The 241529-nt window shown below is 42.1% G+C and overlaps 5 protein-coding genes, 2 long non-coding RNA genes and 2 other non-coding genes across 13 annotated transcripts; 6 read left to right on the top strand and 3 right to left on the bottom strand.

Moving 5' to 3' along the window:
* Positions 1-7093: 7093 nt before the first annotated feature.
* Positions 7094-7515, bottom strand: LOC111942443 (uncharacterized). Its single transcript, XR_002870550.2, has 2 exons — positions 7429-7515; positions 7094-7253 (listed from the first exon to the last, which is right to left on the bottom strand). It is a non-coding gene; the product is annotated as an uncharacterized LOC111942443 (long non-coding RNA).
* A 2474-nt stretch (positions 7516-9989) lies between these two features.
* TPT1 (tumor protein, translationally-controlled 1) lies at positions 9990-15261 on the top strand. Its single transcript, XM_086881250.1, has 6 exons — positions 9990-10178; positions 10428-10501; positions 11150-11340; positions 12080-12185; positions 13487-13603; positions 15039-15261. The coding sequence occupies exons 1-6, from the start codon at positions 10151-10153 to the stop codon at positions 15039-15041; spliced, it is 519 nt and encodes a 172-aa protein (XP_086737376.1). The 5' UTR covers positions 9990-10150; the 3' UTR covers positions 15042-15261.
* On the top strand, positions 14844-14973 carry LOC111926577 (small nucleolar RNA SNORA31). The gene has a single exon (XR_002863081.1). It is a non-coding gene; the product is annotated as a small nucleolar RNA SNORA31 (small nucleolar RNA).
* Positions 15262-15933: 672 nt separating the features above from the next.
* LOC111926585 (small nucleolar RNA SNORA31) lies at positions 15934-16069 on the top strand. The gene has a single exon (XR_002863082.1). It is a non-coding gene; the product is annotated as a small nucleolar RNA SNORA31 (small nucleolar RNA).
* A 2315-nt stretch (positions 16070-18384) lies between these two features.
* Positions 18385-103205, bottom strand: GTF2F2 (general transcription factor IIF subunit 2). 3 transcript variants are annotated; one of them, XR_015284596.1, is made up of 11 exons: positions 102831-103066; positions 96371-96444; positions 95858-95876; positions 94900-95044; positions 88143-88181; positions 66364-66445; positions 33325-33424; positions 28390-28533; positions 23654-23853; positions 22546-22654; positions 18385-22297 (listed from the first exon to the last, which is right to left on the bottom strand). XR_015284596.1 is itself a non-coding variant. In XM_086881248.1 (9 exons), the coding sequence occupies exons 1-9, from the start codon at positions 102894-102896 to the stop codon at positions 23734-23736; spliced, it is 789 nt and encodes a 262-aa protein (XP_086737374.1). In that variant the 5' UTR covers positions 102897-103205; the 3' UTR covers positions 22999-23733. The 3 variants fall into 3 exon arrangements, 1 of the variants encoding a protein (XP_086737374.1); XR_015284597.1 differs by having other exon boundaries at positions 18385-22294; XM_086881248.1 differs by lacking the exons at positions 18385-22297; positions 22546-22654 and having other exon boundaries at positions 22999-23853; positions 102831-103205.
* Positions 74572-75895, top strand: KCTD4 (potassium channel tetramerization domain containing 4). The gene has a single exon (XM_023937877.2). It carries the CDS (start codon positions 74665-74667, stop codon positions 75436-75438), a length of 774 nt encoding a protein of 257 aa, XP_023793645.1. The 5' UTR covers positions 74572-74664; the 3' UTR covers positions 75439-75895.
* On the top strand, positions 103052-126095 carry LOC147654178 (uncharacterized). 2 transcript variants are annotated; one of them, XR_015284598.1, is made up of 3 exons: positions 103052-106897; positions 108513-108657; positions 109588-110349. It is a non-coding gene; the product is annotated as an uncharacterized LOC147654178 (long non-coding RNA). The 2 variants fall into 2 exon arrangements; XR_015284599.1 differs by lacking the exon at positions 109588-110349 and adding an exon at positions 125115-126095 and having other exon boundaries at positions 103056-106897.
* GPALPP1 (GPALPP motifs containing 1) lies at positions 116951-152318 on the bottom strand. Its single transcript, XM_086881247.1, has 8 exons — positions 152162-152318; positions 146646-146790; positions 145535-145630; positions 125890-125998; positions 123213-123347; positions 122815-122979; positions 122297-122395; positions 116951-120801 (listed from the first exon to the last, which is right to left on the bottom strand). The coding sequence occupies exons 1-8, from the start codon at positions 152244-152246 to the stop codon at positions 120583-120585; spliced, it is 1053 nt and encodes a 350-aa protein (XP_086737373.1). The 5' UTR covers positions 152247-152318; the 3' UTR covers positions 116951-120582.
* A 62-nt stretch (positions 152319-152380) lies between these two features.
* Positions 152381-173208, top strand: NUFIP1 (nuclear FMR1 interacting protein 1). Of its 2 annotated transcripts, none has more exons than XM_023928538.2 (10): positions 152381-152947; positions 153208-153293; positions 154414-154518; positions 155109-155171; positions 155500-155576; positions 161919-162011; positions 165639-165913; positions 167403-167531; positions 168364-168605; positions 171168-173208. In XM_023928538.2, exons 1-10 carry the CDS (start codon positions 152446-152448, stop codon positions 171504-171506), a joined length of 1911 nt encoding a protein of 636 aa, XP_023784306.2. In that variant the 5' UTR covers positions 152381-152445; the 3' UTR covers positions 171507-173208. The 2 variants fall into 2 exon arrangements, with proteins under 2 accessions (XP_023784306.2, XP_086737372.1); XM_086881246.1 differs by having other exon boundaries at positions 152429-153124.
* Positions 173209-241529: the final 68321 nt, after the last annotated feature.

The raw sequence follows: 241529 nt of genomic DNA, 5'->3' as shown, positions 1-241529 counted from the left end.
CAGTTTTGACACACAGGAATTTCTCTGTTGGCTCACAGGTGTGTACTGTGCTCCCACCCATGCTCTTGAGCTTCTCAAAACTGAAGGATAGAACCTTTTAGAAAAAACAAACCCAAACTTAACAGGCATTGTGTGCATCATGGCCACACTGGTTGTTATTTACAGGAGAAAAATATGTGTGCTCAACTTTGGATGTGCATAAATGTGCTGTCTATGTCCTGATGCACTTTGCTTGTACACATGTCCATGTTTGTGGGTTGAGATAATCACGTGTGGCAGGATGTCCCAAACAGGAAATTTGCTGTGATTTAATGCCTGATGAGCTACAGCTGGAGGAACACAGGACTAGACCACATTGCAGAACAACTAAAAAATGAGACACACAGAGGAAGCCTGTGGCTGTACAAAACAGTGCAGAGGGTGGATGTGATATCTTGTCACTGCTGAAATGAGGCAGCCTGACCTCACAGCACCTCTGTAATCCTTCGCTTACTCAGGGATATCCAACACTGCCTTGGCTGGGCATTTGAGCACAGTCATTAAACTGTAAGGAAGCTGGTGGCAGCTAAACCACCAGTCACATGTGAGGAAGTTTTTGCTTGCTCTTTCAAATGTCAAAACCAGGTCAGAACTATAAGACAGCAGAGTCAGACGAGGAGAAATGCTCAGGGCAGCAGCTAATGTAATTGGCATAGCTGGGAGCTGGTGAGGCAGAATGGGCAGCAGTCCTCCCTCACCTCAGCATGGCCCCACGGTTTGCCAAGGGTTATTTCAGGGCAGAGAAGCAGACAGAGATGGTTCCCTAGTCTCCTCATGACTTTCTTTCCCCCTCAGTGTTTCTAGAAATGTTCTCCCCTAAGGCTGCATATGATTGACAAGTTAATAAAGGACATTTAAGGATACAGAAATATCTTCCAAACTCCTACCTGAAAAACATACAAATCTTTGCAGAGGAAGGAAACTTCTCAGTGTTAAATTTCCTGACCTCCAGAAGTCCTTGGCTGTAGGGCTTCTTTGTGAGCCAGAAGTTCTTAGTAGCCCTTTCTGCATTTTTTTTAAATTGATTTTGCAATAACTGTAGGGCTTCTTTGTGAGCCAGAAGTTCTTAGTAGCCCTTTCTGCTATTTTTTTAATTGATTTTGCAATAATTTAAACTTTTGGCATCCACAGCATCCTCGAGCAGTAAGTTTCATAAGGTAACTGTATACAGGGTGTTAAAAGGAGCCTTCTTTCAACCCTTCTGAACTTTTCACCTTATCATTTTCTTGATGTTCCCATATTTCCTGTGTGCTGATAGACTGTGAACAGTTGGTCTCTTTTAATTTTCTTAGCTCTGCTGCTGATTTCAAAGATTGCCATCATACCCACCATCCCAGCTATCTCTTTTTTAAAGTTGGTGTGTCCTATTCCAGATTAATATTTTGCTCCTTGCCTCTCTTCTTGGTACTGGTCCCACTTTTATAACATTTTTTGATACTGGGAAGCCAGTCCTGCACATGACACTTGACATTTGGGCACACAACAATTATATACAAAACGTGTGTGTGTGTGTGTGTGTGTGTGTGTGTGTGTATTTACTGTGTGTGTGTATACAGACATCATATGGCAGGAATGTTTCTGGTTTTATTCTCTATTTCCTTCTTAAAATTTCATTAACAGTTTAGTCTTGTGATCAGCACTGAGAGATGCTCTTATGTTTTCATGGAAGTATCTATTTATCACTTCAGGTAACCCTGCCCTAAATTGTATTCATTAGCTAAACTGCTTTTTTATGTAAAGCCCCTGAAGAAATACATGAGATGAGCTGCTTCTTCCATTTTTCCTCTCTACCTACAGTATCACGGCTGTGGAGAGAGACTTCCATGTGCCCACTGACCAGTGAAGGAACCAAACAGTAAGAAACACTCTTGTTCATCCTGTGTGAAAGTACTCACAAATAATATAGTTGGTGTTTTAAATAAATTCAGAAATTATGTAGCCAAGTGTCTGTGTAGAATGGGGCACACTGAGCTCCATAAGGATCTGAGCATCAGACAGACCTCTAAATCCACATTAATACAGATTATGATCCATCATATATTTGCAACACTCACAGGGGAATGGTAGGGCCCAGACCCCATTTCAGTAAGCGTTTGTTCTGCAGGGGATGATGGAAATCTCCAGCATCAGAAAATCCGAAAAACAAGGTAAGCAAACATCTCCCCAGAGAAGTGCATGTCTAACTAATCCCCCTGATGAAGGAAGACTGGCTGACTGAACTCTCAAGGTCCTTCTCACCCCTTATCTTGAAGTGTCTCAGATTATCAGCCCTCTCACAGATTGTTAAACAGATCGGTCCCTATTTCCCCAGAGCATGTTTGGGGATAAAATCTGAAAACACCTTCCTCTCTCATCCTTCTCTTAAAATTCCCCTTTTGGAATAGCTCCAACAGTACTGCCATACCTTTCTGAAACAACAGAGCAATTCAAAATCACTCAGAAGCTGGGAGATACCTCCTAAGTGTCCAACATATCCTTGGTCACCCAGGTACCTTTCTGATTTTCACAGAAGGGCAGAATGCAGTGGACACAAAATTCTTATCAGAAAATAATAAATATCTGTCTTGAGATCTTTGAAAATAACAGCAGCTTTGTATTTCCAGCCAACATGTGTTATGACCTCAAGTTACTGGATTGCCATTTGAGAAGCTGTTTTCCAAAATGGAATCTTTTAGTTCTGTTGCCTGCTGTCCCCTACAGTATATTAAAGTGATGTTTTGAGAGACCAAAAGGTTCATCTACCCATTTCCTTATAATGGGTATTAAATCCTGCCGTTTTCCTGGAGCATCTGCAGCAAAGTTTGCATTCTAAATGTAATTGTGTTACCCACGGGTAGTGTCAGAATTCTAGGGATAACACCATTACTATGCTGAGTGCTCTGATGGTTATTTCCGTATTGACTAGACTGAGGGCTCACGCTCATTGTGTAACAATGACCTAAAAAGCACACTGGGATGGAATAAAATGGCAGAACTCAATTTCAGACTTCGTAAGATTTCTGAAGCAAATGCCATTTCGAAAAATGTCAGCTGAGTGAGGTTAGCATGGCAGGATTATCCTCTGTAATGGTTAAGAACTCAGCAGACCCCAGCTCATCACGAGCTAATTATCTGGAGTGAATAGTATCTGTGTGCAGCATCCAGCTGGCCAGGAGCACAGAGCGGCTGCATCAGTTACAGACCCAAGATCGACTTTTACTTGTGCTGGTCCTGGGGCATTTTAGGTGACATGGGAACGGCACCAACTGCAGTGGGAAAAGCTCTGGCCTCCTACCAAGGTAGGAGAGCCCTGCCCGCCATCCACCGGCTCCTGTCCCGCCATCTAGTGGGGTGTCTCCACATGGCACAGGCGTTCAGAAAGCCTTAAGCCTGGCACGAAAACAGAGAGCTCGTGGGAGGACGTCTTCTTTGAGTCTGCTCAACAGGGATCACTAAGTTAATTGAAGATGTCTTCAGGGTGAAGAACTGAGCAGAGACGTCTGCATTAGAAGCACTGGCTAACTTTGAAGTGGTGCCTGTGGATAGAAATCGTAACCTTGGCTCAGGTTGCATTAAAACCAGCTCCATGGATAGAGCTGTGAGCTGCCTTGCTGGGACCCTCTTCCCCGGGGCTCAGCAGGTGTTTGTGCTCAGGCCTGTCCCTCACTCCTCACCTGCGCTGTGCTGCAGCCACGCTGTGTCCGGCCCCATGTGTGGCTCATCCCAGCCGTGGTGTGGCTTTACACACATGTCCCACACTGCTGGCCCGGCTGGGGCACCCTGGGACTGAGCCCTTGCTGGGGAGGACACCTCCCCTGCCCGCAGTTCCAGCTCCCCTTCCCTTATGTAGCCAGCCTGGCTGCTGCTCCGTGAGAAGTCAGCTTGAGCTCTCCTAACAAAGGGATCTACTCGTGAGCTATCTATCTTGTGGAGGTAAAATAGGATACATTCCATTTCCATTCTTTGCAAAACAATTGAACTGGCCAGGTATGCACTGGTAATTTTTTTTTTTTCTTTTTTTTCTTTTTTTTTTTTGTGGATGACTTTATAAAACCTCCACTCTGCTGTTTACTGCCCATGGACTAAGGAGAGTTCCAGCCAACACATGAAATTAGATCCCTGCTCACCTTTGCCTTAGGTTTGGCATGGAAGGAGCCCTTTCTGCAGCATACCTCTAATCTGAGTCAAAGGACTGTACCACATTGTATTTAAATAGGATTAAAATAGGTACTCGCTAGGATTAAAGCTCTGGACACTGCAGAAGCTGAATGTTTCTCCTTCTGTGTACAGGTGATTTCCATGCAGATCCATCTTGCCATGCAGGGCAACATTTCTTTCTCATAATGTCCCTTTTCCAAACCTCTTGTTCATTCTGAATAGGGATTTGAAGATAATATTTTTATCCTAATTATGTAACCACTCTGAACAGGTATAAATGACAACACACAGTTCATCTAAGAATCACTTGGTGATGAATAGGGTTAAAAAGGACCTAGAGGCAGCCTGTCCCTTTGCTGTGGGGCAGAGTCAGCCATTACCTGTGTCAATAATAACAGATCTAACATGTTTTCTGATCTCCCATGAGCAGGTTTCTAGGCTGTTCTCAAAAATCTGCCAGGACAGAGATCCAGGTAGACAGTTTGTTCTTTGCTTCTCTATTGGCTGTACTGCAAAGCATTTCCAATGGCTAATCTAAATCTTCCTCGCAGCAAAACATACTTACCCATATTTCTTCTACTCTTTCCCTCTGCTCTTGTGAACCCTTGCTGATCAGTCCATACCTTTTTCAAAGTGTGTTGCTAAGCCGGAGTCAGTGCCCCAGGACATACCAGCACAAACAAACAGAGCTCAGCCCCTCATATCTATGACAGCACAAGTTTCTTACACATAACATTACCACTTATGTACCCTAATGTGGTGTGGGCTTTTCTCAGAACATGTGAAATAGACATTAGGATTTTTTCTACCACTTTTTCTACCATTTTCTACCACTGAAAGGCTGATCAAGCATCAGAACAGGCTGCTCAAGGATGTAGTTGAGTCACCAGCCCTGGAACTATTTAAAAGATAAGTAGATGTGGCACTTAGGAACATGGTTTAGTGATGGACTTGGCAGTGTTGGGTTAATAATTGGACTCAATGAACTCAGAGGCCTTCTCCATATTAAATGTTTCTATGACTCTGTGATTCTGGTTCAGCTTTGAATCCAGCAGGATCCCAAATCTTTTCTGTACAACTGCTGCCCAGTTCCCTGTCCTGTGTCCATGGCTGATCATTTTGCTCTGCACTCAGGAGCATGACATCAGAGCACCCATACAGAGCACATCATCTTCTCAGCATTCCCAGGCAGTTGCCAGCAGCAGAAGCCTACAACAGAGCAGAGGGCCAGGGCCAGGAAAAGGCAGCACTTTCCCTATGCACTCTTTCAGTTTCTAGTAATGTGTGGCTCAGAACTTGAATGTTATGATGCATCTTTGTGTTCAAAAGCCTTTGGTCAGTTTTTCCTTTAGTAAATGTTTGACTGCTCATTGACATGCTGGCCTTGTCCAAATGCCTTCTAACAATTCAGACCACTTGTCCAGTGTGCCAAGATCACTTTTTAATTCCAATCTTAATTTCCAATACATTTGTGGTCCTTCCCAATGTAATGTTACTGCCACTTTAATGAATGAACCTTCTATTCCTCTATTCCATCATTCAGCACATCAGTGGGACACACTGACCCAAAGATCAGGGGCAGGCCTTTCTACCACAGCCCTTTCAGTCACAGGGATGTTTATAAGGTTAGTAAGTATAAAGTTCCAGGTGGGCAGCAACTTGCTTCATAGTTTTTCCTAAAAATGCAGCAGTTGCAGTGCCGGCTGACAGCCTCACACGCCCTGGGGCAGAGTTTGAGTGAACTAGCCTGGTGCAAACAGTGCCACAGATATAAGGGGTTTATGGCTGCGCAGTGACCTCTGTGTCTGTTCGCAGAAGTGCAGCAGCCAGCGAGAGGAACAGAGCGCTCAGGGTCCCGGCTGCAGCCACAGGAACTGTGTAAATACTGAAGATGCCAAGATAAGAACACCTGCATCTGTTCTGAGCGCAAGAGGGGTTGTTGCTCAACCGACGACCTTCCTTGTATTCTAAAAAGTGATGCCTTTGTCTGGAATGCCTTCATTTATCTAGTCCAATCTAACATGATCTATCATTTGTGAATAGATCTGTGCTGATAAGCTACACTAATGATCAAAGCTTAACTCCTTCAACTAGTAATCTTGGGATCTGGGATTCAGGCTTAGTACACTGCCAATGTAAATCTAAATTATGAATTTTGGCTCGAGATCCAAAACAGTCGAAGAATTGCCAAGCACTGGAAGACTGACTATACTCATAACATAATTCACCTGAAAGAATCGAACTGATAGTCTGATCTTTTGTAAGATCAATTCCCAATTAATAAGAAGGGGTAAAATATAGTGATCAAATCTTTATTACCTGGAAATGCCCCGGGGAAAGAAATTGAAGGAAACTACTAAAAACTACAGTTTCCATCTGTGTATGTTGAAAGAGGAGCTACAAAGTCACAGCTCTTTGTCTCAGTTGTAAATTTCAGACAGATCTGTGAAGACATGAGCTGATCACGTGCATCCCCTCTCCCAAAGCCTTTGTGCTGGGAGATGCACTGGGGAAGGGAGCACTGGGCACTGGGCACAGACTGTCCTGACAGCCTCTCTGCAGTGCCAGGGCTTGCTCAATCCTTTAATCTTCATTTTTCCAGTTTCTTTCTGCCAAGAGATATGTATGTGTCTGTGTGTGGAGGATTCTCTCCCCCACACCCAGCAAATGATGTAAAACATCACCACTATTATGTGACTTTCACAGCCATTTACAAAGGTTAGAATACACTGGTGCCATCCCTTATGTCATAGCCCAGTATCACCTCCCTTCCTTCAGCCTCACCTCTGCTTTATTTCCACTGATTGCACCCCGAAGGAGACATAGCTGAAGGCAGGATCTCCTCCCTTTCCTTACAGCTCAATGGGAGTTGACACAATGGGCTGAAAATGTACTTGTATTTAGGGAAAGAATGGTGTAGTATCAGCTGTCATCTGGTAATTTAATCCAAGACACAATTAGTTGAGCACAGCCATATCCAGATGCTAATACTTGATGGAAGTAATACTGCAGTAATTCACAATTCTCTGAAGTGTGGCTTTCCATGAAAAAGGCTTCTTGTGAGACTCTTCAGACACCTGCATAGAAAATCCTCCTCAGATACTATTAGAAGACTCATCTGGATTTCCATCAGTCCTTCGGGATTTACACAACACCAAAGGTGAGGTGCACTATCAGGAAAACCTGTCACATCATTTTGGCTGTCAATCGGCAACTAAAAAGGTGGAGGGAGGGACCACATTTTTAACTTACCGCTCTGAAATGTGAATCCAACTCTGGCTAGATGTGAGAAGTGCTTGAAGAGGCTGCTTGGACAGAAAGCAGGTGAGGAACACTAAGGTTTTCTCAAATGTCACTGGCTTCAGAAAAAAGGGAAAAAAGTGCATTTTCAAATCTGTTTCACAAAGTATCAGCACATGATGTAATTCTCAGTTTATATGGCATCACAGGAAAACTGGTACCTCAGTGAAGCCTATGCCAATTAAAACACTGCTAACTTCAGCTTGATACTGATTTAACTTAACTCCACATCAAACTGGTGCTCACACAGGAGCCTTGACCCATTTAACAGACACATTTTACAATGACATCTCACATTTTACACCTGCAACTCTTAATACAGACCTACAGGCAAGGCAAAGAAACCTGAAGGTCCATCTACCTTCACACTGTGCTAAAGGCTTTCTAGCCTGACTTCAGCAAATTGAGTCAACTGATGAATTTGTAAGAGGCTTCCGGACTACTGCAGAAATATCCATTTTCTAGAACAGTCTCTCAAAAATAAAACCAAATTGAAGCACACCTACTAACTGGATGTTTTTAGCTGCATATTACACTACATAGAAGGAGCCAAATGTTCCCCTGTCACTCAACACACTGCTAAAGATGTAAGTTGCTCTTTTTCTACTGTGGTTTGTAAAAAGAGGGGCTATCTTTTATCAGGCCAGCTGCCACTGAGAAAAAAACAGGATAAGCTTTTGGGCAGAAGCCCCTTCTTGAGGTCTGAAATAGCAGCAGTAGTCTTGAAGGTGAAAACCAGCAGAGAACAACTTATAAATTTAATTAGATTATGTAAGCAGCTAGACTATCTGAAAAAAAAAAAAAAAAAAAGGGCACTGATATCTGGAGCAAAGGAAGGAAGAGCAAGGGAGGAGGAGATAAAAAGGGAGCTCTACTGGCACTCACATAGAAAGCAATGAGTAATTTACTGCCTAAGGAAGGTGTGGGACAGGGAATTGTGTCCTGTGCCCTGATGTCTCTGCCAAGTCCAGGATCATTAGCAACATTAAGCGTTTCAGGTCCCATGATGTCTTTTGACGGCATTTTATCAATGTCTCTCAAGAATCAGAGTTCAAGTGAGGTCTAGATTTGTTTCAGCTGTGACAGGCTGCTGCAGAAAAGTATGTCCAAAGGCGGAAAAAGAGGTCTAGGCATAACTGTCCTTCTGTCTTTCATCTCGACCCTGACTACTGGTCTAAATCTCACTTATCCATAGAAAAGTAAGAAAAATATCCCTGCCCCAGCCAGCCCTTTCTCAAGTACATAAGCAGTGTCTCTGAACATACCCAACTCAGTTTCCCTGAGGGAGTAATAACAGGAAGAGTCCAACAGCTTCCTAATTATTTCCCTGTTTTGAAAACATCACTCACTTGGAGGAGGTGCAGCACCCAGTAGAACAAATGTATGTCCATGTACACCCAGTAGGGTGAATGACTTTCTCTGTCCCCATGTCACAGCTCTTGCAAGGTGCAGAGCCCCTCAGCAGTGTGTGGGGATCACACAAGGGGATCAAGGAGGCAGCAGCTGGAAGTGGCCAGGAGAGCTCAGACAGACACACACCTGCCAGGCTGCCCTCAGAAGGGACACCCTGGCAGCAGTGTTTCCCCAGCGTGCTTGGGAAAAGCTGGGAGCATTTCTCCTGGGAAAGTCAGTGTGTGGATTTATGAGGCTGCCTGTGTTAAATGGGAGGCTAGTTTGGAAAATATGTGTGCAAAGATGCTTCCTAATACAACACAAGGAAAAGAGAGTGGATATACATTATTGCCTCCCTGAAAAAAAACCAAAACAAAACAAAGCAAAACAAAACGAAACAAAACTGAGGAAAAAGAAAGGATGCATAGATGTGCTCAAAAGCTGTACCACCTTGCACCAGCTGTCAAAAAAGAAAGTGAAAAATGTGATCATCCCAGCTCAGTGACTCTGGGTAATCAGGAAAGGGCCAGTGATCACACATCCCAGACACCTCTTAAGAAGTTAGACAAGAAGAAAAGTGTTACTGAGAGATTAAATGATTAGAAGAGGAAAATTGGTGTTGAAACCCATTAAATGCAACCACAGGCAATGAGGGAGAGGCACCAGCCCTGCTCTGGCACGGGACAGGACTGGTTGCTCTCCAGGGTTCCCTGCCATCCCTGACCCCCTCTGACTCGGGAAGGATGAAACGCTGCTCCCCGCTTTGCAAGCTGAACCTGAGCAGTGCCCTGGCAGCCAGGAGGGACAGCCCTGTCCTGGGGGACATCAGGCCCAGCACGGCCAGCCGGGCAAGGGAGGGGATTGTCCTGCTCTGCTCTGAGCTGGGGCGGCCTCACCTCCAGTGATGGGGGCAGCTCTGGGTGCCACCAATGTAAGAAAGGCATGGAGCTATTAGAGAGTCCAAAGGAGGGCAGTGACGATGGCGAAGGGGCCTTCAGTGGAAGCCGTACGAGGTGCGGGTACAGGTTCCCGCTGAGGCGCTGCCTCGCCCTGCGCTGCGGGATCCCCACGCTCGCGCCCCCCTCGCGCGGCGGTTCCGGGCGCGGCCGCGCGGGGGCGCCGCTGTCGGAGGGGCGGGGCGGCGCGCAGTGCGCGTGCGCGGTGACGCGCGGGGCCGTGCCCGCTATATGAGCCCCGGCAGGCGCTGACTCGGCCCTTTCCGCCCCGCTCCCGCCCCGCGCCCGGGTCGCTGCGCTGAGACCCCGCCGCCCCCGCCGCCGCCATGATCATCTACCGGGACTGCATCAGCCGTAAGGCCGCGGGGGGGGGGCGCCGCGGCCGGGAGGGGCGGCTGGGGTGGCGCTCGGAGCTGGGTGGGGGGGGGGTAAGCGCGGGCCGGGCCCGGGCGCTGGGCCCGGTGGTGCCGCCGCGCATGTGCGGGACTGGGCCGGGGCGGGGGGGGGGGCGCGGGGGCGGGAGCGATGGGGGAAAGTGGTGGGTGCCGGGAGGCGGAGGCTGACGCGCCTGGGGGTGTGTGTGTGTTTGTGTGTCCCCCGCAGAGGATGAGATGTTCTCGGACATCTACAAGATCCGGGAGGTGGCGGACGGCCTGTGCCTCGAAGTGGAGGGGAAGGTGAGTGCCCGCCCGGCCCGAAGGAGGGAGGGAGGAAGGGTTGCCGCGGTGACTCACGGCCGGTGGGGAGGGCGGGTGGCGTCCCTGCGAAGAGCCCGAGGTGGGAGGGAGAGAAGGGAAGACCCACCTCGGCCCAGCGCCTGGTGCTGCCGTGGGTGGTGCCTGAGAGAACCCGGGTCAGCTAGGCTGAGTGTAATGGAATTTGGCTTAGGCGCCGTGGGGGGAGTCGTGCTTGGGAGTCATAGAATGATAGAATGCTTTGGGTTGGAATGGACCTTGCAGATCATCTAGTTCCAACCTTCTTGCCTTGGGCAGTGACATCTTCCACCAGACCAGGTTGCTCAAAGCCCTATCCAGCCTGGCCTTGAACAATTCCAGAGATGGGGCATCCACAGATTCTCTGGGCAGCCTGTGCCTCCCACGTAAAGAATTTCTTCTTAATACCTAATCTAAACCTACAGTCTTTCAATTTGAACCCATTCCCCCTTCTCCTGTCACTGGGAAATTAGTGCTCAAGCTGCAGCCAGGTTCCTTGCACTGCACTGTGTCTTTGGAGTTGTGCCCTGCTGTCAGGTCATAGGTGTGTAAGAGCGGTAGCGTTAAGGTTTTTTGCAGAGCCGTTAAGTTTTTTGATGTCTCTAAATCTAGATGGTCACCAGGACAGAGGGTCAAATTGATGACTCTCTAATTGGTGGCAATGCCTCTGCTGAAGGTCCTGAGGGAGATGGAACAGAAGCCACGGTCATAACTGGTGTTGACATAGTAATTAACCACCACCTTCAGGAGACCAGCTTCACAAAAGAATCCTACAAGAAGTACATCAAGGATTACATGAAAGCGTAAGTGTTGGTAGACATTTCCTTTCAGTTGGATTGCTGTGGTTTTATGTGCTTGAGATTATAAAAACAACATTGGATTTATTCCTGGTAGGCGTTAGTTCCCATACAGGTGTGAAACTGGCTGTGAACGTCAGTGATGTCTTAGTGCTTGGCAGAACTGGAGTCCCAAAGAATGGGTGCTGGAATATTCTGTGTTTATCTTGGCTGAGGTAGAGGACCTGATCATGTGCTTTGGATCTTACTTGTAACCTTGCTCTTTTCTTTTGTATTTCTCCATGCCAAACCTTCATGTGGAAGGGACTGAGGTGGTAAAGAAAAGCTTCTGAAGCTTTTCTAGCATGACAATGTAAACAGCTAAAAAAATGTGTGTGAATGGGGCTTTTTGCTAGTTCACAGTGTAATTTCTGTTGGTTGGTGTTCAGTGGGGTTACTACTGAAAGTGAAGAAGCTTTGTGACATGGGTGGGTGATAACTCTTGCTGCTGTGGAAAGGGCTTACTGATTTTTGCCTATCACTAGCCTGGTCATAAAATGACCTTGGTAGGAGTGGCAGGTGCTGTTCAGTGCTTTTACTTGGAAAATTAAGTTAAAATTTGTGGGCTTTGAGAGGAAGGTGGGGGGAAAAGCAGCAAAATCTAAGTTTGACAGGTAGCTACTCCTTCTGCTATGAAATCCTGCCAGACAGAGATGTTATTAAACTAGAACATGTTTTCAGGACATTTTTTTCTTTCTCCTTCCAGAATCAAAGCCAGACTCGAGGAACACAAGCCAGAGAGAGTAAAGCCTTTCATGACTGGGGCTGCAGAACAAATCAAACACATCCTTGCCAACTTCAAAAATTACCAGGTAAGTTTAAGTTGTCTCCTTACAGCAGTATTGATAAGCTGTAATTGGTTCATTTGCTGAACAGCTTATTGAGAATTTTGAGGGCTCCTGTTGTGAGGGTGCTAACCTGACCCTCTCTGAGAGTGTTAGGGGCCCTGAGAGCCAGGGAGGAGAAACAAGTCAATGACTGTTAACAGTTTGGGGATCTAGTTTCAGCTGGTAATGCTTGTAGTTAGCTACATTTGTTGTTGCAGTGATTCAGAGACTGTGCAGTTAGACTTGGAAGGTGGATCACTTTGGCCCTTGCTATCTCTTACTCTGTTCATAGCAGCATGATAAAATTACTGAATCACAGAACACTTTGGGTTGAAAAGCATCATTGAGTTCCAATCCCCTGCCATGGGCAGGGACACCTTGCACCAGACCCAGTTGCTTAGAGCCCCATCCAACCTGGCCTCAAACACTTCTAGGGATGGAATAGCCACAGCTTCTTTGGTCAGCCTGTGCCAGTGTCTCACCACCACCACAGTAAATAATTTTTTCCTAATATATAATCTAAATCTACCCTCTTTTGAGTTTCAAAGTCATTCCCTGTTGTCCTATTGCAACGTGCCCCTGTCAAAAGTCCCTCTCAAGACTTTTTGTAGCCCCCATTAGGTACTGGAAAGTGCTGTAGGGTCTCCTGGAGCCTCTAGGGGTGAACAAGCCCAACTCTGTGTGTCCTCATAGGAGAGGTGCTTCAGGCCTCTGACCATCTTAATGGCCCACCTAGCTTGGTCCAGCAGGTCCATGTCCTTCTTGAGTTGGGATCCCAGCTCCAGAGCTGGATGCAGAACTCCAGGTGAGGTCTTAGCAGAGCAGAGGAACAAAATCACCTTCCCTGACCTGCTGGTCACTCCTCTTGATACGTTTGGGTTTCTGGGCTGCAAGCTCACAGTGCTGGGTTACACAGAGTTATTTGTCATCCAACACCCCAGGTCTTTCTCCTGAGAGCTGCTGTCAATCTGTTCTCGAGCCCAGCCTCTTATTTTTGCTTGGGGTTGCCCTGACCCATGTGTAGGGCATTTCATTTGGCCAGCTGAACTTCACATGGTTCCCATGGATCCACCTCTCCAGCCTGTCAAGGTCCCTCTGGATGGCATCCCTTTCTTCTGGTGTGTTAACCATGGTGGCACTAAGATGGATGAGCTGCAGAGAAGGAAAATCCCCATGGCTGTTCAGGGATACCTTTAAACTGAACTTGGTGATGTTGCATTGTTTGTGTATAAAAAGTTATTTTCTCCTGGCATTAGCAAATGTCTTAGTGGCACGTTCTTCTGAAGTTCTTTGTAGGGGAGAACATGAATCCAGATGGAATGGTGGCTCTCCTGGATTTCCGTGAGGACGGTGTGACCCCATATATGATTTTCTTTAAGGATGGCTTAGAAATTGAGAAATGTGTAAGTACTGAACTGGGTGAATGGGCCCAATTACATGGTGAGCTCCTTCATCTCTTGTTCTCCTGTATCCCTGTTAAAGTTGAACAGTAGCTGCTGGTTTGAAAACTTTAAATTTTGTGTAAGTACAGCCTGATTGGTGCTTTCATATTCTACAAAGTGACTGAAACTTTCTTTGAGTACTATTCAGTTGTACTAAAGGGATATAGTGTCACTGCAGTGATTCATGGTGACTTAATGGCTAAGAAATGCAGAAGGAATGACCCTGGTGAGATGTGTATAATTGGGGATGGGCTTAAACCATTAGATTCAAGAGCAGGTCCTCTGAAGTGGAGCATTCTTTTGATCCCTTTTCTGGGAGTTAATTGTGAAGTACCTTGCATGGTCATGTTCCATCTTTCACTTAATCTGATGTCCTTGTACAAGAACTGTCAGTTTAAATGTTGCCCTAAATTCGGAAACATAGTAATATTTGAATAAAAGGTACTTAACCTTATTCTATTTAGAATCTCTAACTCTACCTGAGCTCAGGACAGCTCCTGTGGTCTGCTTTAACTACTCTGTATTGGAATGTGGTTGCCACAGGACAGTATTTGGATCCCAACCCTTCTGGGTTTTTGCCTTGCTTGGTGACCCATGGAATTCACTGCAGTGTGGGATCGATCACCAGTTGCTCTGCCCAGTCATTGTGGACTTGTGAAGTCTGTATATAGACAGCTAAATTTATCTGTAAAGCCTCTCAGAGTCTTTCTGCTATGCAAGTCATGTAAAGATGAGCCAGATTCTGGTGTGGAGCAGTTGCCCAATGAAAGGAATCCACTTAATTGGCCAGACAAACTCAGCACCTCCCACAGCCTGATGGAGGGGGGATGGATGTCTGTCCTGGCCCTGGAATAGGGGATCAGCTGGAAGGTACCTCCTGTGAGAAGATTCTGTGCATCTCTTCTATGGGAGCACATCTTTTGGATATGTTGTTTGGATAACTCTGTCTACTTTAAGGTGGAGTAAAGGAACAGTAGCAGGGTGTTCCCATGTGCAGTAAAACCTGCTTCAGCTTCTTGGTGCAGCTGTTTTCAGAGACAGCAGGTATATTGTAAGCTCTGGTACTTGTTCAGGATATGCTCTTACTTGAGAGGAAATCTGAACCTTGGTGTGTCAAACAGGAAGGGTGTGAATGAGTGTTCCACCTGGCTTGTTCAGCAGCTGGTGGGTGCCAGTTGCTCTGTACAATTGTAAAAATGATCAGCATCCTCTGATAGACCATGAGCACTTTTCCTGTTGCTCCCTGGTTTGCACTAAGATGCAAAAATAACTTCCTTGCGCTTTCTGCCTGCCTGACTGTGGCAGCTCAGATTGAATTGGGGAATACACAAACAAGTTACAGAAACTTGCTGTTACTGTCATGCCCTTCAACTAACACTTGCTACTCTTGTTTCAGTAACAAATCAAACGGTATGGTTTTGGATCACTTGTCTTCATAGCTGGCTGCTGTTTCTTCATCGGCACAACACCAGGAATCAGCAATGTCTAACAACTGGACTGATGTCATCTTGAGCTTTATTCACTTATTTTGACCCTGATTTGGAGTGGAGGCATTGTTTTAAAAAAACAAAAAAACATCTATCATGTAGGTTGTCTAAAATAAAACTCATTTAAACTCATTCTAGGTGGTGTCCTTTGGTCTGATGTGTCTCTCAAGGTCACTCAAAGGACAGGTTGCGCCATGGATTGGGTGCTGTCAGTAGCATGGCTGCTGCTAGTGCATTACAACTGGACTGTTTCCAGACAGATTTCAGTTTGCCTGTGGCACTGGAGTGCAGAAGCAGGTTGAGGTCAGTAAGGCAAAGTCCAAGAATTGTTCTAATGGAATGGACCACCTTCATCTTTTGTGACTGTGCAGGGACTTATCTCTGGAAGAGGTAAGAAGTGAATAATAAAAACATCCCAGAATGGAATATGTGCTATTCAGGTGGAGTGCTGGCTGAGCTGCTTTGTCACATGAGTACTTGAGCCTCTTCTGAGCTGTAGGATGTCTCCAATATTAAGGCAGGAGGCTGGATAGGAATACTGGGGAGGGAAGGTAAAATGGCTGAGTTTTCCAACACAGCCTGGCTGTGGTACTTTGTATTTGACAGCTGTTGGGGAACATATGAACTAGAATTCAGTCAAGCGGCAGGATTTGGGGGTTTTCTGTACTTGGCCTCTTGGAGAGAAATGTTGGAATTTCTAGAGCAGCCTAGCCCTGCTCTAGACTGCTTCCAAACTGGGTGATTGCCTGTGTGTCAGACTTGCAGTGTTTGTAACTTAGTTCCTGCTGTGTGCTTTGTTGGGGAATGCATCTGTTTGACAGACCTGGAGCAAACACTGTTGCTTCCTAGGTTCTCTCTTGAGATGCAACAGTAATGAGTTCCTTGCGCTTTCTACCTGTCTGACCTCATGGCAGTTTGGATTGAATAAAGGAACACAAATTCCTTCAGAGCCCCACCTGGAGCAAGGGAGTGTGTTGCTGCTGACCGTGTTCCTGACCAGGGATGTTACCTTGGACTGCTAATCATTAACTTTTTTCCTGCTGCAGTGATGGCAGAGGGATAGGGAGGTTAAGGTACCAAAAAGGGGAGGGCATGGCCCTCTTGCCAACTGTTTATCTCCTTCAGACTTTTCACATCTTTGTGTCAGTGTTTGGCCCCTGGTGCTGGAGGGTGGAGGTGGAGGAGGGTTTCTGCAGGGGTGAGATAGATATGGCAGCAGGCTGGGAGGAGTGAGAGACTGGAGAAGGGAGTGGAGTGTGCCTTAGTTATCTCTCAGGTTCCTGTCTGGTTAAATAAACCCCATTTTAGTTCTCTTCTGGATAAGGTACAATTTTGGTGTACCCAGCGGGGCTGAAAGGCAGGGAGGCAGGTTCAAAGCCTAAAGTCTAGCTTTTCTTACAGATTGTGTTTATTTGGGCCAGGTAAGGATGTTGTCTTCCCTTTCCTGTTGCATCTTCATTAAAAATGGGAGTATTAAAGGAGAGGGAAACAGCTGAGAATTTTACTTCTCAGCTGAGTAAAGTTAGTGTGGGCAGGGCAGTGCTGGTATAACTGTGCTGCCCCTCAGTCTGGCTCCCACCTCCTATGAGTTAAAGTTTAAAACTCCATGTAGCTGGTATGTGGGAGTAGAAATGACTCCTCCCCCTGCCTGGCTGGTCCTGCCAAGGCTGGGAGCCCTGGGCACCAGCCTGGAGCAAATTGCCACGTGGCACCTGTGTACAGATGCAGTGCTGCTTTGAAAAGCAGGTGTTTCAAAGCATGATGAGCACAGCCTTGCTGCTTGGTTGAATGGCAAATTGTGTGTCATCCTGTCTGTACACCAGGCTTATTGGGGTACTTAATTGTGTGTGCAAACACTCCTAACTAGGGAGATCTGTGCTCCAAGCAGGTGTGCTTTTCTGCACCGCACAGCCTCTGATGGGAAGACTCCTTTCAGCCTGCTGCAATGAAGTATCAAGTTCTAAGGCTCTGGAGATGCTGGATTTTGTTTCTTCAGTGAGCTGCAAGAGTAGTGTTCTTGCTGCCCTCACTGCACTTCCCAAAAATGCATTGCTGCCTATAGTTTCTCAGGGGAGAGGATAAGTCTTGCTGCTCTGCAGCATCAATTCTGTCAGAAGCACCAGGGAGGGTGTGGCAGGGAAGGACTGCGGCAGTGACAAGCAGTTGTCGCAGCTGCACTGCTGTGGTAGCTGGCTGCTGTGAAGTCAGGGTGAGGGAGAGGTGGGAGTCACTACATGCTGTGAAGGGGGAGGCCTGGTGCTGGTAAATGTGCTTGTCCACAGCCCATGACGCAGTTCTGCACTGGGAAGGAAGTTGGCGTAGTTCCTCATAGCGTAATTCCTACTCTTCTGGCCCATCTTCATCTCAAGCAGCTGTTTCTTTCCTGGGCCTGAAAAGCTGAAGTGATTTGGAAAGGAAAGACTTCATACTTCAGACAACAGCTTTGGAGTTATTAGCCCTGCCTTGTTTTAAAATGTGCTTATCAGGATTGAATCTCTCATTCCTGGAAGGATACTCTCAGTGGATTTGGGAAGGATCCAAACTCTATTTTCCCTGTGCCTCGTGGAGCAGGTTAAGCAGCTGGGTAGAAACCTTCCTTATGCTGGCTCAAGTCTCGGGCTCTGTGGGGCCAGGAGGCTGCTCCTGCACCCACTATAAGCTGGATGCTGACAGGGGAAGGAAGGCTGATTTGCTTATGGAGAGGAAAAACCAGCCTTTTCAGTTTCATACTTCTGTGGTTAAAGGAGTGATGCCTTGGGGCTGAGGGAAGCAGCTGCTCTGCTGGGCAGATGTCCCATGATCCCCTTGACCTTCTGCCCTCCCCCCAACACTGTTGCCCCTCAATGCCTGCTTTTTGTGTTAGTTTGCTACCCCACCCACAAATCCACTCTATTTTTGCCCTCTGGAAGCAAACAAAAAACCCCAAACACTTTCTGTGTGCCAGTGGCTGATGTTAATGTCCGAATGCTGCTACAGCAGTGGTTTGCTGCTTGGCCAGCTGCTTTGAGGAGAAAGGGTGCAGACCTGGGACTGTTCATGCAGTGCAGGGAGCATCTGGTGTGCTGGGAGAGGTACTGCTGTCTCCTCTGGGGTGCCCAGCCCTGAGTTTTGCCCACTGAGCACGGGCTGGGGGTGGGTGCCAGAGCCCAAGTGGGTGATGGTCTTGGAGCCTTGTGCAGCCCTCAGCTTTGACACAAGGAGGGAGAACCTGCAAAGGGAATATTCTAAATGAAAAGTATGCAGGAAACAGTTGGGTTTGATTGGTGTTGGGTTTTTTTTTTTGTGAATTTATTTTTTAACTCGGCTCGCAGCCAGCAGGCAATTATGATAAGCTTAGGGCATGATTGTTGCCAAATAAAATAAGACTAATTTTTTTTCAAATGTGGAAAAAAAATGGAAAAATGGCAATTTGCTTTCTTCCCTAAGCAAGTCTCTGGCTGTTGAGCTGGCACAGGTCAGCCCACTGCAATCTTGGCAGTGTTTTCAATGACAGCCGTTCAGAGAGGATGCTTTCATTAAAGAGCAGTGGTATCTACATTGAAATACTTCTGCTTTCTCACACTCTGCTGCTCGCTTGGAGCAGATAGGATACTTCCTTCTGCTCTTGTGAACTTCCATCTGTGGTTTAGTTCTGTAGCCACTTCCCTGGGGTGTCGCTGCCATTGTGAGCTGGGGTGTTTTGCTCTGGACCAGGAAATCTCTGTAGCTGGCAGCGGCAGTGTGCAGCAGGTGAACACCATGTTCATTAACTCAGGGATAAATGTTTTGGTAGGAGGAAAAATCCCTAACCAAGCCTGGAAGTTTTTGGCCTAAACAGTACCAAATCTATTCCCAAGATCACACTCTTGCTGGCTTGCAGTCCCTGTGTCTTGGCTGCCTTTTGGTTGAAGCTGCAGCTGGAAGCTGTTGAGCAAAGATCACAGCCAAGCACCTGTGGCCAGGGCTGGTGGCTTGAGGGAGCTTTTTTTTGGATGCCAGCAAATCCTGGCAACCCTGCAAGTGTATTCTGCAGGAGTGGGTGGGATGTTGTTGATGCACATGGCTGCTGGGCATTTTAATCCACTAGAGCTGCATTCATTACCTTCCACTTCAGGCAGAAAGGAGCCAAACATCCTCGAAGACCTTTTAAAGACCATTTTGGTTCTGTGATGCCAATGTAGCAGCAGCTGGACACACTGATAAAAATGCTGAACTATTGTTTCTCTGCAGCCCACACTTTATCCTGGGAGCTAACAGCTGGGATTCACCTTCCCATCTGTAACCACCAGCAACAGGAAGGAAGCACTGCTGGCATGTAAGTGAGCAAGCCTCTTTCTTCTTTTCCTCAGCAAGGTGCAGGTGTGCTGGCACAAAGCAGACCAGCTGTTTGATTCTTTTTAGCAGGGGATGCCCACAAACATAGATGTCCAAGAAGTTTTTTAGAGATTAGGTTCCCAAATTCTTTGTAACAGAGTAGTCAAGAAATGGCCATGTAAAGCTGAGTACTCCTGCCCTCCTCACAATGGACCTCAGCTAACAAAACCCCACTACTGCTACTGAAATAATCTGGTTCAAGGACTGAGGTTTAGCTGCTCTACCTCCAGCTGTGCCTGCACTCAAGCCAGGTGCCCTTGACCCCTCCTGTGGCAGCAGGGAGGGATGATTTCTGCTGCAGCCACAGAACTGCCTGCAGCTTCTGGTGCTTCCTCATGCTGCCCACAAAAAAGTGTTTCAGGGAGTGAACTCTGCCCTTCATCCACTGGCTGCAGCTGCCCCAGCCCACCCCTGGCAGCAGGTGCCATCCCGAATCCCCCTGTGTCCTGACTCAACTGTGCTCATTGCTGAGTTATTTTCTTCTCAGTAGCTGTTACAGTGCTGTGTTTTGGATTGGGAATCCAAGCAGTGTTGATAACACACTAATGTTCTGTTTTTCTGCTAAGCAGTGTTTACCCTAAGTCAAGGACGTTTTTCTGCTGTTTCATGCTCTGCCCGTGAGAAGGGATGCAAAAGGAACGGGGGGAGCACAGCTGGGATAGGTGGCTTGTGCTCAGTAGGGATATTCCATACTGCAGAATGCCATGCCCAGTATATAAATGGGGCAGGCTTACCCAGAAGGGAGGCCTGCCTGGGTTCAGGAAGAGGGGTCTGCCATCAGTCAGAGGGTGACTACTTGTATTGTCCATCACTTGTTTTTCTATGGTCATTTTTTTAACCTTTCACCATTACTACTATATTTTACTAATTTTCAGTTACTGAACTTTCTCAACATACAAAGTTTGCTTGGATTCTCCTCATTGCCCTGGGGTGGGGAGAAAGAGAAGGGGGTTTGAGTGAGCAGGGGATCTCTAAAGGGCTGGCTGTCACCTTGTGTCTGCTCAGGTCCCTGCTGGTACTGCCTGAGCTTACCAAGTATGAAATTTCCAGTGATTCAAACTGGTCATATTGGACAAGCAGTGCTGGAAGAGTGGATGTGCTTTTAATCTCATTTAGTGGCATTTAGCACACAGAAACTTCTGCTCATGCCTCTGGGACCTGCTCGCCCGGCAGCATTTTGACCATTAATATTCAAGAACATCTGCATGAACAAAGCTCAGCATCAAGCAGAGACAACAGCACTTGGGAAGACCAGCAGAGAATTGTTCATCACTGCTGCAAGTCCAGAGTTTAAATTAATCCAAAAGTGGGGGGCCAGGGAATCAGACCTGAGCACCTCTGAGCCTCTCTTCTGGCAGATGGAAATCCTGCCAACAGCACTTGTGTAAGGGCCATGTGCAGAACCAGCACAGTGGAGCAGGAGAGGTTTTCCTGCTTATTAAGGGATGGATCCAAACGAGGCTCTACCAAATTCTCAATCATACCAGCCTTGTATGAATTTAGACTAGTCCTGCAGTGCCCTGGGTTACTGCAGAAGGTACCATATGGGACCCATAGCAGCATCTATCTTGATGCTTCTGTGTCTATGATGGTTTATATTGCAAGATCCCATAGCTGAGCTGGAGGCTGGATGATGACCTGGCCAAGGGCATTTAAAAACTCCACTTTCACCTTTATCATGTGCTCCCACCAGGCAGGAGCCAGCAGAGCCCTTGAATGAATGACACAGGTTCTGCTGCCAGCATGGGAGAGCATCTTTCATGTTCTCGATCAGCACCTCTGTGGGCTTATTGTTCCTTTCTCTCATACCACTTGGATTTTGTGACAGCTTTTGAGGTTAAAATTCCAATTGCACCTAACATGCTAGAAAAACTTCAAAATCATGCAGGAAGCAGGTAAAAAAAGCAGTTCACAAGCTGCCTGGCTTCTAGACCTGCTGGTTATCTTCTCTTACTTTACTCTGATACAGCATTTCCTAAGTCCATTTTTGAGCACTGTTCTGCTCCTCAGTATAACTGGTGCTACTCCACAGAAGGCTGCAAGCAAACCATTATACGTTGGCATTCCTCAAACTTCCTGGTTGCTTGCAGGTTGAAAACTCACTGCTTTTTTCTGTTTACTTCTAACCCTACATGTTTTTAATGACACCCATAAAAAGTTAGCCCTTTGCAAAAACCATAAACCCCATGAAAAATAGAGTGCTCTGCATGTTTTCCATTGTTCCTGAGCAGAGCTTATTTACCCTGTCCAAAGGCAGTGCAGATCAATGAAATACTTCCTTTAGTTACATGTTCAGGCATTTCATGCTGACTATGTCCCTCTCGACCAAAGACAAACTGAAGCAGCTCACATAAAACCAGAAATATATCTAAAGCTTTCCTGCTATACTAAATCCTGCTGGGGATCTCACTCAAGGTAACCATTGCCCTCTGAAATGGCACAGTCATTTTTACCTGAATTACACTTACTACTTAATTACTGCTTAATCAGTATTGCATGGCATCCCCCTGAATGGTTGCAAGGAGCAACACAAGGGAGAAGCTGACCTAGACTTGCTGGGTACTTCAGTTTCTGAAACAGGACACGGATCCCACCAAGGAGCCCAGCTCATGAAAGGCAGGAACTCTCATCCTACACATCCCTGAACACAAATCCACAGAGGACTTGAGCAGTACGATGAGGACAGCAGTGTGAGCAGGCTCTGGCTACTGCCGGGGAGCACGTCATGTTCCACAGCAAGACACAAAGGCTGACTTCCTGTGTTCCTCTCGGCATCCTCAGATGGCTCCTGCAGCCATCTGCAAGCTGGGTCCTGCTGTAGAGCCCAAGGAGACACAAGTCAGTGGCAGAATTTATGAAAGCACACCCCCCCCCCCCCCCCCCCGGAATGTGATCTGCTCTTCAAAACTCTCAGCAGTCCCTCTCCTGGGAACTGGGCATTTAATGCCACAGGACAATGAGCACCAGCCTGAAGTGTAGCTGTGGAGAGATACCTACACAGACAGCTCTAGAAAAAAATTGAGCAAAATCGTATGACTTATGTATAAGGGTTGTTTTACAAACCTCTGAAAGCATTTGATCACTCCCTGAGCCTTTCATTGCTTCCAAGTGCACCAATAATGGAATGTTTCCTTCCCTGTGTCATTCCCTGTGAGCGAAATGATGTATACACCTGAAGGACATGAAAGAATGTAAAAGCTGAGCTATCAAACCTCACCTTCATTTACAGATATAACAATGAGGTTATCCCACTCTGTGTTCTTCGCTTTTTAACATAGAACCTTTGAGAATATAATTAAATAGTCCCCTCCCTGCTCCCTCCTAAAAAGGATTGTTGAAGGGACAACCCTTGCAGTGTGCATTCCAAAAACAGGGGAACAGAGACAGACACATTTAGCAATCTTTCCCAAACCACAGAGGAACACAGTGACAAAGCCAGCAATAGAAACAGGCTTTGAAAAAAAACCAGACTTATGCCACCTAAATCATGTGTTCAGTCAATAATGTAGAAGATTGTGTGGTACAAATTAAAATAATATTTTTATTGATATTCTTAAACAGTATGGTATCAGCATAAAAATCAAACAAAAGATAAAACTATTCCTTGCTGTACCTTACCGACATTTCTGTTTCATTTTTTTTTCTCAGTAATCACATGGAGGGGACTGACATCTTCCCACAGATTTTATGGGTTTTTAACTGCATTGGTTTGTTCCCAGGGAGTCTAAGGATTGTGATGAGCACCATGGTTGTGGCTGTTTTTCCCCAAAGCCTGATACCAAGAGGAGCATCCTGTCCATTCCACACAAACACTGCACAAAAGGTTATGCACATTTGCAGGCTTCCAGATGGAGCCCTGACTGACCCCAGGAGAACCAAGGGTATTAACCTGCTTACATTGGAATGCAAGCCCACAAAGTTATGGGTTCCTCTAAGACACATTTTCCATTAAAGTTACCGAGGCTTGGAAAAGCCACAAAGCTACCAAGAAAAAGTAAGAGGAGAACTCAAAAGATTTCTAATAAAGATACCTCTAATACAAGTTTAATCTATAAACTTTTCCTGTCCAAAGACAAAGCATATATAGAAACATACAAGAAATAGTCCTTGGGGAAAAAAGGCTACAGAAAATTACAAATTATCAGCTGCTTTAATTTATCTTCATCCTTACAGAATTGCACTGTGCTCAGTCCTGTCTGTAAACACCACAGCTTCCTCAGTGCAGTCTCTCTTACATCATAAATGTTTTTGTTAATCACTCTTTTCCTCTCCTTGGTAATGTCTGTATTCCGGCTTCAGCTCCCATGTGTTTTTGTGGGTCCCCTTCACATTGTAGATGCCTATTTCTCTCAAAATTTCTTTCAAGTATATCTGAAAGGAAACAAAAGTTCAAATTAAACAGGCAGACAATTGCCACAGTTCCTACATACCTGCTCAACTGCATGGATACAGTCCTAAGGGGCAGACAGCCCAGCTGGCTGATGGGCACTAACTGGTGTGGGAAGGACTCTGGGATAGACTTGGACCCTCAGGCACCAGCAGGGATTAGTGGAAGCCCCAGAGATGCAGCAGGGAGCACCTGAGTCCCAGGGGTGACAGCTCCCAGGCAGTCCCTCTGAGAGGCAAGTACTCCAGGGGCTGCTGAAATGAAGTTACCAGCACCTCTTGAGAACTATTAGCTCACACATCTTCCTCCTGCTAGAATTCCTCCAACTGAGCTAAAAGCTCTTGACCTTTCTTCCTGCTTGGGCTGGGATTATCTTGAAAATCCTTGCCTTATTCACACTTTTTCAAATCCTCAAGCTGTTGGTTTTCATGCCATTTTGCAAAGCTTTAAGCATTTTATTATGGTCTCATTTTTAGAGGAAAGCTGAGTAGACATCTGAGAATTTTCTAATACCTTAAAATTAAGGATTGGAAGAGAAAGAAAAAAACCAAAACAAGTAGAGCTATTATACCAGTGGTATAATCCTTGACAAAACACAACTCACTGATATTGCCCTCCTTCACTCTTTATAATAAACACCAGTAATTTTCTTAGGAGTCACAAGAGCCTGCTTGTTTGTTTAATTATTAATTGGGACTGAGATGAGTGGATTGTCATAGCAACCACAGACCACAGTTTAAGAATCCCCACATTTAATTCATAATTCCTCAAGTTTGAGCAATTTAATCCTGTTGGAGTGCTTATGTTGAACTGGACTTGTTGGAATACTTGTATTTCCTTCATCTACAGTTCCACTAAGTGCAAATGTCAACATACTCCATTAAAAAAGAAAACAGCAGATATTGAAGACACAGGAAAATAAGAAAGGCTGATTGTTTAAGGTCTGTTCGTTACACTCTTCCCCCCTTTGCTAAATGGAAAAGCTAGGAAATACATAAACAAAAAAGTTCTCAGACAGTAAAAGAAGTGTCTTTTACAGAAACTTATCCTTCCTCTCCCTCTCCAGGTACACATCAAAAGTATGCAAAGCAGCGCAACATGTAAGAAATGTGACTGTCACAGATGTGCATATGAACCACTTTCTTAGGGTCTTTTTAGGGTGTTTCCTTTGAGGAGAGCAGCTGGGCACAGCAGCAGGGAGTTCACTGTGCAGGGATGGCTCCTCGGCCTTCGGGGGTGCCAGATGCAAACCCCAGCAGGTGGCAGCAGGAGATCACCGACGTCCCCTCACACACCTCGTCTGTTGCAGAGATGCCGTCATTATTCCTGTCAGGTACCCGGGTACGACAGCGATGCACCACGCACCGTGTAAAAGGTGCTGGGAACAGGTGAAACAGCCACTTCTGCATGGGTGTGTGCAGATGTGCACACCTGCATATCCACTGTCTGCTCTGTAATCCCTGCACACGAGGCAGTGTCATCAACAGACACTTCAAAGCATGGCAGAGTGGGTGGGAGAAACACCTGGCTGCAAGGTTAAATTCTGCTCTAGATGACATGGACAGAGAACTGGAGAAAATCCACCATAACTGCACTCAGTGCCATGAGGAACATTCATGTGCAATCCTCAGCTGGCAGATCTGGTCTGCCTGGGAAGCTGGGTCACAGCGTGTGATGCTGCTGCTGGGCTCAGGCAGAGTGAAACCACTGTGAATGAACTCTGCACAGCACTCACCCAAACCCATCCACCCAGCTATATGAAGGCTATTTTTAATTTCAACTACTTTTCAGACCTAATTACCCAGGCACTTCTGCTTCTCTCAGGGAAAGACTTCCAAGAGTGTAATGAAATGGAACAAAACCCACCCAAACTGAAAAGCAAGGTAAGGTCTGTGCCACAGATAATGGCACCTCAAGCTGGAACCATGAACTGCAGCAGCTGAGGATTTGCCACATATTCCTGTTTCCCATCTGTCCTGCAGGGGACAGCCAGGCAGCAGAGGTGTTAGGGAGGGCAGCTGAGAGCATTAACCCCAAAACACCACTGTGTGTGCACAGACAACGCTGAACTGCTGGAGTTTTTAGACAATTATGAAACATGGATAATCCCACTGTGCTGTACTGTACCTGAGCGCAAGTGGTTTGAAGAGATGAGTTCAGGGGATGCTATGATTCTTCCTGCAGGATCAATTCTCCTTCTAGAAACCAGGACTCCCCACCTGGGTCTACACTGCACCAGGCTGGCCTATACATCTTGAAGCATAGTGCTCTGATAATGTACCACGGAGAGAAACCCCACACTACTCCGTGTGATGCCAAATACTGAATTTTAGAGCCTGGTGATTGCTAATCAGGGAGCAACGATTTTTTCTCAGAAAGGGATGCAGTGTGTTTGTGTACATTTAATTCTAGCACAGACATTCATCTGTAGGTGATCTGTTCATATATTTAAAGCATTCTCTGCTCTGCTCTACCTTTCCTCATGATTTTTTTCCACATGAAGTGTTATAATGGAATTATGGGATAAAAATTTCTGAGGAGTTAATTTACAAGCTCTGAAAATCCTGAAACTTTGAGGAGGAAACAAACCCCGTTGTATTTAGGACAACCATTACTTAAAGCTAAAATAGAAGAAAAAAATCCAAACAATATACTCAATTTTTAAAAAAATACAGTTCATCTTAGACCACTGGCTCCATCCTGGTTCCATTCTTCACAAATATTTGATTCCTCACAGAGAGTTGTATTATGTTCTCAGCCATAAAGCCCAAGTCTGGAATTACTGCAGTATTTCCAGGGAGCATTCAATACTTACATCTGGGTAGGTGGCAAAAGATTTGCCTACTTCTGCAAATTGTTATTTTGCATTAGAATTAAAAAGAAATCCAGGTTTCCCTAATATAGCAGTAATTTACATTTAGAAAATACTTGTTTTATGATTTCATGACACAAAAAAAGATAGCAGCAATTTCTTGTGTAATATGTAACATATTCTGTAGCAATGATTAAATTTACTATTTACATTTACCATTATGTAGGAAAAATACCTGTATTTATTTGTAACTTCAAGTTCTCCAGTGGCTTAAGTGGGAGTTGTGGGTGACTACTGCAAGCTGATGTCATGGTAGATGAGATATATCTGTACTGACTTGCATTCAAAGTGATCGAGATAGTGACTGCCACACTTCTCTTACCAAAAATAAAAAACCAAAAACCAACCCACTTAAAATTTTCTTGCCACTTCCTCCGTATCTCCATATCTTCCTTCTATTCCTTCCTCCTTCTCAGCTCCCATGACCCACACACCTTCACTGCCACAGAGATAAGGAGCTGACTCGAGATAAATGAATGGAAGATATGGTACTCAACTTTCAACTTTCTTTCAAGGCACTAGAAAACAGTGAACCTACATGGATTCGACTTGGGTAACATCTTCATGCAGCTTCTAACCAAAGAGATTATTCACTTACACAAATGCTGACAGAGATACACTTCATTCTAAATGTGAAGTGAGCAAAACTAATAAGCATCTTAATTTCTGCCCCTTTTCTTTAACAGAGTATTTTTCCATAATCCAGCTGTTACTGTTCTTTCTTCTGTTTTAGCTCTAACAGCTTGTGACATTGTTGCTCCGTTTAGACTCAAACATAATTAAGTTCCTTAAAGTCTTCTGAAATCTGCAGCTGGGTTGAGGATAGATAATGAAGTTGGCAGTGGAAAGCATCAAAACCACCAAAGGTCCTTTGCATGTCAGTGTCTCCCACCCATTCTTGCCTGGTCTGCTCAAGGAAAGCTTGAACACGGAAAGAAGGGAAAGAACTGGAAAGTTATGGTTCATACATGAAGAGGCTGACAGACATTGCAAGACAACAATACCATCACATATGCAGATGTCTTGGTGCTTTCTCTTGTCTGTGTATCAAAACACTCTTTAAAAGAAAACCCCAAATAAATCCTAAATATCAACCACCTAAACTCTTAACCTAAAAATTACCCTATTTGTCAAGGAAATCCAGTGACTTTTGGAGCCATTGTCACAATGCCTGAGCTCCTAACATGGATAATCCCTGCATTTAATACAAATCCCACGAAATATAGAAAAAGAGCAACCCCGGTTCCAAAATAAAGTTCAGAAGCTGAGGGAAGGGCCAACCATAGATTAACACAAGCTTGCTACTGCCAAGAGAACTAGGCTTCAGTGAGGACAGGAGTTGCAGGGGAGACATGAGAGCATTTTTGAATTTGGTTCCTAGTATTAAAACAAACCTAAATAAAAAAGAGACCATTTAGGTTATTTAAACCATCTCTGTCAAGAAAAAGGACACTCATACCAATGTTTGGCATTCTACACTGTCCTACAATGCTGAACCTAAAACTTGGTGATTTCAGTTTGTTGTAAACATATTTAGAGAGGAGTTTCTAAGGCATATAATATACATTAAACTATTTTCTGGATATGTAAAATACACACACTAGTAACTACTGAAAATGGTTGTATTTACAAGACTTGCAGTACGTACCACTGGCTGTTTGGTTATGTCCACCAGGTCTTTAATATTGTAATACTGATGTTTCTCAAAGGCTGAAAAAAGCATGTCCAACACTTGTTGTTTATCAGCTCGAGCTCGTTTTCCATCTTCTTTCTTCTTCTTCTCATATTCAATCTGTCATAAAACATGATTTAAAGACACTCATATGTAATGCTGTATAATTCTCAGTGCTGAACATTAAGCTACAAAGAAACCTCTTCCATTTAATAAAACACTGTTTAATGACTCAATGCTTTTCATCTGGAAAGTTTTTTTTTGAACATTCAAATATTTTTTTATGAACATAAACTAAGCATTTTGTCCTCAGCACAATAAGCTTCTCAGATGAATGTATCTGCTTTAACAAAAAAAAGAAAAAAAGCAGAAACAGAGCTTTCAGGTGCCCAAATCTGGAAAGAGAATTAAGGAAAGAGCACAGGAATCCAAACTGACAGTATTCTTTGGTATCAGCTTCTGAGGTACAATGACAAATGCCAAACAGCCTCCAAACTGCCAAGCTTGGGAAAATCCACAGACTACATGGCTACATCCACAATCGTAACAAGCACCTGCCCAAAGGATGCTCCCAACAGCCCTTCAACACTGTCTTGTTTTCTCCAGAAACGGCACTCAAGGCATCATCTCCATCAATATACAACCAATCTTCAAAGACACACTGAGAATCTGGATGGTTTCCCTTCAGGAGAAACCATAGTAGCACACATGAAGTTACACTAGTCCCAGAAAACCAAAGTTTCTAAGCAGGCAGAGGCCCCTTTTTGCCACACATCATCCTACTTCAAACTGTGCATTAAAAATTACTTAACCATTATAATCTACACCAGATGACTATATATTTTCACAGAAACTTTTATCACCTCCAAAAATACTTCCTCTGATTCATCATCAGAAGCACAGACCAACTCACCCCAAACAAACCCCAATCACCAGAAAGCAGCAACAGCGACACCTGCCAGCACATCACCCTATCCACCCCCAATACCACCCTCGAACAAAAAACCATCCATCCAGCTCCTTGGAACCAACAAAAGTGATCCAGAAGGTAGTGTAAGTCATGTAATTATCAAGTGCTTTCAGGCAAACTGCGTGGGTGAATCCATAGCGGCACAATGTACAGCAGAAAAGATGCATGTGATCAATAAGGGACACATGCCTGGCTGAAAATGGGATAATTCTGTATGGGAGTCATTCTGCTTCTGATGGCTCAAATCTGACTCTCAAAAAGAAGACCTTCAGATGAAAAGCCTAGAAATAAAAATGCAGAGATCTACTGGATACTAAAGATCTTATTTTTAAGAAGAAAGATTAGTTTTATGGCACAATTTATTTTTTCCTATGTATCCTTGCCAGCTAACTCCCTCCTACTCTCAGAGTGAAAATAGCTTGTCTCTTGGTAGCTGTCCCAAAGTGGCTAAAGACTATTGCCACCTTTGCCATAGCTCCCAGGTCTCCAGCCAGCCAACTACCTCCTTCGTATTCTGAAATGGATGTACATCATTAAACTGGATGCAAAGCAATTGTTCCCAACCTGTAGCTTGAAGTCTCTTACTTCTGCTTTAAACCTAAAATGGGTGCGCAACCGAATACTTGCCTGCTTTTGTAATTCTATGTAGTGTTATAAAAGCTACAATCTCACCACACAAACCCATCATGCTGGATTTTTATCCAGTAAGAGTTTAGTGTAATTATTTAACTATTTAGCCACTGCATTTAAAGAAGAATAAATCTTCAAAACAGTAATGGCTTTGCAACATAAGCAAACTGTAACATCAAGCAAACCAGCTTGACAGTAAATTGTCTTGGCTGCCATGATCCACAGCAGAAATGCTGCACCACAGACACAAGAGGAGGAACATAAACTTATGATGCTGGCTTTCCTTTAAACAATAGCATGTCAAAACATTTGCTTCTTCTGGAAGTCCAACAGACAATTATTATAAAAATTTTATGTGAATATTCCAATATTCTTAATTCATTAATGTAAAAAATCAACTCACATAGAAAACTGAATATCAAACCTCCCTTTTATTGAAAAGTTATTAGCAGCTGCTGCCCCAGTTGCCCACTCTCTAATTACCAACACTCTAGCATTTCCCTCTAACTTCAGCAACAGTTTCCACTGTTGCCTAAAAACAAAGCATAATGAGAAGAGCTAAAAAAAAAAATAAAAAATAAGCCTTGTGTCTTCTGTTGCTGATTTCTTCCTTTTCGTCTTGTGAGTACACTGCTCATAGCAAGTTACAATGCAGCCTTTCATTTTTTTCCTTCCTGTTTTCTTTGCAAACAGGATCTTTAATGTATGTGTAATGCGCTTTTTAATAGCCATGTAATAGAATGCACCTACACTGTAAACTAATTAGTTTTCTTTAAAGTTCTGTGTCTTTTTTTAATTTAAAAAACATTCAAATACAATTTGATTTCAAGGAAGAACCATTTTAGAAAAAGCTGTTTAGCACAGAAGCTGTGAGTTTATCCCCAGAAGAATTTATACTGAAATCAATTTTTCTTTGTTTACCTTCCCAGGATGTTGCTAAGCTTGCTGAAAAGCTGCCAAAATTGCCTTCTTGAAAGTATCATTAATACTGAAACTGATGTAACTGCTTTAGTAAACAGCAAATAGAAAGGTGATAGAGAAGCTAGAATAAATCCAAATTTCATCCACCAATGCTTTAGAGTAGTCTTAAAGGTTTTCTTGTCTCCTGGAGCATGGGTATCAACCTCTATAGTACAGGATATTGGGAAGAGAGAACCACAAAGAAACCACTAAAAGAAGCCTCTAAAGGGATAACCAGAACCACTTTTCTGCTGTATTATGAAAAGTAATTAAGTGACAGAAAGGTTCCAGCTGCAAGAATATTAACCTTGCAACTTTGTAAACACATTTAATATTTACAGATATAATGGAGGTCTTGTCCCAAGAAGAAAATCTAAGTTACAATCTTAGCATATATTGTAATGCAATTGCAATTTCTTCAAATAAAAATGTGGGCTTAATATGATTTCTTGGAAAAATAACCTAATCACTTTCCCAGTCCTTGAACTCAAACAAGCTATTGCTATTCCCCATCCACATGTAATTTATTTCCCTCCTCCTTCCTGTTGTATGTTCATTTATAGGTACATGGAGCAGCCACACTTAAGCCCCATTTTATATTCTTCCCTTCCAGAAATATTAACCCTTTCTATCTTACTTAGTAAATCCTCATTCTTCCCTCAAAATCTGCCCAGATGATGGCTGTATTAGCACATAAGCACATAAGCAGTTTGTAGATTTTTATTTCTTTCTTGTGAAAGTCCTGTCCCCAACACAGCACCCATATGATAACAGGCAAAGCAAGTTCTAAGAAAGCGGTTGCTGCTTGAAAACAGCAGAAAAATTCAACCAGGAGGTTTTACAAGTTCATAGACTTTTTATCCTAGTTACATATCCTTTCAGCCATCTAACCTGAACGTTAACAAAAGACTCTGTGAAAATAAAGACTTTGTAGAAAGTAGTCATGCCTTGGTCTTTAGAGTCAAGGCAAGGTCAAGGTGACTAAAGTACAAGTATGTTTTACAAGATTTTTCCCATCAAAACACCTTTAAGGTAGACATGAAAACTAAACACACTGCTGATGGATTTCCATGACTATGGACAGCTATGTAACCAATAAAAACATTACAATTAGGACACAAGAGCACCACCACTTTTAACAGGCCTGGTTATGTTCTGGTAATACCCCCTGAAATCTCACACATGATTTAAACTTCCATAATGATATGATGACCTGCAGTTTGCAGCTGGAATAAAGATATAAAGATTATCTCCAGCTTGAAGTCATACTGCTGTGATTATGCTGGTGTTAAGGAAATGGAACAACATCACACTAAAAAGAGAAGCTGTACCCCACCAAAGCTTACTCCCAAATTAGAAAAGGAGAACACCAGCAGCATCATAAAACAATATACCCATGTAAAACTGCATCTGCATAGCAGGACACATCAGTGTGACTGTTTTGGTTAAATAAAATTATCTCAGCTGCAATAGTTATATTGGTATGATCATCCACGTACAGAGAAGACTTTGAACAGTAACTACTACAAAACAGCCCCAAGAGAGAGAAATGATTATTTCTGGTTCTGTGGCAATAGACTAGTGTTCATACTAATGCTAAAATATCACCCAGTATATTGTCACTTGTTTCATGTAAATAAAATCTTAATAAAAAGTGTAAAAGTTTAAATGACTAACAGTGATTCATTTTCAGTATGACTTAATGTTCCTCACATTCAACATAGTCAAGAGGATCTTTAAGGAAAAGGACGTTACAGTTTATATGTACATCAACTGATCTGGAACACCAGTGTGGGTGTAATATTGACAAAGCCAATGATGCCAATAACATGCACTGTGAAGGTATGAAACTGAGAAAAATTATCAGCTGTAACTCTTTTCTACTTGTTGCCAATTATTCCAAAGGACTGGAAACTAATCATTCTTTTCAAGTCCTTTACCCTCCTGCAGATGATAAATTATTTGGCTCAAAAGTGCTTCCACATCTCATAGCACAAAGCCAGAACTGTCTTTCATCCACAAAGGTCAAAATTACATTAAAAAAAAAAAAAATTAGAGGAAGAATGTAATAAAGCCACTAAAAAGGGTTGGGCGAAGGTGGTCTGCCCTCCATCAGATAACACAAGACAGTTACAACTAGCAGACTTTAGCCCCTAGGGTGATATCGGTCTTGAGACAGAAAGAAGTTCTCGGGAAGACAAAATCAAGGAGAAACCAGACGACATAAAACATTGCCAAAGACAGTGGCCAACTGTGAGCAAAAGAACTGCTGGACAGCAGCAGAGCAGTCCTGGAGTCCTAAGCCAAATTCCTCCTTAAGAAAAGAAGGGAAAATACCAAAAGCAACTTACATTATACTGATGATTAGCCACTGGTTTATAGTTTGTGGTTACAGCTTTGTCCAGCTGCTGTGATAACCTCACAGGTTTAGAAGATTCTTCTATCTGTAATCTACAAAAAAAGAAAACAAGAATAAAAAGTTTAGACAAGCACACACTCAAAAGTGAATTCTAAAAATCTGCAATTATGAACCAGCCATTATCAAAGGTCAGTTGCAAACAATCCATAAGGCAAAATAGATGCACTCTTCTGAATTAAGTTCTTCCTACTGTATTTTTGCCTAAGGACAGTAAACTATTAGGGTGCTACATTTATTTTTTTAATATATATATGTGTGTGTGTATATATATATATATATAAATTATATTATATTGTATCTATTATATTAATTATATTATGCTACAGAAGATACTGAAATGCTGGAAATCAAACAACTGAAGAGATACTATAAACAAAGTTTGAACACCAATTTCACTGCAAAAGCCTAATGCTCAGATTGAAAAAGCCCTTTCTCTTAAAAAGGATCAAACCCAAACTAATGTAACATCTCACAGCTTACTCAACTGAGGGATGAAAAAGCTTGTCATCCATCTCTGCTAACTCATGAACTTCTCTTAGATATTTAAATGTAAAAACATAAATTTCTGTGACCTTTCTTTTGGCATTACAGTATAGTAAGAGAGTGCAAATAATGGTTTCAAGAGCCTTATAAAGACATGAAGACAGAAAATTCCACCCAGTTTCAAATCAATGTGCAATCAAGTCTCTATCACACAGAAAACAATAGGTGACCTTCAGTCCTCTTTGGGAAAGACTCTCAGAAGGCCAGAGGTTGAGGACATCTTGTCAATCTCATCCCTATGTAATTTAAAGCTTCTGTATGTTGATGTAGAGGGAGCGTTCCATTTAATTCAGATTTAGCATTCAAGAATTTCTATTTGAAATGAAGAGGCAAGAAACCAAGCTCTAAAAAAGCACAGGACAACGGCCCTTCAGACACAATGGCTTTGTGGCACATCTGATTAACATGTTAATTATCAGTGAAGCTGTTTTGTTTCCAAAGGTGTATCTTGTAGGCAGAAGAGTCAATTTCCACTAAACACAGTAAAACACAGCCCAATAAATGGACAATGATGCTTGCTTCTTTCCAAACAAAAATTAATATGGTGACATTAATGCAAATAACAACTGCATGTTTGCTAGTGTAAAACATAAAAAGATAAAACTGACAGTTCTTTAAAAACAACTGCAAATGTGTGACATCACTGATTTATTTTTGTAAAGATATCATTTACACCCAAAAAGATAAAATTTAAATTCAGTGTGTTTCTGATTTAACACCTGAACAACCAAAATAAATTACATTTGAAGGAAGTCTTAAATTAAGAAATACATTCTCTAGTTGTAGCAACTTGAAAGAAAATCATCCCTCATAGCTGGTATTGCTGGACAACAACAGGTGGGGACAGGCTTTTTCTCATACACAGATAAACACGCTTCCTCTCAAATCTTTGCAGACTTGTCATTCTTTCTGTAGCTTTAACTACTCTTAAGCAATCATTGCTTCATATTCTACATTTTTATATCAAGGCTGCCTTCTGTCCAAATGTAGCATGTTTCCTTCTTAGCTTGAAGGAAAATCAATTGGAAGGTAAATGAACAGTGAATATTTTTTGCTTATCACAGGAGTTTATCTTTTGGCCTTCTATCTAATTAAATTATTTTAAAGATTTTTTTTTGATCTGGTTACCAAAGGTCTTCTAAACTCATGTTTCACAAAGAGGCATAGGCCAAAACTAAATCACTATCTTTTCTATGAATCTGTCTTTTTCTCAATTTTTCCAATGCTTAATATTTTTCCTTTTGGTCTCAATAACTTTTTAAAATTTTAAATAGTTTGGCTTTAATTCTTTATTTTTTTTTTCCCAGTTCATCATGTTTCCTATTGATTTGATCTGGGGAGTTTTCCAGTCCTCCTTCTCCCGTATTCTAACTATTTTTCATCTCACTTCTCCCCCATTTTTCCTTTTCATGAAGGAGATTTCCTGTTCAACCCGTTTACTGATACTGCTCCTGTTCATGAGACAGGGGCTCCTTGAGACAAACTGGGAATTCTTGTCACTCTCTTCCCCTCCAAGGCCACTGCACCAACTTCATGTGCACCAGATTAAGTTATTTGATTTACAATGTTGCTCCAGAGTCCTTCTCATAATGGCTATGGCACAGGGTCGTAACAATACTTAAATACATTAGATGGTGTCACGTTTTCAGTGAGCACCAGGCATTCAACTGTGGCATTTCTTCATGATTAATCCTCCTTGCACTGGGCTTTATTTATATTCATTACTCTTTACAATGTAAGTTTACACTATCCTCCATTTCTTCAGGTAAACAGCCAAAGAACATTAGCTCTTCAATGATGAAGCCATGGACTTTAGACACCACTCATGTTCAAGGCCTCTTCCTGATTTGGCATTTTAAAATTACAATAGAGAAAATTCCAACCCCCATTCAGTGCAGCTTCCTTAAATGAATACTTCTTTGCACTAAAGTACACCAGCAATTTATTTCTTAACATTTGTCTTGGTTTGCAATACAAGATGTAACCAAAAGTATGTATTCTATTACCATCTATTAAAACCACATGTGGCAGTGTTCTTTATCTCTTCCATGACCCATCGTCCCTCCAAGGTGATATCTTCTGTTAATGGGCTACTGAGTCTCACTGCAGGACTGATAAAATTACATCATCCCAGTGTGAGATGCTCCACCCAGGGGGAGGAGCCAAGCATTCCTACCTGGATAGAATCTGAGACTTGGAACACCACAGACAGCCTTTTTCTACTGGATTCCCAGAAAAAAAAACAAACTGTTCTACATCACTACTAGACCTTCAGAAAAAAACCAACATCATTCTACAAGATCACTGCTTCAACAAAACCACATCTGTCACTCAAGAAAAACTACAACTACCACTTAATCAAACTACTACCAACACCCTAACCAACAAAATGTAACTAACTCTATCAGTATTTTTTAATATTACTATATTTTATTTTAATTTTCCTATTAAGTTATACTTTTTTTACATACTAATAAAAACATATTATTTCTATTCCAATATCTTTACCTAAAAGCCCCTTAATTTCAAAATTATAATTTAAAAAGATTAGATTTTCCATTTCAAAAAAAGCTCCTACCTTCCTTAACAAACACCTATCTTTTCAAACCAAAACAACATTTTTCACTCACCATGCAGAAGGATATGCATATATTAACTTGCCAATTTCCAAACCAGTAGAAAACCAAACACGTAAGAGAGCTAATACACTTCCCAGAGGCCTCCCTCCAAAGGTTGATGGAAGTGAAGGTACACTTAACAAGTTAAGTTCTCCAGCACACAATCTTGAAAACAAAGAAAAACTTACTGCCTATGTAGGAAACAGGATGGAAGCCAACCAAGTGAAAATGGAAAGGGATCACCTATGTTTGTTTGTGAAATGGCAGAAGACTTCAGAAAGATCTATACATAGCAAGTAAAAAATACATCAGCTACAAATGTATTTCTCTGAAATTTCAGACATATTTGTGTTGTACTTCAGTAGTTCTTGTGAAAGGTTTCCAAATTACAACCACAGATCTCACAAATCTCAGATGATCTTTAGAAAACTGGCTTACAGTAAAATAACCTTTTTATTTTTGTTTCTACTACTGTAGTGCGAGCTAAAAATATACTGCTTTCCTGATACTACTTTTTAATGCAAACAATTACACCAGTGGCCACATGCCAATATGGAAATTTATATGTGAAGGATGGTGACTCAAGAGGCAAACCTTTTTATTATAGCTTTTATTCTACACATGCATCTTGCTCTTCTCCCTAATGGCTGCCCTTCCCATTTATCTTTCTGCAGCTTTCATGATTTCACAGAGCCTCAGGTTTAATTCCCTTTACCTTCCTTCCACCGGGCTTCCAGGTATAATATTGTCACACAATCCTGTGAGGAATAATAGCTGATGCACATCTGGAGTTGGCCTCCCAAAAACATACAAATAAAGGGACTGACAAACAAGGTATAAACATCAAATTAGCAAATGGTTGACGTGGGGGTGAAGCACTGAAATTTGCTTAGTGTATTACAAAGGGTGAAGACAAATAGCCCATAATAATTTTGTAGAGATGATTTGTTGATACAGACACTATCTGCAGGGAAAATACAGCATGGTTGTTTGGGTTTTTACAAGATGATGCTGCAATTCTGTTATATTCAGAAAGTCTACATCTGGGAGAATATAATTGACTTTTTAAATTTGCATAGCTGTTGTCTGAAAAAAATTGATGAAATATATAAATTTATACATTCCAGTAATTATACACTTAATAATACATAACAAAAACTATAGATTGGGAATTATACTAGATAGATGTTTTAACATGTTACAGATGTAATTACTTTTAAGTGTTCATTTCTTAAACAGAATTTCAAAAGCAGTATTAACCAAGAAAATCAGGCAGTACTTTATGTAGAATTTTCTCAGAGTGGACCTGCTGAATCTTAATTGAAACTGCCGGCAGGAATACAGAAAAAAATCAATAGATATTCTGAGTCACTGGTGACACTGATTTAAAGGAGCAGTGGCTTTTTACCTATTACTCTTTATCATGATTTGTAGGAATCAAAAGACTTAGTTATGGCTCTGAACAATACACAAATCCTGAAGGAATTAAATTTTACCCTGAACTCTTGCTGAAATAGCTAGAGCCATAATTCACGCTAATATCTGGTCTAAAAAAATAGAGAGAAAATGCCGATATTTTTTCCCCAAAACTGCCAATGAATTAGCAACAGAGCAGCCACCAGCCTGCACACTGTGGTTTTCTCTTCCACCCCCAAGATCAAATATAGCTCTTCCACCTTGAAATACAGCAAGTAACCAGCACGGCATTGAATTCATCATGGTCATTTTCACAGCAAAACACATTTCATACTGCAGCTTTGATTTGACACTGTGCTTACAATTGAATAAGGGGAAAAAACCATTCAAACAGACTGGAAATAATTCCATAGGACTTGGCAACATGTAGCTCATAAAAGGAGACAGATAAAGAGAGTATGTACATACCTAGGAAGAGGTATTCATTGTTTTTTAAATACATGCAATTTTCAGCAGGGAAAAAATAAACTGAAGACCTTTAAAACTGATAATCTACTGTGATTAATCTTTTGTCACAAAACAAATGTTTCAAAGATTTGAAGAAGGTATTAATCAGAAACACTGCTAGGGCTTGAATACTTTGCATTTCTAAAGAAACTATTTTACAGGTGAGAGAGGAAAGTTTATATACCTTCTTGTGCTTGCCTATATATACACAGGACACCAGTAAGTAAGGAGTCAGCTTTACTGTCGCAAAAAAGAAAAGTTGTGTTTCTTCTTTGTCTGCAGTATCATCCAGCAGAGATGCACTGGAAAGAGCAGGCCCATTGTCCAAAGCTTTGGAGGGGAAGAAACACAAACTCTCCATCTTTGCACAGTTTTGTAGCTTTTCTCCAATTGCTCACAGAAGTTCCCAGCCCAATACCAGGGAACTGAAAGCCAAGGACTAATGCTCTCATCATCCCTTACTCAGTAATTCTGTACTAGAATCAGGCATTGACAGCTGCTTGAAATTTCATTATACCCGGTATGGGCCATGAAGCCTTTTCTTTGCTTCCTTATTTTGCTAAGTATCCCAAACATGCCGGAAGTAGGTACATCCTGAAAAATCTCATCCAAAACAAATAAAATTAATGTAACAATATAGCCTCACATCTACTGTTGTATTTATTTGGACTTCTACACCTTGCTGAGGTTCAGGTAGCATCTCTTTTGAGTTTCCTTCCAAGAAAGAATAGCAGTAATGTAAGAAGCAAGCAGATGATCAACAAGATGTGAACATTCTTGTAAGATACTGAAACTTAAAAAGTTTTTGTAATTCTGTGAGAACTAAGGGACTTCATGACCCTGTGGTGCACATCCTGCTAATACAACCCCATGGCAGTGCTCAAGCACAAACAACGTAGGAAATTACCAGAATGGCCACACCAGTAAAAACACAAACTATCTAATAATAAAAATGACAATCTGTTGCTACACCAAACAATCTGTCATATATTCTCAAAGATAAGAACAACATGCAAATTCTGCACGTTGTGTTTCATTGCAAGGAACTCTGCTGTCTCACGTTCCATGGAGGCGGATGACAGCCTCCATTGCAGATGAATCCACTGTTCTTCAGACACTCACTGTTACTCCAGCACAGTCAAAGCAAAGTGAGCCTGTCCCCATTTATGAAGACTAGACAGGCAGACAGAGAAGAGCTTGAGCTGAATGAAAATGGCACTTAGAAGTGCATTTGCCAGCGTTAAATAACAAAATGTTTCAGCTTATTAATACAGGATATGATTTATAACTAATTTTAAGTCCTGAAACCCTGGCATTTCAAGAAAAGTGCTGCAATTATTGTGTGTTCACATATCAGGTTTTTCTGAAGTTGACACCTTCAACTATATATGTTGAAGAATAAGCTATGAATCATATGAATATACGATAATTTCATGTCTAATACTCAGACAGGCATCATAGGCACAACTAAAGACTCCAATTCTACATATCTTCCTCCAGTACAAAATATCAGATGATATAAATGGCAATTTAACAATAAGTAACAACTTCTTACGCATTTTATTTTCTGTATTGACAAAAAATGAATAATTGATTAAAACCAATCCAAGTTTTCCTCTCTGACCTTAGTATTGCAAATGACTAAAACCTCAGCTAAGCTTGTGTGAACAAATAATGTAAAGATAAAAAAATAAGACCTATTTTAGCATTCTAGGAGTCATATAATTAATAATTTTCTCTATTTGTTTGATGTACAATTTTAAACATGTTAAGTGATGCACTAATGCAATTAGCATGAGGAAAATTCTAACAGCTACTTGACATCACAGATAGTTTTAATCAAGCTCACACATGTCAACAGATAATTCTGCTGGAAGCATTCTGACACCGATGAAGTCAGGCTCTGGCACTACCTGGTCCACAATGGGGACAAGGTGGAAGAGTTTTATCTGAGGCTAAGTTCAAAAAGGTTTCATACCACAGAGGTATTTTCTACAATTACATTCTATCATCTGCATTAAATGAGGTTATAAGTAGCCTCTCCATTAGTGTGGCTGACAAGGCTTGTTTCTTGTCTCTGCCTCCATTTGGTTTGTCTGTCCAGGTCTGGGTCTCTATGTTTTGCTTGTTGCCTTGCCCTTTTACTCAGCACCCACCCTCTTTTGCAGTGAAAAGGGTCCATGATCAGATCTCTTTAAGGGCAGACATTCCCATTCACCTTTGTGAAGCAAGGCAGCCTCTGCATCCTCCTTGTCCTTTCAGGACTTAGGTCAGGACTTGGGTCACAGCATCACCCTGTTGCCCCCAAGGTGAGAAGGCCCTTTCAGCACTATTTAGGCTGTTGATTGGTAGAAAATTGCACAACCAACCACAGAATCATTTTGGTTGGAAAAGGCCATCAGTTTCAACCACTAACCCAGCACTGCCAAATCCACCCCTAAACCATGTCCCAAAGTGTCCCTAAAGGCCTTTCAAATGTCTCCAGGGGTGGTGTCTCAATCACTACCCCTGGCAGCCTGTTCCAATGCTTGACATTCACTTCAGTGAAAAAAATGTTTCCTAAAATCTAATCTAAACCTCCCTTGGTACAGCTTGAGTATTTTTCCTCTTCTCCTACCATTTATTGCAAAGAAATGAACACTTTCTTATTACAGTTCATGTATTCTGGAAGAGAAGTTTGTAGTTTTGCAGTTGTTAAAAATGTCAGGATTTTGCAGTCCTTTCCAACCTGTGGTCATCGTAGTCAATCTATTAGTGCCCAAAAGGAAAAGAACTCTCCATTATTGCCATACTTTCAATATTTTCTTATTAATACGCATAACACAAACATGTCTGTTCGGCCCAGTTTCCTGCCCAGTACAAGTGACAAGATCAAATTTGAGAACAAGTGAAAGCAAAGTTAAAGGGGTGGCTTTCTCTGAGGACTAAGGTAAAAGTGCTGTAGCTCTATATGGGGCACTTCATCTTAATGTCTACATGGATAAAACACAGCAGATTTTTATAGCTGGGTGCTTGTACTTGTGGCTTATTCCAGTGAGAGAAAAGTAAAACCTGGATGTCCATTTGTGTTGTCTGGAGCATGTAAGGGTACCTTGACCACAGGCATGAGACAAGGTTTGAGACTGGCAGAGTGGTAAGGTACACCAAACAAAAAATTGGACAACATGCCAGAAGCAATGAGAATGCAGGTGAGATTTCAGGGAAGAGAGCTGTAAAGAACCTTGCAAACGTACATGACACGCATCAGTCCCACATGGAAAAAGAGAGGGAAGGACAACACAATAGGAATGGCTGGATAGGCAGGAGTCTGAGGCACATACTCCTGAAAAACAGCAAGAAGGAGAAAATGTAGGCTGAAAAGCCTCTGGATTTGTTCAGCTAAAACATATAGGTGACGATCCACAGGCCTCTGCCTCTGAGCCAACCCTTTGGCATTGCGGTCTATACAGCACAGGCAGACGCCAGCATCTGAAATACCGTAGGGATGAGTAACCACGGAGCGGTTCCTGGCTCCGGGGGAAGCAGCCTCACAAGCCCATCACTAATGCTAGAGAAGGCGATCTAGGCGATCTAGGAAAAGTGACTCATTAGCAAACTAAGCAAGACAGAAAAAGCCCAGCCCTTTAATTTTAACATGAATATTATCTCCTGAATTAAAGCCAGATAAAGTCTCCTTTCTCACTTCGATTTTCAAAGATGCAATTTCCTTTCCTACTTCTATTTTCCCCCGAGTCCTCAAATTTCTCCATAACAAATGGATTTACTTACTAGATACTATTTCAACTTAGATTTTAGAAAAGGAATTCTAAATTCTGAACTATTATTTTTAAAAGTAAAACAAGTAGACTTGTCTCAAAATGACATAATCTTGGTTTTTCTGCCAAAACTAATCTGGTGTGCTTGGAGCTGTTTTGAAACCAATGGTAGAACTAACAGGGATTTTTAGGTCTGGGCAACACAAAGTCAAATAGTTCTTGTCAGTCTGTAGATGCAGAAATTGTGTACACTTTGCTAACGGAGACAAGAAAAGTAGTTTGTTAGACAGAAAAGGTACAGCTTAACCATACCCTGAAAGGCCTAGGTTTTGAATTACTGGTAAAAGGGTAGATGATTTACAAGCTCAGTCAATTCACTCTACAATGAAACTGCTCACAGGTAAGGAGGTGGAAAGAAAGAGGTAGATTCTTGGTACAAGTCCTCAAACGCAAAAATAAAAAAATCCCCACAGCACCTCAGCTACATCTCTTCAATCTGAACCTCTCCTCCCTTTCTCCTGCAAAATTTCTTTATCAAGTTACAGCTGCCAGTACTCTGCCTCCAACTACATGCTGCCATCTCTAAAACTCCAATTCCCAAATACTTCACCACTTTCCTCATTTCTCTGCAAACAGCCACGGCATCTGGCTCAATTGGGGATCTTCCAGTTAAAATTGACTGTAAACAATTTAACAGTTTGTGACAATCTGGAAAACATTTGAACTGCTTCCCTAGAAAACCTAGCTGGCTCAAATCCTCAGGGTTTTTTTTGTCTCTTCCTTCCTTAGCCTGCAGACCCTAAAATGCTGGATAGCCAAGAACACCTTTTTGAGGCCCAGCCCTCCCTTCAGTTAAAATATGCTTGGAAAAAAGTGTCAGGGAAGTGCTGCAAAGGGCACTGAAAGGCAGCTGCTGGGAGAATGTACTGCACATGCCCATGGGTTAATGACTATACACTGCCTTTGATAGCTTAGAGGAGAAGCTGGCACAGTTCACCTGCTGTTCAAGGGTTTAACATATGGTTGCACTAAACTGCAGAGTTAGCTCACACTGAACTGCTGAATTAACCCACCCAACACTCTTTCCTACAAGCAAAGAGAATGAAATTAGTTTAACTGAACTCTGAAATTATGCTTGATCCAAACAAAATCAGCATTAAGTTAAAAAGAAGAGCTAGTAGGTTCAGCAGCCTAGAAACCCTACACTATGAAAACCAAAGCAAATGCAGGAAAGAAACCTGTATTTGTCCTCAGTCCATGCAAAAAAACAGTCTTGCTCATCTCCCAAGTGGAAAATTTACCAGCTTCTCCTGCAAGCCACAGGAAAAAAAGAAGTAACACAGCACAGACTAAAAGATATACCAGTTAAACCAGAAAACTGGAGAATTTTTTTAAACTTTGATCATCATTCTTTCAGCCAATTGTATTTCCTTTGCCAATTGTACAGAACTACTGCTCAGCTGTATTTGCTCAAGTAGTTAAATTACATTTTACCTCCTCCTATTTTGCAAAACAAGTGCTCCCCCAGCTCCCTCTCCCAATACATTACATACCTGCCCGCCTCCACTGGAAAATCATTGCTGGATGTCCCTCACCTGTTCAAGTGGGAACTGTGCTCCCACAAGCAGAGCAAGAGAATATGGAGCTACAGCAAAGCCAGAGGCAGAAATCAGCTGAGTGGAAGGCGCCCAGCAAGCAGGAATAGGGCTGGCAGCTGCAGGGCTGCTCTGCAGCTAGGAGGTGATTGCAGGGGGGACAAAGAGCCATCAAAGGGTCACCTGCCACAGGAGGTGACCTGCTCGCCAGGTTGTGAAAGAAGGTTTTATAGCAGCCTTGAATCATTCAGTTTGGTTCAAGTCATCTTCCTCAAGTTCTGGTCTTTGAAATGCTGCTGCAGAGGGCAAACCTGAATGTTTTTCTTTAAAAATGTATTTTCTTTAAAAGCTTTAACTTGGCTTCTGTGCATCACCTTCAGGGCAGTTATCAAAGCCACAGCTGTCTTACCATTAGCCCTGATAAAAGCTCTCAGTAAAGTGAAAATACCTTCAGGATCAGGAGACTGTGGCTCAAGACTCAGCTTCAAGCTCTGCTATAGCTTTAAACCAGCAACTCTCAAAGTTATTTCGAAATATCTTTCTTTAAAAAGCACACTGATAACCACAAGGCACAACAAAGACATGACTAGGTTTTAAGGCAACTGAGTCGAGAAAGTGCAAGATTTCATTTTGCATTTGAAAAATAGAACTTAAAAAATAACTCTGCTTTTGTTTTGAAGAAGAAACCAACATAAGCTTAGTTGTTCAGAACATCATATTTGGAACGCTCCCCAAGAGAGCTTACTTCTTAAGAAATAAACTTAGCTCCATGTACTTTCAGGTCTGCTACATTAGTATTCTCTTAATTAGAGATTTTCACAAGAGTGCATCTTATTTGTGAGCACAAAGAAACTCACCCAGACTTTGTGAAGACATACCTATTCTGTTATAAAATAAAAAACCCCAAAAATCTGATTATAGATTTGTCTGGCATGACAAATTCCAAAAACAGTTGGTGGCTGAAGCACAAACATTGTCTAGCTTCCCCAACAGGAAACTGGATAATTGGGTTTTCCTTAAGATCTGGGTGAAAGCAGACTCCATTCATGTGTCATTTGGTTGAGTATGTCTTCCACAGGGAAGGCGGGGCGGGGAGGGGGGAGAGGTGGGGGGGAAGTCATGAAAGAAGTTTCAGGACCATTGTACTTTAAGCTTGCTTTGCAAGGTGTTTCTTAATTAAACTTAGGGTTTCAATTTTAAAAAATGCATACATACAAGGAGAAATGCTCTATACAAATTTCACTCTTCTGTCATGAACTGAATTTGTCAGTAATTCAAACATGAAATGTAACATGAACCATTATTACTATACTAATAAACTGTGAAACCATTATTACTATACTAATAAACTGTGAAATCATTATTACTAAGAAAAATATCCATTTTCCAAAAACTTCTGTAGTTTTCAATTCAACGTGTGTATATTTCTCAAATTGCAGTGTAAAACAGAGTGTATCAGTGCACTGAATCTGACAGGGATGGGCTGAGCCTTCCCCACAGCAGCCCCTGAGCAGTGCCCACACAGCACCAACACCCCAGGGGCCAGGAAGCTGGGAGTGGACAAGAGGTTGGGAGGGGATGCAGCCAGGACAGCTGACCCCAGCTGACCAAAGGGATATCAAAGGGAATGATACCATATGGTGTCATTCTCAGCAATAAAAGTTAAGAGAGAGGAGGAAGTTCTCTTCTGAAACAGCTGCTATGTGTACTGGGGCCCAGCTTCCCATAAAGTGGCTGGACATCACCTGCTGATGGGAAGTAGAGATTAAATCTGTATTTTTGCTTTGTTTCCACACACAGCCTTTGCTTTCCTTCATTAAACTGACTTTAACTTGACCCATGATATTTTCCATTTTACTTTTTTCCACTGCTCTGATGAGGGTAGAATGTGAAAGAGCAGCTGGGTGGGCATCTGGTACCAGGCAAGGTTAATGTTAACCCATCATATTCAAAAAATGCTAAAAAATTTGTAACTTTATGAAATGTTACCTCAGTATTGGAGATATTTAGTGCTGTAAATGTTTTAAAAACACTTAACATCAACAGAAGTTCTCTGGACTCAACAATACAAGCACTGCTGTTGGCAGAGTACACACAGTAGTCAACATAGGTCAGCTCAGAATGATGTGAACTGCTGGATATCTGCTCTTTCTTCAGTGGCATACATGGTATACTTCCAGGAACAGTCATGAGATATCACATATACTTAATATTTTACTACATCTTCTAGTGGAAAGTGTCCCTGCTTATGGCAGGGGTTTGGAATCATGTGATACTTAAGGTCCCCTCCAACCCAAGCTATTCTTTGATTAGATGCAAAAGGAAATGTTCTTTTTTCTACTGACATGTCTCCTATTAAGTTCCTTTTGGTTTACATAGTCATCAGGAAAGACATATATTAATTTTTGTTATTATTATTAATGGCTTCATACAAAAACAAAGTTACAAGCATCTCTAGGGGAAAAGAGAAACAAACCATCTTTTGTGCAAGTTGTGAAAGCTCTTTGGAACTGGCTTAAATTCCAAGGGAGATCAGTTTTTAGATTCTAGCTCTAAGTCTAGAGGAGATGAAGACATTCTAGAGAAAAGAACTGGAAAGCAGATTTACTTAAAAATCCCCCCAAAAAACAGCTGTAGCAAATATTTAATTTTCAAAATGTAGAGAACAGTCAAGCAATTACTCAGAAAGGTAAGAAGCCAAACAGTTTTTTTTCCAAACAGATGCTTTTATATCACATTAGTTCTACAATACATTTGAACTACTTGCTCTACTCCACCATATCCTTTAATTTAATAACTCCACAAGATTTTTCAGGATTCACACATCCTTCACTGCAACAGGAAATGAAACATAAATTACCTACCACTTTCCTTTCTTTGTTGCTAGAGCTGAAAATGTTTTGTGGCAAGTGGGGAGAAGACAACTGCCTTTGCAAGCCTGTTTCTCCAGCTATACAGAGCCTCAAGACTTCTGTGACTATTCAGCACTTCAGGCCAAGTACCTCCTGCTGAACAGGATCTCTGAGCTAAAGAAGGCAAGTACTATGCGTTGTATTCTCTTCTGCATTTGGCTTAGCAGAAGAAGAACACAAACAGTTTATCTGGCCTTCATAATTTCAGAAAATCCTACATTTTGAAGTAACAAGAAACTTCTTTTTCACAAAGGGAAAAATGCCAAATTACACAAAATGTTCTTATAATTAATTTAAGATCTCTCTCCACTTGATAAATGAAGAAAATAACTGTCCATCATTTCTTCTGAAGGGCATATTCTATTAATGGTGTGAAAATTAGGTTTACAAAGGGGACCAGCAGCGTATTGCGTTGTAATAAAAATGGGGCAATGAAAAATATTAGCATATAAAAATACCAAATAAAGAACAACATAGTATTGTCATTGAAACTACGTGCCTTTATGAGAGGTGTTCTGTTATGCCATACCCCATGTAAGGCATGAAGTAAACACTTCATTGCAATGAAATACAAACAACATGAAATGGGACATCTCCCTTTGCACATGTTCCATGACAGACGGTACTGGAATGGTATTTGCTGAAAACCAGATTAAATCAGTTTTAGAAACTGAATTCCATCAATGAACAGATTGCACCATCTGCTTCTACTAATATACATTAGAGAATGTGTATTTTCCATAGCTGCATATTTACACTGTAATCAGAAGCCTATGAGACAAATAGGTGTAGCTTAGCTACAGAATGGCTGAAAAGCATCATAATCTGAGAATGTCAAGGGCGTAAACAGAAAAGCATTTAGGTTATTGAAGGCTGTGCAATGGAGTAATGAAATTAAATTAGGCAAAAGAAAATTTAAGCAGCACACTGGGACACTACCAGTCATTGCAGTGATGAGAGAAATACAAATGCAAAAAGCATAGATGTAATAAAGTTTCTTACTAATAACATGTAGGAAAAAAAAAGAAATAATCTTTCAATTGAAGCCTAAGTAGGGCTGTCTGGAAATCTGAATTCTTATTACATGTTTTTTTGTGCTTTCAAGAAAAAAACCCAGATTTGAATCAGGAGGTAAGCCAACATTTGAAGTTTTCATGGAACAGAAATCCTGCAAAAATTTGTTTTGGAAATCCAAACATGATGTTCCCAAAACAAAATATGCTTTACCAGTATTCTCAGCAGCTGCTGACTGAAATTAATGCAATTCCTTTCATTTCACAACTGCCATTTTTATGGCTTGCTGTGGTGACAATAATGACAAAATCTACCTTAGACTCCAGCTCAGGGGCTGCTGAAGCATCTGCAGGACCTTCTCTCTGACAGTGCAGCCACGTGAGTTGCTCAGAATGCCAGAGCCCTGCACTCCCAGGCCAGCTGGGTCTCCACAACACCCACGGTCCATACAGACAGACAGGTGACTTTAGAGCCACTGACATCTCACGCACAAGACCCCTTCTTATAAGCACCTGAAAAGTCAGGCTGACACACTGGTGTGACATTTTGTGGCACACTGATAGAACAGCAACACAAAAATGAACCTGAGGAAAATGCTTGAGAAGCCAGTGTGAGATTTCACCATTATTATTCTATATATCCTTAGTAGCAAGGATGGTTATTTCCAGGAGCGTAATATACCAGTTGCAATTAATGAAACAGTATTTCATTATAAATTGTGGTCTTCTCTTTGGAGGGACAATAGAAGAACTATTGGGGAATTAATTTTACACAGTATAAATGCACAGAGGAATGTAACATGTTACATTCTAAGAAAAAAAAAAAGGTAGAACTCTTCAGGGCCAAAGAATAAAAAACGAGATATGAATGTATGATTGAGGTGAATGAATTCATTCAGTGCAGGAATAGGGAACAATTGTATTATGTGAATACCAGAAGTAGCAGGCATTAAGTCACAGAAAAATTCACAGCAAACTGAGGAAAGCAGTTCTTCACACAACTTGTAAATAAATGGCGGAACTTCTCGATGCAGAGTATTACGAATGCTAAAAGTGCATATGGGTTCCCAAAAAGTAACTTTACTGATGACTGCTAAACACCAGGACACCCCAAATATATGTGTATCACAGGACAAGCACAGTGTGCTGGATTTAGCAGGAAAACTGAGAAGATAAGCACTCTCTCCTTCTCTTGAGCAGAGCCATGGCCCCCCCACCAGTATCCAAAGTGAACAAAAGTCACAAGCAAGTCACAAGTAAAAGAGCAAGCAAATCACAGCCTGCTCTGTGTCACTAAGCACAGCTCCATGCAGGTCTGAAGATCTGGATGTGACAAGCACTCACTACACCTCAATAAAATTGAGATTCCATAAAGAAAAACACATCAGACACTGTTGTGATTTTCTTCTCACAGTCCTGAGAAATATTAATTACTGGGACAGTAATCATGTTTCACAAACAACTGCTGCAGATAAGGAAAAAAAATAAAAATTTTAAAGTCACACTAAATGTGTGTATATTTAGTTTCTACTCAAAGATACCTCTTAAGAGAAGGATGGGATCCAATACAAGGACGCAAAGGCATTATATTGCTGCAATCCTGTTGGTGGAAGTAAATCTAAGATATTGAAAAAAACTGAAAGGAAGTATGTGATTGTGAGCATGTATTATTTCAAAACCAAGGCTTTTGACTTCAGAGTTTTGCAGGGGAAGAAGCATCTCATATTATCTATACAGATAAAGGAAAATAAGATGAACCTGGTCTTTGTCTGAAACCGGGAAGTGAACATGCCACAGAATTTCTGTCAGGACATGCAGAAGAGCACCATCAGTTCACTTGCCAAAGCAGGACTAGTCAGCTTCCCTACTCTAAATCACAGCATAAAACTGACCACTCAAAGTGCAAAGCCTTTAATGACCCTTGGGTACAGGCATATTACAGAAAGTATTAAGAAACCCCAGTGGGCCACGCACGACCATGTGAATAAACACAGAGGTACCACTTTGGAATAAAGTGCAAGCTAAACAGTTAAGCCAAAACCAGTCAGAAGAGGAAAAATGTGGATCATTTGTTCCTGCTGGACAACGAAACTGCAAAGAAATTAAATTACTTCTTCAAGATGGACACGCATGACAAATATGGATATTTACATCCATGATAGAAAAGAACAACAAGAAAAAAACAGAGTTAAAAACCCCTAAAGTTTGTGAGCTAGTGTATTATTTAGAATGAAGTAACATAGTCATGACTTGATGAAGATAGTCTCAGGCAGGGAACCCTATGCATCCAAACAGACATTCAGACAGGCCCACCTCCTAAAGCTAGAGAAAATGAAGAATGAAAATGTAGACAGAAACACATGACAAAATTAGAAGGGTTTTGGAAGAGGTTTTTTTTTAATAACCTAGAAGTCAGAATTACATAAATAAAAAGGATTTATTCAAAAAGGAATAAAGGCAAAACAGGGAGGAAGAAACCCAACAAATAAAAAGGAGAGGCCCCTGAACAGCCTCCCTAAAATATTAATTTCCTGTACTTGTGATACACTTAGGAGAGGGACATAAGATAGAATTTTCTCTACTTGGGGTTCTTAGATAAACACATTAATTTGTTGGTGGACGCAATGAAACTACTACTGCACTCTAATCTCCATCCAGATGCCAAAATAGGGAATCCTCAAGGATAATTCAACAAGGAATAGAAACTGTGGATGGATTAAAGTGTATCTTTCTTGTAATCTTGAGGGGTGTTTTATGGGTTGTTATTTTTTCTTTAATATCTAGAGCTTCATCTTCCTTGAAGACAGGATACTGTCTGGTTTGAGTCACTTTGAGAGAGTTGGTTCTAAAAGACTTCTATTTGCTTCATCAAGAAGCTGTATCTGAACAAGAATAATTTTGTCATCTAGCTTTTAAATCCTCTAAAACAGATTTTTCTTTCCCTTCTTTATTAATGTTGTAATGAACTGGAAGTATTTTTACATTTTTCCAAAACTTCAACTATCTTTTAAACTTCAGAAAAATTCTGAACAAAACCAAAGCAAAACATTATGTTTTTAGAAGTAAGGAAAATGCTTATACTGTGAATGAAGCTACTGATTTACCTTAATAGAAGGCAAAAACGCAGGGTGCACTAATTGCCTGGTCCCTGACAGCTCAGAGCAGATTACTTTTTTAGCCTCAATTCCTTTCACAGGGGACTTTCAATTCACACAAAACTGAAGAGAAGGCCAGGTTCAATTTATTTTATTTTGACATTAACTTAGTCCAGGGCACTTGCTTGTGTTCATAGAGATTAATAAAGAGAGGAGATGTAACTGTCAAGCCAGTGTGAGAAGCCAGGTTATCTGAAGAGCACCTGGGAGACAGAACAACATTTAATCACTCTGAAGGCAGTGCTGCAGAATGGGTGGCCTCCACATTGCATTTTATTTCAGGGAAAAATCCTCACTTTTATGGAAGCATTGTCTTTGCTTACATAGTGGGAGCAGACCCATGAGAAAAGGAAAAAAAAAAAAGAAAAAGCAAACCAAATACTATACGATCACAAAACATAGCTAACGCTTGGGATTCCGCACCACCATTACTGAGGTGGTTTAATAACTGCTGCACCTGATGGAAGCCTTCCTCCATTTGATAGGATTTAAGGATCAGGGCCTAAAAGCTCCTAGTAACTACCTTGTTAGTGCAGCATGACATGGATTCACAACATTGTTTGATTTCCGCCTTTTAAATTTTGCTAAATAAATGCCTTGTGCATCAGTCACTTCTTACACAGGTACAGAAATACATCAAAAGACCCCGGTAAACACCAAAGCTGCCCATGTAACATGATGCTTCCATTGCTTCCAAAAAGAACACTGGTCTTTCTGAACTTAATAAGAGCTTGTGCACTTGCTTTTTAGCAAGTTTCAGATATCTATACCAAGTATTACTGCTATTTTGCACTCGCCAGACTTCCTAAATCCTAGACTTGAATTCTGTGTTTATTCTTTTATTAAAACTGTGGCACATGTGACACGTGGGAAAACAGGCTTATAACTCTTCTTCATCTTCTCTGGATGATACATAGGACACTTGTGTTTCACTCATCAGCTTCTGAAATGGATCTGCCCATAATCTTCAAATTACTCCATGCATAATTAGGCAGTTCCTGACTTTCATTACTCATGTTCATCGCTGCAGTATTTACACAGCACCAATCATACAACTGCCCATGTACAGATTGGAACACACCACTAATTACATACATTTCATTTGGCTCTATTCCTCTGCAAGTGAGGTTATGGTTTTCAAGGGCCATGTTCTAGGCTCATACACAGATGTTCAGGGACCATAAAGTCCCTGAGGTGTATAAACTCATTGGAATTTACTGACCCTTTCAGAGAAATAAAACCACAACTAAAATACGTCTGCCATTTTATTTCCTAACTTGTGTATCTATAGCTAAAACATGAGAGCCTGGGTTCACTAAAGCTGGTAACGCTGTACCTGTGATTCCTTATATATAATTTTGAAGTATTTATTTAAAAATTATATTAAAAGAAATTACAGTTTGAAATCCTTGTCGGAAAATAGTAACAATAGATCCATTTATCACTTGTTTGCTCTTTTTTCATTAATTTAGATGAATGACTGTGTCTGTTTAGACCAAGCAGCTGCTTTTCAAGCAGCTTTCACAAGTCTTACTTTCCTTCATACAGCTGAAGTCTCATTATATACACAGAAGACAAAAGTACAATACTATTTATTGTCCTCTGTTTAGCCAGTTTCTAGACTTCCACAAATGCTATGCTTAGGTAATTGAAACATATGAAATATTTCTTTCAGCTGTATTATGCACACTTACAAACATGAAGTAGAGTGTAACAGAAAACTTCCTATATTTTTAAGAGCCTATAAGGCAATTAAACAAATAACCGCCATGTTCCAATCTATGTTCTGCCAGATTTTGTAACACAAGCACAGACTATGCAGCAGCTAATATACTTCACTGAATACACAGAACAATAGCTCACCTTCCATAAGCATTGGCTCGTAGGCATGTCAGGAACAAAAACCTACATGCGCACTGTGCATGCTCATCTATCATTTACTCACGGAGCATTTCACCTGCGTACAGCTTAATGAAAGAATAAAAAAATCTAAATGCTAATAATAAACCACCTCCAGAGTACAGACTAATATCCAAGTGACATTCAAAGTTAGTTTTTCATTTTTTAAAGCAGAAAAAGGATGTATTAATTGTTAATTCTTTCTGTAACAGACCATGCAAATCTGAGAGTACAGGATGGAGAAGAGGGAAAAAATACTCTGTAATACTTCAATGAAATGTCTTAAATCTGGCAGATCTGTTTGCTAGCTTTGTCCTTGCTAAGATCCCACAAATTGTGAGAAGCAGCTTTCACCCCTAGAGTGGTTACTACATCAGATATTTGTCTACTAATATGAAAAAGGGCTAAAAAGAGTTATAAGGAGAAACAGCAATAAAAACAGCTTTAATAATCTACTCCAGTTGGGTGATTTAAGCATCAATTTATAAAACCTACACCATTACTCCTACTCTAATATGTGGCAGCATAACTACGCTGCAGGTGTTTCTCTCCAAGCTGCCCTGAGTACCCCTCATGGTCGATATGGCAGTAATAAAGTGCATTTCATGTTAGTGTAAATTTGTGGTATAAAGACTGGGAAATGAGATTTAGGTGCACAGTTAGAAATTTAAAACAGATGCTTTAATTCTGCTACAATTTATTAGGAAATATTAATATGATTCAGTTTCACAGCATGTGTGAATATAAACCCTCAAGAGATTTAATTAGGTGTACTTTATCATAAATTGCATTCCCATAGACATATGCTGCTCCTGCTTCCTGCTGATAATAACAAAGACCAGTTGACACTTAAGAGCACATCTGAAATGTGGTTTTCTGACGACATTAGGTACAGTAAGAGAATAAAAACAGAGCTCAATGTATCAGTGGTTTTCCCAGTTGCTTTACCATACTGACTTAGAAGGCAGTTTATTTTATACAGTACAAATTAACCTCATGAAGTTCTATATTTTGTCAATCTACAAGATGTATCTTTTGCTTCTGATACCATAAACATGGCATATGAAAAAATTCTGTTTGCTGTACCCATAATGTGCTTCATGAGAGCCTACAAAAACATTCTCTTGTTTTGAAAATCATAGTTTTGACTAATTAACCTCTTATTAACCGAGTCTTTCCTTCCTGCACTTCAGAGATTTCTTAATGCTCTCAGCATTTTGATCATAGTTTCATACTTTCAGGATGTAGTACTTATTCCTTGAATTTTACTTCAGAGTAAGAGTACTTAGTTTTCATGGACTTCACTGAAAAGTTCTTTGTCAACATGAGCCACCACCTACAGAATAATTAAAATTATTTTGATTTTTCTAAGCAGTTCCCAAAGTCAAAACAGAAGCCAGTATCTAAGCTGAAATTAGAATTCAAAATACAGAAATTATTTGAAATGCAATTTGAAAATTATATACAGGTGGTTTGGTTTGTGTTTTTTTAATTTTAGTTTGAAATGTATTATATAAATATACATCTAAAGCATAATTCTCTCTCAGATATTATCATTTAACATCTTCAGGTATGCATCCACATATTGGTGTTAATTTCCACGTAGTCTGCTATTTTTACCACATATTTTTCTACTCCCGCCTACACTCACATACAGTGAAATTTCTCTTTCAAGATGACTTCACAATTCAGAATATATCCCAGAATGCAGGGATTTTCTTCTCTTTTTTCACAAAAACAAATCTGGCTATGGATATTTTTGTGCTCCTGTATCTCCTGTCTGTTTTCCAGTTAGAAAAAAAAAATGGAGTCGAGTATGATAGAGATAATATTCAACCTTGTAAAATGTTTTGAACACAGGGCTTTCTTTAACCTCAGAAACAGCTATAGTTAAAACTGCTGGAGAGCTAGGATCTTTTCAGACATGACACAGGAACTTTCAAAAACAAGCTTAGCAGACAGAATGTGTGTCTCAGTACTTCTAGGCCAAATTAAACACCTTTTTAAAAAATCTGAACCATTCTGAAAGTGATTTTTTTCACCTCCTTTTGGTTTTAGATCTGAAGTGGTTGCACTATTACAGGCATCATGGTCTAAGGGCTAACAAGTGCCTGAGTTCATGGGAAGATAAGGTCTCATGTTAAGCTATTTTTTTACACTTAGATTCGTCAACTTAAAGGTATTGTCACGTTCCTGACTAACTCTACCCTGAGTTAACACTGTTCTGAAGTCAACCACTTCTGAAGAAGGACAGAAGCCTGAGTATCTCAACTGTCTGCAGACTGGAATCATTAAGTCAAGAACCTTATGTCATAAACAAAAAGGAACCCCGTAAAATCCCCAAATTTCCCATTCCTATTGTTGGGAATGCAGCACAAAGCCTCAGAAGTGAATAAAACCAAGAGCAGAAGTAACAGAGGAAAGCTCTTTGGTGAGCTGTTTCTTTGTTTAATTCATTACTATTTCTTCTTTATCTTCCTCTTTGGCAGGGTCTCAGCACTCAAGAACACACACATAATCTGAGGGAACAGCAGGGCAGTAATTCAAATTTATATTACAAGCTACAGGGTATAGTTCCTCCTGATTTTGCCACTATCATTAAGAAAGGGGTTAGTCAGATATTTCTGAGAAAATATGGACCTGTTCAAAGACCTAACATAAAGATTTCATTGCCATTAACTTTGGTTAGGACCCAGTCTGTTCACATTTTTCTCAGTTACTGTTTCAGTGTGTCCAAGACCTGCAAGACAGTGCTGTACCTGTTAGTTTCTGGCAGGTATTTTTGGAATTGCAGAATTAATTCTCAGAACTGTCTGTCAGGATGGACTAATACATTGATAAGGTGGGAGGTTTGGCATTTGGAAAATCAAACATAAAGTTATCAATAAAATGCACTGTATGAGTTGAGCACAGATTTAAATTTCTTTTATTTTAAAACTGCTGCTGAAAATAACACCTGGATAAACCTGCAACTTCACCTTAGTCAGAAAGGGCCACCCTAAACTTCTACCAGCAAGTATTTGAGTGCTTGACAACGCCAGAAGCATCCAGCTCACATAAAATTTGAGTGAGAAAAGTACCCTGGATGAGGGAAGGGAAGGTAGAGGATAAAAGAAGACACAGAGAGTGACCAACTGAAAAAAAAAATCAGCCTGTCCTCCAAAACACCCCAAATCTCATCAGTCTGATGCTACAGGTTTCACTATTGTACTTCTTCACCTTTTAAACCTAAGTTCTGGAGTGCACACACAGCGGTTTCTAAACTGTTCAGAGATGGCTCAACTTGAAATGGTTTTAGATAGCTTATGGTACACACTAGTAGAGACAACAGATCCCAAAGAAAAGAAAATTAAATAACTTTGATAGGGCAGGTAACATATATCAATACCTACCAACAGGATATGTTTGAATATCAATAGGATATTAATTCAGGCATGCAGAATCACTTTTAGTGCAGAACATTATCAGCCTTGAGGGTTGTCAGCAACTCAGGTGAAGATGAGAATATTTTAAAAATAATTTCCATTTAGTGGCTTTGCTATATTAATTACACTCTGTTGGAAACTTTAATTTCAAGTAGCAGTATATAATCTCTCTAAGTTTCACTACTTTATGCTACACCTTGCTTTCAATTTGTGGCTTGCAAGCACCTTTAACAGGAGAAGCTAACAGCCCTCAAGTGATGCACTATCCATTTTAACTCTGGGTTTGAACATTTCAGTCTTCTTGTGAGGCACTGAGAAAGCACAGAGCAGTCACCTGGAACATGGTACTCCAAGGTAAAACAGATCTTTACAACTCCTGTGCGAGAGGCTTTCTGGGCTGTGAGCCCACACTGCCAGCTCATGTCCAATTTTTCACCTGCCAATATTCTCAAGTCCTTCTCCACCAGACTGCTCCCAATCACCTTGTTTGCACTTATACTGGGGACTGAGACCGTGCGTGCTATCATACATTTATGTGCTCTACAGAAGACATACTACAGAAAAAACTTATACAAAATTGCAAACTAAAGTAACACTGACCCTAAATCTTAATGATCACCGGTAGTTGTCACAAAGGTGCCTCAGTTCCAGCTTTCTGCCAGGACCAGCAGGGAAAGATCTAAGCAGCAGAGTCCATAAGCACTCTTCATGCTTTCCTCTTGGGGTCATCACAACATTCAAGGTACAAGGTTAGCTCAGAAAAAACTCATTTCAGTCTCAGGTATGGATAAAGCCCTACAAGAGTTTCACTGTACTATTCAACAAATATACAGCCAGGTTTGAGTTGTAATACTCTTCCTATTAGCACAGAGGCATTTGTGTTGAGTCCTCACAGTGGCAGTGGCTTAGTGTACAGTACAATATTTTCACTGAAGTATCACAGATACCAAAATGACAATTACTAAAAGCCCAGCAAATCTACTGACTGCAAACAAAGGAGGCAACAGTCTAGGAAAAGCATCATAGCAGACTTCAGGAATGGTGCAATTACTGTATACAAGGTTCAGTTAAAAAATGTATTTCATTAAAAAGCACAAAGCAACTTGCAAATTTCAAACTCAATGTAGACTTGAAAGGAAGGAATACATTCAGGATTTACACATCACTCGAACTGACATTTAAGTCATATTATGTTGATAAAATACCATTTCAAAGAGAAACCACCTCATTCTCTCACAGTCATGTCAGTCTTGCAAGGATAACTGAATTAAAATAGCAGCATATGTTTTCCTTAAGGCCATAAGCAGATATATCTGTATTTAAATGAAGCCATGAAAAGAACAAAGAATTTGCAAGCCATTGTTTTTATATGAAATTGTTAAATTTGTGCAAGCACATGAATGGACATAAGAAATATTTCAGACAGTGGCCCTTTGTATTAATTTCTGCTGCTTTCAAGCTATGGGAAGTAACAGTCTGTAGAAAAGCTTTTGTGAAAAATATTACTGAAAATGATTTGCACTTGATTTGAAGTGTAAATAAGCCTCCTATGACCTTAAAGTTCCTTCACAGTATTTGCAGCTTAAGTATAATTTGTTGGCCTTTGATACTGGCAATCCCATTTTTTCTATCCAGATGATTCAAGAGAAAAATAAGTGATTTTAAGTAGACTAGATGAGTGAATTTCAAAGAATTTTACATTATATCTCTTGCTTAAAGCAAAATAAAGCAATTTACTGTTCTTTTCCATTTTATGCATTAATTTGAATTCAAGTCCTAAGCCTTTTTAAAAACATCCCAGACTCAAGCATTAGCAGGTGGCTGCACAACATCCTCTCTTTTGGAAAACATTCCAGGATTGTGACTGAGTACTAACTGATTGTTGCCTCAGTATCTTGTATTAGTATCTGAAGCATTTAGAGAATGAAAGTCTTCCATAAAATGCAATGCTGTGATTAATTTCCAAAGTTGGCATCTTTTCCACCCACAGAGCCTTTGAGGAGCACAGGAGGTGCCTCCACTGCTTTCCCCCACAGTGTAGCTGGTCCTATGACACTCAAGGGCTTAAGCTCCCACTGGAATTTTGCCATGCCTCCAGGAATTAAATCACCTACAAATCACAGGGAAACCCAGTTTGATAAGCACTAGAGTCCTACAGACAGACATTCCTTCAAAAAAGAACCAGAAACAGAATGGACGGTTTGTTATCTATAAATTTCCTTGAAGCTGGTGACATCCCAAGTAACAGGTGCTATTTGGAGGGACACATGTGCACCCTGCCACCTTTCAGACTATTGTTTCAGTGCCTTCCTGTAGCTTCATATATTTCAGGAATGTTTTGATAAGCCAGGAAATCAATACATCAGCAACAGAACTTTCCACCTGATGATTCTAATCTTTGATTCTGCACCAGGTAATTTTTAGTACTCAACGATATCACAGAATTTTTGGAGCTCCTTTGCAGCAGGGAACTATTGGACAATGCCTGTCTACTGATCTGTTACAAAGTCTAAATATCAGCAGTATGGTGTGAACAAAGTGGCTTAAAAAGAGTAGATGTGGTATGGTGTTGACATTTTACATATTGTGAAAATTTGCATTTGTCAGGCTGGTAGCTGCCAAAGCAGTTTTGGAGAACCCAAAACACTGGCAGTACTTAACATGACCACAGCACTTGGAATGGTGGCCAGTAAGATCTGTGAGCATTGGTGAGCTCTGCAACAGAGGAAATGCTGACACCGATGAAGAAATGAGCTTTTTTATTTACATCAGTAACACTATATCAGTCATGGTACTTAAAACTGAACTCTCACATTTTCACCCACTTTCATATTACAGATGGAAAAGAGGATGAAAATGAATGTGCTACTCTGGGAAGAGGAAGGATGTTCGTACATACTGAACAAGTCCCTCACTGAAATCTGGAAAGCACCTTAACCGCAGAGACATTTTGTAATTTTTGTTGCCCTGGTAAACAGTAAGGTTAAAAGATCTCCAGCATTGTACAACACCAAGGACTCTGGTTGCATGAGAAAGAATCAATGCCACTTACATGAAGGTTTACCAGAAGTATAAATATCCAGAACTTTCGGTGCTGAGCACTGGTAGTGAGTGAAGCTTTTTTCCAGTCTGAGGAAGCTGGCTACGACTGAAGTCTGAACATACTCCAGGGTGACTATTTTTAGCCTCACTGCTTTCAGCAGATAGAAAGGAAATGGATGCTATTTTGCTAATTACCATAAAGGCAAACTAGATATGTTCTTAAGTGCAGGGCCGCTGTTTCATGAACTTTCTGTCAAAAAAAAACAAACCCAGGACAATGAGAACTCTCCAATTACAACTATTGATTTCCTTCCCCAAGGTATAAGGAAAAATTCATGGAGTGTTAGCCATAAACTCTTCTAAAATATGCATCCCAAAGCAGCTCTCTTCTTTCTGAAAATGACCTTCATGCTAGGCTTCTATCAACAATATACCTTTCTAAAAAGGCACAGAACACATTCACTATGCTCTGTATTTAGAAGCTATTTCAGTTCCAGAGAAATGCAGAGGAATCTGGACATAATCCTGGGCAACCAGCTCTAGGTGGCCCTAATTGAGCAGGGGTGTTTGGACCAGATGACTTCCAGAGGTTTCTTCCCACCTCAACAATTCTGTGATTCTGTGACTCTCACCTGGAAATGATGATATTTAAAAAAAAGAAAGAAGACAAATTTCATGCCAGGCTGTAATGAAGCCATTTGAAGGTAAAACAAAAGGAGAATAGTAAGGCAACCAGCAAAGCCCAATTTTTTTATCCTCTGTCTCCAGGCATTTACAAAAGAAAGAAGGAAAATGAGATCCAGTCATCAGATCAACAGTCTCTCCCAAAATTTAAGAAAGTATCAGTTCCCATAACCAACATAATTCTATTATTCTATTCTATTCAAAAAAAAGAAAGGAATGTCTTATGCCTCTTCCCCTCTCCCCACCAACAACCCTCTCAGATTAGCCCATATACATTTGGCTGCTAGAAGCTGAAGACAACAGTGGGGTAAAAAGAACATATTCTGCATCCATCTGCAGATTTAAGAGAAATACGATAAAATACCTGCTGCATTACCAACAGTAGGCTATGCCTTATTTATTAGCATCATTATAATGCCTGGAAGCAGCGATCAAAATGACAACCTTTTTCACATCACTGAACAAAAAAGCATGGTAATATAAAAGACCTATTAAAATCCAGCCTCAGAACACCACTTGTAAGAACAACAAAAAATGGCAGACAAAATGAAAAGGACAAGAGACGGTGAAAAGAGTCTAAGATCACAAAATATATATATATAGCAAACAAACAAAAGCAACACTCCTGACCTCTGCAATGGAGAATAATGACTTCTCTGTGCTGCTGAGCTCATCTCACTTAAACCTTGTTTTTCTTACTTGCTTCTCTCCACTACTCTGTTACTAAAATGTGAAAAAAATGTATCAAAAATGGACACAGATACTGAAGTACTAGTGTGCCTGTTACTTTGCACTCCAATTGTTCACAATTAGTGTTATTTGCTTGATTTGTTAAAAACTGGCGGGTGTCCAGGAACAAATGAATAATATAAAATACATAACAGTACAGCATAAGCTGTATGAACATGATTAACATTAATTTTCTACAAACTACACATAACTCCTCAGGAAAAACTGTGAATTGGACATACTCTAGCATATAAAAAGAAAATTATTTTTTGTACTTGGTGAGTAACTCAAAACATCCCAGGAATGTGTTTCTGTACTATGCTGAATCTTGCTTCAAGCCAGAGAAACGGATCTTAAATACTTGAAAAATCAAGGTCGCATTGACTGACAGGCAGATGCAATCTCAGCCCTGCATAAAAATGGCTTCTCACCTCAAACAAACTGAGCAGCATTTGTGCAGCACGCCAGCCTTTGCGGAAAATGCACAAATGTATTCATACATACATATTTTGGAAAGGAATTCATAGCCAAGCATATCTACAAGAATATATAAGTGGCATGGTGGTCAAATGACTCATTTTCTTCTGCTAGTAGGAAGTATTTGTGGGGGGGAAAAAAAGGAAAAAAACCAAAACAACCCAAATTAAAAAAAAACAAAACAAAAAAAAACCCCAAACCCCTGGCATAATGCTCATTTTCAGCAATATTCTGAACTGTCAGTCAGTCAGTACTTTAGGAAAGGTGAGCAACTCATCTGCACTAATTTAATATTACTTGCTTGACCTAGAACACCAAGCTTCAGGACTTCTAGAGGCCTCCACTATGTGGTTGTAAAGAAATGTGACTTTTCAAATGTGGAAGTTCATTAATTATTCTACAATATTTAACAACCCATTACTTCTAAAAGTCTATTATGCACGTTTCTTCCAGCAGCTTTTTCTAAGGACTTTCGTTATATTTTCTGTAGAAAACTCTTATAAGAAAAAGCAAGAAGATACAAAGAATTCTTGCAGCCTTGTTACAAGCTGTCATACTGGCAATCACTATTTTCACTAGTGACACTTCAAGGTGTATTTTAAAACTACTTAAGAGAGCTATAGGGATTACAGCCTTGTTGCACTGTTAAACGTTGGCTCTTCTAGGCTTTGGTAATCCTAGGACATCTTCTTATTCTTCGCTTGGGGTAAGGTTTCTGAGACCTCAGTAATTCAGATTAGGTACAGTCAAATCAGAGTATTCCAAAAGCCATTGGGAAAGGTGAGCAGCATTTCAGCATCACATTTGATGAATGAAACAAGGGTACTGAACTAATCCTTTTTTGCCTGCCACCCTCCATGGCTGCAGAAGTGCTAACCAATACTTCACACAATTCATCAACTGCTTGAGCTGCACCTCCCTTGTGCCTTCAAAACCTCCTCTGAGAACTGCGAGCCTGGTGCCCAGCCACCCCAGTGAAGAGGACCTGAGCAGCCCTGGAGACTTTTCTGTAACTACTCAACTTGACAATGTCAATCTGAATTGGAGCATTGCAGAAGTCACTCTCAGAGATTTTTTTTCTTCTTAACTTTATCTTAAAATGAAATATACAAGATACTGATGTGCTCCACATACTTTTGAAAATGTTTTTTTTTTCTGTGAGGAAATGGAGAAGAGAAATGGGAAAGAGGGTCTGAGAAAGTATTGGGGAAGAAGAGAGTTTGCTATGATCAGAGGGATAAAGAGAATGGATGTGAGGACCAGTGCAAGGATGGAAACAGGTAATGTGGCAGAAAAGAATCTGAGATGGCTACAACTGGTGCAATGATATTTAAAATACTGAAAGAAGGCAAATTTCATGCCATGCTGTAATGAAGCCATTTGAAGGTAAAACAAAAGGAGAACAGTAAGACAACCAGCAAAGCCTTATTTTTTTATCCTCTGTCTCCAGGTATTTACAAAAGAAAGAAGGAAGCTGAGATCCAGTAATCAGATCAATAGCCTCTCCCAAAATTTAAGAAAGTATAAATTCCCATAACCAATATAATTCATATGCCAGAAAGTGTATAAAAGAAAAAAAAGAAGAAAGGAATCTTTATGCCTCTTTTTTTCCCCCCTGCACAACCCCAGCTCTCCATTTTCCCTCTTTTGTGAATAGCAAACACCCCTTAAGAGTATCAAAATCATCTTCTCATCTTCTCTCAAGTCATCTGGAGTATCAAAATCTTCTTCTCATATTCTCTCAAGTCATCTGGAGTATCAAAATCTTCTTCTCATCTTCTCTCAAGTCATCTGGAGCCTGAAGGGATCCTGAATGTCTGAGGAACTCCTCTCTTCCTGTGCCCTATGTTTCCCAGCGCAGACAAGCTGCTTGGAAAATCTCCCTCTTTGGGAGGGTCATTAATCCAAGGTGGTTAAACATTGGGATCATGAAATTAAAATCTCTTAAGCCTCAGAAAGACAAAATTAAGGTACAGATAATGCATCTTCATGGTGGAAAGTTGACTACAGTAAGAAAATAGTTGAGTTCACGTGGGACTGGCTAGAGAGGATGTGAAGCCTGCCTAAGGCAGCGTGACAGAAGGGAAAGGCAGTCTGGAATACATGGATGGTGGGATGGTGCGGGCACAAGCCTGGTGCAAATACAGAGTGTGCTGCACAGTGAGCCATGTGTGTGATCCCACCTGTGACACACACACACACTGCTACCACAGTTCACATGTGCCCCCACTGTCTGACAGGCTCCATGGGGCAAGAAGGCAACTATCATAGAGTAGTGTAGGCACAGTATTTTCTTTGACACTGCACAGCAAAGCTGTCTGCAGTTAGAAATGGTCTGCCTACTTTTTTCCCTACACAGTCCAAATATTTTTAAATGGGATCATGAGATCCACTCCCACAAGACAGAAACCATGACGGGTGCTTGGAAACCACATTTTTTCCAGCTAGCCTCAATAACTGCAAATGTAAACTAAATCATTAAGGTGCTATGAAGACGAAATACACTGCTAATAAAAATCTTGTGGGAAGTTCAATAGCACAAAACTTTACTAGCGCAGGATAGTGGGATTTTCGAGGCATTTGTCCCTCTTCTAGAATGGAAAGGAAAACTGAAAAAATTTAAATAAATATACCCACTACAAACCTGAAAAATGGAATACCAAGTCATACAACCTCCGTTTTACCTTAGTGAGGGAGCAGTTATCCCTAGACACACATTTGTGCCTTGTATTCAACATGTTGCAAACATCAGTCATCTCCATCCTTTCTGTAATCAAATCAAAAGCTGGAAGAAAAAGCACTCCTGACTAGTACATTTGGTAATGCTTTCACTCACACATGTCATCAGTTTCTGGAGTTTCCTCATCCATCCTTAAACCCACACGTCACACTTATGTCCCACTTAAATGCTGGCAAGCCCATCACAAGCCCATCAACTCATCCTCACACTGAAACTCTACAGAGCAGCAAGGAAACCAATGCCACGCCATGCATCCATCAGCTGATCTCCTTGACCCAGATGCACACGGCAAAATAGGATCCGTACCTGCATTTAATACCAGGAAGTATATAATCCTTTTTGGTTATAGCCAGCTCTCAGAAAAAAAAAAAGATTACAGATTTTGAGAGTGTGCAGCTTCATTTTCTAGATCTTAAACATTTGAAGCAACTGCATTTATCTTTTAATTTTATTTCTTCCCCAACTCAACTTAGTATTATAACACTCAAAGCCTACACAATAGACTTATTGTTTTATCAATATTATAAATTCCATCTTTGAAGAGTCTCTCATACAAAGCACAACAGTAAATAGAAAAATGAAAAAAATGGTTTAATGTAACACAGTTCTCTATGTTCTGTATGTGTTTTTTCTTTAATGCTGTCACCTTTTTTTATATACAGACTGTAGCATGTTGAGGGTGGGAGAGCATAAAGGGAGTGAAAAGTTAGATCCTACTACTCAAATACCAGATACAGTATTTGGATATAAACCAATTCCTTCTGAGGCTGTGACTGCTAGATGTGCTAAATCTCATGCTGATTCTCAACAGATCAGACTATTTTTTTTTAACTTCTTGGTAGAAGGCAAAAAATCTTTAACAACATGGAAACTTAGAAAGTAGGAATAAGCAGCCTGACAATTTTTCTAGAGGAAGGAAAAAACAACAGTACCATTGTTTTCACCTGTCAGTGTTTTCAGAGACAAAAATCTGCTTTTGTACTTCTGTTGCTCCTATAGGAGTAAAACATGACAAAACTGAAGACCAGGAGGGGCTGCATTCATGCATGCATGACAGAAAGTAGAATGCTGAAAAATTCAAAGTTTGGGTAATACTTAATTAAAGCTATCAGTTCTCTCTCAGTCTCCTGGGGCCTTACCAGAAGAAGCTTATCTGATCAACTATGTACAAAATGCAAGAAAAGCACTTGGATCAGGAAACCTGTGATTAGAACAATTATGAAGCAAATACATCTTACAGTCTATATTCATGTATATTTAAAACTGCCAGATTGAAATGAGTCCTTTTCTATAATATTCTAGTTGCTTCATACTCCATTTCCTACTGACGACAAAAGCCATGACAGCAATCACAGAACTCCATCTGAAATGAAGTAGTTCACTATACAGGAACAAGCTTATGGTACTAATTTGCCAACAGCTAGAACATAAAATGTCAAAACTGAATGAACTCACTGAGGAAATACTGGAGCAATTTAGGTGACAGAGAAGGTTAATAAAATACAAGATACTGAAAATATATATGATACACAGAAATCAGATCAGGCATTGGTGAAAAACATCACAGCATTTTCTGTGTTTCTTTTTACAATTCTGAAAGCAGTCATGGACAATTCTCTTCCTGAAATTTCCTGCTTTGAGTTTCTCTATTTACAACAAACTCACAGTACAAAAAGGTGATTTAATGAAAAGTCACATGCTTAAAATACATAAAGATGCACTTAATGTCAGGCACAATGCAATCCAAAATCTGATTACTAGAGAACATCATCAAGTTAATTACCCATAAGATATATGAATCACATGGTAAATTCTAGAGGTATTAGCTTTAATTTTCAGAAGTCGCTAAATGATCCTGTTAAATGTGTGTGTTGTGATTTCCATGTCAAGTCTAGTATTTTCAGTAACTACCTTTCCTAAGAAGCATGCCAGTTTAGGTACAGCACTTCTCCAGAAACTCTTTCCTATTTTGGACATTTTAAATATCTTTTCAGAAATCCTTTTTGTCTAGCATGGCACAGTGTAAAGTGAAATTAAACTTGGGTGATCCACAGAAACCCACACTCAAGAAGTGCATCCCAAGCAGAACAATGTAATTCCTTAAGTCCTCAGGAAATTCAGCTTCAATCACATTTGAATACAGTCATATGTTCAGATATGAAACGGTACATGTGCTCTAGTAAGAAATTTGCTTATGATGGGATGCAGAAGTCTGCATCATCCCAGACAAATACAGTGGGAGACATCATACATCATACCAGACAAAACCAGAGGGAGACAAAACTCCCACAGTAGCCTCCATTCCCTCCCAGTAAATCAACTCCAAAAGCAAGATCAGTTCTGATTCTGTGTAAATCTGGTGTAAGACCATGATAATACTGAAATCATCCTTCCCTAGTAAGGCAATAATAAAAGCACCAAAGTCAGATATCACATATCATTTGTCATGAAGGACTCCTACCTTTTCAGCTTCATATAATTTTCACTAGCTGCAGGTCTGCATTCGGCACGTTGCACCACTATTCCTTCCAGGGCAAGTTTATCTAGAATGAAAAGAAAACAAAGTAAAACTGGATGTTAAAATAAGATCCACCAAGATGGTCAACATTTGAACTACTTTTTACTAATTAAGAATTTACTAAATATAACATAATTCTAAGTTCTCAAATCAAGTTCTAAAATCTCTGTTATTTAGACACCAAAGAAATAAGCAGGAAAAGCATATTTACATAGCTGGTATAGCCTACACTTCCTTGTTTTCTCTTCAGGTGTTTTACATATTAAGAATGAATCACAGAGATCAAATTTTGAATAAGAGATTGCAACTCCTTTCTCTAGATGTTGCACCCAGATTATTATCTAGGAAGTTTTCTGTAAATGGGCAATTAATACAATCAGTGACAATAAAAAAATAATCTACAAAGAGAACCTGATAATCAAAGTATCCAAAATTAGTGGAAGATAAAACAAAAGCTAATTTTATTCTTATTCTCAGGAAAAAGAGTACCACATTTTCTCTTGTTATAATTTTTTTTAAAAGTACACTAAAGGAACACAGTGCAAAAAAGTAATAATACAACATATGATAACAGTCAGGGAAAAGACACAAAAGCTTTCAGTTAGCAATCTAGGACACCACATACTTGTATTTAGGTAACACTCCTCTGTATATTCACCTCTGTGACACAGTCACTTTGTTACCTTTTGCCTAAAGCAACAATAACTAACAGAGTACCAGCCTACACCATAAAGGTAGGTAAACCCAAAGATTAAGAGCAACTTAATGCAGAAATGAAGAGAGAAGTGATGGTGGGCAAACTTCTTCACTTTACTATGATGTTCTAGCACATATTGTGTGTATGTGAGAGGACCACATGTCAATTTATCCATCTGTTTTGGGCACAGCCAGTGAAATATGTGTTAAACAAACACCTCTGGATCAGCCTTGCATTAAAAGAAAGGATGAGTTTTAAAGGCTTGGTTAGCTCTCAGAATTAAAATGTCCCTCCAAGGGCACTACACTGTCACTGTTACCTTCTGCTGGCAATGTCACGCAAGATGACAAAATACTGATGCCCAAGTAACCCAACGCACTCTGAGACACCTGTGGGTTTCCTATCACCTTATAGACTGAAATATTACTACATCTGTTATCCCTGAATAATGCCAGAAGCAATTGCATAGATATCATGTATTTTAAAATGATTTAAACAAAAATTTCTTGGATTGATTCCAACTAAACCTTTGATAGCAGCAAGAATGCCATATTTTTTCAGATAGGTTTGAATGAAACAGAGAAAATTTGTTTTAAAATACTTGTGATTTTGTGGATTCCCTGGTTAATGGTCAGAAGAGACAACTTGGCTAATTTGCCTGACTTCCTATGTCTCACGAACAGAAAAATTTTATGGTCTTTCCTCTTTACAGAACCTAGTAACTTATTTGTGGATAAAGTGGTACTAATATTACTGCTTAATTTCTAATAAGAATTTGACTTCAGCTTCTAGCAGTTGGTTCTTCTTATGACTTTCTATACTACAGCAAAGAGCTTTTCAGTACCTGGTGTTTTCTCCCTTTGAAAGTACTTATAAACTGTAATCAAGCAGCTTCTCAATCATCTTTTCAATAAATGAACCAATTTAAGCTCATGCATTATCTCATCACAAGACATTTTTGCCATACTTAAATTAGTCTTGGGTTTCTTATTTGCATCTTGTTCAATGTCGAAATGACGTTTTTGACTTTTGCGGTTAAGTCCAGACAAAATGTTCCAATCACTTCCTGTACAAGGCTGTGCATGCTCTCCCAAAAACCGCCTTGCAGCTAAGCTTGTCTGCTGTCTAAGAACACTACCAGTGCAAAAGCCAAGGCTTATGTCCCACTTTCCCTGGACCCTCTTAGAGATTTCAACACAACCTCAGAGTCTAGCAGAATACACAAACACGCACACAAACCTCCGGACGCAAGACTTCAGTGAGGGAACACAGTTTTTATTTCTTCTGCAACCTAATTAGACCTCATTCACCAAATTCAAGTTCAGAGACTTGGGTCAGTCTTCAACTGTTGCAGGACCAGAGATGCAATGAAAAGATATCCAAAATGCTACACATCTGCCTTGATGTTTCCATAGTCACATCAGCCTAGAAGGTTATGGATGAATTAGGCATTAAAGTGGTAGTTCCCTGTTAAAAACACCTACTCAAAGCAGACAGTACAAAATAAATAAATAAGTCTGAAAGACTAGCTAAGATAAGTACTGAGAAGGGAAAATAAGACATTTTCCCAAGAGTCTCATGCTCTCAGTTGCCCATCTTGTGTTGGCAGGTACAAAGTACCCTCTTTGGTGCAGCTCCAGACAGGCTCCTCCAGAGAATCCATGAGTTCATCATTAGCTGCCAAATGCATGCTCACCCTGACCTCCCTGCCTGAGTGCCCTGGTGCCAATTCATAAAGCAATTTCAATTATTGTCTCAATGAGATGATAGATATGCTGGGGAGATACAGTTTCAACTTGGAATCCTGCTGACAATCATTATCAAAGAACAGAATACAGAAGAAACATTTAAGCCAATGTTAATAGGCAGGAGAGAAATTTACTGGAATTGTGCAGTAGATGGTCTGATAGGGGTTGGATTGTTGTAGTTTTTATAGAGAGAGATGGACTGGCTTGGAGATTTTAATGTATTACTCTTCTAGTCTGACTGCACTCAGCTTTGATTTCCAGCCACTGTCTTGCTGCTAAGCTGAAGAGCCTGTTAGGAAAGCATTTCTGCCCATCCAACTACTTATGTAGTCTCCACCTTCATCTAGCCTAATAAAAATAAAATCAAGGTTTTCTTGAACCTTCCATTATGCCAATTCTTCAGCTTCTTAATCGTTCTTATTGGCCTGAGAAAGTCCAGTTCATATATGTTTCTCCTGAGATACTGTCTCTCACAGGCAGACTTGCTAGCACGCGGGTCAGGTTCTGGAGCTTACCAACTCCTCTGCCTTGTGAGCAGCGCCAAGGGAAAAAGGAGACAACCACTCACTGCCCCACCAGCAGGATCAGGGATAGAATCAGAAAGGTAAAAGCTGGAAAACGCATGGGCTGGGACAAAGACAGGGCCATATCACATATAACAGTTCCTCAGGAAGACAAGTGCCATCACTCCAGATGTCCCCCACCTTCCCCCTCTTAATACACTGTGCATGATGTCACACGGTCTGGAACATTTGGTCAGTTTGGGTCACCTCTCCTGGCTGTGTCTCCTCCCAACCTCCCATGCACCCCTAACTTCCTCACCGGTGTGTCAGTACAAAAAGCAGAAAAGGCCTTGGCTCTGTGTAATCCCTGCTCAGCAATAACAAAAACATCTCTGTATTTTCAACCCTGTGTTCAGCACAAATCCAAAACAGAGCCTCATACCAGCCGCTGTGAAGAAAATTAACTCTACCCCAGCCAAAAGCAGCATACCAACATCCAAGTCAGAAGCCCTGGTAAGCTCACACTGCTCACTTAACCTTCCCAGCTGCACGTGTTGCATGTTTTGCACGTGTTGGCTGGAGAAGGAACAGTCCTTTCCTTCACTAGACCTCAGCTCTACTCTTACAGACTAAAGGCATTTTGTGGCACCTCTCTTGCCTCAAAGCTGGTGCCCTTCTCAGACATCCTTCCCTGGTAGTTATGCAACTACGGAACAGGATTCTTCAGGTCTTGACTTAGCATTCCCTTACTAAGGCATCCAGGGATACATTCTATGTTTGTTTTACTGACCACTGTACAGAACAATGACCTCATGCTCAGCTGTCAATGATGTATTATACATAGTTCAGAGCCTCTGCCCTAACTCTCCTGCAAACGTAAGTACTGCAAGCTCTGTCTACAGTGTATTCCTGGGCATATAAACTCTGTATTTGGTGATAATGAAACATTATCCAAACCAGCTATCCAAATGGTTCTGCATCAGCAATGTATTGCCTTACTAACTGTATTCTCATGTGTATCATCTCCAAAACCATCAGCAACTACCTCCTTGATCACTCACTGGAAAAAAATTGGACCATGAACCAAGTCACAGCAACATATGAGTGACAACTTTCCGCTTCACATTTGCCAGTTTGAAGCCTGCAGGTTAAGCTCTGTCTAGCTAAATGATAGGGAAACTAAGGTGGTATATATTCTACTACAAAATGACAAATGAAACATACTGAAGGATTTAACAGAAAAAAGCATCACCAGCTTTTCTGAACAAATTCTAATTAAAAAAAAAAGGGCAAAACAAATTTGCACCACCCATTTTCTCTCCATCCACATTGATTGGTATTATATTACCCTCCCTTAATTTTTAACTGATTGATTTCCAAGCCGGATATTTTATAATTTTTCATACAGAACCTTTTCATATTTAAATACCTGGCTCATCCAATTCATCTTTCAGATATTGGCACCACATTTGCTTTTCCAGTCTTGTAGAATTGCAGTGCTCAAAAATTATTAAAAATATCAACAGCAACTTTGACAGTTTCTTAGACAGCCCTTTAGAAACCCTTGAATGCAAATTTTTCAGACTTGCTGATTTGAAAAACTTTTATTTTAATTACGATGTAGAGCTTGGCTTCAATAGCTTTTAATCAGCATCTGGAGATATTATTGAAATGAGAATTTCTATGCTACCAACACTGTGAGACAGGAACTATTGAGTGATCTAATTGTCCAACAACCTGGCCAATTTTCTGTATTATGACATTAAATGACTAGCAAACTGCCTCAATAACCCTAACAGATTGCATTAGCATGGCTTCTTAACACACTTCTAAATTTCTCTCCCTCTTTGTAGCTGAGAATTTTCCTCATGTTCTTTTGTACTCTAATAAAAATATCTAGCTGTTTTCTGTAACCAGGTTGTTTTCACTGACAGCAGACTGTCGGTAAAGCTGATGTTCTTTGGATAGGCAAGTAAGCTGAACCACTGGTAAAGCATCAACTTTTCCAGAGTGTGTTCCAGTCCTGAACTCTCAGCTCTATGGCATGCTCATGACCAGGAGTTTCAGGAAGAGGGTGGAAGGTGAGTGGGAGTGAGGTTATTTTCCAAAAGGAAACATGTAGGGCAGAAGGAGGGGTAGATGCCTAGCCCCCTCCTCCTATGTTTTGTTTTTCTGTGTAGCTGCTAGACACCAGCACTGAATTTTCACTGTCTCCAGGACAGCTTGTCTGATTGAGAATCTGAAAATCTCTGTGGATTGCCCTTCTGGTGCAACCCAAAGTGTAACTTGGGAAGGGAGTACTACACTATATCCACTCTCCTAAGTGTGCACAAGGGTGGTCGGTGTATTTTCTGACTTAATCTGAAACCAAAACAATGTCCTTTCAATTGCTGGATTCCAGCACTATTCAATGGCAATTCCACCACTTCAATGGCAATCCCAGCATACAGGTGACACTAATAATTTGTGAAGCAGCAGTCACTTCAGGATTGCTAACCCATATTGGCAAGCAGGACACTTCAGCTGGACAGGGCAGAGACAGTTCACGAGCAACATGGGAAAGCACCCAGCAGCACGTTACTCTTTTTCAATCCAAGTGAGAAGCAAGAAGATCTGGGATGCACTTGGCGTGTCTCAGCTATCACACACTGGTACACAACACAAAAGACTCCCAGAGCACAAAAATGGTCAAAGTCTCTAACTTGATCACAATAAATGCTTCCATATCTTGGCAAAATGAACTTTTGAATGTTCTGTCAGTGCATGGACAAAAGGACAGAAAAAGGAAATCCAGCATAGCTACACCTTCAAAAAAGAGTAAGTTATATGAAACCATCCCAAAAAAATTACATGCAGTACCATACTGTATGTATCACCAAGTGCACAGGAAGAATGAGAGCTTTTTGGGAAAGTCTTGTAGTATGGCACAGAAAGTGGAAAACTTTCGCCGAGAAATGCCAGGTTTTAATTTTGTGTTAGAGATGACTGTCAGCAGAAGTGAAATAAAGCTACATGGGTTTGTGGGGATGAAAATTTTACAGCAGCTCTAAATTTTTCAAGTCTCAAAGGTTTAAGTGTAAATATTCATGAACTCCACAGAGTATATTTTCCACACCAAATCCATTTTGAATATTTTATCATACAAACCACTAAAATGATTTTGCATGATCTTTCAAAGAATACTTACTCGTTCACTGAAGTGGAAAATATCAGCTGCAAGTATTAGAACATCGAGAAGATGATGAAAAGAGAACACACACTGTTCTGTAAATTCTGTCTATTAAAATGCAGACAGCTTAACTGGACATGGAAAATTTCTTATCTTTTATAAATCTCTTCTCTCCTAGGAAATCCCTACTCACTTGTACCAGTGGTTCCCAGCTCAGCTTCAAAATATTTCAAGTTCACTGTGTGAGATGAAAGCACCACCAATCATTCTCTTAAGGTTTAACAGACAATACCATGGTTCAATATTTTAGCTATGCACGATCTAAACACATTACATGAATTTTCCATCACTTGACAATAAAATACATTTGAATGGATGGCTCCTGTAATGGAAAAAAAAAAAAACTTACTTGAAACTAATTTGCATTTTCATTTTCTCAATTACTAATTCAGTAACTTGAACTTGAATAACTTAGTAATCAGTGAAAGGAGTAAATCTTGAAAAAAAGTCCAAATGTTTAAAAATTATAAACTGATTGAAATCTCTTTGACTGAAGTTATGTTAAACATATCCATGGCATCAAAGAGTTAAAAATAAAACCATTACCAATTCCTGGTAAATCAAACCTAATTAATAATACCTGCTTAATATATCACAGGCAGTAGCAGAAAAATTTAGCATATCAGTGCTAGGGATAGGATACCCTGGCAAGGAGAAGAATGAGAGAAAAACATTTATTTCCACTAGTCAGTTACCAAATAATAAAATATTATAGTGATTACTCTGTGGTATCAATAAACAACCTTACAGACAGTGAGATCAGTAGGAATAAGATACTTAGAGCAGAAGGATTTTCAGAAAAATAATCTGCCTTTCCACTGCTAGTCAGACAAAGCAGGCTACATCTACCTGTAAAGTGACAAATACATCTCTCCAGGTCTAACCCAAGGAAAGCCTTTGCTCCCACCCGTGCTGGGGAATGCATGCAGTGGCTCCCATCTGTCCACTCCCCAAGGAAACACCCATAGAGATGTGTGGAGAGCTTTTCCTTTCCTTCTCCAAACTGCAAATGTTTAAAGGGGAAATCTTTTTCTAAGACCCAGCTGGGAGGCTTAAAGTACAGGAGAGAAGATATTCCAGTGTGCTGTGCCGATGTTTCTGCCTCTCTCTACCCCAGTGTTGCTAAGCTATGGTGTTATGTGATGTTCAAAGCTATCTGTAAGCACACAAGCCCTTTGTTCCACAGGGCAGCTGAGTTTTTCTATCGAGAAAGAACAAACTGATGCTAGACAGTCTTGGTAACTTAAAAGCCATCAATATAAATGGTAAATCCTCCCTGTAAGACTGTTTTTGTCTATGGCACACAGGAAAGCAAAAAGCAAAACCTAATCAGGCTGCTGTTCTTGTGGTGAGGATAGTCCCTTTGACTGCAAATAAAAGCTTTTGCCACAAACTTAAAAGAGTTAGACCAACAAGTCCTTAGCACCACTTCCAGAGTATCTTCTGTGGAAACATCTTACTGCTTGCACATGTACCTGATAAATGAGTGACATGCGTGTGCACATTCCACAGATGACACCCCCCCTATACAAACAGGGACACCTTTTGTTTCTGTGTTGTCCTGTTGTATGCATCAGGTACTGTAATCAGTACTAAAAAACAATGTGAAAAAATAGGCTTTGTGAAAATAAAAATCCTTGAAACAAACAAAAATGAAGCTGTTTAACACCATAAAATGTGATTTGACCAGATGACACTACAAATACATCTTCGAATATCAAAAATAAGTTGCCATTTAGTATATCAGTATGTATTTCTGTGCAGAACTCCTTAAGCTATGCAAACTACTTAAAGGAAAGAAACAAAACAAACAGTTGTTAAACACTTCTTCCCTTACACAGTTAAATGCAAATTCTCTCTTACAGTCATATTCCTGCTATCTCCCTGCACACACAGCTGATACGCCACCTACTGCAAACCCAAGCTGACAGTCGGAGCAATGCGAGCAGCATTTCCATTCCAACATCGAGCTGGAGCTGAATAGAGGTGCTTTTTAACAAGAAGCATCCTCTCTGCAAGCTGACAAGAGCAAAGCAGGATAGCTGTATTGCTGTCCTAGCTTCAATAATGGAGAGAAAAGCAAGCAGGAGAGAAAACGAATGCGAAGAAAAAAACAGCAACTCTGAAAGCTCCGAGCTAGACAAGGACTATAAAACGTCTCTGATTACTCTGAATGTCGGTGGTTATCTATACATCACACAAAAACAGACACTAACCAAGTATCCAGATTCTTTTCTGGAGGGGATCATAAATGGAAGAATAATGTGCCCATTTGATGCAGATGGTCATTATTTCATAGACAGAGATGGACTCCTTTTCAGACACATCCTCAACTTCCTACGGAACGGAGAACTTCTTCTACCAGAGGGGTTTCGAGAAAATCAACTTTTGGCACAAGAAGCTGAATTTTTCCAGCTTAAGGTACTCTCAGAGGCAGTGAAATCAAGGTGGGAGAAGGAACAGCTAGCATCTCGAGAGACTACTTTCCTGGAAATAACTGACAGCCACGACCGTTCACAAGGACTTAGAATCTTTTGTAATGCTCCTGAATTCATTGCAAAAATAAAATCCAGAATTGTACTGGTATCCAAAAGCAGGCTGGATGGATTTCCAGAGGAGTTCTCAGTATCTTCAAATATCATTCAATTCAAGTACTTCATAAAGTCTGAAAACGGTACACGATTGGTACTGAAGGAGGACAACACCTTTGTCTGCACCCTGGAAACTCTTAAATTTGAGGCTATAATGACAGCTTTAAAATGTGGATTTAGACTGCTGACCAGTCTGGATTGTTCAAGAGGGTCGATTGTTCACAGTGATGCACTGCATTTTATCAAGTAATCACAAAGGCAAAGGAAACGAGCACGCAGCCAGTAAACCTCCTTGAGCTGCAGCCTCCTGGCATCACAAATAATGCATCTAACTAGCCCTGTACCACAGAGCTCAGCTGCTAATCAACCGATGTGAGCTAATGGTATGTAAATCTCATAATGACATCTATCTCTGGCTTACTTAAGCTGAATGAAAATTTTTTGCCTGAATTTAACAAGAATTATCTGCTAACATTGTAAACACAGATGGAATGCTTTATGCTCTTTGTAATATGTTTTCTCAATGCTGTCTTTCAACCAGAGAGTCTAGCTGAATTTTTGTGTACCTGTGTGATGAACGTGCATATACCTAACTGCCCTGCTGAACAGCAGTGAGAGTATTTTCATATAATAAGCAGGCTTAAAGTATGTTTTGCTTATAACAAATTCAGAATGGATTTTAACTGGAATAAATGATTTTGACTGTTCGTTACTGTTTATGGTAATCTATTGTACTGAATTTACAAAAAACAAGATTGCAAGAGAGTTTAAAATAACCAACTTAAAAATTAAGTTAAATGGTTTCTCGACTCACTTCACCCCAAATTTATACCGTATTGCTACACTAATAGCAATTGCCAGAAACACATAAGCCAACAAAATAATGCTGGGGGAGATTAATTTTATTTTAGGAATTGGGTCCAATCTGAATGTTAAATTTTCTAATCATACATACATCTCAAATAGGTAACAAAAGTATTTGACACAAAGTTTAGCATAACAGGTTTCCAGTTATGACATCCTACAATGCCACAATCAGTACTTCCTAGCAATCATTTGTGCTCGTAAGGACAGGCAATGAACAGAGCCCTTGCTTTGCACAGTGGCTTACTAATGCAATGAGTACTATCAGTTCTGAACAGACCACCTGCTGGCATTAAAGACAATTTACTCTAAGTAATGGAATAAATACCTCCATTCTCCTCATCTCCACTATTTATCAAATATTTTAATTTATATTTTAAACAAAGTTTTAACAGTTTCTATAGAACAACAGTAACTGATTTAAATACAAGTATTACAAACCAGCCACTTCACAAAAGCAAACTGAAAAATCATCACAAAAGGCAAGAAGAAGCAGCACTAACCCTGAGCTTTGTTTGTCATTGAAACCAATCATCATTCACAGCTCACCCAAAATTCAAGTAAAATGCTTATAAAGAAGAAAACCAACTAAGTAGTTCTCCCAAAACATAGAATTTGTACAGGAAATAAATAATGTCAACAAAAGGCCGTACAACCCATACTAGAAGTGACAGACAAGGAAAACAGCTAACACAAGACAGGCTGAGAACAGTTGTGGTTCGGACTTTAGGGGAAACAAATCAATCCTTAGTATCAAGGCTGAGAATACAAATGCAAGGTCCACTTATCCCTCAACATGAAACTCTCTTTTCACTTTTAACATCCAACAGGTGTTGTTAAGTAGGTCCCTTGCTAGAGATGAATTAATACAGCGATGCTATGCCTCCAGACCAGGCAGCAGTGACTGAAACATATTCCAATACAATTTTATCAAATGGGGGAATTCAATCTCTCCAGAATACTCCATCAGAATGAATCCACTGTCTAGAAACCATGAAGTTTTCTATCTTCATGTTAGAGACTTACAGTTCATAAAAAATGTAGTTCTATAAAAGATACGGTTCTAAGTGGAACTATTCTAGACTAATGTTTAAAAATCAGATCACTTTACATTTCAGGCATACAAGCTGAAGAACTGTTCATATATCCCAAAACTTCTGTGAAATTGTCCAAATGCATTTATTATATACACAGAAAAGATACATAGTAAAATACTATTGTTTACATATGCCACCAGCACATGTCATCTTCTCTCCTCTCCCTCCAAGCTATTTTCAAATTGATATATAAAAAAATCCTCATTAACCACTAATCTTGTGCTTATAAGAACCCGTAGGACTTCTGTGAAAAGCAAATATGAAAGCTTTGCTAAAAGAAATACAAAATCCTGTTGATCTTCTAGGACAAGAACTCGAAAGACAATTACACAGAACAATTACATGAAAAGCCCTTTGCAGACAATTCTCTACACGAGCAAGATAAAGTGACAAGGCAATCTAAAAAAACTCCATAAAGAATCCACAAGTTTTAAAGCAGCATGCTTACAGTGCTGTCAAATACACAGCCTGCATCAGCACAAAGTCTGGAGGAGGCTGTTGCTCCTGGGATGCCAAATCATCCATTTGCACTTAAACACTTTTGATTATAACCTTCATTTGTCCTGGGTCTTTGGCTGAGATTAAAATGTAATTGCAGCTGAAAAGAAGGAAAGCAAAACCCAATTTTTATTTCAAACAATTAATATATGTTAAATAAAATATGTTGTGGTTGTTTGCCTTTCAGTTGCGCTCTTAGGATGCCAAACACCAAGAAATCAATTGTTAGCACATCCCTATCAGAAGGCAGTACCAGTTTTTTTACTGGAGCCTGACTTTCAGGAAAAAACAGTAGAGAATTTGATGGGTTTGCATTTATTGTAGAAAATACTTTCAGAATATAAGTTATTCATAAGCTGATAATCACAGGTAACATGGAAACCACCTGAAGCATCTTCTAAGAATATTCTACAGCTATTCATGAAAGATTTATTTGCCAGGCTTTTGGTTCAGAGTATTTCAACCTACGAAAGAGAACTTGAAAAGATTTTTTTAAGTGAAAAATGTACCACTTAATCATTATTAAAATAAATACCTGTGTTGTTTGGTTGGTTTATTGTGGGTTGATTTGTTTGTTTGTTTAAAATTCAATGATTCATTACCTTATATAATTTTTACTGTACTTTTTGTGTATTTCTCTGTAACACTGACATCTATGGCACACATGTAAAGTCATCGGCTGCAACACTAACCACAATCTTGTTTCTTTTCCATTTTTCATGAGCAGTGATGCATTTCTCCAAGTGCCATGGTTTGAAATTTTTACTTGCTACCTCTGATCAAAGGGACCTCAGTCAGCACTGAATTACACAGCAGAGAGGAACATGGAGGTAAAAAAATTAATTCCCTCCCCTATTCAGGCTAAACAAATCCACAACTGTCTTGAATCATGCCATATCAGCTACAATTAGAGACCTCAAACTAGATATAAACTTGAGCAATTTTTCAAAGTGGAAGTGTCTTGCTTTGGTATATAAACAAAAAGATCACATAAAGCCTCAATACTGTGAATGATGTTTCCTTTTTACTCCATAAACATCCTAAACGTTGTAATAAATATATTTTGCATATGTTCAGTCAGTCAGGTGGATACTTGAGTTCCATCACAGTAGGATGAGCCAGAAAAAATACCCAGTTATGCATTAGCTACCTTTTCTGTCTTTTCTTTAAAGTTGGAAATTCATATTCAATAACTACTATGACAATATGGAAGCTGCAAAATCAAGTGCTTAAGTCAGAAATACCCACAGTTGTTCTAACAACATTAACATTACTTAATGCAAAGTATTTATATTCTCCTTTCTCTCATTCAAACTTGGATCACAAAAAGCTTATCAGAACTGTCCTACAAGTATCAGGAAGGAATGACAATTACTCTCTATCAATAATAATCAATATCAATAATTTCTCTGATGATCTTCAACTGCTCTGGTAGGAGTAAGAAGGAACTTCCTCTCATTCCCCCAAGGAGGCACTTAATGAGCTACATGGCTTGGTCAGCTCCACTTGCCTCCCTGCCTGTTTTGTCAGGTGAGAAAAGGTGTCACCAAGTAGAAAGGACAGAGGCAACTGAAGCAGGACTAAATTCCATAGTCTACAAAAGAAAGTCCTTGCCCCTGTTAATTTGTTGAATGACTGCTCATGGAAAAATATAAATAGCTGCCAAACTGACCAAAATACTGACACTTAGATGCCCATCTTTCCCCAGTGGTGGAGGAGAAGCCAAGGACTATCACACTTGGCCGTACACAGGCATAGGTACCAACTATATGGATTTCTATATGAAAATGAAACCTACAAGTGGCTGCACTATGTCAGACTAAGGCCAGTTTTAGCCCTGTTTTCCCTGGTGACTGGGAAATGTTTCTAAACTCAGAGACTTCACGTGTGTGGGAGAATCCACATTTTTGATCCTTGACCCTCACATCTTTTCCTTTGGCTTGTTCTCTTCTCCCATTTTTCATTTGTGTTTCACCACACCCCTTCCTTTCACCAGGCCAGCTGTGGGATGCCTGGGAAAGAATAAACACTGGGAAAAACATATACAATACCTGCTTGAAGTATTTCTTCAGTCTCTAACCACCTACTGCCCAATGACTTCTAGAGTCAAATGTGATTTCTGGAATTAGTCTTGATGGTGTGAAATACAGAGGCTGCACAACAAGGTCAAATTGCAGCTCCAATCCTGTACCTTCAGTACTGACTCACTCACTGATTAGTGTTTCACAGCCTCATAATTGCACTATTGATATTTTCAAACACTCATGTCTTATTTATTTTTTTGCATTTGTACCTATTACAACTGTTTAAATGACAACAGGTCACTTCTTTTCTACAGTAAGTAAAAATTACATCATCATTTGCAGAAAATCGGTGGCATTGTTATTTTGCCTCTTAAAAGCATTAAAAGGTTTCCACTCAGTAAGACAAGAAGATGTCAAGAAAATTACCTTCTTCCTCCACTCCTCATTAGTATACAAGCAGAATAAGGGCAGGCAACAAATAATAAAATTTAATAAGAGCAGTGTCTAATCCATTCCTTTATTTGTGTAGAAGGGTCATGTTGCCCTAATGCTGCTGACTGATAAATCAGGATTGGGGATGAAGAGCACAAGTTCACTTGGGTCTGTGACAAAATAAATACTATTTTCACTTGGGTCTGTGACAAAATAAATACTATTTTCCTAGGCTGGATCATCTTTGCTAAATAACTATTACATAAACCCAACGTTGTCTGCTGCCCTGCAATACAGGGTAGATTGACAGGAAAGTGACTACTAGTTAAAAAAAAAGAAGGAATTCTTATCTGAAGAGAGAGGCTTGCATAATTTACTGTGTTGAAACAAATGCAGTAAGTAAGGCACAAGAAATTTAGGATCAGAAAAAATAACATTTTGGGTTTTATTTACATTTGAAATAGGCATTCTGTAGTTCCTATGTATTGGTATATCAGAGAACATTGTCTCAAAACACTGCCTCTGTAAATCATCATCATTCCCAATAAAATGCCAGAAAACAAGCAGCATGGCAAGGACTGGGGAAGGTAGGAGGAAGATGTATGATGACACCTGAGGAACATGGATGAGCAAGCATTCCGAAAAAGAAACAGCAGTTGCCTTTCCTTCTGAAATTGCGTAATGTTCTGTAGAACTAGACAGTTGATTTCTTTTCCCAAAAATGTTCATAGTAGGAGTACCACACACAGCTAATGCAACAGTCTCCCAAGGAAGCCTATCTGTGCTGTTCAAAGCTGGTACAATAATTATAGCTGTAAACAGCAGTTACTCATTTAAAACACTATTATGACATGATGATATGCAAGCTCAACATGCTAGGATTCCAAAACCAAGTTGTTAGAAGATGACTCCTGTAAATTGAGTCATTCTGAATGTATGTAAGCTTCTCCTGATAATGCTAAAAATTACCACAACATTGCCTTGTTCGCTGGTGGTGTGACTTTGGGGGACATAACCTTGGTTTACACACAGTTCACGAAAGCCATAATTTTCTGGGCATTAAAGGGAGATTCCACTAGTTCCACTCCAGGCATTATTTCAATTTTGTGAAAAGCTTGATTTCTACACTTTTTTTTACATCCTTTTTTTCCCCTTTGACACCACCAAACTTTCAGTGGCAGTTTTTTTCTAGGTATGGAAAACCTGCCCTAGCCAAAGCTCAAAGTCTTGCTCACAGCTCCTGAAGAGAGATTTGGCATCCTGTGTAAGGGCATGGCACTGTACCAGCAACAGAAACACATCAAGGAGATGAGAATTCAGATTTAAAAACCCAAGGCTGCTTGCTGGGGAATTGCCTAAGGAAGACGAAGTTCCAAGGGTCTTGCTACAGTCTGGAGCCTGATGCTCAGGGAAGTCTGCAGTGCTGAACTCCCCCAGCTGTGAGAGTGGGGAGGAAGTGTGGTGAGAGAGCCTATGAGCACTATGAGATGAAGAGAAAGGGACTCGGTGTCAGCTGAGGGTCTTGGTTTTATGATGAAGACAGATGCCCACACAATGCAACACTGAGGCTAGACAATACAAGTAATGTCTAATAATCCTGAAATTAATAAACAAATAATGGGGGAAAAAAACTTAAAAAATTCTCTTTCTGCTTTTCATATGCCAGCTTTCAAAGAGGCAATTTTCTTTATTGTAGCCAAAGTCAGAGGAATTAACTTTTTTAAGAAAATGTTAATAGAAAACTTCAAGCTACAAATCTCCTGCTGCAGCTTCACAGAAAGCTATTTGTTAACTCCTAGGAGGTTCCTGATTTTGTACCATACTGAGCAGATGAAGTGAAAAAAAAAAAAAGAACAGGTCAGAGGTGGATACAGACTCTCTCAATTAGGAAGAAAAAATAAGCAAACAAACTAGCAATGAACAGGCTAAGCAAGAAAAAATGTAAACAGAACAAGCAACTGTAACACCAAACCCAGTCATTTACTGCCTCTCTACTTAAGGCCTTTGGCAAGTATTAGAGATAAAGCAGTACATTTTCTCAGTGCTGAAACTGGTAATCTCAGAGGAGACAAATTAAAGGTCCTGCCAGCCAGGTTGATAAGAATCAGCTGAAGAGAGGAAAAGGTACTCTTGAGGTTAGAAGTCCCATCAATACTAACATTATCTAAGGCCTGCAGCACTGCCAGGTCTTGTGGCATTTCCAACACATTTTCTAAAATGAACAGCAAATAAAGTTCTTTCCCAACAGGGTAGAAATCTAACATGTAGGCTATCTCATGCCTTCCCATATGACGATAAAAGTCCACTTCTATAACTTTTCTTGCCACACCAAGATTATGATTTCTGGGTTTGCCCACAACCTGCATGAGTAGGACAATATGCTGTAGCATAGATACACGCTGTTCCTGCATCACCACCGCTATTGGCAAGATGCTGGGGCAGGAAAAGCCTGACAGCTCAGGAAGAGCACAAAATGAGTTTTGCTAGACTGTTTCCAGACTCAAGTACACAGAAAGTTCAGGTCCACCAACTGCACTAGTGCCTCCAGTGTTTTGAAGCTGCCGTTACCAAAGCCAAAGATAAATTACTACACACAATCTTGGAAGAGCTGATCTTGCCTTTGCTTTAATTGTTTTCCCCAAAAAGAATTATTTTCGTGGTCAAAAAGAAGAAAGTTTTAACTAAATATCCCTGGTAGAAGCTGTGTAACAGCAGCATAGAACAGAGGGAAAAAAAAAAGGCAGGCAGGAGAAAGAGGGAAATAAAGCCTGAGTGTAACAGTACTGGATCAGACTAAAGGTCTGCTTTGCTCATCATCATGACTCCAGTAAAGAGGTCACAAGCAGACATCTATGAAGAAACCTAAGGACACTGCAGCTATGTATGTTTATCCTACTGGGTGTGCATCCCAGTGTCCATCTGGCTTTGGGGCTTGGGGTCTCTCAAATCAGATGTCCTCTTGATCTTAGTTCTCTTAGGTGGATTTTGGTTGATGAGAAGGTCAACATAACCCAGAAATGTGAGCTCACAGCCCAGAAAGTCAATTGTATTCTGAGCTGTATCAAAAGAGGAGTGGCCATCAGGTCAAGGGAAGCGACTCTGTCCCTCTCACCTCTCCTGAAACCCCATGTGAAATAGTGCTTCCACCTTTGGGATCTCCAGCATAAGAAGGACACAGTCCTGTTGGACAGGTCGAGAGAAGGGCCACAAAGGTGATCAGAGGTGGTGGAGTACCTCTCCTATGAGCACAGGCTGAGAGAGCTGGGGTTGTTTGGCCAGGAGAAAAGGTTCCAGGGTGACCTTAGAGGGGTCCTTCCAGTACCTAAAGGGGACTACAGGAGAGAGACTTCTGACAAGGAAATGTAACAATAGGACAAGGGACAAAGGCTTCTCAAAAGAAAAAAAGGGCTGGATTAGATTATATATTAGGAAGAAATTCTTTACTGTGAGGATGGCGAGACACTGGAAGAGGCTGCACAGAAAAGTTGTGGATGCCCCATCCATGGAAGTCTTTCAGGCCAGGCTGGATGGGGCCCTGAGCAGACTGGTCTAGTGGAAGATATCCCTAAGCCCATGGCAGGGTGGCTGGAACCAGATGGTCTTGAAAGCCTTTAAGGCAACCCAAACTATTGTATCATTCTACAATCTTTCATATCCCTTTGCTCTCCTCTAAGGTCATGTTAGCCTTAAGCAAATACCACCTTTATGTCCACATTTTCTGTCAAGGAATTCAATTACATTCTGAGTGCAGAACCACCTCATTTTATTTACTTTGAAACTGACTCCTGCAAGCCTTACATCTGTTACATGTCAGTCTTGTACTGGCCAAGACAGAAGACATTTGATTTTCCTCTGCCCCCTTGATTCATCATTCAAGGCTCTGAATTTGCAATACTACAGAAATCTGAACCCATCAAATGTGATCATGCTGGTAAGTGGGTAAACTGCAATAATCAGCAAAATACCTCATAGAAAACAAGCACAATTTGTGAAGTCAAGATCTGCAATGCCCAGCACGGCTAAGATTCCTGGCATTCCTCAAGAGTCACACGGAAAACCAAGATCACTGGTATAAGCCAAAAGTACATTTCTGTTTAGTTTACTACTTCTACAAGTTAGATGTGAACATCATAGAAGGACAAAATACACTCTTGGGATTAACTCCCATTGTTTTGTATCAGGTTCTGTTCTCAGGTGAGAAACTGTATTACAATAAGAACATTATTTTGCTCAGACATACATGTTAGACTACTCATACAACATACTGAAATAGCCAGACTTTAAGGACACCACGGATATTTATGCAAATTCTCAAAAAATTTAACTCCAGCTGGTGCTGACCTGCATTAAATCTGTATCTTTTTGTAATTCTACCACTGCACCTTCCCTGTTCTTCCACAATATTTATTATAACCAGCACCATAGGCCTTGACTACATATTCCTTAAAGCAGGAATCATTGCTTCCTTGTGTGTTTCAACAGCTACCAGTGGAGACTCACAATGATTACAGCTCCTGGAAAGCAACTGGGAAGCTTGTATTTTAAGTTGTGTTGTATTTATCTGCCAACAAACCCAGTTACATTTCCAAGACAAAAACTGTTTCTGTGCCTTGAAAATGGCAGAATCCACACCTAAATTATCCTCAACACTGAGTTGTAAGCTAGTATTCAAATTAAAAGTTACTGTTTTATTCCTCCAGACAATAATTTTTCAGTTAAGAGTTTCACTTTTTAAGTTTAGTTAATATATATTAACTGCTTGAAAGAGGATAAAATCAAATGTGCATTTAGCAGCTTTATACCATCCCATGTTATACCATAAGAAATCTCTGCCTTTAACAAAAAATTGCTGATTTTATCACATGGAGTTTAGTTATTATCATCACTCTTACTATGAATTTCAAATATTCCAACATATATATAATCAACATGTGAATCCTTTTATTTTACTACAATATCAAGAAATTAAGGAAGTGGTATCTACAAACAGTTTGAGTGTTGTATATTTGTGTCTGCAGTCATACTCATACACTCACAATTGGTAAAATTTTAACACTAAATTCACTCTATATTGTCTGTCTACATGCTCAAAAGCTTGGGCAACACTATATACTCAGCTGCTGCCCATGCAGCTTCCATATAATACACTCCCACAAGGACAGCACCTAATTGCATTTGCTCTTACATGAGAATGCATTTCTTTACTGTATCATTCTCAGCAGACTACACAGGCTCAGAGCAGCAGCTTCTGAGTATTTTTACTGGGGGGGGAGCAGGTAACACTTTATACTGGCACAAATGCTCGATTTTCACAGCTTCTGTCACCACTGACAGCACTTTCAGGTAGGTGCAAGCAATGCCATAAACAAACAAGAGCCACATACACATATTTGGGTTTAAATCGCTTGCTCATCCTCATATAGGACCAAGCAAAGCCAATCCTCATTTCTTTTTTCCTTCAGCTTAGTGTGTCATTTGCTATGCTCCTTTCACTTTTAGCATAAATCAGCCTTCAGGCACTAAACAACACTAGTTGAATCACCAAGCACTGTTTATAACAAGCTCTAAATAAATAGGATTTCTGTATGGAAAAACTGATTTAAAATGATAAAATGCAAAAGGAACTCAAATTTAGTTTAAGGAAACTTTTCTCACATGTGTGTCTTGATTCCTGAGTATTTTGACTGTAAACTTCATTTGAGATATCATGGATACTAAAGATTTTACATGGGCTCAACCAACACGGACACTTCATAGAAGAAAAATCCATGAGATCCTGTTAAGTAAAACACCACCACTCTGGCTCTGGAACTCCCTGAGCTGTGAATCATTAAAGGCTGGAAGAAGCTGAACAGGTTGCCCAGAGAGGAGGTGGATGCTCAGTTCTGTAAAGATTAAAAGTTAGGTTGGACAGGAGTCTGAGCAACCTGTTTTACGTGAAGATGCCCCTGCTCATTGCAGGGGTGTTGGACTAGGTGAGCTTGAAAGGTCCTTTTCAAACCAAGCTGTTCTATGATTCTATGAGAAGTGTCTTGGGGAGATATCATTCGGCACAGGTGTTACACTCATCTCAAAGTATCTGCTGCTGATCACCACTGAGGACAGGACACCAGCCAGATGACCTCTGGTCTGATCCAGTATCACCCACAGTCTCTCTCAAACAGCATCATGCAGAGTCACAACACTACCATGGCTTTTCTAGGTGGTTTACAGCTATCCTAACAATAAATGTGATTAAAATTGTCAAGGATTTATGACACAAGCTCTAAAGTTTGACAGCACCTTACCAATGTAAAAGTTTTTTAAGGATGTAAATCAAATGGTTTCTGAATGTCATATCTCTTTTACTTTCTTTACTTACTAATAAACCTTACATATTTTTATTACAGTAATACCCCAAAGGATATTGTTATGACAACATCCTAAATAAATACATAAAACATCATCATCTTTGCCTCTGAAGTACTTGAGGCAGGCCGAGAAACAGTAGATTAACAGAAAAGTTGAGTACTACATAACCTGAATTACTTGAGAGGTAGTTTGGAAAAGGTCATCTGAGTTCCACAATGATTTTGAGAAAAAAGTGAATAAACAAATAGTGTAACTGACGGCTGAGAGTCCTCCTTGGTAAGAAGGTTGGTAAGGTCCTTAGTAAGGACCCTTGCCCCAGGGCAACCTACTACCATCACTGAGAGAGTTAAACCATAACCAGTTTGATTCCATGAAATGGGTTTAGAACTCATCTTGTCAGCATATTTAAACAGCTCTCACCATACAGTAATTCATTCTTCTGGCCGAAGCAAAAACACAAACAACTAAGCACGTGGGCATCTTACACAACATTGGCAGAACAAGGAGGAGGCACCCAGAGTGAAGAGCAAACAATTCAACCATTCAAACACAAACCAAAACAAAATAAATCACAAAAGCCAAGCAAACCCAAGAGTGTGTCCTTACAACTAAAATAACAACTAAATGGAAGTATCAAAAATCTGATTCATTTTAGCAGTTAAAATCTCCATACCTGATTTACACGAGACACTGCACAGCAGTGAATCTCAGTTTTCAAGTGGTATAAGATACCAATCTCTAGGAAGTAGCCCTTCTTATCTTAAAACTGCACCATGATTCACACAGAATTAGAGTGAACAGGTTTTACCAATTAATTGAGAAGAATTGCAAGCTATAAAACACACCCTGGATTCCATGCAAGCCTGCAGACTATAACATTCCTAACACCAGTCTTCTGACATGCTTAGGCCAGTGTAATGGAAGGAATCCCCATTTTACAAAAATTTCCCTGCTACAGAAAACACAAACCAAACCCTACTTCTGGCCAGACACAAACTATATACTTTTCACAATATTTGATGCTGAAATGCAATTCAAAGTCAGACATGAGAAAAAGCAGACGTCTCCACGTTTAAGTGTCCAAAAAGTACTTTCAAGAGGATATTTTAAACACCCACTAGCACTAGACTTATGTTTAGGAAATGCTTTTAAGAAAAGTAGGAATTTGAAACTCTTTCACATGAGCCATCTCCTATCTGTGCCATTACCACTTAACAAGTGCCACTCCAATCCCAGTACTATTTAACCCATGCGCATCAGAGATAATCCTATTTTTAATGGACTATTTTTATGACTGCTTAGTTTATGGAACTGCAATCAAATAACAAAAGATGCAGAAATGCATTACAAATCTTCCAACCAGAAGAAAAGAATTCAAACTAAAATGTAGGCAAGCAATAAATTGAAACAACAACAACCAAAAAAAAAAAAATTGAAAAATAAATTAAAAAATCTAGAACAACATAGCAAAGAACATTACATTTCTAAACCTCTGCCTCATCATTTTAGTCCCCTTCTCTTAAATAAAAAATAATAATTTAAACTTTCTGGCACAGCAGATAAAGTTTATGAAGATATTTTTTAATGTTGTGATACTCTACAAAATATAACAAAAAAGACACTTTTTTGTTTAATCTACCAATTTCTTAAGAAGCAAACCTCAAAATCTGCAGTAATAATGTACTCACCAGCACTGCCACTCTCTGATTTTTCTTCTGATTGGTTTTCTGGAAAAAAAATAAACAGAAAAGTAATCATGTTTCTGTGTTGATTATTTGAAATTACATCTAATAACTGGGTTGCAAAGTAAATAATGATACATGATGATAAAATCACCAGGTTTGATTAATATTTATAAATATACCTTCTGAGGAATAATTTGTTACCGGGAGCAACAAAAAAAAAAATTCCTTTAGTGCCCAAACTCACAACTTAAATGAGAGAATTCTATTGCACCTATGACTGAGCTCTGTGAGAACAAAGTTACACATTTATATAAAATTAATAGTAGGATTATGTTCAAGCAATGTACATTATTCATTTATCTCACTGGTCAGTCTAGACAAATGAATATTTTTATATATTACAAAAATAATCAGGGTTCTGCAAAAGAATTTTCTTAATTGGTATTAGGTAAATTTTTGACCTTGATCAACCTCTTTTTTACCCTTTCTACAGGCCATGGAAGAATTTATTTCTTCAAGCTTTTTCCTCTCTGATTATTTGTCCTCAATTGGTACTACAGTCCATTAGTATTTTTTTGTCAAGTATTTGTACTTGTCAAGTATAACAAATACATATAATCAGAAAAATCTCCTGTTCCATATAGCAGAGAATCGTAAGTATGTATGAAACAGACACAGTTTTGCAAAGCGACTTGCTAAAAAAATTATCACTCTGGTGAATGGCAGAGTCAGATCCAGAAACAGCTTTCTGCAAGAAATTCCAATCCCTCATTTCAAGGAATGGCTGGCAGTAGATTTATTGTGGTAACCTGAATTGTAACCCCTACTAAGTCCTACAAGATTAAACCCCTCCATTAATTTGTCAGCATTATATTTGACAGTTCCTCCTATATTTCTCCTTTTTATGCATCCTTTGATGCAGAGAACAAAAAGAACGTTTTCACTTCCCTAGAACACAGCTAGAAATAGTAAAACATACTTGTCCTTTGCTTTCAACTGAGACAAGTTACAGCTGTCATTACAGGCTATTTACTTACAGGCAAGAGTGAATTACTGCTCTAACTCAGAGAGTAATTTTTGAGTTCAGTTAGGTTGATAATTTCTGCCATTTACAGGCTGGGTATTAAAAAAACTGAAAATACAAAATATTTTAGAAGGCCTTTTTCTTGCCACTGATTTTTGCTGGCTTTGAAGGCTTCTGTCCCTCTTTTCTCATTGAGATGGCTTGAGAGCCTGAGGACTAAATACAAGCATAAAAACCAGTATCTTACAGCTCCTTCTTTCTTTACACCAGGTGCCTGTCATTAGTCTTAGCAGCTGAAGGCACTTCTATCAGAAACAGTCATAATATGGCCCCTTCCCAGCCATGAGTATCCACCAAGTGAGTAAAGACCCCTACCAACTTTCAGACATACATCCAGGATAGCCTGTTTGCAGAAAACCAAGTATTTTCTTGTTGACTTTACTTTTTGTGCATATTTGGCACATTTACAGTATGGCAGAAAACAAATGCCCAACCAATACCCTGATTCAGTTGTAGCTCAGTGAAGGAAACATTCAGTACACATGCAAGAAGCAGAGAGGACAAAATGAAGAACATACAAACATATGAACACCTGCCTGAAGCGAGAAGTGAGATGCAACTGGACTTTAAGCTACTCAATTTCAACTCAGTTTCAATGGAAGACCAGAGCTACCTCACCAAAACTATTGCCAAAGACCTCACACTTGAACATTACTAAGAGCATCTCTGATTCAAATAGCATTAAAGGTACTTCATGTCTACAGGGAAAGTGTGTGTGTGTATCTGCCCTCAACAGCAAAGACAAAAAACGAGGCAAAATTCAAATCTTGCAAAAAAGTGCCATTTTTCTTCCTCATCATTAGACAACTCTGTTTTGTTATGATTAGGTCATAAATTCTGCTTTAAAAATCTTCTCAGCATTAATATAATGAAGAAGGTAAAGGAAGTTGTACTATGTCTACTTAGTATATTTCATTAATGCAGACTACAGCTGCTCAGCCTCCTCTACAACATGCAAGAGTTGATAAACATCACTGATAAACATCAACAGATTGGGGGTTTTTTGTTGTTAGTGGGTTTTTTGCTGTCATTATGGTAGCCGGTGGTGGTAGGGTGTTGGCTTGTTATACATACATCAGTGAGACTGAAAGCAAAAGGGATTTTAAATCAATGAAGTATGCAAAAAGACTATTCCCATTACACTGAGCCCATTCTAACAGTCTGTATATTTTGTGTGTTATATCCTCAATTATTTAAATTTGTACAGGAATTAACAGTCTATAGTTTTAATAACAGAAATGAAAATAAAATTAACTATCACTGCCAGCCAGCTGAAGCTGCTTTACAGTGCTTGTCCAATCCTCTAACAAGCATATGAAGTAATTAAATAAATATAATTTCCATTTTTTTGAGATGGAGAAGGGGTATGATGTAAGCAACTGCAATTACTTTCTAAATGGACTGTATGTCTCAATAATACACACAAAATTTTGAGCCATCGAAATTAATTCTGTAATTAAACTAGCTTGAGCCACAAATTCTCCTTTTCTGATCAAGGGCTTCATCTTTATGATTTTCAAAAACATTTGGAAATTTGCATGAATGCCATAAATTTGAAAGGCTGGTGTTGCTTCTATTTCTTTTGATTTTGAGGCTGCTGATAGGTTTTCTGCTTCTGTTAACAGTCCAGAAAAGACTGAAGTACACAACAGAACAAAGAAGGAGTAGGTTAGATCCCAAAACCTTCTGGAGACTAGAATATGTGGTTAAGTGACAGCCTGAACAGAAACAATTGGAAAGTACTGTTAACATAGACAGATACACGTCAAAACTACTCATCAGGCTGCACTAAGATGGCAGAACAGGGAGGGTGTTTATTTCCTAAATAACAGTTTGATGAGAAATTTCAGAATTCAAACACTTATCTAATAGAATTGGAAACAGTATTACAAGGCATCAAGATTCTGAGCACATTGCATTTTACTGAGAATAATTAAGTGTAATTAAAGAAGTGCTTTAATGAAAGGTTTTTATTATGGCTTGTTCCCTTCACATTTCTTTAATGCTGGATATAGCTTGTATTTAAAAATACATATATACAAAATAGAGAATAAAAACCTCTGAATATTCATTTTCACTGGAATACAAACACACATTCTACGTTATATGGTACATGTGATTCATGTGCAAACTCAGAAAAGGTCTTTTCACATATGAAAAGCTGTATAGAGGAAAAAAACCCCAACAATTCAAAACAATGGGAGAATTTTCAAGGAATGTGGGAATAAAGGAGCTATTCTTGCGTATATACGCTGAGTTACGTGTATTATTGAACAAGAACACAAAAAATAATTGAGTGTCATTAATTGAATTTCTGAAGGAGAGAAGGTTCAGGAAACTGAAGAAAAACAAAATATTAAAAGCCAGCAATGTTTTGTGAAGCATGAAAGAGTGAGACAATCCATGCATGAATGCTGCTCAGAACCAAAGCTCTGGTTTGTGTTCTGTCAATGGAATTGTCTGAACATTTTTTACTTTTAGTAAGATGGAAAGATCATGAAAGAATTTAAAGATGCAAAAATAGACATTACGGCTATCCCACTTATAAAGGAGGAGTTGTGAAGACATATTCAAAATTTAAATAAAATGAATCATGTCATCCAACTTTACAGAAATATCTTATACTTTATTTGTGTCTACAGTGTAAAATCTTCTCCTCCACCCATCAGTCCTTTACAGTCTGGGATGCAATTGCCTGCCAAGGTCTGTGTTCTCACAAGTCATATTAGTAGCACATTTTTCCAAAAACCAGTTAAATAAGAAACTTTTATCATTATCTCCAACAAAGCTGCAATTTAACTTATATTAAGAACCAGCAAACCTAATCTACATGCAGGTAGAAAAATTAAGCACTGGGCAATTAAAGCAGTAAGGGAAGTAATGTATAATCATAATCAGAAAAGTTTGCAGTCAAATGTTTGACAAAAGTGTTTTCCCATTCCTTCAACCAAGAAAGAAACTGTTAAATTACAGCTTTATCTTATGCTAGAGTGTCTGCCAGTGGGAAGCTCAGAAAACAATTTTAACCAAATATACCCTATGTATCAGGCCCATGAATTGCCCCTCAATAGTTTCTAGCTATATGCACATAAGAAGAATTAATTTTGTTCAGTAAGACACATTAAAATATATGCAAAATCTTCTGCTTTTCACCCGCCAAAAAACCACAGCTATGATAGCTGATGACAAAGATAAGATAACATGACTGGAAGCACAAATAGCATTGTTGCATAGCAACTGTTGATGTACATATGGTGATGTTTATGGAACAGAATGTAGTTCATATTTAATGCAGAAATAATACCAAAACCAGACTAGACAGCAAGACCTAGACAGTAAGAGACAAGTGTGCTTTGGATCCCTCTGCAGACACGACAGGAGCCGTGCTTCCCACCAGCTCTGCTACACTCTTGCTCAGGAACACCACCACAGGCCTCAGTGATCTGCCCAGCCATGCAGCAACGCGAAGTCCTCATGTGCAACAACCTTGCAAAGGAACTAGGGAGATATTTTGTAACTACCACCTTCAGAGTACTCAGTACTATTCTCTCGGGCTATTTCAAAACACAGAAAAAGGGAAAGAAAACATAAATGGGAGAAATCTCAGAGCTAATCCAAACAGAAGATGCAGCATGTGTGAAAGCCAGTACTGGCCAGATTTTTAACAGTATCTGGGATGGGAGCCACTTTACCAGGCTTCCTATTAGCTCAGATACACACTGCAGAAGAGCAAGAAACTGCAATTCATTACATTTTGGACACAATAAATTGCACCTCAGACGAGCATACTGATGTCCCTTAACAAATATGGGACCACCAGACATGCAGACATTTACAATGAAAGAACTAAAGGATTTCTTCCAACACTACAAGTAGGAAGTTCAGTTAAGCAAGTTCAGTTAAGACAAAGCAAAACAAAATTCACAGAAAATCCATTCAGAAGACTAGAAATTATATCATGCAGAAAATATTAAATTACTTGTCAAATTTGATCTTTTTTGCTTGCTCTAAATGACCTGATGAGTCACTGTGAAGTGCTGAATTATCCAGAATATATAAACTGCCTACAGCATCTTCCAAGACCACAGCATATTTCAGAAAAGCCATCAAAAAACAGCCACTACAACATAAGGATCCCAGGGTAAAAGGACTACACAGAGAATAGATCTCAGGGCATTCAGTGTACTCAAAAAGAAGGGTAGAAGGGGGACCAAATCACAAACCCACAATCAAAAAAAACCCCACCCTGTATAATACAAACCCAACTGCTTTACACCATTTGCTCAGGTTGATTTAAGTCAGTCCTCAGTAAGGGTATTGACTGAGAACAATAGTGCAAGAAGCACTTTTTTATCCATATTTCATTTTCCTAATTCCTCAACTGCACCCTTCTAGATGACATCTGCAGTTCCATACCAGTTTAATCTTTGGCCCATGGTTCAAACTGATATATTGCTTGTGTCACATGGTACAATATTAAAAAAGAAAAGGAACAAGATGCTTCTCAGAAAAAAAACACGCTAATTATGATATGAAAACTAATACTGGTCTGTGAACCTAGGACTGAATGAATTTCAATTTCCTATTACTGCCTTACTGTAGATTGACTGATGTGCAAAGATATGTAAGTTTTTATTGAGTGTTTTTCCATGGTCAATATAGTGGGTTTTTCCATGGGGATTTTCTAGCATCTAATACAGTAGCAGCCCTTCTTTCAACTGGGACATCTGTACAGTCCACTCTTCAGACACCTGTTTTCCTACTAGCCATAATTCATTTGGAAATTTGCTGAAAATGGACATGCAGCTCGAGATATGCCTACACATTAAAGCACATGAGTGTATCTTCAGAAACATGGTACCTGTAAGGAATCTGACAGGAATTTGGAATGTTTGTGTCACGTTCATTTTTGAAAGCAAAAAACAGTCAAGCAAGAAAAGCACAATAAAGTATATTTTTGATTGTACTGTCACTGTACCAACTTAAATCCAACTGCAAAATATTTTAGCCATTTTGGATTTAAATCAGTTTCAGGAAAACTCACTGACTGCATGTTATGCTTGCTAATCTCAAACACAAACATTTTTGACAGGGTCTATGCTTATTCAGTGCTTCATCCCAATCATTTCTCATGTAACTGTCTACCCTTTGCTCCCAGTTAATACAATAATTTCTACTCAGTAAATCCACAGTCCTCAAATAACTTTTTCCAGTTGCTAGGAAATGCAAAAATTTCAATTTATTAAAAAAAAAAAATGGGCAGAGGAAAAATAAGTATTTTTATAAAATCATATTCACAACAGAGACCAATTCAAGGAGAAAAAACCAAATACTAGTTCATACAAATAACACATGGGAACACAAAAATATATTTTTTCAGTCAAAACCCTAAAGGAGAATGTACACAATGTCCTGCACTTTGTATTGCATTCCACATTCCCTCTGCTCTCCCCGGCAGACTCAGAGGTGAAATGTACATGATAACCCCTGAGAACTTAAATCAGTTACTCAATCACACCAAGTAAATGGACAGACACAAAAAAACTACAATGGTGTTATCTACACAGAAAACAACAAAACAGCCAAAATCTGACTTCCAAGTCTTCTATCTCTTACAGCACTGAGTTTATTGAAAGCAGACATACTGGAGTCATAACAACTTTAATTCTAACTTACCTACTGAAGTTTCTGTGAACACTGTTAAGGTCTGTCCTCCCACACTTTGTAGAAGAAATGGATGTTCCCTGGGTGCACTGACTGAAGCAGGCTTTCCTCCAATATCATTGATGCTTGCAAGCTCTTCATTCAAAGTAAATGACACCTAGCAGTCACAATTGCACAGTGTTACCAAACAGACTCAATTACACTGTTTCACAAGTTATGGGGAAACAAAAAGAGAGAAAACACAAGTCGTATAGCACATTCCTATTCCAAAAATAAAGGGTGATATAAGAGTCCTTCCACACTGATCTCTTGTTAAAATACAGAATTCAAAGCTTTCATGTACTTGATAAAATTTACTCAGTTTCAAAAAATTGTAAATTACTTCCTCCTGAAGTCAGAGAACAATTTGATTTTACTTATTAAAACATACAGCATAATAGGTTTCCAGCCATTGCTCAGTGTGAGTGCTGAAAAATGTTTTGCACAGCTAGATGAGTTCCAGAAAAAGTGCTGAAGTACCACAAGTGTTACTAGCCCGGGACTCCTGAATTGCAAACAGCCCAGAAGAGGTTTAACCACAGCTCCTTTGCCATGTTCACATTGTATGCTCAATACAGAAGCTAAGGAAGGAGGGACTGGATAACCAGAATCCCTAGATACAGACACAGCCAGGAACTCAAAGAGGGATACTTCACACCAGTACCACATGCTTTTCCTGTGCATCCTCCTTAGCCTTTTGTACTAACTCATCTCAAGATGTTTGAAGAGAAAGTAAACAAAGTGAGGGAACAGAGAGACCTGATGCAAGTCCCACAGGCATCTATGGGCAGAGCTACTAACAGAATTCTCTCTTCCTGATTCTGTGGTACAACACTTCACTAGAGGTATAGCAAAAAATATGTGACATTAGAAACCAGGACATTCTAAACAGTTTTTAGAACTCAAAACATAAACTTTAGCAATTACTTACCTCTGTTCTTCCTTGATTTCTGAAAAATAAAATATTTAATATTTAATAAATATATAAATATTAAAAATATTTAATAATGTAACCATAAACTAATTCCTCAAGTTCAACTTTCCTAATAAAAAAGCAAATTCAAATTCTAGTTTCGTTATTCATCTTCACTCCTGAACTGTTCAATTTTTTCTTATGCTGATGCCCAAGAATAAATGGGAAAAGTCAGCATGTGAGAACAGAAGCAGCAAAATAACAAATGTAAATAAAAGCAAATTCAGTAGTTAGTTTTCCCTAAACCTAGGAAATCAAACCTCATGTAACGAGACAGAGTGACTCCCTAGTATAATTTTGTACAACTTACATTCCTAATCACTACACAAGCAAATAATGTTCAAAGATCAGAGAAATATGCACACTGTTGGCAAGAAACAGGACTATGTCTTAGAACAGGTGCAACACATTCTTATTTTACGCAGGTAACTTCTAAGAAACGCACCCAGTAAATGTAGAGTAAAGGCTTACTTGACAATCCTTAGTTTTCCCACTTCACCTCTTCCTGAAGCTTTACTCCATTGTTGTGACAAGTATTTGGGGACCTAGAAAAAGACAACAGATTTCAAAAGCAGATTTTAAAATTCTATATAAATTGTGTATGTGTAAATACTTTAAATGGTTTTACCCTGACCAGAATAAAGTCTGAGCTAAACATATTAGACAATAGAGAGCCATCAATGGTTATGGTTGGCAGGGGCCTTAATGGACATCTAGTTCAAATCCCCTGCAATGAGTAAGGGCATCTGCAACTAGGTCAGTTTGCTCAGAGCTCCAACCTGACCTTGAATGCTTCCAGGAATGCCACACCCACAACCTGTCTGGGCAACCTGTGTCAGTGGCTCTCCACCCTCATCATAAAACATGTCCTCTTTACATCTAGTCTAAATCCACTCTCCTTTCACTTAAAACCATTACTCTTTGTCCAGCTACCATAGGCTCTACTAAAATGTCTGTCCCCATCTTTCTCATCAACCCCCTTGAGGCACTGGAAGGTCTCCCTGGAGCCTTTTCCTCTCCAGGCTGAGCAGACCCAGCTCTATCAATCAGTCTTCACAGAAGAGGTGTTCCAGGTCTCTGATCATCTTTGTGGCCTCCTTTGCACCTGCTGAAGCAAGTCCACATCTTTCATATGCTGGGGGCTCCAGAGCAAGACACAGCAATCCAGGGGGGATCTCACCAGAGTAGAGCAGAGGGACAGAATCTCCTCCCTTGACTTACTGCCCATGCTGCTTTTGTTGCAGCTCTGGACACAATTGCCTTTCTGGGCTGCAAGTGCATATTGCCAGGTCATGTCCAGCCTCTCATCTACCAGCACCCCCAAGTCCTTGTCCTCAGAGCTGCTCTCAGTCCTTTCCTCCCTCACCTTGCATTGGTACTGGAGGTTGTCCCAATGCAGGTGCAGGACCTTGTGCTTGGCTTTGTTGAACTTTATGAAGCTCATGCAAGCTCACTTCCTGAGCTGTTATACACATGCACATATACATACATATATACACATTTGTGTTAGAGAGAACAAGGAGAATCACAGCACAAAAAGAAAACCAACATAGAGTCTCAAATGAGAGAAAAATCTTAGTAACTCCAATCTCAAATACTACTATGCAATCACAAAAGGCAGAAAAAGATCAGCATCATACTCTTAAACTAAGGAGTCTTAATATTTTATTGGGTAAAATTATACTTTTAAATATTCATTAGAAATTATCATTTCTCTGGGAAAGAAAAGTCAACCAACCAATCACAGTGATAAGAAATTAAGCAATTTCTGGTGTGAAGGGAAGGAGTCTTAAGGCTTAAGAGTCTGGGAACCACAGAAATATTGAGCAGTAGACCACAGACTATTGCCACTCCTCCAATAGCAGAACAACCCTAGGCAAATCTGCCTCTCATCACTCATTCCCAGCTCTTCGCTGCATTGGGAAAAGTCTTTGTGCAGCTGGTCAGTATATGGAAAGAGCAGACTGATCTAGCTAGGAGGAGTGAGTGACTTTTGTGTTTTAGCTGTACTGATTTTATGTTTAGCAGGTGGAGCAACCAAAGCAGCTCCCCAACCCATTTTCCAGAGCAGCTGCACAAAGTAGTGATTAGTCCAGGGACAAGAGCAAGACCTGCATAAACTGAGGATTAAAAGCTGCTGCAGTGCTGCTACCTCACCTACACACTAATTCCTCTGGTTGCAAAGGCTGTAGTAACTGCAGCATTGGGTGATCTGGACTCAAAACAGACAGTAAAGGCCTCTGGCAAGCAGCACACTCCTCAGAACTTTACAGCCATATTCTTTACTGGCACAGCAATGTTTGTCCTGGCTCACACAGTCCCACAGCTACTGAAAACACCTGTGTCCCTGTGGAAAAATGTTGTGAGACACAGCCAGGAAGGAAAATAAATGCACTAAGCTATGCCTGGGGCATTTTCTGTTTCAAGCAGCAAAGTAGCACTTTGAAGCCTAATTTTTGTCTTGCATAGAGTAAAACTAAGCGAAGCTGGGGAGAAAAAGAGCCTGTTCCAATAACTTGTTGACAAAGAACAACCTCCTAACTTCCTAAAGCTTACATTAAATTAACACTCACTTTGCATTTATTAGTTTATCAGTTCTTCAAGAACTCAAGAAGATACCTTGGAACTGGTGCTTAGTTAACACCATTACACTCACGGCACCCCATAAAATACATGTAGAATAACTACAAAATCCAGATGCCTCCAACTACTCAGAAAAACTAAATGGCACTCCAGGTTCCCATGAAGTTCAGACAACTTTGGTCAAAAATACAACAAAAGCACAGCAGAAAGAAAGTCATGAATTGGCACAATCTATTGATATATATTTTTTCAGTTTTCAAAGTGGTAACTTTCTACAGTAGATTCCAGTTTTAGCTTTCTTTCTGAAGTCAAGATAATTGCTATGACATGCTCCAGCTGACTCAACAGAAATACTATTACATGTTTGCACCTAATCTCTATTCATACTGCCACCTAATAAGGTAGATGCACGTTCAGTATGAGTGGACAAGGATTGAAGGGCTCTCATGGTGTTAAAGTCACTGACTTGCTACATAATACATTCAGACTGGGAATTTAGTCAGATTAAGAGGTTTCACATCAATTATACTCCTTTCAGCTGCATGGGAAAGTCTCAAAGATTTCATTTAATCATCTTTCTGCTGGCCCACTGCAGTCAAGGGCTATACAGAGAAAGACAAAGGGTTATGAAGGGCTGTGATCAAAGGATTACTTCCAGCTATCCATAGGTACTTCAGATAAAACCAGGCGTACTCACAAACCCACATGCTAATTGCTAATGATGTAAACAATCTGGAAAGACTAAACAAAGTCTTAAATGCCATAGACATCTTGTTTTCCACCTTTATTTTAATTTTAACATCATAATTATGGTAAAGAGTCAGATTTCAAAATCTTAACAATCCTTTAAAGAACACACAGAAAACAAGAGCAACCTGTTTTTTATAGGCCAGAATTTTCACTGATCCCACAAAAGGATTTTTAAAAATACATATCCACAGAAAGAGTGACCTGTGGACAGAGTGCCTGCCCAACAGGACAAGTTTATTCTGGGATTTTTATCTGGGAAGGTAAGAACATTCTTCTCTCCAAAAAAGAAAAAATACAATTTAATCACTAGAACAAATCTGACGTACTAAGGAGCATCACTTCAAGAGCTCTTCCCACTGCTGTTCTCCTGCTACTCACATCACACAGCTGCCCAGGCTGCAGTACACAAGGCACGCTGCAGGCAGTGTAGGACACAAGGGCCCCTGCTCCACTCATCTTTCAGCTTGGGCACGGCCTCCTACCCCCTTTTGGAAGGGAACACATAAGCAGCATCTCTCTGTAACAAACTACTTCCACTTTTCTGCAAAAAATTAAATTAGCTCTTTCTCTATATAGCAAGCCATACACAGTGCATACAACAGAAACTAAGGTTGATTCCAGATTCTATGTTTCAATTTTTCTTTGAACATACAAAAAGTAATTAAATAAATGTATCATATTTCATATATCATATAGAACAATGCAGCAGATTAAATAAAAAAAAATGGACCAACACACTCAGGAATAAGAAGTTCATATTCTCATGGCTAACACTAAATGGGCTTCACTTTACCACAACTACACAACCAAATATTCTTACTATTTCTCTACCTTAGCTTTCACTGAAAACACAGAAATAAAAATCCAGTTGCTCTCTGGACTTGTACTAAAACAACTCACTCTCTTTATGGTACCTCCTTTTACTGCTCATGCTTCTAAAATACTCATCACTACATTTTTTTATTGCCTGTTAAGTAATCTCTCTGGAATACTTCCTGTGCTAGCACAATGCATGCTAAAAGGAAATCAAATAAGCCAGGTTTTTTATTCCAGCAGAACTGAATGCTCTCTCCCTCAAAGGACAAATAAATTCAGCCTTGTTGTCCTAGCCAGTGAAGATAAAAAGTACAGTTACTATGTCTCTGAGTTGGAAGTCCTACTAACAGATGTGGTTGTTTCCAAGTTCAAGTCCGAAGGAAATCAAAGGATAAAATCCTGCATACCCCATGTTATGGTCTATCAGTGTTAGTATGTTTTCAATATTTTTTACTACCATTAATATACAAGAAGACAGATATAAGTTCAGAACACATGCATGAAGGACTACATCAACGTTTACTTAGAAGAGTAATACTCCAGCTTTCCTTTCAGTCCTGTTTTCTCATTAAACACAGTGGTACCAACTGTATGTAAGAACACATGGGCCTGAAGATTCCTTGCTTCAGGAAACACCAAACTGCATCAGACTAGAGGACAAGCAAGTTCAGTGTCCTGTCTCCAAATGCAGCCAATGATAGTTACTTCAGGAGGAACATACAAAGAAAACATATCTCCCCAGCATGCTCTTCTAATTTCTAGGGTGTTTTAGCAGACATGGGACTTGGCATCATATTACTTTTTAATGTCTCAATTTAATTTTCTTGCCCGATTTTGACTAAATACGTTTGAGTTTCTGCAAAGTTTTGACACTCAGAACTTCTAACTGCAAGAAGTTACAAAATTTAACTGCACATTGTGCAAAATAGCACCTCCTTTGCATGCGCTGAGTCTCATCAATGAATGACACACCTCCAATTCTTGTGCTTGAACTGATTCTTTCCTGTTCACCTTTGCCTATTCACTACTTCCTTATCCACCCATGACATTACTCATTGCTTCAGATCTCTATCAGATTTCCAAATTAATCCTCTTGCCAGCCTAAAAGGTAACAACGTATTTATGAGTTCCCTCCACAGCCATCATTCCTTGTTGCCAAGACCATACCTGGTTCTCTCCTCTGTACTGTTCCCAGGTCCATTGTACACTTTCCACAGCAGGGGGGATGGGACCACTGAGACCACAGTACACAGAGCATTCCAGATAGAAGCAACATGATGGTACAATAATATTTTCTCTTTTGTTCTCTGTGTCTTTTTTAATCATGTCTGATGTTGACTCTGCTCATTGGATATGTTCCTATAACGTTATCCCCATATATAGAAAAAACATACTCCTGAACAAGAAGCAGTAGAAACCCAGCTGCTGCATACATATAATTAGGATAGTTTTTCTCTATGCATGTCAGATTAGATCATTCAACTCTTAATTTCATCTGCCATTTTATCATCCTGTCACTGAGCGTGTCATGATATCCTTCTGCAGCTTTCTTCTGTCAGCATTCACTGACGGTGCCCAGGAAAAGCTACTACAATTAGAGCACTTGCACAGTGCTTGTTGTGCCTTTGTACCACACACTCAGGTGTCAGTACAGAAAAGAAAGCCAGATGCAGCAACTTGCCCACCAAAAATTCTGCACAGCAAAGCAAGTCTGAAATCCCCAACCACTTTAAAGGGTCACAGTAAGAAGTTCTGGTGGTTGAAGTATGATGGTGTTACACTCCCCTCACCATCCAGGACTAGTACTTGGGTACCACCCTGTCCCCACAGGTTCTTTCAAGTTGATGGTCTGAACCTATTACTAAAGAAGGAAGGGGAGGAAGGAACTGTTTCTCCCAAGACAGAATAAATACAGGCCTAGAAAAAGAGTAGAACACCCAGAGGGGACTCGAAGCAGGCAGGGCACATGCTCCCCCATCAGCTTCAAGTTCCTCTTTCTGAAACGATGCTTGGTATTGGCAGCGAAATGTCTTGATGGCAAGACACTCCAGGGAACAGAGCAGTGCCAGCCTGTTAGTGGTGGCACCAGACTGGAGTGTGGCCCTGCACCAAACAGGTTTTATTTGACACCCTCACTACCTTTTCACAGCCCCCCCACTACAGCTGTATTTCACTAGCACCAAAGGCAGCTGTAATGACAAGACATTGGCGCTCACTTTCCTTATTGGATGTGGACAGTCACACTCAAAACTTTTTCCAACTCTCAAGGTTTTGGGGAAATAAAAGTTATACTGCCGTGTTTGCTGTACATCACACACCACAAGTAAGGACAAGGAAGAGATATTTTACTGTGAGGGTGGTGAGACACTGACACGGGCTGCCGAGAGAAGCTGTGGATGCCTCATCCCTGGAATATTCAAAGCCAGGCCGGATAAGGCAACCTGGTCTAATGGGAGATGTCCCTGCCCACCGCAAGGGAGGTTGGGACTGAATAATCTTCAATGTTCATTCCAACCCCTCAACATTCTGATTCTGTGATAGCTCCCCGGTAGCCCAACTTTCCCTGGGCTGTCTCCTTTACTCAGCAGGGATCCGGGCCCAACATCGCGCTGTCCCCGAGAAGGGGAACAGGCACAGCGGCTGTCCCGGGCCACAGGGCGAGCCTGACGCGGGCAGCCCCGGCCTCACGGCGCCCACCCCAGGCACGGAGGGGCGGGGACGAACGGAGGGGCCCGCCTGCCACAGGCCGCGCTGGGCCGGGTCCGGGGCCGCGGCTCCTCACCTTCACCAGCCACATGCCCGTGTTCTGCTTGGCCCCGGTGAGGTCCAGCTCGCCCTTGTCGCTCATGGCGGGGCAGCGGCCGGGCCGGGCCGGCGGCGGACGAGACGAGCAAGCAGCGAGCGCGGCAGCAGAGCGCACCGGGACACGGCGGCCCGTGAGGGACAAACCTCCTCCGCTCGCACTGCGCGCTGGGGCGGGCCCTCTCCGCGGCGGGGCCGCGCGTTCGGGTCCCCGCCCTGGCAGGGCCGTGGGAAGGGGCGGGAATCGATGGTGGCTTCAGAAAGATCCGGTACCGCGGAATATCCTGGATTCGAGGGCATCCGTAAGGATCATCGCGTCCAGCTCCCGACCCTGCACAGGACATCCCCAAGTGTCACACTACGTGCCTGAGAGCATTGTCCAAATGCTTCTTGAGCTGTGTCAGTGCTGTGACCGCTCCCGTGGGGAGCCTGTTCCAGGGCCCACCCACCCTCTGGGTGAAGAACATTTTCCTGATATCCAGCCCAAACCTCGCCTGACACAACCTCAGGCCATTCCCTTGGGTCCCCTCACGAGGAAGGTGTAACTGCAGTGAGATCTCCGCTCAGTCTCCTCCAGGCTGATCAGACCAAGGGACCTCAGCCACTCCTCATACGGCTTCCCCTCAAGGCCCTTCACCATCTTCATTGCTCTCCTTAGGATGCTCTCTAACGGCTTAATGTCTTTTTTATACTGTGGCACCCAAAACTGCACATAGGGCTCAAGGTGAGGCAGCTCCGGAGCAGAGAGGGAAGTTATTCCCTCCCTGTACCAGAAGAGTTATCCCAGTATGCTGAAGAAAGGCAGCAGCATGCAAATGATCAAGCGGAGCTGGAGGAGCAGCCTGGAGAGAGGAGGCACTACCATGATGGTGCCCTTCTCCCTGGGAGGGAAATGGTGGCTAGAGGAGCAGCTCCTGTGAAAGGGATCTGAGCATCATGGTGTGCCCAAAGGCCACCAAAGTGAGGAAAACACAGCTGGGGAATTGTTTACTGGGAATAAAAATTTAAGAATTAAGCTTAACTTCCCAGAAGGGGAGCTCACGAGGGAGTGTTGGAACAGGCTGTCTGAAGATAGGAGTGCATCTCAAACACTGAAGATACCCTGTGTCAGGAGAGAGAAAGTGCCTGCCCTTCCTACTTTGAGATGGGGGTATTTGGCTTAGAAAAACCGAAGTCCTTATTTTATGGCTGTTTCTATCCCTGGAGAAGTTTTTCCCCTTTACAATTTAACCTTGTTATCTCTTCTATCCGCTGTCTGTCCACAAGAAAGACACAGACGTGCTGAAGACACTGGCATAGGTTTCCCAGAGAAGCTGTGGATGCCCCATCCCTGGCAGTGCTCAAGGGCAGGTTGGCCAGAGCTCTGAGCAACCTGGTCTAATGAAAGGTGTCCCTCTCCACTGCAGGGGGTTTGAACTAGATGATCTTTAAGGTCCTTTCCAATCCAAACCCCTCTATGATTCTGTGGCACGGAAAGCATTTTATTATCTTCCTCTCTTCCTTACTTTGTCCTTTTACTGAGATGTAGCCCTTTGATTTGCATCCTCTCATACTAAATAATTTCACTTTGTTCAATTATGTCTCTCAGGTCTATTTTCTAGACCTCTGGTTATGTCTATTGCTCTCTGAATTCCCCCCAGTACAAGTTTATATCCTCTTTGAAGTCTGTTTGCTCAACGGTGAAGGTTATATTCCATCTGAGACCATACTAACAGCAAGCAGAGGATTTTTTCTGGTACAATATGCAAGAAATTGCTCATCTGGCTCACAAAAAAATGATCTCAGTACTACATCTCAGATATGATAGTCTGCCTTTCTAATTATAGGCAAGCATCTAGGTAACCAAGGAGGACAATATTTTTATATGTATCTGAAGCAATAACAGCTAACACTGAACTATTAGGATGATTAGGATTAGTTACATTTAAAATTAATTACATTAAAAAATTGCTTTTGTTTTTACATTGGAACTGTGTTTGTCTGCAGAACTCAGCTGGGAGGGTAGTTAGATCTTATATTGTTAGTCAATTTCCACTGAAAATTCAGTTTTCTTTAAGACTACCTTACGTAGACACAGAGGCAAAGCATTAGAGGCTCCTCAAATGCTAATAAAAATGGAAGTGGATGCATCTCAACAGTTGTAAGACCAGCCCCATTTTCTGGGACTATGTCACCTCCAGATATTGTAGGTCTAAGACCCTTTTGTTTTGTTCACCTGGAAAAAGAGTGGATCTGCACAGAGAAACACCATCACTTTACAGTCTGCTTTAGATCCTGCTCGTAGGATCACAGAACAGTTTGGGTTGAAATGGACCTTAAAGACCATCTAATTCCAAACCCCCTGTCCTGGGCAGAGACATTTTCCACTAGATCAGGTTGCTCAGTGTCCCATTCAACATGGCCTTGAACACTTCTAGGCATAAGGCATCCACTGCACAATTTCTCTGGACAATTTGTTCCAATGTTTCACTAGAAACATTTAGAAATATTTCTTTCTGATGTCAAATCTAAACCTACCCTCTTTAAAACCATCACACCTTGTCCTTTCCCTGAATAAAAAAGTGTCTCTCTTTCTTTCTTGTAAGCCCCTTTAATGTACTGAAAGGTCTCCCTGGGGCTTCTGCTTCTCCAGGCTGAACATGCCCAAATATCTTAGCCTGACTTCACTGGAGAGGTGCTGCAGCCCTCTAACTATTTTAGTTTCTTTCCCCTGGACCTTATCCGACAGGTCCATGTATGCCTTGTGCTGGCATCTGCTGAACTGGATGCAGTATGCCAGGAGGGATCACAAATGTTCCCCCAGGATAAACACTGAATTAACAGCAAAGCTGTCCCTCTGCCACTGCTCCCAGCTCAGTCTGTGTACTCAGATCACACGCACCAGCACTTTTCAAAAAGAAAAAAGCAGTGGAATGGATGTCTCTAACAGGGGTGACATTTGCAGCAAAGCAGCATTGAGGGAGTTCAGACGAGCCTGTGCTCCACCGGATGGGAGGAGAGGAGCTCCACTTGCAAAGAGCGAAGCAGCAGGCGACAGGAGCATGGCTGACCACCTCAGGACTCCTCTAGAGAGGGAATCCATGAGGAGTCACCACTCATAGTCCAAGTGTAAATGACAATAGCAAAAAACCTCTGTAAAAGCCTGACAATTAGGGTGGCTCAGCTGGCAGCCCAGAGGGGAAGGCGGCCAGGCAGAGATCTCTCCTGGCTTCCTCCAGGCAGCCTTTCCATATTCGTTTCCATGGAAACTGAATTTAAAGGGACAACAAGCAGGAAAAAGAGTGCATTTTCATTAATTCCTCATTTAAAATCTTCAACCTTGTGTTTGCCAGGGACACATTTAGTGCCACGGAGGAGGATCCAGGGGCCAGCTGCTGAGCCACAAAGCTGTGTGTTAGTCACCCACTTTCTTCCTGCTTGCATGGAAACAGATGTGTCTGAGAAGAGAGATGGCCAAATTCAGACTTGTACAGTCTTTCTCTCTTTATTTTCCCCTTGTTCAACTAGGTGAGATGAAGAGTTGGCAGTGTCATCAGCAGCCACACAAAATTTCTCTTCATCCATTTTAGGAACAGTCTAATTGATGCAGCCTGGTGCTTCTGGGTGAAAACCAGTGCAGCAGAAGATGCAAAAGGCCTTATGCTTCCCTGTTGAAGCTGATGGGAGTTTTGCATTTAGGAACCCATGTACTTTCCTCAAAGCCCAGCAAGAACTAGGGATGATGTGCTCCAGGGAGCTGGTGGTCCCACAAGATATCAGTGATGGACACCATCAGAGAGATTTCCATGTGCTGGAGGAACTGAGTGCTGCCCACATCTGGATGGTCCCTGAGTTCAGCTCTGTACAGCAGAGATGTGCTGGACCTTCATGGGGTCTAAATATTTGGGTCTGGAGCCAGAGCTGAGATCCACTGCAAGGCACAGAGGGAATCTCCTGCAGAAGCTGATTTTGATTTGGGAGCATTGAGCCAGGAAGACTATTCCACCAGCAGCTGATGCTCTACCTTCACTCATTCATGCCTGCCAGCCTCCTCATCTACAGATTAAGGTGAGCGAGATACTCATGTTGGAAGAGGAAAACTAATGGAGGGTAATTGTTACAGCATTGCTTGTCGTACTCTGTAACAAGTACAGCACAGCAACAGCAGAGCTCTGCCGGCAAGCAAGCACCTCTCCTGTATACTGAATGCCTGAATTTTCAGCCAGCAAAAGCCTCATGGACTTAAAAAGATGCAAAAATAAAATCTCAAAACTACCATTATTGCTTGAACTACTTGAGTAAGAGGAAGGCAAACTTTTGCCATCTTCAACTGTAATGCTTCATTCGTTTGTAGTGCAGTAGGTCTGTGTAAACTGGAAAAAAGAGAAGAAATAATTTGCAAAGACAAAAAGCACATCTGGGCAGATCATGATCATTTATTTTGTAGTGAGAGAAAAGAAATTCTGTGTAACTTATTCCCAAAACAGGGCATGCCCCATCAAGCTACATAACTATTTTCTGAGGCAGCAAAGAATTCTCAGTGTGTCTTTTTAAGACAAAAACATATATGTTGGAGCTTTTGTGTTTTCAAACTGCTTTTGAGCAAATAACTGTAATAACAGACTTGTTTACTCCAAGCTGTTCTGTGGCAAAGAGTTGGAAAACATCAAGCACAGGGCTGAGCTCCTATTTCAGTACAATCCTAGGCAGTATGAAATCTTCATGGCACTTCTGCTGTAAAACGCAACACAAAAAGGCACTTCTGACCAGAGGGCAGCCTTCATTCATTAGTTGATAGTTTTTAATTATTTCTATACATTTACAGCCACAAATTTTTATCTAAGCTGTGTATTCGAGAACACTTTGTTTTCATGGTGCTACACCTCTGCTTACATTCCAACCCATACCAGGTCTTCCATCATATTAACAGTGTGCAGTAAATTTGACTATAGGCAGCTTGGACTCTTGCTTGCTAGGACTTTCACCATATCAAGGAAGGAGCGGGAGTGGGGGAAGAGAGAGAATTGAAAGACACAACTGGAAATTATTTTTTTTTTCAAAGGAAGAAAACACTTGTCAGAGAATTTCAGATCCTTAGTTTGAACCTAATTTAAAATAATTTCTTTTTAAATGACCATAAAATTGGCATTATCTCTTTAACTCAAGGTACTTTTTGTGCCTCTCAGTATAAAAAGTATTATCTAGCCTTTTTCACCAGTATCTCTGAAGAAGGAGCTTTAAGCATGCAACATTTTCAACCTAGTAATAGTACAAAGGTAATGTGAGGTCTCAGCAACTTGTCGCTTTCTAAAGTGCCTTTTCATTGTAGGTGTATAGAGAATGTTGCATAGAACTGAGTTTTACCTGTTCTCCTGCACTCCTTGACATTTTTTCTGATCCTCTTCTCAGGTAATGTACTACCTCAGCACAAAAGGTCAGCAGCATCTACAGTCACTCATCTCCTGGACTTTCCACTAATGAGTTGGTGAAGAGCAAGGCATTTTCTGTTCAGCTACCAAAAAATTGCTTTCAATGGATTTATTTCCCTTGTGTTATAATTTAACAAACTTGGTTCTATGCCACTGATATTCATTCCCCTTATTTTGTAGGTATAGACAATGCACAGTCACCTAGGTATGTTATTGATGCATAAATTATCTCCTAATGAACTATTCTTTTGCAGAGGGAGCTTCCCAATGAGACTAGAAGGCTGTGTGACTAAACTGAGCAAAAACAACATTAGTGACCAGAAGAACAAATCTACAAGTCTCCTAAAGAAAAACAGGACACTTCTGCTGGGAAGCCTGCCAGCCTGAAAGCATAGGGAGGTATATATAATTTTGAGATCGTGTGTATATATAAATGCAACAAAGGCATCTAGTTTGTGTGTGTCACAGCCTCAGAAGTGATCACTCTGGGACCCTTCAGTGGCACGTGTGTCAGTGCTGTCATTAAAGGAAACAAACCACATGCATTTACATCCAGCTTTGTGTCCCACCCTTGTACCTAGCTGCAGCTTAGCCACAGCACCGTCTCACAACAAACTCTCACTAAGATAATTAACTGGAGACATCAGAGATGTCTGCTTCATTACTGCTGCGTGCTGCCTGCAGGTTCCTTCCAAAGTTTTTCCACCTAATGGCCTTTGCTGATAACTCGATTTTTTCCTTATGTGTTGCTTGTTGGCACTTCTCTAAAACAGTGCTAATGATCTGATAAATATGATTATGCAAGAGTGGTGTTCTCCTTTCAGCATAAGCTAACCATGCTATTACAGAGCAGAGTAAAATACATTCTCTTTGCCACAAAGAACAGCTTTACCACCAAACTGAAATAAATAAACCGGAATGAGTAGAAAGGGTAACACATCTGCAATTCCATAACATTTTACTGGATTTCTATTGATGGGTGAGGAGAAATAAGGTTTGAAATTTTGCCTTCTAGCTAATAGTTATGGCTTGAACATGAAAAAAAAGAACAGAAATGACATTTCAGTCAAATGGTGGGAAAATTATCAGAAAAGGAACCAAGGAAAACAGAAAATAAATCCAATGAGATTAAGAAGATCCAATGAAAACCTGGGGGGCAAATGGTCATGAGAGGGGCAGAGAACAGAGCTAGTCCTGATGGCCTCCTGTTGTTTCATTTTATCTTCTAGCAAATGGCACATGGGGCTGGGGGAAGAAACACAAGGATTCTAGGATTATTTGTTATCAGAGGCCATTTCTTGATAGCCTGCTTCTTGTTAAAAACTGCAGATTTACCACTGAGAACACTTTCTTTTGGAGACTGAGCATTTGGCAGCAGCAGTCCTCAAACCAGCACTTGCAGGTGTAGGATATGTCCGCCTCCCTCCCGAAGCTCACCCCCTGCTTCACACACACTTGCCATTTCTGGACTCCCCACATGATCAGGTCAACTCTTAATTTCATATACTCTTGAGGATGAGTCACTAAAGCTCTTTCTAACAAAGCTGAATGCTAACCTCTTCGTTAAATTACCTGAACTTTCTTTGCTCACATGGAGAACTTCTGGGGTGAAAGAGAAGGTATCTTTCTAACAATGCTAAGAATAACGAAATCTGATTTCTCTTCCACTGGAATCTCATTAGACTGACTTTGAGTCCTTGTTTCGGCTGAGATAGGCTTTTCCCTCATTATTAGTCTTAGGTATTAATACTGTGTTAACAGATGTATAATACTTTTCAACATGTAGAGGGCTGAAACTGAAAAAGGGAAATACCAATTTTCTCACCATGTAGAGAGATGAGCAGGAGACTCAAGATTAAATTTCTTAATAATGCTTTCCTTGACCTTTTGTTCTGATCTCAGTGACATATCAGCCATGCTTCTGCTGAAGAAAACCCAGACATAAGAAGCCACTTGTGCCTGCCAGCTCATCATGGGCATTCAAGGCATACAGAATCCTTCACAGAAAGGAACCCACTGCTATATTAGAAAGGAGAGCAACACAAAATCATTGAGATTACTGCTCAATAAAAGTCAGCTTTTGAAAATGAAGGCACGTCATGTGAAGTGTCCTCACACCTTGATGAGTTCTAAGTTTGGCATGACATCTGTTTTGAACACTTCTAATAAGGAAATTTTCCCTCTTGTAAAACCCTGTTGACTGAACCCAAATTATGGTTTTGATGAGGGTCTTTGAACTGGCCTGTTGGAGTAGCAGGCGATTTCGCACAAAGAGGAGCAAATGTACAAAGAATGGGTAGCAATTTCCTTGGGGTACAATATGTACTTAGGTGACATGCCTGTGCAGAGCAAAAGGCTTGGATATTAAACCATCCATTGCCTCTGCTGAGCGACAGTGCAAATTACTTCTGACAGCCTTTAAGAGGTGCTTCAGTCAAGCACCCATAAACCTACAGCTCTTCACTAGAAAATTTGCTGGTATTTTGAAAACATTGTGATACTTCACTGGTCTCAGAAATCCTTGACAACTTGTCAAAGATAAGAGTCTAAGTCTCTGCACCAGTAATTACTCCTCTAACCTGTTAGAGAAAGTGCCAGATATTCACCTTCCTCTTAGGAAATGTGAAGTTTCTGGCAGATAATAACATCTTTTTAATGTATTTAGAGCAATTGTCCATTCTGATCCTCTCCAATAATGTAGTTTCTGTAAACTGCTTTTGAGAGTGCCAGGAGAGTGCTGGCTGGTAGCAGATTTCCATTCTCCAACTGTTGTTAGTCTGTACTTGTAAACAGTGACCCAAAATAGAAACGTGAGTGTTGTTTGAACAGCCAGCATTTGCTACGAAGAAAGTGTCTCAACAAGTAGGGGCAGATCCCACAGCCTTTGCTCAAGTGAATCATCTCCCTGCACACAAGTGGCACTCTCAAGTTCAATAAGCCTGTCTGTGCAAGGCTTCAGGATCATATTCATCAGCCTCCTGTCATCCATGGCATGGGGACAAGGATGTGGATGGCTTTTGCATTGCTGATCCCCTGCATATTTGTGCATAGATTTGTGAATCTACTCTCAGTGGGCGAGAGTGTGTGAGGAAAAAATGCAAAAAAGGTGAAAATCAACAGAAAATTACAAGGCATCTTCCCCCACTTAAACAGAGTCCATCAAACTTAACATGCCATCGCACAAAGTGCTGCATTGAATATAAAAGTAATTCCTTGAAAGAGTCATTAAAATTGCAAAGTCAAGTATCCAAACATTAAAGAAGGCCAAAGTTTAGGCTGCTCTCACCCCATTATTTCTGTACTTCTATGTTTATGCATTATAATAGAGCTTTGAATGTCATAACTACATAGCATTTAGTTTGTTTTTCTGCAGGAAGGAAGCTCTTGGGGTCACATTGTCTCTGTAGGTGTCTGCTTGAAAGTGGCTCCATCCCTAAACTTTTGAAACCACCCATCAGTTTCAAACAAAGCCTAAAGGTAATATACTGCCATAAATCTATGAAAATTAGAGGCCCAACTGAGGAAAGAGATGCTGCTAGAGATGCAGTGAGAGAGAACAAGAGCAGTGTAAACCCAGATATTAAGAGCTAACAGAGCAACATGAGGGAGGTGAATGCTTAAAATACTACAGGTATGAGAAAGGCCTCAGCTGGTCTCATGCTTTATTAAAACCTTGGCCACAGTCAAAGTTTACCTCCTCTGTTCTCTAAATAGGATAAATATGTATTGTGGTGATTCTCCTTCAAAAGGTCACCCTGCAGGCTGGGTTCCTGCTGGTCCTAGAGCTACTTGCTCTTCTGCACGACTCACTCCCACACTGTCAGCACTTCCCTTGGGGACATGTCTGGAGAGAGACTGGCCACAGCCAGGAGCAAACTCAAGCAGTGATGGATAAGCAGTGGGGAGATGGCAGCCTGGAGTGGCTAAGCCTGAGCCTGTCCCCCTTCCTTATTCTATAGATGGGAAACTGAGGCTCCATGAAAGGGCAGCCCAAATGTTGCTTCCCTTATGGAGAAGAGCCTCTTGAAGGAGTGCAGAGGTGTTTCTTCCAGGTAGGGGCTGAAAGAGTGGAGTTTGAGCTTTGCAGGAGTTTGTAACTATGGATCATTGTTGCTATTCAAAAGTGAGCACCAATATTAAATTATAATAACCCAAACTCAAACCCCACTGTGTCCTGTGAAACAGAATTTAAGATCTTCTGTGGAGCATGTCATAATGTCACACCTCTATTTTTTAGAAACCAGACCCTGTCACATTCTGCCCCTCCTATTTGCAGTCTGTGAAGCCTTTTGGCATGCCAGTATTGTAAGAGCCAAAGGTTTCAAGATAAAGATTTTTATGTAGGTGTGATAGCTTTTCTGGAGCCAGCTAGTATCTCTGAAGAGAGCAGATGAGTTTTGGGGCGTGTACGCTCCTCAGGAAAGATGAGGTGAATTTCAAACTAACTGCATCTTGGGAACAATTGTTCTGGGTTTAATTAAACCTGTGTCTGAGCTAGACATCTGACAGCACCTGTGGAATGTAAAGACTATATTGGTGGTTATATCCTAGGGGGAAAAGAGGTGCAGGTAATTTGTAGAATAATAGTAGAATGATGTAGAGCACTGGGAGATTGATAGTTGGGAAAGGTGCAGAGAGGAAGTAATGTATTCTAAAACATTAGTATTCAGGAAAGTAATGAGATACAGTTCCCAGATTTACCTCACAAAGATATTGTAGGATTTTCTTTGAGAATAAGGGCTGGAAGATCAGAAATGGAACAACTACACTGTAAGAAATGTTGCCTGTTGGAAGCACTTCATCCCAGCTGACACTTTTGAAGAGCTGAAGACTATCTTTTGACAGGCTGAGAAAGAAGCTTTCTCTTGCCTTTGCAAAGTTGTGCCTAGTGCATTTCAAATTCCCAAGCATTTGGCAGATTTTCACTGTCTCATATTAGCTGCTAAACCAAGAATTCCTCCTGGTGAAGATTTTTTAATATGACTTTGTAACCAAGATTACTCAATTGCTAATTGAGGGGGTACAGCAGTCAAAATAGGATGATGCCTCAGCTGCCTGTATCATCTCACTTGCTATTGCTATTTGGATATTGGTTGAGATTCCTGCTTTTTCTGTGTGCTTAAGCCTAGATAAGAGGTTACAAGCTCTCTTGTCCATGTGTCAGGAGATACCAGTTTGTTGGGCAATGCCCACCTCTGAGTGCTAGAGAAAATCACCACCAGCTGGTAGGTGACCACGCAGGTCCTTCCACACTCAATTTTTCAGGACCCTGATGAGAAGGATTTGACAAATAGGTATGGGACAGAAGTGTCACTGGTTGCCTCAGCTGCTGGTTGTGATACTTCATTTCATCCCAGAAGCTGACAAGGCAAGGTGGGTCTCTCCACATCCTTTAAGGGAGCATGACATGAGATTCCTCCTGGTCAGGTCAGTCACACAGATGGAAAAGTCTGATCCTGCTCACAGATCCGCTCATCCTGGCATTGCTGCAGCTCCTGCATGGGGAAGCGGACCTCAGCCAGCCTCCTTGCCTGCGGTACAGCATTGCTAGAGCAGGTCCTGGGGAGCTGCTTCTTAGGCACCAACACATTTCTTCTCAGCTTTTTTGATCTGAGAAGGTCAAAGGCTTGTAGGTGGGGGTATATTTGGTAAAAAAAAAAAAATCCCAAATTTAATTCCATATTCTAAACCAGAGCTTTTTAGCACACAGTGCTAGGGACTCTTCAATATTGACAGTTCTGGGGTTTGTGCTCTGAAATACTCTAGAAGAGTCACATTGATATGACATTTTGTGACACAGAGTCTTGTGGGCGGATCAGAGCTGACACCTGGAGTAGATAATGCCAGCTTCCAGGAAAGCAGCAAATACCTGGAGAGGAGGGCTTCCTGCTGCCAAGTTTTTCAGATAATGTTTGAATTTAGTGTCACTGCAGATCCCCTTCTGGCTCCTGGCCATGCACTTGTCCTGCTAGAATATCAATACTGAGTGGAAACCTCGTCAAGACTATCCTACATAGCCCTCAGCACTGTGGTGATGGTCTGGTGCTAGATTCTGCCCTAACAGCTCAGCCTGGCACTTGTGTCCCTCTCCCCGCTGAGGTCTCTGTTCTGAAAAGGCATCGGAGAAAAGATGTTGGACCAGGGGCAGGAGCAGGGCCACAGCCTGGGATTATGTCCTGGGAGGGCTATGTGGAAGGCTGGCATTTTTGGTGTGGGCTCCCTGCCAGTGCACAGCATAATAATGACATGAAGAACTACACAAAGTCTTCAGTGATTTCTCTGCTCTTGGAAACTCCCTTTGTGGACAATGATGACATCAAAGGGTTAAAGTATTGCACTCAGTACGTGGCTGTGGGCACATACTCTCACTCCTCTTTTCCTCTCTCATGCTGGTTTTGAAGAGGCAATTAAAACCCAGTGACTTTTGTCACAGGTGGTGCAGAGGTCAATAGCACCTGACCCTTGTGACTCCATACAAGAAGTGCCACTTGGTTCGGTGACAGCAGCTCAGCTCTCTCATGCTAGAGAGATGAAGTGTGAGAAGCTCTCACTCCATTATTTCCCTAGATGATCCCAGGATGGCCTTTCAGGCAACAGCCAAGCTTAGCTGGTGCCAATGCAAGGTGGAGAACTAATGGCTCCTCTCAGATGAGCATGCAGAGGAGGTCAGATCCATGTGGCATGGGCACAAAAGAGCTGTGCATTGCTGAGGTTCCTGGGCTCTTGAGTTGTAACTCCAGTTGGAAAGCCACCTATGATAATTTTGAATTAGCTGACTTCCATCTGGCAGTGAGTCAGGAAGGTTCAGCTGCAGTGGATGAATTTCTTGTTCCTACCACTTTGCCTCAGTAGGCTGATGTGGAAGGCTGGAAGGTGAGAAACCACTATCAGAGCAGCTGGGGTAACACATGGCATTTTGTGTGCACTTTGTTTTCCACATCAGACCCATTATTTGTATTCTGCTCACATGATGATAAAGGCTGAGCCTCACCTGGGTGGCAGAAGATGGAAGTTACCTTGGAAACAGCAGGAACACCTTTATGGATTCTAGACAGCTTCCCCCTGGCTACAGGCTTTGTACCACACCAGCAGCCAGCTGGTCTCCTTTTCCTGAAGTTGCTGATTTTCCATTGTGCCTTTTCTGTCTTGATGGGAATCGATCTCTTCGATTTACCATCTCCTGGTGCTGTGGGGCATCAGATGGGGAGTGGTGCAGCCCTGGCAAGCAGCAGCAGCAGCTTAGCTTGATCGCTTTCACACAGCTCAGATGTCCCTCTAGGTCAGGCCAACCCTTCATTGCTCTGACAGGAGAGGTGCAAAGCAGCTGAACAGAAAAAGGGGGAATTCCAGGCAGTGGAAAGGATCATTCGGCTTCCATGGCCTCAGTGCCAGTGGTGTGTGAGGCCTTGCAGAGCAGACTCATGAGCCTCTTGTGGGTCATGGAGAGACACCTAGAGGTATTTACAGTAAGATGATGGGTATAAGGCTCACTGAGGGATGTGGTGGGAAAAACATTTTTGGGATTGCCTACAACTTGTTTTGGGAGAGCCATGGGAATGTACAAGACTTAGTTCAGGATGTTAGGGATGGATTAAAAGTGGGACAAGGAAGGAATTCAGGTGGATTGGAAAGGAGCAAGTGTGGGAGAGAAAAAGTATAAAAGGAGCAGGTCATTGTGCTTGCCTGAGCCCTGCCTGCACTTGAATACTCCAATCTGTTCTGTATTCTCATTAAAACCTATTTTTATCTGGTTTAAACCAGAGTGTTCTTTCTGATCTGAGTGGGTGTGTGTGAGCACAGCCAACGTGATGCTGGACTGGTTGGCGAGCAGCATAAAAGGGCTGAGTGGTGCAGCTGCAGCAGGGCTGTGAGCTGGGGGCTTGCATGTCCAGGTACCAGCAAGGCTCTCTGAGAGAGACAGGTAAGGACAGAGAGAAGACATAATTTGCCCCAAGTTCTCAAACTCCTGGCCAGGTGTCACATGTGCAAGGACAAGTGGCTACAGCTCTGTGAAGTGAAGCAAGTGGTTGCAATGTTAAGCAGCTGAGAGCCTGGGTCAGAAACTTATTTTTTTCTCCTTCCTCTAATTTTGTTTATGCGAGTTGTTTTTTAATATTTATGTTTGGAATAATTATTTGGAAGAAGTCACAGCTGCATCTGCTCTTGCTGAAGTGACAATCTGTACTGCTGTCTCCAAGAGACTTTAAATTCCTTCCATGAAAGAAAGACCTTGTTTTTAAAACTAAGGCTTGATTTCCATGCTGATCCAAAATGGGTGTAATTTCAAAGAGCAGTGGGACTTATTAGGGGTTTAAGGACCATTTTAAGAGAACAGATGCACTAAGCCAGTGGCTGTTGCAAGTGACAACCACTTTGTGAGGACTCAGAAGTGGCTGCTATGAAAAAACCAGCTCTGCATGGGTAATGCTGCAGCCTTCATGTCATGTTTGAAAAGAACAGAAATGCCACATTTGTGTGAGGTACTGTTGTGGGCCACCACTTCCCATACATCTGCCAGAGCTGGAAACATCAGAAAGATGCATTTCAGAGGTGCACAACAACAGGGAACCGCAATTGTGTTCCTCAACCATCTTTGTGAGCACGAGAAAGATCTGAAGAGGTTGTCTGAAAGACACTGCATAACTTATTGGGTTTTTCCACTCTCAGCATATAAACCACTGCACACAATTCATAAGGACAGGAAAACACATGCACATTTTTTATTTGAGAATTAGGTAATTATGTAGTTAGAAACTATATGCACTGTACACAAGGTGGGTGGCAGGACTTGGGGATGCATGCACAGAAATTTTTCAGATTCTGATTTTTAATGCTATATGACTTAAATCAACATGTGATTTACAATTGGCTGGACAGAAATAACAACAAATTTACGTTTCAAGCTCAGTTAGTCCTGGACTCTCAGCATCTTCTGGAGCATTCTGCAGAAAACCCCCTTTCCTATTGGACAGAAATATGTCAATATTTCATCTCAGTATTTCTTTCTGGAAGAAAGATATTTTTACAGTGCCATTTTGGCGCTACCAATACGATGCCATCAAAGCCCTAAATAAAAGACATTTCTATTGATGTTGATTATTTGGGTAATGCAGTCATCCCAGGAAAGCCAACACACACAGGGGATCCACAAATATCCATTCTACAACAGGAAAAGCAAAAAATAACACCCCAAATAGGTGTTTGCATTGGAAGAGCATAGACAGAGATTTTAGCCAGGTATTACTGTATCATATTCTAACAAAATTTTCCATCTCAGACAGCATGGTAGCTCAATATATTTGTCCTGAAGACACATAAAAAAAAATTAGTAAGCTTTCTTGAAATGTCTTTATTGCTTTTAATTGTTCCTTGGTAACAGCAAATTCAACAATTGTTTTTTGGTTCTCTTCCCTTTCTTTTTTTTATTAACATAAAATGTTCCTTAAAATTCCTTTTAAACACCCAATTTATCATACGCCTACTGCAAAACCTGCTTTTTATTGACTATACTATGAATTACACACCTATTTAACATTTCAGAAGGCAGGAGACCTCTCTCTCAAACAGGAATGTTCAAAACCAGTATAGCTAAAGGACGTCTACACCAGCACAAATCAAAGGCAAGCACACTAAAATCTAGGCTAGTAGACTTTTCACATCCAGGAAAGCCTCCCTGACATTATTGTTTTACAAAACAGGATTTCCTGATATGCCTGGAGTCAGCATGCTGTGACATGGGCTGGCACTGCAGAATAGCAATAGCATACATTAGATCTGTGTTGGGAGCTGGTTACCAGAAACACTGCATAGAAATTATGGTGAAGATTCTCTGTGAAATAGATTCTGGTTTTTCAAATGAGATTCTGAAAAAAACACCTCCTAACATTTCAGCAGAAACACTTTACAACTTGTCCAAATTGTAGAAGATGTCTCATCTTTTCCCATAAAAGCTTACAGAGCTTGTAATTTACTGAGTTACTGTTTGTTCTAATGACTGTTTGAGGGAATGGCTTGGCATGAGTAAGAGATGAGTTTGTGTATTAAGTCAGAGCAGAAGTTCATGCAATTTACACAAAGTAATGAAAAGCTTAACTTGAACTCCCAACAATTCCACTTTCCCACCTCAAGTTCATAACACTGATATCATCAAATCTCTAAGAAGCTGCTGCAGAGAGTCGGGGGGGGGGGAAAAACAGAAGAGTCAAAACCAAGTTCCCAGCTCACACCAAGGCTTCATTAATTAGAACCACGTGTCCCAGAGATGGAAGAGTAGTGCACAATGGCAAAGGGGCTGCTGCACCCCCGCTATGAGAGCACTCCTCTTGAGCAACACTGCAAAGCCTCTTTTCAAACATGGCCTTGGACAGGGCAGGAGATCATGACGAGGCCAGGCAGGGCAGACAGCAAACAGCAGGAAGCCAACTGGAGCTGGCCACCGGATCCAAGAAGAAAAATCAAAACAGCACAGAACAACAACAACAAAAATTTTATAAAAGCAGCCCTCATCCTTGCTCCAGACTTTGAATGAGCAAGGACTGCATGATGTGCTCATCAAGTAATTTTTTTCTCAGCTGTGAAGATTTAGCTAGTCATGTTATGCTCACCCTGTCATCGCTTCAGTTGCCTAAAAAAATCCCAGACATTTCTAATACTGCTTTTCCAATAAAGAAATGTACATTAGCTCAGAAAGTAGAATCTTAACGAGGCCTTACTGAATTAAAAAAGCATGAGGCAATAGAAGTCTGTATCAGGAGAAGAAAAATAAATAGCCCCTATTTAAACCCTCCTTTCACCTCAAAACAGAAGGCTCAGAAACTGAAAACTGATAAAAAGTGAAGACAATACAAAATCAGTCTCTCTCCTGAAGGCAGCAGATTTTTCAGCTGGCAAAATAAATCGTCCATTAAAAAAAAAAAAGGTATCTAAATACATTCCACATAAGCACTCATTTGCAATACTGGAAACTCTCCAAGACTTCTCAGCACATGAAGCCTGTGTCTCCAGCTCACACACAAATGTAATAAGATAACACCAAGTTTTTAACTATTCATTTCTGGAGCTTGTTAGGTCACCGCTCTATTAAACATGAAGTAACCCAGACACCATCTCTCAGGGTAGCCTTTTTCCAAATTACAGGAATTTTTTTCAAATTACAGCAAACCCCACAGTATTTATATTTCCAAACAAATTACCAGCATCTCATATATAAAATTGTTTCCATGTATAGATACTTTCAGTAACTGCTTAAGAAAGATCCTAAACATTTGAGACAAAGGGGAAAAACACGGGTCTAATTTTAAATAATTAACACAGAATCATTTAGGCTGCAAAAGACTTCTAAATCGTTGAGTCCAACCTTTGACCAATGACCACCTTGTAGACCAAAGCATCAAATGCCACATCCAGTAGTTTCTTGAGCACCTTCAGGGATGCTGATTCCACCACCTCTCCGAGCAGCCCACTGCAAGGTTTAACAACCCTTTCTGCTGCTCACCCACAGAAGAGGTAAAGAAATCTAAACATGAATGTACACTTTTTCAAATGTCAGATTTATTTCCTTCCTTACAGAAGAGCTGTTCTGGTCTGCAAATTAATGAACAAAATAAGCCTTCTTTTGATTTTCACCTTGTATGTGCTTAAAAAAAGATGGATTTCTGATGACAATCCCTACAGATTGAAACTCAAATTAGTTTTTCTCTTCTCATATACTACCATTTTACAACTAACTCTGAAAACCTTGAGGTTTTACTACTCCTGCTCTTTCTGCTATAGTACAGAAACTATACTGCATACATATAAACCTGTATTTATGTACAGACATAGAATCACAGAAATGAAAGCACTGGGCAAATGTAAAAGCTGCCATTTGAGTTTATACTCTCCAGCGGGAATTCCAGTCAGGCAATGTTCTGCACATAAAGGTGATTTTTTCATGGCCTTCAGGTCAGGCTCAGAAAGAGTATCTTCAGCATGGCAGGAGAAAAGGGAAAAGTGCCAACCCCCTTGCAAGATTAAATCTAGAGCTCCTTAAAAAAACACCTATTTTAATTAATTTTTTTATGCTAACAAGAAAAAAAAAATATTGTATCAAAATTTTAAAGTAGCAAATTCATATTTTTGTTTTTTATACCAGAACTTTTCTTTAACAGTTTAGTTTTAATACAGAGGGTACTTACAGATCTAAGAGGTTATTTACAGACAAGGAAAAATAGTTAAACATCAGGATATTTATTTTGCATACAAATATTTACAGAAAAATACTTACAAAAATTAACTATTCATATTTTAATTGACTTCACTTCAAAAAAGCTTAATGCTTTCACCTTATAAAAACATGCTGCCTTTACTGTGCTCAAATTTACTGTTCAGATCTCTGGATTTTCTTATAAGAGCTTTCTTTTGCGCTTCATCAAAGCGATTGACTTTGAGATCCTGCTCTCGGTCAAATGGCCTTCTTTCCTGAGGTTTGCTCTTTTCTTCAGATGCTTTGCTCTTCAGCTTTTTCTGGTGTATGTCCATGAGAGACTCTGACCTCTTTGACTCCTGGAAAAAATGAGGAGGAAGAGGAAGAAAAGTCTTAAAAAATATCAACAACAACATACAGGAAATCCAAATGGAAAGACTGAAGTCAGGAAGGCTAAAAATTCCAGAAAAAGAAGACAGCTAAGTAACTGGATATAGAATGACAAATTTAGCATACATGGAATAGAAAGTGTGTGCAATCTTGTCTAGGCTAAAATACTAATAACTCACTGATGTAGATGGCCATAATGTTGTAGATAGCTATGATGTTGCTGAATCACTGCAGACAATGCAGATAAATTATATACATAACGCAGAAGAAATATAAAAGTTGCTCTGACATTATTGGCAGAATGAAGACACTTTCTTTTCTTTTTCCATGTCAAAAGAAATACCTCTAAGTACAGACCTAGTTTCCTATAAACTTTCCCTAAACACCTGGATTTGGTCACTGGTAGGGGCAGGGACAAGCTAGACACCCTTTTAATCTTTTATGCACTATGGTGGGTTTTTAAATGTGTGCTCCTAACTTTGAATCATCTGTAGAAACGGCAAAGGCCTGGGTATGTTTTATTCCAGCAATGGCAGAGAACAAAACCATAGTTTTACATGAAAATTATTCTACTGTATTCATAGTGACAGTAGAAACAGACACTAAAGAAGAACCTTAAGACAGAATGCTAATAGCTCGGGATTTGCAAGTCTCTAAGTTGGGAGAAACATATGATTTAATGAACTACAAATAAATTATCAGAAGTGCCAGATAAACACATAAAATAAGCCAAAGATGTGATTAAAAAAAGATGGATTTGATGATGATTCAATTAAGATGATTCTCAAGTTAACTGTCCTCTCAAGAGAAAAGACTGCTTTCCATAAGAGTTCAGGCATCAAGGAAGTAAGAGCTGTAAGGCAGGCAGTGGTCTATACACTCTGAGGGACAGGGCAGACAGAGAGAAAAGTGAGAGGAAATTTGACATGGATTTCAGATTTCTAGTAATCAACAGCAGTCTGTGAACATTATCTGCTCCTGTAGAGACTGAAAAAAAACTACATGTAATGAAGTTACTGTAATAAGTAGTTAATGTAATTAATGACAGAGGGTAATTAATGCAGTGACCCATCAGACCTCTTTTAGGTTAGTGCATATGTTAGCCTAAAAGTCATACCTGCACTATTGTTTTATTCTTGGGATGTCAGTAATTGGGTGAAGCAAGGTAATATTTGATCTGAAGTCCCAGCAACCATGTCCTGACATGAGGATGATTGAAGGGAAACACCATCGAAAACTGAGGCAATACATACAGACCCAAATTCTGTCACTTTGGAGAGTACCCAATCCTGCTCTTGTTGGCATTAATGCCAAAGTGTTCTAATGCCTTAAAACAGCAGTAGGTTTGGGCACTAAAAGGGAAAATTGTAGTGGCATCACCATGGAAACCAGCAGCACTAGAAATGAGAACCAGAAGAAGAGTGAAGAACTAAAGGAAATAAAGTATTTTGTGATTACACTTACATTGTATGAAGTCACCTGCTCAATAAGCCTCTTGTCCCTTCCAGATAATACTATTTCTTCATTATCCTTGCTGCTTGACATTTTTGTCTCTTCTCTTTCCTGATGAGTAGAAGAAAAGCACATGCTATAATATTCAGAATGTCTGAAGTAAAAAATAAGCAAATCTATATCTACTTTAATTAAATCTGGAGGGTAAACACCATGATAGAAGCCATCAGGTACTTTCTGCTCAGCTTGATAGAAGAAACTGGACATGCTAATTGGAAAGTCAATGAGCCGATACAGAGTATCTGACTACTGCAAAAAGGGAGGATAAATAAATGCATATCAATGATATTTAATTTTGTTACTTCACTGCCTTTATTAGTAAAGCCTGAATTAGTAAATCTTGATAACAAAGAAAAATCTGCGACAGAAAATTTCACTGAACATCCCACAGTATCTTTACTTTGTTTTCACAGAACATCAGTAACACTCACTGCCTGCAAGTGCATATGAATGAATAAACAAATGTTCACCTTGGCTTTTCTCTCTCTGTCAGCTGGAGTATCTGTCCAAATAGATCTATCACCTGATTTGTCATCAGCTCGTCTCTTGAATGTTCTTGGGCCAAATCCAAAGCTTTTCAACTCAGGTGGAAGCTCTGTCATCCATGATTCCCTGGCAACTTGTTTGGGCTCATCCTTTGCAAAAGAAGTAGGGGTGGAGGGAAGAGTGAAAAAAAACATAAAAAATTACTGTCTGAATCTCTTGGCTTCCAGCAGAAATCACAGACTTTTTTTTTTCCTTTGTGTTAACACCTGCACACACATAGCATCCCAAGTGGAACTCCAACCAGGTTTATGAAGAAACAGGTGAAGAGAAAGACAAATACACTCCAGAAACAAAACGCTAGAAATTAAGAAATCCAACTTACGCTGTCTGCTGAAGTAAGCTTTTCTTTCATTCTCTGAGCTCTGCGTTCAAAATCCTGAGCCACATCAGATTCCACTGGTCCTTTTGCAGGCATTGGGCCTATAAAATTGTCTTCATCCTCGCTACTATCTGTTAGCTTCCAAAAATAAAACATTTCTTTCAAACATAGTGTCGAGAGCATCAAGAAACACTTTAGCTTTATAGAATTAGAATGACTTTGTTTAGAAGAGCATATAAACCCAATGCAACGTCTCTCCCAGACAACAAAAACCTGGATTAGAACTCCAGATTAGACCTTTTCTAGCACTTGAACATGGATACCTCATCTCCATTTTGCCAAAAGCAGCGTCTCTCATCTGAGGCAAGACTGCTGATAAAGGCAGTGGTAGCACACAAAGCCCTGCTACTTTGCACTGCTCTGCACACAGCCACACAGCCTCTCTGGCCATGGGTAAATTTGGAACACACAAGCATACAGCTTCCATATTTTGGGCTTTACCATCACTATCAATATTTGGATGTCTTTCCCTAGTAAGGACCACAATTTCACACTGCAAGAACTGTCTCGAGCTCAGATTCTGTAAGGATGCCAGAAAGATTAAAGTGCAGGGTAGGGTACCAGTGGCACACATGGTACTATGCCTCTCTCTGTACAGCATCTCCAACAAATCCCTCGGCTCTGTCATTCACTTCTTTGATCCCTCCTGGATCCCTTCAGGAAGAACTTCTTCACTGAAAGGGTTATCATGCACTGGAACAAGCTGCCAAGGAGTCACTATTCCTGGAAATGTTCAGAAAATGACTGGGTGTGGCCCTTAGTACCACATCTAGTTAACAAGGTGGTGATGAGTCAAAGGTTGGATTCAATGATCCTGAAGTCTTTTCCAGCTTAATGATTCTAACATCACATTCTAAGCAATTTTTTGGAGAAGGGCTAAAAAAATAAGCTTGTTAGGGACTAGATGTCAATAAAAATCTTCCTATTTGCCAGGGGTTGTACAGAAAGCTCACTGGTGCCTCCCTCCAAGTTCAAACAGTACAGGTGTGGATGGAAGCAAAACTAGACAGAAAATGCTGATGCCACAGTACCTCAGGAGCAAAGCTAAGGTGCCCAATATCTACAGAAGTGTAAAAATTTTGTTACAGTCTGACTGTGCGTGATAAAGCAATGGGAGTAGGATGACAAGGCTGTGTAGCCAGGAAGCACGAAGCATTACTTGAGAATACACAAGGTGGTGAGTCATTAGATTCACTAAAGCAAAGTGAAGAGTCAGCATGCCTCTAAAGATGTACTTGAATACAAAATAATTAAAGAATTTTTTAAAAAAGCCAACAAGAAATTACTCATATTCAAAAATAAGAAAAAGAATATTATTAGGAAGAGGTAATAAAAATGTAATTATTAGGAAGGGGAAAAATGGTAAGTTCTGTAATACCTGTAAAAAAGCTGATGCTAGAAGATGTTTTTATGAAAAAAGAGACTTTTTTGTTTGCAAAATATAAAAGCAGACCAGTTTTGACATCTCTGCCTCAAGAGATTTGTCACTATGATAAATTGCTTAATCGTTATTTGGAGTTATAAGACGATGAGTACCTCAGAAATGTCAGATAATCTTTCTGCATGATGAATTACAACACCACTCACTGTAGGAGGCTGGAGAATTATATGCTTTGCAACTACTAACCAAGAAAGTGAAATTTCAGAGCAGCCTTTGCATCCTTCCTTCCTAGAGTGTCTAGCATCTCCCATAGTGTCTAGGAGTTAAATGTGAAAATGTAAGTATTTTAAAAATAAGCAGAATAACCATCAATTCTCCCAAAGAACTAATATTTAATTTATCATAGCATGAGAAAGATTCACTTGCTTAAGCACTGGTATCCAGCATGATTTTTGGTGTTTTAGGGTCTCCTGCCTGGCTTAAGAGGTGCTGCGTAAGAAGTGCACGACCTTCTCTGAAAGTGCTGCTCCCTACCTGCCAGGCCCCTCCACAGGCAATTTGGATTCCTCAGAATGGTACTGGAAGCCCATGTTTAGGGAATTCAATCTTCCCCATGGCTGTATATTACCCCACATCTTGTTCCTGAATGTTCTTTAGTAGCATATGCAGTATTTTGCAACCAGGGATGGCAGACTACAGAACTTCTACCTAGCTTTTACCTAAGATGACCAGAAAAGTCAGAAAACATGAACCAAAAAGGTGTGTCAGTGTCTCTATCCTGCACCTCACTCCCCGTTACAGGTATCATCCTGCAATTTTTAGGAACAATTTAGTGACACTGTAATGCCATTCTTGATGGTATTCTTTTGGACAAACTTATTTAAAGGTTGTAGCTGCTAGTAAACATCTTTAAGGAGGTGAAGATGTGTTTTCTACCTGCAATTTAGGATGTCAAGATTGCTTGTGTTCAGTGAGTGCACCATCTATTCAACAGCAAAAGCACAACAAACCAGACCAGTCTTCTTGGGTTTTGTTTGTTGGTTTTTGTTTTTGTTTTTTTTCTCAAGGCTTATTTATGCTCCAGGATTTGACTCTAGCAAAAACATGCCATACACTTTCTGGTCCAAAATTAAACTGTCATCCTGAGATGTCTGGTAGTCTCTTTCAGGCTGCAACTTGTTTAACCATTTCAGATCAGACAGTTTGTGCTAAAACAAAAAGGTTTCTCTTTTCACAAACCTGGGGACGGGATTCTGATGAAACGGACGGTCCTATGAGACATCTGCTACTCCTGGTGTCCTCTAAAGGTTTCCTAAAGCCAGGTGGTAATGCAGGACCTATAATGGGCCTTGACAGCAGGGAAAAAAAGAAAGGAAAAAAAATCTTGATTTTTCAGTTGAGGGGAAAAAAATGTAGCAGATCAATATAAAAATAAAAATCAAACATTGATGAGAAGTGTGACTTTCTCCCCATGCCAAGTGTGCCCCCATGAACACATACTGTAGAAATAACTGAGTGTCTCCATTTTCTAGCAGATCCTGTACAGACAGTTTTAATGCAAAAAAAATCCAGCTACAACATTTAGTCAAGAAAAAACACTTTTTTCTTCCCTAGCTTCCCTCACCAGATTCAAGACCAATGGAAGGTGGTAAGACAAATATACACTCTTTCTCACTCAACCAACCCAATTTCAATCTTCTTGTTTTGCACCTCAGTTTCACTGTCTTTTGGTAAGCAGAAACAGTGAACTGTTATTTTACTTGGAGTTGGAAATAGAAAAGCTTTGTGATTCCAGGTAACTTCACTGATTTGTTTTTAAGCAGCAGCTCTGCAAGCAATGTAACTCAGCTGTCTCCACAAACACAGAAAGGTGAGAATCTCTTTTCAGTGATGAAAGGAATACTGCAAACTGCGCTCAAAGAAACTGTGCTTACTCTATTGAAAGCCTTTTGAATGTGGGTTCCTCTTAATAATCCACCATAATATTCTTTAAAGCTAATTACAAACCCAAACACCTGTCACCTGTATCCTCCCAAGGTAACAGCAGACTTTGTTTATTTTGACCTTCAGTTGTGAGCTTTAGGTTAGTAAAAGTAACAACACCTAAATTGAATTTGCTAATTATGGCCTTTATTCGATCCCATGTAATCTAATCAGTACAGACCTGCTCTAGTGATATTATTGTCAGTGTTTAAAGAGGGGAAATAAAAGACACAAATTCTCACTGAAGAACCAACCACAGATATACATACATGAGCAATAAATAAGAGCTCAGGCCAGGACAAGGGCACTGGTGAGATTTTAAACGCAGGCAAGAAGTCTGAGTTCATTTTGAAGTTCCACCCCCACCTAGCTGCTGCAGTTTTATCTTCCTTCTTTCCTTCCTGACTACTTTCTTGTTAAGACCATGTTTTAAATTCTTAAGGTAATGTAAAGAGTTTAAGCTTACACAGATACAGCCAAAAAAAAATCTTTTATTTTAGCATGCAAGTATTTTCATTCTGCATGGAGAAACAGATAAACCAAACTATAAAAAAAGCTCTCTACTAAAATATATACGAATATCTCTGTTGTAGGCTGTATCTGTGAAAAAGAAGATATTATTATAAATAATAATAATAATAATAATAAATTATAATAATAATAATAATAATTATAAATTAGATATTGCTCCCATCAAAATTGAAATTGAGAATCCAGAGAATCCGATAAGGATCCGACAATACCCCATCCCCGCCGAAGGGAGGAAGGGTTTGAAATTAATAATTGACGAGCTGCTTAAAGGAGGCACGCTCGAGCCCTGCATGTCCCCACATAACACCCCCATCCTGGCAGTAAAGAAAGCCGATGGGAACTTCCGATTGGTTCAGGACTTGAGAGCTGTAAATGCTAGAACCCGAACCAGGTTTCCGGTAGTAGCAAATCCTTACACTTTACTAAACAGACTCTCACCAGAGGATGTATGGTATAGTGTAATTGATTTAAAAGATGCTTTCTGGACATGTCCTCTAGATGAAGGGAGTAGGGATTTTTTCGCTTTCCAGTGGGAGGACCCAGATACCAATCGAAATCAGCAATTGCGGTGGACGGTCCTTCCACAAGGATTCGTTGAATCTCCGAACTTGTTCGGACAAGCCTTAGAGCAGCTACTCACCCAATTCACTCCAGAGGAAGGGACAAAACTGTTACAATATGTAGACGATTTGCTAATCGCCGGGATCACGGAAGAGCAGGTGAAGAAATGTACCATTTCCCTGCTGAATTTTCTGGGACAAAAGGGGTTGAAAGTGTCTAAATCCAAGCTGCAATTCACTGAGCCCGAAGTAAAATATCTTGGACATTGGATATCACAAGGGAAAAAGAAATTAGATCCCGAAAGGGTGATGGGAATCCTTGAACTTCCTGCCCCACAAACCAAGAGACAAATTAGGCAAGTTTTAGGGCTCATGGGATATTGCAGACAGTGGATTGAGGGATACAGTGAAAAGGTGAAATTTCTGTATGAAAGGCTAAATACAGATCGATTAAAATGGACAGGGCAAGACGAAATTAAATTTCAAGAACTAAAGAATGCCCTTGTCACTGCTCCAGTTTTAACATTACCAGACATCAGAAAAGAGTTTCAACTGTTTGTCGACATAAGTGGACAAACAGCACAAGGAGTTTTAACCCAGGAATGGGCAGAAAAGAAGAAACCTATAGGGTTTTTGTCCAAAATCCTAGATCCAGTCAGTCGGGGCTGGCCCACGTGTCTGCAAGCAATTGTGGCAGTAGCACTGTTGGTTGGGGAAGCCAAAAAGGTAACGTTTGGAGCTCCCCTGATAGTTTATACTCCACATGATGTAAGAAATATCTTACAACAAAAAGCGGAGAAATGGTTGACCGATTCAAGGCTTCTGAAATATGAAGCCATGTTAATCAGTTCGCCAGGATTGGAATTAAGGACAACCTCTGCACAAAACCCTGCGCAATTTTTGTACGGGGAACCAACGGGAAAGCTACTACATAATTGTATTGAAACAGTGGAATTACAAACTAAAGTAAGACCCGATCTGGAGGATCAGGAATTGGAAGGAGGAGAAAAATGGTTTATCGATGGTTCCTCGAGAATGATGGAGGGAAAACGTAAATCGGGTTATGCCATCATAAATGGTATAACAGGACAGACTGTAGAATCGGGTCCCCTAAAAGCAAATTGGTCAGCACAGGCTTGTGAACTTTTTGCTCTCCTAAAAGCCCTCAAAGGCTTGAAGGGAAAAAGGGGAACCATCTATACCGATTCAAGATATGCATTTGAGATAGTACATACCTTCGGGAAAATTTGGGAAGAAAGGGGTCTGATCAACACTAAAGGAAAAGGATTGGTACATGAGGAAATAATTAGACAAATTTTAGAAGCAGTCAGGGAGCCACTGGAGATATCTGTGGTTCATGTAAAAGGACACCAGACCGGACGACAATTCCATACAAGGGGAAACAATTTAGCAGATAAAGAGGCGAAAAGAGCGGCATTGTTAACCGTAAGTATTTCTGAGCTAGTCCCAAGGGAACCCCCAGAGGTTTCAGTGCTTCCTTCAGAAAAGGAGCAGGAAGACTTCAAAAAGGTAGGGGGACATTTCAAAGAGGGTAAATGGTGGTTACCTGACGGGAGGGAGTTGGTCCCGAAGGGAATAGCAAAAGGGATACTCAAAAGACTACATGCACAAACCCATTGGGGAACCAGGGCATTGGCTGAACAATTTTTAAAATTCTTCGGGTGTAAGGGAATCTTCGAGCTTGCAAAACAAGAGGTACAGGGATGTGTGATATGCCAAAAGGTAAACAGAGCGAATTTTCGGCAAACCAATTGGGGAGGTCGGCCAATCTCATATCGACCATTCGAAAGAATCCAAGTGGATTTCACGGAATTACCGAAAATTGGCAGAAATAAATATTTATTGGTTATAGTAGATAAATTGACACATTGGGTAGAGGCCTTTCCCAGAGCTAAGGCCACGGCTCAAACAGTGTCTAAAATTCTACTGGAGGAAATAATTCCTAGGTATGGTATTGTAGACCATATTGATTCGGATCAGGGTACACATTTCACCTCGAAAATTATCAAACAGTTGTCCGATGCGTTAGGGATCAGATGGCAATATCATACTCCTTGGCACCCTCAGAGCTCGGGGCAAGTGGAAAGAATGAATCAGACATTGAAGTCACAAATATCCAAATTGACAATTGAAACAAAAATGTCCTGGGTCAAATGTCTCCCCTTGGCATTGTTGAATATAAGAACCATGCCGAACTCAGAAACAGGACTGTCCCCCTTTGAAATGTTGTATGGAATGCCGTACAAGCATGGTATGCCGGTTGAACATCCTCAAACAGAGGATGTTCAACTCCAACCTTATCTCATTTCTATAAATAAAAACTTACAGGAGTTAAGGAGAAGAGGATTGATTCCTCAAAGCAGCACGTTGGGATTTCCGATCCACCAAATTCAACCAGGGGACAAGGTACTGATCAAAGTGTGGAAAGAGCAACCCCTCAGTCCCCACTGGGAAGGACCATTCCTCGTCCTCCTGACTACAGACACCGCGGTTCGCACAGCTGAAAAGGGCTGGACACACTCTTCCCGAGTGAAGAAAGTTTCGGTTCGCGACTCCCCCGAGTGGAAAATTGTAACCCCTCCGGGAGATTTGAAAATCAGGCTTCAGCGGAACAACCAATGAGCAACGAAGACAGGATAAGTTGCACCAATTTTGAATGTTATTGTTTTCCTTTTGTACATTTTAAGTGTGCATATTGTAAACAAACGTGGGTGACTCATTGTTTGGGAGGGCAAAAACCGAAAGGGTTGTGTGCCGCGTGTTACAAAGAGGAATTAGAACAGACCAACCTTTTTCTAGCACTTGCTACCCGGGTGGGTATCTTGGAACTCGACTCTCCTGAGTGGTTCCGATTTTTTCAAAAAGGATTACGAGGCCATTTGGACTGTAAGGCGGAACCTCTAATAATAGAGTGCCGCCGGAACGTAAAAGTACCGTGCAGGAGCGGCACGATCAAGGCATCTCGGTGGGCAACCTTTAAAAGGAGGTTTGCCATCAGAACGTCAAGGGCCCCTGAAGACAGTCCTTGCTGCCGAGAAGATGGTTATCCCCGCCGTATGTTCCTATACGGGCGGAGGGAATGGCAGAGGGATGCGATTGTGGGGAATCCTGACGATCCTGAACCTAGCCATGTGCTGGACCGAGAGAACGGGCCCCGAGGCGTCTCCGGGGACGACCTCCCTGGGGAAGTGTGAGCAGTGCCCAACTGTCTCGCGAACCGAGCCATGGATTGCCTGCCCTCCGGAGTTGCACGCAGGAGAATGTTGGGCAAACGGTACCCAAATGGACCTGTGTAAGCGGGAAGGAAAAATTTGGTGCTCCATCCCGGGGATAGGTGCTGGAAAAAGGCAACCCCATAACACAGGGGAAAAAGAGGTCCAAGCGACCCACCTACGAAATAAGAGAGATATAGGAGGGGTTTCCCCAATCTCGGTCTGCGGGCAGTGTAATAAAACTGTCTGGATTGGAGGAAAGAAACAGTCAACGTTCATTGCGTACCACAGAGTCAACCCCTTGTGTTACAATAAAGCAAACTTAAAATATTGTGCCATGGGGGGGAAATTGTACTGGGAAGGGAAGAACCTGAAACATGAAACAAAAGTGTCATTCAGTAATGAACCGATAGTTTTAAATTTACTGAAAAATGACGATGATAGAGTGTGTCTGCAGTTTGATCAGGTGATCTGTTTCGCAAAAGACGAGGATGGTTCAGACCCCGAAAATAAAATAAAACAATTAACTATTGAACTAAAAAGGCAGGAAATGGAAAATAAGAAAAAAAGACTCGAACAGGAGAGGTTAAACTCTCTCAGTGAACAATACGAACAACTAGAAAAACAATACGATAATTGGAAGCTACCTAGCCCTAATCAGAATCTATTCATAGATCTGATGCAGGAAATAGCTACCGAATTGGGATTGACTAACTGTTGGATATGTGGTGGCCTGAAATCAGCCGAAAGATGGCCATGGAAGGGAGAAGGATTAACCCCAGAACAATTACTTAAGTGGACAGGATTAAAATTATCCAAAACAACCCGGCGACCAGAGGGGTGGGTAATTGACAAGAGGATCATTGGAACTTTTTGTGTCAGTCGGGAAGGAAGGGAATTCACCGAGCTAGTTGGTTACACCCCGTGTGTAAAAACTCTCTCGGTAAATTCAGATAAAAAGACAAAAATTTGGCAGCCGGAATCACCCGAGGGCTATTGGAGCCAATCTCGGGAAAATAATTGCGAATGGATAGATCTAATTGGTCTATGTTGGAACAAACAGGACGGGGCAAATCCCTTCCATGCCTTTCTTGGCCTGAGAGAATATTGGGAGGACCCGGCAAAACTTAACAGAGATTGGAAGGCACCGGATGGGATTTACTGGATATGCGGGAAAAAAGCATACAGTGAATTGCCCAGAAATTGAAAAGGGTCATGCACACTCGGAATAATTCGGCCTTTCTTCTTTACACTACCTAAAGATGAAAGCAGGTCTTTAGGTGCTCCCCTCTTTGAAACCCTAGCCCGACAAAAGAGGGAATTGAAACGAGAACTACCAATAGCCGGAGGTAACCACCAGTGGAAGGGGGAGGAATGGCCCGCCGAAAGAATCATACAATATTATGGACCGGCAACATGGGCAAATGATGGCAGCTGGGGATACAGGACCCCAATCTACCTCCTTAATCGGCTCATTCGGTTACAGGCTGTGGTAGAAGTTGTTTCAAATCACACTTCAGAAGCCCTGGAACTCCTAGCAAAACAACATTCTCAGATGAGAGCTTTTGTCTACCAAAACAGACTCGCTCTCGACTATTTGCTAGCTGAGGAGGGAGGAGTGTGTGGCAGATATAACGAGTCAGAGTGTTGCATGGAGATAGATGACTTCGGAGAAACTATAAAGGGTCTAGCCGCTGAAATAAAGAAAGTAGCCCATGTACCCGTCCAGAAGTGGAATTCGATTCTCCAAGCCTCTTGGTGGGATCAAATTTTTGGGCAAGGGGCATGGTGGAAAAAGCTAGTATTCTTTATAGGATGTTCTATTGCCGGAGTCATCTTCCTACCCTGCCTGATTCCTTGTCTGATCAGACTGATACATTCTGTCGTTCAAGGAATGCAGATTGCCTCTCTCCCAATAGACCCAGAAAAGGCACAGGGAAACACTACCCTTCTTTCAAAAATCATGAAGTTAGAGGAAGAAAAAGAGAATAGAAATGCGGTTAAGGCATTGAGGGAATTTGAAAATAAACATATGTTGTCCACAGAAAATATAGAAGAATTAGACCAAGAAGAAAACGACATTATTTAACCTGATATTCCTCTGGAAAAAGTATGAAAACACGAATTTTTAATGTGTTCAAATTATTAGGTGGGGGACTGTAATAAAGAATTGGGTAAATAAAAATTCGGAATAAGAAGTTTAAATAAAGTATGTATAATTATAACTAAATGTAAGTATGGAATAAGGAATTCTCCTCCCGGTCGAGATAGAATTCCTTTTCCAAAAACCACGAATTGCAAAAGAACCCCCCCAGATAACAGGTTTCAGCAGACTCATCAACTCGGAGGAAAAGACAGGACACAGGCCATCACAGAAACAAAAGAACCAGCCTAAAAGTCTACCTCCAGAGAAAGGCAACGCCCGGCCGATTTCGGCCGGAGACCATCAAGCAAGACAAAAGGGACGGTCGTTGCCAGAATCGAACACCACACCTGCCAAACCCATACTACAGAAACTCAATCAAGAAAGACAAAGAAGAGACTACTCCTCTGAGATATCCATCGGCACCAGCCCGGATCTCTCAATCCTGCTGTGGTGAAATATGTTAAAATACATACAGACTCACTTTACATTTGAGGAGACTCTGCCCGGATACTTACTGACTCAATGTTCTAGGCCAGGAAATCCATTCACCCGACAATCAGGGACATTTGGTGAATGGAAACTGGTTGGAATTCTAGCCTGAGGACATAAAATCCCTATAAAAACCCAGGCCAGGGGACCCTCAGACGTGGATTTGGGAACACCTATACCTTGCGTATAGACCCTGTCCACCCAGCGCTGCGCTGTCCATTTATTATGGTTTTTTCCTCACTGTTTGTTGCTTTATTAATTTATAATAAATTAATCTTTGTTAATCTTTAATTTGCCGTGGCATTTATAACAGATTGGTGCCGTGACTCGGATCGGAAGAAACTGTGGGAGAATCTCGCTGTCCAGGGGGGTACCCCCGCTGATTTCAGCGGCCTGGGAGCAGAGACCCTCCGCAGTTCGCTCCGATTGCCGAACCAAATTTAGGCTGAGGAAAAACCATAATAAAGAGGAACGGATCCAGAGAGCTCGGGAAGGCAGGAGCCTTCGGGAAAGCCGCGGCTTGGTAGCTCATAAAAAGTCATACGTGCACGAAGACGCCCTCGCAGGAAATTGCTGTAAGTACTGTGAGGTTGAGCGGGTGATCGGGCGAGTTTGTGAGAGACGTGACCTGGTCACGAAGCGAGTGTGGACTTCAAGGCCGCGTTTCCATCCTCCCGCGAGGGAATTGGCCGGCCGCGAAGGAAGCGATTCTGTGTGAAAGTGTCTCTCTTTCCTTACTCGTAAAGCCTGAGGCTAAAGGGAGTCTCAGGGGACCGATCAAAGGGGGCTGAGAGAGGAAGGGACGTCCAGTCGAGCTCTGGAACTGGTAAACTCTCTCAGCCAAAAGATTTAGAAAGTCGGAACATCGAGAAAACCCCGGTACAGCTAACCGAGAGGTAAGTATTGGTGCGATCTAGGACTTTCAGACGAAGAAAAAGACGAACACAACGCAGAGCAGGTAAGAATCGTAAGAAAATGGGACAGAGAAAAAGTAGAACGCAGAAACTAGATAACGAGAAAAGTCCATCAGAAGAATCAAAGCAAATGCTAGACATCCCACCAGAGAGTCCTTTAGGGTGGATGTTGAGAAATTGGGAAATTTGTCCCGAGAGACGAGAAAAATCAAAGGCAAAAATGATTTACTACTGTGCCGAGATCTGGGGAGGACAAGAATTGAGAAAATGTCTCACTTGGCCAGTATTGGGAACATTTGATAAATGGACGTGCAGGGAATTACTCGCACACGTAGAGAAAAAGGTCTCGCCAGACGGCGAGGAGAAAGAGTATGCCAAACTCTGGTTAAATACCAGAGTGCGGCTGTTTCCAGTGAAACAGAAAAACGAACATAAGACAGAGACCTGGGAACCCCTGGATCACTTACCCCCTCCGTACCGCGGGCCAGTAGAGCCTCCGGTGATGGACCAAGTAGTACCATCAGCACCCGAGGGTTCCATGGGGCAACTAGCAGAGGCACGCTCCCCTCAACCACCGGGAGTAGTGCCAGAAACCCTCACTACCCCCCCACCTGCAGAAAACCCAGCCACCGCACCCTCTTTGGAGTCGGTGTTGACGCAAGGATGGGGCTTACCCCCTCCACAAATCCCGGTCCGGCCACCACAGCTGGGACCACCGAAAGTATCCGAAGGGAACCCTCTGAGTCATTTAGCTGCGGCAGACATCCCGCCAGCAACAAGGGGAAACCCTCCCGCAAACTCCAGTTCCCCTCCTGCAAGCAGGACTCGGTGGAAATCAAAAATAGGGAATGGAGAATGGGGAGAGACAGAAAGTGGGCACCGAATGTTCCCTCTCAGGGAAGTGCCAACCGCCCCCGGAGTAATTGGATTTGTAAACGTGCCCCTTAACTCAGGGGATGTACGAGCATTCAAAAAAGAAATGGGGCGACTGCTAGATGACCCATTTGGAGTGGCCGAAAGATTAGACGATTTTCTAGGGAGTAGTATTTACACCTATGAAGATCTCATGGCCATCCTGAGATCCCTGTTTAGCCAGGAAGAGAGAGAGATGATTAAACAGGCGGGCATCAGGGATTGGGAAAGGCGGCACCCGCAGGGAACACCCGGTGACCAAAAGTGGCCGAGCGTAAGCCCGAGTTGGAGCGCCCAGACCGAAGAAGGGAGAAGAAGCATGATGGATTTGAGGAATATCATCGTGCAAGGAATAAGAGAGGCGGTCCCCAGAGGACAGAACATTAGCAAAGTATTTGGGGAATGTCAGGGAAAAGAGGAATCCCCTACCGAATGGGTAGAAAGGCTGCGGAGAAGTCTGCAAATTTATTCCGGGACTGATCCCAGTTCTCCGGTGGGGGAGGTCCTGCTGAAAACGCAGTTTGTGGCTAAATCATGGGAGGACATTAGGAAGAAATTGGAGAAAATTGATGGATGGCAGGAGAAGAGTCTCCAAGAGCTTCTAAGGGAAGCTCAGAAGGTTTATATGAGGAGAGAAGACGAAAAACAGAAACTTCAAGCCAAAATATTAGTGGCTGCAGTAAAAGAAGTTCAAAAACACGAACAGAAACAGGGAAAGCCGATACCTAAAAAACAAAAAGGATCCCAAAAGGAGGAAACTCCTCCTCGAAAGGATCCTCCTGAGTGCTTCTACTGTAAGAAAGTAGGACACATAAAAAAGGATTGCAGGAAACGAATAAAAGATGAACAAATATTTAAAGAAGATTAGGGGGGTCTTGGGCTCTTCCAAATGGGGACAATAACAGCAAAGGAGCCCTTGATAAAATTGAAGGTAGGTCCCCACCGCCAGGAAATGAGTTTCCTGGTTGATACCGGGGCTGAGAGAAGCACCCTGCAGAAATTGCCTATAGGGTGTGAAACGAGTAAAGAAAAAGTAATTGTAATTGGCGCAAAAGGAGATCCATTCAAAGTCTCGGTAATCAAGGAGGTGGAAATCGAGTCAGAAAATAAGATATGTTTAGGAAATTTGTTGCTTGTAGAAGAAGCCGACTACAACCTATTGGGAAGAGATATGATTATAGCTTTAGGAATAAATATCATTGTGAAAAATTCAGAATTAGTAGTGAAGGTGTTGCATTTAACTTCAAAAGATGAAAAGGAAATTGACCCCCGAGTATGGCACTCAAAGGGGGAAGTGGGAAAATTAGATATTGCTCCCATCAAAATTGAAATTGAGAATCCAGAGAATCCGATAAGGATCCGACAATACCCCATCCCCGCCGAAGGGAGGAAGGGTTTGAAATTAATAATTGACGAGCTGCTTAAAGGAGGCACGCTCGAGCCCTGCATGTCCCCACATAACACCCCCATCCTGGCAGTAAAGAAAGCCGATGGGAACTTCCGATTGGTTCAGGACTTGAGAGCTGTAAATGCTAGAACCCGAACCAGGTTTCCGGTAGTAGCAAATCCTTACACTTTACTAAACAGACTCTCACCAGAGGATGTATGGTATAGTGTAATTGATTTAAAAGATGCTTTCTGGACATGTCCTCTAGATGAAGGGAGTAGGGATTTTTTCGCTTTCCAGTGGGAGGACCCAGATACCAATCGAAATCAGCAATTGCGGTGGACGGTCCTTCCACAAGGATTCGTTGAATCTCCGAACTTGTTCGGACAAGCCTTAGAGCAGCTACTCACCCAATTCACTCCAGAGGAAGGGACAAAACTGTTACAATATGTAGACGATTTGCTAATCGCCGGGATCACGGAAGAGCAGGTGAAGAAATGTACCATTTCCCTGCTGAATTTTCTGGGACAAAAGGGGTTGAAAGTGTCTAAATCCAAGCTGCAATTCACTGAGCCCGAAGTAAAATATCTTGGACATTGGATATCACAAGGGAAAAAGAAATTAGATCCCGAAAGGGTGATGGGAATCCTTGAACTTCCTGCCCCACAAACCAAGAGACAAATTAGGCAAGTTTTAGGGCTCATGGGATATTGCAGACAGTGGATTGAGGGATACAGTGAAAAGGTGAAATTTCTGTATGAAAGGCTAAATACAGATCGATTAAAATGGACAGGGCAAGACGAAATTAAATTTCAAGAACTAAAGAATGCCCTTGTCACTGCTCCAGTTTTAACATTACCAGACATCAGAAAAGAGTTTCAACTGTTTGTCGACATAAGTGGACAAACAGCACAAGGAGTTTTAACCCAGGAATGGGCAGAAAAGAAGAAACCTATAGGGTTTTTGTCCAAAATCCTAGATCCAGTCAGTCGGGGCTGGCCCACGTGTCTGCAAGCAATTGTGGCAGTAGCACTGTTGGTTGGGGAAGCCAAAAAGGTAACGTTTGGAGCTCCCCTGATAGTTTATACTCCACATGATGTAAGAAATATCTTACAACAAAAAGCGGAGAAATGGTTGACCGATTCAAGGCTTCTGAAATATGAAGCCATGTTAATCAGTTCGCCAGGATTGGAATTAAGGACAACCTCTGCACAAAACCCTGCGCAATTTTTGTACGGGGAACCAACGGGAAAGCTACTACATAATTGTATTGAAACAGTGGAATTACAAACTAAAGTAAGACCCGATCTGGAGGATCAGGAATTGGAAGGAGGAGAAAAATGGTTTATCGATGGTTCCTCGAGAATGATGGAGGGAAAACGTAAATCGGGTTATGCCATCATAAATGGTATAACAGGACAGACTGTAGAATCGGGTCCCCTAAAAGCAAATTGGTCAGCACAGGCTTGTGAACTTTTTGCTCTCCTAAAAGCCCTCAAAGGCTTGAAGGGAAAAAGGGGAACCATCTATACCGATTCAAGATATGCATTTGAGATAGTACATACCTTCGGGAAAATTTGGGAAGAAAGGGGTCTGATCAACACTAAAGGAAAAGGATTGGTACATGAGGAAATAATTAGACAAATTTTAGAAGCAGTCAGGGAGCCACTGGAGATATCTGTGGTTCATGTAAAAGGACACCAGACCGGACGACAATTCCATACAAGGGGAAACAATTTAGCAGATAAAGAGGCGAAAAGAGCGGCATTGTTAACCGTAAGTATTTCTGAGCTAGTCCCAAGGGAACCCCCAGAGGTTTCAGTGCTTCCTTCAGAAAAGGAGCAGGAAGACTTCAAAAAGGTAGGGGGACATTTCAAAGAGGGTAAATGGTGGTTACCTGACGGGAGGGAGTTGGTCCCGAAGGGAATAGCAAAAGGGATACTCAAAAGACTACATGCACAAACCCATTGGGGAACCAGGGCATTGGCTGAACAATTTTTAAAATTCTTCGGGTGTAAGGGAATCTTCGAGCTTGCAAAACAAGAGGTACAGGGATGTGTGATATGCCAAAAGGTAAACAGAGCGAATTTTCGGCAAACCAATTGGGGAGGTCGGCCAATCTCATATCGACCATTCGAAAGAATCCAAGTGGATTTCACGGAATTACCGAAAATTGGCAGAAATAAATATTTATTGGTTATAGTAGATAAATTGACACATTGGGTAGAGGCCTTTCCCAGAGCTAAGGCCACGGCTCAAACAGTGTCTAAAATTCTACTGGAGGAAATAATTCCTAGGTATGGTATTGTAGACCATATTGATTCGGATCAGGGTACACATTTCACCTCGAAAATTATCAAACAGTTGTCCGATGCGTTAGGGATCAGATGGCAATATCATACTCCTTGGCACCCTCAGAGCTCGGGGCAAGTGGAAAGAATGAATCAGACATTGAAGTCACAAATATCCAAATTGACAATTGAAACAAAAATGTCCTGGGTCAAATGTCTCCCCTTGGCATTGTTGAATATAAGAACCATGCCGAACTCAGAAACAGGACTGTCCCCCTTTGAAATGTTGTATGGAATGCCGTACAAGCATGGTATGCCGGTTGAACATCCTCAAACAGAGGATGTTCAACTCCAACCTTATCTCATTTCTATAAATAAAAACTTACAGGAGTTAAGGAGAAGAGGATTGATTCCTCAAAGCAGCACGTTGGGATTTCCGATCCACCAAATTCAACCAGGGGACAAGGTACTGATCAAAGTGTGGAAAGAGCAACCCCTCAGTCCCCACTGGGAAGGACCATTCCTCGTCCTCCTGACTACAGACACCGCGGTTCGCACAGCTGAAAAGGGCTGGACACACTCTTCCCGAGTGAAGAAAGTTTCGGTTCGCGACTCCCCCGAGTGGAAAATTGTAACCCCTCCGGGAGATTTGAAAATCAGGCTTCAGCGGAACAACCAATGAGCAACGAAGACAGGATAAGTTGCACCAATTTTGAATGTTATTGTTTTCCTTTTGTACATTTTAAGTGTGCATATTGTAAACAAACGTGGGTGACTCATTGTTTGGGAGGGCAAAAACCGAAAGGGTTGTGTGCCGCGTGTTACAAAGAGGAATTAGAACAGACCAACCTTTTTCTAGCACTTGCTACCCGGGTGGGTATCTTGGAACTCGACTCTCCTGAGTGGTTCCGATTTTTTCAAAAAGGATTACGAGGCCATTTGGACTGTAAGGCGGAACCTCTAATAATAGAGTGCCGCCGGAACGTAAAAGTACCGTGCAGGAGCGGCACGATCAAGGCATCTCGGTGGGCAACCTTTAAAAGGAGGTTTGCCATCAGAACGTCAAGGGCCCCTGAAGACAGTCCTTGCTGCCGAGAAGATGGTTATCCCCGCCGTATGTTCCTATACGGGCGGAGGGAATGGCAGAGGGATGCGATTGTGGGGAATCCTGACGATCCTGAACCTAGCCATGTGCTGGACCGAGAGAACGGGCCCCGAGGCGTCTCCGGGGACGACCTCCCTGGGGAAGTGTGAGCAGTGCCCAACTGTCTCGCGAACCGAGCCATGGATTGCCTGCCCTCCGGAGTTGCACGCAGGAGAATGTTGGGCAAACGGTACCCAAATGGACCTGTGTAAGCGGGAAGGAAAAATTTGGTGCTCCATCCCGGGGATAGGTGCTGGAAAAAGGCAACCCCATAACACAGGGGAAAAAGAGGTCCAAGCGACCCACCTACGAAATAAGAGAGATATAGGAGGGGTTTCCCCAATCTCGGTCTGCGGGCAGTGTAATAAAACTGTCTGGATTGGAGGAAAGAAACAGTCAACGTTCATTGCGTACCACAGAGTCAACCCCTTGTGTTACAATAAAGCAAACTTAAAATATTGTGCCATGGGGGGGAAATTGTACTGGGAAGGGAAGAACCTGAAACATGAAACAAAAGTGTCATTCAGTAATGAACCGATAGTTTTAAATTTACTGAAAAATGACGATGATAGAGTGTGTCTGCAGTTTGATCAGGTGATCTGTTTCGCAAAAGACGAGGATGGTTCAGACCCCGAAAATAAAATAAAACAATTAACTATTGAACTAAAAAGGCAGGAAATGGAAAATAAGAAAAAAAGACTCGAACAGGAGAGGTTAAACTCTCTCAGTGAACAATACGAACAACTAGAAAAACAATACGATAATTGGAAGCTACCTAGCCCTAATCAGAATCTATTCATAGATCTGATGCAGGAAATAGCTACCGAATTGGGATTGACTAACTGTTGGATATGTGGTGGCCTGAAATCAGCCGAAAGATGGCCATGGAAGGGAGAAGGATTAACCCCAGAACAATTACTTAAGTGGACAGGATTAAAATTATCCAAAACAACCCGGCGACCAGAGGGGTGGGTAATTGACAAGAGGATCATTGGAACTTTTTGTGTCAGTCGGGAAGGAAGGGAATTCACCGAGCTAGTTGGTTACACCCCGTGTGTAAAAACTCTCTCGGTAAATTCAGATAAAAAGACAAAAATTTGGCAGCCGGAATCACCCGAGGGCTATTGGAGCCAATCTCGGGAAAATAATTGCGAATGGATAGATCTAATTGGTCTATGTTGGAACAAACAGGACGGGGCAAATCCCTTCCATGCCTTTCTTGGCCTGAGAGAATATTGGGAGGACCCGGCAAAACTTAACAGAGATTGGAAGGCACCGGATGGGATTTACTGGATATGCGGGAAAAAAGCATACAGTGAATTGCCCAGAAATTGAAAAGGGTCATGCACACTCGGAATAATTCGGCCTTTCTTCTTTACACTACCTAAAGATGAAAGCAGGTCTTTAGGTGCTCCCCTCTTTGAAACCCTAGCCCGACAAAAGAGGGAATTGAAACGAGAACTACCAATAGCCGGAGGTAACCACCAGTGGAAGGGGGAGGAATGGCCCGCCGAAAGAATCATACAATATTATGGACCGGCAACATGGGCAAATGATGGCAGCTGGGGATACAGGACCCCAATCTACCTCCTTAATCGGCTCATTCGGTTACAGGCTGTGGTAGAAGTTGTTTCAAATCACACTTCAGAAGCCCTGGAACTCCTAGCAAAACAACATTCTCAGATGAGAGCTTTTGTCTACCAAAACAGACTCGCTCTCGACTATTTGCTAGCTGAGGAGGGAGGAGTGTGTGGCAGATATAACGAGTCAGAGTGTTGCATGGAGATAGATGACTTCGGAGAAACTATAAAGGGTCTAGCCGCTGAAATAAAGAAAGTAGCCCATGTACCCGTCCAGAAGTGGAATTCGATTCTCCAAGCCTCTTGGTGGGATCAAATTTTTGGGCAAGGGGCATGGTGGAAAAAGCTAGTATTCTTTATAGGATGTTCTATTGCCGGAGTCATCTTCCTACCCTGCCTGATTCCTTGTCTGATCAGACTGATACATTCTGTCGTTCAAGGAATGCAGATTGCCTCTCTCCCAATAGACCCAGAAAAGGCACAGGGAAACACTACCCTTCTTTCAAAAATCATGAAGTTAGAGGAAGAAAAAGAGAATAGAAATGCGGTTAAGGCATTGAGGGAATTTGAAAATAAACATATGTTGTCCACAGAAAATATAGAAGAATTAGACCAAGAAGAAAACGACATTATTTAACCTGATATTCCTCTGGAAAAAGTATGAAAACACGAATTTTTAATGTGTTCAAATTATTAGGTGGGGGACTGTAATAAAGAATTGGGTAAATAAAAATTCGGAATAAGAAGTTTAAATAAAGTATGTATAATTATAACTAAATGTAAGTATGGAATAAGGAATTCTCCTCCCGGTCGAGATAGAATTCCTTTTCCAAAAACCACGAATTGCAAAAGAACCCCCCCAGATAACAGGTTTCAGCAGACTCATCAACTCGGAGGAAAAGACAGGACACAGGCCATCACAGAAACAAAAGAACCAGCCTAAAAGTCTACCTCCAGAGAAAGGCAACGCCCGGCCGATTTCGGCCGGAGACCATCAAGCAAGACAAAAGGGACGGTCGTTGCCAGAATCGAACACCACACCTGCCAAACCCATACTACAGAAACTCAATCAAGAAAGACAAAGAAGAGACTACTCCTCTGAGATATCCATCGGCACCAGCCCGGATCTCTCAATCCTGCTGTGGTGAAATATGTTAAAATACATACAGACTCACTTTACATTTGAGGAGACTCTGCCCGGATACTTACTGACTCAATGTTCTAGGCCAGGAAATCCATTCACCCGACAATCAGGGACATTTGGTGAATGGAAACTGGTTGGAATTCTAGCCTGAGGACATAAAATCCCTATAAAAACCCAGGCCAGGGGACCCTCAGACGTGGATTTGGGAACACCTATACCTTGCGTATAGACCCTGTCCACCCAGCGCTGCGCTGTCCATTTATTATGGTTTTTTCCTCACTGTTTGTTGCTTTATTAATTTATAATAAATTAATCTTTGTTAATCTTTAATTTGCCGTGGCATTTATAACAAGTACCTATACATGTTCAAAAATATCCCCCAAACTTATGGGCTAAGCTTTAATTTAGGGACTACTGCATTTCATATATGGCAAAGAACACTCTCCTGCTGTTGGACTTGGAAGTCATTGCTAATGCTAATTTCAAGATGGGTGTTTCAGCACTCTTCTGATCTATAACATAAAATTTTTTATGATCACCTTCACTCTTTACCTTGACGTGTGAACACTTCAGAAATATTTATGAGTGCTGCACTTCTGTCTAACATTGATAAACAATAATAAAATCTTCAAAACTGAAGGAAATCTTTTCACATATATATTTTATGCTGGAATGATTCAAACCATTTTCAACAAGCTGCAGATTGCCACACGAGCTGCCCCTAATCATGACCATGTTGCTTTCACAAGTCTGGAAAAGATGTAAGAGAATAAAAGCTTTATAAAAGAATGAGTATGTCACACAGAACTGATAAACAGCCTGTCCATACACTGAAACAAACGACCTGCATTTGTTTCAATTATTCATGGCTCAGTTGGCAGCTGGCAATCTGCTCAAGGCTTAAGGGCAATGCAGCAGGCAGACAGCAGCACGGTGTCTGTGCCCTGCACAGCTCACACGCCTCCCAGACTCCCAGGTGTGCGGGGGGGTGGAAGATAGACAAGGATCTTCCCACACATCACACCGTTCCCACCTATTCAGGGAACCAGGCTGGGTGCAAAACAGCTCTCCTCAATCTGCTTTCTCAGTGCGTGCTAGGAGCAATTGTATGGTGAGGCAGGAAAAAACAATAGAGCGAGTGCCAAGTGCCTTCTACTGCTTTAATCTACCACAGACACAGAGCAGACTCCTGCCTGTCACAGACTCCTCTTCTGTGTCACAGAACGTTCTGAGTTAGAAGGGACCCACAAGGATCATCAAGTCCAACTCCTGGGTGAATGGCCCCCTCCTCTTCCATTTTACCACCAGTATTCACGTCAAAAATCAAGAAAGCAAGAAGGCTATCTCTGCTGATATTAAAAGTTGCAAGCATTTTCTTTTTTTAAATAGAGAATACATTATTTTACCTACCTGCTGAATTTTTTAATTAAAATAATACTTTGTGCATACAGAACACAAGAAAAAGAAAAAAAAATCAGCTATTTGTGGGACCATCAAAGCACTAAATGATCCCACTGAGCATGATACCCACAGCTACAAAAGTTTTTTGATTACAGCAAAGTGTAACCAAATGTACATGAGAAAGATACTTCCAAATAACCTTAGTTACATAAATTCTTGCTTAGTTACATATATTTTATGCTGCCAAGCATCATAAAAATTTATGCAAACTTAAAAAAAACCAACTTTGATATTTCATTTGAGATGGTATATTACACACACAGCCCAACAGTAAATTGAGTCACTTTCCTGGAACTAAAAACTCATACCTGACAGGCAAGTATTATTCTATCCACCAACTCCCTATTACTCTGAGGTAGATAAAAGTGATCAAGGGACCACTGTACTTCTCATTAGCAAGTATCCCTTTGGAAACATCAATTCCACTATGAATTATAATTTCAAATTGTAGAATGAAGTGCACAGATTGATGTAAAGACTAAAAGGCTGCGAGACACATTTCAGTTCTGTACAGAAAATCCATGTAATATTTTGGGGGGGAAGTATTTTATAACTGTAAGCAATCAAATTCTTCAAAGCTTCAAAGCCTCATGACAGAGACCATAAATAATGCTTATTTGTGTAGACATAACAGCCTCTTTTCTAGAAACCTAGAGTGTTCAGAGTAGTTTTGTACCTAGAGACATGCAAACAACAATCCTTGATGCATTAGCAAAGGACATGGTATTGCACCACACACAAGGTAACTGCCCCAGTCCCTCACAGATCAGAATGGAGTAGAGAACTATGGGTCCTCGTACTTGTAATTTGTTTTTATCCACTGATCTGTGGCCTATCAAAAGAAATGGAGGAAATTTGACATTCAAAATATATCTCAGAAAATTTACATTAGTTCTTTTACTCTCCTTCCAACCTGGTCTAGGAGGGCTGTGTGCTCTGTTTCAAGGGAATGCTGTTCTTGTTCTCAGAACATGGAGAAAGCATTACCTCTAATCATCTGAATCTCAAGTGCACAACTGAAATGTTCTGTAATAGTGACACAAAATATTTAATCTAAAAATAATTGTGTTTTAAGGAAAAGAATCTGAATATAATTCCATTTTAATTACCTCTCTGGAGAATCATCCTGTTTTTTAAATCCAGGAGGAAGAGCTGGCCCAAAAAAGCCATCATCATCATCGTCTTCATGAATTCTTTTTGGCTTCCTGCAAATACAGATTTCACTTAATAATTACCTTGACATGCATAGCAATTATCTACATTTTAAAAAGGAAAAGAATCACATAAAATTATTTCATAGGGTCTTCTGTACTAAATATCCTGCTGTTACCAAGGAAACGGTGCAAAAGGATCCAAAATTATTTGAAGCAATTAAAAAATTGAGAGTATAAGATTCACTTCAAAAATGTTCTGACATTTAAAAAAAGAAAAAAAATTAAAAAACAACATTAAGAATGCTTTTGCTGGAGAAAGAAGTTTAGTATAATGTTGAAATACCATTTTCTAGTCACAAATTAATTTAAAATTCAGTACACTTCTTTCTCCATTTTTATACACTGTCTGCATTTTGAGTAGTATTTTTCTTGTTCAATTCTAATTAGCCGAAAAACTATTGACTAAGAAAACAAGAAAAAAATTGAATAATAATTACTCTAGCACTCATTAAGATGCCATAATGGCCTTCAAGTCTCTTATACAAGCCTTAGAGCAAACATACACAAATTCTTAACACAGCAATTGTGAGTAATCAACCCAACAAATGAGAGTATCTGCAGACTCCTGTTACTTGTTTAACAATTCAGGTTTTTTTCATTAGAATTGACTTAACTGAATGCCTAAATCCATGTCCATAAACAGGTCTTACAGACTCTCAAAGAGAGCTAGTATTCCAAAACCAGGGCAAAACTCAAGTACCAAATACTTATCTACATGGTAAGTGGTGTCTGTCCCTAGCAAAAACATGCAAATTTGCAGAACTAAAATAAAACATATAAATGCAGAGATCTGACTGCCCCAAATAATTTAATTCCACCATAGGGTGTCAGACATGTCAGATGAACATTCTTGGCCATGAAGAACATGTAATCAGAAGTTTTACACAGGTAGAGAGTTCACCTTTTTTTACACAGCTTTGTAATTAATGTCCCCTTTTCCAAAGTTAGACACATTACATTTGCAATACAAGTTGAAAATACAAAAATAATCCAAAACCATACTCACTTGGGTGCTGGATCTCCTTCTGTCTCCTCTTCAGAATCTCTGTTTGTGTCTCTGGGTAGAGGAAGAGATTCTGAGTCATCATCACTGTCAGGAGTTTCTGAGCTACAGCTGCTTTTGTAGTCTGGAGGCAGTGCTGGTCCTGCAACTGAACATCCAGAGTTATATGGGATCATAAAATCACAGAATGGTTTTGACTGGAAGGGACCTTAAACACTATCTAGTTCCAATCTCCCTGCCATGGGCAGGGAACCTTCTACTAGACCAGGTTTAATAAGGATACCTGCTAAATGTTTCAAATAAGTATGATCCATGGTGGCATTTCCGAAACATATTTACTTGGAATTAAGCTTACTCAATCACTGCTGTCTCTAGCATTTAGAAGATATCTAAACAGACTTCTAGAAGTTACTTCTTTCATTACCTTATTTCCATCAACTACCTACTCTGAACTGTTCTGACTTAGGACATTATTATATAAGCGTGTTCTGGAACAGGACTAGAAACCCCTGTCTTATATAACAACAAATATACAATGGATGTGGCATAAACCAGTATACTTAAAAGAAACTACCATCTTTAATAAAGCATTTGAAGCTTACTAGTAAAGAAACACATCATCTGCACATACACAGTGTGGGAGACCATAAATTCTTCAATGGGAGCATTTGTAACCATAAAGTATTAAATTAATTACCAGCCTGCTTTAGGAATGGTTTAATGATTAAGGTTATTCTCAGTTCAACTAAATGTGAATAGCAGGGACAGATTTAAGTACTCTGCTGAAGAAGGGATGACTTAGGCATTCAGAGAACGAATTCAAAGAATTGTTGCTGTCAGAAGGCCAGGGTATTGGATGGAGCTCTTATGCTCCACTCAAACCTTCACCCTCTGGGGTAATATCTCAGCAAAATTAAACTTCAGACACTAACACTGCTAACAGGCCTGAGCTGGCACTCACCAGCAGACACTGTTTTTTATAGATTTATTTGGCTATAGTACCATGTGCAGTGGGTCCAGAAGCAGCTTAGCCATTGATACTAACAGCCCCCCAAACAAGACCCTTAACACTGTTACCCTCACAGGCTCAATCAACAAGGAGTCAGCTGGAGCAAGCAAAAACCAGTCCCAAGGTAAGGGGCCTTCCCACTCCAGGACAAGGCCCCTATTTACACAAACACAGTACAAACAGCTCACATTCCCATGTAATGGAGATCTGATTCTACTGATGATTTAGCAGCCTGAGACACAGACACCACTCCTCCTCTTAATACCTCAAGCACTGAGTACAAGATTTGCAGGACAGAGAGGTGCTCTGGTGAGGAAAAGACATTGTTCCCTTTATGAATAGTCAAGGGTCAGATGAAAAGATAAATAGTACCAGGAAATTAGATCTCCAGTTGAAGAACTACAACTTTTTGACAGCACAAAATACAAACTGATGCATATTATGGTCCCATTGTTAGGTGACAAAGGCTAGGCAGAAATCACAAAGCTTTTAATCATCTTTAGCGCAAGACACAAGGACAGTCCTCTAGTTACAAAGCATCCAGGCAGATCTGCCACTTCTTTGTTTCCTGTTTTAATGGAAAAGACTTCAGCTGGGACATACAAATCCATCTCAGCACTAGGAAGATAAAAAAAAACCAATCAACAAACCACTTCTCTCGCTCCAAAAAACCCCAAACATAACACCTCAGCCTATAAAGGTGAAATAAGTTCAAGATGAAAGGAAAGAAACAAATGAACGTTTAGCAGGAATAAAATCTGCTATCAAGAAGTGTCCTCTTTTGGTACAAAAAGCACCACTTGAATAAAAGCACTTAAACCCCAGACAAATCCTGCACAACTGCTTTCTCCATCCACTTGGTGCCCTGACATCATGCAATCAGACTTCATTTGCTCTAAATGCAAAAGAAAAGACTTGGAGTGGAAGGAACAAACTCAGATATAATTTGATGACTGAAAATAGAGAGGAAGAGAGAAATCAGGAGTAGCTTTGTGAGCTGCACAGAACTAGTAAAACCAAAACGACTTAAGGAAGGAGTCTGGTCCCACTGGCATGTTGTTCAAAACACCAGGGATAACACATATTTTTATCCCAATTTCTCTCTGTTATGTTGGTAAAATGGTTTGCATGGGCTGTGCAATAAGCTGGATCAAGGAATTTAAAAGGCATAAAAATAACACTGCAAACCACAGCACTCCCCTGAAAGAACTGTTTGTTCGTGGAACTGCAGCCTAAGCAGGACAACCAGAAATTAAATAAAGACAGAGAGTGACTAATGAAGGGAAAATGGCATTTAAAGCCTGAGGAAGAAAAAGTCATTGGACATGTGAAAAGAAATGGAGGGGAAAGAGACTTGAGATTAAAAATTAATATGACCATGGCACTGAGACTAACAATCAGCACAGGCAAAGATACAGCTATGGATCAGGATGGTTTGGGGAGCCACAAGAAAGAGCAGAAAGGCAGGAATGGAAATTGCTAAGCAAAAATTCCCGGAGCAAAGAAAGAAAAGGGTGAGGACGAGGCAAAGATCTCAGAAAATTCTGAAATTCCCCAGAAGCCACAGAAAAGTGGAAAAATACAGATCAAAGGAGGAACAGAGGAGAGCTCAAAGAGTCAGGAAACTAAACCTAATGAGGTGAGAAGAATAAATGGAGGTAGCAATGGCAGGGCAACAGGAAAGTGATGAAGTAACCAGAGCTTGGAACAATCCAGAGCAGGACAATGGAAAATACAACAATAAAATAAAATAGTACGATAAAAAAGTATGAGAAGGAAATTTTGGGGATAGTGAGGAGGAACAGGACCAACTGAGACTGAAGTGAATGTTTCACAGTTACTAGAAGTGACCATCCTACTAATGAGCTGGCTCTGGTGGCTATCTGCCTGAAAATTAAGTCAATTCAATTCAGGAACCAAATTAAAAGCTACTTTTTGTTTTGTTTTGCTAGGGTTATTTCTGCTGTATTTGAGGATTCTAAGCAATCTACCACACCATCAGACACATATTGGGAAGCTCTCAAGGACAGAAAAGGCCTTTCAGCTCCAGCATAGTGGTAGATCAACACATGCATGCATATTGTAGCAAATGTGGCCTCACGCTGAAACAGACGAAACTCCCTTCTGCGTCTCCGGTTATTTTTAGCCTTTCCCTAGCACATCTCTCCTGCTGGTACAAGGACAGCCCAGAGGCAGGGACAAATGGCCAAAGGAAGTATGATTCTTCCAGCAGGAGCACAGTTAGTCCAGCTTCAAAGCACTGTCATGAAGTGAAGAATCAGGAAATGAGTGCGTCCCATGGGCTGGACAAGCTGAAGAAGGTAAAGGATTTACCAGGGATGAGCTTTCGGGTCAGTCCAGCTACCATTTGCTTCCATCCTGTTCCTGATTAAGGGTCACAGAAGTATTACCAGCATCACTTCTCTGACACCAGAGGTAGTCCATGGGCAATGTGGTTTGTCCCATGGTAAGAACACCAGTGGGTATTGCAGGAGAACGTGTTTGGATGCTTGTATCCAGAGGGCGGGTGGGGCTCAAGGGGGCTGAGATATTTGCTACTGACTGTGGCACACATCAGCCTGCACAAGAGAACAAAATGCTGCTGGAAACTGGGCCAACTAGCCTCTCAAGGCTGCAGGCAGCTCACAGGTGGATTGCCTCCAGAAGGAATGCATTAGCAATAAATCTAATCATAATTATACATAATCACTCTCCCATTTCTTGTGCCTGAGAGCGTTCTATTGTGCCTGAGAGTCTTCCCTGCCACAGGCTGCTCAAAGTCCTACTCTGTTGCTGTTGGGAGACAGAAACTATGAAAGTAGACTAAAAAGACAAGTGCTCTTCAAGAAAAGCTTCAATGAGAAGCTCAAATATCAGCAAGACTATTTCAACAGGAAAATCATTGGAAAAGCTGTTCAGCTTTAGAAGGTGAAGCATCTCTTAAAACAGTTAGAAAACACAAGGGAAATTGTTACAGAACAAATTCTAGGCCCATTTGACTCAAGAGCCAGCAAGTGTTGCAGCACAGAAGGTGCTGGTGGCAGGCCCACCGTGTGATTTCTGTCACTCCAGGTGCAGGGCTCCAGATGGAGCTGTAGTTCTGTACAGCAAAGCATGTTATGCCAAAGTACTTGCTCTCCTTTCTTCCTTTGCACTGCAGCAGTCTCCCTCAAGAGGTGAGCAGGGACACTTAGCTGCTGTAAGTCGAAGTCAGGAAAAGTTTGTGAAAATTATAAAAACAAACAACCTGCCAGTAGCTGGAGTTTGGGGTTTTTGTTTGTTTGTTTTCAAAGGCAAATAAACTCTTTCACCCACTTCACACAGAAATTTCCAAGCAGATCTTGGATCAGTCGCCAGTGCAACTGTAATACCATGGAACCCATTTCCACTGGGACAAAGAGGGGACAAATTCAGCTCAGTAACCTAGACTAGACACTGTCAAAACACCCAGTGTCACAAACCCATGGCCTAAGGATAAGTTTGACTTGCTTTGCTCATACACGATACAGATACTTGCAGCATGCATCAGTGTGTTGATGGAAAGTGAATAAGCCACTAACACAGATACGGCCAGGAATGGCACCAGCTCGTGTAGCAAGGTTTCTGCACAAAGCTGAGATCTGCACCCAGAGCTTGATGTTGCCATGGTGTCAGCTAATGCAGCAGCTCTGTCCCTCTTGCTAGTGCTCCCTCTTCTGGATTAAAAAATTAGAAGCAGACAAGCACAACAAACCCTTCTCGTCAGAAAGGAGCCAGAAAGACTTCCTTTGGAGTAACCAAATGGTCACTGACTGCTAGAAACTGAATATATGTACTAGTGCCTTGAACCTGTTTTAAAGGAAAGGAGCGTAAACACTCAAAGTGCTGCTTCCAGATATATTACTGACAGAGAACGTTCAAGAATTTTAGTGGGGGAAGTGAGCTCCAGTGCAGAAGAGCCAGCCTGGCAGTCAGCTGGTCTCGGTGGGATCCCGCTTCTGTTTGAAGGCTCTCAGCATGAGAGAGCCTGGCAGGCGAGGCAGCACAGCCCTACTGGCCGGCAGTCTGCTCCACATCCCGGGGTACACTGCATGGAAAGCCACAGCTGATGAAGTGGTTTGGCTTGGCAGAGGAAAGCGCGCTGCACAGGCCCAGCCTCCTCCTTTTCTGCCCGCTAATTTCACACTTGGAGCTGCTGAAGAGCACAGGCTTCAAAGCGCACGCCACACTCGAGCGGGCAAAAGTAAGCGACTCAAAGCACAATTTTTCTAAATCGAGTTTTAGAGCGTTTCATATCTGTAGCATTCCACTGCATGTGTCGACTTTTTTTTTCTTTTTTTTTCCTTCTGGAAAAGTCACTGCAGTAACCCTGGCGGGAAGTGCAGCTCCATCCAGGTGCCGCACTATCGGTGCGCACCCCGCGCTGTGACACACCGGAGCCCCGCTCTCCCGCCCACGGAGCACCCCGCGCTGTGGCATAAGGGCCGCAGAGCCCCTCTATCCCACCGCCGCCGCGTCCCCGTGCTCTCACCCTGGCTGAAGTCCTCGCCCGGCTCGGCCTCGGCGCGGCGCGGGAAGCCGGGCGGCAGCGCGGGGCCGATCAGCTGGCGGGCCATGGCGAGACCGGCTGCGGGGGCAGCCCGGCCGCCCTCCCCGTCCCGCTCCGCTCGGCTGCTCCCGCCCCTGCGGCGCTCCCGGATGACGCCGCGGCCGCCGGGAAGGAAAGAGGGAGGGAGGGAGGGTTCGCCTTGCCCAGCCCGGACGTGACGCGTTCAGCGGCCGCCGCCGGAGGGCCCCACGTGGTAGTGCGAGAGCATGGCGGAGCGGGGACTGCACCCGAGCGGCCTCTCCGGGCCCGACGTGAACTCCTTCGCCTGGTACCCACCGCCCCCGCCGGGGCTGCCTCCGCCGGGCATCCCCCCGCCCTTCTTCTTCCCGCCGCCCCCCTGGGACACGAGCTGCTGGGGTGCCCCCGTGCCCTACCCGCCGCCCTACAGCACCTACGCGTCCGCCGACACCTACTCGCGGCCCAAGAGCTACTCCCAGCCCGCCGACTCCTACTCGCAACCCGCCGACAGCTACCCGCCCGCTGAGAGCAGCTCGGATCCCGCCCAGGGCACCCCTCCCGCCGAGAGCTATCCCCAGCCTGCCGAGAGCTATCCCCAGCCTGCCGAGAGCTATCCCCAACCTGCCGAGAGCTACCCGCCGGCTCCGGGCTACCCGCAGCCCGAGAGCTTCCTTCCCCCTCACAGCTACGCCTCGCCTGCCGGCTGGTTCCCGCCCGCCTACGGAGCGCGACCGCAGGGCCCGCACGCTGGTGAGGAGCAGGGCCGGGGGAAAGCCGTCTCTTGGGCCCGTGGGCTCCTTCCCATCCCACACAGGCAGGGGCCCCGGGGCTGTCCTGAACCCTTGGGGCTGCAGGACTCTCCTCCAAGCATGTTGGACATGCAGCCCTCTCTTATCTCTTCCCTAGATCCCTCACTTGCCCACCGAGGTTTGTGTGTGTGTGTGTGTGTTGTGTGTGTTTTACCAGCTGTATCTGCAAATGGCTCATCTTTTTGTTTCTCTGTTCTGAAGGTGGAAATGGTGATTTCTCCCAGAAATGGCAAGGCAAGCAAGTGCCTGCATTTAATAAACACTGTCCAGAAGGAAAAAAGCCAAAGGTATGGAGTGGGGTCCCCAGTGCAAGAGGAACATATAAGTGTTGGAGTGGGTTCAGGGAAAGGCCACGGAAATGATTGGGGTGGGTACTTCTCCTGTGAAGGCTGAGAGAGCTGGGGTTGTTCAGCTGAAGAAGAGAAGGGTTCAGGTAGAGCCTTGCAACACCCGTGCAGTACTTTCAGGGAACTTAGGAAAAAGACAGGGACAGACTTTATAGTATGGCCTGTAGTGATGGAACAAAGAGTAATGCGTTGTTTTAGACTGAATCAGAGTAGATTTAGATTGGACATAAGGAAGGCTTCTTTTACTCTGAAGGGAATGAGATACTGGCACAGATTGCCCAGAGAAGCTGTGAATGGCTCGTCCCTGGAAGTGCTGAAAGCCAGATTGATTGGGGCTTTGAGCAGCCTGACCTAGTCATGGATTGTCCCTGCCTGTGATGGGGTGGGTTGGAACCAGACGACCTTGGAAGGTCTCCCCACCCAAACCATTCCGTGATGGTGTCAGTCTTATGGGACTTGGTCCAAGGCACTATAGGGATCCCATTCTCCTGTCTAACATGCTTGTCCTTAGAAGAGAGCAAACACGAGACAGTCTGTAACTCTTGAAAGATCCATGACAACCAAATTCTTACACAGGTGTATGTCACCTTATTGTGGTGATGCTGAACTGCCTAAATTAATGCTCTGTTATGTGACCAGCCAGCCAGATGACACTGATGTGTCTAGTGGGAGAAGGCAGGGTCTGTGCTGCCCTCTGAACTTGTACATGTCGTGGGAGAACAGTCATGGTCTGTCTTGGTAGGGAAGAGACCTGGGGCTTTAGCCTAAAGCTCAGAGCCCTTAGGAAGTCCATGCCAGCACACTGGTGTGTTTGCAGAAGCGATGATTGATTGAAATGTGATAGTGGGAAGAGCTGAGTGCAGGACGCTTTGTTTAGAAGATAAGTAATTTGAACTTTCGTGTTGTTAGCTTATCTTTGAAACTTTTAAAACATATAACTGCTTTATTAACAAAAAATACTGATAGTGTTTCATGACTAAGTACAGGAACATCTTGGAACTGCAATCCTGACGTTATTTCTTCTTTTTTTTTTTTTTTTTTCTTTTTTTCTTTTTTTCAGACCAAAAAGAAAAAAGAGCCAGTTTTCTCTCATTACTGTGATACCTGTGACCGTGGCTATAAAAACCAGGAGAAGTATGACGAGCACATTTCACAGCATAAACAGGTTAATGAGCTTGGCTTTTTTTCACACTTTTTTCCTTTGTGCCTGACAAGCAGTTAGTTATAGTCACTCTTTGATCAGAAGACATAGGAAAGAGATTCCAGAGTATATCAGGTGTTAGTGGATACTCTCTGTAGGAGAGGGTTCAGTTGTATTTTTTGTTTTATTACTGAAGCCTTTTAAATTGTTTTCCTTGTAAAGTATTACTAAGTCAGAGGAATTAATTCATTGACACCACTATAGTATGTACAGTTTTTGTGTGGAAACACTTAAACAATTTCCTTTATTGAAGATTTCCAAAATTTGCAAGTACTAAGTTGAAGAGTGATGCAAGTTTTTATCTTAGGTAAACTTCACTTTCTCTTCAGTTATCACATACATTGCATACACTGGTTATTCTAAAAACCAGATGAAATTTAAAAGTACATTATCCTGCTTGCTGTTTTTACAATCACCTTTGTTAGCAAATTTGGTAGCTTACACAGCCTGTGCCACAAACTGCACAGGCACTGAGTTTATTTGAATTGTGCTCAAAAGCTTGCTTGCACTTTGTGTAAACTGGTATGTTTAAAGTTCACCCTCTTGTCTTGCAGTGCTCAGAAGAAGGTTGCAATTTCAGTGCACATGAGAAGATTATTCAGATACACTGGAAGAATGTAGGTAACCCCCTGGGCCCAAAATAGGAGTCTGTGCTATCTTTGCCATAGCCCCTTTTCTCATTCTTCAGTGGTTTCCTTTTATGCATCTGTAAAGAAAATATAACACCTCTGAGGAGAATCTGTTTCAAGACAATGTTGTAGATGAAAATATATTAAATATTATGCAGGTTTCTTAATGGATCCATTTTATCATCTCCATGTACAGTCTCACCAGTTTTGGAGATGAAAACAGTGTGATACCACTGTAGTTGATGTAATGATGTTTTTTAACTTGTGGGTTTTTTTCCTTCCACTTTTAAACACCTGTGAAATACTTTTTCTTTAGGCACATGCACCTCATGCTAAAAGAATAAAATTAGATAGTCCAGAAGAGATTGCTAGATGGAGAGAAGAAAGAAAAAGGTAAGACTTGTGGACGATGGATTTCTTTTACTGTATTTTCCCTGTTGGGAGCATTAGATGGTATTAGCTGAAGGGCAGGAGCAGCACATAACTTGTATTTTACGCTGTTCCATTGACCCTGCAAAACTTGCAGCAGTGATCTGTGTCAGAATGCCTGAGGCAGAAGAATTTGAGCTGCAGAGACTATAATAATTTATAATACCAAGCAGGGTATCAGCTGAGAAAGGAAACAGCTTTCCCAGATTCTTGATGTGGTACCCTAGGTTAGCTGAATGTCTCATTCTTTTTAGCCTGGTCACTGATCACATTTTAGGTCAGAAATGTTTGTGTGCTGGTTTTTAATAGCTTAAAAATCTGGAACTATTGTACTGACTATAATTGTAATACTGTGTGCTGATCTCACCAGCTTAAGTTGTCCCAGTAGACCACACCAGGGAGTTTTCCTAATTTTTTAAGGGCTTTCCAGGTTGCTTGATGCTTTTCTAGTGAAAGAGAACAGAAACCATGAATGATAAGTTCTCAGGTAGTCTAACTTACATTGTATGCAGGGTGCAAGGTAAAATTCTCCTATAAGCAGTATTTCTCACTATTTCTTACCCTGTAATGTAACAGGGTATAACTTTTCTTTGTTTACTGGGATTGAAGTATTTATGTTCCAGATTTACTTTTTTCCTTCAGAGTTCAACAGGTTAAAATCTATGCTTTCCCAGCAGGAGAAAGATTCTGCAGGCTTTCCTCAATTCTCTTCATAATTTAGAGCATGGTCTTGCAAGTGACCAGTGCATGAGTTTTGTTTCCATGAGCAAGAGTGCTACATGCAGAATGGGAAGTGATGTAACTGTAATTTTGAGATCAGTGGTGATGCACTAGGGCAGTGTACTAGTCCCATGGGTTTTTTTTTTAGTGAAATAAACTCAGTGGTCTGATGGAACCTTACTGATGTATCCACCTTGCATCCATGTCAGAAGGCAATGCTAATGAATTCCTGCTTTGGACTTCACTTCACTTAATACTTCTTTACACTGTTTTTGTTGAAAAAGAAAAATTAATGGAATTGATTGTAAAATTTTTTAACTGACTCTCATCCATTTTTTTCCTATATGGAGAGGCAAAATTTCTCCCCATGTGAGTTCATTCTTGGAGATTTAAATTTTTTTTTGGATGTGTTTTCAGCTTTTTCTGAGAATTTCAGGAAGGCAAAGGGGAATCTTACCACTATGTCAGCACATCACAGCAGTCAAGAATTGTACCTGCTGTTCATTTTTTACAAATGGAAATAATCCATCGGTTCTTAAAAAAAAAAAAGCTTTATTTAATACAGAAACAAGAGATTATTTTCTCCCATTTTTAAAATGCCATCATTAACCAGATAAAAATTGGTTGTGATCAGTGCAAATATGAGTTTGGAGTTAGATTAGGCAAATTTTGGTGCTAGATTAGTTTTCATTCCAAGGTTTCCTTTTATTCAAAAGATGCTTGAGGGCTTGGTTTTCATTTGTTTTCAGTCTACATATTGCTGTTGTGGTTTTTTTGGTGACCTAATTTTCTAATGTAGCTCCAAGGAAGAAGATCCATACTCATATGCAGTCTCTGAGAGTGTTTCTGCTACTAATTTTCAACTTTTCATACACTTCTCTGTTTTGGGAGGTGTTCAGGAGAGTTCCTGTCTAGCAGCTGATGCTGAGGTTTAAGTGTTGAAATGATGTTTAAGATGTATATGTCAGTATGTGCTCTACTAGAACATTAGAGAAGTGGGAATTTAATGTAAAATTATGGAATTATGGATAAGATATCGTTTGTCTGGGGAGTGGGTGCTGCAAACCACAGCAGCCTTTATCTACACTTAGTTGTAAGGGTGATGCTCTGCCTGAGATGGTTTTTCTGAGCTTCTGAAGGGTCTCGTGTTGCTTTTATAGATGAATGTAATTTGTCTGTGATTCATCATTGCTGAAAGCCTTTGCTTGCTGCACCACAGTAAAATCAAAGGAAATAAAGTCGAGTGGTCACAGCCACCAACAAGGCAGAATGGGATTAGGACTGCCTGAGCCAAGGCCACTAGATGGAGTAGTGCCTTATCTCTACTTCAGGCCTTTTGTGGGCATCGTGTTTAGCCGTGATGGATGGGTGTAGAATGACTACCTGGGTGGCTTTTGTTACTCTTTGTACAGCAAGGAAGCTCTATGAGCGTCCTTCTTTTTTTAATTAAAACAAAAAAAAAAGGGGGTGGGAGGCAGGCAGAGAGAGAAATCCAGCTGGAACTTTTGTGCAGCATTAATTGGGTCACCAGCAAAGCATCAGTTTAGCACTGAAGGTTTGTTGTTGACTCACAGTAAACATGGCATTGTACGGGAAAAAGGGACACCAGAGGGAGTCTGAGCTATTAAGCAGTTTTGGTTTATGGTGACAGGAAGAAACCTTTTTCTTTCTAGCAGCTCCAATCAGAGCTAAGAATGAATCTTTTTAGGTCATTAATAGTTTGTTTCTAATTAGGTTGCAGTGATTTAATACGTGTGTTTCCATGCTGCATCCTGTCTTGCTTGTTCTTTCAGCCGTTATAAATAATTACTTGCAGAGTTGAGATTTTTCTTTTTAATTAGCTGCTGTGTTGCTCAATTGTGTATCCTGCTTAAAATCTTCAAGAAAGGGCTTGTGTTTAAAGTGTAGCCTTACTCTCATAGAGGAAAGAGGAGGGGGAGGAGAGCTGGTAAGGACTATCTCTGGATGAAGCATGCTGGGTCGGAATGCTGTTTTCCCGTTGAACCTGCTGAGCCAAGAAATCTAATTAAGCAAAGAGCAATAGAGATGAAGTTTCATGGGATCTCAGGGTTTCCCTGTGTTTTTCAGACAGATGGTTGTGAAGTCTGACATCAACTTTTCTTGTTTTGATTTGTCCTGTCCCTTCCAAGTGTTGAGAAATGTGCTGTCTTCAGCATATTTTTTCTCTAACATGAGCTTAAAGAGAATTATCTGCAATGCATTTCCTTGATGTGTCAGAATGAGGTATTGCTGTCTTCCCTACTCCACAAGTGAGATCTGGGTCCTGCCAGCCCATCTGTTTTTCACCAACATTTCTTGAGCAATGGTTATTAGTAAGAATGTGGCAAGACTGCTTTAGTGTTAAAACCTACTTTTGCTTAGCTCCTAATATAACATTGGGGGATTTTCTTGAGCCTGTGTGTTGCTTGTAAATTCTCCCCTTTCTGCCCTGTTTTCTTTAATCTCATGGCATTGGTTTGTTCAGATAGGAATTGTATGTTGTAATTCCTTGCAGTGCATCGCACAGGCTGAGCATGTGCTTAGTGCTTGAAGTCCAGTACTGTTAACCACACCATTTTTAATTAATTTGTGGTTTTCTAGTTGCATAATGATAATCCTAGAGTAGTTTGGAATCCTTCTTGCTTTCGTAGTAGTAAAGTATGTAATATGGAAAATAATTTCTTATAACTTGGTAAAAGTAGAGAAGACAAAGTAGAAGGGATGTGTTGGTAGATTAAGGTAAACATAGATACAATGAAGTTTACTCTGATCTGCTGGGATAGATTAGCAGTAAAACTGCCTCAGCTAACATATGGTTAAATCAGATGTGGGAAAGTTAAGCCAAGATTTTATCAGCGCTATTGGGTCATTTTTGTTCCCTTTGGGCTATTCATGTCTCCTTTGCTGTTGGCTGTGCATATGCAATTAAGACCAGCTCAAGAAATTATTGAGGCATTTTGCTCACAGTGCTGTTCCTATTAAAATGATGAACTTGTATAGCTCTTGACTCAGGAATTCGTTGTGTAAACTGCCATAGAAACAGGTCTCCTTTCTGCTGGATGTTGGCAAAGCTCTGTTTCTTTGCTGCTCACTAAGAGCTGCTTTACTCCAATGTTTATGAGAGCAAGATAAAGTATGCTGGCCTATAAAAAAACGCATGGCTCTGGCTAGTGTGCTCATTTATTGCAAAAAAAATCTATTCACTAAGACACACGTGTTATTGATTATGCTCAGTGTCACTGTTTTCTGTCTCTAGAAGCTTTAGGGTATCCTTTACCTGCATGTCTCCCTTTGCTGGGATATATTTAATATATTCATCTTAGCTTGAAAAGCAGTTTTCTGATATTATCAATTTATTTTGAAAAACTTTGGACTGTTGAAGTGCGTGCAGTTGGGAGCTGCAGCTGCTATGAGAGGGCTGCCTTCTCAGGCTGTACTAGCTTAATGGAGTTTAACTCTCCCTTTTACAGTAAGTTGCTTAGGTTTATAAAGCCCTGTGGGGACTGATGAAGCTGTTTGTATTCAAGCTCTGACAAGTTGTTTGCAAGGCATAAGTGCTGGGGTACTTCAGTGGTGTTTGTAGGTAACATTTTAGAAACATCATTTTTGTAGGAGAGGAGGAGGACTTGCCATCTTAGAAGGGTGCAAATCCAAGTCAGCTCTTGGGATTTAAGCATATGGCCTTTTATGTGGAGAGACTCAGTCAGTAAAGGCAGTGAGTAAAATGCTATTTAACATTTGAGAAGAGTTGGAGAAAATAAACACAGCCACTATAGATGTCTTCAGATGTGCTTCTGCAGGCATACTGGGACTTGTGACTTGAGCTCTCGCCAGCTGTCAGTTACTGCCTGTGTCAGCTGGAAGGGTGGTTTAGGAGAAATCTGTCAGTCTTGGCAGTAAATGGAACTGAAAGTGTTGGTGCAGTCCATTATGGTGGCTCGTGGAGGGAGTGGTAACTCACAGGAATGAAAGTGGGAGGCATTCATGTCTCAAATCGTGTTGTGAGAGCATGTCTGAATATGTCCTCCATCAGCGTAAGTGCTGGAGCATTTGAAGACTCCTTTGCTCTTGTATTTAGGGTCTTCCCTTGTATTTGAAACACCCACCCCGCCCCACAATCTCTACAATAAGCTTGGGGATTTTTTGAGCATAACTACTTGTTTTATAGCTTGCTGTCCTCCTGGGAGCCTTTGTGTTTGAAGGAAAGCACCTTCTCCTAAAACTGTGGAGCACAGGTGGCTTCGTCAATGCAAAGCTTTTGAGATTAAAGAGTTCATTGCACATTTGCTGTGTGCTGGGAGTGTTGTAACATGGATGAACAAATCTAACTAACAGGGAAGAACAGAGGTAAAACATCATATCCCTGTGCTCACTTGAGCTGTATGGCAGATTTCTGGGAGAAACCCAAAGAAAATAGATGTTGACAGCTCATGTTCAAATCCTCTTAAATAAGACAAGTTCTGTAGTTTGTTTAGGTTTGTCTTGTAGAAAATGCTTCTCTTTTTCCCTTGGTATGTGGTTGAAGCTGTCTTGAATCAATGTGACGCTTAGCATTCATGTTGTAATATGGGGGAAATGCATGTGATAAGATTAAATATTTAAAGAAAGATATGTGTCTTTTTTGATAGCTATTTTTAGTGAGAAGCTGTTCTACGTTTCTCTTTACTCCATTTTAATAGACATCAAATATTTATACTTTGTGTTTCTATCCAGAAGCAGGGGGAGCACGAGCATGTGTTTCTCATTTACCACCTTTATCTCAAAGCACTGGCATTTAGCTAACTAATGTTTGCAGAGCAAGTAGTGAGCCATTTTTGGGCTTTGATGGTAAAAAGCCTGCTGCCCAGGCTCTGTGTGTTAGAACCAGCAAGGCATTTGTCTGGAGGGAAGGACATTAAGGGAGGTGGGCAATGGAAGAGATGGGATGGTTTGGGAGATGGTTGTAACAGTAGATTTCTTTTCATCTGCATGATTTGGCAATTTTTCTTGAACCTGGAATAAAAAAGGGACAGTAATTCCAGTGAACTTGAGGTCAGTGTGCAAGCACAATGCTGATTATTGCTCAAGAAGGAACTTGTGTGCTTTTCCCTGTCACATTAAAGGAATCTTGTGCACCCAGAAGCTGTTCATATAACCTTTTTTTTTTTTTTTTAAGTTTACAAGAGCTCAGCAGTTAGTTTACTGAAGGCATGTCATTCGAACAATCCTGTTGAAGCTCCATAGAAATCAAATAGGAGGACTAAATCATGCTGTTATGTGTTGGGTCAAAGAGAGGATCCATGACTACGACCAAATTGTTTGTCTGTACCTTGCTTGATGGTTTGGTAAATCTAAGAATGTTAATGTGATAGATTTTTTTAATTTTTTTTATTGTTTTGTTCATTGCATCTGGATATGTAACTATAAATGCACTCAGGTTTCTTTTCCACACTAATGCCTTTTTAAGAAAGAAGCAGTCTGTTAAACTTCCTTGAAAAGTTTTAAAAATCTGCAGTGTTTATAGAGGAAGCTGGTTTGGTAAAGGGAGAATTGAGAAACTACAGTGTAGCCTTTAGGAGCCAGTGAAACTATTTTTTTTTCTTCTAGAAATTTTCCTACGTTGGCAAACATTGAAAGGAAGAAGGAAATGCAGATGCAGAAGGAGGAAAGGGGAGAAGTTCTGACTACCCAGCAGTTTGGGTAAGCGTTTTGAACCAAGCTTGTTGCTTTCCTCTCACTGAGTTCAAAAGTGTGCTCTCCTACTGTGGTCTCCCAGTACTTACTGCTTCCACTGTATACAGCATCTGGTTGCCCTTTAGGAGAAGACAGGCCATTTGACAAACTGCTGATGTAATATTATTTTGTTTACTTCATAGTGCTCCAAAGCCCACTTCACTTAAATGAAACAATAACTACATTAAAAATCTGGTATTCTGGCTTGTTTGAGAAATCCACTTTCTAGTGGCCACTCATTAGATCATCATAACCTTGGTCTCTGAAAAGGTAGCAGGGGACAAAAGTCATGTAACATAATGATTCCACATTGTTTAAACCTTTATTGCCTGAAAATGGCCAGCAGAGATTTTTTTTTCTTACTCTTTCTCCTTTCTGATGATAAATCAGTAGTCAAGTGAAGAAGGGAAAATGATAAAGGTGATGGAGGGTAGAAAAAAGAAGCAGCACTACTGAAGGTATAATGAGAACTCTATGAAAATAAAGTTAAACCTATCTGCTACCATTGTTCTGAGCTAGTACTTACTTGTCTTGGATTTTTGTCTGTTCTCTGCCTTATAAATTATTTTCCAGCATGGTTTTGTTCTCTCTCAGTTTCATTGTTAGATGGAACCAGCTAACTTTATTAGCTCTGCTTTCGGGCCTGTAGGAAGATTATTTTTTTTTTTAAAAAAAAAAAAAAAAAGTTATAATGAGCCACAATCCTAAAATATCATTTGTTTAAACTAGAGTGACTGAGCTGGAAGGCAGGAGCAGACTCAGTCCTAAGGGGCTCTTGGTAAATGCCATTTTCTGCTGCATGGAAGTGAAGCTGGGGTCTGCCTAGCATTTTGTATAGAGGATATAGGCAAACAAAACAAAACTTGTGCCATGGTAAAATGGTTGAGCTAGTGCAGAAAAAGAAAATAAGTTACTGTAATTTATTAAATGTGGACAGTGCAGATTATCTTGTTGCAGCATGTGCATCAGAATATCCGGCACTTACCTGCCCCCACCCAGCCAGTTGCCTTTCCTGACGGAAAGGTTTATAGAGGACTGAAGTAAAACTTCCTTCAAAGGATATAAAGTTGCAGGAGTGCTTTGCCCCCGAGGAACCAAACTTGGGCATTGAAACTACAGCAGCAAACATATCTGATATTATGTTTGGAGATTCTTAGGAGCAAAGGTGGATTTTCTTTGTCACAGTAACAAACTGTTTAACGTCTACACATTTTATTTGCTAACTTCTGTGGCCCTGAGTCAGATGAATCAAGTAGTCTTGAATGTCCATCAGCAATTCCATGCTGTTACATTTGTTAGTAACTTAATATCTGGAAAACTGTTCAGAAAAAAAAAGCCCTCAAAATTGCAGTCTGATTCTAGAAATGTCTTATTTTTCTCCCTTCCCTCCCCCTGAGCTAGTAGCACTCTAGACTTGGTGAACTGTCCATAAGCTGTCGTTTCTGCTATGTATGTCAGCAGTAAGGATTCTGGAATTGGTGCTTATCTGGCAAATTTACTGATGTGTGAGGAAAAAATAGAATACAGCTTGTTCCCTGCAAGCTGTACTATTCAAGCAAATAGCTAAGTAATATTTAGAAAGGATTAGATGCTTAACACTTCCATGGTGCTTTCCATTTGTGGTTCTCTGAAGTGCTTTGCAACTCTTAAGTCTCAACATCCCTGTGTGTGAGATCAGAGATGCAGAAGGACCTCTTTGGAAGCCTGTTTGCTCACAACACCTGAGGAATAGTGCACAGCTATCCTTGACCTCTGAATGGAGAGTGAAGAGCAGGGTCTTTTCCATGAGGGAATGGCAGAAGGCAGATGCCAGGCTGATGTTTGCTGGGACATGTTTTTGACCATGAGGTTTATTTCTGGGTGTTTGACCCCCAGGGAATTTAGAGAGTTTTTAACCCTTGGTCAAGGACAACAGCTTTGATTGAGCCTGTATTTGCTTGATACCTTCTAGGTTGTACAACATGCTGAATTTAGATCCTGGTTGTACAAATTCAGAAATGCAGTTTTCTCTCTTGTTGGAGTTGAATCATAGGAGATAATATTAGCCTTCTTTTGTGGGTGAGAGACTGATGCACAGGAAGGCAGTGGCTTGCCACTTGTGCCACAGGAACACTGTGGTGGGTGATGCCATCAGGCATGAGCAATCAGTGTTGGGCACTGTTAGCGAAATGACTGGAGAATGACATTAAATAGACTTTGTTGTGATATAAAGTCATTTTGAGTGCTATGACAGGCCTTGTTCTCTTCTCAAGAAGGACTTGATAAGGCCAGAAAAGGATGGAAGAGAGGAATGCTGGTAACAAGAACATATCTGAACAGGCAAAGTAGTGGGTGGCTTGAAAGGGCTGTGTGATGGAGGCCTAGAAAAATTGCATAGGTGGAAGAGGTGAATAAATTGTGATTATACACTGTTTCTCTTAACTCAGGAGGGATGGGGTACTAAATTACTTGTTTAGACCTCAGAATGAAGGCAAAAAGAAGTCCTTTGTCACAAAATAGTAACACCTCGCTGTAAGATTTTAGGGATGCCAGACACAAGCACAGCATCCCGCATCATGAGGCATGTGGTGGACATGGGATAATAGGACTTCAGCCGTGCTGTAGGTGAGACTGAGGCAGGGAAGGCTGATCAGAATCAACCATGGGGCTTATTCAGAACAGGAGATCTTGTGTAGTACTTGCTGTTGTAATGTACTGATAATTAGTTACAGTCTTGTTTAGCTGAATTAAGTTTCTGTTGCTTGGAAATAAATATTTTCAGGAGGCTTCAGTTGTCCCTTCTGTATTCGCTTTTCTCTCTTGGTCACATTTATTTTTTATCTATAGAATTCGACCAGAGTTTGTTAAGCTTTCCAGGTATCTTCCTATCAACATGTGTTTATAGGATAACCTGGAAGATAATGGAGCCATGAAGGATACGTGGAACCGGCATGCTGTGCTCTTCCTGTATTTCAGGACTTGTTATTTTGTTTCAGGTTTTAAAAAATGCATTATCCTGATGGACATTTCTTTTATTCCTTTTCCTTGGAATAGAAAAGTTGAATGGCATGTTAGTTGGAGGCGGGAGTAGGTAGTCATTGCAGCTGATGGTGTCAGATGGCTGAATGGATATGGTGCAGCAAGATGCTTGTCAGAGCTGTAACTAGAAAAAAGAGACTTCAGCAGTGAAAGAATGTTTATAGTAGATGCTTTCCATTAAACTTTTTGTTGCCACTGTTCTGAATGACTTTAATGCTTAAGTGAAGATAGTATTTGTTGACTGTGTTATCTGAAATGAAAACATCATGTCCTCATGTTGCAGGTTATCGAGGAACTTTCTTAGCCCATATACACTTGGCCTTGTTGAAAACTAAAAACTGAAAGTCACAAACTTCAAACTGTTCATTCAGGTTCCAGTTTTGTCCCATTGCCCTGCCTGAGATGAGGTGTGACTGATTTTGTGGTCTGTCACCTCGTGTTAGCCGAGCTGGTGTAAGTCCTGGCATCGTTCTGTATTGCTGAACCTTAAACAAGGACCTCAGACATTTGGCTACATCAGTTGTTTTTATTCTCATAGCTTATCATCTGTATGAGCTTTCTGTTTCTATTTGTCAGCAAAATGAAGGGGATGTGGAAACCTCCAGAAAATGGAGAGGCCCGTGGGCATCAAGGAAGACACAAGAGAAGACGATGGCGCCCATTCTGGAAGAAATTCAGGAAAAACGGCGGCGATTATCATGAACATGCAACTCAAAATGAAACAAATGGACCAGAAAACAGCACATGTGAAAAGGAACATGAAAAACAAAATGCTTTGGCAGGCCAAGCATATGAGAAAGATGTGGAGAAAGACGTGGACCCTCTTGGTCTTCTGGCAAACAGTGATGTTGGTAAGATGAAGGAGCTTAAAAAGGTTTTGTTTTAAATAGTTGTTTTAAGTTCAGATGTGGAGACTTTGTGCTTGCTAGTCACCATTTTGGAAGTCTGACATGAAGTTTGTTCTTACATGTTCTGATGTAAATATTGTACAGTAGTCTAAAGGCCATGCAGCACCAATTTAGGTTGCTAAATTAACATCTGAGATAAAAAAATACAAAACTAGAAGAAGAATTAAGTACTTCAACAGCCAAATTATTCTCAAAGACTGTTAAATATCCCTTTGTGGTTTTGAAAATGACAATATTTAGAAAGTGAAAACAAATGGATTTCCTTGTATGAGTTAAGTGAATTACTTAAAATGTCAGTATTTTACTTTTAATTCTGTTCTTTGCTGTATTATTACTCTTGATATTCTCCATATGTGTGTGTTCTCTGAAGTATTGCTGCTTAGTTTTTTGGATTTGGTTTTTTGTTGCTTTTTTTTTGTGAGCATGTCTTATTTCCTCATGCTGGCAGCAATGTAAATTCTTCAGATCTAACTATTTATAATATAGTCAGCAGTGATGCAGTACTCCTAGAATATGGCATGTAAGCTGACTTGTACTCTGGCTATTTTTAGCAACAAGGGTAGACATTCCCTGGAAAGACGTCTGATGCTGAATTTTTCCTCTTGAAAACATAATCTTTAATTAGTGAGAACAAGAACTCAGCATCCCTATGCAATTTGTTTATTCCATTAATCTTTGCGTGTTGGGAAACTTAAGTATGCTTAAATATATCTGTATTTCCCTGCAGCATCTGTGTTTTACTTAATGATAAAAGGTCTAATTATGCCGAAGTACAGCTAGTGACTTCTGTTACAGTAGGTAGAGAAGGAATGTAGTACTTGCTTATTACACATTATTAATGCTAGTTGCAACCTTTTATACAATTGAGAAACATAGCCAAAACAAATAATAATAAACACAGTATAAATAAGCAGAATTAAAAAAAAAACCAACAAAAAACCACAAGCAACCAAACAGAACAGCCCAAATACATTATTTTACTGTATAGGTACATATTTTTGGTTCACCTCTTTTTTTTTTTTTAATTCCTTCTGATTGGCTTCTAAATCCTTCTCCTCCATCTCAGAACTAAATTCAGCAAGACTTCAGAACATACTATGAAATCCTCTCTTTCTTTTTACCTACACTTGATAACAAAACCTACAATTGTATTTGGTATGCAGAGAAGGAATCAGAAAGCTGAAGCTTGTGTTCAGGAAACTTTTTGTTTCAGTGACTTTGCTGGCAGGACTGTAAACCATTGGAGGTACCAGTTTACTACCACCTATCTGTAGAGAGTAGACAAATGTGGGGGGTTTTCTGTCAGTCCACAGCATTGAGCAGTGGTGCCCAACATCAGGTGTGTGTGGTGCTAAGACAGGGATTTAGCAGCAAGGCTGGCTGTTGGCAGCATTGTTGGGAAAAATCCCTCTTTCCTTTTCTTTCCCTGCAGAATCTGACAAGGATGAGGCAGCTGAGGAAGATGGGAGACTGGGAATGACAGTTGTCCCCCGGCAGGTGACCTCTGCCCTTACCGCGCTGTCGGTCAACTATAGCAGCTCATCTGACAGCGAGCCCAAAGGTGTGTAGGAACAACCTCTGCCCTTCTCCTCTCCCCTTCTACCCTGTGTCACACTGTGGTGGTGGGGACTGCAAGCAGGACTATGGCTTTTTTTGCTTTCTTTTTCCCAGCAGCATGTCCTGGGTTGAGAGAGGAGGTGTAAAATGTCTTTGATTAGGTTGTGTGTCATCAAATTTCCCAAGCCTTTTCTCCAGTAGCTGGGGGAAAATAGGGAAGCTGTTATTGTCCCTCTGTGAGCTAGTTTCCACATCCTTAAGGGCTTTTTCCATAGAAGGCTGCTGGGTGTTGAACTCTCTGTTACTTGGATTTTGTGCTACTCTGTATGCATCAGTGTGTGGGGAGGAATTGCTGCTGCTGCTTGTTTTTGTGAATATTTACTATTCCTTACTTGCCCTGGGTGGCCTACCCAAAGTTAAGAGACCATCTAGCAGACAGTGACTTGAACTTGGGCATCCTCTGCCCTAACTGTATCATGATTTTCCCAGCAGCCAAATTTGCAGCAAGCTATATTGTGAAGCAATGTACTTCTTAAGTGATAAGAAGGCAGAGGTTTGAAAATCTTGATCAGGTCTTACTCCTTTTATTTTTCTTTTTGAGCTGTAGAATTGAAATAACTTGTTTTCCTTTCTGTGAATGTTTAGAGATTATTCTTTTTATTTGAAAAGAGAACCCAACCCAAACAAAACCCTCCCTTCCTCCAAGTAAACCTTTAACATCTCCGCATCAGGTTGTGCAAGCAAGAATAATACTAACGAACTGCCAGTGCATGGGGATATGAGCCTGTTGAAGAGGCTTTTAAGTCTGAGATGAAAGTGTGTTCTTTTTCTTTAAGAAATCCCTGTCAAGACTGCAACAAAAGCTAAGAGAAACCAGGCTGTGCTCAGAAATACGCCTCAAACTACTCCTGCTCCTCAGAGTCAGAAACCAAATCAAAACCGCCCAGAATGCTCAGGCACAACGTTAACAACGTTAAAGAGCTCGAATTCAAAAGCGCGTCCCCCCAGAAGGCCTGATAAGTGGGGCAGGAAAACATTACCTCGCCTTCCCAAGCGCCGTCCAACTCTGCTGGAAATGGTAAGAGGCTAAAATAATGCCTCCTGTACATGAGTAGAACTGTTTGTCAGTGTTTCTTCTCTTCCCTTGAGGAAGTTAGAGCAGTCTTAGCCCTTAGTTAGCACAGGGCTATAGTATAAGAATAGTAAAAAGGAACATTTCACTTGGAGAAGGTGAAGATGCTTTAATGGATAAATAGAAATACTCTAGGATGCATTCAGGTAATGACTGACTGGTAAGCAAGAGATAACAACTGAACCATGTGTCTGAAATGAGCTGCACAAGGAGCAAGCCCTTTGTTCCTCTTTCTTCCCTGTGGCAGTATCCAGTAGGTTTTGTTTGTGTGTAATCCCAGCAGCCATGGTCTGATCTTTTTGCCCCCAGCTTTGCTGTTCAGCCATGTTCCTCTGCTGGAGGAGCACACAGTTCTTTTTCCACATGCAAAGAGATCTTGTTGAGAAGTGTGTTGGTGATTTGAACTACAGAGTGGTGTTGAGCTGCAACCTGTTTGCAGAAGGGTTTCTTCTCTAGGCATGTTTAGATCAATCTGAGGGACAGCACCTTGAAGAGCAGCAGGTTGGTGTCTCAGAAGGGTAGAAAGATGTTTGTAGGCTTGAGTCCAGGGTATTCCCAGTAGCAGTGAAAAGCAACCCATTTGGCTGCAAAGTTTGGTGTCTTTCTTTAGAAAGCTCCAACAAAACCTTGGAGCTTTTATTGTATTTATTACTCAAAAGCAGTACTACTCTTATGATTCCATAAAAAGCATAAGGGAAAACTTGCAGTGGGCAAAACACAGGAGAAAGCAGGATGCCACTGACATCAGAGCTCTGAAATAGCACAGGAAGTTTTGGCAAGAGATACCTGATAAGGTACGTCCCAAGCTGCAGATGTGGGAGAAATCCCTCAGTAGTCTTTTTAGCACATAGTACCATTACTGCCAAGAATTAAAGCTCCTAGTGACTGAAAAGGAAGTGTTTGTCCTTTGTGTAGCTCGCTAAGCATGCGGTTGCCTTTATCACTTGCTCTTCAAAGTTGTTGGTGATCAAAGCAGTGATGACTCTGGAAGAACGTCAGATGAAGTCCCACATGCTGAGAGAAGCTGGCAGTACATAGGAAACCCGAGTTGAAGCTTGCCAGTATAGTCCATTTTTAAAATTGCACTTTAGTGAAGTTTTTTGGCCTTTTCAAATTGCTCAGAGTTGTTTTTAAAGAATGTGTACTGTGGCTATGAATCACAGAGGAGGGCCTGAGGTTTGCAGGTAGGTTTCACTATCATTAGAAATGGCCAGTGTGTAAAAACCTTGAGTGGGAGCAAGGTGGAAATTTTACAAAATAGATCCAGAAGGTGCATTAGAGCACTAAAGAAAGGTTGTTGCATCAATGAAATTACTTTTTTTTTAGAAAGAAAGGAAAGTAGGAGAATAGCTGTAGGTATCTCTTGGCAGTCATTCAGCAGTGAGCTTGGGCACTACTAAAACATATTTATTGTAGACATGCAAACACTGATGTATATTTAGTCATTCTCTAGGCTGACAAAATCAAAAGCTTTTGTATCAGTGGAGAGATACCCATCCCTGTACTAAAAAATGAAATACAAAGATACAGTCTTTGATAAGGTGATTGCTGCAGCCCAACTGGGCCCTAATTTGGCCGTTTGGGAATTAACCAGTTTCTCCCAGCTGAACAAAGAGAACTTGCTATGAGAAATAGCTATGCTGTCCCTTGTCTGCCCTGAAGTACATTTAGTTCAGATAGAAGGTTCCTGAAGGTTCGTTTTAGGTGTCAGCTGCTTGTAACACCTCTTAGCAACTGATCTAAGTAGAAATATTCAGACTTAAAAGTGGCTGGTTAAACCACTGTTCAAGATTGTGACAATGAAAAAAGCTTCTTGGTGACATTGCAAGCCAAACATATCCAAATCTGCAGTGTGTAATACGGCTCTCCTGCAAATGATCAGGTAGTTACAGATTGAGCCACTTGGCTCAGATTTTGTTTGTTCATGCTACGAGTTCTGCTGACACTCACAATGAAAAAGGTTCATTTAGTTCTCTGGCTGATAGGTTTCCTTTTCCTACTACCAAAGTGAATTTCAATGAGGTTAAAGTCAATGAGGAAGGCCTCCAGCACTTTGATTACTAGAATTAGGTTGGTGTATGTATTATAGCCCGAGCCAGTTACTGCTGCTTAAATCCATGGCCTGGTACTTGATGAAGGATGCCCTTTCCTTGTATTTATCTTTTACTCATAGGGGGTTTAAATTAAAAATGTATGGGATATTAAATTGCAGATACAGTATAACTCAAAGTGTGAAAAATGATAATAGACCTGCTACCCTGATGTACTAGAATGCATGGCCTGGTATTACATACTGTTAGGGATACAGTCCATGATATGAGAACATCATTGTCTCTGGTATGGCAATCTCCAGCCCCATGTGTCCAGGAGCTGTGTGAGAGAGCCAGCTGTTAAACTTGAGAGGTGTTGGAAATTACTGAGTAGATCAGTATATTGCGCTATGCTTTTATCAGCTACAGAGCAATAGAGGGAAATGTGCATCATCTTCTCTTTTTTTTTGATTTCCAGTTACTGGCCCAGGACATCCGACATGAAAGGAATGTGATTTTGCAGTGTGTTCGATACCTCATCAGAAATAATATGTTTGGACTTCATCTTAAAACAGAACCACAGGCTGAAGCAGAAACTGAACAGTCTTCTACACCTACAGCAGATCCTTCTATGGACAAACCTGATGAATCTAACTGTTCTTGTAGCTCTGACCTTCAGTTAGAAGGAGGAGAAGAAGATGCATTATTAATAGCCCAGGGTGAGAAAGAACCTGTGGATCAGACTTCACAGATGGCTCAGTTGGCAGATGAGGACACATGGGAAACCCCATCAATTCAGTGTGAAGGAGCTCCTTAGAGGATGTCTCTTATGGACAGTAAAGCAAAAGCTTACATTTTCTATCCAACTGATACTTTTTGAAAGACATCAGTATAACAAAGAATCATTAAAGTACATACTGAGAGCTGTTAAAACCACTTTCCTGATATGTTCTGCCCTAGGTGGCCATTTCCTTGGAAAACATGTCAAGTAATTCCATTCCCACATGGCACAAAGGCAGCAGTGGCACAGAGTATGACCTTTCCTAGAGCAGGTGCTGATCCCTGCTCTAGAGCTTTAGAGTTCTTACCTTCTTAGGAAACGTGTGTGAGCCCATCCCCAGAGCAAAGCAGGATAGATCTTCCTTGTGTGAAGTCATGATCTGGTGTGTATGGAGTATCTTAAGCATCCAGAAATATTTCAGTGTAGTTTCAAAATGGCAATTCGGTGCACACATTATTTTACTTCAGCTATTATAAGATATATCCAATATAAATCTAATACATCCAATGTAAAATATGGAAGATATAACTGACCTGGCTCAAAAAGTACTGCTTGTACCAGGAGCCTCTTCCTCCCTGAATTAAGTTGTTAATGGAGCAGAGAAATTGAAACTAGGGTGCAGGTTTTATTTATTTAAAAAGATAAAAAAATAAAGATACTATTAACTGCTTGCATCAGTGCTGGGTTGCTAGTTGACCTCTGGTGCCCAGTATTGAGCTTTATCTGCTGTTACAGTTATTGCCTGACAACCCCTGAAGCAAGCCCTCAATATCACTATCAAAGTTTAGAAAGCTTACCAAGAGTTACTGGTTACCTTTTGCATATAGGTTGGGAATTTATTAGTTGGCCTGGAAGAATGCCTTGGTACATTGTTAAGATGCTCCTACAGCACCCAGTGATTGGTTTTTTCGTGGGTTTGTACTGTTACGAGCACTAAAAAATGCATCAGCCAAGGTTTAGAAACAAATTTAGTCTTTTGATTATATTGTGCATTTGTTTGCCAGAGCGCTTCTTATCAAGGGCAGGTGTTAGTTTGTTACATTGACACTGAAAACATGCCACAAAAATAATCTGTTCTCAAAGCCTCTGCTTCAGAATCTGCTCTTTGTCTTTTAGCCATGATTAAATGTTGCACTTGGCTCTCAGGGACTGGCTTCATTTTCTTTTTCTTTGGTAGAAGTCTGGCCTTCCATTCCACCATCTGAAATAGGGAGACTCACATAGCATTTTTTTATTGACTAATAGCTGTATTTTCTTTCCTTCAGTTGCTTAACTTGTGCCACACATCTCATTTGTGGAGTATAGGAAACAAGAAGTAGTTGAAAATTCTATCCTGCTGCTCCGCTATTTATAACTACAATTGCATATTGTGTTTGCAATGCACTGTCTAAATTTATGGAATTATATAAATACCAACACCCTTATAAAAGTCGTGTGTCTCAAGGATATATTTGCAGAATAGAAGCAGCGATCATAAACATTTATATTTCCAAGGCAGATGATTCATTCTTCCCATGATGATCTCACGAGCCATCTCAATCTCACTGACTTGCCTCTGGCTCTTACAGTTTTACTGCAATGAAAATACCAGTGAAGAACACTCAGCCACGGAGATCTGGCACTCGAGCAGAACCTGGTTTCAGAGTGGAGTGGTACGAGTGCTGTTGAAAGCATAAGTAACAGCTGCAGGAAAATAAATTGATGTCTTGAATTTGCTATTAAATTGCACTTTAAACAATCCTGTGTCCTATCAAGGTGATGGCAGAGCTTTCTTTGACTGTACCCTTTGATGTTGTGTTTAAAAAGACAGAACCTTTACCGTGAATTCTTTATACTGTTGTCATTATGACTTAAGAATATTAAACTTTTGCACAAAACCAAAAACTGTCAGAAAAAAAAAAAAATTTTTAAGTTTGTTTCATATAGATAGAAAGAAGTAAGTTTCTTTATAGGCATAAACCAGAGGTTTTAACCTAAGACTTCTTGCATACATGAAGAACTGCTGTTTTTCTCATAGCAAGCCATTTTTGCCAACTACTATAGCAGCCATGTGGAGGCAGACAGTGCAGTGATGTCAAACCCTGAACTGTAGTCTTGGTCAATGGAAGGTGGTCTCTGTCCCTTCCTCTCCTGCACTTTTCTTTTCCTGTTCTTCCAGACCACATACTTCAGACTTCACGTACCCTTTCCTGCTCATCAAGGATGTGCTTTCTTAGTACTTTGGATTCAGCCTTTGTATTGGAAAGGTGCCATAATGACCTTCTCTGGTACTGTCAAATGCCTGCAGGCTTTTCTGGTCCCTGCAGTTTATCTGCTCTGGGTTAGCAGAGGTAGGTTTTCACTCAAATAAAATACCTCTCTGTGTCTGTAAGAAGAGCCTGTTGTTTCTGGCATGCTGCTGAAGCCTGTGCCTTTAGTAAGCTTTGTGTAGCTTTTAGCTTTCTCATTGTCTTGATTTGGGGTGGTAGTTTCTTTAAGTTTTTTTTGCAGTGTTATTAAGAAAAAAAGAATCCTACTGCTCAGTCTTTGTGACTCACTTTAGATAAAAATATTCCAGTGACAACCTTCACACTTCTGAAATTTTATTTTTTATCTTTCTTCTTTTGTAACTTAGCTACTGAAAATGTAGTTGTAGGCGTCTAGTTTAAATTCAGTTCCCTTGGGCTTTGCTGTTTTTTTGTTTGTTTTAAACCCATCTCACCTACTGAGCTAGAAGAGTTGAGAGAGGGAAGAAAAAATCAAGACTACTCATTTGTGGAGGTGCAGCTTAGTCAGTTTAGGCTTGTCTGTGAAGAAAATCATTTGTGCTACAACACAGCTGTTCCTGGGAGGGTAAGGGAAACGAGTGGTGGGCATTTCTAATCTGTGTGACTCCTTGGTCAGTGAGGGCTTTTGCAACTGATTTTACATGTTGATGTTGCAGTCCTTGGCACTGAAAGCACAGGAGAGGGAGTGGTTTGATTAGCCCTGCACCAAAGGGAGGTGCTGTCCCTGCTGCCAATGCTCTGGTCCTCTGTGTCACAACTGGGTGTCCCTCGCGGTTCCCCTTGTTCCTGTAACTGCTAATCCAAGTCATGTGGTGCAGTCATTATTCAGAATGACAGCCATGCAGTCCTAGCAGATCTCAGATGTTTGAAAAATGTTGAGGAATAAATACAGGCTCTGGGCTGGTGGTTCTGTCAAAGGCAGAAGTGTGCACTGGAATGCTGCATTCCCCAAGGTGTCTATCCGGCATCATTCTGACCATCTGTGAAAGCACAAGAGAGAAAGTTCATGAGGACTGGAAAGAAAACAAGTATCAGTTCAGGAGGATCTCAGGCCCTACGGCTTCATCAGCTTCACCTTGACCTCACAGAAGGTGGAGTAGATACTAGCAGAATCTAGAAACTATTTCCAGACATTGTAAAGGTTGGGTTTGGGTTGGAAGGGGCCTTATACTGGTTCGAAGCCCCTAACATGGGCAGGGACACCTTCCACTAGACCAGACTGCTCAAAGCACCATCCAACCTGGCCTTGAGCATTTCCAGGGATGAAGCATCCACAGCTCTTCTGTGCAAAATATTCTAATTCACACCACCCTCACAGTAAAGAATTTCTTCCTAATATCTAAAACACAAGAAGGCATTTGGGTTTAGTCAGCAGTGTTTTATGAAATTTTATACTTTATCAATCAGCTAGGCTTTTACAGAGTGTCGCTGTTCGACACGAAATGAGTCACACAGATGCAGCTCAAGGTGTGGTGAAAGAAAGAGACCTTTATTTTCTTTTCTCAGTATTTATAAGTTTCTGACCACGGCCAGGGATCAGATAGTCGGGTTAACACCTTTTCAACCACACTGGCCATGAGAGATGTCCATCAAAAGATGTGTATCAGGAAGAATGTACACATATCTATGTTTACAGTTACTGTCCTGGGAAAGTCTTTAGAAACTATGTCAGCAAGCTCAAAAAGCTGAGTTTTCAGGGCGACAACAGAGAGATTACTTCTTTGATTGTCTGAGGCAAGAGCAGTGGATATTAGGAGCTCATTGTAGATTTGGTGAGACTTTAGATGCTGTGTCCTATAAAATCCTTATTGGTGAGGTATGGGCTGGGTAGGTGGATGATGAGGTAGATTGAACACTTGCTGAAGTGCCAGGCTCAAAGGGTTGTGATCTGCCACCAGCAGGTTGAAAGAAGTGATCTTTTGTCTCTGTTCAGCACTGGTGATGTCCATCTGGAGTGCTGGGTCCAGTGCTGGGCTGCCCAGTGTAGGAGAGACATGGACATACTGCAAGTCCAGTGCAGGGCCACAAAGGTGATGAAGGGATTGGAGCATCTTCATTATGGGGAGAAGCTGAGAGTGCCTGGAAAAGAGAAGGTTCAGGGGGCTTTTATCCATGTGGATAGACACCTGATGGGGGAAATAAAGGTGTAGAGAAAGACAGGCTTTCCTCAGTAGTGCCCATGGACAAGATATGAGAAAAGCACCCCTAATGGAAATATGGGAAATTTCTTTTAAATATCAGAAGAAACGTTTTTACTATGAGAGGGATCAAACACTGACACAGATTTCCCAGAGATGTGGAGTGTCCATCCTTGGGGATATTCAAAACCTGACAGGATGCAGGATGCAGCCCTGAGCAGGCTGCTGTGAGTGAGAATTGGGAGGGATGATCTCTAGAGCTGCTCACCAGCTTCAGCTGTGCTGGGACTCTGCAGGCTGAAGTGGATGTGCTGCTCAGATTTGCTTGTTGGTGCAAATCCCTTGCTGTGAAGGTAGTCCCTGATGAAATGACAGGGCAGACAGACCCTGTGGGCTGGCCTGGCTGCACAAGGCTGATGGACTGCATCAAGTATTGAAGGGAAGGTCCAAACTCATCACCCACGACAGCTGACATGACTCCATGGCCTACATTTGTCCCTAGTGTTTGCCCTTGTGCAACCTTGAACTTCAGCTCTGTGCATCAATTTGCAGAGAAGGATGCCAAATCCAACACTTCAACTCTCCTTGTGGTGCAATTTGAGATAGATGAATGAAAAATGCTGTGTAAGTGTTGGGTTTTGCTTTTACTTGGTGAGGTGAAAAAGAGTCGTGTCGGTCTGGGTGTTCACTGGTGTAGTCTGGGAATGCTCAATACCTGAAAGAAACTCCCACTCTCCCTACTTTTCATTACTCTTCTGGCTTATGTTGTGTGATTCTCTTCCTAAATTGTCCTCTGATTTCTAAATATACCCTTCAGGGGGTGGCTCTTGTTTGGCAAGACAGCTTTCTTGGCAGGGCATAATTTTTCCATCTTTTTTTGTATACCTAAAGGAAGCTGTATAGACTGTGTGTGAGCATGGGCTCTTGTATGAAGGCGATACCAGCTCAGTAAAATAAAACTTGTGCTGAGGAGTATCTGACACATCAAAACTCCTAAGCGGTTATAGGAGCAGCTGTTTTGGGTGAGGGGAAATCCAGTGTGGATTTCATTTGCTTTCAGGCTGACTAAAGTCTTAATGAAAACACTGATGCGGGTACTTGTTGGGGAAAAGGAAACAAGAAATTGGAACAAGTGCAATGTGCAGTTGGAGGGAAACAAGTTTGTTTTCTATTTGTCACAGCAAGCCATGTACTGAGTTGTTAAACCTGCTTCCCCCACTCCAGTCTCACTATCTTGCTTTCTAAACATGGGCTGATGTGCTTGAATGGTGGAAGTATATCACTGGCTTTGGGAAAGCTGAAAGAAAATTGCACCAATATCTGCCTATACTGATCCATGCTCTCTTGACTAGTGGATATGTTCAGAGCTGGGTGCCTTTTGAACTCTGTTTCCTTGGCAAACAGTTGGGGTAAAATAACTAGATTTCCCACTGGACTGACTTACGGATGGATCTGGGCAAAAAGGATATTTTTTCAGCTCCAGAAATGGCCTGAAACATGCCAAAGTACACCTGTTTGTAATGATTTCAGAAGAGATTTCTTTCTTATGTTTGTCCAGAGTATAACATGCGTGGAACATTTGTTTTAGGTGAAACCTATCATTTCACTGGATGCTGGAGAGAGGCAAGGTGATGCTTGGAGTATTCCTGGTCAGGGACACATGAAGGCTTCCTGTCATTGGGATGCCCATCTCCCAGGCAAGTACTTTTGTTAATTTTCTTGTTAATCAAAGCTGTATGCTTCCTTCACCTTCACCTTCACCTTCACCTTCACCTTCACCTTCACCTTCACCTTCACCTTCACCTGCTCCTGCTCCTGCTCCTCCTCTGCCAGGGATGGAGTGCGTAGTCCACACTCTCTCTCATCTGCTGGAGCTACTAAGTAAACCCAACCTGAATTGGAAAATAGCAGTGGGATTACTTAAAACCACATTCCTCAGCAAGTTTGTGGTTTGTAAAACTCTTAATTCTGCTGTACTTAAATCTAAACCCTCTTTATTTTCTTTTGGTCCCTTAGCAAGGAGATTTTGACTTTCAAGGGCAAGATGTCAGTATTGTACCAGGCAACATTGGAGGGAAGCTGATTGCATCATATAGTGGAAAAATGTTATTGCAGGTTTTCAAAAGTAGAGGTATTCTCCCCACCCTTCTAAAATTCATTATGAATTCTGCTGCCTGTTTTTTTGAGTTATTAGGTGATACTGTTTATAGATATTTTCTCACAAGAGAGAATGAAATTTGTCTTCCCTTGCACCACGGAGAGAAAATAACAATACGTAAAAAAGCGTCTTTTATTGCCCTTTGGTTTCATGGCCAGGAGCACAATTTCCATCTCAGTTTCAGACGACCCTTTCAGAGAACATGGTGTCTGTGAGCCCATGACTTCCATCCACACATGGGAGCTCAGATCTGGTGTCTGAGCTTCTGTGACATGCCCTGAGAATAGTCCAGGATGACCAGAATCAATATCTGGTGCTCCCCAAGAACAAGGGTGTGTGGAGGGAGCATCCTTTCGCTTCCTGTATGTACCTATATTTTAAAGTGGATATAAATAGTATTTGGGTAATGTATTTGAATATAGATATTGGTAAAATAATGTAAATTTGTAATATTTATGAGATGAACGTCCTCATATTGGTGGTTCCCGAGCCATGCCAGACAGGAACCCCCATCCCCTTTGCCTGTGGGACTGCTCCTCACTTTCCACCATGGAAAATACTGGGGGAACCCTGGCATAAGCATCTTGCTGGAGCCTCTGCTATGCAGTCAGATGTGGCATAAAAACAGCAGTAATGTGGAAAGTGAGTCTCCTCTTTGGGAAACAACTGATTCATTGTCATCATTAAAGCTAGAGGCAATGTGGAGCACAGGCTGTTCTTGGTGGAGGATTACAAGATTCTGTTGGGATTTAAGGACGGAAATACATGCAGGATTTCCTTTAAAAAGCCCTGTGCTTGAGTAGCTGTTTTGTTGCTACACTGAAAACTGAAAACCTCGGGCTAGTGGGCCTTTTTCTGAATTTTTGGGGTGTTTTGGCACACCCTGCATCACGTCAATGGCAGTGTGATGTACCAACGTGCCACATCAAGTGCTAAAAATGCAGCTCTGTATTGGAGTTTTTTGATGAGGGTGCTGCAATGGTGTTCTTAATTAAAGCACCACAGCATGCACAGATAAAAAAAAAGTGTGGGACAGTCACTTGTGGAGGAAAATGCAGGCTACTGGTACCTGCCTCCAGCCCTTCTGGTTCAAAGGGACAGGAGCACTGGCTGCATGCAGGCAGCCCAGGGTTTTGGTGGGAGTGCAGATGATGATGCTCCATCCCATTAAGCAAAGCAGGCCAAGACATCAGCCCACTGACCCATCTGTGTCTCAAGGCCAAGTCAACATCCCTCTGACCCACTTTGAATTTACCACTTAATTCGTCTTCTCCAGTGCTATAAATAATTCAGCCCGAGGCAGTTCAATGGTGATAAATAGGACAATAAACCTGGTACTGCAGTGAAGGCTACAAAGAGAGCAGCGCTTTTAATTGACTGTTGCGCGGTGACTGGGGAAAGCAGAGAAAACTCACTCAAAGCACTGCACACAAACGTCACCGAGCACAATTCTTTGATGGCTTTGAAGTTTCCTGGAGTAATTCAGCCCTTATCAAAGCACCATGCCTCATGTAATGTTGGAGATTTAAACCAGGAGATTATCTGCCATTCCGAAGTCTTCACACAAACTAATTTAACCTCGTGGGACCTCTATGAAGGTCCTGTTTTATTTCTGGTAGAGTCTCTCCACAGTCTCCTTCCTTCATTCTGCACCCATGAGAGCCTGATAAAAGCCAAAGACTGTAGGTGGGGACAGCTCTTGCTGCCAAACCCTGTGCTTAGACCACTGCATGACACTGTCTTAGTTAAAAGATGCTTTCTTTGCACTGTTGGTCAGGTGTCCTTACCGCCTCAGTGAGAGCCAAAAGCAGGAGTGACATCAGCGGCTTCACAGGGTTAGACCAGGAGGTTGTCCTGATGACATCAGCTGTTCAAAAGCTGTCCATGGCTGCCTGTCCTGCTCACCACTGACTGCCACCAACACTCCTGGTCTCGGGGAAATTAACTGTTCTGTCCTTTGTGCTACCAAAGCCAGCCATGAAAGCAGAAATGAAAGTGAGCCTCCAGAAAAAGGAAAGGGTAGCACATCCCTAGGATGCTGTGTGAACTTGCACATGTCTGAGCGTGGAAAATAACCAGGCACGCAGGAAGCTGGATCTTCTTGGCAGCAAAGCAGAGGTACAGCATCCTCCCTGCAGTTCTGGGGAGAGCTTCCTGTCTCGCTAGAGCTGCAGTTCCACCGTCTGAAGAACATGCCATGTGTTGGGATTTTCTGCTCCCTGACGAATTAGGCACAGAGCTTTAGAGTCACTGGTTTTTTTGATGTGTGCCTATATTTAGTTTAATTTTAATGGTCTGTTAGACTTTTTCTGTTGTTAGCTAACAAGATCTGGTTCAATAGGTTACTCTGCTATATCTGTGTCCGGTTTGACTAGCAGCTATGAGAAAAAGTGGGACAAGGGAGTCTTGGAGCCCGTATTTGTACACCGCTTTTTCTGCACTGCTCCCAGAGCAGACATGTCTCTGCTCTTTTCCCTGATCCCATCCAAGCATGGAGTCCCAGAGTGACTCATGGGAAAGGCCTGTTTAATTTTATAAGCCTGGGATTTCTGCGTAGGGTCACGGGTGGTGGGGCTGTAACTGGAGAGGAGCTGGGATCCAGCAAAAGCACTCCTTGGCTGTTAACAGCTCCGGGGAGCAATGACAGAAGAGGCTTCTCCAGCCTGTGCCTTGTGCTCCCCTGGGAGCTGGGATTGCTGAGTAGTCTGAAATTCGGTCACCTTCAGCAGCATCATGGCCACCACTAAGAGAAGCATTATAGGGCATGATGTGGAAGAGGAGGGGAGGGAAGATAAGGAGATGGCACAGTCTCCAGAGCCAGCCCAGCTCTGATAGATGGCTTTGGGGATGCGTTGCCCTATTAAGGGCAAGTGAATGAGAGAGCGATGACTTATAAATACCTGCTATATCTTGGGAGAAAACATCCAAGGCACACTTGTGTGACCAGCCATCAGTTTCTGCACTCAAGAAGATGCTGTTTACACCAGCATCTCTAAATATGCATCTGAATCCGTAGCAGTAAGCGTCAAAAGGGTTAACCATAATAAAACCCTAGCTTGGCACTGTATCTTTCCACTGAGAGCCACTGAAGGAGAGAGTTTCACTCTGGAGCATGTAGTTGAGTTCATTTCACTTGGAGGGCTCTTTAAATTCAAGCCAGCATCCTCCCTAGACAGTGTGGATGCTTTCTTACAGTTTTTTCAAATTTGTGTTAAAAATGCTTTCCCTGAAGCCATTTTGATCAACTGATGTTTGCTGCATTCCAAAAAAGAGAGTAAGGTTTTATCCCGCCTGATCTTGGTAAAGTGAGACAGTTTTGCTTTTTTCTCCATGGTTTTAGCTGCACCACCTTCATCACTGCTTCAGCTACATGTAGCAGTACATCAGAGGAGGAGCATAAATTCAGCAGGCCAGCAGGGACAAAGGGTCATGGAAGCAGACCTTGGCAGATAAGCTGATGTGCGGAGCCTGGTCAGTACCTGGGTGGGTAATACATCACCACTGCTGCAGAGAGAGAGGAGATCCTCTATTGCAGCTGAAATGGAAACCCCAGCAGTAACAGGGTTTCTCCCAGGGATGGTGGTGAGGGGAGGTGGATATGGGAGGGTCAGTTGTAGGTACTTGCAAGTGGGTAGGTAGGGGAGGCAGTGCCTCTGCAGTTTTTTCACTCATGTGAAGCTAATCCCTAAAATCACCTCCTGATCTCAGCTAAAGACACTAAATTCAGTATAGATCTTCAAATAACTTGTTGCCCTCAGTGGATGAGGTTTGGCCTCCAGAAGTAGGATCTGTTTCTCTTTGGGACAGGAAGCCCCAGTGTAGGAAGCAAACCCCCTGAAAGAAGCCATTAGCCTTTCTCCCTGACAGATCAAGTGTCATACTTTGTGTTTTCCATGGGTGGTTTGCTCAGCTCGGATACACCTTCAGGGGACAGTGTGTGCCCCTTTGAGTACCTTGACCTTGAATTCCTAATAGAGCTACTTTGGCTCTCAAAACAAGGCTTCCTTCTTTTGCCTGTGTTACGACCTTAGAGCTCTTGCATTTATGGGTTCTCAGAAATTAAGCTGGTGAGTGCTCTGTCAGCACCACTGTAGACAAGAAGGTCTGATGGGATGGTGCTGATGTAATTTGTAATCAATCACATCATTTGCAAGTGACTGTGTAGCGTTTACATGGATTATGTGACCGAGACATTGCTTGAAAAATCTATCCCTGGGTCTCTTTCTGGGTGTCTCCACAGCAGTGTCTGTCAGGTAGGTTCATATTGCCCTCCACAGATGTTTAAGGCTAAAACTAAGTGCTAGTTCTGGTTTGCAGGTAGCAGGATCCCAAAAGCTCAGGAAATTGTCTTGAAGGCTTTGATCAAAGCTGGTGGGAGTTTTTTGTCTCAAGGCAGTGGAGACTGGAGAACAGAGCAAATGCTTGTCTGGCAGCCAGCTTTGGAGGGGAAGGGTTTCAGGGCAGCGAAAGACACTCCTGGCTTAGAAAGCACCGAGCCTGCCAAGCAGTCCATTAGCTCCTGCAAGGTGTGCCCTGCAACCAACACCTTTCTCTTGGAGGGCCTGAGAGCAGAAATGGTTCAAGCTATTGCCCCTGAGTGTTAAACTGGAAAATCACTCCATGCAGCCCAAGATAGCTTTATAAGTGGGAAGGATTATTGGGAAGACTCTAGGAGGGCTGCAGCTTCCTCCTCCTTTGCCGACACTTTTCAGTGCAGCAAGAATTCATGCAAGAGCTGCCACGTGCCACCTTCCTCCCTCCTTCCCCCATCAGCACTGCAGTCAACAGTGTCCAACACTGTACCTTCCCGTAATAGCAGCTATAACCAACCCTGCAAATCAGCTCTGTAATTATGGGGCCCAGTGTGGAGTAACAGGATGAACATGTTGGTCAGCAGCCACTTCGAGAGAAACATGCAGATACACCAAGGGGCCCCCGTAGGTGCTAAAAACAGTTTGTACCAAAATCCAGACTGTCCTAACAGTTTGTTTTATTGTGGTGATTCGTGCTTTTGCTGTCTCCAAATGCAGGAGAGCATCATCTTCCTCTGTCCCATTCTCCTCTGTAAAACTTCTCAAAGGGCAATTGCAACAACAACTGCACAGTGAGCCATGTCTCTTTGCAAAAAAGATTGGAAAATAAAACAGCAAGCAAGGCTTCAGTTTCCCTCTTTGTCCTCTATGACAGACATTATCAAAAAGTGTCTTGATAAAGGCCCAGGTCTACTGCTGAGTACTGGTGCTGTGCCTGAGATCCCAAACTTTGTGCTTTTAAGCTTTCAGTCGTCGATGAACAGAGCGATTACATGCTCCTTCTGGATGTGCTCCCTCTTCTGCAGTGAAATTGTTTGTTGTCATGGATATCGCTTTGTCTTGAGAGACACATAACCAAAATGAATTTAAACAGATGTTTGTGGGTCAGTATTTCCATAGGAGCAAATGCACGGCTTGAGGCTTCCTACTATTATTTTACTTGTCACTAATGCAAGGAGAATGAAGCACTCAGAGGTTCAGCTGGAGAGGTAATCCCTTAATTGTAAGGAAAGACAAATTTTGTAAATTATTTTACCCAAAGCCCAGAAAGGTAAAGAAACTTCTCTGATATCAGCAGCCAGAAAGATCAGGTAGAAGTTTCTCTATTGTTTCTTCTTGACAATTTGAAACTACTTTTTCTTGCCAGTCCTAATCTGTTTTGTTTTTTTTTTTAGAAGTGCCTTTCAGTCTGGGGTTTCCAAGATGTGTCATATTGCAGCTCATAAATGGACTTGTGTTCTGAGTGAACAATAGTTGTTACTGTTTAATGCAGAGATTTGATAAAATTTGCTAATGACTGCTGCAGAAAATGGGCAGATCAAGTGAAGAGAAGTTTTCGGTTTCTACCCAGGAGCAAAACTCCCACTCCCTGACTTATGAATTTCATTAGGTGGAACTAATTAAAGGGATGTTTCTTATTACCAAGATGAGAAGCAGTCCAAGAGGAGTCCGGGGAGGTTTGTACTCCACAGCACAACTGCTCCGTTTTTAAATCCTGCGAAAGCGTTGTGTCCTATTTAATTTGACATTCCTTGTGTTTGTTTCTCTTCGTGACTCATAGCACAACACTGGCAGCAGGCCTAGGAAGTAGGTTTTGGGAACTGGCGTGGAGACACTGCTGGATTGTATTCCAAGTGTTGTGCTTACATTGCACCACCAGCCATGAGAGCATCCAGCAAACTGTGTTCATACTGCCCAGCAAGCTGGTGGCTGCAAAAATCAGATTCACAGCTGCAGTGGCGGGTGAAGGCAGGCTTGACTTAGCATTTAATTTGCCACATCTATTAGCCTAGCTTGTTTAACGTGAAACAATCTTAGTCTGTGAATAAAAAAGCTCTGCAAAAATGCAGTTGTTCTAGCTGTTGCACTCTGTTTTAAAGCAATGGGGCTGATCCCTTCCAGCCTCTCACCCGTCCCCTGACAGCACTGCAATCAGCAGACCTGCACAAAAATAGGGTGATCAGGTAGTTGTTGATAGAAATTGCACGAGGGTTCTGATTTCACACAATGATGGGAAGTAAACACATTGATTTTCAAACTGATGGGGACTTGATGGTGGGGGGCATGTGGCAACAGCTCTGCCTCAGCTTTTCAGCTCTCAATCTCTCTGGTATAGCCTCAGACTTCAGATCTTTGCTCCCTCTGGCTTAATCTAATTAAAAGGCAAGGGCATCATGCTGCTCTTGCGAACTCTGAAAGCGCTAGGAATATGTCTTGAGAAAGACTGGGTACCTTGTCTAGCATTGCTCTACATTTGGTCTTCTGCAGAATAAAAAAACTCACAGCAAAGCAAATAAGGCACTTGGGAGGGTGTTTTAGCTTTGGAGGGACATTTCACTACCAATAGAGCCAGCAAAGCACAAAATGCAGCTGGATGGTAGGCTATGTCAAACCACGATTCTTTAACACAGCCACTCTCTGTGGGAGGACCAGAGTCAGGATTTAGGTTGTCTTTCTTTGCAGATTTCTTCTGAAAGAAGACAGATGACTTCTTGCAGCTTGGTGACAGGATATGAGTAAGATTTGGGGAATGCACCGTGAGAAGCAATCATTTGCAAGCAGTAGAAAGAAAAGCATCACTGAAAGATATTTGCCTGTGGTGCCTATCACAGCCGTGGCCTCTTGTGTCCCTGAAAATGCCGTGTGCATGCTTGTGCATGTTCTGCTGGACACAGAGCTAAGACCTCCACAGAATTAAATTTAGTTTAGTTTTGTAAATGTATGGGGAATTTACAAAGTGGCAGGTCAAGGACAAGATGCAATATTTGTGCTGCCTTATGAAGAGCTGAACAGCAACATTAATTTTGACTGATTCTGGATTGATCTTTTAAAATATTAACCAGAATTGAAGCTAAGCAATGGAGCAAAACAAAAACTATTCCCTACTGCCTTCTTTGGGACTTGCTTTCTTAAGAAAATAGTTTCTCAAAAGCAGTCCTGGCCTTCAGAATGACCATCCTAAGATCAACAGGAACAGTACAAATCCATCTTTTTCTACTGTGCAGCACCCAGGCCCATGAAGAAACAGGAGTGTGCTTAGGAATCCAAGGTGGCATATACCCATTTTCTCAAGTGTTCCTGGAAATGTTTATTTGTTTTTTATTTTGCTCTCAGGCACTCAGAAAAAAAAATCCAGAGAACATTTAATTCTCCTTGAAATGAAATGTCTCTATTTTTTATTTTTTATTTTTTATTTTTTTAATATTTTTTTTACAAGTTTTAGGTGTAGAAGAGCAGAGTGTTATTTGCTGTTGTGAATTCCCACCAAGGCTTCTGTCCTCTTTCACAGTTACAGAACTCCTTCATTTAGAGTTACACGGTGAAACATCTCTGGGGCTGCCCTCATACTGGGATACATGAACAAAAGTCAAATTAATCAAGCCATGAATGCATTATTTAAGTTTTGGAGGTTTTATGGTTATCTTTGCATCTTGGAAACAAAGAAGAAAGCCAGCACCATACCATCAGCCAGCTGGAGATGGGCCAACACCTGGATAAACACACACACACTCATTCTCACACCATCCCCTTCTTCTTTGAAATTCTTGCACAAGATTTTTTTCAAGGCTCCCTAAACAGCTGCCTGTCTTTCCTTTTGGAGGGAGGGAATGGAAAACAGGAGCCATGACCGAGGCTGTCGGGACCAGTTGCAGACAAGCCACAGTGGGCTTCGTGCCCAGGTGATGCAAGAAAACAGGAGCCAGGAATGGCTTCATCTGGTGTCAGAGTGACAGATCCTTCTTATCCAGGGGAGAGAGGATGGAAAACAAGGCATTATTGGGGACTTCCCCTAAGTTTGTGGTTTTATATATATATATATATATATATATATATATATTTTACATGTTTCAACGGTAAGCGTGAAAATGTAATATTGTTGTAACTCTTTGGCTTGTAGAGCAGATTGAGCTCTGTACATGCTGTTACTTTGATTTTCATGCAGTCCAAATCAGTTTAGTTCTGGTAAAACATTGTTTTGTCAATGAAAAGCGATCTCTGTCTCCAGCCTGGGCTGTCAGCTCTTCAGTACGTACCCTTTCTCTGCAATAAATGTTCTTCTCCAAGGCTGTAATTTTCTGTGAAGGGGAACATTAGACAGAGGTCTGATTTATCAATTATCCTGATAAAAATGGTGTGGCTTCCCATGGTAAATTGATATTATTTTTAGAATGACATTTTGCTACTCACTGAAATAATAAACACGTTACAGCAATGACTTCAATTTTTATTTTTTTTTTTAGCCTTGTGCACATGAAATCAATGAATTATCCAACTGAGAGGAATTACTTTTCTTTCTTAGTCTTCCCTCCTCAAGCACTGCTTCTCCCACAGGGAAAGGTGGGGTGTCAGCAGGATGTGCATTAAAAATGTAAGTGCACTTTTTGAAATCTTGCAACATGCCAGAAATATCCAAATGGAATAGCCCAACTGTGGGGTTAACAACTGCAATCTGTCAAAACATCAACCTGTAAACAGCATTGGTCACTTGACTATGAGAAACATATCCTGATAATAACTTCAGCTTCCCTGCTGAAGAATATGTTTTAGAAGTGTGTCTGTGAGATCATCTAATGCCCCATGCATCATTTCCCCCACCTCAGCACTGGATGGCTACATGGGAGGAACAATAATTTGAATTTCCTGAGCTAGAAAACCCATCCATCTGCAGTCTTGCTGCTCCATCTTAAATAATGCACACGTCCTTATGTGCGTGTAATTTCTGCATGAGAACAGGATCTGTAATAGCTAAGCTGTAAGCTCATAAGAAGCTCTGCCTCACCTGAAGGTATAATCCTTTATTTGTAACATCCCAACTAGTTGCCACTGGAAAGGATTATGGCTCCAAGTGAGAGACGGACAGAACCTGTGGAACCACAAGAGGTGGATTTCCCCCCACACATTAAAATGTCTCTAAGATACATTTATTTAAAGGAAGCACTTTGGGTGTGCTTTGCCAGTAGAAATGCTCCTGAGTAAGTTTGCTCCTGGAATGTCCTGCTAATATCTGCCTGTGTTTTACTTTATTGCTGAAGAGAAATGGCTAAACTGTACAAATTGTAATATAGGGGAAAGTCTTACATGAAAAAAGTACCCACGCTTGAATCCTGTGGAAGTAACAACGATGAATGTTATCTGGCATGATTTTACCAGTATAACAAAATGGGGGCATTTCCATGAAAACTGAAACAGCAAAGACTGGAGGTCTGACCTGAATTTAGCACTAGGCAGTGTTGCCTGTCCCTTGCTGAGTCCTGCTGAGAGGCTCAGGCTTGCCCAAGGAGGGGGTGAGGTGTGCCCAGTGGCAGTGAGTGTGCCAGTGTCTCCCACCCAGCCCCTCTGTGAGGTGCCAGCGTGCAGACCCAGCCCCACAGGACTGGACTGGCAATTCCTGACTGCCCCATGGACCACTGAAGTATCGTTTAGTTTTTCAGGAAAGTGTAGCCTGCTCCAGTGACCCGGCCTCACTCACATCTCAGATTATAAGTACAGGCTTGTTTGTACTGATGGCCTGACCCTGTCCTCACAGTTTGTGCCTGAAGGGTTGGGTAGAAATAGGATAGGGGAGATTGCTTGCTAGGATAGGCACCAAAAATAAAAGGCATCTGAGCAACAAGTGGAATCACACAGATGCAGCCTGTGGTGGGCACTTTTATGTGATCTTTTCCTCTTCAGAACTCTTGTGGGAGGCTGTTAACATGCAGCCTGTGCAATTGTAACTGTGGAATTGAGCGGTCCCGTGTCCCTGTGCTTGGGACCTGTGGTATGCACTGGGTGCTGGTGCTCTCATGGAGGGCTTCGCTGCTGGGCTCTGCCTTCCAGCAGCTTAGAGGAGGGAAAAGAGAAGTTTGATGCTTTGAGGTTGGTGCTGCTTGTGTAGCACAAGTGAAGACAATTCCTAATCTGGAATTGCAATACAGGGCTATTCTGTCTCTCTTCGTCCTTGCTCCATCATGGCTTGCACAGAAATCTCAGAGTGCCCATGGCAATGAGTGGCTGGGACATGGCCTGTTCTAAAAAGTGTAGTGAAACATCATCACAAGGCCTGAATTGCCCCAGAATACTCAAGACTGGACAAGCTTCTGCCCAGAGCTCCTCCCAGGTGGCTGCACAAGGGACACAAAAATTTGCCTATGCCTCTCTCACTGGGAACACTACTTGCTGCTGTGAGTAAAACTGCCAGATTAGGGGTGAAATGAAGCCTCTGCTGCTTTTCATGGCATGGTGGTTTCACTTACAGCACTGGGATCCTGATGGCCTGGGCACACTGGGGATGTGCTGCACCAGGAATGTCATGGGGCAGGTCATAAAGCAAATCAGTCCCTTTCCCTCCAAATGTCAAAGCCCAAATTCTGCCTGGAGCTGGTTCATGCTTGTGAAATTAATTTTACCAATCCAAGCTGACTCCAGAATATCCTCATTGCTTAGTTTCTGGTTACGGAGTCCAGGGAGAAGCAAATCAAGCCAGAAGGGTGACCCGGCCCTCTGCCTGCTAACTCTGAGCCTGGAAGATGATACTACCAAGTGGTGGCTATTTACAGGAGGTTGTGACTTTGTGCAACACCTGTAAAGTCCCCTGAAGCTTGGGAGTGAGGACAGGGAGGTTTTGCTCCATGAGTAACTCCTCGGCTCAGCAGAACAGGCCAAGCAGTAAAATACTGCTAAATGAAAAATTACAGGGTGAATTTGGCCTCCTAATCACACACAGATAATTTGGTGCTTGAACAGAGTCAGCTGAATATAAACAAGTCTACAATGTGCCTCATTAATTGGAGCTATTTTTCTAGCAAGCCCCATGGAAATATGAAGTGGCTTCACTCTGCAATTTGTGATAGAGTTTGCTATTAAACGCGTTTAATTGTGGCAATGCGTCTCGTTTTGGAAGCTTTCACAGCCACCATGTAAAAATAGCAGAAGATGGCAGAAGCCAATTCCCTGGCACAGATGTCCTGCTCCATTTGCTGCGTGCTCTTCGAGCAGACAGGTGTGCTGGGTGAGCCTGAGCTGCAAAGCACAGTAATGCTGATGGCAGTGAGAGGCATTTTGGGATGAGTGGCTTTCCTCTTCCAGTGGCACCACACAGGGTGGGATTCCACAGGCTTTGTCCAAACAGCCTGACCTTCATCCAGCTCTGGCTTTCTATCCGTAATCGCAGTGACAGACCTGTACCTCTTCACGCAGATACAGCACCGAACTTTGATCGTATCTGTCTGTTTTGTGCTCTGTTCCCGTGACCTGCCGAGGATGAGATCATGCTGGGCTGCCGTATATCAAGTGCTCACATCGGCCTCTTGTTGACTTTGGCCATATGTTGTCAGAGCAATGAAACAAGAACGTTTCTAACCTTGACGTGCCAGGGCTTAAGATACCAGCGTAAAACTTTTTTCCCTAACTGGGGTTATAAAGCCTTCTCTTTAAATGTGTGGTTTGTTTTAATCTGTGTGCTTTAGGTTGAACAGAAACCTAGCGAGTAAGTGGAGGCCAAAGCTGATTAAGAGCCAGGTGAGCATGCCAAGGCCAGAGGTCTTTGTTTCAATGGCAGAATACAGCCACTGCATCCACAGCCATAAAAATCTATTGCCTGACACAACAAAAACAGACTATTCGACTGCTTTGGTTTGTCAATCACATTGCACAGATCTGGGCTTTCAATATTTTGAACATGACCAAAAAGGGATCATCCCATCTGTTCAAAGAGCTCTGGACTTGCTGCTGGGAGGTGACATGTGGCCAAAAAGAATTAATGGTAACATGGTTTTGGGAGAATGAAAATAGCTGTCAAATATTTTTCCAGCATCTCTTTCATCCTTGCAGCCACTGCTAGTGGTGCACAATGACTGTGCCGTGTCTGATGCAGCTTCTGGTTATTATGGAGCCTGTGACAGATGATGAAGTTGTGGCTTTACTCACTGCCATGAGGAGTACAAGTATCATTCAAGGGGCAAGCAGCAGTGCAGAGCTATCTGAAGCAGCAGGTGCCCAGAAATCTTATCTGCCCAAGCAGAGTTCAGTGATGACCCATGAACTCAGTGCCACGTGCAGCAGGGATCTTCCCCAGCCCATTGTCCCGTTTAGCCACAGTGGGACAGACTCGTCTCTTCACCAGGACCTTCTGACTCCTGTCCCTGCACACGTGAGCAGCCCGTCTTGGAGAATGTCACAGCAATTTCACAGCGCCTGTTCTTCAGGGGCACGTACTGAAATGACACATGTCACCCAGTGTCATCCACAGCTGAAAAAATATAGCGTTCAGGAGTCAACACTTGGCAGAAACAACAGCACAGGCTCAAATTTAGACAGCAATAATTTATGCTGTGCAGACCCTGGCTTGCTGGAAGGGGGCATGCTCTCTGGAAGGCAGGCAGGAAAATGTGTTGCTAATTTTACTAGACAACTCCTGCCCTCCCCTCCTTTTCCTTTTGTAGTTGCCAGCCTTCCTGGTTATTCTTAAAATAGAAACATCTGACGCCTTGTTTAACTTACTCTGGGGCCTGCGGGGAGGAGGAGGAGGAGGAGGGGGGATAAATCCCCTCTTCGCACCGTGTCCCTCAGACTTCTCTGCTGGGAATTACATCCCGCCTTGCCACCTGCTGCCAGTTTCACACTTCCTCCCCGCTCTCCTTTTCCTGCCCCAACTTTGTGAAGGCCTGGGGACTCTCCTGCCATTGTCCCACAGTCTCCCATCGCTCTGTGACCCTGTGTGCAGGCACGATGCAGGTGACAACTGGCACATAAGGGGGGCTCTGGCCTGTGCCACGCAGGCAGGGCACCTACTCCTGCAGCGGGGAGAGAAGCTCCAAATGGAGAAGGGGTATTTCAGTGTGGGTCAAACAGAGCTCTCCCTGAATTTCAATGAGCCCCTGATTGTTGCCTGCTTGCTTGCAGTTAATCCCCCCATGAGGTATTAGCTTCAGGAGGGGTGACTCGGTCGTGTTGTGCTGCTGAGCACGCTGAGCTAGCTGGGAGAGGGGCAGATTGTGCTTCCCAATCCAATACGATGATCCCCGTGTAAGATTGCAGCTCTCCTTATTTCTCCCTCCCGTGGGGGATTGCCTTTCCCCCAACTACAGATGAGAAATCCAGTTTGAACTGTGGTGGTTTTTTTCTGAAGGAAATACACAGAGAAAACCTGCAGGAGGCTTCATAAAAGAACCTCACAGGGCAGATTTTTTTGGTCACTTTCTCTGGGGAAGATGCTGACAGTATTCAGAAGTGAGGGTGCCTTCAGTGGTGAAGAGCCTGTGTGCTTTTTATGGGCTCAGAGCAGCAGAGGATGCAGGAGTAAGGAGTATGGCTGAGCGCAGCAAAGGAACTCCAGCCATAGGACTGAACCTGTGCCCACCTCCCCGTAATCATGTTGCAGCAGCCCCATCCCATTTGTCCCAGGGACAACCACAGGACAGTTCTCCAGAGAGGATGCCATGATCCATGTGCTCTGGATGCCTCTTTTTTTTAATTTTTTTTTTTTTTTTTTTTTTTGGAAGGGGTTGCAATGCAGCCAGGATGTCACTGGGCTAAATTCCATCCAAGCCATGTCTTATACAATTTAATAAGCAGTCTCCACCCTCATGTTTGGTTTCAAGCTGCTCAGACCTTGGAAATGTAGTCTCTGTGTCTCTGCTTGTTTTCTCATGGCTTTGCAGTGGAACAAGATACAAATATTAAGGTCCAGTGCAATATACAAATTAATATTAATACAGAAATATTAATGGTGCCTCCATTTGGCTAAGGAAAGCCTCAGTTTTGCAAGAAGTAAGCTACAATCTCAGGAATGTTTGTACATTGTGATGGAGACCCATAAAGTATTTATGTGTGCAAAAGCTGAAATGACCAACAGGCTTCCAACTATTTAAAAACCAAAGTAACATTAGAAATTTCTATTTAGATAGATGTGACAACAGCAGAGGCACGTGAGAGGCCCATCCTAGCTTTCCTCCAGGACTGCAAACATAGTTTAGCCATCTGGCACCTGAGACTAGGAAGTTTAAATTGGATTTTAATAATACATTGCACTGTCTGATACCAAAGGAAACTCACTCATATCTTGAAAACTGCAGCCTGTGCTGAATCCAAAAGCATGGAGAAAATCTGCTGTTTCTTTTCAAAAGGGTGTTGAGCACTTTGCTATAAAGGAAAAAACCCCTAAACAACCCCACAATAAAAGTAAATTACTTGAGCTTGTCATTTCTGTTTTACAAAGGAAGTGGCAATTGGGTGACAGGTGTGTAAATTCCCCAGCAGTACTGCTGAACACAAAGCACACACCGATTTGAGTCTGTTTTTGGAAATCCTTTATCAACCCACCTCCTAGAAGGAAATGATCACACTAAACCCATCATTTCCTCATGAGCTCTGAAAAGTTGGGGGTTCTTTCCTTGTTTGTTTCTCCAGAGAAACTGAAAGGTTTGGAGATTGAAAAGCTAATGATGGCTCTTAAAACAGACTGACTTTAAAAATTAGAGACTAATGCAAGAGATAGGAGACATGAATGATGGTAGTTGGCAAGGTTTGATGCTCCTTCCAAACTTGGTATTCCAGTTTGAAACAGCTGTAAATTATTTCCCCCTCTGACCTAGGCAAAGCATTATCGCTGGGTCCCAGTGCAGCTTGCATGGCTCCTTTTCCTGCTATCACCTGTGTGAAGGCTTCAGTTCCTAAATAGCTAATTCAGTTCCTAAATAGTTCCTAAATAGTAAATTATTAATCACGTGTGCTCTTCAACGAGCTACCACATGGTTTTCACCTTCCAGACTGGAACCAGATCAATTTTTTTCCTTCAGGATAAAAAATATGTCTGGATGTAGACATGTGGGTATCTCTTTCATAGTATCTTTCATGTATCTTTCATAATGTGTTTGCTAAAGGAGGCTAAAAAAATGTTTCTGGCCATCTGTACCCCCCCCCCCCTCCCCCCGTGTCCTCTGCACTTGTTGCAGTTTGAATTGCAAAGACCACAATGATGCACATTATTTTTCAGAAGTCTCTCCAGAGTGTCCTGCAAGGGCAGGAGCTCTACCTGGCCACCTCTACCTCCTGTGACAAGTGATCCTCAAAGAGTGTTTTGGGACAAGGGTCTGAAATCTGAGCCAAAAAACCTAACAGGAGGGATGGAGGTGGATGGGCCCTGAGACAAGGGCCGTGTTGTCTGAGCACAGAGGGGGCTGCAGGTGACCATCCCCAATACAGACATAGAGAAAATCCCATCTTTGCCGACCTGCAGACCATGCTCCTGGATGTGTGCTGACAAGTGGTGAAATGCAGTGATTAACTGCACAATAAAAACCTTGTCATGGAGAAAATCATTGCCCAAAAGGTCTACAGCTGAGTTGGAGAGACATCAACCCTTGTTTTATCCCTGCCTGGGGAGCCTCAGTCCTACTCTGCACTGTCAGATTTGGCATCACCAAACTCTTGGTGTATCTGCTCTGTTGTAGAATCAGCCAGCCTTTGTGCAGACAGGCAAAAACTTCAGACTCTTTGCTGACACAGCTCTGTGGGACATTACAGTCCTCCCAGACTTTACATTCTGGGAAAGGTGAACCAGTTATGTGCTTCCCTGGAGATTACCTACTGCTTTTCTTTGTCCTGCTAACAGCCCTTCTTGTCCATCAGCAGCTATCTTCTGGAGGTGGTCCATCTGCTCTCTACTGAGCACACAGCTGCAGCAAGCTGCATCTGCAGCATGTCTGAAGGTAGGGATGGAGAGCTTCTACCACATTTCTAAGACTGGCATTCTGGCTCCCTTGAACCCAGACTGTGGCTTCATGCAGTGACCTCTCTGAAATGCTGCCTTTCCCAGGACATCCACCCACTTTGCAGGGGAAGGTTCTCTGGTCCATCTTCTGCACAAGGGCAACATCATTCCTGGCAGATGTCTGCCCTTCTGTCATAAGTGGGGACCTTCAGGGATGGAGAAACCACAGCTCCCTTGGTCTTCTCCAATGTTTCCTTATAGTCACTTTCAAAAGCCTTCCACTCCCTTTGGTCTAATTTCTCACTTTTGCCATTCAATAATTTTCTACCAGACCTGACTGTCCTTCTCTGACTGCCCCTTTGGCCCATCCATCTTAGAGCTTGTCTTTGCAGCACTCCTGCCCACATTGTGCAGTTCAGTCCCACTGATGGCTTTGAGAGAAGACCATCAAGTGGAGCAGTGCAGAATTACCTTGTGTTTCCATACTGGGACACGTGTTCATACTTCCAGCACAAGACTTATCTTTCTTACAGCAACAAGATATTCTTGAGTTGTGTTCAGCCTGTGGCCCACTTCCCCAAAATGTCTGCTGACCTGGTAATTCCCTGGTGTGATTGTGCAAAGGTGGTTTTTGCTCTGCAGTGCAGAATTTTGGGTTAGACCAGTCAAATGTGAGTCAGGATATTTATTCAATTGTTGGTTGTTTTTTTTTTAACTCTTAGTCTGTGCATTAAACTACCTGCAAACTCTTCTAGCTTCACATCTCACTAGCAAAAGTCCCTTCTTTTCTATTCCCAGATTATTACTGAAAATGGGAAGTGACATTAAAGTTGGCACAGACCACAGACCCACTGCCTGAGCATCCTTTCAGCCTGTGAGATGAGACTATGGCACTGAGAACTGCTTTCCAGCTATGATTTCCCAGACACTTTTGCAACCACCCCAAATAATTTTATCTACATAATACTGTCCCAAATGTGAAAAGTTAAGGCATGTGATATTTACTAATTCTCCCACTAACTTGTCATGGAAAAAACATTTAGATTGGTCTGGCAGAACCTGATACAATTAGATCTGTTTGATGCATGCTGGCTGTTAATAATCTTGTTTTCTCCCAAGAATTTACAAAATTATGTGTGATTTGTTCCTGGAGGGTTCATGGAAGTTTACTGAGCAGTTATTACCTACCAGAGTTACAGCTGGAGTCCTGACGTCCATGATACTCTGCCTCTGTTAGGAGAACTATGGGCAAAGACATGTTTTAGGACCTGGAGATTTTGAATTTTCTGTGCATTGCAAAATAATAGGACCTTTGATATTTCATTAAAGCAAATATCTTTCCTGTCCATGCAGAAATGTGCCATAAGTATTTTGCAGGCAGAATAGGAGTGTTCAATAGGAAATGCTAGAGCAGTCCTGGAAGCTGTGGCAAAGCTAAACTCACCTCCTGCTTAGGTGGAACTAAGCCCTGACTTGCTCACAGTGGGGCTCCTTGGAGTCACATGCAGGAGGAATAGGATGCCAGGCTTCTTGGAAGGCAAACAGGGCTCTGGAGGTTAGACAGTGACTGAATGTTTCTGTTCGGTCTGACGGATTCTGGGTGTCCAGGGCCACAGGTCCGGTGTCAGGCTCAGAACCTTTTCTTGCACATCTGTCATGTACTCCTAAGGGACTGCAGTTCTTCACAAAGGAGGGCAGATATGGGCCTTGAGAGAGAAAAAATCCCTTTATGTCTGAATAATTATTGCAAATGGAGGATCCATTTGTTGTTTCAGGCTTGTAGACATGGAGGAATCTCATGGCTGCCTCCAGCACAGCTGGATGCCCTCAGGGGCATCCCAACTTTGCCCCAACAGCTTGGCCTGGAAAAAAAAATAGTCCTTCCATAAGCACTACCTCCTCTGTTTCTCTTAATGCTGACCTAAGAATGTGTTTCTGGTCCTTAAATTGCGGCAGGAAAATACCCTGGATGAGTAAATTGCTCTGATGAGCATGTTGCTCCTTCTACAGCACTCACAAACACCTGGTGTGGTTCAGCTTCTCATTCCTGATGTTTTCCCACACCAAGCATGGACACTCTTACTTTTTTTTAAATTTTATTCTGTGTCATGGTGTGTTTGTTCCTACATATTTTTCTCAGGGGATCACACCATCAATACCATGAAAGGGTCTGTGCAATCCAGCCATGACAGGTGCCTTCAGCTGCTGCTGAAACTATGTAAGGAATCCAAAAATAAGTGTAAAACTTCCAAGTCCCAGGGCAAATCTAGTTGATAGGGATTTATTAAAGCCATGAAAGAGGAGCAGGCTAGCTGGAGCTGAATTCCTGTATTGTATCCTGGCTCCTGTAGTGTAGCAGGATGCACTGAGCTCTGCCCTTCCCACATAAGCACAAGGGGACCTGCCTTCTGCAGCCTGTGGCTGGGGATTTCAGAGGAAAATCTGGTTTCTGCTGTGCCAAATGCCAGGTTTTGACAAGGCAGGCAACGTCCTCAGCCTTTGCCTCCTGGTTAGGATCCGGGGGACATGGAGAGATCAAGCCTGAACTATGAAAACAGTTCTGTTCTCATGTCAGAGGTTGCAGTACACCAGCATGTAGGAGTGCTCATTCCCTGTAAACAGAGTGGGATTTTATCAAAATTAAAAAAAAAAAAAAAAATTAAAAAAAAAATGAAAGGGGGAGAAAAAAAGAAAGGCAAGTGAGCCACGGTTTGATTCTATGATTGCTTAAACTGCTCAATCTGAAGCCAAGGTGCTGAATTTCCAAACACTCTTTATAGGTAATTTCCCTCCCCCTTCTCACATCCTCAAGAAAAGTCTGATTTTAGTAACCAGTGTATTTGAGGGTTTTCTTACTCTATTTTTTTTTCCTTTTTATCATGTAAGATATTTTTGACCAGAAAGATAAAAAACACTGAGGAATATGACTGTGTTCATCCAAAAGTTATTATTCTTATGGGATTATTTGACTAATGAATGATTAATTGTATTTCAGAGAACTGTATGCCATTGTGGTGCATTATTTTTGCACTGCATGGCTTGTGCTATTAAAAAATTGCAGCTGATACAGAGCGATATGGGAGAATGCCAGATGTATTCAGATAACTTAATCAGATTACTTTGGCTTTCAAATCTCTTCATTGGTTAGCTATAAAATTTCCTATTAATTTGAGGGCTCTAACAGCATTATCTTGAAACCTCAAAAATTGTTTGAGAAAGAAGAGATATTTCATGTTCTCATTCTTACTCTGTTTTCATCTAGTAATTTTTTTTTCTGATATTTCAGCTTGTGTAACTTTGGCATGGGTGTTGAATAGTTTTGGAAAGTATGTGAGTGCATTTTATTATAAAGGCTGTTGTCCATATATCCAAAATCTCCTGCCTTCGCAGATTTGAAAGTCTTAACTCCATTTTCATATGCAGTCCTTTCTACAGTTTTGAAATTTGGAAGTTTCTTGTTTGGATAAAAGACATGCAGCTGCAAAAGCCTGTAAAACATCAGTTACAAACTCATTTTTCCCCCACGTTGATACACTGGAGTGGATCATACCACCTACTTGGTGGGCAACACTTGAGTGGAAGAAAAAAGTGACTTCTGATGCTGGATACCACAAGCAGAAGGAGGAATAAATAACTGAAGCCCAGCTGACTTCACACTGCATGGAAAAAATGCCCACCAGAAGGACATCAGATAACAGAGCCCTCTGCCTAGGGAGGTAATTATGATTCAAACAGGAGATGTCTTCATGGCAAGATGAGATAAGCTCTCCTGAAGCACAGCGTTGGCAGTGCGGTGGCACAGGAGGAAGGTGAGGGTCTGAGGGCCCCAGCCTGGTGCCTGGTGATCTGCTTTCCCTTCCCAGCACTTCTCCCCTGCCTTCAGCCTCTCCTGCTCCCGGGGGACACACTGGCAGGAGGCTGGCGGGGTGCCCACTGCATTTCACAGGAAGGAACGGGGGCCAAGATAAGCACCCAATAAACCCCAAATCAACCCTGTTTTGGACACAGGACCAGCGGATGCACCAAATAAGGACAGCCGGGGTCTGATTTGCAAGGGTTTCAGCTTATCTGAGCCTGCTTGCTTGCTTCTTATCGAGTGGGGATGTATCTGGAGCCTGTGCTGGTGCCAGTCCTGGCTGGTTTTTTTTCAGCTTCTCATTACAGAAAAAAGGGAACTTGTGCTGTGTTTAAAGAGCAGGGGTGGGAAGAAAGCCCCACTGACAGCATATGCCTTATGACAGTGCTAGCACATTCATTGTGAAAGTGATGGGCAGCTAATGATGTCAGTGTAGGAAAAAACCCAAAGCATGTTTGTTTTCTTTTTTCTCTCAAAAGCTCTGGCCTGAGAAGGGGCTGCAGAAACAATCACTGCCTGGGAAATCAGGGCAGTATTTAAAAAAAAAAAAAAAAAAAAAAAAAAAAAAAAGAGGTGGGGGAGAAAGCAGGATATATAAGTAGTGCCAGCTGGATGTGAAATCAATCTGGCATTTCAAAATGATGAAAATATTTCTTTCCCATTCATTTGGTCTGGCATGTAACACCAGTGCTGTTGCCACATCGTTATTCAGAGTTAGCATGCTGGAAAGGAGACACCAGCAGAGACCCAACTGCTGCTCAGCCCCCCCAGAACACGACACTACTGTGGGACAGTGTCATTCTTTGAAAGACAGGTGTCTGCTAGAGCAAGGTAGGAGCCTCCCTCAAAATAGATTACGTAAACCCCCTTTCTCTGAATTGTTATAATTTTGAAATCAAGGGGCTCTCAGGAAAAGACATGGGAATAACCTAGTTTCCTTGTTCTTTACTAGGAAAATTAAAATAAAAATGCAGTAGTAAAAAAAACCAAACCACTGACAGTCAGAATATAACCTGACACGCTGTTTGTTGGTCAGGGTGTTGGTAGCAGTCCAATTAAATGGTGGCTGCAGTCCTCCTGCAGTGACAGATGTGGTTCTGTTAAAGCAGTGATCCCACAGAAGGCTGTAGTTTTCCTCTGGAGGTCCACTGGAGGTGTAGATGGGTCTGGCCTTCCTCTGGGAATCCCCTGGAGAAAGGCTGCCGGTGGTGTTCCCAGTCTCAAATTCTATCCAGGTAGGAATGCTTGGCTCCTCCCCCTGGGTGGAGCACCTCACACTGGGATGATGTAATTTTATCAGTCCTGCAGTGAGACTCACTGGCCCATTAACAGAAGAGATCCCCCTGGAGTTCTGAGGGATGGGTCATGGAAGAGATAAAGAACACTGCCCCAGATGGTAATAGAACACATACTCCTGGTTACATCTTGCATTGCAACCCAGACAAACACTGCTTCAGATACTGCACCACAGAAAAGGATGCTCTAAGCAGGAGCACTCCCCAGATCCAGGGCAGCAGATGGAAAGGGGTCCTCAGAAAAAAAACACAACAAACCCTTTGCAATTTGCAGGAACAGCCACTGAAAAAAGGGAGAGGCAGCTGCAGCTGAGATAGAAAAGGACTGATGGCAGTGGCACAAGCTCCTATGTAAAATCTTGCATTATTTGAGTCAGGCCTCATTCATTTGGTTGGCATTTTAGGTCTGAGCTTCCTATACAGAGAAGATGAGAAACATTTCCCCAAAATGTATGGCACAGCCTTGTGTGAGGCTCTATTGGCTGTTCTGAGCATCCCAATTTTCAAGAGGAGGATTCAACTTCTTCAGTCTTCCGTAGCTGACCCTTTTTCCAAGCCACTTCTCTTGGAGTTATATTGCCACTGGTAAGTGCTTTCAAAACAACAAGGAAAAGCAACTTTCACTTCCCTATGTGTGCTATGGACACACACACCTGCTCCCCTTTTCTTCAGCCAAGTCTGGGGGCTGTGGGAATGAAAAGCAATTCCAGAGAAGGAAGCACCTTGTTGAGCAAGTAAACCTGGAAGTGCCGGGCAGGGAAATGCATTCCACACTTAGCTTTAATGCCTGCACGGGGGCTGCTCTGTGGAAGATGAGCCAGAGATGCTGGAGAGACAGAAAAGCCAGAAATTTTGGGGAGCACCGGGGTGCAGGCTGTTCCCAGGCTAGCACAGGTGTCACAGAGCTGTTCAGGAGGAGGTGGCACCTCCCCATCTACGGAGAGGCCATGCGCTCAGCCTCTTGGACCCTCCCTCCACCCCTGGTCTGTTATTGTCACTGCTTTTTGTAAAACAAGGCATGCCAAAAGCTGTGTGTCACACATTCCAGTTTTCAACTGGAATGGACTTTGCAAGGAAAGACTTCAAACCTACCTGGACAAGCAACAGAGGGACACTGGTGAAGAAGAAGGACCAAAAACAAATTGGGAAAAGTGAAGGAGCCCCCATGGGTTGATTAAAAAAGGAAGTTGCTGTAAATCAAGCTGAGTTAGACCCTGCAAGCACAGCAAGAAGCTAAGATCTTTCTGTGGTATAAACAGAAGGCAGACAAGAGGTGAGAAATGAGGCAGTGAGGGAAGAGGCAGGAGATGTTCAGATAGTGCATCAAATTAAAATCCCACCATCATTCAGTTTGCTATAAGCAGATGTTAATTACTTGGGGTAAAACCAGGGAAGCTCTTAGGAATTAAGACCTGAAAATTCAAGGGTTGACACCATGGGTAAAAACAAAGCCAGTCAGTGTGCCTTACCACAGAGGTAAGACCATCTCCTTGCCAGAACCCTTACAGCCTCATTCACTAGTCAGCATGAAATCGAACATTAACTACTCTTTCTTTAAACCTACTCAGTCAGAGGTGCTAACTCAGATTTGGAAAATGGGAAACTATTCCTAGCCAGTTGGCCACCGTGGCCTGGATGCTAGGAAAGGCCCAGAACAGAATTTGAAGGGCAAATAAAAATTAAGAGGGTGTTCAAGGTGAGAAGAACCCTCCACCCATGAAATTCAGACTAGGTTTAGCAGGGGTAGCTCAAGCCAGACTAGTCTGAATGATAAACAACAGATAGGTAGATAATTGATAGATAATTCATTTTCTACACAGGAGAGATTGAATAGATCCAGTACAGCTGAATTTCAAGAGATGATTTTGACATGTAGATACCTGGAAAAATATTGGGGAAGCTAAAGAAGATGGGCATTAGTGTAAGAATGATGAGATGGGTAAAGGTATGGCTCGTAGTAAGAAAGAGCTTTTGTGTTCTACAGGAGCATCAAACTGGAGGGAACCTGCCAGTGGCATTCCTTGCACATTGATCCTGGATTTGCTTTCCTGAAATACTTACAGGACTGCTTTTGTCACAGACAAGTGGGAGCACTCTGGTGAACCCTTCTTTATTGCACTGTCGCGATAGAGCAGGATCAGGGCAGTGTCGGTGAAGAACTGTCTGAGTTTGCAGAGCTGGTTAGTATATGCAGGATGAGACAGGGTAACACAACTGCAAAGTGATGCAGAAAGGAAATTTTGTGCTATGCTCTGGGAACTTTGTCCATTGAAAGGCACCTGGCTTGGAGAGACCTGAGCACTGGACTTGACTACGGAGAGCAAACACAAGGTGGCTGTGAAAATGCAAAGCAGACCTAATAGGTACAAAAGCTAGCATGGAGGAAGGACATAATGAGCCCTAATAAAGGTGATGGCAAGCCTTGACTTACACAACCCATTTGCAGGAGAGAGATATTTTACTGAAATCAAGTGCAGGTAAGGATATAGAACTGGGCTAATGGGAGAAAAATGACCTAACTGATGAAAGGTAAATAAAATATTTGGCTTGTTTTCCTTAGCAAAACTGGGGCTATGAATAGTTATGTTGCTGTCTATTAAAATAAGGCAGGTAGCCCCAAAGGAGGGATACAAATTATTTAAGCTGGGTAGGGGGTCGACACAAAAGCAAATGTGTCTGAAGTGTCTGCTGTTAGCTAAGGCTAGAAATGAGAGGATGTCTCCAGCTTTAGAGCAGCAAGGCTCTGGGATAGCCTCAGCCTTCAGACAGAAGCAAATGCCCAGCTGTCATGAAGACGGATTTTGAGGAGGGTGAAAAAGAACTGTAAGCAAGGGGACAAGACTTGAAGTTATACATTTAATTCCCACCCTATCTTCTTCTGTTTGAGTAGGCAACAATCCCTTGATGAGCCTCACAGTGGACTCTGTTTGCTCTGTGTTATATCAATGTTTATCTCATTCACAGCAGAAAATGCAAACCTGGGAAATGGGAATTTCAGTCGGAGTCAGAATGCTGCAGTGCCCTCACTCACAAGCTTTGAAGGGCAGAACTGCCTCCGAGTTTCAGCAGATTATTCTTCAGCCATCTTCCATTCATCTTTTGGAATGAGAGCTAAGTAACTCCTGGCCTGTTCCATAATGGAGAGACTAGCCTCTCTACGAGGTAAAGACATTTCCTTTCTTCGCTTGAAACATCATGAACTTTCAAACTTGGCAAGGCTCTTTGCGTTCGATCTAATAATAAACCCAAACCATCCATTGCATGAAAGTAATGAGTCTGAACTTGCCTGAACTTGCCTCGGGGAGCTGAGATCCAAAGCTCTGTCATTCCCTCAAAAGCCTTTCTCCCTTTTGCAAGGACAGGATGTTGTTGTGACAAGGCATCCTTGCTGTTTGCTCAGCCTCTCTCCCTCGTGATGAAATCCCTCTATAGCGACTCTGGAGGTCCTACTTCAGCTCTGGTTTTTGGGCATACAAAGTGCTGCCCAACTAATCTCCGCTCTTTTCTATGAGTGATTTATGGAGGCTTGAAGGACATTGAGACTCAGCACATTCTCTGTTTTCCAAATGTTGGTGCAATGAGAGGGGCACTTTTCCTGCCAGTGGGAACCTGAAAGACCTGATGGGCTTTTCTGGCAGGACTCAATGTCAGTGAGAGGGGCGCCAAGGCGCCTGCGGAGCAAGCGGAAGTACAAATGTGTGTTAGCTTTGACTTCCACTGGGAACGACAGAAAAAATATTTTGACTTGATTTTACAGTTCAGTTTCTTGTTAGCACAAAGAGAATTCTCAGCCAGTGATCAGAAATGCCCTTGCTTAATTTGCATCGGTTCCCGTCCAGTTATTAGGCACAACTGACATGAGAAGAACAAACAAACAACCTTCACATTGAAGAGCGAGTGAAATACTTCTTTTCTCATCAACTTTTTTCTTGTGGTACCAGTTCTTTTTAAAAAAGAGAATGATCCTTGTGTCGTCATGAAGAGTTTGCTTTGGGAAGGGAGGAGGGGAGTCTGTAATGTTTGTTCTGGGTATCTAAATTTAAATGACTAACTTAAGCACATAATCTCCCTAGGCTGCCTCTAAAAACCAGTGGAGAGGGAAGGGCTTCTCTAATAAGCAGTTCAAAGGCTCTTGCTTTAGCAAGCAATATTTTATTACCACACCATACAGTGTTATAGGTGTTTAGGATTTTATTTTGCCTTCCTGCACGCTTCTGTTCTCCAGTAGGATGTGAAAAGCAAAACCAAGAATTTCTTTGTATATCTGGATTTGTTCCTTCCAATATTTCATTATGCAAATCACAAAATTAGTAGAGCACAAGAGAATGAATTAGGTGACTTCCTTCCCCCTTGTATAAAAGAAACATTCTTCTCTGATGTGGAGTTTGAAGCTCAGCAATTTTTACCTGTGTGGGAATGGAGATTCCTGGTGGAATTCCTTATACTTGATTCTGGAAAGTGAATTTGGACTCATACAGGCCTGATCTAAATCTCATGGAAATCAGGAAGCCCACGGTTTAGCAACTGTTACACTGAATTATTCCCAAATCCATTTAGTCCATCATCCTATTTAGTGCATAGGGTATCACCAGCAGATGCTTTTGGTGAATGCTGGAATGGATTTGCCACTGTCAGGCTGGGACATTTGGTCACATCCTAATCCTCCACAGTCAGCAGCCAGCTGAATCTGCTCTGACATGTGGATGTTAGTTTCCCTTCTGCATATTTTCTTTGCATTAACCATTAAAAATAAAAATTTTCTTACTGCCCATATAAGAGGGAGAAGATGTAGCTACAATATCTTGCTTTTAGACATGCAGCATTCTTATACAAAAATCAAAGAGGAAAGGTTTACATGCAATGACAGAGTATTCAGACAGCAGTTACCAGGTGAACACTGTCAAATGGGAAAGATTTATTGAGCTGGATCCCATGGGATATCCCTAGGCTGGGTTCAGGCCTATTCAGTATTTTCATTAATAATTTGGATGAAGGGGTAGAGAGCTCTTTTGTTAGAGTTTCAGCTAAGAGCGAGAGACACCAGGGAGGAGGGGATTAGTGCTAGGGAGATCTCAGTAATTAGAGGAATGGTCTGGAAAGAAACAGGATGCAATTTAGTGAAGACAAGCACAAATCTGCACCTATGTTGAAATAATCAGCTCCACAGGCACACGGTGGGAGAGAGCAGCCAGGTAAAGCTCTGCTGCAAAGGAGATTCTGATGGAGCAATGACTCAGCTGCAGAAGGAAGGAAGGAAGGAAGAAACATTGGACTGGGTTGGACAGATGGGGATGTGGCATGGTAAACACAGGGGATAAGCCCTTCAGCTGGATCACTGGGACTGGTTTCTGGCATTACACCTTGGGAAAGGCGTGACTGCAAGTCCCAAGGAGAGCAAGGCTCCAGAGAGAAGAGTGAAAGGCTTTGTATTTAGCCTAGGGTAAGCAAAGCTGAAGGGAGACACAATAACAGTCTTCAAGAGCAGTCAGTCTGCCAAAAAGAGGAAGGTGGTGAGCTGTTCTGTGTCCAGAAATTTTCCTCTGTGGTTTAACCACGGTTTTCTGTGGTTAGAAAAAAAAAAAGAGAAAGGGAGACAGAAATTGAGATGGTAGATAAGTTCACTTTACTGCTTTACTTATGAAGTGCCTTGGGGCATAAAGCACATGATCAAACATAGTTGAGTTACTGTAGCTTAATGAGTTATTGCCTGCTGGCTGAACCATACTAATTAACCATGTGTGTGCTCAATCTGCCTCAACTGCCAGATGAAACGGCCTCACTTAAATACTCGGGTTCTATTTTGCAGGAGGCAGCCCAAATGCTTATATAGGGTCAATGGTTACAGCTCAGCTGATGGAGGGGTGACTTCTAGGGGATGGAAACTTGTTCTTTAGTGCTCAACAACGATAACGCTGGCACTGTTGTATCAGGGAATAATAAAATGGGGCTGGCAAGGGAGGAGGAGCAGAAAGCAGACCTAAATACATGAATGTGTTACTTCACAGGCTTATGTCAATAGAAAGGGGCTCTATACAAGTGTATTGGAAATGTGATAACACCGAATTTTATGAAAGATTTCAGTGGGTTTTTGTTTGGGAAGGCTTGTAATATGGTGATTTAAAAAACATAGCATTAAGAACTCTATAGAGCACTACGCAGATTTCTCTTACAGCTGCACACACCCTTGTTTTAAGAGTATCTCTTTTTTTTTAGTGTTTTCCAGTAAATTGTTCTTTTTTGCTCACATCCACACAGTTCTCTCCAATTGTTGCTCTTTGCCATCAGTGATGGCTGTTGTTGTTTCTGCATTCAATGAGCTGCCTTCTTCCTCTGATAAGTAGTAGCTGTTGGAGTAGAACCTTCCTGGTTCTGCTAAGTGTGGGGTGTGCTCCAGGTTCCTGCTTTCCCTGCCTTCCTTGTCACCTCCCTTCCTCCCTTCCTCTTTTTTCTCCTTTGTGGTTGTTTTTCCACTGTTATCACAGTTTGAATTATGTGGCTGAGGATGAACATTTGGATGTTGCAATCGTTGGGAAGTTTTTTGTTCACAGCAGTGCTTCTGTCTCCGTTGTCCCACTGAAGCAGGTGATCCTTTTGCTTCCAGCATGCCATCTAGACAGGCAGCAGGATTGGCAAGTTTGCTTCACAGGCAAAACACACTTGTGTTATGTGAAATGGAAGCAGAGACTTCTGCTTTGTTGGTTTGTTACTCTTTTATGTCATCACACAAATTAGTCCAGAAGGGAACCTGAGGAAGTTATCTGGTTCCTTTCTGTGCTCAGGGCAGGATCAAATCCACCCCTGCCCTTTTGGCTGATGTTTGCTTAACTTGAAGTCCTGCATTTCTCCAAACTCCCAGCCCCCCAGACAAATTTTCTCTGTACTTTCCTGCATTTGACCACTCCATCTGATCTGAAATATATAGCTGAGGACAAGTTAACACACAATTAAGCCTAAACCAGCCAAACTACATTAATTTGCTGCTGTGATCCTTTCAATTTTCTGTAGGAAAGAGAAATGCTAAGAAACCTTCATGGAGATTTTTTGATAACATAACTTCTGTAATCTAAGAATCATCTAAAGATGATTCTTATCCTTTCAGGAGACAGATTTTTGCAATGAGAGAATAACTACAACCAAGATCTATTACAATAGTAATGCATACACTGCATTTCTTTAATGTCTGCAACAAAGAAACAACTTTTCATAGATGTGTTTTATGTGTGTTTAAGGAGGGCTATTATGTAGCTATTGGTCTGCGGCTCTCTTCCTTTCCCAGAGATGCGCGCTAGGCTGCGGATGTGCGATTTGGTCGGAGCTGAAACTGAGTCCAGGAGCCTGTCTGCTGTAGCAGAGAAATAATTAGCATCTGCATGGAGTTCTTACCCAGATGTGGAAAGCCTGTGACCGATTCGAGATGAGGTTGGTCTTATCTCTAGTTTTACTGCAAAGAAATTTTATCTTGAAACATTACTTTTGCAGGGTCCCTGCAGTACTGCTAATCCCCCTTGGTATTACCAAGGAAATATCAGACCATAACTATTCATGGAGATCTGAAGTGAAATCGTCATGCAAGAAGAACGTGAGAACTGCTGAGCACACTGTATTTCCTGTTATCTGAGAACAACTGTGCATCCACAAGTAGCTGAAAATTGTGATCCTTCTATGGTCCTGTCACGTCCTTCAGCAGATACATTTTGCACAGACCTTTGTACAAAGAGAGAGATTAAAGAACAAGTGAAACATTTTCTCCCCTGCACATAGAAGAAAATATAAGCTGCTTAAAAGAGGGGGTGATGCTGGAAAAATGATGCTTGAGCTAGGAGGTCATCTTAAAACAGATGAAAGAAAGTCTATTTCTTACACAATGTGCTATGGACTTCTGGGATTTGTTAATGCAGAGGGCAGTGGGTACTGGTACTACCAGCTAGTTCAGGAAACTGTTGCATAAATTCATGGACAGCAGGTCCATAAAGGGAAAAAACAAGGTCATACTCATTCAACTCCCTTTGTAGCATGTCCTGCCACCACCAACAGAGGCAGGATGTGGGGCAAGGTAGGTCTTGACCCAGCAGCACGAGTTTGATACTCATATGCCTCTCCTCCCCATCCTATCTGTTCTGCCTGTGACTCCAGAGCCAAACTCACAAGGGTAAAAAGGCTCTTTGCTGGGCTTGCAATATTCTATAAAACTGGAATTAGCTTATGGGGAAATGAATAATTGGGGTCCTTGGCATAAGGGAAACTAGATCTGTGTCCAGGTTAGACCTCTACCCTTATCCAACAACAGTTCTGGAGGAAGGTTTGTGATAGCAAGACAGCCTACAAACCCCTAGTTATTTCCCAAAACCTGCTGAGGTTTGCATCTGGATTCCTCATATCCTCTGCTCCAGGAGAGGAGGGACAGACTATTGGACACACATATTGCTTATTTTTGCTTTCACTACATTTGGTGAGGGTTGGAAATGTAATGCATTTTCCACAGCATCAAATAATTCTCAGTAGTGTCACAAATAGCAGTGTTTCAGCTGTCTGAGGGATTTTGGACAAGAGTGAAAGACCCTTGAAACTGATATCAATAATTCTGCTGCTCAAGCTGAAGGCAAAACTCCATCAGCTGTCAGGGGTGTGTGTGGTTTTTTATACCCCATCTAGCCTCAAGGAGGCAAGACCATCATAATTAGCTGCTAATTGAGAAGCATGCATCTGAAAAGCACAATTTCAGAGAACAAAGAGCCAGAGAGACCCATTTCCAGGGCTAATTAGAATTAATTCATTGCTATAAGTAGAAGGTCTCCCACAGTCCTGGGACTCTCTCTTGCCCTCTCCTGAAACACCAGTCTAAACATACGCATACCAATCATAGAAGGCTCAGCATGACTTGTGCAGCTCTTGTGCAACACAGAAATAGCGCTGCTTGTTAAAAATTAGTCTAATTTTCTTTTTTTTCCTTTTTTCTTTTATTTTTTTGTAGCCCTGGGCAATGTCTGTCCTCTGCTTTGCTACCTGCCCTTCCTTCCTTTTTTGAATCTGCGTACCAATGAACCAAGTGACAATGTCAGCACTTTTTCCACTACTGCATGAACAGGGCTTTTAGAGAAAAAAAACATCGGCAAAACCGGGCCTCACTGTCTGTGGCACCCTCCTGAAGATGCCTCCAACAGGACTATCTTCATGCACTTCCCTGAGCTGCTGGAGTCCATTGGTTTTTCCCCCAGCAAGTCCACAGTAGCTGTTTTTGCACTTGATATGGAGCTCCACCAATTCAATGTCCACTTCAGGTGGTGGGGACACGGGCTGCAGTATCCAGTCTTCATGTGGCCTCTTAAAGCCTTCAAGAGCTGATTTTGGTCTTTAAGTCTTGAAGTTTTTTAGAAAAACACCTGCACAGTAAATATCTCGGTAGCAGGTCAACCTACAATATTTATATCTCACTTGAGATCATCAAACCTCTCTTACATATATTTTAGCATCTCATTGCTTAGGACTGAGTCACTGCAAAAGCACTCCAGTGAGAAAATGAATGAGACCATTCCCTTATGACAGCCAGTTTTGGTCATCCAATATAATGTCCTTTTAAAATAAGTTAGATTTTTAAAAATTTTTTTTAAGATATTGAACACCTATCTTTGGAAGACAGAAATGACTTCAAATTGCTTCAAGTTATGGACCCAAAAATGAGCAAGACAGTAATTGATTTGGAGAAAAGCAAGGTAACACATTCACATTGGTGATGATCTTGTTGCAGAGGAGGTGGACTGCTGAATTTTGCTGTGCTGGCCTCCCTGTGTAAGGATGTCTAACAAACCTTAGAAGCCTCACAGTTTAATCATGGGTGTTGGAAGCTGATGATCCTAAAGCAGACAAATGGCTTAATTTGCAGATGAGAGGAGTGTGTGATACCTCAGCAAGCCTGTGCTGGGGCAAATGTGGACAGCACACTGCTGAGATTGAGAGAGTCTGAGTTCTTTGAATACCTTTTAATTTTCTATTGAGGGAAACTGATCTTCTAAAAAAAAAATTCCAAAGGATTTTCTTCCTGCCAGTGCTCATCTGAACCACTACAGTGCAAGAACAACCTTTCAATTCTTTTTTCTGTGTAGTTTAGGGATGTTCTGCTTTCTGTGTGGTGTATCTTGCATGTTATTACACATTTCCCACATGCTCATTTTGGTGAGGGATGGTATCTACTGCTGTCATAAATGAGGCCAAAAGCCTCACCTTGGCTTTGTATCCCACTGCTCAGAGGAGATGCAGCTGCCACAGTCTGTGCCTTCATTAAGGCTTCAGCTGGAACCAAACCCAAACCATAATCCCTGTGTTCCTCTTCCCGTGTCAGCAGGGCCCTGGAGCCCCTTCTGCATAGCAGCATCAGCCTGAGAGCCGGCACTTCACGTTCCCATCTGAGCCAGAGGACCAGACCTGCCCCTCAAACTTCCCCATGGCTCAGAGCCCTTCTTTGCCAGGAGCCCACCAGAGGTTTGTGGGTAGCTTGAGGCTTCTGGTGCTTTATGCTGGGTAAAAGCAACTTGGTAGGCAGAGAGTTGGTTTGTAGAGGGTTGCCAAACACAGCAATGCTCCTCAAAAGACAAATAACACCCTCCCCCTGCCCTTCACACAGCCACTGCTCCTGTCCTGCCACCCCACGCTGGCATGGGCAGTCTGCCTCACACTTCTTTTGCTGCCACAAACCCAGATGCTCCTCACCAGTGGAGCCTCCTCGCACTTTCTGGGAGGCTTGGAGGCTTTCATCGATTTCTTTTGCCAAACATCTGGATTCCCTGTGGGGTCTTCAGTAACTTTACACTGCTCCAGTCCTGCAGGCAGACAAGATGCCTTGACAAGTTCCCAAGTAGCTTGCTTTTGCCCGAAAACCAGAATTTCCTTCCCTTACACATCTGATCCCCTCTGCATTGCCTGCAATCATTTTTTCAGCTGCTGCTTGCAACACTAAGAAGCAATCACAGCGGGACTAGTTGTTTTCCATTAGATCCCAGTGGCTCACATTTGCTGAATCTGTTTGTTTCTAGCTCACATTTCCTATGTTAGGTCAGCAGAGCTGGGTAAGGTTGTATAGAAGTCTGATTGTAAAGACTTCAAAGCTATTTTTATTTGGCATCTCACTGATCTAGCCTGTAGCAGAGCAATCAGATGACTACAGAGCCAACTGCTTTTTGGGCACTGCTCTCCTCCTGACCTTAGGTCTCTTTCTCTTGAAGGCATGAAACACAATATCAGATGAAAACTCTTTTCATGGGTCATAAACGTTTCTTTAACGCCTTGTTCCCCTGCTCCCCCTAATTTTGGGTTTAAATGGGCTGATTTGGCTTAGAAAGAGAACCAGAGATAGTGACTTACCTTTACAGTAAGTGCTGGGACTGCTCTGTACCTAAATGATACCATATGTTGGCCTGCTTCTAGTGGTGTTTACTGTGTAACCACACAGCTCAGTTGGAATCTGTCTGGAAAAACAGTCAGGGTATAAATGAATATCTGAAAAGAGCCTCTGTGATTAAACTCTTAAAATGCTGCTAAGGGCCAGTGCTAAGACCATCTTTGATGACTTTGTTTCCAAACCATCCAACCTGCAGAATTGGTTATGACCAGTAAAGAAGAAGACTGTCCTGCATTGCACTCAGGAGAAGTCTCTGCCCATCATTCTTTGGTTTCTGTGCAACAATGATCATCAATCCTGGGGACAGTGCCCACACAAAATTCCAGATAGCACTTTAATGTGGCATTGCATGGAAGGGGACTATGACCTGTAACTGGAGAGGAACTGAAATTTGGCAAATGGCTCTAAGCCTTGTACCTAAACCCCACCTGTGCTATTTAGAAGTGCCCATAGATTTCAATGCTTCCATGATTGTGCTTTCCTGTCAGACAGTCAAAGTCCTTCCACCCAGCCTGGAAACCTGAGGTGGCAATGACAAAGCTCCTGTTGCCCATTTTGGACAGAGGCATAAGTCCCATGAAGTCCTTACAGTCCCTCATATGGGCAGCATGGCTGGTACCTCACTTATGTTTTATCTCATAACTACTACAATTTTAAATTGTCTAAGTTTAAACAGAAATTTTCATGTACTGTTCCCTGAATGTTTCTTCTTGAAGCCTGTTATTTACTCTCATTATGAAGCTCAAAATGTGCCAGAATCTGAAAGTTATTTGATTCAATCCCACAGCTGCCATCTCAACAAACATGTAAATAAAACAAAGATCCTGTGAATGGGGATCTCAAGCAGTTGTGGAGAGGATTAGGGATTAGTGAAAGATAATTCTGCCATTGTTCTCCTAATTGATTAAAGACGGACCACTGCTATTTTGAATAATGTCATTACCACACAAGCCTCAAGCAACTTAACAGATCCTGTCTAATGGAGAGGAGCCACTTCTGGATGTTGAAAACCTTCCTATGACATTACTCCATTTCAAGGACTAAAATGAGTGAAGCAGTAGCTCTCCTTCCTCTTTTTAATTGAAAAAAAAAAAAAAAAAGCTTTCAGATAAATCCACTTTATTTTCTTCTGAAAATTTCCTTTCCCCAGCTGCATCTCTTATGTGCCTGAGCTCCTTCCCAGCTCTGTCACAGACCCATGGTGTGCTTTGATGCTACATCACACCTGCTGGTCAGTCACTCCTACCCTCCCAAGCCCAAAAGAGCAGGAGAAAATTCAAAAGCAGCCCTTCTCTCCCTCCCACAGCAGCTTTTCATCCAGTGCTTGTTCATGACCTGAACCTGGCATCCAGGCTGATTCATGTTCGTAACAACAAAAGCAGCCACACAAATCAGTTGAGGTCATGAAAAACTCAAGATGGCTTTACAAGGTGTATTTAGAAATGTCCACATATTTCACACTGAACATCAGCTCCTCTGCTGAGTATCGCTGCATATTCAGAAGGAATTCAAAGGAAAACATGTGAAAAGGAGCTCACATGCAACGTGTGATTGTCCTCCTAATGCAGAGGTTGTATCTTACAGGGTGAAAAGAAGGTGCCTGGTGAGTCAAAACAGCCCTCTGTAAATCCAAAGGGGATTTAAACTTGGGGTTTAAAAACAGCTCATCTCTGTGGGATATCTGAATGAATCTTAACACAAACCTTACTAACTAGAATTTTCAGGAGTTCCTAAGCTCCCAGCTGCAGAGCCCCAAAGCCTCTTGCAGGATTGTGTCAGGGTCACGTGTGCAACACACTCTGAGCAGGGCTGGTCCCACACGAGCTCTGACCAAACGCTGCTGTGGAAGCCTCGGGGATGAAAGTGCCATGGTGACTGGTGAGCACCAGTCCATCCCTCTGAGGCTGAGGTGGTGGCTCCCAGTTTAGAGCTGTATCAGCCCTGGGTGGTGGGCATTGATCTCAGGTGGGAGAGAAGGAAGAAACATTTACTCAGTTAAGCTGGAGCAGTGAAGGGTGGGAGGCAGCAAAGGGCTTATGAGGATGTGCTGGCCTGTATACAATACCCTGGCAAGTTAGACATTGCACTGGGAGGGCTCCCATGAAGATGCTCCCTCTCCTTCCCAGCTTCATCATGTGACTGTGGCCTCCCAGTGCTGCTTTAGACATCAAACAGGCCTCTAAAACCATTGTGTAGACCCCATACCATGTCACACACAGCGTGAGTTGCCTTCTGGGGGAAAGACTCCATGGAATTTTTAGGTCCATTCATGTCAGATGAAAAATGGTCATCTTCAGACATAATTTATTTTCCTTCCATTCTCCCTCCCAAAAAGCAAGTGTCTAAGCAAGCCAGCCAGAGGCAACGGCTGTGATTTTCCTTGTCTTCTTCTAGCTAGGACCTCCTGTCCTTTCCTTCATGTCATTCAGGAAAAAAAAAAATAAAAGTACTGCTTCTGGTTGTCTGGCAGCTGCTCACAAGCTTACATGAGAAATAAAGAGTGATGTGCTGGGGAAATCTGATTCCCAGCATGACAAGGACTTGCAAGCAAAAAAAGAACTGCTGAATATGTACAGGAGAGCTAAACAGTCGCCAATGGTCCCCTAAAACACCAAGGAAAGCATTTGTTATCCTCTAAGTAGACAGCATGGGTAGTCAGGTGAAATGAAGAAAGGCAAGCTATAGACCTGGAGATCAGGAAGCTTTTATTAGAATATACTTCTTAGTAGCACCCTGGGAGAAGAGCAAAAGCTGTGTGACTTCAAAAATTTAAAACTGGGTAAGACAAAACCCATGAAGATGAGGCAGAGATAGCAAATAAAGCCGAGTCAATAATCCCGCTTGGGGATGGGGTGAACTGTTGGCCTCATGTCATGTGTGTTTTCCATTCCCCACTTCTGGGATTCTAAAAAAAAGTCTGACCCAATCCAGGGATTACACAAAGAATGTGCTCCAACAAAGGGAAATGCATGGCCTTTCTACTCACCCTCCAGTGGCATTTGGGACCAGAAGAGGGGTTGGTCTGAATAGTCAGGATTACATTCCTGGCTGTGTCTAGCAAATGCTATGTGGATTGAGAGGAGACAAAAAAAAAAGTGCTCTTTCACTGGAATATTTTCTCTGTGTTCTCTTGTAAGGCAGATGTCAAAAGAAGACAGTGATGGCCACTGTTCCATTCCTGCTTAACAGTGTGTCTGAGATGTTGCTTCTTCCTTTGTCTGACTGTGTTTGGCTGGTCCCAAACACAACTCAGCAATTAGGATATTAATAGTCCTATTACTCCGAGCCATCCAGTTTGCTTTAAAATTCATGGTGCAGTTAGCTGAGGTTTGTTCATAACAGGAAAAGTACAGAGATGCAGGAAGACTGAGTCAGAACAGAGCTTTGAAATGCATCAAGCAACCATTTAATTAAAGAAGGGAGCTCTAATATTGTGTTCCAAATGATTACTTATTTATATACTCCTCAAATAGTGCTATTTTTAAACGAGATTTTGAAGGGAAGACAATTTATATTTTTATATGCAGACAGTCTTAAAATTAAATGAGCTGCCAGTACAGCACTGCCCTGGAGGAGTAGGAGAAGAAAAATCTCAGTGTCAGTCCTTCTGGTTCTTCTGCTTCCTCTCAGCACCATGACTGCTCGAGATCAAAACAGGCACCTCAAGATACACAGGCTTGCCAGCTCCTCCCAGCAGTCCTCCTGGGGCAGGTCATTGCCTGGCATTGTTGAGACATGGGTTTGGAGGTGCCTGGAGGCAGGTGCCAGTAATCCCAGGGAGATGGCCAGGTAGGAATGCAGGGAAGACGGGGGACTGTGACTCCTGGTGAGAAAGAAGGGTTCTAAACTTTTAAATTGTGGACTTCATGGGGTGAGAGAGGGTTTTCATTTTACAAAACTGAAATTAAATTGGCAAACCTCGGGTTCAGGCAATGACCTTCAGCCTTCACACACCTGATGTTTGCTGACTGTGTGAAGTTCAGCAGGGCACCATTTTATGACCATTTTTCACTGGTCTGGACAACCATGCAAGCTGCAAGGAAAGAAAATGTTAGCTCCAACAGATGTTTGGAAAACTTAAGTTTTTCTTAGCACTGGAACTGAGAAAGGCCTGTGTGGGAAGGAATGAATGTTTGCTGAGTTCCTAAATAAATCTGAGCCCAGCCTGAGAGACTGAAAGCCCAGTGGCTTCTTTGAGGTCTCTAACAAAGGGCTGCACCCAAAGTGCACTGAAGTCAGAGAGGGATTCTCATTGACATCAAAGGACATTGAATTGGACCCCATGAAGGACTGTCTCTGCCAGAGACCAGCAGAAATAATAGCATGTGATGTACGTGACCAACTGCCCCTGACCAACCGCCTGGATTCCAGGCACTAAACACTGCAGTGAGCTCACAAACAATTCAGGAAAATGTGCCAAAAAATTCAAAGAAAAATATGTACAGAAACTGCAATGTGTTTGTGGGTTTTTGTGAGCAGAAAAATAATATATTTGTGGACTAAATTAGTCCCTGAGAAGCGTTCTCTCAGCTCAGCTGTGTGCAGTCAAGTCAGCTAATCGAACTCAAGCTTCTTTTCTCTTGCCAAAGGAAGTGGGCAAGTACAGAGACATGGATGAAATGAATTTGGGTTTGCCTTTAAAATGTGAGGTGCCAATTGCATCTCATTTTAATAGTTCTTATAGTTTGAAAAATTGTTTTTTGCTGCTATCCTAACGCTTTAGCTTATTCTCTTGTGAATGCTGACAAACTTTGGTCTGGTGTTTATCCATATCAGACTCTGCAAAGCTCATCCAGTCCCTTATCTCCTTCTGATTAGATTACTGCAATGTCCTGCCTCAAGGTTCCTCTGGCAGGGGATGCCATCACCCCTGTGAGAGCATTACACACTGGAGGAAATCCAGTGCTTTTTATTCCAACCACATCTTGCTTTTCGCTGGCTATAAACAAAAAGGATTAGCTAAAAATGGGAATATCTGCAGCTGGGATCCAGATCAATTAGGAAATGGGGTAACACCAAGAGTAGGCAAGTCTCTGATGTGGTGAGCAGTAGCTGTGGAAAGGCAGCATGATAAAGGAAGAAGGCTCAAGCTCAAACCTTTGTCTCACCTTTGGCTCTTTCTAGACAAAAGTGTTTAGGTTGCTGGGGGACTGGTCTGTGCCTCACTTTTGGGCTGTCTCAGGGAATCAAAAGGACCCATTTATCTCTTCCCTGAGAGGATTTGCTCTTGGTGACAAGGAGTGGAGGTGGGATTGTCCATGCCCTACAATGCAGGACGGTGGCTTCTGATGGTGGTTGAAGAGTCTCTAAGGAGCTCTGTAGGTACTTAAAATTATCTGCACACAGGCAATCCACACCTCCACTGAGCCATGCAGGATCAGAGACAAAGGAGCAAAGGGGTTTTGGTTGCACAGCTCTGGAGAGAGCCCCCGAGGATTTTCAGGTAAGGGATAGGACACTTAGACACAAGAAGCATTGAGAAAGACAGGACTCGAGGACAAACTTCTCAGTTGTCTCTGGCAACTGCTGCAGGTGCTTGGATGTAGGCTTGGTGTGAGGGTTACTGCTGCGTTTATTTAAAACTGAATTTTAGTTTGGATTCTGAGGTGGGAGGGCAACAAGAGCCACACTGTTCCCAGCACTGTTCCACTGCTGACTGAGCTCTGAGAGCTGCAGCTCTCCTTTCTGGAGGGTGGTTATAAATACAGATGGTCATAAATGCCCTCAGATGCCAACCAACACTCAATCCCAACAAGCAAGTGCCTCTTTCTATCTGGGTATCACAAAGTGCTCTACAAACCTTCCCAGACACACACTCAGAAAGACTGTTTTGTGTCAGGACACTGAAACACGCTGGGTGACTTCTTCAAGGTCACACAGGAAACCAGCGCGGCACAGACGGCAGGTTGTTTAAATCCCCAAAGATAACTCGTCTCCTTGCTTCCCCAGAGAGCCCCTGTCACTGAGCATCAGCCTTTGGCCCTCTTTGTCTTTCAGCTGTTCAGCTGACTGCTGTTGCTCTCTGCACGAGCAAAATCCTGTTTGATATGGCTCTCTTGCTGCTGGTGTTATTTATAGCTGTTCTTACCTTCGACCAGACTGGGCATCTCTTTTTGTTTAAGCACGTTCAGCTCCGGATGTTGCTTCAAGTTCTGTGAGTATCTTTTGTGCAGCAGGTGCTGCTCAAAATTAATTGTTTGTCTTGATATTATATTATCACTCATCTATGGATTTTCAAGTGTGTCAGTTGTTCCATTAGGGCTGTCACTTCCTAAACCCTTTTGGTGAACACCGTATTTTACTTTTACTTCTCTCATAGCCAGAGTTTCTTAGCTCTTTGCTCCCCACAATACAAAATGTTTTCTGAGCGCCTTACAGAGCAATACCTCACCCTTCTTTTCTGTCACAGACAACAGGCTACTGAGTGGGGCTCTGAGGCTCATTAGAGTTCATAACATCACTTGTTTAAGTGTTTGGGCTTCTTTTTAGCTTACCATGTCAAATGTGCTTAGTGTGTGGAGCTGGCTTGCTGCAGTGGTGGGTGTCTGCAAGCTTTGCCATGCTTCTGCTGATGGCAGGCAAAAAACTGCCTGGAGGGGCCTCTGGAAGGAAATAGCTGGCCTGCCTGCAGTGCTGGTGGTTTTCACGTCTCCATCGAGCCTGGGGATGGCCACAGCAAGGCGAGCACCTCTTTCCCACCTCTCTGGAGATGCTGCAGAGAAATGGGCAGGCAGAACAATCTGGCCCCGCTGAGGGCCTTTCTGCACAAGGCAGAACTGCTGCAGTGAACATTTGGCCGGAGACCTTGGCTTGGCAGCGTTACAGGAGCAGATTTACTGGTGGGGATTAAGTGAGCCTTTGTCATTCCTCTCCATTAACACCATCCAGCACATGGGTGGTGTCACAGGTTGACATGTGAAGCTCTGCAGCTGCCCCTCTGCAGCTGTATCCAGCTTTGACATCCTGCTCATGTAGCTCTCCAGATGCCACCCTGGCCACTCAGCCATGAATTCAAGTTCCAGTCTGACTGAGAATGCTGTAGATACAGATAGAAAAAACTGCATATTATCTCAAATGAGCTCTAAACATGACAAAGGTTTGGTTAGTCTGCCCTGCAAGGACTGTCCTGTGAATCATGGTCTCCCACCTTATTTTCTCAACCTTCCTCCCTCAGGTCCCTGAACTTCCAGTGCAGTGGGAAGTGCTTTTTTGTCCTGCACTGGTGACAGGGCCTGCCTTGTACTCTTGCTTCTGGGGACTATCCAAGTTATTCTTCAAAGGGCACATCATAGTAGGTTTGGTGGTCTCCAAAGCAGATTTGGAGTAGTCTTGGCTTTGCCCTTCTCTGGAATTTGCACTATAGGCAAGCCAAAGGTAAAGGGAAATGCGGGATATTTTAACATAATTACATAATATAAAATCAGTCCTAATAAGGTAAGGAATAATGTACATAAAAATGGCATAAACTAATGTCTCTGTCCCTTTTCTTACACTGTTGAGGATCCATTTGGCTTCTCGAGTCTTGAGCTTAAACATGCACCTAAAATTGTCTGGGTGAAGTCTCCCTTGGCTTCTGTGTTTGTCTTGTAGTGCCCTAGGATGCTGGTTCCCCCTAGGTCCCTTTGGCTCTACTTACGGAGAAATAGGAAGCAACAATAATTTTCCCTTGTGCCCTCCTGGTGTAAAAGAAATGCTGTTTGCCACTTCTGGTTGGAATCCATTAAGTTGACTTCTAATGGTGAGGAGACCTTTTTCTGATTACTAATTTATAATTAATACTCCCTTAGCTCTCAGCATTTGGGTTCTTAAAGCCCAAGGAGGAGTCCATTTCCCAGAGCACTACACCCGTGTACCTGGACAGGACAGTGGGAGCTAGCTGTGAGTGTGAGCAGGATTTGTTTGGGGTTTCATTTCATTTCTTTTTCCCAGGGATTTAGTTGGTTCTTGCTTATTTGTTTGTTTTTTGGTTACTCTCTCTGTTCCACTCCTCACTTTCAAAAGCTTTGCTGTGCTCCTTCTCATTGTCATTACTCTGGGAGTCACTCAGCTTTTGCCTAAGGCTGAGGCGGCTTCCAGGGGTTTCCCTGAAGCTTTCTTTTGCCTTCAGCAAGGATAAAGCTAGGCAGAAAGCTCTGTGTTTTATGGCTTCAAGAAGCAGACATGCAATTCCCTCATTGCAAATGAAGTTTTCATGTTTTTCCTTTGCTGAGACAGAGTATTCTCTATCCTCTGCCAAACAGAGGACACTGCCCACTGCCAAGGGTAGATTATCTAGTTCAGCAGTGTGTTTACCATTTTCTTCCTGCCTTTCCTTTGCTTCACCTGAGGGAAAAAGGCTCACTAGCTTTCTAAGAGCTCAAACAAGACATGTCTCTCACACAGGCAGCAGGTTAGAACTATTTGGTGAGCAGAGCTCTGACCCTTTGCTTAGAGACTGCAGCAGCTCATGCAGGTGGGCTCCCTAATAACTGCTCCCTAACTGTGCTGTCATCTCTGCCGCATGATGGACTTGTGAGAGAAGAGAAATAATTCAGTCCAAGTGATAAGGAACATCAAATATTTCATGTCAGAAGTACCTAATGCTGTTGCTGTGGAGGGCAATCAGCTCTTCCCCTGAAACCAACCCTTCTTCTCAAGCTGTCACCTGCATGGGTGAGCTGGTAACTGAGGGGGCTGTGACCCTGCTTAGCAGCAGCACTTTTACACAGCTGTAACTGGGATGGCCAGGTAGGAATTCTGTTTTCTAGCTCTGTGAGCAGAGAATCTGCTAATCTGCCCTACAGCAGGCGTGGGAGCTGCTTGGGTTTTGGGGGGGTGGGGAGTTGTTCTGGTGTTTTTGGTTTTTGGAAAAAATCTCCATCAGAAGAAAATGCTTTGAGTTCTGGGAAGGATTTTTGTGGGCTTTTTATTAAATCCAGAGGCTTCTGGAATTTTTTTTCTTTTTTTGTCATTACAGGCCACAAAGTTGCATTTTCTCCACATTACTGAAGCAAGTAGTAATTCCAAAGGCAGCTACTGATGTGCAAACACTACAGCTAATGGCAGACAGGCAAACAAGCTGTGCTGGTGGAAGGTAAACACTGGGAAAAGAAAGGAAGAGAAAAACCTTAATTAATGAAATGATGGTCACACATACACACACAAAACCCCCCAGATTAAAAAAAAAATGAAAAGGAGAGCTTCCCCCTTATTGTTGGGTTTTAGTGCTAAGGATCTCCTCATTATCTACTGAGGTAACCACATGATATAAAGTATATTCATTGTGCATACATTTTGTATGCATATGAAGTATAAACCATTGGATTTCTTCTAACAACATTCACTTGGTTCATTTCTTTCATTTCTTGGTTCAATACTAATTTAGTGGTGGGAAGATGGAGTTAACACAACTGAGGCTTAAACTCACTCAGATCACATCAGAAGCCACAGAGGAGAGATTTCCCACGTCTGGGACTGGTTTCCTTATCTCTCCTCTCAGCTGCAGAGCTCCACATTTCAGAAATATGGACAGAGAATATTCACTTGTGCTTTTATATAAGAAAACACTTGTGCAAATTGTAAGTGCTCTGAGAGACCTTGAACCCTAGCTCCTATGTTAGTGGAGGAGAGAGAGAGGTGGCCAAATAATTGGTGGGATAGTAAGATAGTAAAAACTCAAAGGTGTACTTTGGGGCTCTGCCACAATCTTGCCCTGAGCCTTTGGAGAAACCTTATCACCTTTTGGTTTAGTGTTTTTCAACTGCTAAAACATATGAGGCAACTTACCTTGTTCTTCTGGAGTGCTGAGAAAATTGATCAGTACCTATTTTAAGTGTGCTTGAAACAGTTGATGCAGAGTTTTGTTAAAAGGCTACCAGAGATGAAAAATTGAGATAGGAATCACATAAACTGTAGCCACCTATTTGTATTTTTATTGATTTCATTTTTCATTTCTAGAGCAATTTATTCTAAAAGGTCTTGGAACAGAAACAAACCTTTACATGGTTCTGTCCCAGGAGATCATAGACCAGAAACCCTGTCTCTGGCTTCACAGTGGAGTTATATATATAGACTGCACAATATTACCTCTCCCTGTACCCTTGCCTGGCTCATATCTTCAGACCTCCAGTGCTACAACCAAATTGCTGCTGTTGCCTTTGCATGGAGCCAATTGTCTGCCATCATCCTGTCAGGCACTTATGCTTTTTTCTCCTAATATAATTTATATTAAGCCAATTTAAATTACACAGGGAGTGCTTGATGGAGGAGGTACCCACAGGAGGCTTATGTGCCGCTTTCCCTCAATGATGTTTAGCTGATCTACTGACAGGTATTATCTCTCCCCATAGGCTTTTCCTTGTTTACATCCTTAGAGCATCCAAGCTGCAAGAACACAGTTACTCCAAGGAGAAACCTTGTTTTTCAGGAATTACCTTGCTGTCCTCTCTGTGACATAGAGGATAAGTGCCTCTCACCAGGCCCTCTGGGAGCCCCAGGTAGTGCACTTTGATTTTCTCATTCGGTCTCAGATCTGCCCCTGCCCAGATATGTTTGCATTTCTGTTTACTTTAGATCTGGTTTGTTTGCTTCTGTATTGAAGTTTTCTCCAGGAAACATGCAAAATGCCTAGCTTCTGGAGATGCCTTCCTTCCACCACCTTCCAGCAATGGACCCAGCTTCAATTAGCATCTTTTCCTGTGTGAGTTACTTGCTATTTGCATCACTGGTGGAAATACACTGGTGGAAAATTAATCTGATGACAGCTTCACCAAATCCTGTTAAGTTACTTTTGCTGTAATTCAGCTTCCTCAGCTATTTTTCATGTCTTTTCTTTCATCTTATAGATCTTTATAGTGCTCTGCTTGTTGGGTGCTCTGGGAGTACCAGGAAACGAGCTAGCAGACAACCCAAAAATAGATATAAGCAGATTCAGCTCATCTGAAGGGGTTGGGAAGGAATATATAATACGTCCATTTCTTTTACTTGAGAGAGAAGTAGGGACAGGTGTTGATATCTGGTGTCTAACAGGGAGGGGTAGAGGAGGCATTAAACCCCTCCTTCTCTTCTTTTCCCGTTAAATCTTTCCCAGGCTTTGATATAAACTCGCATTCACAGATGTATTTTGCCAGGTAAAACTACAAAATCCTTGTAGAGGAGAGGTGATGAATAATTGTTCCATCTTGGCTGTTGTTTAGGAGATGAACTCTCTCTGCCCCTCTGCAGGTCAGTTAAAGTGCCCGCTGAAAGGCACTGGCCACCAAACCATCCGTGAGAAGTTTGATGGCCAAAGACACCTGGATGCGATGTCCTCGCTTGCTGCAGGCAGCAGCGTGCCTCAGGCACCCGGGCAGAAGGTTCACCCACTTCTCTCTCTTTTGACCTCTTTTATGCATAACATTTTGTGCTTTATTTTACTGCCGTCTCCTGGGTCTCCTGGGCAGCAGGACGGCCTGGGAGCACTGTGCTCTCAAATCCCACGGGCAGGCACAAGCCCACCAGTGCTGATCCCTGCTGGATCCCATGGGACTTCACTGCTCTCCACAGCCACCAGGGTAAATCCTCCTCATTGCAAATCTGCTTTCCAGAAGACAGCTTGCTCTGCTCAGTGAGGGGTAGAGAATGCCCTACGAAGTCTAGGGCAGCACTTAAAGATTTTGTGACCTTTATTTATTTATTTATTTTATTTTCCCGGCGGCTTTGATTTTTTGCCCTGTAGTTTTCCGGTCTTTGGCTCCCAACCTTACTAAAGTAATTATGTGACTTTGCAAAAACAATTCATTTTTCAGCACTTCTCCAGCGCTGCCAACTTTTCAGTGGCTTTACAGAAAATCTTGCGCTATTTGCTGCTTTGCCTGAACTTACACGTGCCTAGTGAAAGCAGCTCATCCCTCGCTGTAGGATACATGCCCAGCACCACCCCTGAGTCTGAAACCTGGAGCTTCAGGGTGCCCCTCCTGCACCTCTCCCCGGCTCCCTGCAAGGTGCAGCCCCCACAACACGATCCAAGCCGGGGACGCCGCCTGAGCCGTGGCATTACACAACAACTTCCATTGTGGCAGTCTGCAGGACTCCTGACATCCAGCACAATGAGACATTTACCAGCACAATGCGACATTTACTGGAGGGGCCGTGGGGTGTGAGCTGTCCCCCCTCCATGGGTGTCAGCTCCAGCTGGCATGGCACGTGCTCCCCTATCACAAAACACTCCTGTAGCTTCTCAGGCCACTCAGGAGTTTAAATTTAAAAAAAAAATAAAAAATGAAAAAGTTCAGCAAAGGAAAAATTAAGCCTTTCAAAAGGAAGCAAATAATTTGAATGAAAATATTTCAAGGAAATTATTTTATCACTCTGAAACCTTTTTTAAAAAAAATAAACAACCTCAGTGCAACAACTACTTTTTCAGGCTAGGTTTTGCAGGCAGTTTTTATCTGCAGAAAGGATTAGCTTGTCTGTGGATGGAACGTGCTGCACACACCCTGTTCCCATGCAGATTCATGCGGCAGGGAGCTGTATTTCCAGCTCAGCTCTAGGACGTTTTTTCTCTTGCTAAATCAGATGACTGCAAAGACCATTAGAGCAGTTTATCATTGGAATCTGCAGGAACGTACTGTACCCAAAAGGAAAATGTTCATTGACAGGGGAAGTGCAAGATCTGTGATCCTTGTAATTATGCAGATGATCCTCTCCAGAGGTCTGTGGTATGTGAGCAGGTCCACAGTGATGGCTTTCGGCTGCAACACTTTAATAGTACACTGAAATCCAGCTGTTCCTGCTCTCCAGTCCACTTGGCTGCAGCCCTGACTGGCACAGCAGCGTGAATGGTTTTGTCTCTCACTGGGGACATGCAAAACACGGTCATCCAAGGAGCTCCTTGAAATTAAAGTACTGTTTTTCTGGGCTGTTTGTGTTGTTGCTCTGCTGGGTCCTAGCAGAAATTTGCACCTTGCAGCTCACTGGTGGTGGAGACATCAGACACACAGACAAGGATGATTTCTGCAGTGAAATGCCAGCACAGGCTGTCAGTATGCAGGTCAGTCACTTCCTCCAAATATCTCCAGTCAAAGCCTGGTTTAAGGAAGGATCCACTCAAATTAATGCCTGGGTGAAAAGAAAACCTCCTCATCCCATGGCAATATTTCTGCTGGGTGTGCAGCCTGGTGTAAGAGCTGCACATTTCCCAGCATGAAGCCAAACTCATTCAGGTGCTGAAATCTCGGAAGGCTGAGCACAAGAAAATCACCTGGTGGAATTTACAATTATAATTTCTTGAAAGGCATTGCAGAAATCACAAATATTTGGGAAACAAGAGAGGTTCCCCTCAAGGGTTTGAAAGCTGTAGTACTGACGAGTAAAACGTGCAAAATTGTGTACAGAATTGTGCACAACTGTGTATGCAAAATGGTGTAAGCCTTGCTGCCAGTTGGTTCCCAGCCTTGCCAGGTGAAAGCCATCCTCCTTCCACAAACACTCTATTCCCATAAAACCATGGCCTCACCAGAGAAGGCAAAGCATCTTAAGGTTGGAGGGCTGTAAACTTCTGGTGACCCCAGAGGGGCTTTTCAGTGGGGAATATGATCCCTGTTGATCTTGGGGAAACTGTAGCTGTTTCTAACCTCATCTGATGGTGTACCAGGGAGTTTAAAGAAACATCCAGCTGGGTTATGCCTCTCTGCATTCAGAAAACGATCCTGACATCCCCCACTCCTCCCAGCCTGGTTGTGCTGATCCATTTGAAGCAGGGCTCAGCCCCTTCACTGTAAAACTTTACCCTCCGGTGACCAGAACAGGTTGGGAGTAAGGAAATGCTGTTCCAGCTTTCCTGATAAGGACCCAGAGGAAGCTGAGAAAAAGTGTTTTTGCACAAGGCCATAAAGGACAACTGTTTCCAATCTGGGAAATAAGCCTGAATCTCTTGACTCTTTGTGCTCTCTCCTTTTTGGCAATAACCTAACACACTTTTTCGGTCTCTGGGACTGCCTATCTCCAGGGCAGAGGACAGCCAAGCTGACGCAGAAGGAAACTTTGGTGGCTGCATCTTGGAAAAGCTCATCAGATTTTTTTTATATGACTTAATGCAGCTGGCTGCAGTGCAGAAACTGCAATGACTTTAGTTAAGCCTGAAGTTCTAATAGGGAAATGGCCTAAACTAGCTTTTGGTAAAAAAACTCAGTAGCTGAAACCTTTATTATTTTCAGTGCAGGTTGTCTGAGCCTGATGTGAGTTCACCTGTGCAGCTCACTCCAGAAAGATTATAGTGGGTGAAAATGAGAATTTCAATAGGCAGACAAGGAATGGCACATCAAATGCTACTTGCCTACTGTCAGGTAGCATTAAAGGGAGCCAGAAAAAAGAGAGAAAAAGCTTTCTGCACTTCTGAGTCCCAGAGAAAGAACTGGATATGTCCTATTCTCACAGAATATTACAGAATTGCAACAGGCAGCTTTGAGGTGAGGATGAAGGCTGTTCTGCAAAAGCTTGGCTGGAAGAAAAATTGCTGAAGGGTTAGGTGAATATGCAGAGCAGAAACCAGGATTTATTGGCAGGACACAGCCTCTGCATATTTTATCTTCCAACAGTCTACTGGCACCGGGAAAGGCTTAGCTGAGCTAAAGTGGTGTTGGAAGCCTATGAGATGAAGAGCTATCCACCAGGAGCATCCCAGAGAGAGGTACTCCTATAGAAATGCATTTAATGGGGATGATAGCTTTTCTCATACGGGAGTGAGGGTGCTCCAGGGGGTGCTTCCACAGGCACACCAGAAACCAGAGGATGTTGCAGCAGCACAAGGAAGCCTGGGTGTTTCTGACACCACCTGCCACGGTGTGGGGCTGGGGAGAATGCCTAGGGGAACTGTGTGCTGGAGACAGTGGGGTAAGGTAAGTCGCCTCAGGGTAAGGGAGAGAAATGTTCTCAGTGGTTACCACTGTGCTTTGGGGAAAGAGGAACGGGTCATTGTAATGATCATCAGAAAAGCAGCTTTACATCTCTTGCCTGGTTGCCACTTTAGTGGGAAAACAGTGCCAGTGGCTAATAAACATCTCATGTTTGTGAATTGGTTTTTTGGCTGCTCCAAGCTTCCTTGCAAGTCCAGTGACAGCTGGTGATCCACCCTTCCAGCTGTCTCAGCTGGGGGCCAGGACACCCCTTGAATTTCTGTGCTGCCTGTGCAACACCTGTTTTTCCCTACTTTGCAGCTGTGGCTCAGAGCAGCAGCACAGGTGTGCCCTGAGCTGTGGCACACCGCAGGGGAAGTGCTGCTCCTGCCAGGGAGATGGGGAGGTGCTGCCGCAGCTCCAGCCCCCAGCCCTGGGGATCCTGGCTTAGTGAGAGTCAGCCCCAGGACTGGTGTGCTCAGAGGACGCTTTTCTGATGGATCTGCAGCCTCTCATCAAGATGGGCGCTCCACTTTGCTTGTGGAGCAAGTGCACACAGTGCTGGAAGCATCAGAACTTATATATTTGTGTCTGTATATAGACACGAACAGATTGGAAGTCAAACAAAGCATTATAAATGTGCAGCGAAGAAATAACTATCTGGCTTCTTTGGTTAAACAGTTTGATTTACTGGGCTAAACAATAGGTTTTTTCCTCTGTGCTGCATAATTGTTATTGGGAGGACACATCTGGTTGCTGAGAAGAGATGCACTTTTGCAGTGTAAAAGCATTCAAAAATATAAGGGAACAACAACTGTCAAACAGGATCTATATATGAAAAAATCAGCCAGAAAGCTCAAATAAATTTTGAATGATATAGAGTTTAAAAGGTCGTGGGAGAGCCTGGCTCTTTAATATTATTGTGGACAACCTATGACTTTTATAGCTCTTCTCCTGTTTGGCCACTAGCAACTTGTCTGTTCCTGTTGAGAAATGATGCCTCAGAGACAGAAACCACTTGAGATGGAGATCTCAGGCAGTGCTGGAGATCACATGGAAAAATAAAATTTGTCTAAATACATGGATAACTGCACAGAGCAGAAAGTCAGTCTCCAACCAGACAAACCTGGAGGGAGAAGCGCCTCCTGCTCTCCAGCCCTTTATGCTGATTGCAAAGCCAGGTATTCAGAAATGTTGTCTCATGGCTGACAGGACTTATCACCGTCACAAACTGGGGGAAAAAACCCAAACAAACTCCTGACAGAGTTAAGGAGATTAGAGGGACTGAGCAGTGAGACCTCACTTGAGTCTCTTCCAGTTTTTTAATGAGGTATTAAAAGGGTCTGCAAAAGTAGACTTATTTTTGATTCTCTGCTTGTTTTGCTACACTAGAAATTTAAATTTCCTTTGCTTTCCCAGGAAGACTCAACTGAGGAAGGACTTCCAGCAGCAGAGGAACACTGTAACTGTTCACAGAGGAACACTTCAGCCACCCAGGGCAAGGTCTCAGCTTGTTGCCTTCCTGGTCATCCTCACACACAGACAATGCAGAAGAGCCACATTTTCAAAGGTGACCAGAAATTTCCATCACTTGGCCAGTGACATCCCAAAAGGAGGTGAGGTTTCTGATACTTTCAGAAGCAAGCTGTGGAAGAAGCCAAATAATCTTCTTCTAATAAGATTCTTCAATGTGGCGGGCAGAAATAAAGGCTTTCCACAAAAAAAAAAAAAAACAAAACCTAAATGAAGTTCAGACTGAGTATAGAATTCACCTTTTCCTTTGGAAGAAATTACTCATAACACACTTTTCATGGGAGAAATACATCATCTGCTTGAGCTGTAGGGCCATTGTATGTGCAGAGATTGATTAATGGTCAATTCTCATGGGAGAAGAAGTTTGTGCCACTTTTAAAAATACACACTCACATACCTCACGCATGTCCAGATACCTCACACAGCAGCTGGCCACATCATAGAGATAAAAAAAATCTGTTAAAACTGATTCTCTCTTACATGATCTGCGGTTTTCAAGCTGACACACTTGTGTCTGTGTGTTCCCATGCAGTATTGTCACACCCAAGCACACAAGAAAGCTTGAGTCATGTCCCTTTGAAATTAGGAAATGAACTTTAAAAAGTATCCATTTTCTCAAGAAGAAAAACCCAGACCTGTTGGGAACTTAGTTTTCTCTCAGCATACATGGGAGTCGCAGCATTAGAAAAAAAATTAAAATTTTTAAAGTAGCTTTTTTAAATTTCATTTTTTCTTAAAATAAACCCCAAATGTAATATTTTCGTGCGATCCTGTGATTCCAGACAATGATGCCTTATGGGATCCATCAAGCAATACTTGTATTTAATTTGTGAGTCTTAGAGGCTGGAAACTGGATACATGATTATCTTACAGAAATGCAAACAAATCACAAAGACCCTCAACTTTTCTTCACAGCAATGAAGAACTTAATGAAGAAAATATGTTAATGCTAGAAATTCTTTATTTTTTCTTGCTTTTCTTCTTATGCCAGACTCTGCAGCCTTCTAGTTTCCCCTAATGAAATTAAAAAGCTTAAGGGGCACCTTTTATCCTCCTTTCTGAAGTCCCCTTTTTCTATGTAAAAAACATTAATAGAACAACAAAATCAGTTCCTTGTGACAAAAGGCCTGGCTTTGTTTTGAGCTCTGCCTGCCTTATTAAGAGCTTTTGATGGGCAGTAGAGGTGGCACTTTGCCAGGAAGGTGCCATCACCTTGACATTTCCAGCCCTGGGGTGTCAACACTGCCCTTGAAAGGGTGTCCGGCAAGGCTCCAGGGGGCAGTGCCCCAGAGCAGAGAGGCTGGGATTTTCAGTGTGACAAAGGTGCCAAACACAAGGAGATGAAGCTTTTATCTCTAGATTAGCAAATGGGCCTCTCTGTGCATTTTCTTGTGGGGGTGCATCAGTTCAAGGAAACTGATACGTGCCTTCTGGTTCTAGCAGATGGTTGGCATTAAGGGAAAAGCGTGATTGTTTTGGTTTCCACTCTGTTAGAGCTTATCACTCCCTTTGGAATTATAAATGTATATGTTAAGCTATGCCAAAAATTTGGATGGAGAAATACATTGAGATACTCTAAAATATGCAAAATAAAGGAAAAGTAAACATTGAACCCTTTCTGAAGTTAACAGAGCTGCTTGCTCCCTGGTGCTGCATTCAGCATGGACAAATTGCTCCCCAAATCCTGAAAAAAACAGAATACGGGGAAACCAGGGCGTGGAAATGTAGGGACTGATTCTACAAATCTCACATTCCAGATTGCTTAACTTGGAGCATGAGAGAAGCCTACAGGAGCCCAGGGCATCACACAGGAGTTCCATGCAAAGCCCAGGGTGTGGCTCCATGGCTCTTTGGTCCCTGCCCCATTGGCAGTGCAGGAGTGGGATGAGCCGCTGAGCCACTGAACCAGACTGGCAGAAAACCACCACCCATCACTTGCAGGTACGTTCCTTGGTGCTGGGAGGGCTGAAGGTGCACACCATGGGCCCAGGCACACACTGGTGCTGGCCTGTGGAGCAAATGGAAGCCAGGGGGTGGAGGGGGAAGCAGGACAGAGGCAGCCCTGGCTCAGACTGATGGAAGTTTCACGCAGTGGAAAGCAAAATGCGTGAGGCTGGAGCTGTATCCCCACCTACATAATGGATTGCCCTGGGCACTGCACTAAATACATTAAGCAATGATGAATATTCATATTTTAAGATTAAATCTACCTCCTAATGGAACTTTTCGCTGGCAACCTTTTCTTATTGTGCCTTGGAACTCCATGTATCTGAACAACTGCTGTTGGGTGAAAACAACTTCCCAAGTCAAAATAACAATATCAAGAGACTGAAGAAAATTCACAACATCCAGAAAATATTTTGGATTTTTTTTTTGTATGGGTAAAACCAATGAAACCATAAAGCTTGCTCAGATTTAACTCTCGATCTGAGAAATTGGTTTAAAATGGATGAATTTTCACAGAACCACTGAATGGGTATGGTTGGAAGGAACCACTGGTGGTCATCTGATCCAAACTTCCTAATCAGCATGGTCCCCTAGAGTACATTATTCAGGATTGTGTCCAGGTGGCCTTTGAGTATTTCCAGAAAAGAAGATTCCACCATCTCTCTGGGCCATCTGCTCCAATGCCCACATACCCTCACAGTAAAGAAGTTCTTTCTCCTGTTCAGGTGGAAAGTCCTGTGCTCCAGTTATTGCCCATTTCCTCTCATCCTATTGCTCAACACCACTGAGAAGAGTCTGGCTCCATCCTCTTGGCAATCTCCCTTCAGACACTTGATGAAGGGTCACACTGAGGAGGTCCCTGTCAGTCATCTCTTCTTGAAGCTGAGCAGTCCCAGCTCCCTCAGCCTTTCCTCACAGGAGAGATGCTCCAGTCCCTTATTCATCTCTGTAGCTTTCCACTGGACCTGCTCCAGGAGATCCCTTCCTCTCTTGGTCTGAGGAGCCCAGAACTGGATGCATCACTCCAGATGTGCCTCAGCAGGGCTGAGTAGAGGGACAGGATCATCTTTCTTGACCTGCTGGCAATGCTCCTCCCAATGTACCCCAGGATTCCATTCACCTCCCTGGCTACAATGGCACAATGCTGGCTCATGGACAGCTTCACAGAACGTCCTCAGCTGGTCCATGAATCCATGAATCCATGGATCCATGAATCCATCCATCCATGAATCCATGAATCCATCCATCCATGAATCCATGAATCCATGAATCCATCCATCCATCCATCCATCCATCCATCCATCCATCCATCCATCCATCCATCCATCGTCCAGGATGAGCTGTTACATCACCTCTCCAGGATCTGATGTGAGTCTGATTGGCCAGTAGCTCCCTAGGTTCTTTTCCTTGACCTTTTTGAATACTGGAGTGATGTTTAATTTATCCCAGTGCCCAGGCACCTCTCTTGATTGCCATGACTTTCCAAGGGTGACTGACAGTGGCCTAGAAATGACATCTGCCAGCTCCCTCAGCATTCATGGATGCATCCTACCAGGACCATGGACTTAGGGATATTGAGTTTGGCTAAATGATCTCTAACCCAATCCTTCTCAGCCAAGGGGAAACCTTCCTTTGTCCAGGACCTCCTCCCTGGTCTCCTGGGTCAGAGATTTCTGAGGGCTGGCCTTGGCAGTGAAGATTGAAGCAAGAAGACATGCAATATCTCAGCCCTTTCTACAACCAATGTTGTAATAGTCCCTTTTCCATTCAGTTGTTGGCCTACATTTTCCCTACTAATAATTTTGTTGATGTATTTGAAGAAGCGCTTCTTATCCTCGACAACCTTAGCCAGATTTAATTCCAAATGAGCCTTGGCCTTTTTCATTGAATTTTTGCATATTATGACACTATTACTATAATCTTCTCAGGTGGCCTGTCCCTGCTTTCACCTCATGTATCTCCTGCTTATATCTTATTTTCTCTCTGGGAATCCTGTTACAAGTGGGCGACTTTGCAGAGGAGAAAATAGCCACAGTACAAGACTATCTCTTTTTCCTTGATGTTACAAAATGCTTTTGAATTCTATTCTCAGTCTGGCTGAAGACTTCAGAATTTGGCTTTAGCTGCAGGGGCCCAATCCAGTACTTTTTTTTCCAACCTGCTTTTGGACGTAGAATGAAATGCTATTGAAGTCTTCTGACAAGAGGCAGCAGCTTCATGACATGGTGCTACAGAGACACTTCCTGACCACAAAATCTGACAGCGTATTGAGGGCCCCATCTGAAGACACCATTCTGGTGCCATCCAGCAGTGTGGTGGTGCAGGGTCAGCAAAGCAAGACTGTCCTTACAGGCTGCAGCCCTCTGGTCCCCTCTGAGGGGTGGTGCCACCCCTACACTTCTCTCTAGCCCCAGGTAGGGCCAGATCTGGTGGCGGAGAAGTCTGGGTGTCAGCCTGGCTCTGGTTTCCAGTGGACGGCACTGACTGATGAAGGCAGGGTAAAGGGTGGTGAGCACAGCCATGCCATGGTCCCAGTGATGCAGAGCAGCTGCTCCAGCCTCTTGCCCACATGATGTAAAACAGAAGGAAAACTGGGGAATTACATGCAAGGATAAAATGGAAGGTCTAAAGGCTGGGAAAAACCCACTTTGGAACTCCACTGTGATGCTGGGCACGTCGAAGCTGGCTGGTCCATCCCTGTGTGCAGGGGAGGATGTATTGCCACAACCACATTTAGGGATTTCATAATGAAGATCAGGAAAACCACCAAATGGAACAATTCCTTTGCCAGCTCTCTCATCTATCTGGACTTTGTCTTTTCCCCGGGAACAGGGCTAGCTGAAGGGAATGGTCCTACAGCTTTTCCCAGGCAATTTCAGAGAGCATCAGCTGCATCCCGCTGGACCTCTTGGCCGGGGATGAATTCTATGGGTCCTTTGCAGGGCCTGCTTGGACATAAATTCCACTGGAGACAGCAGTAGCTTTGCTGCAGAAAGCTGGAAGCAAGGACAACCAAACAAGATTTTTTTCAGAGGCAGTAAAACTTTTTCTTCAAATATGTCAATAAATAAGAGAACTGTGGGGTTTTAAAAGCAAGAAGATGAGAGGCTGAGTCAGACAGGGTTGCTGACCACAGCTCTGCCTGCAAACTGGGAAATGAAAAGAAAATAATTTCTGCTCTATAGAAATATCTAATTATCATCTGCCATCTCATATGCCTCTAAAGAGAAACCCCTGCAGAGACCTTTAAAGCTCTTTTAGCACAGAAAGTAGGAAAGTATTCTGTCAGAATGAACCAAGATGCAGAGTATGATCATATAAATCCCATGTCTTGGAGCACAGCCCAGATGCTTCTGACTTTGTTGTTTTTCACAGCAGTTTAGCAATTCAGCAGAATCACGTTTGCAGTCCTAGATCTACTGCTTTTGGTTGTGGTGGTCCTTGAACCTTATGCTTACATAAATAAACATTTAAAAACATAGAGGAGGAGGACTAAGACACTTGGAAAAAAAAAAAAAATCACTATCAACTTCCAGCAATTTATCTGGGGGTTAGAAATTATTATTCTTTACTGAATTCACAGAGGCTTTATTTTCAGAGAGGATAAAACCTGCTAAGCCTCCAGTTCCTGACACATCTCTTTGGAGCAAGAAGAGAACGATAGCAATTGACAGGGAGATCTCTGGCAGCGCCCATGGACGGGGGCTTTTCTGTGCATTTTAATCTTTGAGCCCCCTAAGAGGGAGGAATTGGTGAGGTAGGCAGAGCACAGCCCAGCAAAGGTAATTACTGTAATGAAAACTGAGCAGCACAGCCACCGCTCCAGCGAAACGATCCCAGGCAGCGTGGGAGGCTCTGGGCTCCTTATCGACCTTATCGATATGGTCCCTTATCGACCTTCCAGAAAGCCTCGGTGAGGTTCACCAGGAGCGGGCTGGTGTGATTCCCACGGGACTGCCGGCATCACCTGTCCCGCTGGCAGCAGCGCCAGGGAGCCTTGCCAAGGGGCCAGAGGTGCGGATGGACCGCGTCGGGAACACCTCTGGTGGGCCAGACCTTCATTTCCCCCCCTTGGAATGTCTTTTAAATGAAGCAGCTCCGGTGAAAAGAAGAGGGCGAGCAAACATTTAGATCTGTTTATTGAATAAAGCAAGGTTTGAAAAGCCGTATTATTGTCCCGGGACACAATGGCTGTTACTGTTTTTGTTGGTAAGTACCCGTGTGATTTAAAGCTGCTGACAGCACCAGACGCTCACAATGAAATCATCTCTCCCTCCCCTCCCCGCAGTTCGGGCAGACACTCATTTGTATGTATGGGTTCAGCCTGTCTGCTGCGGCTGGCCGAAGCGACAGATACTAATGGCATATGTTAATTACAACCCAACAACTTCCTTTCATTTGGCTGTTTATTAACATTCTCACTTCTGCCCGTGGAGGCAGCTGGCGGGAGATGCTGGGGCTGCCGGGCACCGCATGGCATCTCCGGTCTGGGACCGCCATGTGCGCCGGGTGCCGCCCGCCAGCCCGACCGAGAGCCCGGCATCCCTGCGCGGATCTGTCCCCCGCCTGCTCACAGAGCTGCAGAGGGGCTGGAAAGAAGTCGGGAGCCCAGAAGCAAACTCCCAGCCACCGCTGCTGGGCGGCTGCAGGTGTGGCTGTGCTCGGAAGCCGGCATTTGGCTGGTAGTGACATTGTGTGACAGCCCCAAATAGCTGGAAAGCGGCTCAATAATTTGGAATTTAGGGGGACCACGAAGTATCTGGTGTAAGCAGCGAATGTAGCCAAACGGGTTTTGCTGGGAATAAGGGGAATTGTCATCTCACGTGGAGCCAGGATCCATCTACTCCCCTGTCCAATTGCTGAGTGTAATTGGAGACAAATACTGAAAAGGCAAATGCAAGAAGTATTGAAAGGGACATTTCAGGTGATGCTCCCTTACCTTCCTTTTCACAACTGTTTTGTGACATTGGAAAAATGAGATAAAAGCTTACTTTGTAAGAAAGAAAGAATTTCAGATTTTAATTTCTGAACCCCTCATCCTTATTAAGAGCCATCTATCTCAGTAATTCCTTATGGCATGGTGATGCAAGATGATCACGTAATTCTGTAATATATTTTTAAAAATTCCTCAAATCTCTTTTCAAGTTGTTGTGCTTCAATTTCATGCAACTTTATTCATAATCACTGTGCTGGCCAGGAGTCACAGCCGGTGGAGCAGGACTGGATGCATCTAGGTTTTGCAGTTGTGTAGAACAAACCCACCAGCTCACGGTATAAAACAGAGTCAGACACAGGACCACAAAGGAGAGCAGTGTGAGCAGGCTATTCTCTGCCACCTTTGAAAAAAATTGTGTTAATCAAAAGACATTTTCAGGAGCAGTTTCTAGCAGGCAGCTGTGTGGCTGACGGGAAGCTTTGAGGCAGCATGAAAGAAAAATAGGAGAGTTCCTTTGCTTTTGTTTTCAGAACTGGGTTTGATGCACGTCAAACCCTGTGTGAGATAAATCTGAGTATTCCTGGCATTCCTCTCAGCAGGCACCAGGCTGCCTTTGGCATCTGGGGACTTCATATAGCATTGTGCTACCCTGGTGACTATGAGTTGTTAAGTCCCTGCATAATTCCCTACAGCCTTCACTCATCTGGAAGTAAAGGATAATTAGCAATTTTTGTTATCTCACTATTTAACCCTTCTATGGAGTTTGTGTTTTGTACTGTTCATTCACAAACATACAAGCCAAAATAATACATCTGCTTTTATTTGTTGAGATGTGCAAAGAATTATAGTAAATTAGTTGTATACGACTGACTTTGACAGCTGGTTGTTTTCTCTTCTTTCTGTGTCCTGTTTATCTTCCTGAGATTAACTAATTAAGTTAGTGTTTTGGCCAATTTTGCTGCATAAAATAAAAAATAAAATAAAATAAAATAAAATAAAATAAAATAAAATAAAATAAAATAAAATAAAATAAAATAAAATAAAATAAAATATAAAATAAATAAAATAACTGATACCATGTAAGTCATAATGTAAAAGGCCACTGGTGGAAATCTGATTTCCGTGTGCAGTTCATTCTCAAATTCCTGCATTTCTACCTGAAGGCTGTTCTTGAGCAATTCAGAGTGGTCATGTGGAGGATCTGTAGGGTAAAGCCAGGCAAGGGGTGTTTCTCTGTGGCCTACAGCACTTTTTTTCCCTAGAGGAGGCAGAGAATGGCTCCTCTCCTTCCCTCCTTTGTGAGACACAAAGACATAAATACCTCTGCCTCCAAGGAGCTGCCTGTGTGGTTTTTCTTCTTCATGCTGACCCAGGACAGGGCTCTGAGGCCTCTGAGGTCTCAACAGGACTGGAGAAGTCGTATCTGGGATGAGTAAGCCAGAACAGTAGAATGAACAACATCTTTTTCACTGTTTGCATCTGCAAAATCCCCACACAATCACTCGCCACAGAATACCAAGCACAGCCCCAAAATCATGTCAGAAGAGCAATGGTACTTGGTTTAGCAGCCTCTATTGAAAACTACTTTGTTTCTTGTTTAAAGAAAGATATTTAATGATCTGGTCATACATTGTTCTCACTCCCCATGCTACTGGACTGATGGGACATTTCAGTTATTTACTGACATGTAGCAAAGCCAAAACCTTTGGATACTGCAGCGAGGAGTTTGCGTGCATTGTCCCAGTCCTCTGTCGAAACTGTCCACCAGACAGAGGGAATTTAATTTCTTTCTTATAGTGAAAAAAAATCCTATACTGCAACAACCATAACCAGGAGGTGTCCATGGGGCTAGGTTTTAACAACAGCTCGCAAATGAGGGTTAAATTGTCCATCATTTTCCCAGGGCAAGGGCAGTCATGCCACCTGCATACACCCATGGGCAACCTCACCGTGAAGGGATGGTTTCAATGCTCTGTGTCTGACTTTTGTATTAACAGAAATGATGAAATGGGAATGTCCTTGGATGGCTTCTGCTGTGTTCTGTCTTCACAGGATCAACTGCCCTGCCTGAGAATCTCTGGTTGGTAAACCCCAGCTATCGTACAGAAGTTCTAGCTTGTGCCTCTTGTTCCCAAGCACACAGCCACAAACCACACTGAAGAGCCCCCTTCTTAGTCAAGTTCTGTCCTTTGTGTGCATCCATTGGGAAACCATGATGTAAGGTTTTTCCAGCCATGAGTTTTCCACTCTTTCTGGTATATCCCCTTCTTATGTTTGAATTCATCAGGAGAAACAGATAAAACCGGTAGGCTGAGGAATTTGTAAGACCCATTATCCTCAGCCATGGTGGATGGGATTCATTGGGTGAAGCAAATGGGGCCCATTTTTGCAGCAAAACCTGGTGACACCTTCAGTTTTCTTCTCACCTCTGTGTTGGCCCATGTCCTCACTGGTCCCAGGTGGAGCCAAGCACTCCAATCACCAGGAGCCCTCTGAGCAGCTGTTTCTCCCTCCAGAAGCACTCTCCATCACAACCCCAAGCTCTCTTGGGATGATTTGTGAGGCAGGACCTCAGATATAATTTTCTAGCCTGAAAGCCCAGACACTTTGGAGGATCAGGCCTCTTCTTTCCTCCTTCCTGCACCACATATCAGAGAACCAAGGACTGGAACCAATACAATACTGAGTTGCCAGTAAAAACATCCCCACTAAGTCCTGAAGGAATGTGGGTTATTTTTTTCTGGACTGCTAAGACCCTGCAAAGCACAGCAATTGTACCAGTCTGGAAAATAAAAGCTGCAGACCCAAAGCCTTGCATCAGGAACAGGAAGCACTGGCTGAGCTGATAACTGGGATGTTGCGCTAAAACAATCTGGTGAACACAGCAGGCCAGCAAGGCTTAAGTGAGGGTGGGCTGCTCCTCTCCCATCACCTGTTAGCTCCCCTGCAGTAAAGAGAAAACTGATTCAAAACCAGACTTACATTCTTAGTAGCATTTTAAAAAATGCTCCTGAGATAACTGGACAGGCATGTGGGTAAAATTCAGCCACGGATAAAAATTGGCAGTGAGAGTGTAAAGCAGAGTTCATTTGCAATGTGGCAAAGGCAGCACATGGCTACTGGTGTTCTGATGAGGAAAGCAGGAGGAGGGGAAGAGAGAAGGAAATATGCTGAAGACATCAATTTGTCCAGGTTAATTGAAACTAGAAAAACCTGTGAGGCACTTCAGAGATGAGGTCAAAGTAGTCTGAAGAAGCCTAGAAAGAGCAATAAAAAGATTTGAGGAGCGGAAGAGACTGAAAGGTGAAAAGGCTCAAGTGAGAGTGATGGTAGATATGAAGGAATCTGACAGAATGACTTGAGATAATATAGAATATGTCAGCTGAAGTAACACAGAGAATTTCAGCTGAACACAGTATTTCCTTTTATTTAACACAAGAGAAAAGTGACATCAGATGAAAATGAAAGATGATGGGTATAAAAATCCAAAAAGGAAACACTGCTTTTCAGAGCAGTGTGCACCTCCAATGCCATAACTAAACAGGTGGGCATTTTTATTCTGCCTAAGTACAGGGCGATGCCCAAAGGAGTGTGACTTTCTCTCTCACAACACTAACAGAAAATGCTTCATGCATGGGGATAGTTTTCATCAGGTAATTCATCAGATAATTCATTTGAATTCCAGGAACAGCTTGCATTTACATGACTAATAGGCCCAGCAGGTATGTCAAGAGAAAAAATGCTCTAAAAGCCACCCTACTTTGAAGTGATACAACCAGCTAAGATTAGCAGGAAAAAATCCCATGAACTATGTACTCCAAATGTACCTGATTCTAGGATCCTTTCACTTTCTTTTAGCACCAAACATTTCTGGAAGCGAATACATCGACTGAGTTAATTAGCAGGCTGGGACCTATGTCCTTAGCAACCTCTACAGTCATGTGGGATGCAGTGCACATGCTACAGGAAGCGAAATAAGATCCCATTTTATAAAGCCTTTCTTAAGACAGTGAAAATACATGCAAACCTGATGGATGAGACCCCAGTGAAAGCCTTCCCTCCATGTACACCCAAATATTCCCACAGGCCAACAGACCCAAACCCAGTGGAGCTCTGTTTCCCTTGGGAGAAATGAGGAGCCCAGTGGCTATAGTGGCAGAGTTGGGTCTCTCCACCCAACCCAACCAAACCCAACCCTGTCGCTTTCAGCACCTCAGCTGCAAAGGGACACTGTAGCACCTTTGACAGAGCAGCCAACAGCCACAGACACAGGGCAGATCATAGACTCCCAGCTGAGTAAGTCCTGCAAGACTAACTCTGAATCCACCAGGGAAGTGGAGAACATGAGAGGGAAAGTTGCCAAGCAGTTATAACCCAAAGTAAGAGAAAGTGTCGTCGTTTAGACACCTGTTCTTACAATTCTGTTCACCTGTCTCATTCAAATTTCCTTTTTTTGCCCTTTAATAAGTGCGTTGTTTGTTACCCACCTGACTGCCATTTGGGAATGTTTTAAGAGTGACTGCCCCTCAGACAGCATATCCTGGTATTTCCCAGGCTGCTGGATCTGAGCTCAAGCTGGAGTGTTTGTACTGACGCCCTTACACTTGGAGGCAGCCCTGGCTGCTGCCCATCGAGTCCTGCAGAAGGGTTACATACACATGACTCTTATTCACTCCTTTGGAAAAGCTGAACAAGCTTTGTCTCCACAAGAGGATACCGTATCTCATAATGATCTGGAAGGATCATTCTCAGAGGTTCAGCACTGGGATGACAAATCCGTAAACTCCTTTGGGATCTGTTTCTTTGTAAATACACAGACATGACTCATTACACTAATGTAGTTATGTGTGAAAATTCGAGGGGAAAATATAACCCCAAACCACCTTCATAAGAAAATAAGCTACAAAGCCAAACATTACTGCATGCGCTTTTTTATTTTTGCCTGGCTATCAGCAGTTTACAAGTTCCCTCTTGTTGGCCCTTGGGAAAGAGCACATCCCGAGACTATGAGCACCAGGCAGCTCAAAGCAATGCCAGAGTTCTTCAGTGTGATTAAAAATACAAGCTCGCTGAAATTTGTTGGAATTGTCCATTGGTGTAGATAGTCCATGAATTCCTTCCTGTATGCCATGCTGTCTGATCCTCACAGGCTTAAGTGTTCCTCCCCTGGGATGCCTGTGGCTCTTGTGCTAGCTAAAGACTCCCAGGTCTCATCCTGCTCCCCAGCAAGCCTTTGGAGGTTTGATGTTGCAAGCCCTCTGCTAATGGGCTGTGCACTGGTGCTAATGAGGTTCAGAGCACTGACCACAGTGAGGATGGGCCACTTGTTATTTTTCTAATTAATTCAAGAACTAATCACACAGCAGCATGCTCCAGAAGACAGCCCATCTAACAACCGCATTTAGAAGTCTGCACAAATCTGTCCCCTCAGCATTTGCCTCTGAGTACTTTTCCCTGCTTTTTGCAACTCATTTGAACAAAAGATGGCAAAAAAATCTTGTTCTACCAGTGCTTGTGTTCTCCCCCATGGCAGCTCATCCTGTACGTTTGCTCTTTCTGCTGTTTTAAATCACTTGGCATTCCTTTTGGGCCCACCCATCCTGCATACCCTGAGCTTAAATTCTTGACCCCTACTGGGAGATGACATTAGCTCTCCACTTCACTGCCTCTCCCATCTTACTCAAAGCTTATCTAAACCCACAGTTGCTCATATCTCCGATTTCTCTTTTTCTTTTGGTCATAACACTCTAATTAGAGCCTTGAAGCATACAGAGATGTGATTTGCATGAAAGGCACTATTCAAAACGAAACTGGTTCCCAACCCATGCAGCTTAGCAGCAACATTTGAAGACGGTAAGTTATTTAGAGCCCTCACTTCTTGACATTATTTTTCAAAACACTCAAAGCCTCATTCATCTGCTCTTTTCTAAAGGATTGGAGCTAGTTTCTCTAGTTTTTCTGGATGGGTAGTACCCTCATAGCTCTGTACTGTGTTAAATAAACCTTAGGAGAGTTTCCACATTCCTCTTCAGTGTGTATATATTTACTTGAATGTGTATCACCTGTTCCCCAGCCCACACAGTGGATGTCTATCCTGTATGTTAAAACACAGAAAATAAGGCCATTATGATAAACATCTGCACTCAACACTTGCTTGCTCCTCCAAAGCTGCTTATTTAAAAAAAATAGAAAAAGTCATACCAGAGTGGTAGGTAACTTTAAAGTGAAGTACTAACTGTAAAGATGAAGACATTATAGCTAATGGTTATTATTAAATATTAACTAAAATTAAATCTGAAAAGTTTGTAAACACCCTATTTACATACCCAAGTGGTTGTCTTATATCTGAAGCCTCTCTTCAGAAGAAAAGCATTAAGCAGAAGAAAAGCATACCGGTGCCATTTGGCACGAAGGGGACATAAGTTACAGAAGACCTGACACAAGGAATTTGTGCAGTGGCTATTCATGGTGCCAATACTTTCCACGTAACTCTCCATTCGTGGCCTGCTTGGGAACGGGATGTGTCCCAGGCACTGGAGAAAAGCCAGAAAAGGGCCATTTATTGGTAGCATATTCAAAGCAACATTTGCAAAACAAATTCAGCACAAATGAAATCTGACCCAAACAATGTTGACAAATCCTTGCTTGTGCTGTCCACGGAGAGCAAGTCATGTCCTTGCTGGGGCACTCTGGCTGGGCTCTGTGAATGTCCTGCTGCCTGCAAGGATGCTTTCCCCATCCTAAAACTGTGAGAACTCCCAGCACGCTGAATGCATGGCTAATCCCATGGGAAGCTTTCTGCACTGTGCTGTTTCAGCAGCCAGCCAGGCAACAGCAAATCGGTTGTGCAGACCCAAGCGTTTCCCCGTCCCCCTGCCTTTGAACAGACAAGGATGAAGAACAAACTTCTAATGAATGGACTTCAGTGCACTGAATGTGCCCCTGGCTGGAGTGGTTCTGGCCTTGGGCAGAAATGCTGCAGAGGAGCAAAGCGCTCAAGCATCAGAGCTGAATTTGGCCCTGTAATTTCAGTCTGAGGCGGTACCTGGTTAAGCTAAGCAGCACTACATGCAAAGATGAATGTTGTTACTCCAAAGATCAGGAACAGAGGCCAGTCCAAGGCTGAATGAAGTGACAAGGGTCAAAAACCAATAAGGAGTCTAGATGGAGAGCTGAGATTGTTACATCTGCCTATAGAGCATGAGTACTGAACATAGAAGATCCTGCTGCCATGGGAGGCTGCACCCCTGCTCATCACTACATCCCAACCCCTCCTCCAGCAGCAGCAGCAGCAGTTCTTCGGTTTCCAGGGCTCTGACAGAGCCAAAATGAAGAGCAGGGTCCCAGACCTCGAGCTAGTCCCTTTCCTCCACCCTGCTTCATGACAGCCCTCCCCTGCAGATATCCATTCACTTCATCTGTGTCTTCAGCTGGCCTTGCTCTGTGGGGCTGCATTTATTG

This window comes from Cyanistes caeruleus, chromosome 3 (assembly GCF_971803275.1).
Source record: "Cyanistes caeruleus chromosome 3, bCyaCae1.hap1.1, whole genome shotgun sequence".
Lineage (NCBI taxonomy): Eukaryota > Metazoa > Chordata > Aves > Passeriformes > Paridae > Cyanistes > Cyanistes caeruleus.
The sequence above is the reverse complement of the archived record's forward strand: the minus strand, read 5'-3'. Positions and strand labels throughout refer to the sequence as shown.

Coding starts and splice junctions, on each gene's coding strand:
- TPT1 (XM_086881250.1), top strand. CDS start 10,151: ATGATCATCTACCGGGACTGCATCAGCC. Junction 11,341..12,079: donor ATCAAGGATTACATGAAAGC/GTAAGTGTTGGT, acceptor TTCTCCTTCCAG/AATCAAAGCCAGACTCGAGG. Junction 12,186..13,486: donor CCAACTTCAAAAATTACCAG/GTAAGTTTAAGT, acceptor GTTCTTCTGAAG/TTCTTTGTAGGGGAGAACAT.
- NUFIP1 (XM_086881246.1), top strand. CDS start 152,446: ATGGCGGAGCGGGGACTGCACCCGAGCGGCCTCTCCGGGCCCGACGTG. Junction 153,294..154,413: donor CAGAAGGAAAAAAGCCAAAG/GTATGGAGTGGG, acceptor TCTTTTTTTCAG/ACCAAAAAGAAAAAAGAGCC. Junction 162,012..165,638: donor CTGACTACCCAGCAGTTTGG/GTAAGCGTTTTG, acceptor TCTATTTGTCAG/CAAAATGAAGGGGATGTGGA.
- GPALPP1 (XM_086881247.1), bottom strand. CDS start 152,246: ATGGCCCGCCAGCTGATCGGCCCCGCGCTGCCGCCCGGCTTCCCGCGC. Junction 146,791..152,161: donor GGGCGAGGACTTCAGCCAGG/GTGAGAGCACGG, acceptor CTGGATGTTCAG/TTGCAGGACCAGCACTGCCT. Junction 120,802..122,296: donor AGCAGGTGACTTCATACAAT/GTAAGTGTAATC, acceptor CATTTTTTCCAG/GAGTCAAAGAGGTCAGAGTC.
- GTF2F2 (XM_086881248.1), bottom strand. CDS start 102,896: ATGAGCGACAAGGGCGAGCTGGACCTCACCGGGGCCAAGCAGAACACG. Junction 96,445..102,830: donor CGGGCATGTGGCTGGTGAAG/GTGAGGAGCCGC, acceptor GTCTTTTTCTAG/GTCCCCAAATACTTGTCACA. Junction 28,534..33,324: donor TGGCTAATCATCAGTATAAT/GTAAGTTGCTTT, acceptor GTTTTATGACAG/ATTGAATATGAGAAGAAGAA.
- KCTD4 (XM_023937877.2), top strand. CDS start 74,665: ATGGAGAGAAAAGCAAGCAGGAGAGAAAACGAATGCGAAGAAAAAAAC.